The 243,793-nt window shown below is 39.9% G+C and overlaps 1 protein-coding gene, 3 long non-coding RNA genes and 2 pseudogenes across 8 annotated transcripts in view; 4 read left to right on the forward strand and 2 right to left on the reverse strand.

Moving 5' to 3' along the window:
* Positions 1–1,661, forward strand: part of LOC145819744 (uncharacterized) — a 1,844-nt gene extending 183 nt beyond the window's left edge. The window contains exons 2-3 of the long non-coding RNA XR_014360514.1: positions 41–235; positions 1,493–1,661. This is a non-coding gene — a long non-coding RNA (uncharacterized LOC145819744). The remainder of the gene's footprint in view (positions 1–40; positions 236–1,492) is intronic.
* Positions 1,662–75,175: 73,514 nt separating this feature from the next.
* Positions 75,176–76,397, forward strand: LOC145819246 (uncharacterized). The gene is made up of 2 exons (XM_082913208.1): positions 75,176–75,296; positions 75,847–76,397. Exons 1-2 carry the CDS (start codon positions 75,176–75,178, stop codon positions 76,395–76,397), a joined length of 672 nt encoding a protein of 223 aa, XP_082769334.1.
* Positions 76,398–119,941: 43,544 nt separating this feature from the next.
* On the forward strand, positions 119,942–120,614 carry LOC145819745 (uncharacterized). The gene is made up of 3 exons (XR_014360515.1): positions 119,942–120,054; positions 120,135–120,233; positions 120,450–120,614. It is a non-coding gene; the product is annotated as an uncharacterized LOC145819745 (long non-coding RNA).
* A 17,624-nt stretch (positions 120,615–138,238) lies between these two features.
* On the reverse strand, positions 138,239–241,459 carry LOC114264280 (protein neprosin-like; annotated as a pseudogene).
* LOC145820460 (uncharacterized) lies at positions 151,703–155,776 on the forward strand. 4 transcript variants are annotated; one of them, XR_014362044.1, is made up of 6 exons: positions 151,703–152,264; positions 152,425–152,556; positions 152,688–152,863; positions 154,214–154,353; positions 155,320–155,372; positions 155,476–155,776. It is a non-coding gene; the product is annotated as an uncharacterized LOC145820460 (long non-coding RNA). The 4 variants fall into 4 exon arrangements; XR_014362046.1 differs by lacking the exon at positions 151,703–152,264 and having other exon boundaries at positions 152,271–152,556; positions 154,203–154,353; XR_014362043.1 differs by lacking the exon at positions 151,703–152,264 and having other exon boundaries at positions 152,271–152,556.
* On the reverse strand, positions 206,282–212,252 carry LOC114318777 (MOB kinase activator-like 1A pseudogene; annotated as a pseudogene). Its single transcript, XR_014362816.1, has 6 exons — positions 212,236–212,252; positions 210,216–210,349; positions 208,298–210,073; positions 208,115–208,216; positions 207,758–207,861; positions 206,282–206,509 (listed from the first exon to the last, which is right to left on the reverse strand). The product of XR_014362816.1 is annotated as an MOB kinase activator-like 1A pseudogene (transcript).
* Positions 241,460–243,793: the final 2,334 nt, after the last annotated feature.

A 243,793-nucleotide genomic window follows, 5' to 3' on the forward strand; every position in this document is an offset into this window, starting at 1 on the left:
TCTCTCGGATCGGTGACTATTTTTGTTTATTTGTTCCCAGATCTCCATCTCAGATTAGATCGATCTATAGCTGTTGCCTTCCTCTTTCGGTGAGCTCCTCTCTCTCTCTCTCTCTCTCTCTCTCTCTCTAACACTTTGAAATAGGTTTAATCTCTAACACTCTGAAATAGGTTCCCAGATCATCCATCACAGATTAGATCGATTGTTCATGTCATCTACAATGGATTCAGTGAATGTAAGTAGGAGATTTTTTTTTCTGTTTTTATTTTTATTTTTATTTTTATTTTTATTTTTATTGTGTTTTATGTTTACATTATGTTTTTATTTTTATTTTTATTATGTTTTTTAGATCGATTGTTTTTTTTTCTGTTTGTATTTCTATTTTCTGTTTTTATTTTTTTATTTTTTTTTCTGATTTCATCTCTGTTTTGTATTTCTATTTTCTGTTGTTGTTTGTAACCATTGATGCACAAATCAGTGTTTATGGAAATTAAACTAGTTAGAAACATTGATTGGTTCTACTTCAAAGCACAAAAGTGTCAAAGATGTCTAGGATTTAAAGCCTGAAACAGCTTGAGTTGATGTCCAAGATTTCTGATCTCTCGGAACTTATTTTTTATTTCTGCTTTTTAATGTGTTTTTTGTTGATGGGTTTTCATTTTTAACGCTATTCAATCCAGTTTCAAGACTCAATTTTGTTTTTGTCTAATACTTTCATAGAATACCTGGGCTGCATAATTTGTTGATGTTTGAAATTTTTTCTCTACCACATTGTGTGAGCGTCTTTGCCATAAAATTTAATGGTTTCAGAGTGTGTTTCTGTGTTAATTGGAAGATCCAGTTGCATATTGAATGTTTTTATTGATGGGTTTTCCTTCATGTTGTAATTTTATTTGATCCAGTTTGAAAGCTTTTAGTTTTTTTATTTTTATTTTTTGTTCTTGCATCAAATACTTGGACTGTGTTGAGCTTTGAAAATGTTTCTGTAGAGCATTGTGTGAGTCTCTTTGTCATAGAGTTGAAAGAGTTTCAGAGTTTGTTGATGTGTTAATTAGAAGATCAAGTTTCATATAGTTACTTTTGGTTCTAATCAACTTGATCTTTGAGTTTTGTTGTGGTGTTTGTTCATTTGTTTACATTGTATATAATTTATTGAGGTTCTTTGTTTGGTTCTTAAGTTATGAATATTGAAATGGTAAGTATATCAATTCGAACCAAAAGAGAGATTGCATAAATAGTAATTTTTTTTTAGAAAGTAGGAACTAGGAACTGCTTGCATGTTGAATTTCTGTTTTACAATGCTCTTTACCTTTTTCTTTTTATTCCCTCTTCTTTACCTTTTTCTTGTTGGAATTGATTCAGCACTATTGTTGATGTGTGTTTGCTTGGAATGGATGATGTTTGCTTAGAATGGAGGATGTTTGCTCCAGTTTATAATGGAATGGATGTTGTTACTTGGAATGGGTGTTGTTTTTACTTATATTGTTTACAGGTTTACAGGAATGGAGTTGCTATTGGAATGGAAATGCTAGTGGCATAGGATGTTTACAGGTTTTCAGTTTATGGAAATGCTAGTGGAATAGAATGGAAATGCTAGTGAAATGAAAGTTTAATTTGGAATGGTTTACAGTTTATAATTTGAAATGAAAATGTAATATCTATATATTTTTTGTTATTTAATTATTTAAATTCGTGGTCCTAAACCGATCCAATCCGTGTTTCAACGGATTGGTTCGGATTGGTTCCATAATTTAAACGGATTGGATTGGTTCTAATTTTCTAGGAACCGTAGATAACGGATTGGTCTTGGTTTTCTCTCAATCCGGACCAATCCGGTCCATGCTCACCCCTACAACCCACAATCTCTTTTGACTTCTCTCATAATTATTGCAACACCCTTTTCAATTTCTCTCATACACTATGGTTACACACAAAAATAAAAAATAAAAAAAAGAATTTAGCTATAGATCTCAAAAAGATATAACATCTAAATTTGAATTATGATTTAATAATATAATTATGTATTTTTTTTTTATGTATATCTATCAAAATTTTAAATCACTTAATGAGACAAATTAATCAATTTTTCAAAATTATTGAATTTTAATTTACAAAATAGATAAAAAAAAAACTATTGATTGATTTATTTATTTAATAACAAAAATATTTTATAATCTCTCCCTCCTAATCTCTCTCACAAATTTTCAAAAAAAAAAATATTAAAACTTGCATTCATTTTCACTTCCCCAAAAAAATCAGATAATAGTTTTTATTAAAGTTGTAAATATCTACCTATATTTTATATATTATATTATAACATAACAAAAAAAAGCTATAAAACTAAAAAAAAAAAAAAAATCTTTAAAGTTTATCTAAATAAACTTTAAATCAATAAAACTCACATGTCTATCACATATCTAACTCACATCATAACTTACCTAAAATAATAATTAAAAACAAATGGAAACCACAGATAAATTAAATTTAAAAAAAAAAAGATACCCACAACTCCATCTTAAATAAATTGAAAAAAAAAATACCCGAATAGAAACCAAACAAAAATAAAAATAAAAAATATATCTATCTATCTATCTATCTGTCTATATATATATATATATATATATTAAGAAAATGGGGTTTCTAACCCCCCAAGTCTTGTGGGAGCTCCAATATCCCAATCTAAATTTCTTGATTTGTTATTTAAAAAAAAAAAACCTTTTTTGGGTGGATAAAAAAAAAAAAAACCTTAGTATTTATTAACTTCTCCAAACCCCCAAGTATAAAAAAATTCTTTGAAAAGTCCAACACATATGAATTCCTTGGAAAGTCCCAACGCATACGATTATTATCCCTCATAATAACACTTTAATACATTAAGAACAATCATAAAAAAAAAATTCCTTGAAAAGTCCAACACATATGAATTTCTTGAAAGTCCAACACATATGATTATTATCAAAATATTACACTTTAATATAATATAAAAAAAAAAGACATTTAAAAATCACAATTCATATATATACAAATAATTATGAAGTACATATGAATTCCTTGAAAAATCCAACGCATAATTATTATCCCTCATAATAACATTTTAATGCATTAAGAACAAGCATGAAAAAAATTTCTTGAAAAGTCCATCACATATGAATCCCTTGAAAAGTTCAACACATATGATTAGTATCAAAATATTAAATTTTAGGGTTAATTACACTAATAGTCTATATAGTTTGGGACTTGTGTCACTTTGATCCCTGACTTTTCAATTATGACACATTTGACCATAAATTTTGAATTTTGTTCCAAATAAGGACAATTGAAACTATCATTAGATTTTTCAAGGGTAAAATCGTTAATTTGATAAAATAAAAACTAATTTGACAAAAGTAAATGTCAAAAAAATATTTTTAATTTTTTTGAAATTATTTTTATCCACCAATGATAAAATTATGCAAAATTAATAAAAATTACATGATTATTTTTTTAAAATTAATTTTACATGATCATCATCCAAATAAATAATAAAAATTAATTTGGTAAAAAAAAATAAATGTCTAAAAGATTTATCAATTTTACATAATTTTATTTTTAGTAGGTAGAAATAATTTTTTTAAATTAAAAAATATTTGTTTGGCATTTATTTTTGTCAAATTAGTTTATATTTTATCAAATTGACAATTTTACCCTTCAAAAATCTAATTATATATTCAATTGTCCTTATTTGGAACAAGATTCAAAATTCATGGTCAAATGTGTCATAATTGAAAAGTCAGGGACCAAAGTGACACAAGTCTCAAACTATAGGTACTATTTGTGTAATTTGCCCTAAATTTTAATATAGTATAAAAAAAAAAAAAAAAAAGACAAAGTCGTGAAACACAACCTGTGCATAGCATGAGTGATATGCTAGTAAATATATTAAGGAAAATGAGGTTTCTAAACCCCAAGCCTTGTAGGAGCTCCAATCTCCCAATTTTAATTTTCTAAATTTTTGATTTAAAAAACAAAAAAACTCAGCATTTATTAATTTGGTCAAAATCTCCTGATCAGCATTTATTAACTTTTCCAATCCATATGCCTGCATTTATTGATTTGATCAAAATTCTCAATTAGCATTTAAAATCTTCTCATACAAATAATTATCGATACAGTCCGTACATAGTTACTGCAGTAGCCTTTTTAATTTCTCCTGTACACTATGGCTAGTGATAAGATTGTTAAATTATTTTTATAAAAAATTTTAAAAAACATAATTTATATATTAAAAAAATTAAAACAAATATAAATATCTATAATTATCCTGTGCATAGCACGGGTGATAGGCTAGTCTATACTATATATTAAGCAAAATAGGGTTTTTAACTCCCAAGGCCTGTGGGAGCTTCAATATCCCATTCTAAATTTTTTATTAAAAAAAAAACTCAGCATTTATTGATTTGGTCAAAATCTCCTAAATTTTCTAAATTTTTTATTTAAAAAAAAATCTCAGCATTTATTATCTTTTTTCAATCCACATGCCTGCGTTTATTGATTTGGTCAAAATTCTCTGATCAGTATTTATTAATTTTTTCCAATCCACATGCCTTTTCGCATGCCTTTTGAGAGCTTTGGTCAAAATTCCCTCATACAAATAATTATAGATACAACCCATACATAGTTACTGTAGCACCATTTTCAATTTATCCCATACACTATAGTTAGTGATAAGATTGTTAAATTATTTTTATAAAAAAATTTAAAAATAATAATTTGTATATTTAAAAAAATCTAAAATAAATGTAAATATCTATAATTATCCCGTGCATAGCACGGTTGATAGGCTAGTACATATTAAAGAAAAGGGGTTTTTAATGAGAAAGTCCTTGTGAAACTCAAAACCCTCATACTATTTTTTTTAAATTCTTATTTTTTAAATAATTAAAAAATCATCTATTGGTTAGCTTTTATTGAATCATTTAAAAAATAATAATTAATCCATTTAAAACGAAAGTTAATTAATCTATTTAAAAATTTAAATAGCTTTTATGCCTTGATTTACCCATTTTAGAAGGAAAGTTAATTAATTCATTTTAAAATCTATACTATATATTAAGCAAAAGGGGGTTTTAACCCACAAGCCTTGTGGGAGCTCCAATATCCCAATCCTAATTTTCTAATTTTTTGATTTAAAAAAAAAAACCCTCAGCATTTATTAATTTATTCCAATCCCTATGCCTTTTGAGAGATTTGGTTAAAACTCCCTCATAATTAAACTTTAATGCATTAAAGACCAGCATAAACAAAATTTCTTGAAAATTTCAACACATCTATCTATCTATCTATATTATATTATCTATATTTGTATCTATATCTATCTATCTATCTATCTATACTATATATTAAGCAAAATGAGGTTTTTAACCCACAAGTCTTGTGGGAGCTCCAATATCCCAATTCTAATTTTCTAATTTTTTGATTTAAAAAAAAAACTCAGCATTTATTAATTTATCTCAATCTCCATGCCTTTTGGGAGATTTGGTTAAAAGTCCCTCATAATTATTTAATCGTTTTATTTACTATTTTAATGGTTCTTCTTTACAATTATTTTTTTTATTATGAAAAAAAAATATGATTGTAATTAGATAGCATAAAAATATTTATGATTTGTATGATTGAAGTTATCTCCTTTTTTGATGTATTTGGTCTAGCCAAAAAAATAAATTATAATTTGTATTTGGTTTAGTAATTTCTTCTTTTGTGTACTATTTTAATAGTTCTTTTAATGGTTCTTTTGATTGAAGTTATCTCCTTTTGTGATTTGTAAAAAAAAAAAAATTATAATTTATTTTTTTAATATGATTGAAGTTAGATAAATATAAATACTCACAAAGAGAAAAATGTGATTGTAACTAGTTCAACAATTTTTTTTTTGAGTAATGATTCATCCCCCCTTTTCCCCCCACCCCCTTTGACCCCCTCTCTCTCTCATTGGTTACCTTTTCTTTTCCTTTTTCTTTTTTTTCCTGCTCCTCCAATCACCCCCTGCCACGTGGCAAAGGGGGGTGAGGGGGTGACCCCCAAAAGGGAGTCCCAAGCATTATTCTTTTTTTTTTAATGTGATTGTATTGTAATTAGTTTAATGGTTCTTTTTTTTTCATTTATTTTTTTTATTATGAGAAAAATGTGATGTGATTGTAATTTGTTCAATGGTTCTATTTTTTAATGTGATTATATTGTAGTTAGTTTAATGGTTCTTTTTTTTTTCATTTACTTTTTTTTATTATGAGAAAAATGTGATGCGATTGTAGTTTGTTCAATGTTTTTTTTTTAATGTGATTTAATTGTTTTATTTACTGTTTTAATGGTTCTTCTTTACAATTATTATTTTTGTTATGAAAAAATATGATTGTAGTTAGATAGTATAAAAATATTTGTGATTTGTATGATTGAAATTATCTTCTTTTTTGATTTGTATTTGGTCTAGCTAAAAAAAAATTATAATTTGATTTTTTTAATATGATTGAAGTTAGATAAATATAAACACTCACAAAGAGAAAAATGTGATTGTGGTTAGTTCAACGGTTCTTTTTTTTAATGTGATTATAGTTAGTTCAATGGTTCTTTTTTTTTTAATGTGATTGTATTGTAATTAGTTTAATGGTTCTTTTTTTTCATTTATTTTTTTTATTATGGGAAAAATGTGATATGATTGTAGTTTGTTCAATTGTTCTTTTTTTTAATGTGATTGTGTTGTAGTTAGTTCAATGGTTTTTTTTTTCATTTATTTTTTTTATTATGAGAAAAATGTGATGTGATTGTAGTTTGTTTAATGGTTTTTTTTTTAACGTGATTTAATCGTTTTATTTACTGCTTTAATGGTTCTTCTTTATAATTATTTTTTTATTATGAAAAAAATATTATTGTAGTCAGATAGCATAAAAATATTTGTGATTTGTATGATTGAAGTTATCTCATTTTTTTTTATTTGTATTTGGTCTAGCAAAAAAAAAATTATAATTTGATTTTTTAATATGATTGAAGTTAGATAAATGTAAACACTCACAAAGAGAAAAATGTGATTGTAGTTAGTTCAACGATTATTTTTTTAAAATGTAAATTGGTCAGAAGAATGTCTATACATTTAAGAAGGTTAAAAAAAAAAATGTAAGTATAACATTTTTACTTTATAACATTTTATAAAAACATAATATATGTATTGTTCATTAATTATAATACTAAGCCTTTGTTTGACAATGACTTTTTTAGTTGGCTTTTTGGCCTTTTTGACTTTTTTAGCCTGAGACTTTTTTGTTCGTTTGGTATTCTTGATTGGATTTTTGGATTTTTAGCTTTGGAATAGTGGATTTTTTTTTTGTCTTTTTGTGATTTTTGGCTTTCTGTGATTTTTTGAATTTTTTTTTGTCTTTTTGTGATTATTTAGCCAAATATGATAACCAAACACCACCTAACTATCATGTTGACAATGCAGGAATGCTGATGGAATGCTCACAACAATTTAGATTTTAGTTATTTTTTTGTTTTACTTATTCGGTGAATTTCGAACAAATGTAATAAATTCTTATTTTTATTACTTTAATTATGCAATGTCAACATTTTCTTTTAAAATTACATATATTTTATGCTAACAATTTATAAATAAGTTTGACATAATACAAATAATTTTTTTTTTAAATTTAATCCCGTGCATAGCACGAGTGATATGCTAGTTTAAATTTAAAAGGAAAGTTAATTAATTCATTTAAAAATTTAAATTTAAAAGGAAAGTCAATTAATCTATTTAAAATTTTAAATAATTTTTTTGTCTTGATTTACACGTTTCAAAAATAAAGTAATTAATTTATTTAAAAATTTAAATTTAGAAATTGAAAAGGAAAGTTAATTAATCAGTTTTAAAATTTAAATTTTGTACTATAAAATATAGGAATTAATTCACATCTTTCATATTTTTTTTTCTTGATGTTTAATGATTTTATATACATCGATATTCCAATATATATATCTATATTATAGCAAAGAGACATTCCATTAAAAAAAAAAAAAACCATGAAACCTCCAAAGATTAATGATATAGATAGAGTCAAACAAAATGTGCATGTAGGTCTTACAGTTTTAAAGTAAAAACATTATATTAGAATTCAAAAATGCTAGAGACCCCAAATATTCTACCAAAAGTTTTACCAAATGTCTAAAATAAATGTAAATATCTATAATTATCCCGTGGATAGCACGGTTGATAGGCTAGTACATATTAAAGAAAAGGGGTTTTTAATGAGAAAGTCCCTGTGAAACTCAAAACCCTCATACTATGTTTTTTAAATTCTTATTTTTTAAATAATTAAAAAATCATCTATTGGTTAGCTTTTACTGAATCATTTAAAAAATAATAATTAATCCATTTAAAACGAAAGTTAATTAATCTATTTAAAAATTTAAATAGCTTTTATGCCTTGATTTACCCATTTTAGATGGAAAGTTAATTAATTCATTTTAAAATTTAAATTTAAAAGGAAAGTTAATTAATTCATTTAAAAATTTAAATTTAAAAGGAAAGCCAGTTAATCTATTTAAAATTTTAAATAATTTTTTTGTCTTGATTTACACGTTTCAAAAATAAAGTTAATTAATTTATTTAAAAATTTAAATTTAGAAATTGAAAAGGAAAGTTAATTAATCAGTTTTAAAATTTAAATTTTGTACTATAAAATATAGGAATTAATTCACAGCTTTCATATTTTTTTTTCTTGATGTTTAATGATTTTATATACATTGTGGGTCCCACACCCATGTGAGACATTTGGTAAAACTTTTGATAGAATATTTGGAGTCTCTAGCATTACTCATTAGAATTCGTTCAAATGTAATTTTCTTGATATTTATAAATATTTTGTTTGTTGATTGATAAAAAGTATCGTAAACATTAAGATTATTTTTTTGTTATCATATTGAGTTATTAAAATAAGATGTATTATAGGCTTAAACCAAGAATTGTTGGAAAAAAAAAAAAAAAAGACTTGAATTAGATTTCTAGGCTCATTTTTAATATTTAATCAAATATTGGAACTTTCGAACTAACTCACATCAGTCATAAACCGATAAAACTAATTTTAAATAATCAAGACAATTTTTAATGATTAGGTGAAGGTCACATTAACATAAATATTGACTCAACTAGCTTTTAGGTCACATCTAATGTTTAGTCCAATACCACAAGTCAATCCTAATCCATTTTTCCATAGTAGTTATGACACAAGCTAATTTACAATTTTGAGTAGACAAATTTTTAGGCTTTACAAAATAAGAAAAAATTAGTATATTAAAAAATATAATTTACTACTATCATATGGTAAATAAATTTTTTGTAATTTATTGTTTAATTTTTACCAATTAAATAATGACATGCATGTTTTTATTAAGAACTTAGAACACACGATTAATGACATTAGAATAAAAACCTTCTCTTATGTATAACTTTGATAAAAATTAATAAAATTAATTGATTATAAATCATTTTTAGTACATATTTTAAATAAATTTTATATTATTATTTTAATTTTAAAACTAATTTTTAATTATTTATTTATACCCGTGCATAGCACAAGTAATATGCTAGTTCTTTTCTACTCATCAACGAATCATCTCATTTACACATTATTAAATTTATACAATAGGCTTATATATAATTTTCTATTTAATTAACCCAAAACACACAACATTTTATTCATAAATATAAAATATTATAAAGATAGAGAAAAGAAGAACAATTCAAACAACTAGGGGTGTAAAAATGGTCTGCGGTTCGTGGGCGGCTCGAGATGGGCTCGGTCTGTTTAGGTCCATTTGGGCTTGGGCCCAGCTCGAGCCCTAGGCCTAGGCTATCATTTTGAAGCTCGGCATGACCTGTGGGCCCGGCTTGCCTAGCCTAGCCCATCGGCCTCCTTAAGACCCACTCAAGGGCCAGTCCGCCTGCCCCGCCCGAGGCCCAATGTCTTTTTTAGTTAAAAATAATAAATTTTGATAGAAAAAATTAAAAAATTAAAAAATAAAATGGTCAGGCCAGCCTAAGCTCGAGGCCAAGCCCATACCTATCGGTCTCGCCCAAGGCCCGAATATCCCCTAGGCCTAGGCCTAATTTTTTGGCCAGTGGACTGGCCTAGCCAGACCCGAATTTTACCGAGAGCCTGCAAAACCCGACATGAGTCGAACCGAGTCAAGTCAGATTTACACCCCTACAAACATCCCCACGTTAAAAAAAAAAATCCTCCAAAACCAATCAAAACATATGACTTCAAATTTTTAAAAAAATAATAAAAATACTAGATTAAAGAAGCTTTCTCGAGAGGTTACCATGTCATGCAATAATTTGGACGGTATGGTAAATCAGAAATGATTGGAATCATTCATATATATATATATATATACTAAAATAAGGGAAAATTATTGATAAATCCCATTTAGAGGTGTTTTAACCCAAGAAGTCCATGAAGGAATTTTTTAACCCATTTAGTCCCATGTATGTATAGTTTTATTCCATAAAGTCCTTTTTTTGATTTACACTATTTTCTTGGACACTTTTGCCCTTATATTTAATTTTGCTACCCTTATAAATATTTTTTGAACAGTTAGCAATTTTATGATGTGAACATTCATATTTTAAAATTCACATTGGTAGGAATGTAAAATTGGCTCGTGGGCGGCCTGAAACCCGTCTGCGAGCCGGGGGCGGGCCCGACCCGTTGACAATGTGAATATTCACATTAACATGTTAACATTCACATTAATAGGAGTGTAAAATTGGCCCACGTCCCGTGGTGGCGCGAAACCCGCCCGCGGCCCATGGGCGGCCCGGGGAGGGCCCGGTCCGGGCCGTTGACAATATGAATATTCATGTTGACATGTTAACATTCACATTGATAAGAGTATAAAATTGGTCCACGGCCCATTGGCGGCCAAAAGCCCGCCTGCTGCTCGGGACGGGCTCGGTCCGGCCCGTTGACAATGTGAATATTCACATTGACATGTTAACATTCATATTGATAAGAGTATAAAAATGGCCAGCGTCCCGTGAGCGGCCAAAAGCAAGTCCGCTCGCGGCCTGGGGCAGGCTCGGCCCAGCCCGTTGACAATGTGAATATTCACATTGACATGTTAACATTCACATTGATAGGAGTGTAAAATTAGCCCGCGCCTCGTGGCTGCCCGAAACCCGCCCACGGCCCGTGGGCGGCCTGGGGCGGGCTCAGCCCGTTGACAATGTGAATATTCACATTGATATGTTAATATTTACATTGATAAGAGTATAAAATTGGCCCGCGCCCTGTGGCTGCCCAAAACCCGCCCACGGCCCGTAGGCAGCCCGGGGCGGGCCCGGCCCGGCCTATTTGACAATGTGAATATTCACATTGACATGTTGACATTCACATTAATAAGAGTATAAAATTGGCTCATGCCCCGTGGCTGCCCGAAACTCGCCCACAGCCCGTGGACGGGCCCGGCCCAGCCTGTTGACAATGTGAATATTCACATTGACATGTTAACATTCACATTGATAAGAGTATAAAATTGGCCCGCGACCCATGGGCAGCCAAAAGCCCGCCCGCAGTTCGGGGCGGGCCTGGCCTGGCCCATTGACAATGTGAATATTCACACTGACATGTTAACATTCACATTGATAAGAGTGTAAAATTGGCCAGCAGCCCGTGGCGGCCCGAAGCCCGACCGCAGCCCGAGGCGGGCTTGGCCTGACCCTTGACAATGTGAATATTCACATTGACATGTTAACATTAACATTGATAGGAGTGCAAAATTTGCCCGCTGCCTGAAACTCGCTCGCAGCCCAGGGTAGGCCCGGCCCGGGCCGTTGACAATGTGAATATTTACATTGACATGTTAACATGCACGTTGATAGGAATATAGAATTGGCCCGCCGCCCATGGACTGCTTGAAGCCCGCCCACAGCCTGGGGCAGGCTCGTTTGGGTCTAGGTCCGAGCATGTCCGAGACCCTAGGCTAGGGCCTAGGCCATCACTTTGAAGCCCGGCCGGCCCATCGGCGCGCTTAAGGTCCATTCAAGGCTTGGTTTGAGGTCCAGCCCGCCTGAGGCACAATGTCTTTTTTTGTGGAAAATAATAAAATTTTGGTAGAAAAAATTAAAAAGAATTAAAAAAAAATGACCAGTCCCGCCCAAGCCCGGCCTAAGCTCAAGCCTAGGCCTAGGCGCACCGGCCCGACCCGAGGCTGTCGTCTTCGGGCCGCGGGCCAATTTTACACTCCTATCAATGTGAATGTTAATATGTCAATGTGAATATTCACATTGTCACGGGCCGGGCCGGGCCCGCCCCGCTCTGACCGGTGGGTGGGCTTCGGGCAGCCCACTGGCCACGGACCAATTTTACACTCCTATCAATGTGAATGTTAATATGTCAATGTGGATATTCACATTGTCAAGGGCCGGGCCGGGCTCGCCCCAGGCCGCCCATGGGACGCGAGTCAATTTTACACTCTTATCAATGTGAATGTTAACATGTCAATGTGAATATTCACATTATCAATGGGCCGGGCCCGCCCCGGCAACGGGCGGGCTTCGGGCAGCCCACAGGCCGTGGGCCAATTTCACAATCCTATCAATGTGAATGTTAATATGTCAATATGAATATTCACATTGTCACGGGCCGGACCGGGCTCGCCCCGGGCCGTCCACAGGCCGCGGGCTAATTTTACACTCATATCAATATGAATGTTACACTCCCTACACATTGACGATATGAACATTCACATTGACGGTGTGAACATTCACATTAGGGGTATTTTGGTAATTATGTCACCCATAGGACTTATTGAAACATAAGAAAATAATATGAACTAAATAGAACATAAGTAGATGAAAAGGGTATTTTAGTCTTCTTATCTCAAATAGGACCTAATAGAATAGTCAAAAAGAATATGGATTGGATGGAACATAAGTAATTAAAGATGGATTTATCAAAAAAGCTCCCTTAAAATAATGCTTATTTCCAATTTCTTTCTTTTTTTATGCGATATATCTCTCTTCTCTTCTCTTTTCTTTTTCTTATGTTGCATCATTTTTTTGTTGGGTCTTGTAGATCTTGATAAATACTATTAATTGAAACCAAAGTCCAATGGGGGTTTGGGCTGCCTCTCCTAATTTTTTTTGGATACTTTGGTAATTTTTCTATTACTTTGACGTTACCCTAACTAGCATATGAACTTGTGCAATGCATGGGCTAAATAAATAATTAAAAATAATTTTAAATTTAAATAATAATATAAAATCTATTTAAAAAGTATAGAAAAATAATTTAGAATGAATTAAATTTTAACCATTTTTTTAGAATATATATATGTATATTATAGTTGTTGTATCATTAATTATATATTTTAAGTTCACAATAAGAAATATGTAACGCCCTCAAAATAATACAATAATTTCAACTCATGTGCGGAAGAATAATAGAAACAGAATACTTTTATTCAACAGAGTTCGTTTACAAAAGTTAACACATGCGATATACATTCACAAATGTTCATCTTGAATGTACAGCATGTGTTGCAATGTTAAAAGAATTAAACTAAACATACAGTCATCTGCCCTATAGGCTTACATCTTTCTAAGTCGTGACTTGGTTACACAAAAATGAGTCTAACTCAATACAATTTAAGCCTTTGGCTATACAAAAGAATACAACAAAATAAAGAAACTCTTGCTCCCAAAGTCCCTCCAAGCTATTACCTTGACGAAGGCATATCACCAGCACCTGAAAATGGTTTTCCCTAAACAGGGTGAGCCAAAGCACAGTAGAAATAATCTAACACAGTATATGAGATTTATTAACAAAGATATAAGTACAATGTGCACATACAATGCCGATGACAAAATCTCCACATTTTATATAACCGTAATACATCAAGGTTCATATTTCAATTCATTTTCTTTCAATTCATTTCAAGTTCATTCAGTATTTTCAATTCATGAGTCAATTTTATTATTTTTCAATAACCCAACTGAGACTATGACTCAATTGTTTTCCAATTCAATACACTACCACACAAACACTTTAAATCTGCTATTTGACAGAAATTTCGTCCACGGGATCGGCACCCATGTATACACAAGATTTCGGGACTTTCATCTTGGACACTCCGGCCAACTTAATTTCAATGGAGTCCATCTCCTATCTCCTCCCAAACAATGAAGTACATCCCCTAAACAATCATACATATATAATGTATATAAATCATAGTCATATTCAATGACAACCAACAATAGATTAGTTTCAATTTACCTAATCTCATGTAATTTTTACAACAATCATAGCTATCCTCCACCGATAGCCCAATACAGATATTTCTAAACAGATATGAAATTTTCTCAACAGACATAAATTATTCAAATTTTCATGAGTGAGAGACAACACGTGTCCAACTCCACCATTTATATCAACAATAATCCAATTTCACATTACCATTATCAATTTTAATTATTTATACAAAATAACAATTTGACCCATTTAAGGCAAAACTCTCATTTTTCCAAATATCAACCCAAATGGCCCAAATCAAGTATTTGGCCACAATACAACCTCACATTCAACCCCATAACCATTTATTTCACATTCACTTAGACATCCCTTTTTTATTTCACACCCAAACCCTAGGTTTGCTCAAACTACTCTCCAAATCCCCCCATTATTACAAAATGACAAATAACTAAGCTAAAAACCATATGAAATTGTAGAAAATCCCTACCTCAAAAAGAGAGATGAGCCAAGCAAGAGTGAAACTTCAAAGATGCCCAAACCCAACTCTATTCGGATCAAAATGGAGATCTTGTGATGGTTTACCTTTTTATCAAAGGGATTAGGGTGAGGAAATCACTAGAAGTAGGTGAAAATGTAGAGAAAAAGAGAGTGTTTTAGAGAGAGTGGGTCTCAACTTTAGGTTTTAGGAAGAAAAGGTCTGAAAAAGTGATGTAAAAAGTCATTTTCACGATCTGATATACGCACAGTTCGCTCGAGCGCAAGACTTGACACTTGAGCGCAAGACTTGACGCTCAAGCGTCCAACACAAAAATATTGTTTCACTCGAGCGCAAGAAATGCCGCTCAAGCGCCAAGACACAATGAACAAGACACTCACTACTTGAGCGTAAGAAGTGATGCTTAAACGTAAAAAACACATATCCAGTAGTTTTGCAGACAACAGACCAACGCTTGAGCGCAGGAAAGACTACTCAAGCGACCACTCGCTCGAGCGTAGGAAACGCCGCTTGAGTGCAGAAATCACTCTCCCAGTAGTTTTGCAGACCTGGCAAAAGTACTGAGTGTTTGTAAAGCTCACTCGAGTGCAGGAAGTACCACTCGAGCAGAGGGCCAAAATTTACAAAACTTGCTCGAGCGCAAGAATGGCCGATCGAGCGGAGAAGCAAAAATCTGGGCAACAAAGGTTTGGAAAAATAAGCAACCAACCTGTTCCAAACACACAACTTCAATCCGAATAACCAATCCAAGGAACAACAAGGGAAAAAAGAGATAAACAACAACATTGAATCATGAAACCCAAGTCCGGAACATAATAAAATGTCGGGTCAAAACCGGAGTCGCTATAACCTCCCCCCCTTAAAGACTTTTGTCCCCGAAATTACAAATCACATTTCAAAACCATGTTTTAAACAAATTTCCACAATGTTTACAAATCAATTTTTATTACCATAACCCATCCACCGGTCATTCAATCCCATCACATGATGAACAAGTCTCAATATACATTTCAACATACATTTCCCCAGAGTTTTAGCCAACTTCATTATATATTCCATATTTCCAAAATATATTCAATACTTATGATAAATTGTCTTTCCAAAACTTAAACAACACATACAATGTTCATATTAAGCCTGTGTTTCCAAAACATAATCAACATATACAATGCTTTTACATTTCATTAACATAACCGAAACCTTTATATATGTTCAAGCACCAACAAATAAGTCTGGATATTTTTCTCAGACTTCCAATTCACGCTCCCAAGTTGCTTCCTCAACCCCGTGATGTTTCCACAATACCTTAACCATGGGAATCGTCTTGCCTCACAAGATTTGGTCTCGAGTATCCAAGACTCTCACCGTTTTTTTCTCATACGAGGCATCATCGTCTACCTCTAAATCGGTCCAATCCAACACGTGCGATGGATCTGGCTTACACTTCTGAAGCATGCTAATATGAAACACGTTAATAACCCCAAAAAGTTGTGGCGGCAACGCCAAACGGTAAGCAACCTCTCTGATCTGCTCAAGGATCTCAAAAGGCCCAATAAATCGATGGGACAACTTCCCACTTTTCCCAAATCTCATCGAACCCCACCTAGGTGATATCTTCAAAAACACATGGTTTCCCACCTCAAAAGACAAGGGTCTTCTCCTACGGTCGGCATAACTTTTCTGACGACTCTGAGCTGTAATTAATCTCTTATGGATAAGTGCAACTTTCTCTGTCGTTTCCCCAAAACCAACTCCGGACCCAACAAAGGTGCATCACCCACCTCGGCCCAACACACTGGAGATCTACACGGTCGACCATACAAGGCCTCAAATGACCAACCAACTTATACAAAAATTAATTAATCAAAACTTTTAAATATTATTTTAATTTAAAAATTTAAACTAGCTTGAATTGAAGCCTGCACAGCATTACAATATCAAGGTTCACTTTATATAAGTAAAACAACTCACTTTTTCCTTCTTATTCTGATGTGAGATTATAAAATAAAAGTTAACAATTATTTGGACGGAAAGTTTATTTCTAATCAAGCAATCTGAGTCGTTCATTCTTTAATAAGATCAATCTTTAGTTTATTTCAAATCAAACAACTCTAATCAATATATTTTAATAAAACTGCTAAAATCGTGGTTAAACCAACAAATAATGATTTAGCCTAATCGGCTAAGTCAAAGACCAATCAACTTACACAAAAATTAATTAATTAAAACTTTTAAATTTTATTTTGAAATTTAAATTATATTAAATTGAAACATGCACAACACTATCTATCTATATATTATATAAGGAAAATAGTGTTTTTAGTGAGGTGCCTTGTGAAAGCTTCAATATCTCATACTAATTTTCTTGATTTTCTTAATGTTAAATAATTAAGAAAATCTCCATTAGCTAACTTTTATTTGATAATTTCACATCAAAAAAAGAAGAAAAAAAATGAGTTGTTTTACTTATGTAAAGGGAATCTTATACTCTCATCCCGTTAGTGAGGAGCCTTGTGAGAGTTTCAATATCTAATACTAATTTTCTTGATTTTCTTAATTTTAAACAATTAAGAAAATCTCTATTGGCTAGCTTTTATTTGATTATCCCACATCGGGAAAAGAAGAGAAAAAAATGAGTTATTTTACTCATATAAAGTGAATCTTATACTCTCATCCCATTTAATATTATAGTATTGTGCATGTTTCAATTCAATATAGTTTAAATTTGAAAAATTTTAATTAAGTAATTATAACCTAGCTGATTAGGCTAAATAATTTTTTATTTGATTGATTTGTTAGTTTAACTACGATTTTAGCGATTTTATCAAAAATGTCACACCCCAAAATAAACATGACAAACCCATCTCATTTGCTGAAATAGAATTGAAACAACATACTTTCATTCATCAAAGTTAATATACAAATGATAACACAAGCAATATACATTCATAAATGTCTTATCCTGAATCTACAGCATGTGTTATTAGTAATCAAAAGATGAAAGTTGAACAGATATTTAAATGCTTTAACAGCTTACATCTTTCCAAGTCATTCCTTGGTTATAACAAAATGAATCTAGCTCAATAGAGTTAAAGCCTTTGGCTATACACATCAAATACAACAAAAATGAGCCCTTGCTCCAAGTCTCTCCAAGCTACTATCTTGGCAGAGGCATGTCACCAGCACCTGAAAATGGTTTTTCCCGATAGCCACAGTCCAGTAGAAACAATCTAACACAATACATGAATCTTAACAAATATATAGGCATGAAATGTATGTCTAATGCCCATCATAAAATCAATCATATCTTACAGATCATAATATGCTAAATTCTTTTATTTCAATCTGTTTTATTTCAATTTCATTCATGCCAATTCATTTTACCTTAATTCATGAGTCATATTCCTTATTATCTAGACCACCCAACTGAGACTACAACTCAGTGATTCTCAAACATACATAATCAATACACAACACTTTAATTTGTCATTTTACAAAAATTTCATCCGCGGGAATCGGCACCCATGTATAAACACAATTTTCAGGACTTTCACCCTGGACACACAGGCCAACTTAGTTTAATGGAGTTCATTCTCTTTTTTCTCCCAAACATGGAGTACATCCCCTTTCTCCTCCCAAACATCATACATATACAATGTATATAGATCATAATCATGTTCAATGATAATGGCTAGGAGATTTGTTTCAATTTGCTTAATCCACATGCAATTTTTATAACAATCCTGGCTATCCTCCACGATAGCCCAAAATGGATATTTCTAAATAGATATACAATCTTTGTAACAGGAAAATTGTCCAAATTTCCATAGGTGCAAGATAATACATATCTAACACCACCATTTATATAAATAACCTCCCAATTTCACACTTTCACTACCAATTCCATTATTTATACAAAATAATCATTTGAGTCATTTTAGGGCCAAGCTTTCATTTTTCCCAAGTTCATCCCAAGCACCTAAATTAACTAATTAACACAATACAAGTCCATATCTACTTCCATAACCATTTCCATTACACTTATTCGACAACTCCTCTTGAGATTTCAAATAAAAAACCTAGGTTCGTCTGAAATCCTCCAAATCCCAATCTTGTCTACACAACATCAAATAACTAAGTTAAAAACCATATGAAAGTGTAGAAAATCCCTACCTCAAGCTTAGAAGACCAGAGAAAAAGATGGAGGAACTTCAAAGATGCTAAAACCAAGCTTTAATCGGATGAGAAACCTTTTTAACAAAAGCACAAGGGTGGAGAAATCACTGATCTAGATAAAAAGGTAGAGAGAGGGTAAGTTTTAGAGAGAGAGGGTCTCAACTTTAGGGTTTGGAGAGAAATAGATTTGAAAAGGTGATGAAAAAGTCATTTTCGCAAACTGATATACACACAGTCCGGTCGAGCACAAGAGTTGACGCTCGAGTGTCAGACACAATAAGTTGTTCTGCTCGAGTGCAAAATACACAGATCCAGTAGTTTTGCAGATAGGAGAACATCACTCGAGTGCAAGAATGATCACTCAAGCGCACACCCACTCGAGTGTAGGAAATGCCGCTTGAGCATAGAATACACTCTCCTAGTAGTTTTGCAGACCTGCAAAAGTACTGAGAGTTTGCACAGCCCACTCGAGCGCAAGAAGTGCCACTCGAGCGGAAGAGCAAAATTCTGGGCAGCAAGAGTTGGGAAACCAAACAAAGGAGAAAGTAAAAATGGCTTCATCTTTATGGATTCCACTCGGTAACACACTACAATAGTGATTGCGTTGTTGCTTAGATGTTCTTCATCTTTAATTCTGCTGGCTATTGCTGCTGCCGCCGCCTTGGTGCCAATGCATTTAATGAAGAACTTACTGAATCAGCATTTGTGATACGTGAAACTTCTACAACATGTGGTGTGCTGTGTATACAAGAAATTGTAGGAGAAGACAAAGATTGTGTAATAGTATGTACGCCTTTCTGCAAACAATAGCTGGTAGCTATAAAAGGGATTGAACAAAGGGGCTTGACTCCAGAGCCAACTATGCTAAAATCCACTGAAGATCCTGATCAAGGATTTTCTCATTGACTATGCTGCAGGAGAGGTAATCTGGCTTAAAATGGATACTAGTTACCAAAGCTACTTGCTGATTATAATTTTACGTAGAAATATAAGAGTTTGGACTATCATAGGAAACTGAGCCAATTGAAAAACAAGGAAAAATTACATATTCTGTTTTTTGTTTTCTGCCATGCTAGTCTTTGAGGGGCAATAAAGCCATGGTTAACAAGAAATAGCTTGAAATGAATTGGAATATTATAACATTGTTTTGCTGTTTTGGAGATCACAAGGTCACGACATCGATGAACAAACACCCTATCCTAAGATGTTCTATCAAATTACATAGTTTAATATCTAGCATAACTTCTAAGCACAAATCTTTTGAACTTGTATGTCCTTAAATGCGTTAATGTGCTTCTTTCTTGTTTTTTAGCTACATTGCTTTCAGGCACTCACTAAAATTCAAAGTTCTACAGATTAGAAAAATAAATTAGAAGCAAAAAACCAAGGGCTGCTTCTGAATTTTGGTTCACAGCTTGATTAGAGCTTAACAGACCTGCACAAGACCATCTCGGGGTCAGTTTCTCAACAACAACAACAATTGAGATGCATGGAGGAGCATGTCTCTTCATTTCTTGCTAGTAAATATGACGTATGAACTGAAAGTTGATGTCTCTTTCATATGTTAATCTTGTCAGTTAATTTTGTTAACCTTACATCGTTTTCTCTCAGGCCACTCGGATACTAGAATCTAGGATTAATAAATCAACGGACATAAATACTTCAGGAGTGACAACCTTGAAGGAGCTGTAAACTATTTTAAACAACAGACCAAAATATTGATTAGAAAAGTTCTGATCAATGTTTTCCCTGACTTGGAAATCAAAATACTCTTTCTTGATCGAGAATTTTATTTGTGGATTTAATGATATTTTTCATTTTTTGTCTGTATGTTGCTCTTGTTTTGCTGTTAAGTGTGTTTGCCTCTGTATCTGTGTGTTGCTCTGGTGTATCTCTATTCTATTCGGCTGTTCTGGTGTATCTATTGTATCTGTTGTTATGTTCTGTTCTGCTGATCTAGTGTATCTGTGCTGGTGCTGCTTGTTTCTGGTGTATTTGATAACCTGGTGTCTTTATGCTGTTACCTTGGTGCTTGTTCTAGTGCATTTGCTCTGGTGTTACATGTTCTGCTCTGGTGTGTCTGTGCTATTAGCATTGTTCTCTTGATAGTTATGCTCTAGTGTATCTGTGCTAATGTTTTTGCTAGCTCTGTTGTAGTGTATCTATGTTCTTGTTGGTCCCTCATCAACCAATTCTTGGTTTGGTATTGTCATATGATTGCATGAGCAACTTAGTGCCAACCTAGTTAGGATTGGGCAGTTTCACTATGATGGCTTATGCATCATTCCTCTCCCCCTTCCCTCATTTATTGTTGTGTTTCTTCCTTTCTTGAAAGTTTTTTCTCATCAATAAAGTTTTTTGGTTGATAAAAATAAATAAATAAATAAAAGAGTATGAGAGACAGTTTTCTAAATTTTTAAAATATTTTAAGCAATTTTTGTTATAACTGATACCCCCTCAGTCCAATTGGATGGAGAGTAGTTCATGGGATGGACGTTATGGGCTTATTGTGTGCACAGACAGTGTGGTATGATCATTTCCTTTAGATTTTTTTAACTTTTTTCTTGAAACACCAGTGCATTTAAACTTGTTTGCCAAAAACTTGCTTGAGATTTGAAGTTTAGAAATAGGGCATCATGAAACAGAAGCTGCATGATTGGGAGTCTAAGATTAGCCATTGTTGATCAATAGAGTGGGATGTTGTGCTAATTACTGCTAGAACTTGTCCGTTGATTTTGTTTGCTTTCCCTTCATATGTTGGCATTGTTTCTTTATAAGAAATCATAGTCTTGTATGATGATTTACCATGTTACTACAATAGGAAATTTTAGATTTATGAGTAACATTTTTATTTTTTACACTACTGAATAATTTAGTTTTGTATGTGCATGTATGATTTTATATGTAGCTTTAGATCTTCCCCAACCCATTCATGGGCAATTATGTTCTATCTCTTTATTGGGGGCTTTCTTTAACAGATCTATGTGGAGGGGCCAGCTTGACCTACAGGGGGAGCGGCTGCTATTGCTATGCTTATAGGGCCTGATGCACCTATAGCATTTGAAAGCAAAATCAAGGAAGCCATATGTCTCATATCTATAATTTTTACAAGCCCAACCTTACAAGTGAATACCCAATAATTCTCCCTGAACTTCCTTTAAATTTTGTCACGGCATCGAAGGTACCAGTGCTTTGTGCATTGTAATGGGTTCTTTTATCATGGATCTAAAAAACAATAATATAAGGCATTTGGATTCCTATCTTATTGTTTGTCTACTTTTCAATACACAAAAATGGAAAATGCGATGGAAGAACCTACCATCTAGGCATATTTGCATAAGTAACATCTATACATTTAGTTGAAGTTCTACATCATTTTGCTCAAAATTGTGTGCTTTACAAATAAATTGGCAACTATGGTCTAAATGTGAAAGCTCCTGTTGGGCCAAAGTATTTCATGCTGTATTGGTATGGCCATGTCAAGTAGAGAAATACTTTTTTGGAAACTACAATCTTTCCATTTTGGAAAACATTATAAAATAACTTTCAGAATGATTGCCTTTGTATGGTATGGTTTCACTACGATGGCTTATGCATCATTCCTCTCCCCTCCCCCTTCCCTCATTTATTGTTGTGTTTCTTCCTTTCTTAAAAGGTTTTTCTCATCAATATAGTTTTTTGGTTGATAAAAAAAAAAAAAAAAAAGAGTATAAGGGACAGTTTTCTAATTTTTTTAAAAATATTTTAAGTAATTTTTGTTATAACTGATACCCCCTCTGTCCAATTGGGTGGAGAGTAGTTCATAGGATGGACGTTATGGACTTGTGGTGTGCACAGACAATGCGGTATGATCATTTCCTTTAGATTTTTTTAACTTTTTTTTGTTGAAACACGAGTGCATTTAAACTTGTTTGCCAAAAAACTTGTTTGGGATTTGAAGTTTAGAAATAGCGCACTATGACATAGAAGCCGCATGACTAGGAGTCTGAGATTAGCCATTGTTGATCAATTAAGTGGGATATTATGCTAATTACTGCTAGAACTTGTCCATTGATTTTGTTTGCTTTCCCTTTATATGTTTCTTTATAAGAAATCATCGTCTTGTATGAGGATTTACCATGTTACTACAATAGGAAATGTGACGACCCTGACCTCCAAACCCGTACATTATATAATTCAAATGAGTTTAGTGGCATGATTATGCGCTTGATTGTGTGATTACATGTTTAATTCTATAACTATCTGTTGATATATGGAATATCTGTTTAAATCGACAACTTAGAGTCGGAAATTGGGAGCCTAAACGGCTTCAGGAACTGAAATTGACTAGCCCAATAGGCTAATTATAATATTTTGAATTTTATGGGAACTTTAATTGATGGTTGATTTGGATCAAAATAATTAGAATAAACTGATCGAATTAGTTAGAATTAAGCCTAGTTAATTAATCCTAACCATATTTGATTAGGCTAACTTAACCACATCCTATATAAGACCTAAATTAAGCTTATGAGCCCATTTTATATACACACTCAGCTGAGAATTGAGAGAGAGGAGAGGAGAGTTCAACATTTAGAGAGAGAAATAGGAGAATTGTAAAGAATTACTAGAAGATTCAAAGATTGGAGCCATAATACAGTTGAATTCAACACTAGGTATGGCATTCATTACTAATTCATGTAGTTATGGCATATAGTAGTTAAATTCCTCCCATTTTTGAACTCATTGGCATGCTATTGAAGAAAAAAAGCTATGAATATCATAAAAATGGAAGAATGGAGTTGAATTGCTTACATGCATGCATATTTTGAGTTAAGCTCCATGAAATTCATACATTCATGGCACAATTATAACTCATTTTGGAGAATCCTTCATGTTTTCATGCTTCTCATGTCACTTGATCATATTTTGAACATGTTTTGGAAAAATATACACTCAAATTGAGTTAAACTTATTTTATAAATTGAGGTTGGAGTCATTGGTTGGGAATTACCATGATTTTGAATAAATGGGTTCAAATTGGAAGTGTTTTCATGTTATATAGTGACTCTCCATGTTTTTATACCAAAAACACAAGATTTGAAGCTTTGAGTACCATGTTTGAACTTCAAACACAGTTATGGAAATTCCAGAATTCGTGCTGACCGCTCGAGCGAGGGAGTCCACGCTCGAGCGTGGAATTTGGGCTCCCAGAAGTTTATGAAATTTTACAGTCCGCTTGAGCGACCAAAGTGGCGCTCAAGCGAGGACCCTTTTTCTCAGTCTTCCGCTCGAGCGACCATCGAGCGGGAATTTCATGTATCCAATACTTTTACAGACTGCTTGAGCGACAGAAGTTACGCTCGAGCGACCACCTTTGTTTTCGAACCCCCGCTCGAGCGTAGGAAGTTACGCTCCATCAGAGACCCTATTTTCAGCAAAATTTTACCAACTCTTTTAAGTGTATATTTGCATCCTCACGCCACTCCAAGCATTCTTAGGCACCATTTGGACTCCGATAATCATACAATAAGTTAGAGACGCATAAAGAGGATTGAATTAAAATGAAATGGAGTTTCATTTGTATTTTGTTATGTGCTTCGTTTAGGTGGACGTCCGAGGCTTAGTGTCACCACAAACCACTATGAGTAATAACCTTATAAACATATGTTCAAATTATCTTTACTTTCAAAAATATTATTTCTATCAAAATGGATATGTGATTGATTGAATGAATTCTTAAAATGATTTGATAATTGATAGCATGGCTTATTGAAATGTTATGTCCTCTAATGAATGGAGTTCTATTTTGAAATGATATTATGGCATCCATTGAATATAGGCCCTTGCCTGGGGGTAATAGTACCATGGCTAGGCCCTTGCCTGGGGGTAACAATACCATGGCTAGGCCCTTGCCTGGGGTTAACAATACCATGGCTGGTATGATATGTTATCATTGGAATAATATTTGTCACTTCATGGATGTACCACATATAATGTTACGAATGGCTTTTGTCACTGCAAAGGGAGTCTATTACTGCTAATCAAAATGTCTTGTTGTGAATTTGATCTAATGTGGTGAATATCTTCTTTTGAAAATGATTTAAGATTCATTTCAAAATTGTAAGACACATTTTTGTACTATTGTCGAACTTCATTCATTTAACCTCTTTATTCTGCTATTACTCATTGGGCTCTAGCCCACTATTTATTTATATATGTAATTGCAGGTGGGCAAACTGAACATCAGAGTTAGATAGCCTCGAGTCTACCCTGAGCCTTTTGTGGAGCTTCCAAGTGAAGTAATCAGGCTTGGGTGGAGCCATGCTTGATGAACCCCTTTTGTGTGGTTTAATGGTTTTGTATTTTGTACATAGTTGGGGTTGTATTTTTGTAAGATATGAATTTGTACTTATGTTGGGTGTGACTTGAAACAAAACCTTACGTAACATATTTGCTCTCCTCATATATGCACAGCTCAATGGATGAATTCTATAACATTTTAGACTTCTGCCAAGCCCCGTACATTATATTATTTGTTTATTTGTATGGAGGCCGTAGGTAAGCTATGATTACTGGCCGGTTATGATGCTAAACTTATAGGGGCGGGTTTGGGTCATGACAGGCAACTTCAGATTTATGAGTAACATTTATATTTTTTACACTACAGAATAATTTAGTTTTGCATATGCATGTACGATTTTATATGCAGCTTTAGATCTTCCCCATCCCATTCATAGGAAATTATGTTCTATCTCCTTATTAGGGGCTTTCTGTAACAGGCCTATGCTTAGGAGCCAGCTCGACCTACAAGAGGAGCAGCTACTATTGCTATGCTTATAGGGCCTGATGCACCTATAGCATTTGAAAACAAAATCAGGGTAAGCCATATGTCTGATGTCTATGATTTTTATAAGCCCAACCTTGCAAGTGAATATCCAGTAATTCTCCCTGAACTTCCTTTAAATTCTATCATGGCATCGAAGGTACCAGTGCTTTATGCATTGTAATGGGTTCTTTTATCACGGATCCAAAAAACAATAATAGAAGGCATTTGGATTCTTATCTTATTGTTTGTCTACTTTTCAAGACATAAAAAAGAAAAATGCGATGGAAGAACCTACCATCTAGGCATATTTGCATAGGTAGCATATCTACATTTAGTTTAAGTTCTACACTATTTTGCTCAAAATTATGTGCTTTACAAGTAAATAGGCAACTATGGTCCAAATGTGAAAGCTCCTGTTGGGCCAAAGTATTTCACGTTGTATTGGTATGGCCATGTCAAGTAGAGAAATACTTTTTTGAAATCTACAATCTTTCCATTTTGGAAAACATTATAAAGTAACTTTCAGAATGATTACCCTTGTATGGTATGGTTTCACTATGATGGCTTATGCATCATTCCTCCCCCCTCCCCCTTTCCTCATTTATTGTTGTGTTTCTTCCTTTCTTGAAAGGCTTTTCTCATCAATAAAGTTTCTTGGTTGATCCAAAAAAAAAAAAAAAAAAAAAAAGTATGAGGGACAGTTTTCTAAATTTCTGTAATATTTTAAGTAATTTTTGTTATAACTGATACCGCCTCTGTCCAATTGGGTGGAGAGTAGTTCATGGGATGGATGCTATGAACTTGCAGTGTGCACAGACAGTGTGGTATGATCATTTCCTTTAGATTTTTTAACTTTTTTCTTGAAACACCAGTGCATTTAAACTTGTTTGCCAAAAAACTTGCTTGAGATTTCAAGTTTAGAAATAGCGCATTATGAAACAGAAGCTGCATGACTGGGAGTTTGAGATTAGCCATTGTTGATCAATTGAGTGGGATTTTGTGCTAATTATTGCTAGAACTTGTCCATTGATTTTGTTTGCTTTCCCTTCATATGTTGGGATTGTTTCTTTATAAGAAATCATAGTCTTGTATGATTATTTACCATGTTACTACAATAGGAAACTTCAGATTATGAGTAACATTTATATTTTTACACTGCAAAATAATTTAGTTTTGTATATGCATGTATGATTTTATATGTAGCTTTAGATCTTCCCCAACCCATTCATGGGCAATTATGTTCTATTTTCTTATTGGGGGCTTTCTTTAACAAGTCTATGCTGAGTGGCCAGCTCGACCTACAGAGGGAGCAACTGCTATTGCTATGCTTACAGGGCCTGATGCACGTATAGCATTTGAAAGCAAAATCAGGGAAAGCCATATGTCTCATGTCTATGATTATTACAAGCCCAACCTTGCAAGTGAATATCCTGTAATTCTCCCTGAACTTCCTTTAAATTTTTTCATGGCATCGAAGGTACCAATGCTTTATGCGTTCTAATGGGTTCTTTTATCATGGATCCAAAAAAACAATAATAGAAGGCATTTAGATTCTTATCTTATTGTTTGTCTATTTTTCAACACACAAAAATGGAAAATGCGATGGAAAAACCTACCATCTGGGCATGTTTGCATAAGTAGCATATGTACATTTAGTTGAAGTTCTAAATTATTATGCTCAAAATTGTGTGCTTTACAAGCAAATTGGCAACTATGGTCCAAATGTGAAAGCTCCTATTGGGCCAAAGTATTTCATACTGTATTGGTATGGCCATGTCAAGTAGAGAAATACTTTTTTGAAAACTACGATCTTTCCATTTTGGAAAACATTATAAAATAACTTTCAGAATGATTTCCCTTGTATGGTATTGTTTCAGTATGATGGTTTATGCATCATTCCTACTCCCGTTCCCTCCTTTATTGTTGCATTTCTTCCTGTCTTGAAAGGTTTTTCTCATCAATAAAGTTTTTTGGTTGATCCAAAAAAAAAAAAAAATAAATATGTGTCTTTAAATATAGTTATGTATGATACAATTGTTATGAAATAATTAATTATAATTTTATTATCAAGTATAGCCCCCTCTAGTTATAATTTTTGCAATTGTTGCTCCTTCTATAGATCACTTATGCATCCATAGATCACTTCCTAAATAAGACCGCATGTTTTGGCTAGTACTTGCACTTGCATATCTATTAACTCACACACACACACACACACACACACACATACACACACACTTGCACAAATATGCCAGTTAATGATTAATTGTTTTTCTTCTCTCATTTTTTAGAGCACTTGGAGAGGGAAAAAAAACCTAATTTGGCTTTGTTTAAAGTTGTCATTGATCAATAGAGGCTGCTACCAGATCCTCCTTTTTTGCTGGAGGCTGATGGCTGTTGCTTGCTGGTATGCTGTAGTTGCTGGTCTGCTGGTCTGTTGCTGCCTTGGTGGCTAATGCTTTCTGGGTTGTTGCTGCTACAATGTTGCTGTGAGGCGGCTGCTACTAGATGTTGGTCTGCTGCAAATTTGGATTGTTGTAAGTTTGTGGGTGATTGTTGTGCCATTTTGCCTGTTTTTGTTAGTTTCATGTTTTCATTTTGTTATCTTTTGTTTCTACTATGGGTTCACAATTTGGATGTATTTGGGTATTTTAGTGAGTTTATTGTTTTAGGTTTTATACACTGCTTCTAAAAGCAGTATTAGCAGTGTTTTTTTGCCTGCACATCAACTTTAAGTGATTTCATATCAATGCTATTAGTTTTTCCTTTTAGCAACATATTTTGTTGCGTTGCAAAAAATGCAATTTCTTGTAGTGTTCAACGACAACCACTAAGGAATTAGTTTCACTTTACCTAATTCTCATATAATTTCTACAACAATCATAGTTATCCTCCTCTGATAGCCCAAAATAGATATTTCTAAACAAATATACAATCTTCTTAACAGATAAATTATTCAAATTTTCGTAGTTGAGAGATAACACGTATCTAGTTACACCATTTATATAAATGTTTATCTCATTTCACATTTCTTGTACAATTTCCATTATTTATACAAAATAATTATTCAAGGCATTTTAGCGCAAACTCCCCTTTATCCCAATCTCATCCCAATCGTCAAAAAAATCAACCATTTTAACATAACCCAAGGTCACATTCATCCCCATAACCATTTCTAAGATATCCATTTGAAAAACCCCACTTTGGAATTTAAACCCCAAAACCTAGGTTTGTTAAAACCACTTCAACACCCAATGTTTCTCACACATCAAGGAATAAACAAGTTAAACTCATAGAGAGTGTAGAAAGTCCCTGCCTCAAGCTTAGATGACTAAGACAACAATGGAGAAACTTTAAAGACGCCAAAACTAATTTCTACTCGGATCAAAATGGAGCTCTAGAGACGCTCTGCCTTTTTAACAAAGGCACACGAGTACAGAGATCACTAGATCTAGTTGAAAATGTAGAGAGAATGAAAGTTTTAGATAGATAGATAGAGAGAGAGAGAGAGAGAGAGAGAGAGACCCAATCTAGAGTTTTTAAGAGAAAAGAGATGAAAAAGTGATGAAAAAGTAGACTGCTACGAACTGATATACGCACAGTCCGCTCGAGGGCAAGAGTTGATGCTTGAGCGTCAGACACAACAAGTTGTTCCGCTCGAGTGCAAAACATGACCGCTCGAATGCAGAATACACACATCCAGTAGTTTTGCAGATAGAAGAACATTGCTCGAGTGCGAGAATGGCCGCTCGAGCGCACACCCGCTTGAGTGTAGGAAACGCCGCTCAAGCGTAGAATACACTCTCCTAGTAGTTTGCAAACCTGCAAAAGTACTGATAGTTTGCAAAGCTCGCTCGAGCATAAGAAGTGTCGTTCGAGTGAAAGAGCAAAAATGTAGGCAACAAAAGTTTAGAAACTAAGCAGCCAACCTGTTCCAAACACAACCACAACAATCCCAATAGCCAAACCCAAATAAGAATAAGGGAAAATGGCATGAACAACCATATAGGGCTATGAAACCCAAGTCCAGAATACAAAATGGGTCGGGTCTAAACTAGAAACGTTATAACCTCCCTCCCTTAAAGAATTTCATCTCCGAAATTTCAAATTGAGATTGAATAACCATGTTTAATACTACAATGATTACAAATCAACTCCAATACCATGACCCATCCACCGGTCATTTAATCCCATCACACGATGAACAAATTCTCAATAATGAATATACATTATTTCCAAAATATATTCAATGTTCATAATAAATTCGTATTTCCAAAACTTAAACAACCTATACGATGTTTATATTAAGCCTGTGTCTCCAAAACATATTTAACATATACAATGTTTCTATATTCTTAAAACATATACAATGCTTTCCTATTCCATTGACATAACAAAATTTCATTACATGCTCAAACATCAACAAATAGGTCTGGATACTTCTCATGGATTTCCAACTCACGTTCCCAAGTTGCTTTCTCATCCCCGTGATGTTTCCACAAAACCTTAACTAAGGGAATTGTCTTGCCACGCAAGACTTGGTCCCGAGTATCTAAGACTCTCACCAGTCTCTCCGCATACGAGGCATCCTCATCTGCCTCTAAATTGGTCCAATCCAACATGTGCGATGGATCCGATTCATACCTCCGAAGCATGCTAATATGAAATACATCATGGACCTCAGAAAGCTGTTGCGGCAAAGCCAAACGGTAAGCTACCTCTCCAATCCACTCAAGGATCTCAAAAGGCCCAATGAATCGAGGGGACAACTTCCCACTATTTCCAAACCTCATTAAACCCCTCCTAGGTGATATCTTCAAGAAGACATGGTCTCCTACCTCAAAAGACAAGGATGTCCTCCTATGATTGGCATAACTTTTCTGGCGACTCTGAGCTGTAACCAACCTTTTACGAATAAGTGCAACTTTCTCCATTGTTTCCCGGACCAACTTTGTGCCTAACATAGGTGTATCACCCACCTATGTTCAACATACAGGTGACCTACAAGTCGGCCATACAAGTCTTCAAATGGTGCCATGCCAATACTTGATTGGAAACTATTATTATAGGCAAACTCCACTAAGGGCAAGTGCCTCTCCCATAACCCCTTAAGTCATGGACACAACCTCAAAGCATATCCTCAAGGATCTGAATAGTACGCTAGGACTGCCCGTCGGTTTAAGGATGATACACAATGCCAAAAGTCAATTTAGTACCCAAGGCACTCTGTAGAATCTGTCACAACCGAGCCGTAAAATGTCAATCTCTATCCGATACAATCGTCACTGGGACCCTGTGCAACCTCACTATGACAAGAAAATCTACCTCATGCGCATAGGTATAAAGTGCACCAACTTAGTCAACCGATCAACTACCACCCTAATGGCATCACTACCTCGTTGAGTCCTTGGAAGGCCCACAACAAAATCCATCATGACATGGTCCCATTTCAATTCGCTGGTCTCTGATGCTCGGCCTTCATTTGTTAACAAGTAAGGCACCTTGACACAAACATGGCCACATCCTTCTTCATCCCCCTCCACCAAAATTGTCAACTAAGGTCATGATGATACATCTTTGTGCCTCTTAGATGCACCGCAAGGCGTGAATAGTGAAACTCTTGGAGTACTTCCTCTCGACAATACTTTGGTACGAACAAATGGTCACGGTATCTAATACTCGTGTCAGGATACACACTCAAGCCTTTCTCCACCTTCCCACTAGAGATCTTTTCCCGAAGGATTGCTACCTCGAAGTCACCCCTCTGTGCTTCTATCACTTGATTCACAAGTGTAGGTTGTGCCTTAACTGAAAACAAGGCTATAGACTCAATGGACTCACCAAGATGCAAGTCAAACTTCCTAATAACATCCAACATCTACTATTCCTGGATGGCAATACAAGCTACACTGCTAATGGATTTCCTACTTAAGGCATCGGCCACTACATTGGCCTTCCCCGGGTGATAATGTAACTCAAAATCATAATCTTCTATGAACTCCATCCACCTCATCTGCCTCAGATTCAAGTCTTTCTTTGTAAATAGATACTTCAGACTCTTGTGATAAGAAAACACCTTAAACTTCTCTCCGTATAGGTAATGCCTCTAAATCTTCAAGGCAAAGATCACTGCCACTAACTCTAGGTCATGAGTAGGATAGTTCCTCTCATGTGTTTTCAACTGCCGTGAGCCATAGGCTACCACCTTCCGCTCTTGCATCAAGACACCACCCAAGCCTTCCCGTGAGGCATCACAATACATCAAATAGCCCAAATCCCTCTCCGAAATAATCAAGACTACAGTAGTGGTAAGTCTAACCTTAAGCTCTTGAAAAGACTTCTTACAAGTCTCACTCCATACAAACTTATTCCCTTTCCTCGTCAGTCTAGTCAGCGGTGAAGCTAGCCTAGACAAATCTTTCACAAATCTACGGTAATACTCGGCCAACCCCAAGAAACTACGGATCTCGAAAGCATTCTTAGGTGGCTCCCAATCTTGCACTGCCTCTATCTTGGATGAATCTACAGTCACCCCTTCCCCAGATACAACATGGCTTAGGAATTTAACCTCTTTTAAGCAAAATTCACATTTCCCAAACTTAGCATACAACTTGTGGGCTCTAAGCAGCTCAAGTACTACCCGCAAGTGTTCCTCGTGCTCCTCCTCAGATGGTGAATAAATCAGGATGCCGTCCACAAAAATGACCACAAAATGATCTAGGAACTCATGGAAGATCCGATTCATCAAGTCCATAAACACAGCTGGTGCATTAGTTAGCCTAAAGGGCATCACTAGAAACTTGTAATGGCCATACTGCGTACGGAATGCCGTCTTCGGGATGTCCTCCTCCCTTACTGTAGGCACCCCATTTTTGACCGCCTTTAGGACTTGGACGCGACTGATGGTTTTGAAAGATGTGCAGGGCAAAGGTTCAATTTCTTCGGCAAGGAGATAGAGTCAAATCTCAGCTTCATACCCCTTTTTTTGGACCAAAACAATCTTGATCAAAAGATTTTAGACCTTAAAACCCTCTCTTTCAAAAATGGTTTTTTAAATAAAGTTTCTACGATGTCCCGACGCTCGCATTTTGTTAAATGTCGCGCTTTTCGGTAAACCGAGCAAGGACAAAGTGGAAATGAATGAAGGAGAGATGAACTCTTTTGAAAAATCTTTCAAAACACCTTGTTTAGGGGTTTGGAGTTGAAGAAAAGAGGAGAGGAGAGAAGAAAACAAGGTTGGGAGAAGTTCGGCATGGATCCGGGTAGGACCGAATCTGCACGGCTTCACGGAAACTAGCATAACGTTTTCCACATGAGGAATTTTAATGCAAGGTTTGCGCCATTGGAAATCTAACTTCCGGGGCTTCAATTTGGACACTTGAATGGCCACCATTGGACTTCCCAATCACCGGCCGGCCACCTTTCTTTCTGGCAGAACCTTTTTTTTGTTCTGAAAAGTAGCAGGCCGGCCAGAAAATGTAGCAGGCCGGCCACTTACCTAGTTGGATGACCTTTTTTGCCCTTTTGAGCTGGCCGGCCATGACCCCCTCCCCAAGTGTGTTCTAGATGTGCAATTTGTTTTCCCCTAGGCCCTATGCCTGAGGGTCAACCTTTTGGGGGGAAATTTGAATTGTTTTTCCCCCCATTTCCCCCCCTTTTTTCCACGCCTTTGTGTACAAAACCAGCAGCTCCAGCTGCATTTCAGAGGTTAGAAAGTTTTGGTTTAAGCCTCTTGCATTCAATCTCTCTCTCTCTCTATATTCCAACCTTTAAAACCCCTCAAGTCCTACACCATTTCTACTCCATCTCCAAGCCAACCAATCCACCATCCTTTCCAACACTTGGAGCTAGTTTTCCAGAGGCAAGGAGCACCTTTTATCAAGCCAAGAGGCTGTTGAAGTTTGGTCTACAAGGGTGAGCCATACTTTCCCTCTTTTTGAGCTTCTTTTGCATGCTTTCTAAGCCATACTTGCTTCCATTTTTGGGCTCTGACCCTAACTGAAAATAGCATTATTTTGAAGTCTTTTTCATGTTTGTTTTAGGGTCCTTCTATGTTTAAGGTCTCTAGCTACCACTTGCTTCTTTACCTCTCTTGTATGCCTCTTTCTTGCATAGTATTTTAGGCCTATTTGTAAACTGTTTTGAGCTTGGTTATAAAATTTAAAGTGGCTTATTTTGAGCCCTTATTCAACATTGTTGAAGGGCTCTTCACTGTTTGAGGCTTCCTTTTGTCACTTGCCTTTTTATCCCTCTTTTGGCCTTATTTTTGTATGTTTTGTTAGCCCCTTGTGCTTGTATTTTTAGGCTTTCGTCTGAACTCTAAATAGCCTTATTTTGACCCCCTCTTCATGTTTTATCAAGGGACCTTTGCTTTTTGAAACTCCCTTTTTGCTCTTTGTGTTTAAACCTCTTTTTAGGCCTCATTTTGCATAGTATTTTAAGCTTGCATCTGCACTGTTTTGGGTTTGGTCACTAACTGTAAAACACCATTTTTTGGGCCCCTCTTCAACTTTTTTGAAGGGCCCTCCTCTGTTTGAGGCTAGCAACCATCACTTGCTTCTTTGTCTCCCTTTTGGCCCATTTCTTGCACAATAGTTTAGCCATACTTGTGTTTGTTTTCGTGGTTTGTTGTAAACCGTAAAGTGCTTAATTTTGAGCCCCTATTAAACTTTGTTGAAGGGCTCTTGGCCATTTAGGGCCAGAAGCTGCTACTTGCTTCATTATCTCTCTTTTGGGGCCATTTTTGCATGTTAACTTAGCCCTATTTGTGTTCACCTTTTGGCCTTGCTTAAAACTGTAAATATGCTTGTTTTGGGACTGTCTTGATTCTGTCTTCACACTTGATTTTCAAAAAATGCATGCTTTGTATAGCTATAGGCCATTGCGTGTGCCTAGTTTTGCGCTTAGGGTCTCATTTCATGCATCGGGTGCCATGTTTCCATGTTTCGAGGCTGTTTTGCATCACATTTTGGTACTGAAATTTGCATGTTTGCATATCATGTTTCATACCTTGCCATGCTTTGTTAGAGTGGCATTTGTGCCTTAGGATCGGTCCTCGGTTTGCGTGCATGCGTGCACGCATCTTGAGTGTCTCATTTTCATCTAATGCCCTCCTATGTGAGTGCGGCTGAGGTCCACTCACGTTGGTGTAAGCCCATATTGCATTGTGTATGCCATTTCATTTCATAGCATTGTGTATGCTAGGCCGTATGTTAGCGCATTGTGTATGTCATGTTATCTCGTGCATTGTGTATGCCATTTCCTAGCATTGTGCATGATAGGTTGTATCTTAGTTGCATTTCATGCATATCATGCATATTGCATTGTGTTTGGGATAGGAGTTAGCCCGAGCACGGGAAACGAGGGACGTTTCGTACTTCGAGTGACGAAACATGTCTCAATTCCCAGTCACCGACACTCCGGATTATCCATGATGGAGTTTAGGTCTTGTTGTATTTATATGTGCATTCATTTCATATTGAGTTGTGCAATTCGACTCCTCGGCCATCATGCATCGATATGCGCGATTGGTGGCACGAGGATCGAGGACTACACTCCCTGAAGGGTAGTCATGCATACATATGTGAAAATACTTTGCCATGCCCCTTTCTTGCTCTCTGTTACAGCAAATCAAGAATCAGCAGCCTTCCGAAGCTTGGCACGCATCCCGAGAATAATTGCAAACAGAGGCTAATTGGGGCATCGCTGTGGATTTCCGCACAAGGCAACTCAAGCATGCATCATTCATCACCCGGAGCTGATTTGAGGCAGTTCCTGGCTTGCATGCCAATTTATTGCTTTCCTAATTTAATTTGTTAATTAATTAGGGTTTTGTACATATTTGGACTGTAATTATTCATTTGGGACTGTATATTATTTATTCGGACCCTCTGCGCGAGGGCAATATTGTAATAAGTGTGCGTGTGTGTGATGTATGTCTCCAACCCCACGTCTTTCTCCCTTTTATTTACCCGCTTATGATGGTTAGATTAGGGCATGTTTCAATTAGCATACAATATGATAGCATGTTTGCATTCATTCATCTGTTTTGCATGCACCGGGCTCGGCGCATCATACTAACTGCATTGTATTTTCAATTCCAAGTTGAATACATGTTAGCTGTAGCATTTCATATGCCATGTTTAGAATAGCTGAGCCTGCTATAGTTGCATTTTTGCATATGTTGCATTAGGCATTTCCGTATAATTAGGATCATGCATGGATTTCTAATTAGCTTCTGTTTTGGCTTGGAGTACTCGGTAAGTTTTATGCTTTAGCATCTTTGCATGCATGTGAGTGACTGCCATGAATAGCATGCTTACTATGAGGCTATATGCTTATGTGATATAACTGCCTGAATGCCTGTGAGTGAAGGTTAGGTTATTTGAATTGGAACAATTCATCAAATGTATGTTTTAAGCCCACTAGATAGTGGCAAAATCATGTTTTTCTAAGCCCACCCGAGGGTGGCAAATCCACGTCTTAGCCTACTTGCGGGTAGCACCATCAAACCACTTTAAAAAATGATCATGAAATGTTTTGTTCTAATTCAGACGATCCAGTCTATACTTGTATGCTGTGCGCATCACATAGTAAATCTAGGCTAATAACCGGAATAAGAACACACAATGTTTTCAAAACTTGATATCATGGTTAGTAGAGGCCGATCTTTGATCGGGCGAGCGGGGGTGCTCACGAAGTGACCTTGTCCAATCGTACCCAAGTTCCCGAGCCGAGGCAACTTTGGTGATGACGGACACGTGGCCTTAGGCAACGAGTCAGGGTTTCCTAAATTTCTCCAAAATAAAACATTTAGGTGGCGACTTTGTATCTGGCAAAGCAGTCCATGTTTGACACTTCTTTCAAAATCTGTTTTCTCAAAATGATTTTTCGGATTTAGACTCTTTGGTTCAGATTTAGAACCGTGACAATTTGAGAGTCCGAGCTGTAGTAACCCAATACGAACGGAACGGGAGAGCTCATCCCTCCCGGGGCGTTCGGGGACGTCTACACTTACTCTCAGCTAGTGATAACCCAACCTTAAGTCTATCTTAGAAAAGCAACAATTCCCCCTTTAACTGATCAAGCAAATCGTTTATATGAGACATTGGGTACTTGTTCTTAACAGTTACCTAGTTAAACTTCCAGTAATCTATACAAAGACGTAATGCACCATCTTTCTTTTTAGCAAAAAGAGCCGGTGCTCCCCAAGGTGAAGCACTAGGGAGGATAAAACCCTTATTCTAATAACTCTTGGAGTTAAATCTTCAACTCACTCAAGTCAACTGGTGCAAACTGATATGGTGCCATAGAAATCGGTGTCGTGTTAGGCACTAAGTCAATAGAGAACTCAATATCTCGGTGAGGTGGTAAACGAGTAAGATCCTCCGAAAAAACATCTGGGTATTCACTAACTACCCTTGGCAACTCGACTCGGATTTTATCACACTCCGTACTCAAGAAGTTGGCAAGAAGGCAACTAAGCTCACTTCGCCCATGCGGATCATACACCGGTGATAAGACTTTATCAACTCGGTCTCCCAAGAAATAAAATCAATCACCGCTCAGAGGACATACAGTAACCCTCTGACGATAGTAATCCATAACAGCCCGGTAGGATGACAACCAGTCCATACCTAATATAATGTCAAAACTAGACATATCAATCAATACAAATGCAAAAGGAAGTTGGCGAACGACAACCTCTATGTCACAACCTTGACACCCTTGTTTCCGAATAACCTCACCACCAATAGGTGACTCTACACAGATAGGAGATGATAACTGAGCCAACTCTAATTCCAAAATCGATGCAAATGCAGACGAGACAAATGAATGAGATGTACCCGTATCAATCAACACATTAGCAACTAAATTACAAAATAAGAAAGTACTTCTCACTACTGAAGGAGCCGATACAAGATCTGACGCGGTAACAACATACATATGCCCTGCTGGCCTCTGATCTACCTAATTTTCCCTCGGAGCATAGGCCTGATGTACTGACTGAGCAGAAGAGGCTCCCTGATTCGCCCTCGAGGCCTGTGTTAACTGTGCTGGCTGGTGGCTCTGTGTCTGTCTAGAACCAGACACATCGGGTGTGCCACCCAACTGAGGCCAAGATCTATTCATATGCCCTGCCTACCCATGTTGATAACAAGTGAGCGGTTGCCCTCTCCCCTGACTCTGGCTCTAAGAACGAGCCAAAGACAATGTAGAGCGTTGCCCTCCTCCTCTATGCGGGCAAGCCAGAGACTTGTGGCTCAACTGATCACATTTGAAACAAGTGATGTCTTCCTTACCACCCCTTCCAGAACCCAAACTCAGTACTAGAAAAGTAGACCTCAACTGAACTCCCTCGGACGACTGTGGGTTGGAACCCGTCTACCTCTTACTATCCCCCTGCACATCTTGACTCCTACTGGAGCACCTCATCCTCTCCTCCTCCATCTGGATTACGGTCTCCAGATAAGCCGCCGCCTCTACAAGTCGTCCATAATCTCTAATCATCGACCCGGCCACTTTAAACATGAGTCCGATCCTCAACCTCTTCTGAAACACTAGACAACGGCATTCCTCAGTCGCCACTAACTTTAGTACAAACCTAGAGAGGCTAGTGAATGCAGCCTCAAACTCAGGAATGTTGCATTCACTAGCCTCTATAGGTCACTCCAAGTCACTCCAATGCGCCCATGCGCATACTTCCACCATTGACCTGCATCTCTCTTCAGCTGAAAGGATGCCAAGGTCACCCTTAAACCTCCATCTTCAATGCCGAGCATCTCAAATGTCTTCACCACCTGCTCTAGCCACTCATCCACTTTCAGTGGCTTCTTGAGATCACCAAAAACTCATCCGGATTCGACGAAAAGAACTCTTGCTTCAGAAAAGATGGCCTTGCCTCAGCTACTTGGGCCTGGACTTGATTCTCAGCCCTGAGAATATCCATGGACTCCCTCAATGCTTTGGCCATTTCACGGGCTAAGGCGCCCATGGCCTGTTGATCAACTGGTTCGGCCACATTGGCCTGACCAACACCCTCCTCCTGTGTCGGAATATCATCTGGTATCTGCATCTCATGCCATCTAGGCCTATCATGCCTACCACCACATCCACGTCGTGACATCCTAATAAAGGTAACAAAAGAGATTAGCATATTTACAAATGTGCCGAAGCTAATTCACTCACGTCCTAAAGCGGTGGATAATAGTAATTCACTCCACATAAGCACGTAGTCACATAAACACATACGAATTTCGTTCCTGGACAATGACCGTCCCACGGCGTTGCTAGAGTTCCAATTAGAAATAGCAGTGATCAAGTGCTCTTCTAATAGGACTTCTAGAAACCCGTATACTCAATCAACATCCTAGGAATTAAATCCCATACCTATATAATCACATAAGCACATATCGTTCGTACTAAAGTCTCTAGCAAGCGAGAGAAACCCATTGTGGTATTAACCACTTCCCACGTACCCAAAGTGTTCAAAGTCTGTACGCTCTGATACCAAGTTGTAACGCCCTGAAATAAATGTTATAAATTGGCCCCTAGCATCATACACGCAATGACATAAATAGAGTAGTTATCTTTCATTAATTAGAGTTAATTTACAAAATGGCACATGCAGTATACATTTAAAAGCTCTACCTTGAATCTATAGCATGTGATACCAATTAAATGATCAACAAAATAAATGCCCTACAGGCTTACATCCTTCTAAGACTATGCTTGGTTACAACAAAAGATGGAGTCTTAAGTTCCTTACATATAAAATCCTAGGCTTGTACAAATATTAAATACAAAACAACAAAACAGAGCTTTCAGCTCCCAGGACCTCCCAAGCTATGTCCTTGGAGGAATCATGTCATCAGCACCTGAAAATGATTTTCCCAAGTAAGGTTAGCCAACGCCTCGTAGAAACAATCTAACACAATATATGATCTTTAACAAAGTTATAAATATGATACATATGTTCAATACTCGGATAAAATCATTTATAACTCTTCTTCCATAACCATACTATGCCAAGTATTATATCCCAATTCATTTTATATTAGTTCGTTTCATGTCATTTCGTATTTCCTCAATTCATGAGTCACATTCATTGTTATTCAGACAACCCGACTGAGACTACAACTCAATGGTCTTGTTACTACACAACCATAACACACAAACACTTTAATTTGCCATTTTATGAAAATTTTATCCGCAGGATTGGCACCCATGTATACGCTCGGTTTTTGGGACTTGTACCCAGGACACACAGGACAACTTAATTTAATGGAGTCTATCCCCTTTCTCTTCCCAAATATGGAGTACATCCTATTTCTCCTTGTAAACATCATACATATACAATGTATTAAAACACCGTCATATTCAATGACAACCAATAAGGAATTAGTTTCAATTTACCTAATCCTCATACAATTTCTACAACAATGATAACTATCCTCATCCGATAGCCCAAAATAGATATTTCTAAATAGATATACAATCTTTTCAACAGATAAATTATTCAAATTTTTGTAGGTAAGAGATACGCGTATCTAGCTACACCATTTATATAAATGTCTATCACATTTCACATTTCTTGTACAATTTCCATTATTTATAGAAAATAATTATTCAAGACATTTTAGGGCAAACTCCCTTTTATCCCAATCTCATCCCAATCGCCAAAAAAATCAACCATTTTAACATAACCCAAGGTCACATTCATCCCCATAACCATTTCTAAGACATCCATTTGAAAAACCCCTCTTTGGAATTTAAACCGCAAACCCTAGGTTTGGTAAAATCACCTCAACGCCCAATGTGTCTCACACATTACGGAATAAAGAAGTTAAAACTCATAGAGAGTGTAGAAAGTCCCTACCTCAAGCTTAGATGACCAAGGCAACAATGGAGGAACTTCAAAGATGCCGAAACCAACTTCTACTCGGATCAAAACGGAGCTTTAGAAACGTTCTACCTTTTTAGCAAAGGCACACGGGTAGAGTGATCACTAGATCTAGTTGAAAATGTACAGAGAATGGGAGTTTTAGAGAGAGAGAGAGAGACCCAATCTAGGGTTTTTGAGAGAAAAGAGATGAAAAAGTAGGCTATTGCGAACTGATATACGCACAGTCCACTCGAGCGCAAGAGTTGACGCTCGAACGTCAAACACAATAATTTGTTCTACTTGAGCGCAAGAAATGACCGCTCGAGCGCAGAATATACACATCCAGTAGTTTTGTAGATAGAAGAATATCGCTCAAGTGTGAGACTGGCTGGTCGAGCGCACACCCGCTCGAGCGTAGGAAACACTGCTCGAGCATAGAATACACTCTCCCAGTAGTTTGCAGACTTGCAAAAGTACTGAAAGTTTGCAAAGCGAACTTGAGCGCAAGAAGTGTCGTTCGAGTGGAAGAGCAATAATCTAGGCAATAAAAGTTTGGAAACTAAGCAACCAACCTGTTCCAAACACAACAACAACAATCCCAATAGCCAAACTCAAGTAAGAATAACGGAAAAAGGCATGAACAACCATACGAGGCTATGAAACCCGAGTCCAGAATACAAATTGGGTCGGATCTAAATCAGAAATGCTATATTAGCTTTGTTTGATTTGAAATAAACTAAGATTGACTTCATTAAAAATTGAACCATTCAAATTGCTTGATTAGAAATGAACTTCCCGTCCAAACAATCGTTAACTTTTATTTTACAATCCCACATCAGGAAAAGGAGGAAAAAAATGAGTTGTTTCACTATATAAACCTTATGCTCCCATTTAATATTGTAGTGTTGTGTATGTTTCGGTTCAAGAAATTCCAAAATTAAAATAAAATTTAAAATTTTTAATTAATTTATTTTTGTATAAGTTGGTTGGTCCTTTAACCTAGCCGATAGGGTGAACCGTTTTTAGTTTGACTGATTCGTTGGTTTAATTGTGATTTTAGAAGTTTTATCAAAATATGATGGTTAAATTTGTTTGATTCGAAATAAATTAAAGATTGACCTAATTAAATATTAAACGGCTAAAATTGCTTGATTCGAAATAAATTTCCCGTCTAAACAATTGTTAACTTTTAAACAATTAAGAAAATCCTCATTGGATAGCTTTCATTTAACTTTTATTTTATAATCCCACATCGAGAAAAAAAGGAAAAAGTAAATTGTTTCACTTACATAAAGTGAATCTTATACCCTCATTTATATAAGCAAAATGAGATTTTTAGTGAGAAGCTTTATGATCAATATCTCATACTAATTTTTTCTATTTTCTTAATTTTAAACAATTAAGAAAATTCCAATTAGTTAGCTTCCATTTAACTTTTATTTTACATAATATAAAAAATTTAAATATAATTATCATATTTTTATTAAATAATATATTATTTTATCCCATGCATAGCACGAGTGATATGCTAGTAATATTAAATGGGAGTATAAAATTCACTTTATATGAGTAAAGCAATTCACTTTTTCCTTCTTCTCCTGATATGAGATTATAAAATAAATCATAAACTAATTAGCTAGCTAATGGAGATTTTCTTAATTATTTAAAATTAAGAAAATAAAAAAAAATAGTATGAGATATTGAAACTCTCACAATGCTTCTCATTAAAAATCTATTTTTCCTTATATAATATATAGATTATGCACTCCTACTTATAAATAGATGACGGGGCGTCTCTTTTCTTTAAGAGAGTTATATTATTTTCTAATTATAGTGAAAATCATAGCAGCCTGAATGTAACCTTGTTCTAGGATGAACCACATAAATCATTTTGTTCTTGTGTGTGTGTGATTTGTTTGATTCGTTTTATTTTTCTTGTTTGTTTGTTATTTCATATCTCACTAATCTTAGTTAAGAAGAGTCAATTCTTAACATCTTCTCTCCTACATTTTTAAAATGCCACATAATACGCTCTTATACTTAATTAGTGCTAAAATTTAATATGTAAAAGAATTCTACATAATTTGAACTCATATAGAATTAATTCTTTACGAATTAATTTTTTTTTCTATTAAACGTTAAAGATATTTTCTTATTTTTTCCTCTACCTTATTAAAATGTTATAATTAATTTATATTGATTTTTTTTATTTAAAATAAAGTTTTTTATTATGAAAATTTTATATTTAATTTAAATTTTCTGTATCTATATACAATACTTATGAATAATTCAAAAAGAGTATTAAAGAAAAAACCAATACTCTACATAATTAATTTATATATTTTCTTCTTAATCCAACTACAATATATTTATATTTAATTTTTTAAATACATTTTGCATAATTATTTACTTTTCTTTTATACTCATTTGAAAAATAAAAATATGTAGAAATAGAAATAAATAAATTTTAATTTATGTTACTAATTCTCTTTCCAATTTAACTATTATTTTTAATATCAAAATGAGTATTTATTTTACTATCTTATAATTTAATATATATCATATAAAATTATTATATGATAATTATACTTATATACCGCGATACGATTAAAATTATCAAAATACACAATAATTAAACTAAAATTATTATATATAAGTATTGAAGTAACACTTTTATAGAACGATAGGGTTAAGTTTTTCAAAATAAATAATTACAATCACACTTGAATTTTAAATTATAAATAATATTATTCTTTTTATAACACATACATCATATATAAAATATTATTTAAAAAAAGAAAGAAAATTACAAATGAACCTCTTGAGATTTGCTTAAAATATGAATTGCTTAGTATGATTCTGAAAATTACATCTCGCCTCTCGATGTTTCTAATTTCATAACAAATGACCCTCTTTACTAATAAATCATTAAGTTAATTAACAATTTTTAATGATATTAAATATTTGTTTTAATTAATAATTTAGCTAATTTTATTATTGTATAGAAGAACAATAAAAAAATTTTGTTTTTTCAATTAATTTTATGAAATAAAAAAAAATCTGACAATGTGATATTTATAATTTTTTAAATCACATGAGACAATCTGTATTTTAAACAAATCCCATAAAATATTTATAATTTACTCTTAAAAAAAGAATAATACTACAAACTCACCATTATTAATTCAGAAATTACTCTTAAATTAATTTCTACTACACTTCATATTGATTCCACATAAATATCACACTACATTAATTTGCACTACATAACCACCTACCTAAAAAATTCTAAATAGACTTTTCCTATAAAAAGTTAAGCCGTAGATCGCACAGGTCAATTGAGTCGGTTCAAATTGTGAAGGGACCCACAATGAAAGGAATACTCTCGGATTAACGTGCGGGATTGAGGCGGGAACTGACGTAGTTGAACAACAAATATGGGAGTAATTTTCGCCCGGTCCGGCCCGACTCATTCGGATTCGAACCGGATTCATATCAGGCCTTGCGGGTTTTCATTAAAAAAATCAGGTCGGGCTGGCCCACGGGTCAAAAAACTAAGCCCAAGCCCAAGCCCAAGCCCAGGGGTATTCAAGTTTTGGGCGGGCCTAAACAATTTTTTTAATTTTTTAAAATTTTTCTCATCAAAATTTTATTATTTTCCATTAAAAATAACACTAGGCCTCTGGTGGGCCGGGAGGGCCTTGAGCGGGCCGATGGGCCGGGCCAAGCGTATAGCGATCCCAGTTTTTCCTTCCTTGTTTATTATATTCTAGACTTGGTTCGTGGATGTGTTGTTGTCTCATTCTCGTTTCCATCTTTTACTCTTTGTATTTGAGTCTTGGGTTGTGTTGGGCAGGTTTGAAACATGTTGGTTGTGTTTAGAAACTAAGAGTTGATGTCCAGATTTTGGCCTTCATGCTCGAGCGGGGCTTTTGACGCTCGAGCGGGCCGTTTGCTTTTGTTCCTCCGCTCGAGCGGGATTATTCAGTCTCCAGTATTTTTTCCCTGCAGGTCATCGGACGCTCGACCGTCCACTTTCACGCTCGAGCGGGGACCTTCGTCTACAGAACTTCTGGAAATGTGCATTCGACGCTCGAGTGTGAGTCTGTGTCTGACGCTCAAGCGGGGCGTTCCACGCTCGAGCGGACTGTGTATTATATCAGTCCGACTTTTAGCATTTTGAATCACTTTTTCGAGCCATTCTCTCTTTCTAACTTTCAAAGAAACCCTATTTTGAGAGCTCCTCTCTCTAGAACTCTCTCTCTACATTTTGATCTTGGTTTAGTGAGACCCGATCCTTGTGCCTTCCTTAAAGTGATAGAGCTTCGCAAGATCTCCATTTTGATCCGAAAATCTTGGAGTTAGGAGCACTTCCAGGTTTGTTCATTATCTCCTTTGGGTTTTGAAATTTAAGGTAGGGATTACTACTCGTACTTATGGTCTTTGACATAAACTTGTGGTCATTTTGATGTAATGTTGAAGTTGGGAAATTTTGAGTGTTAGGATTTCAAAATTTGTAAAGCGGGGTTTTGTTCTTTTGACCCATACATATGTATTTTGAGTCTTAAAATGAGGGTATTAATGCTTATTGATGATATTTGGACCTTTGGGTCAATGTTGAGAAAATGGAGAGAAAAGCCCTAATTTATTGTGATGAATTAATTTGTATAATTAATTTGGGAAGGTTATAGAAATATGAAATTGAGTTGGAAATAATGAAATTGGGTAATCATGAAGTTTAATGGTGGAGTTGGATTGATTGATCACTCACCTTTGAAATTGTAGATAATTTATCTGTTTGATAATTTATTTTCTGTTTAGAAATAATTATTTTGGGCTGTCGGTGGAGGATAGTCTTGATTGTTGTAGACACTGCATGATGATTAGGTGAATTAAAACTAATCAATTGAATATGTCATTGAATATGACGGATGGGATAACGCATTGAATATGTGTCTGGCTTGATCATTGTATATGATAAGTGTTTAAATACATTGTATATGTATGTTGTTTGGGAGAAGATAGGGGATGTACTCCACAGTTTAGGAGGAGATAGGGGATGTACTCCACGGTTTGGGAGGAGATAGGGGATGGACTCCTAAACCAGATTTGGGAGGAGATAGGGAATGGACTCTAGTGATAACTAAGTTGGCCGGAGTGTCCGGGTGGAAGTCCCGAAATCCTAATTGCGTTTGTGTAACGTAAATAAATTGAAGTATTGAAATGATGATAATATGAGTTGTAGTCTCATTTGAACTTGAAGTGTTGAAGTGATAATTATGTGAGTTGTTGTCTCATGTTAATTGATCATAACCAAAGTATTGTTGATATGAGTTATAGGCTCATTATGAACTGTCTGGCTAAATAGGGAATCATATCTAAGAATTGGTTCGGATGATGAAATGGAAAGAGATGTATGTTTGTTTATACGAGTTAAACATTTATCAAATGCCAATATTTTAGCTACTGTTCATATTATGTTTAGCATATCTCTACTGGGCATTGGCTCACCCTATATAGGACATCATTTTGAGGTTCAGGTGTTATGCTGCTGTAACAGGCCCGCGAGGGACGCCGCTACTGTTCGGACTCGATTTGTGTCACGGTTCTAAATCTGAATCAAAGAGTCCAAATCTGGCAAATTGTTTGAGAAAACAGATTTTTTGAAAAGTAGTGCCACACATGGACTGCTTTGCCAGATACAGAGTCGCCACCTAAATATTTTAAAAATGGAGAAATTTAGGAAACCCTGACTCGGTGCCGAAGGCCACGTGTCCGTTATCACCGGAGTTGTCTCGGCACGGGAGCTTGGGTACGATCGGGGAAGGTCAGCTATGAGCACCCCCTTTCGCCCAGTCCGAAGACCGGCCTCTACTAATCATGATATCCGGTTTTGAAGACGTTATGTGTTCTTATTCCAATTATTAGCCTAGAATTACTATGTTATGCGCGCAGCAAACAAGTATAGACTAGATTGCCTAATTTGGAAATAAGCATTGCATATCCGTTCGATTTTGAAAAGCGCTTTGGAATTTGCTACTCGCAAGTAGGCTAAAATACCGATTTCAACGAGTTTTTCCAACTCAAACAATCCACCCTTCACCCACAGGCATTCAAACAGTTTAACACATAAGCACCTAGCCGCATGGTAAACATACTGTTATGGTAGCATTCACACGCATGTGATGTGCTAAAGCATTAAAATACTCACATAGTACTCCGTGCCAAAACAATAAACTAGTTAACAAACATGCATGTCCTAGTTCATGTTAAAAAAAAAAATGGCTAATGCATCACATGCAAAAATATAATTAGATAGGCTCGGCTAATCCTAAACATGGCATGTGAAATGCAATCAATCGATGCACGTATTCAATTTGGAATTGAAATACAAATGCAGTTAGCGTGATGTACCGAGCCTAATGCATGTAATACAAATGCATGGATGCACGCATGCATAGCATAAGGTATGCTAAATTAAACGTGCCCTAATACTAACCATCAAAGCAGGTAAGTAAAAGGGAAGAAAGAAGCGGGGATTGGAAAACATACACACCACTCACACACACTTATTACAGATTTGCCCTCACTCGGAGGGACCGAATAAATATTACAAATTAACTAACTACGCAAGCTAATTAATGTTACAAATTGCCTAATTAATTAACAAATTAACTTAAGCTAAGAAAACAGTAAATCGCCTCGGCAAACGTGCCACCATGCATGGGCTGCCTCTGTTTTCCTTCCTTCACTCCTCTGGAGGCTGTCAAAAACTCAGGACTGCTCCCTTGGACAGTGAGGAGTGCCACCGGCTGAATGGAATTGCCACCGGCACAAAATGAAGCTGTCGGCAGAGAATGGATTGCCGGTCGGCACCTTCCACTGCCGGTCGGCAGAATGTTCCTGCAGAATCTGCAATTGACAGCAACAGAGGGCAAGGCAAAGCATGGCAGCACAATTCAAGGCATGTATGCACCAATCATGTCCCTTATCATGTTTGTGACTCAAAGGGACATGTGTCTCGATTCTCGGACCACCAATCACGCATTTCCATGCTTGATGGCCCAAGGAATCAAGTATGCAATTTTGATTTCAAATGCATGCAAACCAAATCAAACCAAAGTCCTAATCCCTCTCACCAAATCAAGGGGCAAGGAATGCATGCAAGATGCAATGCAACCTAGGCATACAAGCTAAGGATGCAACATGGCATGGCAACAAACTTATGCAAGCATACAAGCATACATATGGCAATGCAAACCAATGAAAAGATGGACTTATGCATGATTTAGGCAACTCTAAAATAGGCCTAAAACAGTAGCCCATGTGCCCAAAAATGGAGGCTAAACACACATGCACACATACACATGTTATGGTCCAAGTCTCAAGCATTAAACAAACAACATTCAAGCACACTTGAAAAGAGATTTCATGGACAATTAGCATGGAACATGAGCTCTAAAATCATGCTATAAAATGATGCAAAATCATGCTATAAAATGATGCTAAATCATGTTTAAACAAGATGAGCAAATGCATGCAAGCATGGTCCAAACACTTGAGGCAAGTCAATGGAGCATTGAACTACACTTAGCAAGACCAAACATGGCATGAACTAAATGACTAAAAACAGAATTTTAGCACATGAAATGAAGCCCAAAAGACCACTTAGATGGCATCTAAATGGCTCAAATTTAAAGGCATGCACAAGTGCCAAAACAAGGAGCATTGCTACACAAGCTTACAAAGCATTAAAAATGCATTCAAGGCAAACACATAGGCATGAAAATGGGACTGAAATGACACATATGGTGGTCCCAAATCACCAAATCAATGCAAAGATGTCATGCTATGCATGCACATACTTAAGGCCAACAAGCCAAAATACAAAGAGGCTATATGATGCATGCCAAATCCAACCTATACAACCTAGGACAGACCTAGAACATGGCAAAATATGCACATAATCTTCACAAGATTAAGCCTAAAACATGCTCCAACAAAGGCTAACAACCTAAGACATATTAAGGCATAAACAAGGCATTACATGGCAACTATGCTAAGCATGCATGGAGTACCAAAACCAATTTAAAATCATGTTATATTATGGAAATATAAGCATGAAAAACAGTCTATACATGCTCAACACACACTCAAGCATAGGCTCCCCTTAGAGGCCAAAAACATGCCCTTTTCAAGGACAACAAGGAGAGGGGGTGGCCCTATCCTTTTGGAGACTTCAAGGCACCATCTCCACCACTGAAATCCCTCAAGATTTCAGTGGGGAAAAGGCCCAAACACCAAAGTCCCAAAACTAGCACAAAATGGCTCAAAATGAGGCCTTTCAAGGCCTAAGAGGGGTCAAGCACCCCCAAACCAAAAAACACTCTTAATAAACAATAAAGAGGGCCTAAAAACAGAACTTTCTTGTATTATATAACAAGCTCAAAAACGAATTTAAGGCAGGTAAAAATAAGGTGCAAAAATGGGGAATAAAGAGACTAGATTCTCACCCTTGAAGCCTTCTTCAACAATGATGCTCCAATGGCCTCCCTTAGCTTGAATCCAACACCAAAACTTCAAAATCAGTCCCTTAGAACCTCAGTTTCAAGAGGAAGGTGAACCACTAGGTGTTTATGTGCAATAGTAAGACACAAAACACCTAGAGCACAAAAGAGAGGGAAAGAGAGATAGGATGTGTATGCAACTCTAACCCTAGAACTCAAACCCTAACAATGGCTGTCTAAGCTCTCAAAATATCCTAAGTCTCTAACCTAAGTGTCTCACCTTGCAACAAGAGAGTGACCTCTCTCTATATAGAAGCTTTTGTCTTGTAAAGCTTACAAGACAAGCTTCATAAGAGGGAGATCCCTCCATACACGTGTATGGAGGGATGCAAAAAGCAAGACAGCTGTCTTAAAATATCTGTAAAAGCAGATGCACAGTAATCGGCCGGCCAAAAATGCCATTTTGGCAAAAAAGAGTGTCGGCCGGCAACAAACAGTGCCGACCTGCAACAAAATGTGCCGACCGGCAACAAATAGTGCCGATGGCAGCAAAAACCAGCCGGTGGCCTCTAGCCACTGCCGGTGGTGAGTGGGGATGCCTCACAAGACATTCCCTACCCTTCCAAGGAAAAACACAAGTGTTTGGTGTGAAACCAGACACTAAACGGTCGAGTTCGGAGATCCTGAGGCAGGGCGCGCGAGCCGAGACCTCCGGGAACTCCAAACGAACACAAACATGGATAATCACCGAGTGTTCAAACGGTGACGTCCAAGTCTTGAGGACGGTCAAAAATGGGGTGTCTATAGTTGCCCCTCTTTGACAGAACTCGAAAGTCATAACAATGACGGGAGTGAATGTCAAAGCCCAGAGACGACCCATTTTTGACAAGGCCGAAGACTCAGACAAACATGCAAGACAAATAAGGTATGCGCCCGAAGGCGGGGGCAAAATGCAAGACAATGCACGAAGCCGAGCATAACTTATGATCATGCAAAGAGAGCTGTAACGAAGCACACATGCGATAGTTTTAAGCTAGCAAACACCAAACTACACTAAAATGCAGAAAGGATGTAAGAGAATTATGTAATTCTCAATACGTCTCACTCGGAGGATACAATACCTGTGCGGCTCGTCTGGTTGCACCAGCCTCAAATGAACCGTACATACAATATCGTGCCTGCAAAGAAAACAAACTTAACAGGTACAATATTGTTAGAAACATGCATGACAATGCAAAATGGATGCAAAATGATATGCAATATATACAAAACAATGTATAAACAATGCAAATGGAGATGCAATGTAATTGAAACAATGCAAACTAAATGCAAAGCAAATGGATCACGATCCAATCACGAGTGGTTCGAAACCACACCTATGTCAAATAGATTGATGGAGGTAACAAGTCTGTCTACCACAGAACGGTCAACTGAACTGTGAGCATTGTAGACAGACACAAGAACAAGTATTGGGTGGAATGACATAAGTGGGGAAACGACCCGCTGGAGAAAGGACAATGATCCTAATGCCGGATGCAAAAATTACACTACAATGTAATGGAAATGAATATGGCACGCAGGCCAAACCAAATCTTACCTAGGTAGGGCATGTACGCATACAAGTCACGTCTAACATAGAACGGTCTACTGAACTATGCTTCGACACGAGAAGTATGGGCACATACCAGACCAAGCTCAACATGGAAAGGCGCAAGCCATAGATGGAAGGTGATGCAATGAATGCATGCGATCTACGATGCAATGGATATGGCACGCGGGCCAAACCAAATCTTGCCTAGGAAAGGCATGTACGCATACGAGCCATGTCTAACACAGAAAAGGTGCCGCAACCCTCAAACCAACATACCAGCGTGGAATAGGCGCGCACACATGCAGAACTGTGTTTTAACGTGAAAAGTAAGGGCACATACCAGACCAAGCTCAACATGGAAAGGCGAAAGCCATAGATGGAAGGCGTGATGCAATGAATGCATGCAAACTACAATGCAACGGATATGGCACGCAGGCCAAACCAAATCTTGCCTAGGAAAGGCATGTACACATACAAGCCATGTCTAACATAGAAAAGGTGCCGCAACCCTCAAACCAACATACCAGCGTGGAATAGGCGCGTACACATGCAGAACTGTGTTTTAACGTGAAAAGTAAGGGCACATACCAGACCAAGCTCAACATGGAAAGGCGCAAGCCATAGATGGAAGGTGATGCAATGTGTGTATGCAATCTACGAGGCAATGGATATTTACAAAATGCATGACAATGCAGTATGATGCAATCTACTGGGGAAAATGCAATGGATACATGCAAGCTACAATGGAAATGTATGACAATGCACTATGATGCAACGACTATGATTGCAACTTTCCCTATCTTACCAATAGGGCGATATACTAGGTTGGTTCAGTATCCAGAACTGAGGCGCCGACATGCTGCCTCAATCTATGGGGCTTCCATACAGATTTCAAGCCGAGGGTACACCCCTGGGTATTTAAACCAGACTTTAGTCTCGGAAATCCCGAACCTTTGCGTTCTAGGCATAAGCCGTTCGAACTCTAGTTTCCACCGTCCCAGTTGGTCTTCTAGGAACTCACCGCAAACATAGGCAGGTGGCTTTGCCAGACCACCGAAAGTCGTTCGGGCACGACAAACACCGGAGGAATTGCACCTTCAGAGGATTTAGGGTCTCCTAGACCGGGATGCAAAATGTATGCATGACAATGCACCGAAGGTTTCGCACCTCCAAAGGATTTAAGGTCTCCTAGACCGTGCGTGTTTAAGGTCTCGCCAGACCGAAGTAGCAACATGCATGACAATGCAAGAATGAGGCACGCATGCTAATGCAAATGACGACACACATACCAGCGAAAATGTGACACGCATGCCGATGCAAATGAAGCATGATGCAAGATGATACAAATGAGACACGCGTGCCTCATAAGATGCAAAAATGATACAAGTGTGACACGCATGCCACATGGAATGAAAAATGAAACAAATGAGACACGCATGCCTCATAAGATGCAAAAATGATACAAGTGTGACACGCATGCCACACAGAATGCAGAATGATGAAAATGAGACACGCATGCCTCATAAGATGCAAAATGATGCAAGTGTGACACGCATGCTGCACGGAATGCAAAATTTTGAAAATTGGACTTATACGCTACGCGAAGCCGGTTCATATTCAAAACAATGCAATGTACTAACAAGTACAAGTGAGGTGCGCAAGATAGCGCGAGAGGATACATGCAAGATGCAAGTAAGGTGCACAAAACAGTGCGATGCGGTGCGCAAAATAGCGCGAGCAATTTTGAAATGCACAAAACAGTGCGATGCGGTGCGCAAAATAGCGCGAGCAATTTTGAAATGCACAAAATAGTGCGATGCGTAGAACAGCGCGAACAATTTTGAAATGCACAAAACAGTGCGATGCGCAGAACAGCGCGAACAATTTTGAAATGCACAAAACAGTGCGATGCGCAGAACAGCGCGAACAATTTACAATGCACAAAACAATGCGATGGATTGCATGCTCTATGCCAATGACGACACGCATGCCAATGAAAATGTGACACGCATGCCAATGAAAAATAATACAAATGAAATAACTGAGACATGCATGCCTCACGAGATGCAAAATGATGCTCAGTGCGACACGTATGCCACACGGAATGTAAAATGTTGCTAAGTGTGACACGCGTGCCACACGGAATGTAAATGGACTAAAATACGTAACAACGCACGTGTTTCGGAATGCATGACAATGCATGGAATGAAAATGCAATGACAATGCATGAGAAATGTGCATGACAATGCAAAGGGGTGTGTGTTACAACGCATGTAGTATGCATAACAATGCGAATGTGAGGCGCATGACAGCGCGATGTAATGCACCGAAATAGTGCGATGAACGCGTGCAACGCACATGGGGAAACTTTTGAATTTAAAAGGATACAAAAAGGATACACCTTGCACAAATTTGAGTGCCACGCACAGGAGACACGACCCGAGGTCGCAACGGAGGCCGGTTGAGCGTCGGAGATGCACCTTCTTGCACTTTCTTGAGCTATGAAGACCAACAACTACTCATATGGCCTAAACAAGGCTGGGGGAACACCACTGGCCGAAAGGGGAGGCCACCGGCTTTCCACCGGCTGCAAAATAAATCCATCGGCACAAAATAATGCCGGCCGGCACAAAATATTGCCGACCGGCAGAAAGTTGCTGAGTCGGGGCAGTTTCGGCAATTCACATTGGGTGTTTTAAAATAGGGTTTCAAACCCTATTTCCTCACTTCCCCACCGCCGAAAACTCTCACTCTCTCTCTCTAGAGTGTTTCTCTCTCATTTTTTGCCCGTTTCTTCGCGTTCTACGCCCGTTTCGTCGTCGGATTCGCGATTTTCTTCGCGTTTCGGACATTTTCAACCGATCACATCTTTGTTTCGGTGCCTCGTTTGGCGTTCCCGCCTTTTCGGGGTTTGTTCCCCTTGCTTTCCTCTTCATTCCCGTGCCTTTTCACATCCCGGCCTTTCCGGCCATTTCCGACCCTCTCGGGAGTTGACTTTCCAGTTGACTCTTCGTATTCCGGCCCGGTTTTCCTTTTCCGGCCATTTTCTATCATTCTTTACATGGCGGACGACATTCCACGTGGCGGGACTCCCCCGGACCACGAGATGGATCCCGGGGTCGAGCTCCTACCGTTGAGCGAGCGCCTATTCGACCCGGTGACCTACCGACCGGCGGTCCATGTTCTGCCTCCCGACAGTCTGCGCCAGTTCCGGAGCTTCGAGAGGCACGTGGCACCCGAGCTATTGCTGCGCGAGCCGACCTCCCATCTGTCATTCAGCACTTCCGAGGTAACTCTTCGTCTTCTACTTTACTTTTCGCAATGTAGGATATAAAACTGCCATAGCTAGTTGTATTCTTTAACTGCTAAAATCTGATATACCGTAGACTGTAGTTAGCTGTAAACATACATGCAACTGTCATTGGTTTGAGATTGGCACATACACACACACTGCACTAACCCTGAATCACTCAAACACACGGCGCACACTGTCTTTCACTGCAAACACACCGGTACCCGGTATTTGTCTGAATCTGTTAAATTTGCACGTATGCTATATCTGTTCTGAACCCTTCAAACATGTTGACGCATCACACACTGTAGTTCACTGTAAGCACACCGGCACCCGGTATTTGTCAAAATCTGTCAAACTTGCACGCATGCTTTATCTGCTTGGAACCACCCAAACACGCTGACACATCATACGCTGTAGTTCACTGTAAGCACACTGGCACCTGGTATTTGTCCAAATCTGTCAAACTTGCACACATGCTTTATCTGCATGCTTTTCAAAACTGCATTTTGAATGTGGCTTTGCAATTGTTATTTTCTGTTTGCAGGAGGGTTCCCACACCATCCGCGGGTATGGAAATACTGGTGCTCGGGAGTGGTATGATGAGCTCCCTGATGCAGTCCGACGCATAGTGGATCGGGCGGGCTTCGGCGCCTTCTGCCGAGGGCTCTCCAGGCTTTCCACATGCAGGCCACTCCTTGCCGCTCTGGCGGAGAGGTGGTGGGACACCACCGATTCTTTTCACTTTTCCGCAGCAGGGCCCCTTATGACTTCTTGATGCTCACAGGCATCGGGGTAGGGGGTGATCCGATCCCTTTTGACATAGATATGGACGAGTGGACTGCCGCTCAGGTCCATCTGCTGGGGGAGGCCCCACCTCTCGCTCGCCCAGGCTTCGTGCGGTACTCCTGGTTCGAGGTACAGTTTAGGGTCCAGCCCGTGTTGGAGGAGGAGGCTCAGATGACTCCGGAGGACGTGGAGAGGTACGCCCGCGGCTTCCTGATGTTCTTGTTCGGGACGACCATCTTCGCCGACCGGGCGAACACCGTGCCTCTCTATCTTCTCAGCGCACTGGTGGACGTCCGGGACATTTTGCACTATGACTGGGGTGGCGCCGCTCTGGCCACCCTCTATGGGTACATGAGCTTGGCTTCACGCGGCAGCGGCCAGCTGCTCGGAGGCTACTGGCGGGCTTGGGAGGTACATTTCTTCTCCACTTTTCATTTCTGCTTTTCTATCTTTTCTGTACTCTGTACACTGCACACACTGCGGTCTGCTCTACACTTGCTGTATACTGTACACACGGCACACACATACATTCTGCTTCACACTGACTGTACACTGTTCACACTGTACACTCTGCACAATACACTGCACAACACACGGCTCTGCCATTTCTGCTTTATTCTGTATTCTGCTTTATCTGATGGTCATACTGACATCTGTTTTGCAGTTATGGGTTTACGCCTACTTTCCTAGGCTTGCCCTCGTACCAGTTACAGAGACTCCTTTGGTCGTCCCCTTCTCACGGCGCTTTGACGGGAGATGCACCCGGCGGCCACGAGAGACATTCGGCTTCTTCCGCCGATACTTTGACACCATTACCCCGGCCGAGGTATGTTTTACTTGCAGTTCATTTAAGTTTCACTTTTTCACCGCATTTTTTGAAAACAGTAGATAACAAACTGTGTGTCACTTTCAGATCACTTGGCGGCCGTGGGATCCATTGCCGGCGGTGACGCGGGGCCGTTTTGCCAGTGCGGAGGAGACCTCGCGTTTCCGGATCTTGCTAGAGGGCCCGGTCTGTCGGGCTTGGTATCTGGGGGAGCGTTTTCTACGCCAGACCCTAGGGTTACCTGAGCAGATAGTCCCGGTTCACCCTCTTGCAGAGATGAGGGAGACCGAGAGGCTCACCACTGAGCAGCTGGATGATTACACCATCGGTTGGGAGGCGACCCGCTTCAGAGGCATCGGCGACTACCGAGAGTACGTGCAGACGTACCTGATGCGACCTCTGAGCGGTGGCCGTCGAGTGGAGGGAGCTAGGCCCGTAGCGCCAGCGGCTGGGGCAGGAGCAGGAGCGGGAGCGGGAGCTTCGAGGAGGGCCCGCGTTTGTGGCAGGGGCGGAGCTCAGGGAGGACGGGGGGCTGGTTGGCCCGCCCTGCCTGCTGTACTGACTTTCCAGGGGCAGGGTGGGGCGACCTATCAGATCCCCTTCGCCCCTCCGCCAGCTGGTCACGAGTTCATCGGTGTCCCCGACTTACCTCCGGTATGTATTACTGCGCTTTTGTACAGTCATTTCATTTCAGCATATTTGATATTCCACAGAATATTGATGCATCTGATACTTTTGCAGGCTTCTTCTGAGTACACCCGTCAGTCGTTGGCGATGAATGCCTCGATGATGGGGATGCTTCAGCGGACATTTGACCTCCTAGCCCTCTACAGCATACCGGTATGTTCTTCTGACACTGGCCTCAAACCATTCATACACTGCTTTGCATAATCTGATTCATGGCACCACACCTGATACACTGATCTCACAGCACTTGATACACTGCATACACTGCCTTCTGCACTGTTAAACTGCTCACGGCATCCACACACTGTACTCATACACTGCATTCTGCCCTGACAAACTACCCACGACATTCTCACACTGTACTCATACACTGCATTCTGCACCTTTAAACTCTTCACAGTATACTAATACATTTCTCTTCATGTACTTTTTCAGCCTCCTTTCCAGGTTCCCATGGCAGGAGGAGCTCCAGCGGGACCTTCCGTCCCTGCCCGGGGGAGAGACGAGGAGGGCAGGATATTTCCCCGTACCAGGGGAGGGCGTACTCATGTCGGGAGTAGCTCGCGAGCTCCAGTCCCGGACGATGACGATGACGAGGAGTCAGAGGCGGAGGCAGAGGCGGAGTCCGAGTCATCGGAGGAGGAGACCAGAGGCGGTTCTAGCTCGGGCTCTGACGACGATGCTGATGATGCTCCTGGACCCTCGTCTAGGAAGAGGACTAGGACAGACTGATGGCCCTTGGGGTGCTCGACGCAGATGCGGATTTTTGTTTATTTTTTCTTTCCTTATACTTTTCCTCTTTTCTTTGGTAGTTAGATTACCTTGTACTGCCGCAGGTAGATTTTGTTTCCTTCAAAACTTTGTACTTAAAAGATTATGAAATGAACAAACTTTTGCTTAAAAAAGTGTTACATTTACATATCTTGTGTACTGCATCGCATTCCATCATGTTACACCTCAATGTAAACGGAATTGATTGGTTGTCTGAAAATTGAACACTTGCACTATAATAATCAGATAACTAAACAGCCAACAGCAAAATAACCCACTGCCTGATTCTGGACACACAGCCCTTACTCTGTTGGGGATTGATCTGCATACAGCCCAAAACACAGCATTCGGTTCATTCTGCACACAGCAAATTCTGAACAAACAGCCCAATCTGACAAGACGGACTACAGCGGTGAAACCAGCTGGAGTTGAAATACAATCGGATATAGAGAATGGCACAACATTCTGAGCATAAACGATTAACTTTCGGAAAAGGGGTTTTCTTAACCGGGGTATCGAGCCTACAACTGAACACAGCAGGGAGGACTCAAACAAAGAGGTACACGACCTAAACACAACGAGACACGCTCGAAAAGACCTAAAACAAAGGTTGAGATAAACAAAACCAAAAAACACGACATACAGACGCGTTAGCGAAGATGGGGGACCTCGGACCACGAGGAGCCAGTTCAATCTGGGTATTGTTCCCCACCCTTTCTGATTTGTGATTCTCACATCACTCGACTCTCAAGCTCGGATTTTTCTCTGAAAACCCTTTTTCTCGCTTTTCTCTCAACTCACACCTCTCTATTCTTGATTCTCTCATTTTCATCCCTCCCCGGGGTGTTTAATGGATGAATAGGAAGTTGCGGGTTCATGCTCAACACCGTTAGCTCACGGCTATTTCTTGTGGCGGGTAGAGTGTTCTTCTGGCAAGTACGTCGATGACGGGGGAAAGACAGAACGCCTGACTCAACTGTGCCCCTAGTTCATCATTTTAACCATTCTTTTCGTTTTGGTTTTCTACTAAAACAAGTTTGATCAAAATGAGAGTCGGATTAACGTACTTGTTCGATTTTTGATTTGAAAGGCATGCAAGTCAGGCTGTAAGCACTGAAAATTTTCCTTTTTTGGGTCCAAGACAATGGTCCAGTTTTAGAAAATGAAATAGTTTTCGAGAAAATAGTCAACCTTAGTAAAAATTTTCAGAAACTATTTTTCAAACAGTCAATGCTCAACGGGCATGGAACTTACTCTTTGAGATGCGCAACCTCGGATCGGAGGCAATGGAAAATTGCCCCTGGTTTGAAGGGGGGTGGGAGGCAACGGAAAGTTGCCCCTAGTTTGAACGGCGGCTCATGACGGCTCGTGGCAACGGAAAGTTGCCCCTTGTTTGGATGATGCCGCGGCAGTCTGCAAATAGTCTTCATTGGTGATGGTCGAGCTCTTGGACACAGAGATGACGAAGACGGTCACAACAAATATATGGACACAGTCGCCTGGGAAGCGTTGGCGACCGGATTTTTGGGATGAATTTGAAACCATTGCATGGACTGAGACGCTGTGAAAGCGTTGGGGGCTGGACTTCATGATGAAGTTGCCTACGTATCCCAAACATGGGAATCAAGCCTTACATAGTTCCGGTTAAGGTACACTCGGGTATTTTAACCTTCACTTTTCAGGCTCTAATTTTTGCCAAGGCGCCCGATGTGGGTGTTCGACCTTGCGAGCTTCTTTTCATTCATTTTCTTTTTTTTTTTTTTACTTCTTTTTGTTTTCCTTTTTATTGTTCTTTTCTTTTCCTTTTTGTATTTTTTTGCTTCTTTTTTGTATTTTTTTTATTTCTTTTTTTTTTGTATTTTTCTCTTGCTCTAACTTTTGCCTGGGTCGCCCTTCCGGGTTTTCGACCCAGCGAGCCTCTCAAGGGTAAAAGTGTAACAAGTCCATGCCAAATGGTTTTTGAAGTTGAAGCCTCTCTGTGTCTAGGAGACGGTTATTGCAATGTTTTGCAGGAGAATCCATCCTGGTTGCTCCACAAGCTTCTTCCGGCGAGATCTACTCTTTTTGATTTGGCTTGGGTGCCTCTTGCTCGAGGGCTGCTTCAGAATTGGCCATATAGACCTTACATGACGTTTGACCGTTTGAACTTACTGAACGGGTTCAAGGTCTGAAACAGACTGGTTGAATCTTGAGGCTGAGAGCGATCCTAGGCTACGCAATCTCAAGAGCGGTTCCACACAAGTCTTCACAGGGCCGTGTAAAACGTTTGTTTTTGAAAGTTTTTAAGAAAGCGACGAATCGCTTGCGCCGAAGATAGTGTGGAACCAATCTGGATCAAGCTAGGGTCCTTCCCAGTACTCATGCCAACAAGCATGGTTTCATTCATTAAAAGGCCTAGCACGCCTCTCTTTCTCTCAAAATAATCAAAATTTTGCAAAACCCGAGGAATTCCTTCCTCTTCGTTTTTATCACCGCAGTGCTCAAAAGAGGTTTCTGAAAAACTTAGGTTAATACAATGAGTTTGGCGCGCAGGAGAGCAGGCGAGATGTACTGTCAGCCCAATCAAATCCTCTGGCACTTATGTTGAAAGCAAGCATGAAAGTGAGATAACAACGGTTGTTTTATTCAGGTTTGTGGATGTAACTGGCTCCACAGCAGAGACAGACTCAAAAGATAGCAAAAAGGTTAAATACAAAACGGTGTTCGAGGCAACAACCCCGGAATCACTCGACATCCTATACAACGGGACTGACTCGGTAGCACAAGACAGACCCAAAAACAAAAACAAAAAGACTGACTCAAAGCAATGAGGCAGACTCAAAACAAAACTGAGAACTGGCCCAAAACCCCAAGCCAAAAGCTACAAAACTGCATTTACAAATGCTCAAAAGGTGCGTGCCAAACGCCATCTCTGAAATACAACGAGCGCCACCCGCAGGTGGTCCAACCCCTGATCACAAATTTACAGTATCCTCGAAGTCCAACAGCTCAGTAGTGACGGAATTTGCCGAGGTAGGTGGAAGAATGACCTCATTATCGATCAGATCCTGCACTTCATGACGAAGGCGAAAACAACCATCGGTGCTGTGGCCGGACTGTTGGTGGTACGCACAGTACAAGGTAGCATCGTGCGTGGCGGGGAGATTCTTCGGGAGTGGCCGAGGCTCCAGGGGTTTAAGATGCCCCTTTTTAGCCAATATTAGAAATGCCCTAGACAAAGGCATGTAGAGGGCGTGAAAGGCTCTGCGTCCTCAAGGCAGATACTTTGAAGTTTGAGGACTCTTGCTAGATGTGCTAGCAAAAGGGTCGGCTGGCACTGCTTTGGCTTTTTGATCTTTCTCGGGTGCAGGAGCGGGGATGGGAGGAACTGTCTTGGCATGACGGGGCCTATCCCGATTTTCTGGCTGGCTTGAACTACCCTCAGGTGGAGTGGGGAAAGCATCCTCCACAGTCTTTGCCACAACTGCGGATACCTGTTGCTTGTTCATCCCCCCGGCTTTCAAAGCCTGGACTGCCCACAGCAGCTGTTCAATGGGATCGGCATCTGCCTTCATTTTGTCTTTTCTTCCGGCCTCAGCCTGGTCAAGGGTTTGGGTTGCTACTTCAGAGCGAAGCCCGGTTGTTGTTGACATGTCGTGGCTGTAGCTGGAAGCCACCTCTGGCTGACTGAGCTCTATCACAATCCGCCCCAGCAGCGGGGGCTCCTGTGGTATGAAATTCCCGACATACGGTGCCGCTGGGGGCGAAGCTGACATCCCATAGGCGAGATCCGCCACAGACCTTTGGAGATCACCTATCATCCGCATCAGTTCAAAAGTAGTAGGCTCGCGAGCCTGGTATAACTGGGGAGCCCAACACGGGTGTATAACAGGTGACCTAGGTGGATGTGACACATCAACGCCGGCCTCACCTTGCGGGGTGATCCCTTGCTCTAATGCAGTCGTCATAACTGCAATCTCTTCTGAATTCTGCGTCATCGTTAGCCCCGCCGCGGCAAGGGGGACACTGACTATTCTATACCGGCTCTGGATACTCTGAACTGAAAGGAGAAACAAACAGCATTTCAGCCCAAAACGGATCAAACACTGGTGTAGCTGAACAACTGTACTCCACCGCTGATCACTGTTCCTAAAAATTACTGTTCCCGAAAACTGAACCCTGATACCCGCGGATAACTAATTCTTATAACTGATACTGATACTGGTGTCCTCAGGTCTGATACTCAAACTTGCAAACTGACACGTACTTTCCCTGTAGAAATACATTCTAGAAGCACGTAGCAAGTAAAGAGAACCAAAACACCCCTATGTTGGGGTAGGGTTTCCCTGTCCTATTTTGCCAGGAGCTAGGGTTTCACTACGCACATAGCGGTTTCAAACAACTTAGCATCGCAACCTGTCCTAACTTGGAATGGTCACTATGGATCTGAATATGCACTAGGTCGAATGGTCGAAAAGGGTGCCCCGGTAAACCGGGGTTTGTGTTCCCATGCTGTTAGAGCCCATAGCCGGTCAGCCTTATGGACATGCCTTGACAAGACAAGCCTCCGGCAAACCGTTCAGGAATGGCAGATGGCAAACACTGTGTTCCTAGGCGCACCAATGCATATGCGATGCAAAGAAACACATAAGTGTAATCAAAACAGGATATCACGAGTTCGAGTCAAGCTCTCTAAAATCCCCAGCAGAGTCGCCAGAAACTGTAACAGGCCCGCGAGGGACGCCGCTACTGTTCGGACTCGATTTGTGTCACGGTTCTAAATCTAAATCAAAGAGTCCAAATCTGGCAAATCGTTTGAGAAAACAGATTTTTTGAAAAGTAGTGCCACACATGGACTGCTTTGCCAGATACAGAGTCGCCACCTAAATATTTTCAAAATGGGAAAATTTAGGAAACCCTGACTCGGTGCCGAAGGCCACGTGTCCGTCATCATCGGAGTTGTCTCGGCTCGGGAGCTTGGGTACGATCGGGGAAGGTTAGCTATGAGCACCCCCTTTCGCCCGGTCCGAAGACCGGCCTCTACTAATCATGATATCCGGTTTTGAAGACGTTATGTGTTCTTATTCCAATTATTAGCCTAGAATTACTATGTTATGCGCGCAGCAAACAAGTATAGACTAGATTGCCTAATTTAGAAATAAGCATTGCATATCCGTTCGATTTTGAAAAGCACTTTGGAATTTGCTACTCGCAAGTAGGCTAAAATACGGATTTCAACGAGTTTTTCCAACTCAAACAATCCACCCTTCACCCACAGGCATTCAAACAGTTTAACACATAAGCACCTAGCCGCATGGTAAACATACTGTTATGGTAGCATTCACACGCATGCGATGTGCTAAAGCATTAAAATACTCACATAGTACTCCGTGCCAAAACAATAAACTAGTTAACAAACATGCATGTCCTAGTTCATGTTAAAAAAAAATGGTTAATGCATCACATGCAAAAATGTAATTAGATAGGCTCGGCTAATCCTAAACATGGCATGTGAAATGCAATCAATCGATGCACGTATTCAATTTGGAATTGAAATACAAATGCAGTTAGCGTGATGTACCGAGCCTAATGCATGTAATACAAATGCATGGATGCACGCATGCATAGCATAAGGTATGCTAAATTAAACGTGCCCTAATACTAAGCATCAAAGCAAGTAAGTAAAAGGGAAGAAAGAAGCGGGGATTGGAAAACATACACACCACTCACACACACTTATTACAGATTTGCCCTCACTCGGAGGGACCGAATAAATATTACAAATTAACTAACTACGCAAGCTAATTAATGTTACAAATTGCCTAATTAATTAACAAATTAACTTAAGCTAAGAAAACAGTAAATCGCCTCGGGAAATGTGCCACCATGCATGGGCTGCCTCTGTTTTCCTTCCTTCACTCCTCTAGAGGCTGTCAAAAACTCAGGACTGCTCCCTTGGACAGTGAGGAGTGCCACCGACTGAATGGAATTGCCACCGGCAGTGTGGTATGACCACCGGCACAAAATGAAGCTGTCGGCAGAGAATGGATTGCCGGTCGGCACCTTCCACTGCCGGTCGGCAGAATGTTCCTGCAGAATCTGCAATTGACAGCAACAGAGGGCAAGGCAAAGCATGGCAGCACAATTCAAGGCATGTATGCACCAATCATGTCCCTTATCATGTTTGTGACTCAAAGGGACATGTGTCTCGATTCTCGAACCACCAATCACGCATTTCCATGCATGATGGCCCAAGGAATCAAGTATGCAATTTTGATTTCAAATGCATGCAAACCAAATCAAACCAAAGTCCTAATCCCTATCACCAAATCAAGGGGCAAGGAATGCATGCAAGATGCAATGCAACCTAGGCATACAAGCTAAGGATGCAACATGTCATGGCAACAAACTTATGCAAGCATACAAGCATACATATGGCAATGCAAACCAATGAAAAGATGGACTTATGCATGATTTAGGCAACTCTAAAATAGGCCTAAAACAGTAGCCCAAGTGCCCAAAAATGGAGGCTAAACACACATGCACACATACACATGTTATGGTCCAAGTCTCAAGCATTAAACAAACAACATTCAAGCACACTTGAAAAGAGATTTCATGGACAATTAGCATGCAACATGAGCTCTAAAATCATGCTATAAAATGATGCAAAATCATGCTATAAAATGATGCTAAATCATGTTTAAACAAGATGAGCAAATGGATGCAAGCATGGTCCAAACACTTGAGGCAAGTCAATGGAGCATTGAACTACACTTAGCAAGACCAAACATGGCATGAACTAAATGACTAAAAACAGAATTTTAGCACATGAAATGAAGCCCAAAAGACCACTTAGATGGCATCTAAATGGCTCAAATTTAAAGGCATGCACAAGTGCCAAAACAAGGAGCATTGCTACACAAGCTTACAAAGCATTAAAAATGCATTCAAGGCAAACACATAGGCATGAAAATGGGACTGAAATGACACATAGGGTGGTCCCAAATCACCAAATCAATGCAAAGATGTCATGCTATGCATGCACATACTTAAGGCCAACAAGCTAAAATACAAAGAGGCTATATGATGCATGCCAAATCCGACCTATACAACCTAGGACAGACCTAGAACATGGAAAAATATGCACATAATCTTCACAAGATTAAGCCTAAAACATGCTCCAACAAAGGCCAACAACCTAAGACATATTAAGGCATAAACAAGGCATTACATGGCAACTATGCTAAGCATGCATGGAGTACCAAAACCAATTTAAAATCATGTTATATTATGGAAATATAAGCATGAAAAACAGTCTATACATGCTCAACACACACTCAAGCATAGGCTCCCCTTAGAGGCCAAAAACATGCCCTTTTCAAGGACAACAAGGAGAGGGGGTGGCCCTCTCCTTTTGGAGACTTCAAGGCACCATCTCCACCACTGAAATCCCTCAAGATTTCAGTGGGGAAGAGGCCCAAACACCAAAGTCCCAAAACTAGCACAAAATGGCTCAAAATGAGGCCTTTCAAGGCCTAAGAGGGGTCAAGCACCCCCAAACCAAAAAACACTCTTAATAAACAATAAAGAGGGCCTAAAAACAGAACTTTCTTGTATTATATACCAAGCTCAAAAACGAATTTAAGGCAGGTAAAAATAAGGTGCAAAAATGGGGAATAAATAGACTAGATTCTCACCCTTGAAGCCTTCTTCAACAATGATGCTCCAATGGCCTCCCTTAGCTTGAATCCAACACCAAAACTTCAAAATCAGTCCCTTAGAACCTCAGTTTCAAGAGGAAGGTGAAACACTAGGTGTTTATGTGCAATAGTAAGACACAAAACACCTAGAGCACAAAAGAGAGGGAAAGAGAGATAGGATGTGTATGCAACTCCAACCCTAGAACTCAAACCCTAACAATGGCTGTCTAAGCTCTCAAAATATCCTAAGTCTCTAACCTAAGTGTCTCACCTTGCAACAAGAGAGAGACCTCTCTCTATATAGAAGCTTTTGTCTTGTAAAGCTTACAAGACAAGCTTCATAAGAGGGAGATCCCTCCATACACGTGTATGGAGGGATGCAAAAAGCAAGACAGCTATCTTAAAATATCTGCAAAAGCAGATGCACAGTAATCGGCCGGCCAAAAATGCCATTTTGGCAAAAAAGAGTCCCGGCCGGCAACAAACAGTGCCGACCTGCAACAAAATGTGCCGACCGGCAACAAATAGTGCCGACGGCAGCAAAAACCAGCCGGTGGCCTCTAGCCACTGCCGGTGGTGAGTGGGGATGCCTCACAAGACATTCCCTGCCCTTCCAAGGCAAAACACAAGTGTTTGGTGTGAAACCAGACACTAAACGGTCGAGTTCGGAGATCCTGAGGCAGGGCGCACGAGCCGAGACCTCCGGGAACTCCAAACGAACACAAACATGGATAATCACCGAGTGTTCAAATGGTGACGTCCAAGTCTTGAGGACAGTCAAAAATGGGGTGTCTACAGCCGCCCCTAAGGCCTTAGCTTCGATGGTTTTGGGAGTTGAAGACTCTTTTGATTGTTTTATTATTTTTGGTGATACATGTAAATTAAAGCCAAGGCCTTGTTTGTGTAAAGAGTTAGAACTCTTCTTTTGTTGTAACCAAGTGTTGACTTAGAAAGTTGTAAGCTTATAGGGCATTACTTTTGCTGTCAACATGTATTACTTTTGCAAGAATACTCTGATTAATGGAAATATGTTTTATTCTCTTGTCTATGCATATCATGAAACTTGGGTTTATTTGTATTATTTTGAGAGCGTTACAACTTGGTATTAGAGCGTACCGGGTTTGAATACTTGGGTACGTGGGAAGTGGTTAGTACTACAATGGTTTGTCTCGCTTGTTAGAGACTTAGATGTATTATTATGTGTTTATTTGGTAACATGTCTACGTGACTATTTGGGTAGTTTCTAGGATGTTGATTGGATCCTTGGGTTTCTGGGAGTCCTGTTGGAAAGGCACTTGATCATTGCCGTTTCTAACTAGAATTCTAACAACGTCTCGGGACTGTCATTATACGGAAATGAAATTCGTAAGTGCTTATGTGATTATGTGCTTACGTGGAGTGAATTTCAGTTGTCCATGTATTAGGACGTGAGTGTTATAGCTTCAGCACATTTGTGAATGTGCTAATGCCTTCGTTACCTTTATTAGAATATCAGGACGAAGGCGTGGTGGTAGGCGAGGTAGGCCTAGAAGACAGGAGATGCCTATACCGGATGAGATTCCAGCGCAGCAGGAGGGTGTTGGTCAGGCCAATGTGGCTGAGCCAGTAGGTTAGCAGGCCATGGGCGCCTTAGCCCGCGAGATGGCAGGAGCATTGAGAGAATCTATAGGCATTCTTAGGGTTGAGAATCAAGCCCAGGCCCATGTAGCTGAGGCAAGGCCTTTCTTTCTAAAGAGGGAGTTTTTTCGGTCAAATCTGGATGAGTTTCTAGGGGATCCAAAAGAGCCACTTAAGGCTGACGACTGGCTTGATCAGATAATGACGACGTTTAAGATGCTAGGCATTGAAGACGTAGCCTTGAGGGTGACCTTGGCGTCCTTCCAGCTGAAGGGAGACGCGGTCAGTGGTGGAAGTTTGTTCGAGGTCGTATTGGTAGGACTTGGGAGGCCTTTGTAGATGTTTTCCAGGAGAAGTTTTTGCCTCCCGCTGTTAGGGAGAAATTGAGGGATCAGTTCTGCCAGCACAAGCAGTTGAACACACCAGTGGCCGAGTTTGAGGCCGCATTTACCAGTTTATCTAGGTTTGCACCTGAGCTAGTGGCGTCTGAGGAACGTTGTTGTCTTGAGTTTGAGAAAAAGTTGAGGCACGTGCTCAAGACTAGAATTGTAGGGTCCATGACTCGGGAGTATGGGCGCCTTGTTGATGCTGTGGCCCATCTTGAGATTATTATGCAAGAGGAGGAAGAGGAGAGGATGAGGGGCTTCAAGAGGAGTCAGGATGGTCAGGGGGACGGTAGGAGGCAGAGGGGTCCTAACCCTCAGCAGTCCCAGGGTGCGTTTGTGAGATCTACTTTTCCAGTGCCGAGTTCAGGCTTTGGGAGACGCAATCAGGGAGACTTTACCTGTTACAAGTGTGGTCAGTTGGGCCACAAGTCTCCAGCTTGCCCGCAGAAGGGAAGAGGGCAGAGAGCAGCTTCATCTTCGGCTCGTCCTCAAAGCCAAAGTCAAAGCAGAGGCCAGCCACTCTCGTGTTACCAGTGTGGTCAAGCGGGGCACCTGAAGAGGTTTTGCTCGCAGTTGAGTGGCACATCTGGTGCATCTAGGTCGAGGCAGAGTTTTCAGCCAGCTCAGTCAGTTCAGGCCTCGAGGGCCAATCAGTGAGCCTCTTCGGCTCAGTTCGTGCAGCAGTCTTTTGCTCCGAGAGGTGAGCAGGTAGATCAGGGGCCTTTAGGGCGTATGTATACTGTTACCGTGCAGGATCTTGTACCGGCTCCATCTGTTGTGAGAGGTACCTTTCTGTTTTGTAACTCGATTGCTAATGTGTTGATTGATACGGGTGCATCCCATTCCTTTATATCTGCTGCATTTGCATCTGTTTTGGAGTTGGAGTTGGCACAGTTAGCTTCTTTTATTTGTGTAGTGTCACTTGTTGGGGGTGAGTTGATTTTAAAACAGGGGTGTAGGGGTTGTGATATTGAGGTCGCCGACCGTCGGCTTTCATTTTCTTTTGTAGTTATGGTTATGTCGGGTTTCGATGTGATTTTGGATATGGACTGGTTATCGTCATACCGGGCTATTATCGACTGCTACCGCCAGAGGGTTACTGTGTGTACCTTGAGTGGGAATTGTTTCTATTTCTTGGGGGATCGGGTTGGTAGTGTTTTGCCACCAGTGTATGATCTGTGAGGGCGGGGTGAGCTTAGTTATCTCCTCACTAGCTGTATGAGTAGTGAGTGTGATGAGACCCAGGCTGAGTTGCCAAGAGTGGTTTGTAAGTACTCGGACGTTTTTCCCGAGGATCTTGTTAGTTTACCACCTCACCAAGAAATTAAGTTCTCTATCGACTTAGTGCCTGATACGACACCGATTTCCATGGCACCGTATCGTTTTGCCCTAGCCAAGCTAAGTGAGTTGAAGATTCAACTCCAGAAGTTGCTAGATAAGGGCTTTGTCCGCCCTAGTGCTTCGCCATGGGGAGCACCGGCGCTCTTTGCTAAAAAGAAAGATGGGGCTTTGAGACTTTATATTGATTATCGGAAGTTGAATCGGGCGACGGTTAAGAACAAGTACCCTATGCCTCGAATAAATGATCTGTTTGACCAGTTGAAAGGGTCTCATTGTTTCTCTAAGATAGATTTGAGATTGGGTTACCACTAGTCAAGGGTCAGGGAGGAGGATATCCCAAAGACTGCATTCCGTACGCGGTATGGCCATTATGAGTTTCTGGTGATGCCTTTTGGGCTCACCAATACACCGACAATGTTTATGGACTTTATGAACCGGATTTTTCGGGTGTTCTTAGATCGCTTTGTGGTCGTCTTTGTAGACAACATCCTGATTTATTCACCTTCTGAAGGGGAGCACAAGGAACACATGAGAGTGGTGCTTGAGTTGCTTAGAGCCCATAAGCTGTATGCCAAGTTTGGGAAGTGTGAGTTTTGGCTAAGAGATGTTAAATTCTTAGGCCATGTGGTCTCCGGCGAAGGGGTGTCTGTTGATACATCCAAGATAGAAACAGTGCAAGATTGGGCATAGCCTAGGAATGTTTTTGAGATTCGTAGTTTTCTGGGATTGGCCGATTATTACCGTAGGTTTGTAAAAGATTTTTCTAGGCTAGCTTCGCCGTTGATTAGATTGACATGGAAAGGGGTCAAGTATGTGTGGAGTGAGACTTGTGAGAAGTCGTTCCAAGAGCTTAAAGTTAGACTTACCACCGCTCCAATTTTGATTATTCCGGAGAGAGGTTTGGGTTATACTGTATATTGTGATGCCTCACAAGAAGGTTTGGGTTGTGTGTTGATGCAAGAGGGGAAAGTAGTAGCCTATGGCTCACGTCAATTGAAAATACATGAGAAGAATTATCCTACACATGACCTAGAGTTAGCAGCTGTAATTTTTGCCTTGAAGATCTGTAGGCATTAGCTGTATGGTGAGAGATTCGAGGTGTTCTCGGATCATAAGAGTCCGAAGTATCTGTTTACACAGAAAGACTTAAATTTGAGGCAGATGAGGTGGATGGAGTTCATTGAGGATTATGACTTTGAGTTGCACTATTATCCGGGAAAGGCCAATGTTGTGGCCGATGCCCTTAGTAGGAAATCCATTAGTGATGTAGCTTGTATAGCCATCCGGGAATGGGAAATGTTGTGTGCACTTGGCGAGTTTGATTTGCTTCTGGGTGAATCTATTAAGTCTGCAGCCATGTTTTCTGCAATTGCACAGCCCACACTTGTGAATCAAGTGTTAGAGGCACAGAGGAGTGACCTTGAGGTAGAATCCCTTCGAGAGAAGATCTCTAGTGCGAAGGTTGAGAAGGGTTTAACTGTGTATCCTGACTTGAGTATAAGACACCGAGACCGTTTGTTTGTGCCGGAGTCTTGCTGAGAGAAAGTACTCCAAGAGTTTCACCATTCACGCCTTGCGGTGCATCCGGGAGGCACTAAGATGTATCGTGATTTGGGTCACCAGTTTTGGTGGCGGGGTATGAAGAACGATGTGGTAGTGTTTGTGTCTAGGTGCCTTACTTGTCAGCAAGTGAAGGTCGAGCATCAGAGGCCGGCGAGTTTGTTGCAACCCTTGCCTATAGCCGAGTGGAAGTGAGAGCATGTCACGATGGACTTCGTTGTAGGTCTTCCAAGGACTCAACGGGGTAGTGATGCCATTTGGGTGGTCGTAGATCGATTGACTAAGTCGGCACACTTTATTCCTATACGCGTGAGAGATTCAGTAGATCATCTTGCCGACTTGTATATTTGGGACATAGTGAGGTTGCACGGAGTCCTAGTGTCGATCGTCTCAGATAGAGATCCACGTTTTACTGCTAGGTTTTGGCAGAGTTTGCAGGGTGCCTTGGGCGCTAGACTGACCTTTAGCATGACTTATCATCCTCAGACTAACGGGCAGTCCGAGCGTACTATTCAGATCCTTGAGAATATGCTTCGAGATTGTGTCCTTGACTTTAGTGGGTCGTGGGAGAGGCACTTGCCCTTAATGAAGTTTGCCTATGACAATAATTTCCAATCGAGCATTGGTATGGCACCGTTTGAGGCCTTGTATAGCCGACTGTGTAGGTCTCCAGTATGTTGGGCTGAGGTGGGTAATGCACCTTTGTTGGGCCCGGAGTTGGTGCGAGAAATGACAGAGAAAGTTGAGCTTATTCGTAAGAGGCTTGTTACAGCCCAGAGTCGCCAAAAGAGTTATGCCGACCGTCGGAGAAGGCCTTTGGCATTTGAGGTGGGTGATCACGTCTTTCTGAAAATATCATCTCTGATGACGTTTAGGAAGAGTGGGAAGTTGTCCCCTCGGTTTATTGGTCCCTTTGAGATCCTGGAACGGATTGGGGAGGTTGCATACCGTTTAGCTTTACCGCCGTAGTTGTCCGGAGTACATGACGTGTTTCATGTTAGTATGCTTCGGAAGTATGAGCTGGATCCGTCACATGTATTGGATTGGACCGACTTAGAGGTAGATGAGGATGCCTCACATGAGGAGAAACCGATGCGGGTCTTAGATAGGCGAGATCAAGTCTTGCGAGGCAAGACGATACCCTTGGTGAAAGTTTGGTGGAAACATCATGGAGTGGAGGAAGCCACTTGGGAACACGAGTTAGAGGTCCGTGAGAAATATCCGGACTTGTTTATTAATGTTTAACCATGTATTGGAAATTTTATGCCTTGATGAAATCTAAAAACATTGTGTATGTTTTGAGTTGTAAAACATTGTAGATGTTTTGATTTATGAAAGTATTGCTGAAATTGCCTTGAAAATGGAAATTTAATTTAACATTATATGTGTTATACCAATGCAAATGTATCATTAACATTGAATATGTTATGGAATGGTGGAATATGGCATTGGGAATTGTCGAATTTCAAAGAGAAGCATGTTGTTAATGCATATTGAAAATATATCATAAATTGCCTCTTGAAAAGAGATGGGATGACCGGTATTGGGTCAAGTTGATGAATGTTAAGTTATAATGTGCTGAGAATTTAGAAATCACACTTTTGAACACTTTTTATATCTAATTTCGAGGACGAAATTCCTTAAAGGGGGGAGGTTATAGCGATCCCGGTTTTCCCATCCTTGTTTGTTATATTCTGGACTTGGTTCTGTGGATGTGTTGTTGTCTCATTCTCGTTTCCATCCTTTACTCTTTGTATTTGAGTCTTGGGTTGTGTTGGGCAGGTTTGAAATAGCTTGGTTATGTTTAGAAACTAAGAGTTGATGCCTAGATTTTGGCCTTCACACACGAGGGGGGCTTTTGACGCTCGAGCGGGCAGTTTGGCACTCGAGCGGGATTATTCAGTCTCCAGTATTTTTTCCCTACAGGTCATCGGACGCTCGAGCGTCCACTTTCACGCTCGAGCGGGGACCTTCGTCTGCAGAACTTCTGGAAGTGTGCATTTGACGCTCGAGCGGCGCTTTTGACACTTAAGCGTGAGTCTGTGTCTGATGCTCGAGCAGGGCGTTCCACGCTCAAGCGGACTGTGTATTATATCAGTCCAAGTTTTAGTATTTTGAATCACTTTTTCGGGCCATTCTCTCTCTCTAACTTTCAAAAAAACCTATTTTGAGAGCTCCTCTCTCTAGAACTCTCTCTCTCTACATTTTGATCTTGGTTTAGTGAGACCCAATCCTTGTGCCTTTATTAAAGTGATAGAGCTTCATAAGATCTCTATTTTGATCCGAAAATCTTGGGGTTAGGAGCACTTCCGAGTTTATTCATCATCTCCTTTGGGTTTCGAAATTTAAGGTGGGGATTACTACTCATACTTATGGTCTTTGACATAAATTTGTGGTCATTTTGATGTAATGTTGAAGTTGGGAAATTTTGGGTGTTAGGGTTTCAAAATGTGTAAAGCGAGGTTTTGTTCTTTTGACCCATACATATGTATTTTGGGTTTTAAAATGAGGGTATTAATGCTTGTTGATGATATTTGGACTTTGGGTCAATGTTGAGAAAATGGAGAGAAAAACCCTAATTTATTGTGATGAATTAATTTGGGAAGGTTATGGAAATATGAAATTGAGTTGGAAATAATGAAATTGGGTAATCATGAAGTTTAATGGTGGAGTTGGATTGATTGATCACTCACCTTTGAAATTGTAGATAATTTATCTGTTTGATAATTTATTATCTGTTTAGAAATAATTGTTTTAGGCTATCGGTGGAGGATAGTCTTGGTTGTTGTAGACATTGCATGATGATTAGGTGAATTAAAACTAATCAATTGAATATGTCATTGAATATGACGAATGGGATAACACATTGAATATGTGCCTGGCTTGATCATTGTATATGATAAGTGTTTAAATACATTATATATGTATGTTGTTTGGGAAAAGATAGGGGATGTACTCTACGGTTTAGGAGGAGATATGGGATGTACTCCACGGTTTAGGAGTAAATAAGGGATGGATTCCTAAACCGGATTTGGGAGGAGATAGGGGATGGACTCCAGTGATAACTATGTTGGCCAGAGTGTCCAGGGTAGAAGTCTCGAAATCCTAATTGCATTTGTGTAACGTAGATAAATTGAAGTATTGAAATGATGATAATATGAGTTGTAGTCTCATTTGAACTTGAAGTGTTGAAGTGTTAATTATGTGAGTTGTTGTCTCATGTTAATTGATCATAACCGAAGTATTGTTGATATGAGTTGTAGGCTCATTATGAACTGTCTGGCTGAATAGGGAATCATATCTAGGAATTGGTTCGAATGATGAAATGGAAAGATATGCATGTTTGTTTATACGAGTTAAACATTTATCGAATGCCAATTTTTTAGTTACTGTTCATATTATGTTTAGCATATCTCTACTGGGCATTGGCTCACCCTATATAGGACATCATTTTCAGATTCAGGTGTTATGCTGCCCCCAAGGCCTTAGCTTGGACGGTTTTGGGAGTTGAAGACTCTTTTGATTGTTTTATTTTTTTGGTGATACATGTAAATTAAAGCCAAGGGCTTGTTTCTGTAGAGAGTTAGAACTCTTCTTTTGTTGTAGCCAAGTATTGACTTGGAAAGTTGTAAGCCTATAGGGCATTTACTTTTGCTGTCAAACATGCATTACTTTTGTAAGAATACTCTGATGAATGGAAATATGTTTTATTCTCTTGTCTATGTATATCATGAAACTTGGGTTTATTTGTATTATTTTGAGAGCGTTACAAAGCAGGCCAGGCCCATGGTCCGGGTCGGGCTTCAAAACGATGGCCCAGGCCCAAGGCCTCGGGCTGGGCTTGGGCTCGGGCCTAAACGGGCCTTAACGGGTTGGGCCCACCTTGGGCCGCGGGCCAAAATTACACCCCGGGCTTGGGCTCGGGCCTAAACAAGCCTCAACGGGCTGGGCCCACCTCGGGACCCCTAACAACAACCACTGTTTTTTTAAGACTTTAACACAGTAATTATTAAATACTAGCATGTCACTGTATGGAATAAAATAATATATTATTTATTAAAAGTATGATAATTATATATATTTTTTATCTGTTGTAAATAAAATTTTATATATAATTTTAAGAGTTTTGTTTCAAATTTTTTTTACTATAATATATAGTACAGATAGATTAAAATTGTTATATTGACAATTAATAATTAAAATTATGTTTTGTTACAAAAAAAAATGACATAATTCTAATATTTTACTATTTTAGAATAAAAATATATGAATTTAAAAAAATTATAGTATTAGTTTTTGAAAGGGAAATAATTGAAGAAATTTTAAAAACTTAATAAGTAAGAAAGAATTATCGTAACATGTAATTTAAAATATCAAAAAAAGTTAAAAAATAAATTAGGACTTTAAAAAGATGTGATTACCAGAGGGCAGCTGGCTGTAGAGGGCAATTGGAGCAATGCATCAGCTGTGGCAGAGATTATATTTTGTGCGGGAAATTCAAATGACGATGGCACATGTGCGTTAGAATCATCATTACCAAAAGCAGCATGCCTACAACAGAAGTAGTTGTGCAATCAGATTGATCAAAAAGGTGTTGGAAAACAGCTACCTATAGCAGTGGGTACTCTGCAGCAGAGTGTAGAGTGTAATCATTTTCCTCAAAAAGGAGCCTCTATGGCCTCTGTAGCCCTTTCAGTTGATGGGAAACTTTTCACCCCAGGCTTTATTAAAAGCCTAAGTGAGCCCCTTAAGGATAGACCTGACATTTGTCTCGAGGTGGACTTGGGCCATGATCATAATGGTCTGCAGCCCACTGCGTTAGTCCAAGTGGGTCTGCACCCCATTGGGCCATCCAGCACTAGATCAAAAGCAGCAAGGAGGCTCCTCAGTCAAAGGACAATACCACAACCAGCCCGCCCATCTCAGGCTCCATCAAGAACCGATTAAAGAAAGGCAAAAGAAAAGGTAGCAGATGTGATGGAATCAAACACCATTTACTAGCAGGTAGGTTCTCTGGGTTTGCTAGAAGAATGGGGCACAAAGGGGCAGGCTCAAGTAAAGGTATCTTCAAAGGAACTAAGTCAAGATCTTCAGTCGAACCTGTTTCATCCAGCCTTGTTTCTGCAAAGGACATTCTCCAAGAGGCTTATGCAACACTGCAGGTCGGGAAAAGTTTGGGCTTTGATTTTAAGGGTCAAGAAGTTGAGGTCATAAAGAAACTCACCCATATGGAGGAGCAGGATAAAGAGAGATTAGGTAGAGGGACTGGCATGGTGGAATAATCAGTGCCTATTGGAGGAATCTGGGGCTTAATTGTTTCCGATGAAGACACTTAGCTAGAATATCAGAGGGGTAGGAGACCTGAAAAGAGAAGAAAAATCAGGAAGCTTCTACTTGATAAAGCAATAGATATGGCTTTACTTCAAGAAACAAAACAATCAAGCACTAACAATTTGTAGGTGAAGAGTATTTGGCCTAGAGATAAGATGGAATTTATGTCTGTAGATGCTGAAGGCCTAGCAGGTGGCTTGATTTGCATCTGGGACCCTGAAGTTAATTTCCAACTTTCAGACTGTTGCAGCAGTAGAAACCTCATCCTACTGTCAGGTAAAATTCATAACTCTTTTGATTGTGTAATTGTCAACACTTATGCACCCAATGATATATTAAGGAGAAAGGAATTATGGGTGACCCTACTAAATCTGAAGCATTCTTTCCCAAAACCATGGTGCCTTGGGGGGGATTTTAATGAAATTAGAACAGTAGGGGAAATGATAGGATTTCATGTAGGGATAAAGGCATGAAAGAATTCAATAACTTCATAGACAATTGTGAGGTGGTGGATGTGCCAATGCTAGGCAGAAAATACACTTGGTGCAATGCATTGGATGTGAGTAAATGGAGTAAAATAGACAGGTTTCTTCTTAGCCCTGAGTGGTTGATGAGGTTCAAGCTCAAACTCTGGGGTCTTCCCAAATCTGTCTCTGACCATTGCCCACTTGTACTCATGGAGGATGAAAGGGACTGGGGGCCTAAACCATTCAAGTTTCTGAATGCTTGGTTCTTACATCCAAACCTAGCTTCCATGGTGGAGACCACTTGGAGAGAAACACAATTGAGGGGGTCTGATGGCTTCATTTTGAAGAGAAAACTGCAGGTTCTGAATTGGCACTAAAAAATTGGAGCAAAGAAGTCTATGGAAATGTTGCGAACAAATTAAAAGATACTGAATCTGTCCTTCATGACCTTGATCTAATAGCTGAAACAAGACCTTTGGATGACGTAGAGTTGAAAATACTAAGGGAGAGAAGAAATGAAAAGTGGTTATTAAGCAGGAAGTTGGAATGGGAGTGGCTTCAAAAGTCGAGAATGGACTGGACACTAAAAGGAGACAAGAACACTAAGTTTTTTCATGCAATGGCAAGTAGTAAGGAAACTAGAAACACCATCAACTCCATTACAGCAGGGGATGTGTTATTTGAGGAGCCAAATTCTGTCAAGCGTGAGGTGTGGATTCATTTCCAAAATCTATTCACAGATGATTGGAAGCACAGACCTGTCTTAGCTGCAGACTTCAAGAGTGTTGGGCTCAGTGCCTCTTTTCACCTGCTAAAAGCTGAATTTTCTGAAGAAGAAATCCAGGTGGCAGTTAGAGACTACAATAGGAACAAAGCCCTAGGTCCAGATGGGTTCAATTTGATGTTGTAGACGTCCCTGAACGCCCCGGGAGGGTGAGTCCCGTTCTGTTCATTTGGGGTCACTACAGCTCAGGACTCTCAAATTGTCACGGTTCTAAGTCTGAACCAAAGAGTCCAAATCCGGCAAATCGTTTTGAGAAAACTGATTTTTGAAAGAAGTGCCAAATATGGACTGCTTTGCCAGATACAGAGTCGTCACCTAAATGTTTTATTTTGGGAAAATTTAGGAAACCCTAACTCGTTTGCCTAAGGCCACGTGTCCATCATCACCAAAGTTGCCTCGGCTCGGGAACTTGGGTACGATTGGGGAAGGTCACTTCGTGAGCACCCCCGCTCGCCCGATCAAAGATCGGCCTCTACTAACCATGATATCTATTTTTGAAAACATTATGTGTTCTTATTCCGGTTATTAGCCTAGATTTACTATGTGATGCGCACAGCATACAAGTATAGACTGGATCACCTGAATTGGAACAAAACATTTCATGTTTGTTTTTGAAAGATGGTTTGCTACTCGCAAGTAGGCTTAAAGATGCAGATTTTGCCACCCTCAGATGGGCTTAAGAAAAGATGGTTTTGCCACTATCTAGTGGGCTTAAAACTCACAGTCAATGATTTGTTCCAAACCAAATAACCCAACCTTCACCCACAGGCATTCAGGCAGTTATATCACATAAGCAAATAGCCTCATGGTAAGCATGCTATTCATGGCAGTCACTCACACGCATGCAAGGATGCTAAAGCATAAAACTTACCGAGTACTCCAAGCCAAAACAGAAGCTCATTAGAAATCCATGCATGATCCTAATTATACAGAAGTGCCTAATGCAACACATGCAAAAATGCAACTATAGCAGGCTCGGCTATTCTAAACATGGCGTATGAAATGCTACAGCTAACATATATTCAATTTGGAATTGAAAATACAATGCAGTTAGTATGATGCGCCGAGCTCGGTGCATGCAAAACAGATGAATGAATGCAAACATGCTATCATACTGTATGCTAATTGAAACATGTCGTAATATAACCATTATAAGCTGGTAAATAAAATGGAGAAAGACGTGGGGTTGGAAGACATACATCACACACACGCACACTTATTACAGTTGTGCCCTCGCGCAGAGGGTCCGAAAGAATAGTACAGTCCGAATAATACAGTCCAAATAATACAGTCCAAATATATACAAATTCCTAATTAATTTACAAATTAACTAAGAAAAATAATAAACTGGCATGCAAGCCAGGGACTGCCTTGACTCTGATGAAGGACGTATGTTTGAGCTGCCTTCTGCAGAAATCCACTGGGATGCCCCAATTAGCCTCCGTTTTGCAATTATTCTTGGAAAGCACGCCAAGCCCCGAAAGACTGCTGATTCTTGATTTGCTGCAACAGAGAGCAGGAGAGGGGCATAACAATGTAGTTTCACAGATGTATGCATGCCTTGATCCTCGTGCCACCAATTACGCATATCGATGCATGATGGCCGAGGAGTCAATTTGCATTACTCAATATAGAATGAATGCACATGAAAACTCAACTAAAACCTAACTCCATCATGGATAATCCGGAGTGTCGGTGACAGGAAATTGAGACACGTTCCGTCACTCGGAGTACGAAACGTACCTCGTTTCCCGTGCTCGGGCTAACTCCTATCCCAAGCACAATGCAATATGCATGATATGCATGAATGCAACTAATATACAACCTAGCATGCACAATGCTATGAAATGGCATACACGATGCACGAGGTAACATGGCATACACAATGCGGTAACATACAACCTAGCATACGCAATGCTATGAAATAAAATGGCATACACAATGCATGATGGACTTACACCAACATGAGTGGACCTCAGCCACACTCACATAAGAGGCCAAGAGATGAAAATGAGACACTCAAAATGCGTGCACACATGCACGCAAACCGAGGACCGAACCTAAGGCACCAAATGCCACTCTAACAAGACATGGCAAGGCATGAAATATGATATGCAAACATGCAAATTTTAGCGCTAAAATATGACCCGAAACAGCCCCGAATCATGACAATATAGCACCCAATGCATGAAATGGTCCCGAAATGCAAAATTAAGCACATGAAATGACTTGTAGCTACATCAAGCATGCATTATTTGTACATGAGGTATGAAGAAATATTCAAGGCAGCCCCAAAACAAGCATGTTTACAGTTTTAAGCGAGGCCAAACAGCAAACACAAATAGGGCTAAACCGATACGCAAAAATGGCCCTAAATGTGAGGTAAAGAAGCAAGTCACAGCTGCTGGCCCCAAACAGATGAGGACCCTTCAACAATGTTGAAGTGGGGTCCAAAATATGACCTTTTACAGTTTATTACCGAGCCAAAAACAGTACACAAGCATGCTCGAAATGCTATGCAAAATAAGGCCAAAAAGAGAGTTATAACACAAAGTACAAGAAGGATGCTTCAAATAGTGAAAGACCCTTAATGAAACATGAATAGGAGGTCAAAATAAGGCTGTTTTAAGTTCGGACCAGAGCCTAAAAACAGAAGCACAAGAGGCTAATAAATCATGCAAAAATGGAGCCAAAAAAGGGATATAAAGGCAAGTGGAAGATATAAGCCTCAAACAGTGATGATCCCTTCAACAATGTTGAAGAAGGGCTCAAAACAAGCAAATTTACTGTTAATGACATGCCTCAAAACAATTTATACATAGGCCAAAAATACTACACAAGAAAATGTCATATTAGAGGGGTAATGAAGTAAGTGCAACAAGGAGGCCTCAAACAGTGAGAGGCCCTTAAACAAACATGAAAAATACCTCAAAATAAGCCTAGTTCTAGTTAGGGTCGGAGCCCAAAATAGCAAGCAAGAATGACTTAGAAAGCATACAAAATAAGCTCAAAAAGAGGGAAAAAGTGGCTCACCCTTGAAGACCAAGTCCTTGACAACTCTTGGCTTGAGTTTGGTGGCTCCTTAGCTCTGGAAATCAGCTTCAAGCTGCTAGAATGGAAGATGGGGATGTGGTGCTATGAGGTGTAGTGTAAAATGATGTAAGGTTTGAAGGATTTTGGTCTTTGGAAGAGAAGGAGAGGGAGATACAATATAAGAGGCTAAGGGCAATTTTTTTGTAACCCTAATAACAGAGCTGGGGCTGCTGTTATATAGACAAAAAGGGGGGAAAAATGGGGGAAAAATGGAGGGAAAACAATCCAAGTTTCCCTCCAAAAATGCACCCCCCCGGATACACAATCTGGGGGGAAACAGAATATACAGATGTAAGGAACAGGGTGCAAGGATCATGACCGGCCAGCTATCTAGGGTTTAGGTGGCCGGCCGGCTACTTCCCATGGCCGGCCGGCCAAGGGTCAAAAGGTTCAATGAGAATTAGTGGCCGGCCATATCAAAAAGGTAGCCTCTGATGTGTGCACAACACAATCAAGTGGTTAAAAACTGGAGACAATGAACCAGGAGAGAGAACAACCCAATTGTCAAAGGGGTTCAAAAGGTTCAACAACAATTACTCGCCGGCCACCAAATATTGGTGGCCTCCCAGATGTGTACATCACAAATATGGGGTTTAGGGTGCAAGAAAATGGCCCAAGGGTGGTCAACATTAGCTTTGAAGTGAGGAAAAGCGGGCGACGGAGGGCGATGAAGGGATAAAGTTGGCTGACAGAACAATTACTGGCCTCCCACCCTTCTACAGCCTTCTTACCAATGAAACAGAGGTCCCTGCCAAAAACGAACCAAAACCGATGCAAGATGAGGGTTCGAGGGCTGAAACGCGCAGCATGAGGCCCCGAAAACTGGCTGTTAAGAACCGGGAGTGGTGTTCGACCACGAAGTCGGCTTCTAGAGCCACAGTGTCCCTCAAAAGGGAGCAAATAAGATGCATGCCAAAAACTGGAGCAAACGAAGGTGGTTAAACGGTCCCGAACTGAGGCACACGGCCAACAGCTTTGAAAAACCAGAAATCGGACTCCAAACGGGCAAAATGGCCTACGACCACGAAACGTAGCTTGCGGCCACTGAGAGATGATCTACGAGACCTCTCCCTCCCTTCGGGAAGAGAAACAGAGAAAACCGAGCCTGGTTCGCAAACCGAGGCAAAGCATGAAAGAGTTCGAAAGTCCGGAGGCAAGGCTCGGGGCCGAGACTCTGAAATTTCTGAACGAGCACGATATGCAACATCACCAAGCGCTCAATCGGTGACGTCTGAGTCTTAAGGTCGGTCAAAAATGGGGTGTCTACAGTTGCCCCTCTTTGACAGAACTCGAAAGTCACACGTGACGGGGGTGAATGTCAAAGCCCAGAGACGACCCATTTTTGACAAGGCCGAAGACTTAGACAAACAGGCAAGATAACAAAGATGTGCCCTCAGGCATGCCCGCAGGCAGGGGGCAAGATGCAAAATGATATGCATGAAGATTTTGATAATTGGACTTATGCAATGCACTGTAATGTAGTGGCTAAAATGCAATGTAATAGCTAAGAGGTAAAGGCACCTTACAGGGGCAATTGGCAATGACTTACCTCATGCTGCTGGGGATCTCCCGCTTCTTCTTGGTTGAACTGCAGGTACTACTTTTCTCCCTGACTATGGTCGCAGCTTTCCCTATTCTCCGACAGGGTGACAGACTAGGTTGGATCAATATCCAGAATTGAGGTGCATACAGATGCTATCTCAATCTATGGGGCTGCCATACAGATTTCAAGCCGAGGATACACCCCTGGGTATTTAAACCAGACTTTAGTCTCGGAAAATCCCGAACCTTTGCATTCTAGGCATAAGCCATTCGAACTCTAGTTTCCACCGTCTCAGTTGGTCTCCTAGGAACTCACCGCAAACACAGGCAGGTGGCTATACCAGACCACCAGAAGTCGTTTGGGCACGACAAACACCAAAGGAATTGCACCTTTAGAGGATTTAAGGTCTCCTAGACCGGAAAGTGCACGAGGCGGCGCGAATAAATGCAAGTGCGATGTGCAAAACAGCGCGAATGATGATGCAGGATTTAAGGTCTCCTTAGACTGGACAATAAAACAGATACGATGCAATGGATGTAATAGATGTGATGCAATAGATAATAGATGCGATGCAATAGAGAGTACAATAGATGCAAAATGGTGACATACTCCAACCACGCTAGACTCGTGAGTGGAAGCAGAACAAAGAAAATCAATCAGGAGCGCATTCCACACAACCTAAGATAAATTCCAAACACGCTGACATCGTGTGAGGAAGGGAAGGCTCCAATCACGCTGAAATCGTGAGAGGAGGTCCAAAAATAACCTGCCCAGCGCGTCTACAACGCAACCTGGGATAAAATCCAAACACCCTGAAATCGTGTGAGGAAAAGAACACTCTAACCACGCTGAAATCGTGAGAAGAGGTCCGAAAACAACCGCCCAGGTGCGTACACAATGCAGCCTGAGATAAATTCCAAAACACGCTGAAATCGTGTGAGGAAAAGAACACTCTAACCACGCTGTAATCGTGAAAAGAGGTCCGAAAACAACCGCTCAAGTGCGCACACAACGCAGCCTGAGATAAATTCCAAACACGCTAAAATCGTGTGAGGAAAAGAACACTCTAACCACGCTGAAATCATGAGAAGATGTCCGAAAACAACCGCTTAAGTGCACACACAACGCAGCTTGAGATAAATTCCAAACACGCTGAAATCGTGTGAGGAAGGGGACACTCAAACCACGCTGAAATCGTGAGAGGAGGTCCAAGAACAACCCGCCCAGCGCGTCTACAACGCAACCTGGGATAAAATCCAAACACGCTGAAATCGTGTGAGGAAAAGAATACTCAAACCACGCTGAAATCGTGAGAAGCGGTCTGAAAACAACCGCCTAGGTGCGTACATAATGCAACCTAAGATAAATTCCAAACATGCTGAAATCGTGTGAGGAAAAGAACACTCTAACCACGCTGAAATCGTGAGAAGAGGTCCGAAAACAACCGCTCAAGTGCGCACACAACGCAGCCTGAGATAAATTCCAAACACGCTGAAATCGTGTGAGGAAAAGAACACTCTAACTACGCTGTAATCGTGAGAAGAGGTCTGAAAACAACCGCTCAAGTGCGCACACAACGCAGCCTGAGATAAATTCCAAACATGCTGAAATCGTGTGAAGAAGGGAACACTCTAACCACGCTGCAATCGTGAGAAGAGGTCCGAAAACAACCGCTCAAGTGCGCACATAACGCAGCCTGAGAAAGTCCCGGAGGACAACGATCCCAAACACTGCTCAGCGTAAAAGGATAAAAGGTAGAAGATAACACAAGATGCAAATAAATGGAAGTATGGTGTGTATGACAATACAAGTGGAAAAGTGCATAACAATGCACGTGGAAGGGTGCATAACTTTGAAGCAGGCTTGATCTTGCGCTTGAGGTAGAGGCACACTCATACTTCGGAGCATTGACAAGGCTTTGAAAAAGTACATCCGGAATACAATCACGAAATTTGCTGAAGGTGAAACACACTCAGATGCTTCCATTTTCCCTCTTTTCTTTTTCTTTACAGTCCGGAACCCATGTAGCTTCAGATAGGTCCTGGTTTTACTGTTCTCGCGTGACCTAGGTTGAACCCCACGACTTTATGAAAGAACCAATTCTGTTTTGCACGAATGTGGATAACGGCATGGCACTCGGAGCACAAAACGATTTTATTTTTGAAATTGAGAGATGAGTTTTTGACCAGGTATTGAGCCTACGACTGAACACAGCAAAACGACTCAACAAGGAAATAAAAGGCACACAACCTAAACACATCGAGTAACACTTGAAATGACTTAAAACAAGAATCGAGATAAAACAAAAGACACGACACTCAGACGTGCACAGGGAGCCTGTTTCACCGGGTAGTGTTTCCCACCCTTTCTCATTTGTGGTTCTCAAATCACTCGGCCCTCAAGCTCTGTTTTTTCTGAAAAAAGCCATTTTCTCACTTTTCCTCTCATCGCACATCTCTCTATTCTTCAATCTCTCATTTTTCATCCCTCCCATGGGTGGTTGATGGATAAACAGCAAATTGTGGGCTCGTGCCCCTAGCATTCTGCTAGATTCTCTTTCTTCCGCTCACAGCTAGTGAATTCCTCCCACGGAAAGGTTGCACTACAACTGGGTGTGTAGCAAATCTGCAGCTAACATCAGTTGATGATGCTTTGCTGGGGAGTTTGGACGTGATAAGATCTGTCCAGATGATGGAGTGGAATATCTTGCCCCATTCTAGTTCGTGCTTCGCACTTTGCTTGATACCTCGTTGCTTGGAGGATGTGAGAGCTTTTTGCCCTTTGTTGTGCCCTTTTCTGGCGAATACGGTGCCCTTTCCGACAAGTAGAGTGCCCTTTCTGGCAAGTCTTTTGACAAAGGGGAAAAGACAGAACACCTGACTCAATTGTGCCCCTAGTTCATCATTTTGACCATTTTTTGTTTTTGCTTTCTACTAAAACAGTTTTGACCAACATGAGAGTTAGATTAACGTGCTTGTTCGATTTTCTGATTTAAAATCATGCAAGTTAGGCTATGAGCACTGAGAGTTTTCCTTTTTTAGGTCCAAGAAATGGTCCAGTTTTGAAAAATGGAGTACTTTTCGAGAAGATTAGTCAACCTCAGTAAAAATTCTCAAAAACTATTTTTGCAAACGACCACTGCTCAACGAGCACGGAACCTACTCTTGAGATGCACAACCTCAGATCTATAGCAATGGAAAATTGCCCCTTGTCTGAAGGACACTGCATGGCAACGGAAAGTTGTCCCTTTGTTTGAAATGACACTGCGGCATTTTGAATGGCAACGGAAAGTTGCCCCTTGTTTGGATAGCACCGCAACGCATTGTAGTCAGTCCTCAGAGCGACGAACACAACCAGACTCTCAGATATAGAGAAGACAAAGATGACCAGAACCATCGCATGGACACAGTCGATTTGGAAGTGTTTACGGCTGGACTTCAGAATGAAGTTGCCTACGTATCCCAAACATGGGAATCAAGCCTTACGTAGTTCGGGGTTAAGGTACACTCGGGTATTAACCTCTCCTTTTTAGGCTCTAACTTTTGCCAAGGAGCCCGTTGCGGGTTTTCGACCTTGCGAGCTTTGTTCTTCTTTCTTTCTCTTTTCAATTCTTTTCTTCTTCTTTTTTTTTTGATATTCTTTTCTTTTCTTTTCTTTTCTTTTTTTTTTTTTGCATTTTTTCTTTCTTTTTTTTTCTTTTCTTTTCTTTTTCTTCTTTTTCTTGCTCTTTTTCTTCTTTTTCTTCTTTTTCTTGCTCTAACTTTTGCCTGGGTCGTCCTTCTGGGTTTTCGGCCCAGCGAGCCTCTCAAGGGTAAAAGTGTAGCTTGGTCCATGCCAAATGGTTATAGGGTTTCAAAGCCATCCGTATCCAGGAGAGTGGCTGTTGATTTGCAAGAGGACTCATCTTTAGCTCTTCGAGCATGTCTGATATCTTTGCCCCTAGTTCGAGGGGTACTTCTGTTCTAGCTTTGCAAGCTTCTTCTGATCTTTTTGATCTGACTTTCATGGCCTCTTGTTCGAGGGCTGCTTGAAATCCGGCCACACAGGCCTCACATCGTAGTTGACCGTTGAACCTTCTAAATTCAAGTTCAAGGTTTGGAAGCGAAGGGGTTGAGTCTCGAGGCTGAGAGCGATCCTAGGCTGCACAATCTCAAGACCGATTCCACACAGGTCTTTGCAGGACCGCGCAAAACATTTTGTTTTTAAAAGTTTTTAAGAAAGCGACAAATCGCTCGCGCTAAAGATAGTGTGAAACCAGTTTGGATCAAGCCAGGGTCCTTCTCAGTACTCACGCTAACAAGCATGATTTCATTCATTAAGGGCTTAGCACGCCTCTCTTTCTCTCAAATGATCAAAGTTTTGTAAATCCCAAGCAATTCCTTCCTCTTCGTTTTCACCGCAGTGCTCAAAAAAGTTTTGAAAAACTTAGGTCGATACAATGATTTCAAGGCACAGAAAAGACAGAGTTCTTTAGTCAAATACTGCCGTCTCATTCAGAACTTCCGGCATAACTGGCACAAGGCAGAAGCAAATGCGAGAGCATGAAGATCACTGCTGTTTTATTCAAAAAAATCTGTTGGCACAACTGGCTCCCTGGCAGAAACAGACTCAAAACAAAACGAAAAGACAAACGCAAAACAAAATGGTGACGCCCAAGGTAACACCCCCCGGAATCACCCGACTTCTATACAACAGGACTGACTCGATACAACAAGACAGATCCAAAACAAAAGAGACTGACTCAAAACAAAAAGACAGACTCAAAACAAAACAACAAAACTGACCCAATACCCAAGTTAGAAAGCACAAAAACTGGTATTTGCACATTGCTCAGAACAGTGCGTGCCATTCCCACGTCTGGAGTTAATCAAGCGCCGCCCGCAGGTGGTTCATCCCCCGATCACATGGTCATATTATCCCCCGAGTTCACCGATCCAGTGCCGATAGACTTTGCAGAGCTTAGCGCGGCAATGACCCCGTTGTCAATCAGATCTTGCACTTCGTGGTGAAGACGAGAGCAATTGTCAATACCATGACCGGTTTGTTGATGGAAGGCACAGTATTGGGCAGCATCATGCGTAGCCAGAAGAGGATTCGGGAGAGGCCGAGGCTCAAGGGGTTTGAGATGGCCTTGTCTTATAAGGATTTGGAAAGCTTTGGACAAAGGCATGTGGAGGGCATGGAAGACCCTTTGACCTCGGGGTTGGTACTTCAAAGTTTGTGGATTTTTGCTGGACGCACCAGCAAAGTGCTTGGCAGGTGCTGGCCTGGTTTGTTGATCTCCTCTGAGTGCAGGATTATAGCTGAAAGGAACGTTTCTGATACAACGACCCTTCTCCCGGCTTGCCCCATGATTCAAACTGCCCCCAACTTGAGTGGAAAAAATATCATCCACAGTTTTTGCAACCATTGCAAGTACTTGCTGTTTGTTTAGTCCTTCGGCTTTCAAAGCCTCAACAGCCAACAGAAGATGTTCATGGGGACCAATGCCTGTCCCTACCTTGTTCTTAATGTCTGCCTCCACTTTGCCAAGGGATTGGCATTCCTCAAATACAGCCCGTTCCAAGACCGGGGAGCCTTTTGACATGAACTCCCTGGTATGTGATGTGGTTGATGACGGAGCCGATGTCCCAGAGGCCAAATCTGTCACAGTTCTCTGAAGATCTTCGATCATTCTCTTCAGCTCAGAAGTAGTGGGTTCACGGGTTTGAGATGATTGGGGTCCAGGTGTATCCATCATGCATAAGTCCATGCTTTCTGGAATGAACACCTCAAGCTTGGGTAGATGGGCTGGGGTGATGTATATGCTGGGGTCGAAGGTGGATGGTAGCGTATGGATGAGGTTAAGATGGGGAGGTGATGAATCAGTACTAACTTGAGGTCCTTTTGGTGGAGCTAGGGTCTCTTCATCAATAAGATCCTGAATCTTATGACGGAGGCGGATGCAACGGTTCGTATCATGACCGTGTTGTTGATGATAGGCACAGTATTTAGCTGGGTCATATCTCGGTGGAAGAGGATTTGGAAGGGGTTGGGGTTCTAGGAGTTCTAGGTGCCCTTCTTCTTGCAGTTTTTTCAAAGCTTGGGAGAGACTCATGTAAAGAGGATGGAATTTTCGGGCTTGGGGCCGAGTTGAAGTGGTTGGTTCTTGGTCATTGAGGGAAGTGATGATAGTGTCTACTTTTGAGCATTTCGCAGCTGTGCTACCATCAGTAGTAGCATTGGAACTGCGAGTAACATTTCTCTTCGAAGGCTCATTATCTTCTGCAAAGATCCCTTGTCTGATGGCATCCTCGATTTGAACCCCCATTTCATGAAGGGCTGGAAAGGTAAACAGAGGTAGAACGACCATCTTTTGCAGCATCTTGCCATGCAGATTCCGAACAATCATCCTGATCTGATCTTTGTCAGAAGGCCTTGTAGTCATCATTGAGGCCTTTGCTCTCCATCTTGTCACGAACTCTGAGAAACCCTCCTTTGGCTCTTGGCGGGTGACTTCGAGATCACGAGTCGTGACCTCGATCTGTGTGTTGTAGGAGTATTGAGCAATAAAGGCCTCAGCCAGCCCTTCCCAGTTCTGTTTCACAGAGTTCTTCAATTTTGCATACCAGATTGCGGCTATCCCAGACAGGGTTCGGCCGAATAGTGACAATTTCTGGGCTGTGGTCAAACCCATTGGCCTCAAGATATCAGAAAACAGTTGGAGGTGCACCATTGGGTCTTCAGAGCCATCAAATCGATCAATATGCAGCATTTTAAACCGCTCCGGCAAGGTCACCACTGAGTCGGTATAACCATCCTCTATATCAGGAATAGAGCGGGCCCCCTGAGACTTTTTGAACAATTTCTCAAGCTTGCTCACTTTCAATGCTGTGGGATTCGTCTCAAACTCAAAGGGGGAGTCTGGTAGGTTGGTGGGTGTTTTAGACAACTGGGGTAGCACCGGGGGCAGAGCTGGCCCGCCTGGAATGTCCGTATCATCCTGGACGTGGATTGCCTCCCTGAGTATGGGAACTCTTGGTGGGGGAGGAGCCTGGTGTGAAGTAGATACTCCAATTTGCTGCTCTAACCTGGCAATTGTCTCTGCCTGTTGGGCTATGACCACAGCCTGTTGCTTGGTGAATTCCGCTTGATGGACAACATCTTGCTGCATGGCTTTCATACTATCCTAGAGTTGGCGCACCATCTCTTCCAGACCCGACATATTGCCCTGATCTAACTGAGCAACTAGTATACCTGTGTCTGCAGTAGGCTCAGAAATCTCAACCTAGCTGTTCAAAGACCACTGAGCTGGTAGCTGCTGTACTGGTGGTCTGTGCCTGACCGGCCTTTTCACCCTGCCTCTGGTAAAGGAACACTGATTGCCCTTGAACTGAATCTCTGACCCAACAAAGTCTATCAACACAAGTTCGGTGTATCCGGGGAATATCGGAGCCTTCTGAAGCTATGGTTCCAAGACTACCTAGCAAAAGGAAAAACATGCAGCATCTCAGCCTGATTTCACCTGAACAGATATGAGCATAGTTGAATGAGTGTGCTCTCTATTGAATTCTGCCCAAAATTCTGCCGGAAAACTGCTACCCTCAGGTAAAACTGATTCTTCCAAATACTGATGCCCGCAGGCCTGATGCCCAAACTTGCAAACTGATACATGCATTCGTATAGAGACGCACTCTAAAAGCACATAACAAATAATTGAGAGCCAAAACACCCCTATATTGGGGTAGGGTTTCCCTGTCCTATTTTGTCAGGAGCTAGGGTTTCACTACGCACGCAGCGGTTTCAAACAACCTATGATCGGGTAAGCAACCTGTCCTAGCTTGGAATGGTCACTATGGATTCCGAATATGCACTAGGTCGAATGGTCAAAAAGGGTGCCCCGGTAAAACCGGGGTTTGTGTTCCCATACTGGCAGAGCCCACAACCGGTCAGCTTTATGGTCATGTCTTGACAAGACAAGCCTCCGGAAAACCGTTCAGGAATAGCAGATAGCAAACACGGTGTCCTAGGCGCACCAATGCAAATGCAATGCAAAGAAACACATAAGTGTAATCAAAACAAGATATCATGAGTTCGAGTCAAGTTCTCTAAATCCCCAGCAGAGTCGCCAGAAACTGTAGACGTCCCCAAACGCCCCGGGAGGGTGAGTCCAGTTCTGTTCATTTGGGGTCACCACAACTCAGGACTCTCAAATTGTCACGGTTCTAAGTCTGAACCAAAGAGTCCAAATCCGGCAAATCATTTTGAGAAAACTGATTTTTGAAAGAAGTGCCAAACATGGACTGCTTTGCCAGATACAGAGTCGCCACCTAAATGTTTTATTTTGGGGAAATTTAGGAAACCCTGACTCGTTTGCCTAAGGCCACGTGTCCATCATCACCAAAGTTGCCTCGGCTCGGGAACTTGGGTACGATTGGGGAAGGTCACTTCGTGAGCACCCCCGCTCGCCCGATCAAAGATCGGCCTCTACTAACCATGATATCTATTTTTGAAAACATTATGTGATCTTATTCCGGTTATCAGCCTAGATTTACTATGTGATGCGCACAACATACAAGTATAGACTGGATCGCCTGAATTGGAACAAAACATTTCATGTTTGTTTTTGAAAGATGGTTTGCTACTCGCAAGTAGGCTTAAAGATGCAGATTTTGCCACCCTCAGGTGGGCTTAAGAAAAGATGGTTTTGCCACTATCTAGTGGGCTTAAAACTCACAGTCAATGATTTGTTCCAATCCAAATAACCCAACCTTCACCCACAGGCATTCAGGCAGTTATATCACATAAGCAAATAGCCTCATGGTAAGCATGCTATTCATGGCAGTCACTCACACGCATGCAAGGATGCTAAAGCATAAAACTTACCGAGTACTCCAAGCCAAAACAGAAGCTCATTACAAATCCATGCATGATCCTAATTATATAGAAGTGCCTAATGCAACACATGCAAAAATGCAACTATAGCAGGCTCGGCTATTCTAAACATGGCGTATGAAATGCTACAGCTAACATGTATTCATTTTGGAATTGAAAATACAATGCAGTTAGTATGATGCGCCGAGCCCAGTGCATGCAAAACAGATGAATGAATGCAAACATGCTATCATACTGTATGCTAATTGAAACATGCCCTAATCTAACCATCATAAGCTGGTAAATAAAATGGAGAAAGACGTGGGGTTGGAAGACATACATCACACACACGCACACTTATTACAGTTGTGCCCTCGCGCAGAGGGTCCGAAAGAATAGTACAGTCCGAATAATACAGTCCAAATAATACAGTCCAAATATATACAAATTCCTAATTAATTTACAAATTAACTAAGAAAAATAATAAACTGGCATGCAAGCCAGGGACTGCCTTGACTCTGATGAAGGACGTATGTTTGAGCTGCCTTGTGCGGAAATCCACTGGGATGCCCCAATTAGCCTCCGTTTTGCAATTATTCTTGGAAAGCACGCCAAGCCCCGGAAGACTGCTGATTCTTGATTTGCTGCAACAGAGAGCAGGAGAGGGGCATAACAATGTATTTTCACAGATGTATGCATGCCTCGATCCTTGTGCCACCAATCACGCATATCGATGCATGATGGCCGAGGAGTCGATTTGCATTACTCAATATAGAATGAATGCACATGAAAACTCAACTAAAACCTAACTCCATCATGGATAATCCGGAGTGTCGGTGACAGGGAATTGAGACACGTTCCGTCACTCGGAGTACGAAACGTACCTCGTTTCCCGTGCTCGGGCTAACTCCTATCCCAAGCACAATGCAATATGCATGATATGCATGAATGCAACTAATATACAACCTAGCATGCACAATGCTATGAAATGGCATACACGATGCACGAGGTAACATGGCATACACAATGCGGTAACATACAACCTAGCATACGCAATGCTATGAAATAAAATGGCATACACAATGCATGATGGACTTACACCAACATGAGTGGACCTCATCCACACTCACATAAGAGGCCAAGAGATGAAAATGAGACACTCAAAATGCGTGTACACATGCACGCAAACCGAGGACCGAACCTAAAGCACCAAATGCCACTCTAACAAGACATGGCAAGGCATGAAATATGATATGCAAACATGCAAATTTCAGCGCTAAAATATGACCCGAAACAGCCCCGAATCATGACAATATAGCACCCGATGCATGAAATGGTCCCAAAATGCAAGATTAAGCACACGAAATGACTTGTAGCTACATCAAGCATGCATTATTTGTACATGAGGTATGAAGACAGATTCAAGGCAGCCCCCAAAAAAGCATGTTTACAGTTTTAATCGAGGCCAAACAGAAAACAAAAATAGGGCTAAACCGATACGCAAAAATGGCCCTACATGTGAGGTAAAGAAGCAAGTCACAGCTGCTGGCCCCAAACAGATGAGGACCCTTCACCAATGTTGAAGAGGGGTCCAAAATATGACCTTTTACAGTTTATGACCGAGCCAAAAACAGTACACAAGCATGCTCAAAATGCTATGCAAAATAAGGCCAAAAAGAGAGTTATAACACAAAGTACAAGAAGGATGCTTCAAATAGTGAAAGAACCTTGATGAAACATGAATAGGGGGTCAAAATAATGCTGTTTTAAGTTCGGACCAGAGCCTAAAAACAGAACCAAAAGAGGCTAATAAATCATGCAAAAATGGAGCCAAAAAAGGGATATAAAGGCAAGTGGAAGATGGAAGTCTCAAACAGTCATGATCCCTTCAACAATGTTTAAGAAGGGCTCAAAAAAAGAAACTTTACAGTTTATGACATGCCTCAAAAAAATTTATACATAGGCCAAAAATACTACACAAGAAAATGTCATACAAGAGGGGTAATGAAGTAAGTGCAACAAGGAGGCCTTAAATAGTGAGATGCCCTTAAACAAACATGAAAAATACCTCAAAATAAGCCTAGTTCCAGTTAGGGTCGGAGCCCAAAAAAGCAAGCAAGAATGACTTAGAAAGCATACAAAATAAGCTCAAAAAGAGGGAAAAAGTAGCTCACCCTTGAAGACCAAGTCTTTGACAACTCTTGGCTTGAGTTTGGTGGTTCCTTAGCTCTGGAAATCAGCTTCAAGCTGCTGGAATGGAAGATGGGGATGTGGTGCTATGAGGTGTAGTGTAAAATGATGTAAGGTTTGAAGGATTTTGGTCTTTGGAAGAGAAGGAGAGGGAGATACAATATAGGAGCCTAAGGGAAATTTTTTTGTAACTGTAGACACCCCATTTTTGACCGTCCTCAAGACTCGGACGTCACCGCTTGAACACTCGGTGATTATCCTTGTTTGTGTTTGTTTGGAGTTCCCGGAGGTTTTGGCTCTCGCGCCCTACCTCAGAATCTCCGAACTTGACCGTTCAGTGTCCGGTTTTGCACCGAACACTTGTGTTTTGCCTTGGAAGGGCAGGGTAGGGCTTGTAGACCATCCCCACCCATCACCGGCAGTGGCTAGAGGCCACCGGCTGGTTTTTGCTGCCACCGGCAAAATAGTTTGCCGGTCGGCACTATTTGTTGCCGGTCAGCACTTTTTTGTGCCGGTCGGCACTTTGTTTGGCCAAGATGGCATTTTTTGCCGGCCGATTGCTGTTCATCTGCTTTTGCAGATATTTTAGGACAGCTGTATAACTTTTTCTCCCCTCCATACACGTGTATGGAGGGATCTCCCTCTTGCAAAGCTTGTTGAATAAGCTTTACAAGAGGCTTATAGAGAGGGCTCTCTCTAAGGCTTAGGGGAAGAGAGGCTTAGACATTTTTGAGAAAAAAAGACAGAGGAGAGCTCTGGTTTTCTAGGGTTAGGGTTAGATACACTCAATCTATCTCTCTTTCCCTCCCATTTTGCACACTAGGTGTTTTGTGCCTTACTATTGCACACAAACACCTAGTGTTTCACCTTCCTCTTAAGATTAGAGTTCTAAGGGGTTGTTCTTGAGCTTCTTGACTGATTTGGAGCCAAAGGAGGCCATTGGAGCATCCTTGTTGAAGAGGACTACAAGGGTAAGAAACTTACACCTTTATTCCCCATTCTTGCATCAATTTTATACCTATCTTAGAGCTGTTTTTGTGATTATTGTATAACATAAAAAATTTCTATTTTTAAGCCCTCTTTATTGTTTATTAAGAGTGTTTTGTTGTTTGAGGGGTGTTGACCACCCTTAAGCCCCAAAAGGCCTCATTTTGAGCCATTTTGTGCTAGCTCCGGGATTTTGGTGTTGAGGTCTCTTCACCACTGAAATCTTGAGGGATTTCAGTGGTAAAGATGATGCTTTGAAGTCCCAAGAAGGAGAGGGCCACCCCCTCTCCTTGTTGTCCTTGAAAAGGGCACATTTTGGCCTCTTAAAGAAGCCTATGCTTGAGTGTGTGTTGAGCATGTTTGGTTTGTTTTTCATGCTTATATATCCATGATATAACATGATTTCAAGTTGGTTTTGGAACCTTATGCATGTTTAGCATAGTTGCCATGTAATGCCTTATTTGTGCCTTAACATGTTCTAGGTTGTTAGCCTTTGTTGGAGCATGTTTTAGGCTTGTATTTGTGAAGGTTATATGCTTATTTTGCCATGTTTTAGATCTGTCCATAGTCGTTTGGGTCGATTTTAGCATGCATTATAAGGCTCCTTTGCATTTGGGCTTGTTGGCCTTGAGTATGTGCATGTGTAGCATGCCATCTTTGCATTGTTTTGGTGATTTGGGATCATTCTATATGTCATTTCAGTCCCATTTCCATGCTTGTTTGATTGCCTCGCATGTCTCTTTAATGCTTTGAAAGCATGTTTTGCAATGTTCCATGTTTTGGTGCCTTTGCATGCCTTTGAATTTGGGCCACTTAGATGCTATCTAAGGAGTCCTTTGGCCTTGTTATGAGCTAAAAATCTATTTTTAGTTGTTTAATGCATGCCATGTTTGGTCATGATAAGTGTAGTTCAATGCCTTATCAACTTGCCTTGAACACTTGGACTTTTTGTTGCATGCTTGACTTGATTTATAATTTGATTTGGCATAATTTTATAACATGATTTTAAGGCTCATGTTGCATGCTAATTTGTCCATGTTTCCTTCTTTCAAGTGTGCTTGAATGTTGTTTGATTCATGCTTAAGTGTTGGTCCTTATGAGCATGTGTGTGTGCATGCCATTTAGCTCTCACTCTTTAGCACTTTTGGCTACTATTTTAGGCCTATTTTAGAGTCGCCTAATTCATGTTTAAGTCCATCTTTGCCATCCATTTGCATTGCTCTATGCATGCTTGTATGCTTGCATGAGTTGATTGCCATGCCATGTTGCACTCCTAGCTTGTATGCCTAGGTTGCATTGCATTTCGCATGCATGCCTTGTTCCTTGAATTGGTGATAGGAATTGGGCCTTATTTGTTTGATTGGTGTGCATACATTTGAAATCAAAGATGCATACTCGGTTCTTTGGGCCATCATGCATGGAAATGCGTGATTGGTGGTCCGAGAATCGAGGCACATGTCCCTTTGAGTCATTACAATGATAAGAGACATGGTTGGTGCATACATGCCTTGAAATATGCTGCCATGCCTTGTTTTGCCCTTTGTCGCTGTGAGTTGCAGGTTCTGCAGAAATACTCTGCCGACCGGCAGTGTAATGTGCCGACCGGCACATTTTTCTCTGCCGACAGGCCCTATTTTGTGCCGATGGCCATACCACACTGCCGGTGGAAGTTTCATCTAGCCGGTGGTGATCCCCTCTGTCCAAGGATGTAGTCCTGAGGTTTTGACAACCTCCAGAGGAGGAAAGGGAGGAAAACAGAGGCAGCTTGCGCATGGTGGCGCGTTTCCCGAGACGCTTTCCTGCTTTAATTAATTTAATTTAATTTGTTAATTAAATTAGTTAATTTGTAATATTAATTAGCTTGCGTAGTTAGTTAATTTGTAATATTTATTTGGTCCCTCCGAGCGAGGGCAAATCTGTAATAAGTGTGTGTGGGTGTGTGAATGTCTTCCAATCCCCACTTCTTTCTTCCCTTTTACTTACCTGCTTTGATGGTTAGTATTAGGTCACGTCTAATTTAGCATACCTTATGCTATGCATGTGTGCATCCATGCATTTGTATTACATGCATTAGGCTCGGTACATCACACTAATTGCATCAATACTTCAATTTTCAAACTGAATACGTGATAATTGTGCATTTTCACATGACATGTTTAGGATAGCCGAGCCTATCTTAGCGACATTTTGCATGTGATGCATTAGCCACTTTTAACATGAACTAGGACATACATGTTTGCTAACTAGTTTACTGTTTTGGCACGGAGTACGATGTAAGTATTTTTGCTTTAGCATATCGCATGAGTGTGAATGTTGCCATAACAGCATGCTTAACATGTGGCTAGATGCTTATGTGTTAAACTGTTTTGAATGCCTGTGGGTGAAGGCCGGATTGTTTGAGTTGGAAAAACTCGTTGAAATCCGTATTTTAGCCTACTTGCGAGTAGCAAATTCCAAAGCATTTTCAAACCAAACGGATATGCAATGTTTATTTCCAAATTAGGCAATCTAGTCTATACTTGTTTGCTGTGCGCATAACATAGTAATTCTAGGCTAATAACCGGAATAAGAACACATAAAGTTTTCAAAATCAGATATCACGGTTAGTAGAGGCCGGTCTTCGGACCGGGCGAAAGGGGGTGCTCATAGCTGACCTTCCCCGATCGTACCCAAGCTCCCGAGCCGAGACAACTCCGGTGATGACGGACATGTGGCCTTCGGCACCGAGTCAGGGTTTCCTAAATTCCCCCATTTTAAAATATTTAGGTGGCGACTCTGTATCTGGCAAAGCAGTCCATGTTTGGCACTACTTTTTCAAAAAATCAGTTTCTCAAAACGATTTGCCAGATTTGGACTCTTTGGTTCAGATTAAGAACCGTGACACAAATCGAGAGTCCGAACTGTAGCGCGAGGCCCCTCCCCGGGCGCTGTTACAGTAACCCTAATAACAGAGCTGGGGCTGCTGTTATATAGACAAAAAGGGGGGAAAATGGGGGAAAAATGGAGGGAAAACAATCCAAGTTTCCCTCCAAAAATGCACCCCCCCGGATACACAATCTGGGGGGAAACAGAATATACAGCTGTAAGGAACAGGGTGCAAGGATCATGACCGGCCAGCTATCTAGGGTTTAGGTGGCCGGCCGGCTACTTCCCATGGCCGGCCGACCAAGGGTCAAAAGGTTCAATGAGAATTAGTGGCCGGCCATGTCAAAAAGGTAGCCTCTGATGTGTGCACAACACAATCAAGTGGTCAAAAACTGGAGACAATAAACCAGGAGAGAGAACAACCCAATTTTCAAAGGGGTTCAAAAGGTTCAACAACAATTACTGGCCGCCCACCAAATATTGGTGGCCTCCCAGATGTGTACATCACAAATATGGGGTTTAGGGTGCAAGAAAATGGCCCAAAGGTGGTCAACATTGGCTTTGAAGTGAGGAAAAGCGGGCGACGGAGGGCGATGAAGGGATAAAGTTGGCTGACAGAACAATTACTGGCCTCCCACCCTTCTACGACCTTCTTACCATTGAAACAGAGGTCCCTGCCAAAAACGAACCAAAACCGATGCAAGATGAGGGTTCGAGGGCTGAAACGCGCAGCCTGAGGCCCCGAAAACTGGCTGTTAAGCACCGGGAGTGGTGTTCGACCACGAAGTCGGCTTCTAGAGCCACAGTGTCCGTCAAAAGGGAGCAAATAAGATGCATGCCAAAACTGGAGCAAACGGAGGTGGTTAAGCGGTCCCGAACTGAGGCACACGGCCAACGACTCCGAAAAACTAGAAACCGGACTCCAAACGGGCAAAATGGCATACGGCCACTGAGAGATGATCTACGAGACCTCTCCCTCCCTTCGGGAAGAGAAACAGAGAAAACCGAGCCTGGTTCGCAAACCGAGGCAAAGTATGAAAGAGTCCGGAAGTCCGAAGGCAAGGCTCGGGGCCGAGACTCTGAAACTTCTGAATGAGCACGATATGCAACATCACCAAATGCTCAATCGGTGATGTCTGAGTCTTAAGGTCGGTCAAAAATGGGGTGTCTACAGATGTTCTTTTAGAAATTTTGGAAGGTACTCAAAGATGATATTCTTAAATTCATGAAAGACTTCTATGTTAATAGCAAATTGGCTGCAGGTTTAAACAGTTCTTTCATTACTCTCATCCCAAAAAAGGAAAAAGTTGTGTCACTTAATGAATACAGACCTATTTGTCTGATTGGCTCTGCTTACAAAATTCTCTCAAAAGTCCTCACAGTTAGACTTAAACAAGTCATGCCTATGGTAATTGGGGACTCACAATCAGCTTTTCTGGGTGGTAGAAACATTCTTGATGGAGTTTTGATTGCAAATGAAGTTGTGGATGGCTGCCATAAATCCAAGAAAGCAGGGTTGCTCTTTAAATTAGACTTTGAAAAGGCTTTTGATTCCATCAATTGGAATTTTCTATTCTCAATGCTCGCAAACTTTGGGTTTGGCCAAAAATGGATCTCATGGATGCGGGAATGCGTCTCCACTGCAAGAATTTCAGTACTTATTAATGGCTCACCAACCAAGGAGTTCAGCCCTCAAAAAGGTCTCAGGCAAGGTAATCCTTTATCACCATTTCTATTTAACTTGGTTGTTAAGTCTCTTAACATACTGCTTCAGAGAGCTATGGAGTTGAATTTGCTAAAAGGGGTATTTATTGGACTCAACCAAGTGCAACTCTCCCACCTACAATTTGCAGATGATTCACTACTGTTTTGTGAAGCTGAGTTGTTAGAAGTCCTTACTTTGAAAAGACTACTCAGGTGTTTTGCAGTGGCTTTAGGCCTCAAAATTAACTACCACAAAAGTGTGGTTTGTGGTGTTGGTACCTCTAACTCTGAACTTGCTATTTTTGTATCCCTGTTGAATTGTAAGACCCAAACTCTTCCAATGAAGTATCTAGGATTGCCTTCGGGTGCTAATCCAATGAGAAAGAAAACATGGCAACTTGTTGTTGATAAGTTTAAGTTGAGACTTGCTGGTTGGAAAATGAGGCTTCTCTCTTTTGCAGGTCGATTAATCTTGGTGAAAGCAATATTATCAAGCTTACCTGTATACTTCTTGTCTCTATATAGGCTGTCTGAAGGAGTTGCTAAGGAGCTAGATAAAATTCAAGCCTCGTTCTTATGGGGAGGCTCAAATTTAAGGTGAAAAATCCACTTAGTGAAATGGTCAGAGGTAACTAAGAGTATAAAGTAGGGTGGTCTGGGCATCAGAAGAGTTAGGGATGTAAACGTGTGCCTACTCCTAAAGTGGTGGTGGAGGTTTGCATCTGAAAATGACTAATTATGGAAGATAATCATCTGCAGGAAATACAAATTCCTTGGTGGGAGATGGTTTCCAAACCTCAGCCTAAGCATCAAATTTTCAAACATTTGGAGTGGTATTGTGTCAGCAGTGGAGTTGAATGAGTCATTCCTACAATTCTTTGCTAATAACCTCCAATTAAAGATGGGTAATGGTTATCGAATCAGCTTTTGGTATGATAATTGGTGCAGAGATGTTTGTCTGAAAGATGAGTTTCCTCGGGTCTTTAGACTGTCACTTAATAAGGAAAGGTTACTTAAGGACTTTGTACATGTCTCTGGCCCTACTGAGCATTGGTTATTCACCTTTAGGAGACCTCTCTTTGATTGGGAGAAGAATGAGCGTCTTAGACTCACTGGTATCTTATCTCTAACTCCCACACTAAACTCGGAAGTCCAAGATAGTGCAGTATGGTTAGAAGCTAAAGCAGGGCAGTCTCTTGTCTCGGGTTTCTATAATCACACCAACCTTGATCATGGAGTTTCTGATAACTATATTCGTTTGGTGTAGAACAAGCAACTCCCACCCAAAGTGCAATTCTTCAGTTGGCTTGCATGGAAACATAAGTTCAAAACCTCTGTCTTCCTTCAGCGAATTGGTATCTTGGATGGGTCTGCTTCTACCACGTGCATCTTTTGCAAAGCTCAGCAGGAATCAATAGAACATGTGCTAATCTTTTGCCCTCTGGTGTGGAGAGTCTGGACTGGGCTGTTACAGTGGTGGGGGACTACTTGGGTTGTCCCAGATTCTGTTCCAAATTTGTTGCTATGGTGGTCAGGTTATGACTGCAGAAAGCCTGAACGTCGAATTTGGTGTGCCATTCCTCTGGTAACTCTCTAGTCGATCTGGAAACATAGGAATGATTGTCTCTTTCAAGCTCCTCCACCAAATCTGCAGGAGCTGCAAGAGCTCATTGTCACCAGGCTTGCTATCTGGTTGAAGGCTACGCCCAAGAAGATTCCTTTTTCGCTCAGCTGTTAGACATTGTATCCAAGGCTAGCTCTGTATCTGTTTTCTTTTTATTGCTTTGTCGTTGGACTGGTTTTCTTTCTTTGGTTGCTCTCTCATCAACCTGAGGTTCACTGCATTTGTCTGGGCATCCCCTTAGGCAATTCTTGACTTTTGCTTATCCTCTGGGTGCTCTCATGTCTTATGGTTTCTTCATCAACATATGGCCTTTTGCTACTCAAAAAAAAAAAAAAAAAAGATATGATTACAATTAAAACTAATGGTATATTTATTGATAAATATAATTTTAACTATTTATACTTTAACATGCTTATTTAAAACAAAAACAAAAATAAATAAAAATCTTAATAATTTTGAGTTTGAAAATATGATTTTGTAGACTTGCTATATTAACTTTTGGAACGAATATATTGAAATTTTTTTACAAAAATTAAATATTAGTCATTGAACAAATCTCATAAGATTTAAAATAAATGGAAAAATTATGCAAATAGTCCTTATAGTTTACACGATGTATCAATTTGGTCCCTGTAGTTTTAATTTGCTTGATTTTGCCCCTTAATTTAACGGATTGTGTCATTTTAGTCCAATAAATAACGGTTGCTAAGTTAATTTAACCGAAAGTCAACCAATGTGTCAATTTGGTCCCTGTATTTTTCACAATGTGTCAATTTAGTACCTATCAAAATCGAGAAAATTGAAACTACAAGGACCAAATTGACACATCGTATAAAGTACAGGGACCAAATTGACATATTGTTTGACCTTCTGTTAAATTAACTTAACAACCGTTATTTATTGGACTAAAATGACACAATCCGTTAAATTAAAGGGCAAAATCGAGCAAATTGAAACTATAAGGACCAAATTGATACATCGTGTAAACTACAAGGACTATTTGCATAATTTACCCTTAATAAAATTTATAAAAAGGAAGAAATTAATGATATTGCAACATATGCATTTTAACAATTTTAAATTTTGAAAAAAAAATAGATTAGGACTTTCAACTTCAATTATTGTATGACATTTTTATTTATATAATAATATAAATAAGGATAGGTAATAGATAGGTTAAAATTAATTATAAATATAGCTATATTTAAAAGGACATGATTTTGTATAGCTATATTTTAAATTCCAAATTTTATTTGTTAGCTTCCTATATAAAAAGATTCAAAATTTTAAATTACATATAATTTTTTTTTTCTTTCTAAAAACATATGAACTCAGAATGGAGTAGAGAGAGAAGTACCATAAAGGAACAAAGAAGCTGCACATATTAAAGATAAATAATTAAATAATTGATTAACACATTTAATAGTTTTAAAAAAAATAAATTAAAAATAATGTTTTCTTTTTATAGTTTTGAAAAAACTGTTATATGCCTAAGTACAACTGTGATGCCTGAGTATTTAACCCGCCTCCTTGTCCTTTGATTGTGTTTATCTTCCTTGTATTAAGAGTGTTAGGAATTGATTTGAGGCCTTGTTGACTGTGTGGGTTCACTGTATTTGAAAACCTTTTCCAAATTTTCGTCTTATTTTATTCCTGAGTTGAATTTCACTTGTTTCGGAAGGCGTGAGGTTGGATCTAGGATGTCTCGAGTTTAGCTGGAGAAATTTCTGTCTGGGAGGCAGAACTGCAGGTGCAGGGGATTGGGCCACATGTGCGGTATAGGGGCCGCATGTGCGGAAGGTGAGGCCGTACATGCGGTGAGGAGGGTTGTTTGAGGTTCAAGGTTGCTTTAATCACATGTGAAATTGCAGGTATGGGGAGTGGGCCGCACGTGCGAGAGAGGAAGCTACACATACGGTGAAGGGCGTGCCGCACGTGCTGTAGAAGGCACGCACGTGCGGGAAAGGCTGAGTCCGAATTTGTTTTCCTCTTCTTCTCTTTCGGATGAGTGTGTATCACTTTTCTCTCATCTATTTTTCTATAAAAACACATTTTCTCCTCCTTCTCTCTACTTTTTCTTCACCAAACTTCATCAAATCCTTGATTTCTCCAAATCCAATTAAGTTTTGACCCTAGTTTCTTTATCAAAGTTGAAGAACTTTTCTATAGCGATCCCGGTTTTCCCTTAATTGGTTGTTGTATTCCGGATTCGTTTCCGTAGATGTCGGTTGTTGTATATATTTCATTTCTGTCCTTTAATTCCTTATATTTGAGTTTTAGGATGTGTTGGGCAGGTTTGTAACAGGTTGGGTGTGTTTGAAACAAATGGTTGTTGCCCAGATTTTGGTGTCTTCTCTCGAGCGAGACTTTTGTCGCTCGAGCGAGCTCTGTGTTTTAGTTCTTTCACTCGAGCCAGGGTTCCTTCGCCCGAGCGAGAGTTGAGTGGTGTGTCTGCTGGCTCAAGCAAGAAGTCTTGCGCTCGAGCTTGCGTCTACGTCTGGTTCTGGACCTGAAGGTTGCATTTCTTGGCTCGAGCGAGCTTTACTTCCCTCAAGCGAGTGAGGACTATGTTTTGGGTTTCTTTGCTCGAGCGAGCTTTTCTTCGCTCGAGCGTGCTTCTGGGTTGCAGACCTGAAGTTTCGAATTGTTGGCTCGAGCGAGGCTTTCTGCGCTCGAGCAAGGTTTCTTTGTGTCTGGTCGCTCGAGCGACCACTCCTTCGCTCGAGCGAGCCTTGAATATATCAGTTGGCAGCAGCGGGTTAAACTTCACTTTTTCATAATCTTTTTTACATAAACCCTAGCCCCAACTGCTCTCTCTCTCTACATACACACTCTCTCTCTAAGATTTCATCTACTTCTAGAGTGTTTCTATCCTAATCTCTTCGTAAGAAACATAGAGGGTGACGTGGGCTTCACTTTAATCTGAAAAATCGTGGATTTGGAGCACTTCGAGTTTTCTTCATCTTCTCCATTTGGTCTCTTCTCTTGAGGTAGGGATAACCTAATCCTCTCTATGAGTTTTGACATAAATTTTAGTCATTTTGATTAGATGGTGTTGTTTGGTAATTTTGGGAAAGTTAGGGTTTGATTTGAGGTTATAAAAAGGGGATTTTCAAATGTTAAACCCATGTGTATGTGAGACCTTAGAAAATGGAAGAGCTGTTGTTAAATTGATGAAATTGAACCTTAGGGTTAATATTTGAAAAAGGGGGGAAATGCCCTAATTATGTTGAATAATTAATTTGGGAAAATGTAAAATTGAGTTGAAAGTCATGAAATTGGAAAGTTGTGGGATTGAATGGTGTAGTTGGATTAGTTAATCACTCACCTATGAGAATGTTGTTATTTTATCTGTTTGATGAATTTATTATCTGTTTAGAGATAACTGCTTTGGGATATCGGTGGAGGATAGTCTTGATTGTTGTAGACACTATATGTTGATTAGGGAAAACTAAAACTAATCAAATGTGTTATGTCATTGAATATGACGGTTAAAGTGCCACATTGAATATGTACCTGGATTGATCATTGTATATGATGAACTGTTTAAATACATTGCATATGTATATTGTTTGGGAGGAGATAGGGGATGTACTCCATGGTTTGAGAGAAGATAGGGGATGTACTCTCAAACCTGTTTGGGAGGAGATAGGGGATGAACTCCATTGATAATTGAAGTGTTGGAAATGTTTTTGATATGAGTTGTAGTCTCATTTACTTGTTTGGCTAGATAATGAGCCATGTTTATAAATTTGAATTGGAAGTAAAGGAAGGTGTAATGAAACGTGAACGTATTTGTCATGGAACTGGAAAGTGTTGTAAGTTAGCTTGCAAGTATTAATCATCTATCGAATGCTAATGTTTTAGTTATTTCTCATATTTGGTTTAGTATATCTCTATTGGGCTTTGGCTCATCCTATATGGGACATCATTTTCAGGTTCAGGTGATATGCCACCTCCAAGGACATAGCTTGGGAGGCTTGAGGCTGATTGCACTTTTTGTTGTTTTCTTTCGGTATTACATGTAAGTTCAAGCCAAGGGCTTAATGTGTATTTGAGTTAGTACTCTCTTTTTGTAATCAAGTGTTGGCTTGGAAAGTTGTAAGCCCGTAGGGCATTTACTTTTGTTGTCAACATGTAATACTTTTGTAGTGAACACTCTGATAAATGGAAATATGCTTTATTCTCATATGTCTATGGATATCTTGAATGTTGGGTTTTTGTATTATTTTTGAGGGCGTTACAACTTGGTATCAAAGCGTACCGGGTTTGAATACTTTGGGTACGTGGGAAGTGGTTAGTACCACAATGGGTTTGTCTCACTTATTAGAGACTTATGTGTAATGTTATTCATTTATTTGATAGCATGTTTATGTGGCTATATGGGTATGGAGTTTAGTTTCTAGGATGTTGATTGGATCCTTGGGTTTCTAGGAGTCTTGTTGGAAAAGCACTTGATCAATGCTGTTTCTAACCAGAACTTTAGCAATGCCGCGGGACTGTCATTATTCGGAAATGAAATTCGTGAGTGCTTATATGATTATGTGCTTACGTGGAATGAATTACTGTTGTCCAATGCATTAGAACGCGAGTGAAATAGCTTCGGCACATTTGTGAATGTGCTAACGTCTTTGTTACCTTTATTAGGATGTCAAGACGAGGATGTGGTGGTAGGCGTGGTAGGCCTAGAAGGCAGGAGATGCCTATACCGGATGAAATTCCGGCGCAGCAGGAGGGTGTTGGTCAGGCTAATGTGGTCGAGCCAGTAGGTCAGCAGGCCATGGGCGCCTTAGCCCGCGAGATGGCAGGAGCATTGAGGGAATCCTTGGACATTCTCAGAGCTGAGAATCAAGTCCAAGCCCATGTTACTGAGGCAGGGCCTTCTTTTCTGAAGAGGGAGTTTTTCCGGACCAATTCGGATGAGTTTCAGGGGATCCGAAAGAGCCACTTAAGGTTGATGGGTGGCTTGAGCAGATGATGAAGACGTTTGAGATGCTAGGTATCGAAGACGGAGCCTTGAGGGTGACCTTGGCGTCCTTCCAGCTGAAGGGAGATGCGGGTCAGTAGTGGAAGTTTGTTCGAGGCCGTATTGGTGGGACTTGGGAGGCTTTCGTTGGTGCCATCCAGGAGAAGTTTTTGCCTTCCACTGTTAGTGTAAGGCCCTAGTGTCCCACATCGGGAATGGAGTGGGAGTTCCTGGGCTATAAAAGTAAAAACCTGGACCCTTATATAGCATAGAGGCCTTTTCCAAGTGGTGAAATCCCTATTAGAACTCCCCAGTTAAGCGTGCTTAGGCTGGAGTAGTTCTAGGATGGGTGACCCACTGGGAAGAATAAATCCGTGCGGGCATGGCCCAAAGCGGACAATATCGATGACGTGTAAAGGGTCGGGGCATTGTAAGGCCCCGGTGTCCCACATCGGGAATGGAGGGGGAGTTCTTGGGCTATAAAAGTAAAAGCCTGGACCCCTATATAGCATCGAGGCCTTTTCCCAAGTGGTGAAATCCCTATTAGAACTCCCCAGTTAAGCGTGCTTAGGCTGGAGTAGTTCTAGGATGGGTGACCCACTGGGAAGAACAAATCCGTGCGGGCATGGCCCAAAGCGGACAATATCGATGACGTGTGAAGGGTCGGGGCGTTACAAATTGTATCAAACCCGACTCTCCGGAGTACCGATTGTGGGCCCTTGGCGTCTCTCGGTGCACGCGGGCGGGCTTGCGAGCTGGTAGGCTACTGCACGGGGATGTGCAGCCTTATGGAGGTGGATTATAAGGCCCTGGTGTCCCACATCGAGAATGGAGGGGGAGTTCTTGGGCTATAAAAGTAAAAACCTGAACCCTTATATAGCATCGAGGCCTTTTCCCAAGTGGTGAAATCGTTATTAGAACTCCCCAGTTAAGCGTGCTTAGGCTGGAATGGTTCTAGGATGGGTAAGCCACTGGGAAGAACAAATCCATGCGGGCATGGCCCAAAGCGAACAATATCAATGACGTGTGAAGGGTTGGGGCGTTACAGTTAGGAAGAAGTTGAGGGATCAGTTCTGTCAGCTTAAGCAGCTGAGTGCGCCAGTGGCAGAGTTTGAGGCCGCATTTACCAGTTTATCTAGGTTTGCACCTGAGCTAATGGCCTCTGAGGAACGCCGTTGTCTTGAGTTCAAAAAGAAGTTGAGGACTGGGCTCAAGCTTAGGGTTGCTGGGTCTATGACTCGGGAGTATGGGCGTCTTGTAGATGATGCAGCTCATCTCGAGACCATTATGGAGGCGGAGGAGGAGGCACAGAGGGGCTCCAAAAGAAGTCAAGATGGCCAGGGGGATGGTAAGAGGCAGAGGGGTTCTAACCCTCAGCAGTCCCAGGGTGTTTTTGTGAGATCTACCTTTCTAGTGCCGAGTTCAGGCTCTGGGAGAGGCAGTCAGGGAGACTTTACTTGTTACAAATGTGGTCAGCTAGGCCACAAGTCTCCAACTTGCCCGCAAAGAGAAGGAGGGCAGAGAGCAGCTTCATCTTTGACTCGTCCTCAGGGCCAGAGCCAAGGCAGAGGCCAGCCGCTCTCTTGTTACCAGTGTGGTCAGGCGGGGCACCTGAAGAGGTTTTGCCCGCAGTTAAGTGGCACATCTGGTGCAACTGGTTCGAGGCAGACTCAGAGCCATCAACCAGCTTAATCAGTTCAGGCCTCAAGGGCCAAGCAGGGGACCTCTTCGTCTCAGTCGGTGTAGCAGTCTTATGCTCTGAGAGGTGAGCAGGTATATCAGAGACCTTCAGGGCGTGTGTATCCTGTTATCGCGCAGGATCTTGTACTGATTCCATCTGTTGTGAGAGGTACCTTTCTGTTTTGCAACTCAGTTGCTAGTGTGTTGATTGATACGGGTGCATCCCATTCCTTTATATCTACTGTATTTGCATCTGTTTTGGGGTTGGAGTTGGCGCAGTTAGCCTCTCCCATTTGTGTTGTATCACCCGTTAGGGGAGAATTGATTTTGAAGCAGGGGTGTAGGGGTTGTGATATTGAGGTCGTTGACCGCCGGCTTCATTTTTCTTTTGTAGTTATGGCTATGTCGGGTTTTGATGTGATTTTGGGTATGGACTAGTTATTGTCGTACCGGGCTGTTATTGATTGCTACCGCGAGAGGGTTACTATATGTACCTTGAGCGGGGACTGTTTTCATTTCTTGGGGGATCGGGTTGGTAGAGTTTCGCCACTAGTGTATGATCCGCGAGGGCGGAGTGAGCTTAGTTGCCTTCTCGCTAGCTGTATGAGTAGTGAGTGTGATGAGACCTGGACTGAGTTGCCGAGATGGTTTGTGAGTACTTGGACGTCTTTCCCGAGGACCTTGTTAGTTTACCACCTCATCGAGAGATTGAGTTCTCTATTGATTTAGTGCCTGGCACGGCATCGATTTCTATGGCACCTTACCGTTTTGCTCCAGCCGAGTTGAGTGAGTTGAAGATTCAACTCCAGGAGTTGTTAGATAAGGGCTTCATTCGCCCTAGTACTTTGCCGTGGGGAGCATTGGCCCTCTTTGCTAAAAAGAAAGATTAGGCTTTGAGACTTTGTATTGATTATCGGAAATTGGATCGAGCTACGGTTAAGAACAAGTACCCTATGTCCCGTATAGATGATCTGTTTGTCCAGTTGAAAGGGTTCCGTTGTTTCTCTAAGATAGAATTGAGATTGGGTTACCATCAGTTGAGGGTCAGAGAGGAGGATATCCCGAAGACGACATTCCGTACGCGGTATGACCATTATGAGTTTCTGGTTATGCCTTTTGGGCTCACCAATGCACCGGCAGTATTTATGGACTTGATGAACCGGATATTCCGGGAGTTCTTAGATTACTTCGTGGTCGTATTTGTGGACGACATTCTGATTTATTCACCTACTGAGGAGGAGCACGAGGAACACTTGAGAGTGGTGCTTGAGTTGCTTAGAGCCCATAAGTTATATGCCAAGTTTGGGAAGAGTGAGTTCTGGCTAAGAGAGGTTAAATTCTTAGGCCATGTAGTTTCCAGAGAAGGGGTGTTTATTGATACATCTAAGATAGAGGCAGTGCAAGATTAGGCACAACCTAAAAGTATTTTTGAGATCCGCAATTTTCTGGGATTAGCTAGGTATTACCGCCGGTTTGTGAAAGATTTCTCTAGGCTAGCCTCACCATTGACTAGATTGACGCGGAAAGGGGTCAAATTTGTATGGAGTGAAACTTATGAAAAGTCGTTCAAAGAGTTGAAAGTTAGACTTACCACCACTCCGGTTTTGATTATTGCAGAGAGAGGGTTGGGTTATGCGATTTATTGTGATGTTTCACGAGAGGTTTGGGTTGTGTGTTGATGCAAGAAGGGAAAGTGGTAGCCTATGGCTCGCGGCAGTTGAAAATACACGAGACGAATTACCCTACACATGACCTAAAGTTAGCAGCTGTGATTTTTGCCTTGAAGAATTGGAGGCACTACCTTGATGGTGAGAGATTTGAGGTGTTCTCAGATCTTAAGAGTCTGGAGTATCTATTTACACAGAAAGACTTGAACTTGAGGCAGAGGAGGTGGATGAAGTATATTGAGGATTACGACTTCGGTTGCATTACCATCCGGGAAAGGCCAATGTTGTGGCCGATGCCCTTAGTAGGAAATCCATTAGTGATGTTGCTTGCATAGCCACCCAAGAGTGGCATATCTATGGATATTTTGAATGTTGGGTTTATATATTATTTTTTAGGGCATTACATTTTTGAAGGCTACGTTGTGTGCGGTGGAAATCGGGTTTCAACACCACTGATTTTGGGGCTTTCTTTTCTCTTTCCTTCAAGAACTTGAGGTAGGGATTTTCTTTGAGTTATATATACATTTTTGCAAGTTGTGTTGATTTTTGGAACTCTATCTTGTTGTATTAAACTTGGTTTTGGCTCATGAGTTGTAGATGATTTTAAAAGTGGGTTTTTACAATGTTTTTCTAAAAACTTTTGAGATTTTGAGCTATATTGTTGAAGAGGAGTGTTGTCTTGGAAAAACTCTTTCGAAATTAGGAGACCTAGTTTGTGGAAACTCTAGAAATTTGGGAATTTTTTGAGAAATGTTGTGATGTTATGAAATTGATACTTGACAAATATTATGATGAATGTGTGATTGAGAAATTCCTATGATTATGCATAACGAGCAGATTCCATGGAAAATTGAGAAATGATTAAATTGAGTTTTCTAGTTGGTTCGCCTTGGAAAACCAAACTTGGAAAATGATGTTTGGTATGTGGGAAATACATGATTATTGATATTGTTGTACTATCTCTTGAGATTGAATTATGGTGTTATGTTGAATAGACGTATAGAAATTGTGATCCCAATGAAAGATTGTGTGGAAGAAATTGAAAATGGATAAAAATAAAAAAATAAAAAATAAAAAAATATTACAATGCATTGATATATGTTGCATTGTCATTTCAATTCATTTGGTTGTTGCGAATTTTGAATTGAGATTTGAAAACTTTTGCATCGAGAAAAGAAATGTTTGGAAGGCTAAAACTTGTCCAACAAATTTAAAGAAATTAAAAACAAGATTTGTTAAGTTAAATTTTTGTCATGGACTTATATATCCTCAAAGAAGTCCTACAAATAAGACTTTCAAGTTATTAACACTTTTTTATTTTTTATTTTTTTATTTAATGTACAAGATCAATAATATTAAAAGCACTAATAAAAAATCAACAAATATATCAATTAGACACAATATTAAGCAGGCTCCATGTCAAGTGGTAAGACCCATGTGCAAACTATATGCATTCATTGTTATATTTGTTAGTGTCTCAAGAATTACTGGTAAAAGATACATGACCACCGCAAAGTAGCTCCACAAAAAGCTATATGCTATGTTACTTCTTTCTTCTTTTTTTCCTAGTTGTGAAATCAACAATGCTAGGTATCATGAAAAACCTTTTATGAAAATAATCATGAAAGTTTTGTGACCCTTGGATTATACTTAGAATAAAGCACACCACACTAATCAAGGTAATCAAAGGATCATAAATTTTTCATGACCATTTTAATGAAAAAAATTTCATGATCCCTAACTTTTCTCTTGTGAAATATATGAGCTTCAAGCATCTTTACTAAAATAATCTACTTAATAGAAATCCATTTCACTAGCTCAAAAAGAAAATCAATAGACTATATAAAATCCATCAAATTGTCCCACAAATTAGAAAGACAACATTTTGTAAACACCATCTCACACTATGCTTCTATGCCCAACGTAAGAATATTTTGATCCACCAAATTCAGAATAACCTACTTACTCCAAAATGAAGAGGATAAAAGTAATTACATATAAAGCATGAAAAGTTAACTACTTCTTTTGATTTGAAGAAACTTTGAGCACCTCTCTGCTTCCAACTTTTCATTTTGAGATCCAAAAGAAAATTAAAACTTCCAACAAGATTCACATGTTTTTATGCCAGAGTAATGCTAGTGTGATCACATTTTAATACCACATTTAAGCATCATATCATATTCGTAACTGTTTTACATGACACTATATCACTTGCAAAGTGGAATATACATAAAAAATAAAGCTCATCTATCAATGTGATAGTGTCATGTAAATTACCATATCAAATGATACTAAAATGCAAGTGTTGTCACCCTATCATTACTATTTATGCTATACTAGCCTAGCCTAAACAAATGGTGTACAATAGTGAAGTAAACAAATCTACATACAGGTGGACAATTGGGCACCTTGAATGTTACCACAAATGGAATAAGAAAGAGAGTAACTTTATTTTTATTAATTTCACTTTGATAATGGACAATTAGGGTTTCTACTGTTGATATCACCCCATGTGAGGGGTGATTTTCTTCTCCATGTAATGACAGCTGCAGCATGTCAAGGAAGGCTGCCAACCGACAAGCCGCAAAGGTGGACGGCCATCGCAAGGAGAAGAAAAGGGTAGGCAGCCAGCTCACATGGAAGACTCTCTCACCTACCATTATGTGTATAAATGGAGAAGATGAGAGATGGGAAGAGAGTGAGAACCGTGAGAGAGAACAACAAAGAGAGTAAGAGATATGAGGCGGAGAGACCATCTCTCTCGGTGTGAGCGAGGGAGACGGGTGAGTGGCTGAGTGAGGAGAGTGTGAGCTCCTCCTCTATTGTAATCTTTCTATAATCTGTCAATTATTATAGTGATAACCGGTTACTCTCCTGTGGACGTAGGCTTTGAGGCCGAACCACGTTAAATATGGTGTGTCCTTGAGTGTGGGTGTGTTTTTCTGCTTGGTATGATTTCTATAAGGTCTTGGGCGGGATCCCCGATCCCAACAAGTGGTATCAGAGCCTCGTCGGTGGCATTTCGGAACAAAAACAGTGTGATTTTCGAAACTGCCCAGAAATCAAGTTGCTCCAAATCAGGTTTTGAGCATACCAGAAGCAAGGGCTTGACGACAGGAGTCCAAAAATGCAAAGCAGACCACCAGAAGAGCAAGGACGCGCCTTTACGTGCCCCCTGAAGATGACGCGTGATGGTCAGTCTCATCACGCGGCACACGCGCTGTGAAGACGAGTCGGCGAGACAGATCACTCGCGTAGACGCGCCCCATGCGCGGCGGAAGGAAGAAGGTGAGTGGGCGATCGCGTGTGTCTACGACGTTGTAGACGTCCCCGAACGTCCCGGGAGGATGAGTCCCATTCTGTTTATTTGGGGTCACTACAAGTTCGGACTCTCAAATTGTCACGGATCTAAATCTGAACCAAAGAGTCTAAATTCGGCAAATCGTTTTGAGAAAATAGATTTTTTGAAAGAAGTGCCAAACATGGACTACTTTGCCAGATACAGAGTCGCCACCTAAATATTTTACTTTGGGGAAATTTAGGAAACCTTGACTCGTTGCCTAAGGCCACGTGTCCGTCATCACCAAAGTTGTCTTGGCTCGGGAACTTGGGTACGATTGGGGAAGGTCACTTCGTGAGCACCCCCGCTCGCCCGATCAAAGATCGGCCTCTACTAACCATGATATATAGTTTTGAAAACTTTATGCGTTCTTATTCTGGTTATTAGCCTAGATTTACTATGTGATGCGCACAGTATACAAGTATAGACTGGATCGTCTGAATTGGAACAAAACATTTCATGTTTATTTTTTAAAGTGGTTTGACGGTGCTACCCGCAAGTAGGCTAAGACGTGGATTTTCCACCCTCGGGTGGGCTTAGAAAAAAAACATGATTTTGCTACTTATCTAGTGGGCTTAAAACTCACAGTCAATGCATTTATTCCAATTCAAATAATCTAACCTTCACCCACAGGCATTCAGGCAGTTATATCACATAAGCATATAGCCTCATGGTAAGCATGCTATCATGGCAGTCACTCACACACATGCAAGGATGCTAAAGCATAAACACTTACCGAGTACTCCAAGCCAAAACAAAAGCTATGTTAGAAATCCATGCATGATCCTAACTATACAGAAATGCCTAATGCAACACATGCAAAATGCAACTAAGATAGGCTCGGCTATTCTAAAGATGGCATGTGAAATGCTACAACTAACATGTATTCAACTTGGAATTGAGATACAAATGCAGTTAGTATGATGCGCTGAGCCCGGTGCATGCAATACAGATGAATGAATGCAAACATGCTATCATACTGTATGCTAATTGAAACATGCCCTAACCTAACCATCATAAGAAGGTAAATAAAAGGGAGAAAGACATGGGGTTGGAAGACATACATCACACGCACGCACACTTATTACAACATTGCCCTCGCGCAGAGGGTCCGAATAAATAATACTGTCCCAAATGAATAAATAATACAGTCCCGAATAAATACAGAATTCTAATTGATTGACAAATTTAACTAGGAAAGCAATAAATTGGTGCGCAAATCTATGGACTGCCTCGGCTCTGTTCCAAATGGTGGATGATGCATGCTCAAGTCGCCTTTGCGCAGAAATCCATTGCGATGCCCCAATTAGCCTCTGTTTATAATTGGGCCCGGAGTATTGCATGAAGCTCCAAAAGATTGCCAATTTCTGATTTGCTGTAACAAAGAGCAAGAAAGGGGCATGACAAAGTATTTTCACATATGTATGCACGACTACCCTTCAGGGAGTGTAGTCCTCGATCCTCGTGCCACCAATCACGCATCTCGATGCATGATGGCTGAGGAGTCGAATTGCACGTCTCAATATGAAATGAATGCACATGAAAACACAACAAGACCTAAACTCCATCGTGGGTAACCCGGAGTGTCGGCGACTGGGAATTGACACACGTTCCGTCACTCGTAGTACGAAACGTCCCTCACTTCCCGTGCTTGGGCTAACTCCTATCCCAAGCACTATGCAATATGCATGACATGCATGAATGCAATCCTAATATGCAACCTAGCATACGCAATGCTATGAGATGGCATACACAATGCATGATGTAACGAGGCATACACAATGCTCTAACATACAACCTAGCATACACAATGCTATGAAATGAAATGGCATACACAATGCATAATGGACTTACACTAACATGAGTGAATCTCAGCCACACTCACATCAGTAGCCATTAGGTGAAAATGGGACTATCGAAATGCGTGCACACATGCACGCAAACCGGGGACCGATCCTAAGGCACAACATGCAACTCTAACAAGGCATGGCAAGGGATGCAAGATGGCATACAAGCATGTGAATTTCAGCACTGAAACATGATGCTAAACAGCCCCGAAACATGGAAAAATGGCACCCGATGCATGGAATGAACCCCGAAACTCAAGACTAGGCATATGCAATTACTTATATCTATACAAAACATGCATTATTTGATCATGAAGTATAAAGACAGAGCCAAGGCAATCCCAAAAAATAAAGATTTCTAGTTCAAAGCATGGCCAAAAAGTGCTAGCAAGATGGACTAAAGTAGCATGCAACTTTGACTAGCAAACATGGTTTACATGGCAAGTGTGTGAAGCATATGGAATCTCACCAAACCATCAAAAATCAGTGAACAAAACATGTGAAAATAGGCCCAAATAACCACTGAAATGAAGCCAACACATGCAAAAATGATGAGTTACTTTAGAGGGCCATGCGAGGAGTTATTAAGCACATGCAAGATAGACATTTAGCATGGTATAAAAAACCATGAAAATCAAATATGATGGTCCTAAAACTCACCAAATTGACCCTGGAAAGTGATGCAAGATAGGGTCTCTTTGGAAGGCCAAAAATGACCACCAAACAAGTTAAGGTGAGAGGGGGTCACCCCCCTCTGATTTGGAGGCTCAAAATATTGTGCCAGCCACTGAAAATCCACTGGATTTCAGTGGCTAGAAGGCCAAACCAAGAATGCAACAAGAGCTTAGGTGTAAGGCTAAAAATAAGGGACAATCAAGCAAACAAGGAAGCATATGACCTCAAATAAAATAATTCCCTTAATAAAACATGAAGATGATGTCAAAACAAGCCTTTTTCCAGTTTATAACAAGTCTCAAAAATGCACATAAATAGGGCTAATCTATCATGCAAAAATGGCCCTAAAAGAGAGAGTAGAGACAAGGGACAGGAGCTGACCCCAAACAGTGAAATTCCCTTCAACAAAGTTGAAGAGGGGCTCAAAATGAAGCACTTTACAGTTTATGACCAAGTCCAAAACAGCTCACAAGTAGGGCTACAATATGATGTAAAAAAAGGCCCTAAAAGAGAGATAAAAAGCAAGAGGCAGTAGCTGGCCTCAAACAGTGAAGAGCCCTTCAACAAAGTTGAAGAGGGGCTCAAAATGCCCAAAAATTCTTACAAACAGGGCTAACGAATCATGTAAGAAATAGCCATAAAAGAGGGATAAAGAGGCAAGTGGTAGAAGCTGACCTCAAATAGAGGAGAGCCCTTCAACAAAGTTGAATAGGGGTTCAAAAAAAGACATTTCACAGTTTATGACAAAGTCTGAAACAGCTCACAAATAAGCCTAAAATATCATGCAAAAATAGGCCTAAAAGAGAGTTTAAACACAAAGGGTAAGGAGAAGACCTCAAACAGAAAAAAGTCCTTGATCAAACATGAAAAGGGGCTCAAAATATGACTATTTCTAGTTTGGGTTGGAGCCCAAAAATGCAAGCAACAAAGGCTAACGAATCATGCAAAATAAGGCAAGAAAAGGGGAAATAGGGACTCACCCTTGAAGAGAAGCTTTCCAGCAGCTTTTGGTCCAAATTTCTGAGCTTTTAACCTTTGCAAATGGCCTCCAAGGTGCTGGAATGAGTAGTGGAGGTGTTGTGCTATGGGTTGTAGTGCAAATATGCAAGAAAATATTGACTTTTAGCACCAAAAGAGAGAGAGATATGGAGATGTATGTATAATTCCAGCCCAAAAGCTTCTCACCCTTAACAATGGAGGTGGAGTGTGTGTTATATAGGGAGAGAGGCCAAGGAAAGGGGGGGAAAAACCAATTCAAATTTCCCCCGCAAAAGGCAGCCCCCCCGGATACAAAATCTGGGGGGAAACAAATTGCGCACCTGGAATACACTTGGAGAGAGGATCATGGCCGGCCAGGTTCAAAAGGTTCAGGTGGCCGGCCGGCCACACCCCCTGGCCGGCCGGCCAGGGGTCAAAAGGGTTAATCAAAATTGCTGGTCGGCCACCCCAAAAAGGTGGCCTCCCATGTGTGCACAACACAAATATGTGGTCAAAACTCAGAAAATGTGAACCAGGAGAGAGAAAAGCCAACTTTTTAGAGGGGTTCAAAAGGGTCAAGGACAATTACTAGCCGGCCTATACATATTGGTGGCCTCCCAGGTGTGTACAACACAAATATGGGGTTTAGGACTAAAGAAAGTGGCCCCGGGGTGGTCAACATTAGCTTTTTAGTGAGGAAAACAGGCGACGGAGAGCGATGAAGAAATAAAGCTGGCTTTTCAGAACAATTGCTGGCCTCCCACCCTCATACAAGCTTCCTAACAATGAAAATAAGGCCTCCACCAAAAATGAACCAAAACGGATGCAAAATGGAGGTTTGGGGACCGAAACGCGCGGCCCGGGGCCCCGAAAATAGGTTGTTAAGCACCGGAGGTGGCGTTCGACCACGAAGTTGGTCTCTCGGGCCACAGTGTTCCTCAAAAGGGAGGAAACAAGGTGCATGCCAAAAACCGAAGCAAACAGAGGTGGTTAGGCGGTCCCGAACCGAGGCACACGGCCGTCGGCTCCGAAAAACTAAAAACCAGGCCCCAAATGGGAAAAATGGCCTACGACCACGAAACGTAGCCTACGGCCACTGAGAGATGATCTACGAGACCTCTCTCTCTCCCTTTGGGAAGAGAAAATAGAGAAAATAGAGCCTGGTTTGCAAACCGAGGCAAGGCACGAAAGAGTCCGGAAGTCCGGAGGCAAGACTCGCAGCCGAGACTCTGAAACTTCTGAACGAGCACGATATGCAATATCATCGAGCACTCAACTGGTGACGTCTGAGTCTTAAGGTCGGTCAAAAATGGGGTGTCTACAGTTGCCCCTCTTTGACAAAACTCGGAAGTCATAAGTGACAGGAGTGAATGTCAAAGCCCAGGGATGACCCATTTTTGACAAGGCCGAAAACTTAGACAAATAGACAAGACAAACAGAGATGTGCCCGTAGGCAGGGGGGCAAAATGCAACTGGCAATGCAAGAAGCCGAAGGTAACTCAATGATCATGCAAATGCAGCAAGCTGTAATGAAGCACATATTCACAATAGATGCAACAGTTTTAAGCGAGAATGGAAAGCAATAACTACATTTCATGCAGTTAAGAATGCAGAGAATTATTTAATTCTCGCCACGTCTCACATGGAGAAGATACAATACCTGCGCGGTTCGTCTGGTCGTACCAGCCTCAAATGAACCGTACATACAATATCGTGCCCTGAAAAGAGAGAGACTCAACGAGCACAACATTGTTAACAACACATTTTCAAAACGATACTGAATGCAGACAATCACGGCGTCGATAGAAAAGTGCATCGCAATGCGAGGAGTAATGCGCGTGACAACGTGGGTTAAGCATGAGGGTATGACAACACCCGTGAAACGTGCACAATAGTATGAGTGGTGTGCATGAGAATGCAAGTGACGTGCATAACAATGTAGAATAAATGTGGACTCGAATGCGAATTTGTCGTAAAACGACGAGCAAAGAAATGCAAGTTTTTGATGAGGGCGACTCAATCATGACCTCCGATTTACCTCCCGGAGGGGTCGCAACATGTTCAAAAGGGATACATCTCACTTTTGACGAGTAACGATGAGAAACGCATCGAAAGTTGAAGTTGAAGTTCCGGTAGAGCGATTTCGCGATGGAAAGTGCACTTCTCTTGTACTTTTTTAGGTCCCGGGGACTCCAATCCTCTCCAAAATTTGCAGAGAGCTTGGTGGGCACCTGGGGAACACCACTGGCCAGCTCTCTTCCCAAGGAGAGGCCACCGGCCAGGGTTGAGGGAGAGGGGTGGCTGGCCTGCCCGAAAAGGTGGTTGGCCGGCCACTTTTCCAAAAGCGTGGGCATTTTGGTACTTTCACTCTTCTTTCTTTAAATCCATTCGGCCAAAGCATTTTCCCTCATAACTCCAGCTCCGAAAACACCTTCTCTACCTTCCTAGACCATTTTCCTCTTCAGATCTGAGCTCTATACGCGTTTTCCAACGCCCCACACAAGTTGTTTTCGTGAAATCTTTCAGTTTTCGTCACTTTGGACCGATTAAATTTTGATTTCGGTGCTTCTTTTCTCATTTTCACCACTTGAGGTAAGTTTGTCTCAACATTTGGAAGATTTCCTCGGGGGTTGACTTTTGTTGACTTTTTCATTTCCCGAGAGTTGACTTTTGTTGACTTTTTCCAATTTTGGCTCATTTTGCTCATTTTTGCTCCTTTTTGCAGATTTTCTAAAATGGCTGGTCATTCTCCTCACGGTGGAGGTCCTCCGGGCGCCGGGGATGATCCCGATATCATGGCTCTACCTTCGAGGGTTCGACCCTTCATACCCGAGAGGTACGACCCTCCGACACATGTACTCCCCCAGGCAGTTTTCTACCATTTTACTGATTTCGATGATCGAGCACCGGGGATCTTTTATTGCGGGAGCCGGAGTCCCACCTCTCCCATCAGGCGCAGGAGGTATGTTCCTCGCTTTCATATTTTCTGCGATGTAACCTGCATTTTCCATGTGTTCCATGTTATGTTTATCCGCTCGTTTGAGTGCACCGCTTGTTTAGAATGCTTTAGTCTATGACATCGTATTCTGTTTGCATCTTGAACACGTAGTTCAATCACTTGAATTTCTGAACACACAGCCTGAATGGAGGGTGCACACACAGTACACACTTGACAGAAGGTTGAACACACAGCCCAAACTTTGAATTTCTGAACACACAGCCCATCTGAAGGTGAACACGTAGCACACACTTGTCGAGAGTAGAACACACAGCCCAAACTCTGAATTTTGGAACACGCAGCCCAAGTTGAAGGTGAACACGCAGCACACACTTGTTGAGAGTAGAACACACAGCCCAAACTCTGAATTTCTGAACACGCAGCCCAAGTTGAAGGTGAACATACAGCACCCACTTGTTGAAATTTGAACACACAGCCCAAGTTGAAGGTGAACACGCAGCACACACTTATTGAAAGTAGAACACACAGCCCAAACTCTAAATTTCTGAACACGCAGCCCAAGTTGAAGGTGAACACGCAGCACACACTTGTTGAAATTTGAACACACTGCCCAAGTTGAAGGTGAACACGCAGCACACACTTGTTGAGAGTAGAACACACAGCCCAAACTCTAAATTTCTGAACACGCAACCCAAGTTGAAGGTGAACACGCAACACACACTTGTTGAAATTTGAACACACAACCCAAGTTGAAGGTGAACACGCAGCACACACTTGTTGAGAGTAGAACACACAGTCCAAACTCTGAATTTCTGAACACGCAGCCCAAGTTGAAGGTGAACACACAGCACATACTTGTTGAGAGTAAAACACACAGCCTAAACTCTGATTTTCTGAACACGCAGCCCAAACTTTGAGATGAACACGTAGCCCAAGTTGATTTTGAAATCTGAGCACACTGCCCAAACACCTGATGTTGAACACACAACTCGATCTTTGAGATGAACACGCAGCCCACTGATTTTGAAATCTGAGCACACAGCCCAAATATTCGATTTGCACGCAGCTCATTGCATTGTATCTGTTTTAGTTTGCACACAGCTCATTTATTTCATTTTGATACTGAATGTATGTATTCATTCTAAATACAGGTGACCTCCCATATAGCACGAGGATATGGCTCTGTTGTGGTTAGAGAGTGGTATGCGGAGCTTCCGGAGGCTATCCAGGATTTGCTTGACTTGGCAGGGTTTGGGCCCTTCTGCTCCGGGATATCTCGTTGTCCGGTTAGTAGGACACTGATGGGTGCTTTAGTGGAGAGATGGTGGGACACCACCAACTCCTTTCATTTCTCTACCACTGGGGACATGACTATGACCCCATTTGACTTCGCCGTATTGACCGGCCTTGATATGGGAGGCTGGGCGATCCCATATGATGAAGACATGGGCCAGTGAGAGGCCGCTTGGATCTACTTGTTGGGAGCTCGCCCGCCAGTTGACAGATCTTTGGGCAGGGTCCGATATACTTGGTTTTCCTCCCATTTCCGGAGGATGGAGATAGAGCCTGAGACTCCTGAGGAGGTAGCCCAGTATGCCCACGAATTTTTGATGTTCCTCTTCGGGACTACTCTGTTCGCTGATAGGGGGAACACTATCGGACTTTATCTGTTGAGTGGCCTAGTGGACCTATCATAGGTCCGGCGGTATGATTGGGGTGGCGCCAGCCTGGCCACTCTTTATTGCTATATGAGCGCGACCTCCCGCGGACGGGGGAACATATTCGGTGGCTATTGGAGAGCCTGGGAGGTACTTTCTGCCCTCTTGATTTACATTTATGTTTTTCATTACTTGCACATTGCACACACGGTACACTTTACATTTTGTATCTCTGTACTCTTCCCCTCAGCATTCTGTACTTACAATTTGCACTCAGCATTCTGTATTCTGATGGCTACTGCCCTGTTTTCCACAGCTATGGATCTATGCGTACTTCTCGACACTAGCCCCGGAGCTCGAGGTGGCGATGCCTCCCATGACCCCTTACTCGCTGGTATTTGAGGGCCCGTACCGGCCGAGACCTCGGGAGTCTCTTCTCTATCTACGGCAGTACTTTGACACGGTACGACCATCAGAGGTATTGCAAAACTCCCAGTTCTTCATGTTTCCAACCTTCGGTTTATCTTGTGCACTTACAATTTCTGATCAGCTTATGCATTGGTTATCCTCAGATCACATGACAGCCTTGGGCGCCTTTGGGTAGAGACCTCCGATTCCAGTTTGCCGAAGCCTGGGGTGCCTCTCAGTACAAGATCCTGTTAGAGGGGCCGGTTGGCAGGGCCTGGTTTTTAGGGGAGCGCTTCCTGCGGCAGACATGGGGCTATCCCAATCAGGACGTTCCCTCAACACCCCCAGACGACATGCGGACCGCTGATAGGCTCCCTCCCCAGGGTGTTGTCGATGCCAGGTTGGGTACTGATGCATTTGTTCATCTGGAGCAGGGAGAGTATGCGACTTATCGTCACACATACTTGATGCCTTCGTTGATAGGAGTCCATACTCTAATGAGGAGACCCACTGGTATGCCCTCATCGGGCCGGGCTCGGGCTGCGAACGTCCCTTCCACTAGCAGGGCTGGTACATCCAAAGGTGGGGGTAGATTGGTTCCCCCGATTCCTCCGACTCATCATCATCTTGGGTGGCCAGACATGCCGACCGAGCTGACGGGATGCCGATTCGGGACTCCCTACTCGATTCCGATTGAGCCTCCCATGTCTGACCACAGATATGTCAGAGATCCTGATTCACCGCCGGTATGCTTTATAGCTTTGATATATCACTCAGATACTTGGACATTCATTCCTTTACTGATGTTTTGCATTTGTATCTGCAGCCTCCGGTCGAGTATATGGATGAGATGCTCGGGATGATGGCCGCACTTGAGGGCATGGTCTTACGGAGAGAGGCACAGTTGTCCATCATGGGTGTCCAGGTACTCTTTAATTTTCTCGCATTTATCATACTTCCGACGACATGCTGAACTTGATCATTTCACTACATTGATAGGTTGCCTGTGTAGAGCACATCTGACACACACCACATTCATATACTGTATCTGCATGCACCCTCATTTAATGTAGTTTGCTTGCATCTGTATCTGATACACACATTTGAGTTGATGTATTCAAACTGCACTTTTTATTTTCAGATGCCTCCGGTATATCAGCCACGGACCGGGCCATCCAGGCCTTCTCGGGGAGCCGGGCCATCTCGACCTTCTCGGGGAGCCGGGCCATCTCGGCCTTCTCGCGGGGCCGGGAGAGGGGAGTCGTTCCGCAGACGCAGAGCACATATCGTAGAGGAGGAGCCCAATGAGGACGAAGAGGAGGAGGAGGCTGCAGATCGTCAGTCAGAGACATCTATTGATAGAGAGGAGGGTTCCCACCCTGGTTCCGGGAGTGGAGAGGAGGCTGAGGAGGATCCCAAGGATGACAGTTCCGACTCAGATGGTGCTGGTGGTGTAGAGCCTGTTCCGTAGAAGAAGACGAAGAGGGCCTCTTATTCCTGCTCTTAAGAGCATTGGTGCAGCTGTTTCCTGCTTTATTTACCCTTTTTACTAGTAGTTGTAGCACATTGTACATTATTAGGCAGTTTTATTCTCTGTAAAACTTGTACCTTTGTTGTAAAAAGTTGTAACAAAAGAAGCATGATGGAATGAAACAGCTTTTTAAAAAAGTGTTGTACTTTATATTCTCAGCATCGCATCGCGTCATTTTGCACAAAAATGAGATTGAACGGTAAATGTGCATTGTGTATTTGCCAAGTCAGGTAGCGAACCGACACAACAAACTAAACAACCTAACTTACTAAGAAACAACAAAACCTCAGCAAGTTTACAACTCGATAAGCAAAACATAACAAAACTGATTAAACAAGGAGTAACAACCTTGACAAACAAAACTCGACAACTCGACAAAACTTAAAAACTCGATAAACAAGACGATTCAACAAACAAAACAACAACTCGATAAGCAAAACAATAACTTGATAATCAAAAAAATGACTCGATAAGCAAGACTTAACAATAACTCGAGAAACAAGGTGTATTTCGGACGATCTGGGCGACAGAACGCATCCAAAACTGAGGAAAACTCGTGCCTTCAACACTTCCGATACATGGAAATGCTAGGAACTTCCTTTTAGAGGGTAGAACAGGACCAAAGACACAGATTGCAACATGGCCGGCCACCTTTGGAAGCTGGCCAACCAGCTTTTTGTATTTGAGGGGAGAGGGGTGGCTGGCCTACCAGAAAAGGTGGCCGGCCGGCCACTTAGCTCAGCAATCACCAGTTTTTCGACACGTGTCTCCCCGAACAGTGCCTTATCTCCTTTAAAGGTCCTAGCTCCGTGGCTCATTCATTTCATCTCAATTTTGCACCAAAATGGAAGCATTTCTCGTCAAATATCTCACAGCTTGGATTGCTTCTTTAGACGGCTCGGAAAAGTTGAACTTCTGGGGCTTTGGCTTGAATGCACTATTCACGCTGAGCCGTACTCCGCTACACCTTCCTTTCCTTCATGCCGCGGCAAGGTTTTGGAACCCGGTAACACATGTCTTTAGCTTTGGCGGGCAAGAGGTGTGTCCAACTTTCGAAGATTTTCAAGCTTTGATGGAATCTGAAAGTTATGAAGAGATCTTGCCTCAGTTTCGCTTTGGTCATGCCCAAGCTTTAGGGCGGATGTGTGGACTCACCACGCATGACGCTCGGTCTCTGATCTGTGATGGGGAACTGGACATCCTCGGATTGATTTATCGCTTTTCTGACGCCGGTGACCGTGGCGACCATCATTGGCAAGGTTTCCGACAGCATGCCCTTTGCTTGTGTATGCTATCTCACTTTCTGCTTGCGTCGGGCTTTGGTGGATCTAGCATTCGCCTGATTGAAGTTGCTCAAGGCTTGAAGGATGGAAAGAGTTGTATTGCGATGACACTGGCTGAGACGCTGATGGGCTTGGATGCTTTCCATCGCAGGGAGATGACCAGATTTGCGGGGAGTCCACTACTGCTGCAGATAATGTTTCCCACCCAATCTCACATATGTATTGCTCACATCACTCGGCCCTCAGGCTCGGTTTTTCTCACAAAACCCTTGTCTTACTTTTCTCTCATTGTACATCTCTCTATTCTTTATTCTCTCATTTTTCATCCCTTCCCAGGTATGGTTAATGGATAAATTGCAGGTTGTGGACTCTTGCCCAGCCTACTCAGCTCGCGGCTACTTCTTCCGACAACGCCTAGTTGATGCCCTTGATGAGGGATGGTGGTTCAACTGGATGTGCAATTTGTCTGCAGATCGCATCATCTGGCGCTGCCCTTGGCTCAATCTTTCGGCAATGAGCTATAGCATGTTCTGGCAGACCGGGATCCAGTTGGTTGGTCTGACTCACTGTGTATTCTACTTTCCGTTTTGGTTCCAACGCCAGTTCGGTCATGATCAGACTTGCCCGCCAAAGGGGATAGAGTATCTGGCTGCCTTCCCAGTTCGAGGCGCACAGCTTGCCCGATATGCCACAGCATGGAGGACGAAAGAACTCCTGGCCCCCGCTCCCACTTTCAGTTATACTTTGTCTGACGAGTGCTTGGATTGGCTCAATGAAGAGGCACAGATTGGGCCCAGCTTGGCATCAGAGGCTTCGACCAGCTCTAGGAGGGGGCGTAGAAACACCTGACTTGACTATGCCCCGGATTTATTGCTTTAGTAATACTTCCAAGTTTTCTTTATGAATGTAATAAAAAGCAACTTCGATTGTATGCAAAAGCAGGAGAACTCTGTTTTGAAATCAATGAAATTGAAGGTTGTGGTACTAAATTTTTTTCGCTTTGGCCCATAAATGGTCTTAGTTGTAGAAAGATTAATTTGAACAAAGTCAACATTTATTAAAACTTTTCAAAACCATTTTCGATATGGATCAGAACTGGACACGCCTGAGATCTGTCATTGAGATGCACAACCCTAGATCCCTGCAACTGGAAAGTTGCCCCTAGTCTGAATAGCACCCCGGCACTGCACAGCAACGGAAAGTTGTCCCTAGTCTGAAAAGCACTGCATCGGCACTGCACAGCAACGGAAAGTTGCCCCTAGTCTGAAAAGCACTGCACCGGAGATTCCAAGGGATACTGGTAGACAAAGATGACTGTGATGATCAAATGGACAAAGTTGATCGGGAAAAAGTTTATGGTTGAACTTCAGGTTGAAGTTGCCTACGTATCCCGATGATGGGAATCAAGCCTTACGTAGTTCAGGCTTAGGTTCACTCGGGTATTTTCACTCTCCTTTTACGCTCTAACTTTTGCCAAGGCCGCCCTTTGCGGGTTTTCAACCTTGTGAGCTCAGTTTTTATATTTTTCCAATTTTTTATGCTCTAACTTTTGCCTAGGTCGCCCTTTCGGGTTTTCGGCCTAGCGAGCCCCTCAGGGGTAATATTTCTTCAACTTGTCCATGTTGATCGGTTGGGAGAACTCTAGGCCATCTAGATCTATCAGAACCACAGCTCCACCTGACCAAATAGCTTTGATGATGTAGGGACCAGTCCAATTGGGTCTGAACTTGCCCCTTGGGTCGTAGATGGGAGCTCGGTTGCCCTTGAGCACCAAATCTCCTTCCTTTAGATTCCTGGACTTGACTTTCTTGTTGAAAGCCCGGGAAATTCTGCGCTGATAGCCTTGAACATGGTACAGTGCTTTCAGTCTTCTCTCATCAAAGAGCATGAGTTCCTCAAATCTGCTCTGCTGCCAATCTGCTTCGGCTATTTGACACTCAGCCAATACTCGCAATGACGGAACCTCAATCTCGATAGGTAGAACGGCCTCCATCCCATAAACCAATGAATACGGAGTCGCTCCGGTAGAAGTTCTAATTGAAGTCCTGTAGCCCCACAAAGAAAATGGCAGGTTATCTGGCTAATCCCGGTAGGTTTCCACCATCTTCTACAGTGTGTGTTTGATATTCTTGTTGGCAGCCTCGACCGCTCAGTTGGTTTGCGGCCAGTATGTGGATGACTTATGAAAAACCACGTTGTATTTTTCTAACAAGTCAATCACTTCCTTCTTAAAGTGGGAACCATTATCTGAAATGACCTCGTTTGGGACCCCATAGCGACAGATGATGTTATTTCTAATAAATTTTACAACGTGCGACGCCTTCAACATCGCATATGATTGGGCCTCGACCCAATTCGTAAAGTAATCTATCGCGACCAGGATGAACTCATGCCCATTCGACCCTTTTGGAGTGACAGCCCCGATCACAACGATTCCCCAAACTGAAAATGGCCATGGCGAAGTCATGTTGTACAGCTTCGACAGCGGGATGTTCATGCGGTTTCCATGGATCTGACACTTGTGGCATCGCCGAACAAAACCGATACAATCCTTCTCCATGGTGGACCAGTAGTAACGCTGTCTAAGGATCTTCCGTGCTAGCATTACTCCGTGCATATGCGCACCGCATTCTCCTCCATGGATGGCCTCCATTAGGCGCTTCGATTCCTCGGCTTCAACACACAGTTTATGCATTCCCAGATGACCTCTCTTATACAGCCTACGCCCACAGATGATGAACTGAACGGCCATTCTTCTGATTGCCCTTTTATCCTTGGCATTTACCCCTGGCGGGTATGCTTCCTTCTCCAAGAAATTCCAAATGTCGTAATACTAGGGGTTTTCATCTTGAACCTCATCTATAGCAGCAACTGACTCGTAGGCTGGCGCAAATTTCTGGTCAATGATGACGGGACGCATCCGGACTCCGAACGGGATGTCTATCATGGAAGATAGAGTTGCTAAAGAATCTGCGAACCTGTTGTTCTCTCTTAGTAGATGAGCAAAGTTTAGCTTCTCAAACCAAGGAATTAACAAGTCCAAGGTCTAGTGGTACATCATCATCTTTTCTTCTTTGACTTTCCAGTCCCCTTTTGCTTGAGACACAACAAGGTTTGAATCCCCGATGACGTCCAACCGTTTTGCCCCTAATTCCAGGGCTGCTTCTAGACCGGCAATGCATGCCTCATATTCTGCTTCGTTGTTCGAGACTTTGAACCGGAGTTTGAAGGCTAGAGGGATACGGGAATTGTCGGGTGCTATCAGCAACACTCCTATCCCATACCCGTATTGATTTGACGCTTCGTCAAAGTACATCGTCCAATATTCGTCGTCGATGTGCAAAATGGCTTCATCTGGAAATAAGTACTCAACTGCTTCACCTCCTTCGACTGGATGATCGGCTAAGAACTCTGCCACAGCTCTTCCCTTGACTGACTTACGTGTTATATATTTCAGATCGAATTCGGAGAACAACAGTAACCAACGAGCTAGCCTACCCGTAAGTGCCGATTTCTCGAAAAGATATTTGATGGGATTGAGTCGTGAAACCAACATTACAGAGTGAGCTAACAGGTAGTGCCGCAGCTTCTTGGTAGCCCATACCAAAGCTAAGCGAGCCTTTTCCAACGGTGTGTAGCGAGTCTCATACTCTAGCATCTTCTTGCTCAGATAGTAGATAGCCCTTTCCACTTTGTCCTCTGATTCTTGTGCGAGCATACAGCCCATTGTGGTCTCAGTCACTGAGAGGTACAATATCAACGGTCTCCTCGGCTCTGGCGGTGACAACACGGGTGCGTTTTGCAAGTATTCTTTGATCTGTTCAAAAGCAGCTTGGCATCGGCCGTCCCATTGGAATTTCTTTCCTTTCTTCAGGAGACCAAAAAGTGGTTCACAAGTCAAGGTTAATTTTGAGATAAACCGTCTTATGAATTGCACTTTACCCAGAAAGCCTCGCACCTCCTTTTCAGTCCTTGGTGGTGGCATTTCTAGGATGGCCTTGATTTTTGAAGGGTCGACCTCGATGCCCCTTTGTGTAATCAGAAACCCCAGCATTTTTCCCGCTGTAACACTGAACGTACACTTCTGAGGATTTAGCCGCAACCGAAATTCTCTGATCCTTTGAAAGAACTTTTACAAGGCGGTGTAGTGGCCCTCTCTTTCTTTGGACTTGACAATCATATCGTCCACATACACCTCAACCTCTTTGTGGATCATGTCATGCAATATTGTGGTCGCGGCCCGTTGATATGTAGCTCCAGCATTCTTTAACCCAAACGACATCACTCTGTAGCAGTAGGTCCCCCACAGGGTGGTGAAAGCAGTCTTTTCCCGATCTTCTGGTGCCATTACTATCTGGTTGTAGCCCGAAAAGCCATCCATGAACGAAAGCAAAGAATGCCCTGCTGTGAAATCCACCAACTCATCGATATGTGGCAAGGGAAAGTCGTCCTTCGGACTAGCTCTGTTCAAATGCCTGAAATCCACGCACACTTGGATCCTGCCATCCTTCTTCGGCACTGGGACGATGTTGGCCAACCAAGTCGGGTATTCGGATACCAGCAGGAAGCCTGCGTTGATTTGCTTGGTGACCTCTTCCTTAATCTTGAGAGCCCAATCCGGGCGGATCCTCCTAAGTTTCTGCTTAACAGGTCGGGCCTCGGGGTCAAGAGGGATCCGGTGCCGTACAATCTCAGGATCGATTCCAGGCATGTCTTCGTAGGACCACGTGAAAACATCTTTGAAATCTTTTAATAAAGCGACTAAGCGCTCGCGTTCCTCTGAAGACAACGTGGACCCGATCTGGACCAGCCGCGGATCCTCCTCAGTACCAATATTTACTGTAGTGATTTCATCAACTAGGGGTTTAACAAATCTTTCCTACTCTTGTTCAATTAAGCGTTGCAAAACCGGAGGAATTTTGTCCTCGTCGTTTTCTTCAAAATTTTGAAAGTCTGAGTTAATGCAATAAATCAAGGGCACAGAAAAGTACTCAGAAACCATAGCTACTTGATTCTCATTAAGCACATCCAAATCGTCCAATTCTTCGATTACAACAGACTCAAAAGAGAAAGAAAAAGACGACCTGGACAAGACTGTGGCATCCGGGTTATCATCCCCAGGATTACCAAACTCAGACTCAATCGAGCTGGAACCTGATTCCGACTCATAAGACTCGGTGGAATCAGATTCCGGCTCACTACCTGACTCGGTGCTGCTGGACAAAAATCCCTCTTCATACTGCCAAATGAGAGAGGGTGCGATAGATGCATCCAAAATAGTTGCTAGTGGGCCCGCAGCTATTCCATTCCCGATCACGCATATCGAGAAGTTATCCCCCAAGCACTCCTGGTCGATCGGAGGATCTGAAAGTAGACACGCCAGTGCTACCCCCATTTCAAGTTCGGTGTCCTCAGACTGCACTTTCTTGCTCTGCTCAACCTCAGCCAATGGGTCCGTCTGCTCTTTGGCAACGTCATCCCCGGATAGTTGCAGGTCGAAGAAGATCTCAAAACCAGGCACGCGCTTCCTCTCCGTATTCAGCCATGGCTCTGGGAAGCCACAAAATGGAAAGTCCTCCCCCTCCCGGACGAAGCGTCCGTTCAGGGTACCCTGAATGGGCCTATGCATCAACTCAAAAGGCTTCCCTGCCTTCTTTGCTCTGGCTCTCCCAGCCATCTCTTTACCCTTCCTCACCCAGTCCTCTTTGGTGGGCAGATAACCCAAGCCAAAGGTATGCGGATTGTGCGGCACTTCGGGCAATGCTGCGACGCCCTTCCGGCCGCTCTTTCCCAATCCCATCCCGGGGATATGTTGAAGCTTGTTCATGAGGTATACAGATTGAGCATTAACATACACTTCCTCATTAACAGCCATGATGTTCTGCACAATTCGGGCCTCAGCCAAAGTAAACCCTGATAAGAACAAATCCTCCGTGCCATGTTCGATTTCCAAGACTGGTGTAGACACTTCCGGCGGCGGATGGATTGACGAATTCCCAAAAACAATAGCTACCCCTTTCCCATGAGGGTACTTCAACATCTGATGCAAGGTGGAAGAGACTGCCTTGACCTGGTGCAACCACGGTCGTCCCAAAAGTAGGTTAAAGGTTGTGGGAATGTCCAAGACATGGAATTCAATGTTGTGTTGTCCTGGACCAACCTGGGTCTGAATTTTGACAGTCCCCATCACCTCCCTGCTTGTGTTATCATAGGCTCTGATCACTTGAGTAGTTGGCACGAAGTCCGCGGGCTTCAACCCGTTTGCATATGCCATCTTCGACGGGCACATGTTAATAGCGGATCCTGTGTCGACAAGAACCACTGGTACCCATTTGCCTCTACATTCCACCGAGATGTAGAGAGGTTTGTTGTGATTTGCGCCTTCAGGTGGTAGTTCTTTGTCAGAAAAGGTCAACGTCGGGGAACCTCCTCCCGGAAAAACCAATCCAACCAGCTGCTCCGGCGTGGTGTCTATAGAAAGCTTGGCCTTGTCCATGGCTGAAATGACAGCCTGCCTGTGTCCTCGTGATGCCATAAGCAGTCCCAGATGGAGATGTCTGCTTGTATCTTCTTTAACTGCTTCAGTACATCCTCTTCTTCGATTTGCTTTTCTTTCTGTTTCTCAGCTTCCTTATCCTTTCCAGATGCTTCTGGCTGGTCTAGGTGCGGGGGCTTGAAATACCGCCCACTCCTTGTCATACGATCGACCTCGCCGATATACCAGGTATCATCTGGCTAGTTACTTCCCCAATCTTCATCTGTGTGGGTGAGACATAAATCATCGTCTTCCCACCACATTCCATCGGCGGCCGACAGACACCTGTCCTGCCCTGGTATGATCGTACTCGTAGTACCTTCAGCCCACATGTCCGCAGCATCTTCCGTTCCTGTGCCCACAGAACTTTCGGCCCCTTCACAGGCTTTTGCCTTCCTGATTCTCTCAGAATCCCAAAACATTTCTTGTTCTGACTGCATCAGTGTAGTTTGTGGTTCAACTTTCTCTGCATCCACAATGCTCAAGTCCCGAGCGAAATTCTTCATACCGGCGCTCTCTGGGAATGTATTCTGACTTCCGGCCACAATTGATACTCTTGCCCCTGCCGGGCCCGGTTCTGGTTGGAACTCTTCCACAATATCCGGTTGATCATCCAGTCATCCGGTAACCTCTGCCGATTCCTCATAATCAAACTAGTTGACTGCCGTGCCCCCTGATTCTTGGTCATTGAAAAACTGTAGGTTGGCAAAGTCCTCTTCTACAGCCGCCACGTCATCTGTTCTCTGCTCAAATCCATCTCCTCGGATCACACACAGCTCTGCCCTCTCTGGTAATTCTACACTTGGCTCAACCTGGCCCACTGATAAGATGTAATCACTCGGATCGTAGGCTTCCCTAGCCACACTTCCAGACTACTTAAACCTTGATTCAGTAATTCTCTCCTCCTCTGAAACCTCCTCTGTTTTGTCTTCAACAATCATCACCATTGGCTCGGGTTGGGTTCTGGAGATGTCTAACATGCACAAAAAGTCAGTGCAGTCAGAAAGGAGCACCTCCGGCTTAGGTAGGTGGGAAGGAGTGATATAGATACTAGGATCGTAAGACACAACCCCAGTTTGGATAAAATTGACTATTTTGGGAGGTGGAGCTTGGTTGTGTGTAGGGAGCGGGTTAGTTATGACATTGGGTTTTTCTGGAGGTAGGATCACCTGTTTGTCAATGAGATCTTGAATCTCATGACGCAGTCGGAAATATTGGTCAGTGTCGTGACCATGTTGTTGGTGATACGCACAGTATTTGGCTGGGTTATGAGAGGGAGGGAGCGGATTTGGCAACGGCCTCGGTTCCAGGGGTTTTAGATGTCCTTTTTTGATTAAGACCCCTAGAGCCTTGGACAAGGGCATGTACAATGGGGTGAAGGTTCTTTGTCCTCTAGGTTGGTATTTGGTGGTCTGTGTATTGCTTCCGGATGCACCGGAAAAGGGTGTGGCTGCCATGGGCCTTGGAAGGGGAGGGGGAATGCCGGCGACCATGTTTACCTCCGAAGTTCTTGCAGTTGCAGCACCACTTGGGCCTGCATTATTGTTGCGGTTAAAGGTTCTTCGGGGTTGCTCTCTGTCTTGGTTAATCAGACCCGGTTTCATTGCATCTTCAATTTGTACTCCCATCTTGTGCAGATCCGAAAAGGTGGGGAAGGGGAGCACAATCATTTTTTGCATCAGTTTTGGCTGGAGATTGTGCACAATCATCCTGATCTGGTCCTTATCAGTGGGCCTTAAAGTCATCATCGACGCCTTCGCCCTCCATGGGGTCACAAAATTCGAGAAACTCTCTTTGTGCTCCTGCCTTGTTGTTTCGAGATCACGAGTTGTAATCTCAATTTGGGTGTTATAAGAGTATTGCACAACAAAGGCCTCGGCCATTTCATCCCAACTCCGCTTGACATCATCCTCCAACTTCGCATACCAGATAGTGGCCACGCTTGACAGGGTCCGGCCGAATAGCGAAAGCTTCTGGGGTCTGGTGAGCCCCATTGGCCGTAATATATCTGAGAATAGCCGGAGGTGGACCATGGGATCACCAGATCCGTCGAAGCGATCGATCTGCGGCATTTTGAATCTATCCGGCAACGTTACAGCCACGTTAGTAAATCCGTCCTCGATATCCGAGATAACCTTTACCCCCTGGGATTTTTTGAATAGCTTCTCGAGCTTGCTCAATTTCAGTGCTGTATGGTCTACCTCGAACTCGAAGGGAGAGTCCGGTTGATTGACAGGCGTAGGTGCCTTAGATTGCTGGGGCAGAATTGGGGGCGGAGCTGGCCCCGTTGGTATGTCCGTATCTGCCTGGACATTTGGTGCCTCCTCGGGTGCTGGGATTCCCGGTGGGGGAGGAACCGGGTATAAAGCAGATGCTCTGGTTTATTGTTGCAGCCTGGCAATTAATCCTGCTTGCTGGGCTATGATCTCGGCCTGTTGTTTGGCAAACTCATCCCGGTGAACAGCGTCCTGCTGCATGGCTCTCATGGTCTCTTGCATCTGATGCATCATTTCCTCAACTCCTGTCGGTGCCGCCATACTGCCCTGATTTGTCTGAACTATTGGCAGGTCTATTTTTATAGCAATAATTGGGATCTCAATCTGACTGTCCACTGATGGGGTAATCCACTGCTCTAGCAACCTCTGCTCGGATACACTGCGTTTCCTTGGTTTTTTCCTGATAACCGAGGGTAGAGAGTGGAACACTGGTTGTCCGTCAACCAGATCCTCGGATTGATTGAGTCGGCGACCTCTAGTCCAGAGCACTTGCGGAACATCTGCTTGGTTTGAAGCAATTGTGCTAGAACTGTCCTAGTAAAAAGATAAATAAAGCAATAAGGAAATAAATAAACAGATAAACGGACAACATATCAACTTAAAGTAAATGCACAACACACAGCCGGGCATAACAACACACGGTCGGTAAGCTGAACACACACTGTCCTCAATCACTTATCATTATCCCTGAATCACTGTCCCCAAAGACTGAATCTGATACCCGCAGATAACTGATTTTCAAACACTAACTGATGTCTGCAGGCCTGATGCCCCAAACTCGCAAACTGATACATGCAACCCCTGTAGAGACACACTCTGACAGCACATAACAGATAATTGAGAGCCAAAACACCCCTATGTTGAGGAAGGGTTTCCCTGTCCTATTTTGTCAGTAGCTAGGGTTTCACTACGCACGCAGCGGTTTCAAACAACCTATATCAGGTAAGCAACCTATCCTAGTTTGGAATGGTCACTATGGATCCGAATATGCACTAGGTCGAATGGTCGAAAGGGTGCCCCAGTAAAATCGGGGTTTGTGTTCCCATACTGGCAGAGCCCATAACCGATCAGCCTTATGGTCATGCCTTGATAAGACAAGCCTCCGGCAAACCGTTCAGGAATAGCAGATGGCAAACACGGTGTCCTAGGCGCACCAATGCAAATGCAATGCAAAGAAACACACAAGTGTAGTCAAAACAAGATATCATGAGTTCGAGTCAAGTTCTCTAATTCCCCAGCAGAGTCGCCAGAAACTGTAGACGTCCCCGAACGCCCCGGGAGGATGAGTCCTGTTCTGTTCATTTGGGGTCACTACAAGTTCGGACTCTCAAATTTTCACGGTTCTAAATCTGAACCAAAGAGTCCAAATCCGGCAAATCGTTTTGAGAAAACAGATTTTTTGAAAGAAGTGCAAAACGTGGACTGCTTTGCCACATACAGAGCCGCCACCTAAATATTTTATTTTGGGAAAATTTAGGAAACCCTGACTCGTTGCCTAAGGCCACGTGTCCGTCATCACCAAAGTTGCCTCGGCTCAGGAACTTGGGTACGATTGGGGAAGGTCACTTCGTGAGCACCCCCGCTCGCCCGATCAAAGATCGGTCTCTACTAACCATGATATCTAGTTTTGAAAACTTTATGCGTTCTTATTCTGGTTATTAGCCTATATTTACTATGTGATGCGCACAGCATACAAGTATAGACTGGATCGTCTGAATTGGAACAAAACATTTCATATTTATTTTTTGAAAGTAGTTTGAAGGTACTACCCGCAAGTAGGCTAAGACGTGGATTTTCCACCCTCGGGTGGGCTTAGAAAAAAAACATAATTTTGCCACTTATCTAGTGGGCTTAGAACTCACAGTCAATGCATTTATTCCAATTCAAATAATCCAACCTTCACCCACAGGCATTCAGGCAGTTATATCACATAAGCATATAGCCTCATGGTGAGCATGCTATCATGGCAGTCACTCACACATGCAAGGATGCTAAAGCATAAACACTTACCGAGTACTCCAAGCCAAAACAAAAGCTATGTTAGAAATCCATGCATGATCCTAACTATACAGAAATGCCTAATGCAACACATGCAAAATGCAACTAAGATAGGCTCGGCTATTCTAAAGATGGCATGTGAAATGCTACAACTAACATGTATTCAACTTGGAATTGAGATACAAATGCAGTTAGTATGATGCGCCGAGCCCGGTGCATGCAATACAGATGAATGAATGCAAACATGCTATCATACTGTATGTTAATTGAAACATGCCCTAACCTAACCATCATAAACAGGTAAACAAAAGGGACAAAGACGTGGGGTTGGAAGACATACATCACACGCACGCACACTTATTACAACATTGCCCTCGCGCAGAGGGTCCGAATAAATAACACAGTCCCAAATGAATAAATAATACAGTCCCGAATAAATACAGAATCCTAATTAATTGACAAATTTGATTAGGAAAGCAATAAACTGGCACGCAAATCTATGGACTGCCTCGACTCTGTTCCAAATGGTGGATGATGCATGCTCAAGTCGCCTTTGCACAGAAATCCATTGCGATGCCCCAATTAGCCTCTGTTTATAATTGAGCCAGGAGTATTGCATGAAGCTCCAAAAGATTGCCGGTTTCTGATTTGCTGCAACAGAGAGCAAGAAAGGGACAGGGCAAAGTATTTTCACATATGTATGCACGACTACCCTTCAGGGAGTGTAGTTCTCGATCCTCGTGTCACCAATCACGCATCTCGATGCATGATGGCCGAGGAGTTGAATTGCACGTCTCAATATGAAATGAATGCACATGAAAACACAACAAGACCTAAACTCCATCATGGGTAATCCAGAGTGTTAGCGACTGGGAATTGAAACACGTTCCGTCACTCGTAGTACGAAACGTCCTTCATTTCACGTGCTTGGGCTAACTCCTATCCCAAGCACTATGCAATATGCATGACATGCATGAATGCAATCCTAACATGCAACCTAGCATACGCAATGCTATGAGATGGCATACACAATGCATGATGTAACGAGGCATACACAATGCTCTAACATACAACCTAGCATACACAATGCTATGAAATGAAATGGCATACACAATGCATAATGGACTTACACTAACATGAGTGAATCTCAGCCACACTCACATCAGTAGCCATTAGGTGAAAATGGGACTATCGAAATGCGTGCACACATGCACGCAAATCGAGGACCGATCCTAAGGCACAACATGCAACTCTAACAAGGCATGGCAAGGGATGCAAGATGGCATATAAGCATGTGACTTTCAGTACTGAAACATGATGCTAAACAGCCCCGAAACATGGAAAAATGGCACCTGATGCATGGAATGAATCCCGAAACTCAAGACTAGGCACATGCAATGACTTATAGCTATATAAAGCATGCATTATTTGATCATGAAGTATAAAGACAGAGCCAAGGCAGTCCCAAAACATGAAGATTTCTAGTTCAAAGCATGGCCAAAAAGTGCTAGCAAGATGGACTAAAGTAGCATGCAACTTTGACTAGCAAACATGGTTTACATGGCAAGTGTGTGAAGCATATGGAATCTCACAAAACCAGAAAAAATCAGTGAACAAAACATGTGAAAATAGGCCCAAATAACCACTGAAATGAAGCCAACACGTGCAAAAATGACGAGTTACTTTAGAGGGCCATGCGAGGAGTTATTATGCACATGCAAGATAGACATTTAGCATGGCATAAAAAACCATGAAAATCAAATATGATGGTCCTAAAACTCACCAAATTGACCCTGGAAAGTGACTTCAAAGCATGCAAAATAGGGTCTCTTTGGAAGGCCAAAAATGACCACCAAACAAGTCAAGGTGAGAGCGGGTCACCCCCCTCTGATTTGGAGGCTTAAAACAATGTGCTAGCCACTAAAAATTCACTGGATTTCAGTGGCTAGAAGGCCAAACCAAGCATGCAACAAGAGCTTAGGTGTAAGGCTCAAAATAAGGGACAATCAAGCATACAAGGAATCATATGACCTCAAATAAAATAATGCCCTTAATAAAACATGAAGATGATGTCAAAAAAATCCTTTTTCTAGTTTATAACAGTCTCAAAAATGAACATAAATAGGGCTAATCTATCATGCAAAAATGGCCCTAAAAGAGAGAATAGAGACAAGGGACAGAAGATGGCCCCAAACAGTGAAAAGACCTTTAACAAAGTTGAAGAGGGGCTCAAAATGAATCACTTTACAGTTTATGATAAAGTCCAAAACAGCTCACAAGTAGGGCTATAATATGATGTATAAAAAGGCCCTAAAAGAGAGATAGAAAGCAAGAGGCAGTATCTGGCCTCAAACAGTGAAGAGCCCTTCAACAAAGTTGAAGAGGGCCTCAAAATGAAGCACTTTACAGTTTGGCTCGAAGCCCAGAAATGCTTACAAACAGGGCTAACATATCATGCAAGAAATAGCCATAAAAGAGGGATAAAGAGGCAAGTGGTAGCAACTGACCTCAAACAGAGGAGAGCCCTTCAAAAAAGTTGAAGAGGGGCTCAAAAAAAGACATTTCACAGTTTATGAACAAGTCCTAAACAGCTCACAAATAAGCCTAAAATATCATGCAAAAATAGGCCTAAAAGAGAGTTTAAACACAAAGGGTAAGGAGAAGACCTCAAACAACAAAAAGTCCTTGATCAAACATGAAGAAAGGATCAAAATATGACTATTTCCAGTTTGGGTTGGAGCCCAAAAATGCAAGAAACAAAGGCTAACCAATCATGCAAAATAAGGCAAGAAAAGGGGAAATAGGGACTCACCCTTGAAGAGAAGCTTTCCAGCAGCTTTTGGTCCAAATTTCTGAGCTTTTAACCTTTGAAAATGGCCTCCAAGGTGCTGGAATGAGTAGTGGAGGTGTTGTGCTATGGGTTGTAGTGCAAATATGCAAGAAAATATGGACTTTTAGCACCAAAAGAGAGAGATATATGGAGATGTATGTATAATTACAGCCCAAAAGCTTCTCACCCTTAACAATGGAGGTGGAGTGTATGTTATATAGGGAGAGAGGCCCAGGAAATGGGGGGAAAAACCAATTCAAATTTCCCCCCCAAAAGGCACCCCCCCGGATACAAAATCTGGGGGGAAACAAATTGCACAGCTGGAATACACTTAGAGGGAGGATCATGGCCGACCAGGTTCAAAAGGTTCAGGTGGCTGGCCGGCCACCCCCCTGGCCGGCCGGCCAGGGGCCAAAAGGGTCAATCAAAATTGCTGGCCGGCCACCCCAAAAAGGTGGCCTCCCATGTGTGCACAACACAAATATGTGGTCAAAACCCAAAAAATGTGAACCAGGAGAGAGAAAAGCCAACTTTTTAGAGGGGTTCAAAAGGGTCAAGGACAATTACTGGCCGGCCTATACATACTGGTGGCCTCCTAGGTGTGTACAACACAAATATGAGGTTTAGGGCTAAAGAAAGTGGCCCCGGGATGGTCAACATTAGCTTTTAAGTGAAGAAAACAGGCGACGGAAAGAGGCGACGGAAAGCGATGAAGAAATAAAGCTGGCTTTTCAAAAACAATTGTTAGCCTCCCACCCTCCTACAAGCTTCCTAACAATGAAAATAAGGCCTCCACCAAAAATGAACCAAAATGGATACAAAACGGAGGTTCGGGGACCAAAACGCGCGGCCCGGGCCCCGAAAACAGGCTGTTAAGCACCGGAGGTGGCGTTCGACCACAACGTTGGTCTCTCGGGCCACAGTGTTCCTCAAAATGGAGGAAACAAGGTGTGTACCAAAAACCGGAGCAAATGGAGGTGGTTAGGCGGTCCCGAACCGAGGCACACGGCCGTCGGCTCCGAAAAATCGAAAACCGAGCTCCAAATGGGAAAAATGGCCTACGACCACGAAACGTAGCCTACGGCCACTGAGAGATGATCTACAAGACCTCTCTCTCCCTTTGGGAAGAGAAAATAGAGAAAACAGAGCCTGGTTCGCAAACCGAGGCACGCCACGAAAGAGTCCGAAAGTTCGAAGGCAAGGCTCGCAGCCGAGACTCTGAAACTTCTGAACGAGTACGATATGCAATATCACTGAGTGCTCAACTGGTGACGTCTGAGTCTTAAGGTCAGTCAAAAATGGGGTGCCTACAGACGCGCAGGCACGTAGCGCCACGTCAGCAAGCCACATCATCGACACGTGGTGCCACGTCAGCAAGGTATGCCACGTGGCTGCCACATGTCCCAATCCGGTCATCGACACATGGCAGTCCAGTCAATGCCACGTCATCTGCCACGTCAGCAGATGAAAGAGAGATCCAGTGCTTCGCGGCTAAGGTGCAGCCGCAGATCTAAGGCGAACAAAATGTTTTGGCTAGATCTAAGCTATTCGGAGTCCATTTCTGGTGATCCAATAGTGCTTTCCAACTATTTGGAGTATTCCGGACACATCCGTATGGTTAGATTTTGGAATAGGAGTTTTTGTAAAAAGAAGGCAGATCAAAGTGGCAGACAGCATGAGGTGCAGTGGACGAAATATTCCATGAACTTCTGAAAATTGCAATTTGGCCCATAATTTTTTAGAAAATTATGGTGTGGCCCAACTTTCGGGGATAGTTTTTAGTGAGGTCCCTGGAAATGCAACGAAGGTTGGTCCTAGCTAAACGGGCCGTTCTGGACGCAACCGCGAGGTCAGAATAGTGAAATTCTAAATGGTTTTTTAAAAGATTGTCAAAACATAGGAGTTTGTCATCTTCAATAGTTGAAGGAAGGTTGCCGGATATTGTGGAACGCTGCGGATTCACTGAAGAGGTTAGAATGGGCAGATTCTGACCAGATTGGACAACCAGATACAGATTGAGATAGATCATTGGAGACCAAAGAAGATCAGGCTTGGTCAAATGGCAGATCAAGGGAGATTAGGATTGGTCGAGTGCGATTAGAGGATTGTAGAGATGATTATCTTCAGAGTTCATTGGAAGATCTGGTTCAATCAAAAAAGAGGACCATTTATCGACAGATAGATGATTTGGCAGCAAGTACAGACTCAGGGAAATGTTGTGGCTGTTGGAGCTACTGTATACGAGTAGGTACTAGTGGTATGTGGACGTGTAGAACAATAGTTGCAGAGGAGTATACTAAGCGCAGAAGCACAAATGCAGACGTGCAGCAGTGCAAGGGTATGCTAGAGTGTCGTACAAAGACGCGAGAAGAGTATGCAGCAGCGGGTTGTTGAAAGTTCACAGGAATTGCCAGACAGAGAAATTAAGACGGGTGAAACGCAAGAGTGCGTGCCAAGGAGTGGCAAGTCTTTTTTCTCTATGGTGGTTTCTTAAGTTCCATGGCAGCATAGGATAGAGTTAATGTAGATCTCTTAAGCGAGCTCGACTCATGGAGACCAAAAGCCATGGGTGCGAGCATTATGCAAGGAATTGCATAGCTGACGATGCTTTGACAGATGGAGCTACTGTCAACCATCAATCTACTGGACAACAAATCAGGGATTGCAAAGGCACAGACAACAAGCGTATGTAGAAACGGTAGGAGGTTGTTCAGAAGTGTAGAGGGCAAAGGCTGATAGTTTAGAGGAAAAGCTCCGAGCAAAGAAAATCGAGGATGCTGATGGGACAAACGACGAGTTTTCTATTACTCCAATGACTGGTTCTACGAGATAAGGCATGGCAGTCAATGGCATCTCAGCAGGGGATGCGGGACATCTAATAAGGGGGTATCAGATATCTTGGTTGCGCAAGTTCAAGCATAGCAGGTGAAGACATCTGAGACAGGAAGCGTGGAAGAGATCTGTGGGAGATAGGAGCAGAGGCTCTCTCCAAATCAGAGAGTGGTGTGAGTTGAGTTGAGGATGTAGGATTCCCTCCTCCTTTTGTATCTCTGGTGTATAATCTCTAGCTTCAGGGGATGTAACGTCTCAGTGAGGAGACGCAGCCTATGTTGAAATTTGGGTGTGACAAGATTAGCAGCAGTGTGTGCAGTAGATCACCTCACATGGGTTGAGGGGGTGATTTGTTGATATCACCCCATGTGAGGGGTGATTTTCTTCTCCATGTGAAGACAGCTGTAACATGTCAAGGAAGGCAGCTGCCAACCGACAAGCCGCAAAGGTGGACGACCACCGAAAGGAGAAGAAGAGGGCTGGCAGCCAGCTCACATGGAAGACTCTCTCACCTACCATTATGTGTATAAATGGAGAAGGTGAGAGATGGGAAGAGAGTGAGAACCGTGAGAGAGAACAACAAAGACAGTAAGAGATGTGAGGCGGAGAGACCGTCTCTCTCGATGTGCGCGAGGGAGACGGGTGAGTAGCTGAGTGAGGAGAGAGTGAGCTCCTCCTCTATTGTAATCTTTCTGTAATCTGTCCATTATTATAGTGATAACCGGTTACTCTCCCGTGGACATAGGCTTTGAGGCCGAACCACGTTAAAAATGATGTCTCCTTGAGTGTGGGGGTGTTTTTCTGCTTGGCATGATTTCTATAAGGTCTTGGGCGGGATCCTAGATCCCAACATCTACCAGGACCACCATAGTAAAACTAGTTGCCCTAATCACCACTATTGCCAATTTGAATATCATAGCAATTGGATTGCTCAGTGAAAGTGCCAACATCTTTAGGAGCTCTTAGATTGTTGGAACCATCTACAATCTGGATGTTTCTGAAGTAACTAGCTTTGCCAAACCCTTCTTCAGGGAAATGGCCACTGCCCATTTAGGTGGTGGTGGTGTGTTGCTCTCAATCATTGATGCACTATCGGCAAGGTACGAAAACAAGAAGGCTGGCCAATAACCCAATACATAGTCATTCCCAAATTGCATCCACCAGTTACCCTCTTTTGGGTCCTACCAAATAACAACACCCATTATTAACAAAATCAAAATGATCAAAAAAAGAAATGCTAGGGATATAGAATAAGTTATTTAGGAGAAAGTTTCGTTTGTGTTTTAACTTATTAGTTGTTGGTCTACCTAGTGAAACTTACCATTTTTATGTTCATGTTTTTTAAAACAAGAGAAATTTCAATTAGTGACAAATTTGGATCATTGCTACACAATCATTTTACTTATGTATTCCTAAAAAATGACTAAGAAACTAAAATGAGAGGACTCAATTCATTCTGGACATAGCTCACGTCACATTAAATTTGAATTTACACCATACATTTCATTTTCTAACTGTTTTGGGTCCCTAGCTTTTTTCTATACTAAAACTCTGTTCTTACCTAATTTTTATACAAGATTTATAATAAAAATGATGTGATGACGGTGGTTTTTTTTTAAAAATGTAAACCACTAACAGGCTTTTGCTTTAACTATATTTGTTTCTAAACTATATTTGTTTTTAATTTATCTAAAAAATTAAATAATAAATAGTTACTATTGCTAGGCGCACACACTGCCTCAGGCCCCACTACAATTATATATGTACACATGTACATGACAGTAAAAAATGATAGACAAAAGGAAAATAATGGATATAGGAGCATATGAGATATGTCAGAGATTCTGTGTAATCTGTTATACATAATTAAGTACACCATTATAATATGATAAGAAGATTGGGACATTTGTTTTTACTCTATTTTATATAGAAGTTCTTTGAATATTTAAATAAAAAAAGTGGGTAATATATAAAAGTCTATTGACCATATATATATATATACAAAATGTTACCTTCCAGACAAGTAGGCTGATATCATATTGGGAAGAACCATAAGCAGAAATAGGGAAGATGCTCGCCCCCATTGCTATTTCATTGTTGATTTGAACAAAGCCTGAACACAGGAGGTTGTAACACCCTGTGGCGTCATATGCATCACTCTGTCATTTACCCATTTCACTTTTCACATCAACTTATTTCACTCTTAAACATATATATATATAGAAAAATTAAAATACAAAAATTATTTAGGCAATTAGACACAGTTCGTTCACATGTAGTGGGTCTTATTTTTTTGTGAATCCTTTCTTTTTTGTGACATAGAAAGATGTTAAAATAGTCGCGCACACACAAAAATATATATATGTATATATATCAAAAATTGTTCAAGGCCACCTACGATGTGAGTTTTACACCAATGTGAGTATTGTATAAATTTTTTGTTTGGGTCCTAGTGTTGCTCATGTATATATATATATGGTAAGACTATAAACAAAAGATTAATCTTGAGAGAAGAATGTTGGGGAAAAAAATGAAGACTTATAGTTCAGTAGGTGAAAAGTCTGGTGTCGTTTTTTTTTCTCACAGAGAATAGGGAGCAAAATGAGAATGGAAGTGCAACACAAAGGGAAAAGAGACCAACAAAGAAAATGTGCAAATAAAAATAAAAGCGTATGGTGTTGGTCATATTTCTCAATGATACATTTATTTATTTATTTATTTTTAAATAACACTACAAATTTAGAAATTTTATCCAAACAATTACTCAAATATATGAATGTGAGCAATTTATGCCTAAAGGAGGAGTTTCCTAGATTGTATAGCTTGTTAGAGGAGAAAGGTAGCATTGTTCATCAGATTTACCAGAGGAGGGGTCATTCAAATGAGTGGAACTTAATGTTCAGAAGATCACTGTTAGCATGGGAGGAAGAGGAGGTACAAAGATTGTATATAGGGTAGCACCTACTCTCTCTTTGGAGTCTGGAGGACTATTGTTAGTGGGGGGCCAATCCAGAAGGGTCATTTACAGTAGCAGCAGCATGGGAGTGGTGGATGTCTTCAAAAGGTCCAACTCTTAGTGTTACTGAGGTCTTGTGGAAAAATTTTGCTCATCCCAAGGTAAAATTTTGTGGCTGGTTAGCTTGGAGAGGTACACTTAAAACTGCAGCTCTATTAAAAATTTTAGGAGTGTTAAATGAGGAATCAGATTCATTGTGCATCTTCTGTAAATCAGAGGAGGAGATAGTTCATCATCTGATGCTGTTTTGCCCATTTGCATGGAAGGTGTGGGCTGATATGATGAAGTGGTGGGGTCTGGTGTGGGTATTACCTGGTTCAATTGAGGATCTACTGCTCTGGTGGACAAGAGTCAAATTTAGTAAGGTGATTCTTAGAATGTAGAAAGTGGTACCTTTAGCTGTTTTGTGGTCATTATGGAAAGCAAGGAATGATGGTCTTTTTAATGGCAAACCAGTCGATTGGATTGAATTAGTAGAGTTGGTGAGGGTAAGGGTAGCACTTTGGAGTAAATTGAATATTTCGGGGATGCAGCATTCAGTGCAGGAGATAGTCACTAATCTTCATCAGATTATGGCTTGTGCTGGGAGTAGCAGGTTGCGCTTTGGTTGATGTCTTGTGTTGAGCTAGAGAATGGTTAGGAGCCTTGCCGCCACTACTGTTCTGGGAATGTCTGTGGTGATAGTGTTTCTTCTGGTCTATGAAGAAGGTGTATTACAGGGGAGCTTCTGTGGTATTGCTACTGCTACTTTGCTGGTTGGGAGGGTTGCTGCCATTACCCCTACTGTTCTGGGAGTGTTTGTGGTAATTATGCTTTCCTTCTGTTTGTGAAGAAAGGAGTTTTACAGGGGAGTTTTTGTTGTATTGCTACTGCTACTCTGTTGCTTTGCTGTTGTTCAGTTTTGTTTTTCTTTTTCTTTTTGGGCTGTTTCGATTGGTTCCTCACCAATCTTCGGTTTTGTCCCAGCTTTATTGTTGTAAGGTGGCATGTTTTTTGCTTTCTTCATCAATAAAATTTTTTGCTAATCAATATATATATATATATCAATGTGTGATTTAGACAATCTGTATTTTAAACAAACATGTATTTGTAATTCAACCAAAGAAAAAAAAATGTAAGTCAAGTGATCCAGATTTGGGATCCAGATTGTGCTATGAATTAAAGTGTATGGTAGAGACTGAATTAGTATATTATGAGATCCATATATAGAATGATTAGCAAAAAATTACAAATGGCCCCTTCCAAAATTAACTGAAAAAATAAAATTCATAACTGTCCTCCTATATAATAATAAAATTATCTAAATTATTAAATGAAAAACATTTCTAACATCATTAAAAACTATTAATTGAATTGTTGATTTATTAATAAAAAAGACTCTTTGTTATGAAATTAGAAAGGTCAAAAGACGAGATGCAATTTCTAGAACTACAGAGGACAATTCGTGTTTTAAGCAAATCTTAGGGGGTATATTGGTAATTTACCCTCTCTTCTTTTTTTTTTTTTTTAGTAGTAGTACAGTCCAAAAGTTAGATCCATTTTTCAAACTAAATGATGTGGCAATCTATTAGAATATCTAGACAACTCTTTCATCATGTTTTGTCCAATCATCAATCAATCATCTATTTTACACATGAGTGAGTGTTAAAAATGGATTTAAAAATTAGACTTCTATATCATTTTTTTAATACATAGCACCACTAGCAATACAAAAATTAAAAGGATAAATTATATTTAATACCGTTATACTTTTACAAATATGACACTTCGCCCCCATTTATGTTCAATTTTAACAGTTAATTCTTACATGTTAGTCCAATTATAATCTCTCTTTTTTGTCTGGTGTTAATTAGGTTAAAAGAAATTAACCTGTGTCTCACACGTGAAACTTTTTCAAGAAAAATTAAAACTAGACGTACCAAACTACAATTTTGGTGAAAACAAAATGATGAAGTGAAATTTTGAAGAAAAAAAATACAAAGATGCTAATTTAATAAGATGAGAAAATGCGTAATTCACAAGTCATATTTCTTTAGTCTCATTAACTTCAAATAGATGGGAATGTGACATTGCCTTAAATTACAAAAGGTTAATTGTCACAAATAAAAATAAAATGACTAAAAATATAAGGATGTGAAGTGTAATTAACTCTATAATAAGAACAAAACGCAAGAATAACAAGAAAATCTGCAATATAATCATAATTAATGTAAAAGTACCTGCCAACCAGCTTCAATGCTGTTAAGATCTAAAGCAAAAGAACCTCTCAAGATCCAGAGTTGAGACAAGCTGAATTCATTAGGCTGCTGGATTATGGGTTCCCAAACATTCATGGTTCCCTTTACTCCATAGAATTTGTCTCCTTCAACACAAGCTATTGCATGCTAAAACAACTCCAATAACAAAACCCAAAACACATTATTAAAAATCATTAACTGAAAAAAAAAAAGAAAATTGCAGAAAAGAATCCCTTTTCCTGCTTCCCCTTTTTTCTCTTTTTTTACCTCTTTCTTTAAAAAAATTATAAATGAAAAAATGTAATAGTGGGTGTACCTGGAGACCACCTTGATCGATGAGGTCAGGTTGAGTATTACTCAATGAGTTAACCTTAACCACGTTAATTAGTGATCAATTTCCTTTGAAAACTTTAATCAGCATTATCAATTGGATCAAATTAACACAAATTTCCAATTAAGGGTTGACATTGAATTAATTGAAATTACATAGATCAAATGACACAAACAGTAAAATGCACACACTGCTGATGTAATTTTCCACAAAAACAGGAAAAAATGGAGTTGGAGAGGAGAGAGGACCTTGATGGATTTAAGTGGAGGCTTGTTGAAGCCCTTCAAGTAATTGTGAACATCATCAAGCTTCTTACGAGAAATACTGACTCTGTCACCATAACACAGTGGCAGCACTAGTACTATAAGCTCCAATAACCACCACCGCTCCACCACCACAACACCATGAGTGATCATGATGATAAACACACTACACACTCTCAACAACACTGACTCTGCTGCTACTACTTATCCTAAATGAATTCATCTATAAAAATCAGGAATACAATAATACATACAGAAAACAGAATGAAAACTGTCGAGTAAGGCTCTGTAAGGATATTGGATCTTTCTTGGTTGGTGGCTACCATTTTGTTTTTTTCTCTTCCATTTTGCTTTGCAGGATCAGTTGAATTGGACTCAGCCGTGGATTTACTTGGTCAAATTTTTCTTTCCTCTCAGCAAAGTATGCTTTGCTAGCTTGCAATGAGCTGCCTGCTTTTTGGCTCTTTTGTATCAAATAAATTTTTTTGGAAAGTAATCAAATAAATGTAGTTCCCATATCTAGTGAAAAAGCTATGAAAATTCTATATGGTTTAGGGTAAATTACACTTTTAATCCTTGTTGTTCAAATCGAATTTCTCTTTGATTTATATTATTTTAATTTAAATAATTTGATCTCAACACTTTTCTACTATAGTTTTAGTTTGATCATTTTGTTCAAGTTAAAAGTTAAAATTAGGATAAATACATTCAACAAGACCCCCACCCCCTCCCCCAAAAAAAAAACAAAAAAATACTCAGAATGTTTGGACTAATATCGCCAAGTCTCGCACCTTTTTTCGAAAGAGCTTCATTGGGCTTCACTTGCTCTCGTGGCGAGCCGGTTTAAAGTCCTTGTTTTAGGCATTTAGATTTTAGTTAAAAATTAGGGCCTCTTTAAGAAATATTCTTATAATATTGAATTTTGTTTTAAATCTCAGTTAAATGACAGGCTCAATTATTTTAATTTTTAACTTATCAAAACTCATCTACATTCAGCCCTCAAAATCAAGCTCAAAAACAAAATTATTTTCGTAAGTGGAAGATCTCAATTATTTTGATTTTAACTTACCAAAACCCAATAAATCCAACACCTAATACGAAACCTAAAAGCAACACAATTTTATCAGGGAAAAGGCCCAACACAGTTGATTTTACTTCACCGAACTTCTCTCTAACCTAATTCATCATTATGAGAATAAACTTTCTCAGATCTTAATATTCTCTCGAGATACTTTTAGATTTTGTATCATTTCAAATTTAATTCAATTGGTTGATGACTTTATTTAAAAATTGAAATCTCCATTGTTTGTTGAATAATGGTGTGGATTGTTTATTTAATCATACTTTCATAGAAGAATTAATTGAATCTCAATTAGGAGCTCTTGGTTCAATTTTACAACTAAAAATGCAAAAATAATAATGTTAAAGTGATACAGTGATATAATTCATTCAATTTTTCTTTGATGTTGTAACTCTAGACTTTTTTTTTTATAGTATTTATTTTCTTGGGTAAATGGTTAAAATATAAAACAATAATTCTAGATTTCAGCCTTTTAAATTTTTGTAATAACTTTAAAGAGTTAATTTATCTTTTTAAGTGATATGTGAAGATACAATACCCCATATTCACTATTCGCTTTGGGCCTTTGAATGTTTAGGGTCGACTGTATATAGGAGTATAGGCAGGGCGGATTTAAAGAGGGTCTAGGGGTTCACGTGGCCCCTCCGGATTTTGGCAAACATTTTTTTTTATATATAAAGAAAATATTTTAAATAAAAAAAATTATAAAAATATTATTTAGAGTGAAATGTCAATCATATTTTTAAAGGAATAATGTTTGAGAGCTCGAATTTGGCCTCCCTAATCCCCCTAATCCCCAAAACGACGTCGTTTTGGGTTTTTTTTTTTTCTTTTCTTTTCTTTTTTCTTCTTCCATGTTCGACTTTGCAACAGCTCGGAAGGAGAGGGAGAGAAAGAGAGAAGAAGAGGGGAAGAGAGAAGAGATCGTCGCCCAGCACGTCGCCGCCGATCGCCCAGCCCGTCGCCACCGTGGCCCAGCCCGTGGCCCAGCTCCGATCGTCGCAGCAGCTCCGCCGTCGCCTCCGGCCCCGCCTCCGCCTCCTCCCACTGTTATGGCCCCCTCCAGTCCACTCCTCCTCCTCCTCCTCCTCCTCCGCCCTTCTCTTCTCCTTCTCTGCTTCTGAAAAAAAAAAATCAAGATTAGGGGGATTCGGGGGAGCTTGTTTTCGAGCTCCCTAGCACGGTTTTAAAGTTATGAGAACAATAATAGTTGTTTTAATTGAAAATAAGGAAATTATGTTGAGTCATATTATTATCTATAAAATTTTTAATATAATGATGATATCTATTATTATTGACATGCAAATATAATTAATCTCAATAAAGATATAAAATTTATTGGATTGTTAGTTACATTTGACATGTGTGATTCATCCTTCATGTATTTCTTTACTATTAATTGATGATATCACAAGTCAATAATAACGTAGTATTACTATTATATTAAATTAAATTTTTACTCATATTTTATATTTAAAAAAATTACTTTATCATTATATAATTTATTTTAAAACTTTTATTCATAACTTTTTTTTTTATATTGTCCATGATACATTAGTTACAAATAATATTATATATATATATATATATTTTTTTTTTTTTTTTTGAAGTTAATCGTAAAAATTTATGTCAAATATTTTTATAAAAAATTTCAGTATTGTAATTAATAAATATTCCCTTTAATTTAATTTTTTTTTGACTCCGCCACTAAATATAGAGATATAGTTTGGAGGCTTAAAATTTGATGCTGGTTTAAGTTAAATAGCCTTATGATTTCACTTCCACACAATAAAATAAAGGGCAAATTAGACTGACACTCTCTATAGTTTGGGACTTGTGACATTTTAGTTTCCGACTTTTCAATTGTGATACATTTGACCGTGAATTTTGAATCTTGTTCCAAATAAGGATAATTGAATTTACCATTGCATAGTTTCAAGGGCAAAATTGTCAATTTGATAAAATATAAACTAATTTGATAAAAATAAATGTCAAAAAAATATTTTAAAAATTTTAAAAATTATTTCTACCTACCAAAAAAAAATTATGTAAAATTGATTAAAAAAAATTAATAAAAAATAAATAAATGTCTAAAATATTTATCAATTTTATATAATTTTATCTTTAGTAGGTAGAAATAATTTTTAAAAATTTAAAAATAATATTTTGACATTTATTTTTGTCAAAATATATTTATATTTTATCAAATTGACGATTTTACCCTTGAAAAATTCAATAATATCTTTAATTGTCCTTATTTGAAACAATATTCAAAATTCAGAGTCAAATATGTCACAATTAAAAAGTTAAGGACCAAAATGACACAAGCCTCTAACTATAGGGACCGTTAGTGTAATTCACCCAAAAATAAATAAATAAAAGTAGGCCGCTGCGTAGCAAAACAAAAAAATGGAGCTGGCCTGGTTCTTCCAGAGTGCCATTTCGATTATCTCCATGCCTGCGAAAATGGAGGGTTGGCTGGTCCAGCTACTTCCAATTGGGTGAGTGCCGTTTTGTGTTTTCTTCGCCATTTCTAAGGGTGATTCTGTTTGAACTCAAAATATGTCTCGTCCAATTTAAATTCATAAATTTTAATTCTTATTATATCATAATATAAATTTATTAATAAGGACAACACATATTAAATCTTAAAATAAAATAAAAAATTTCTTATAGTACATCATAATCAGTTATTTCTATTCAAATATCTGTATCTTCTTCCCCAGAGATCAAAGTTATTTCTTGTTGTTGTTCTTCTTCTTCTTCTTCATCCTCCCTCCAAAACTCCAATCCACCCTACCAAAACTCACCATCATCATCAATATTATTATTTTTTATTATTTTGAAACTCTAAACCCTAAAAGAAAGTTTGAACAAAATCAAATAATAGATGAGAGTAATAATCAAAATAGTTTTTTGAAATAACCCATCATAAATGAAATAAGTATTCATATAAAGGGGTTTCACACACTACAAGAAAAGTGGGTATATGAGACGGGACTATTTGCGACGGCGCACTTGCCGTCTCAAAAAGTCACTTTTTGCGACGGCAGAAAATGCCGTCTCAAAAAGGCAGAGTATTTGCGACGGCACCATTTGCCGTCTCAAAAAAGCATAGCATTTGCGACGGCACAATTTGCCGTCTCAAAAAATGAGAGCATTTGCGATGGTATTTTCTGTTGTCGCAAATACTCTGTTTTTTTGAGACGGCAAATTGTGCCGTCGCAAATGCTCTGCTTTTTTGAGACGGCAAATGGTGCAGTCGCAAATACTCTGCCTTTTTGAGACGGCATTTTCTGCCGTCGCAAAAAGTGACTTTCGTGTTTTTTTTTATTTTTTAGTGAATATTTTTAAAATTTTAAATATTTTTTTTAAATGCACCTTACTTAGATGTATCTAAAAAAAAAATTATGAAAAAATATTTTTAAAAATTAATAAATACATAAAAATACCAAAAAAAATGTATTGAATTATTGTATTTTTTGTATTTAGTGAATTTTTAAAAGATTTTTTTTACAATTTTTTTAATTTTTAAGTGTATTTATGTTAGGTGTGTCTAAAAATTAAAAAAAAATACTTAAAATATTAAAAAATTCAGTAAAAATAATATAACACGGAAAACAAGAAAGTATAATTTTTTCAAAAGAGTTTTTGGAAAACTCTAACCTAGCATAGTGATTGTGGTTTTGAGACAACTTCATATATATACAGTCACAAAATGGTTTGAATAAATTCTAGTACTTTTTTCTGTCGCAAATTTTTTTTAAAAAAGCAATGTATTCTTACTCTTTTGATGTAACGTTTCTCTTTTCATTCATTTTTTCATCTTTATGTCTCTCTGTCTCTATCTCTCTCTTCTCTTTATCTCTTTCACTCATCACTCTTCTTTCTCTATCTGTCTGTTTCTCTCTCTCATTTTCTTTCTGTGTCTCTCGCCTATCTCTCTTCTCTCTATCTCTCTTGTTTGTTTTCTCTCTCTGTCTCTCTCGTTCATCTCTCTTCTCTCTATCTTTCTCATTTATTTTCTCTCTCTTTCTTATCTTTTTATCTCTTTCGCCCATTTCTCTTCTCTCTCTGTCTCTCTCTTTTTCTGTGTCTCTCTCTCGCTCATCTCTTTTCGCTCTATTTCTCTCTCTTTTTGTCTATCTCTCGCTCATCTCTTGTTTCTCTCTCTTTTTCTATCTTTCCCTATATCTCTATCTCTCTCTTTCTCTTTTTCTCTCTATCTCTTTTTCTGTCTGTCTCTCTCTCCCTGTCTCTCTCTCACTCATCACTCTTCTCTCTCTCTCTCTATTTGTCTATTTGTCTATTTCTCCCTCACTATGTTCGCCTTGCTCACTCTCTTACTCCCATCTTCTCTATTTATCGAGCTCCTTCTCGATTTATCGATCCACTATAAACGACGTCGTCTTACTCTTTTGAACATTTCTCTTTTCACCCATTTTTTCATCTTCCTATCTCTCTGTCTCTGTCTCTCTTCTCTTTCCCTCTCTTACTCATCACTCTTCTCTGTCTGTCTGTCTCTCCTTTTCTCTATGTGTCTCTGTCTCTCTTCTCTGTCTCTCTCTCACTCATCACTCTTCTCTGTCTGTCTGTTTCTCTCTTTCTCTCTGTGTCTCTGTCTCTCTTCTCTTTCTCTCTCTCTCACTCTTTATTTTTTTTCTGTCTGTCTGTCTCTCTTTTTCTCTGTATCTCTCGTCCATCTCTCTTCTCTCTATCTCTTTCATCTATCTTCTCTCTCTGTCTCTCTTCTTTTTTTCTCTCTCGCTTTCTCACTCATCTCTTTCTGTGTCTCTCTCGTTTATCTCTTTTCGCTCTTTTTTTTTCTCTCTCTCTGTTTCTCTCTTTGTCTATATCTTTTCACCCATTTTTTCATCTTTTTCTCTCTATTTTTTTCTCTCTCTCATTCATCACTCTTCTCTCTCTGTCTGTCTATTTGTCTCTCTCTCTCTCTCTCTGTGTGTCTCTCATTCATCTATCTCTTCTCTCATCTCTTTTCTCTCTCTCTCTCTGTGCCTCTCACTCATCTCTCTCTCTCACCACTCATCTCTTCTACCACCTTTACCACTACTGCAAATGCCAATTCACTACCACCACTATTACCACGGTCGCCATTTCACCTCTACGACTACCATTACTACTACCATCGCCATCACTCAACTACCACCACTACCACTATTGCCACTACTACTACTGCCATTACCTCTCTTTCACCCCTGCTACTCCATCTACTCTACTACTACCACAACTTCACCACTAATCTCCTTCGTCACCACCACCACCGCTACCATCATCTCTTATCCACCACCTTCACCACTACTGTCAGTTCCTCTTCTCTACCACAAAATATTACCTCTCTTCTCTCTCTCACTCATCACTCTTGTCTCTCTCTCTCTCTTTCTCTCTCTGTGTCTGTTTGTCTGTCTCTCGCTCTTCTCTCTCTCTATGTGTCTGTCTATCTACTTGTCTCTCTTCCCCATTGTGTTCACCTTGCTCACTCTCTCCCTCATCTCTTCTCTATTTACCGAGCTCTCCACTACAAGAAAATGCACTTTTAGCGACCACTTTGTTTTTCTCTCTCGCTCATCACTTTGTCTCTGTCTGTCTCTGTCTCTGTCTCTCTCTCTCTCTCTCTCTATCTCTCTTCTCTATCTGTCTCTCACTCATCTCTCTCTCACCACCCATCTTCTCTACCACATTCACCACTACTGCAAATGCCATTCCATTATTACCACTACTACCACTGCAAATGCCACATTGACCACAAAAAATTAACTTTATTTTAATAGAAAATATTATCCCTACTTCTACCAAATAAAAAAAAAAAAAATTTTTTATTCATTGAAATAAATATGAAACAAATAAATTTTCAACCTTACTAAATGAAAAAATAAAAATAAAAATTCATTAACTATAAAAAAAAAATTTTATTGCAAAAAAAAAAATCATTTTATTATTTAAATATTTATTTGCAATAAAAATAAAAATAAAAAAAATCCAAAAAAATTTCCATCATTTTATTATTTAAATATTTATTTGCAATAAAAATAAAAATAAAAAAAATCCAAAAAAATTTCCATGGCCGCCGCCGCCCACCCCCCTTTCCATTCCCGCTCCCCCCTCCCAAAAACCCAAAATCCCTAACCCCCCCCCTTCCATTCCCGCTCCCCCCTCCCAAAAACCCAAAATCCCTAATCTGTTTGTTGTTTTCCATTCCCTCTCCCCCCAAAAACCCAAAATCCCCAATCTGTTCAGTCTTTGATGGGGCAACCAGGCAAAGAAGAGAGAGAGAGAGAGAGAGAAAAGATCATCGATCTCGTCTCCTCCCCGGCCCCTCTCTCTCTCTCTCTCTCTCTCTCTCTCTCTCTCTTATTCATCCTCTTCAAACCCTAATTTCTGCCTCCGATCCACCTCTCGTCGTTCAATCTTCCACCCCTTGTTTCTCGTTGTGTTTGGGAATCTAGGGTTTTTTTTTCCTGTGAAACCCTAAGAATTAATTGAAGAGGGAGGGAGGGAGGGAGGGAGAGAGAGAGGTTTGATGGCGCAAAATGGGCAGGGGATGGACCCTGCCGTTCTTGATGACATCATTAATCGGCTTTTGGAGTTTCGGCAGGCGAGGAGTGTACGCCAGGTCCAGGTCCAGCTCTCCGAGGCTGAGATCCGTCAGCTTTGCACCGTTTCGAGAGAAATCTTCCTCCAACAACCCAATCTCTCAGAGCTCGAAGCCCCCATCAAGATCTGCGGTAAAAGTTTCATCTTTTTCTTTGTTTATGTTATGTAACTCTGTATTTGTTTGCTGTTGGTTTTGGGTTTGTAAGATATTTGTTTGTTTGTGGGTTGTTCTTATCTTGGTTACACACATATATCCGTAGTTGTTTTTGTTTTTGGTCTGTTTTTGAATAGGATTTAGAGGAGTTGTGGATAACGTTGGGGACAAGTTGTGGATAAGCCCTACTGGCAAATGCTACTTCCTTTTTCCTATGCCATTGTATCTGGTGCTGTAGGATCATGCTCGGTGTTGTTTGCAAAATCCCTGTAAGTAAGCTGAAGCTTTAAATTTTTATATTACATTGACCTCCCGTGCCATGTATATGTAATGTTTTACTTTATGCATTGAAGAATTTGTTTATGAAAACATGAGATTGAATATGGAAATATTTGAATAGGTTGTGGGTTTCAAACAAAGCAGAGATACAGATTTGGGTGGTTCAGCATGAAGCTCAAGTTGGTGGGAGGTGACTCTGCTGGTGTTGTGACAGCTTATTATGAGGCACCAGCTTTGGTTTGATCCCACTGAGGACTTTCACTCCTATTCTATCCTCTGGAATTCTCACCAGATTCTGTGAGTCTCTCTATTAATTCATTGATTTGTTACTACTATTTTTTTAACTTCAAATTGTCAAAGACTTGCACCATATAATTTATTTCTCTCTAGTCCACATTCATGTGAGACAATTGTGTTGAGTTATGTAATCCATTTCCGTTTACATCTTTTTAAAAGACAGAGGGTTTGATTGTGGAAAGAATTGGTTATGATTTGTAAATGATTGATTGTAATTGTGGAGTGGGTACTTACGTATGTATGGTGGGGCATAGCTGGCAGCAGTGCCAACATCGGCAAGAGAGAGATGTGTAAAAAATGGCAAGAAGAGAGAGAGGCATACAAGGAGGAACTGCTGGGGATTCATTGACACCCTCTTTCTGCACAGAGAAAAACACCAACTGATTGATGTTGGAAAGTGCTTATAATCTTTACATACATGTCTTCAGTTTATATATATATATATACAATTTACAAACTATTGAAAGTCAACTCATTGATTTTAATAATGTAGAAGGTTTCAACAAACATTGAAGGCTGAGATATGAATATGAAATAGAAGTTCTGACTTTGCGGTTTAAGATTTTGTTAATTTGTGCTCTCTTAACATATATTAACGGTTAGTATACACGATGTATATATATGCAATTTAAATCACTACATATTGTGTGTGATTTAAGGATTACCTGACCGAAGTTCAAGTTCCATTTTTTTTTGTTTGTTAAATGAGTTGATTAATTGTTTTAACTTTAAAAAATAATAATATCACTTGCATTTGCAAGTGAATAAACAAAATAATTTTGGTAATACTTGCCTTTTGGATTTTTTAGTTAATGCATTTAGGAAGTCATTAAAAAAAGGGTTCAGTTGAAAAATTCAATTTTGAATTTGATTTATCCAAAGTCCAGGCATTAATTTATTATGTCCATAAGAACAATGCCTTATAAAATGAGCAAACTACCTATGTATATATATATATATTATTTTCTAAATCAAACCCTAATCAAACCATAATCTCTGTCTCCCCTCTCCCTCTTCTCTCCAACAATGGCTTCAATCAACTTCGGATCTCGACTCTCCCCTTCAACTTCTTCAACCAAACGCCAATGTTGAAGAAGATTGCAGATTTTTTAGACGCATTATATATAATATATACATGTGTAGCACTAGCACTGTAACAGATTTTATGGATCATGGATCATATGAATATAGTGGTCTGTATGTGTATATATATATATATATATGTATGTAATACATATGCTGTTGAAGAAAGCATTGAAATGCTATATCCCCAATTGTCAGTGATTTTATGAATTTAATCACTTTATATTTGATTTTAATTGACAATTGATTATGGTAGCATTTAATAAGTTCACAGGGCAGCCGTACCTCATTCAGACCAACGTTTACAAGAATGGAACTGGAAACCGAGAGATGAGGCACCAGCTTTGGTTTGATCCCACTGAGGACTTTCACTCCTATTCTATCCTCTGGAATTCTCACCAGATTCTGTGAGTCTCTCTATTAATTCATTGATTTGTTACTACTATTTTTTTACTTCAAATTGTCAAAGACTTGCACCATATAATTTATTTCTCTCTAGTCCACATTCCGGGTATAACAGTTCAGCCCAACACATTATGCCACCTACGTTATATTTTTTTGTAAATCAAAGTTTTAGGTTTTGTTGACTTATTAACCCATCAAATATTGGGTTGAAAATTTTTTGTTGGATCTAAAATTGGGTTTGGAAATAGGTAGATAAAATTTGAACTATTACCTTTTAAAAAATATTGACGTGGCGAGCATGAGGTGCTCAAACTAGACATCCAATTCGGGTAGATTACCTTTCTTATTGGCATTCACGAGACAATAATACTACAAACTTACAAAAAATGTGTAGAAAAATATGCAAAATTTGAATTAGATTAATCCTGGGTGTAGCCTATTTAATAATATAATACTAAGGTTTAAATCTATACTACACATTTAAATTTTGAGCAATGTCGTAACATTCCAAGGTGGATGTTTGACCCCTAGACTAATAAGGTTGATAAATACCTAAACAGAATCTAACTCAATTCATAAATGAATTACACCTCCATAACAGTAGCTTAATCTGAGATCAAGTTTAACCAACCATCAATCTATGGTCAATAAGTTGCTAGTAAGAAATATAACGCAAATCCCTTTATTTTTTTTCGTTACACTTGATTAACTACCATATATAGAGTTAATTGTAATCACATATTAGTATTCTTCTCACAATTCTTTATGATGGACCCTCTGCATGTGAGTTCCTACAAAATAAATTTGTGTATTCTACAAGCCAAGACAGGTAGGAACCCTTTAAGTCCAACCCTTCCCACTCCCATCAGACATGAAAAAATTCCCCAGGTATATTACAATAAGAGTTTATTACACTATTTTGGACTACATTGAATTCCATTATTATTATTATTATTTTTTGTGAGCAGGGAAAGCTTTGGTTTCTCCAATTGAGAGATATGCAGTTGTTCCTGATGACAACGTAAGTGTTCTTTCCACAGTCTTCATTGTCTTCATTACTGGTGTTTAAATAGTTGGTTTTTCCAAAAGATTATAATTTGCAACTGTTATCTATTTATTTGTAGGTCAAAAGGATAAATTTTGCCGAGGGGAAGATCTGATTCTAGAAGTAAGGAATTTGGAGCTTGATTTTTGAAATAGGCTCAAAATTGAGATCTTGTTGGAAATTTTTTAATTTTTGTAAGAGCATTTAAATATCCAATGTGCTGATTGGTGAATTTTAGATTTTATTTTATTATTATTTTTTTTTTAGGATTTGGGTGAATTTTATAATTTAAATATGCTTTTATGAACATGTACAGTTTAATTGTTCTTTGTAAAATATTGAATTTGATGGTTTGATCAATTTAAATTTTTATTTTTATTTTCTGTTATGATGTTTTTGTGAATAGAATGTAAATAATCAGCTCTTAACCGTCGGAAAAAATAGAAAATTTTAATATTTTTATTAATTTTGTTACAGGTTTTACTTACTTTTTGCGACGACATTATACTGTCGCAAAAAATAGAAATTTTATTATTTAAAATAGAAATTTTATTGTTTTTTAATATTTTTTGCGACGGCATTACATTGTCGCAAAAAATAGAAAATTTCATATTTTTTATATTTTTTGCGACGGCCCATACCGTCGCAAAAAGTAGTGTTTTTTTTTTTAAAAAAAGACTATTGGCGACGGTATTTTTTGCCGTCTCAAATAACATTTTTAGCGACGGTAAAATAGGGCCGTCGCAAAAAAGTCAAGGAATTTCAAACGTTATTAGCGACTGCACGGTGCCGTCGCAAAAAGGCAAAAAATGCCGTCGCAAAACATTAGCGACGGCACTTACCGTCGCAAAAACTCTTTTGCAACCCCTGCAGTTGCGACCCCCCTCTTGCCGTCGCAAAAAGTATTAGCGACGGCATTAGGAGTATTAGCGACGGTATTTTACCGTCGCAAAAAGTCAATTTTTTTGTAGTGACAATTTTTGTAGAGTACCATACCATCAATTATTTTCTATATTGTTTTTTAACAAAAAATTAAAGAGCTCAGTAGCTAGATTAGTAATAACATATTATTAAAGTTGTTCTTATTCTGTCATTTAAATAGCATTTTGTTTGAGAACTATTCTTTCTTGTTAGTGCCTGATACTTATGTGCCTATAAGTTTGGTTTTAAATTTTTCCACGAGCATTCTTATGAATAATTTATAATGTAAAAGTTTTTATTTTTTTTCAGTATTGAAAAGGTTTATAATGCTTATGTAAAAGTTTGTTTTTTTCTGTATTTATAATGTTTATGTGCTTATAAGTTTGGTTTTTTTTTTTTTTTTTTTTTTGCATTTGAGAGTTATTTTCTACATTGAAAAGTTTTTGAAATAATTTAGTTTTTTTAGTTTGTTTATTATTTATTATTTGAGTTTACCTTGAGAGTTATTTGAAAAATAATAGAATATAATGAGAGTAAAATAAAATTTTAAATAATTAAACAGAGTACTTAGAAATTAGAAGTACGTAATTATTTTTTTAGGTATAAATAGAATCCCCTTCCTAAGGTTTTTAAGTTCCAAATGTCTTTCTTAGGCTTGGTCCTTCAAAATGTTTTTGAAATAAATTTTATTTAATAATTAAATAATTCCACTTTGAAATAGAAAAGGCTCAGTTCAAATCTTGCCCTCTAGAAATAGCCAACACATTTTAAGGCAGATTCAAGCGAATCTTAATTTTATATTGTCAAAAAACAATTTGAAAATACAACATAAGATTACCCAACTTTGGGAACTCAAGTTTTTCACGTAAAATGTCACTCATAAAAGAAACCCTTTGTCGCGATCCAAATGGCAACTTGGGTTTTGAAATAAATGAACCTTGGGGATTGTGCATACTGATTATCACACTAGATGATCGTGGATCGGAGCCCCGCACTTGACTAGACTATTCAGGAATTGAGATCCTGCAACAATAAGCTCCGTTAGAGCTGCCCAGCCAGGGTTGGCCGGATAACCCCTCCGGTGTAGGTGTAAGTAATCGGAGAAGATGAGAGCCCCTCTGTAGGTGTAGAGAGTTATGTTTTAGTGAATGTGGTTAAGCTTAGATCACTTACTTTCAATGTGAACTCAGTGTAATTTATATAGAACTCTTTGCTTGTTGCCTAAGATGGTTTCATGGAGCTCTGGTGCTGCCAAGTTTCCTTCTAGCATTGCCCAAGGTGGGGGACCATCTGGTAGCTGACTAAGGGTGTATACATTCATTATAACCATACTTGTAACAGATCACATTCCTTCTATCAACTGTTTCTGTGATTCTAGGGAGAGGGGACCAGCTGAGGTGGTATCCTCCATGTGCATGCATTCACAACTTCCACATTTCTCTAACAAGTCCCTTTAGCTCGGTCTCGTCATGCCTTAGCTCGGCCCTCTATGAGATAGCTTGTAGAGATGGGCCGGCCCAGTATGATATCTTTGTGTGGGCCCGGTCTCTTTTGGGTTTGGTCCAAGGGTCAGGTCCTGCGGCTTGGCCCAGCCCAGCATCGTGACTGGACTGACCTTTCCCCTACAGGCTGGGCCCAAGTACTTAAGGACTTGAGTGGATTGTTGACGAAGTAATTAGGCTGATCTGACTGGCCCACTTGCTTATCCTGCTTCCCATCCCTTGAGTCTAATGGATTGGGCCTCCCTAAGGTTTGGATCCGACTCATTTCATATTTAGCCCCTTCATTTGCCCCCTAGCTCGCGCTAAGGTTCCCCTTGGGGGGAGCTATTACTCTGTACTCCTAGCGTCGCGTCGCTTTAGATCCACCCTAGTTCGGCCTTGGTGACAGTTCAAACTTGACACACGTGTAACAACCCTCGTTACTGTTTACCGATAACCACTGATTACTGTTAAACTGAACTGATTATGACTGATAAGTGAACTGAATAAACTACTGAACTGACTGACTAAAACTGAAACTGAATTGACTGAGTATATCTGTTCAATTGTATATCTATCTGTTTGATTGTTTATTTGATCTGTTCGTATTTTCGTGTTTAAACTGCTAATTGAACGCCTTATCGGCGGCAAAACCGGAAATCGATTAGTGTTTTATGATCATCATAATTTACGTGATTTTATGGCATATTTATCTGAAAACTGATTAGGATCTTATGGTATGATTAAATTAGATTAAAGAGTGCTAAATTACAAGAGTTGCATTATTTACCAAACTAACCCCTAGTGGACCACTACACCAAACTTTGTTTAAGCCTTAGCCTTGCATTGCAAAACATTTCCTCAGCTCCTTTTGAGCACACCACCGAGCTAGAGAGAGAGGAAGTGAGAGAGTCGAATTGTTCTAAAGAATTGGCTTGGAAGACTTGAAGGGATCATAGGAGAATTGCCTAATTGGACTTCTATACTTGTAATTGAAGCCCTAGGTGAGGAATTCAACCTCTCATTGTTGTGTTAAGTGGATTCTTGCATTGTTCATGTCTAAATTGATGAATTGAGTCATGTTCTAGTCCTAGCATGTTGAATTGGAGCTCATTTCATGCATGCATGTTTGAATTGTTGAATTTGAGTCGTTTCCATGGAGAATTGTCACATGCATGCTCATGGTTATGTTAAGTCCATGTTTCCATCATGTTTTTGTAAGAATTAACTCATTTGAGCTTGTATTTAAAGCTTTGAATTGGTTAGATTCATGCATGTTCTCATGTTCTTCATATTCATGAAAATTGGTTTCAAATTGAGTTTGTTTGAAACACCCTTGGGCTTTGATTTTACAAATTGAGCTTTGAATCATGTTAAACTATGAGTTTTGATGTGTTTTCTAGAAAATTGGCCCAAGAGGATCGAAATTTTTGGTTTAAAACTTGGTTTTGAGCTTGAGGTTCAAATCTGGAATTTCCAGAATTTGGACTCACGCTCGAGCGGGGTGACTGGCGCTCGCGCACGGAAATCGTGCTCCCAGCTTTTTTGTTCTATTTTGAAGTCCGCTCGAGCGGAATAATTAACGCTCAAGCGGGACATTGTGTCTCATGCTCGAGCGGGTGTCGAGCGCCCAATCAAGCGTGATTTTCGCCTATCCAGCACTTTTGACTGTTTTGCAGAACGCTCGAGCGAGTAAGTCTACGCTCGAGCGAAAACCTTTGTCTGCATGTCCGCTCGAGCGGATCAACCTACGCTCGAGCGTGACCCCTGTTTTCTAAAAAGTCTGGAAATGCTTTTAAAAGTACATCTTTGCATCCTCATCCCATTCTAGGCATTCTTAGGCCTAGTTTAAGGCATCTTAGTGAGGATATAGATGTAGAAACACACCGAGGCAATTAGGGATTAAGTTATTATTTTTCCAACCGTGTAGCTTAGTGTGTGTTAATCCGTAACTGTGTAGGTTTGGCTTTCTGAGGAGACGCTCTAGCTTACTGTAGCCCAGAACTCTGTGAGTAACATCTGTCTAAAGATATGTTCAAAATGATTATTTTCTGAACAATCGAACTGTACTGCTTTCTGAACTGTTACTGTTAATTGAATAAATGTATGTCCTATATTCTGAACTGTATTGTGGCATCCTTAGCAACTACTGCTTACTGTTACTGTTACAGAGATCTCTGTCGGTTCCCTTGTTGGAACCACTACTATTACTTAGGCCATCATTTACTGGTCGGTCTTTTAAGACCTACTGTTTACTGTACTGTTATACTAATGGATGTACCACATATGACTGTACTGACTGAACGACTGAAATCCTGATTTAATGAACTGTTTTCATTACTGTAAAGACATTCATTCTTAACCCCTTTACGCATTGTGTTATTCACTGGGCTTTAGCTCACTGCTCATATATATATGTAGGTGTCCAGGCACCAGACTGCAGGGGTTAACTCCAGTTTTGTCCAGCCAACCTATGTGCCTCAATGCGAGGTTCCAAGCCTGCCATGCTATGGCTTAGGGGTCTTTTATTTTCCCCCTTCTGTCTCTGTATCTGTTTTGTGAACTGTATAGACTGATAGCACTGTACTGTACTACTCTATAAGGGATTGAGTCCCCATTCTGAATGAATGTAAATATTGTACATACCGTCCGGTACTGTTTATGTATATATGTATGAAAGTCTTTTTGGCATATAGACTGTCACAGCTCATTGGACATTGTTTATTTACTGTATTGGCTTCCGCCAGGCCTTGTACTCTGTTTTACTATATTACTGTTAAGCAGGCCTTCGGTAATCTCGGATTACTGGCCGGTTACGGTGCTAAACCCATGGGGCCGGGTTTGGGTCGTGACAACACGTCCCCTGCATGTGTCCTTTTATGGCGACACGTGGCGACGTGGTACTAGTGCACAGAGATAGTGTGCCGATTCCATATTGATGGTCGTGATTTATGTACCTTCACGCCGGCTGGTGCAATAAATGCTTTGGATTTATCAATCCAAATCCCTTCATCTGTTTTCAAACTTTTAGAGAGTTCAAAACCCTTTTCCGTTCCTCTAAGTTCGTCTCGTTGGTGCTCTGTCCAGACGTTTCGCTGCCGTTCTCGTTTTAGTGTCGCCTGCTTGTCAGTGCTATTCCAATCTCTGTAAGTTCCCATGAGATTCTTCTTTTCATGTCTTTTTTTGCCTTGATCGCCCTCTTTGGCCCTTGCGTCATTGTCTCCAGCATCTGGTTCTATTTTCTGCCTAGTCTAAGTTTTGTCTTTGTCCTATTACGTCTGTTTAACGGGGAAGTTTCGATCATTAGTTGATATCCCTGAGGCTATGGCCATGTTTCGCCAAGACTACAGTATCCCTGATGATGTGACCCTTTCACTAGCGAGGGTTGATGCCAAGTGCATGGGCACTAGGAGTACTGTTGCTTTCCCAGTCGCGGCCATTGTTGAAGAAGGGGTCCAATTTTCTCTTGATCCTTTGGTGCGCCGATTCTTGCACCAAGTTCAGCATACCCCTATGCAGGTGTCTGTTAATCTGTTCCGAGTAGTCTATGGCATCTCCACTCTTAACAGGCGGTTGGGTTTAAATCTAGATATCTGGGACATTTTGGGTTGCTATACCCTTTCACACAACAAGGATCACAACACTTACTATCTCCGTGTTCGTTCGGTCGATTGCCATCTTGTAACTGGTCAGTGGTAATTGGGAGTTTCATGCTGGATTGAGTTCCAATCTGAACGGATGTCCGAAAAGGATGGCTACCTAGGTTCGAGCCCATCCTTCTAGTATTTTTGTGTTTTCTGCCTTGTTTTGAATGTTGTTCTTCTTTTCTACAGAGCCTTCTCGTTTTCAGCACAGGCCGAACCGAGAGAATACCGAGGCCATCAAGGTTGTTTTGAGGTACAAGAAGAGGTCCGCGCTCGAGCTGTTGGATTACCAGGCAACTTATCGTTCCACCATCTCGAAGAAAGCAAGGCTCGCTGTATCTCTTTTGAATTCTGACGCCAAGACTGATACGTTGCTTACCTCACTGGTTACGAATCGCTGCCCAAGCCAAGGTTTATCGTCGGAGAGGATGCCCTCCCCTATGCCTAGTTTCACAGGGGGTGGGTCTGAGTAAAAAAAGGGGAGTACTGGTGGATTTGGAAGCGGAGGCTTTTGGCTCCTCTGACGTTTTAGGGACTCCTTCGGTGAAGGCCGAAATGAAGAGCCTCATGGATGTGAAGTTAGATATAGGAGCCTCTGGAACTTATGCTACCGGTGTCGAACCCTCTGCTTCGGTTGTTACAAGGGCAAAGAAGAGGAGGAGGGAGGCGGTAGCTAGAGGCGCTTCTGAAGATCCTGTTGAGGATGAGTCGTTTGAGAAGTGGGAGTTGCCATTGTTGCATCAGGGCAGGCCCATTTCTACTTCAGATTCAGTTATTACTTCCGGAGACTTTGCTTTCGACCTGACCAAGACCTTATTAAAGCCAGTGGACATGGTTGATCATAACGGGCCTCGTGATATTCCAGTTTTGAAGGGGACCCTTCAAATGATGATTGTTGTAAGTGTTTGTTTGTTTTGTTTTGTTTTGTTTTCTTTTTTTTTTCTTTTTTTTTTTTTTTTTGATTTGCTTGGTGTTATGCTACTGTTTTATTTCCTTTAATACATTACTACATGTTGTAGTGTATTCAGAGGATGCACCTGTCAATCACCAGAGCAGAGGAACTGGAGAAGGCCATACTGGAGGCCTCTATGAATGCTAAGAGACTGACAGTGAGCTTGGAAGCCGAGAAAGAAGGATGCAGAACTGCCGAGAGGGAGGTGTTCCGTCTGAGCAAGGTTATTTCCCTGGCTAAAAAGTCTAAAGAAGCTGCCATTGGGGTACGTGCCCAACTTGAAGGGAAGGTGGCAGAGTTGGAGGCTATTATTGCAGTGATGGCCGCTGAACGTTCTTCGTTGGAGGCTAAGTATTGGTAGCAAGGTTGGGATGAAACTGGGGCTGCTTACAAAGAAGAGGTACTGGTGTTGCGGGATAAGCTCTTTCTGAAGGGTTGGTCAAGTGCTCTGGCCGCTGCTCAGGTTCCTAAAGGGTCTCCCTTATTTCGAGATGTTCCTGTTCCCTCAAGGTCCTTGGGTCCAAAGACTGTTGCTACCCCTGCAATTCTTCTAGCTATGACTTCCCTCGGAACTGATTCTGTAACCACTACTCAAAAGAGCGACGTTGTCAATGAGAAAATGAACGTTGAAAGGGGTGGAACCCTGGAAACTGAAGCTGTGGGAGATGTGGATAAGGGGCTTCTACTTCTCAAGAAGTTGAAGTTGCCTCTACTTTTCCTCCCCAAGATGGCCTGGATAAGATTGTGGATACTGCTCTTGAAGTTCCTCCTATTGATGAAAGGTTGATGTCGTCTTTGGAATGATTTGAAGTTTTTGCTTTTTCTCTCTCTTTTGTTTTCTTTTTTCTACTATACTGGGGCTTGATTTTCCTGACGAGTTGTCTCCTTATATTTGCCAAGACAATTTTCTTCTTTTTTATTATTGTTTGTGAGGCCAGCTGTGCCTTTGTTAGATGATGGAATTTTCCTTTTGATTTTGCAATCTGATGCTTTCTCGCTTCTATGTCTGAATGTTATTTGTACTGTTTGCCCTCGGCCGAGCAATGTTGGGACCTCCAGGCCGAATAGATGCTCGATCTGGTTAACGAATATGTTGTACCACTGTGCTTCGTTTTGTAATGAAAGGAGAGGGTCCTACTTAAGTCTAGGTTGGTTCTGAAAAACAATTGTTTGGCCCCACCTGGAGCTCAGTAAGATTGGTACTGAAGATTGTGCTCTTTAGGCAAAACTACTTAAGTCTAGAGTTAAGTAAGACTAGTGTTGGAACTTTGGTCCTGATAGAATTTAGCCAAGTTTGTATGCAGCAGTACTGAAGTGTTGATGTGACAATACTTAAGAAATTATGTGGACTCAGAGATGTTTATTTAAAATATGTTAGTGCGGTTTCCACCAAACAATTCCACTTGGCTAAGGTCCAATTTAGTTGCCAAACATAATTTCACCAAGCAATTCCACTTGGCATGTTTGAGTGCTAACTAAAGTTAAATTCCGTTCAGTCGTTTTGAAACTAAGTCTGTTGGGTTAGACCAAAGCTAAGTTTGTTTGATAAATATCAAAACTAATTCCGTTTGATAAACATCAAAGCAAATTTCGATTGGTAAATACCAAAGCTAAATCCATTTGATAAACATCAAAGTTAATTCCGTTTGATAAACATCAAAGTTAATTCTGTTTGGTAAATACCAAAGTTAAATCTGTTTGGTAAACACCAAAGCTAAGTTCGTTTGGTGAACACCAAAGCTGATTCCGAAAATCTCTTGCAATGAAGCTGGTCAGACATAAAAAAAAAAAAATTTTGAGAGAAGTGAGAGGCAATTGCATTGATTAAAAGATAAGCGTCTTTACACTCTGATAGAGAAGTTAAGGGATAATTCTATTGATAGTATTTCTTGAGATTTGCTACATTCCAGCGCTGAGGTATGGCACTGCCTTTGAGATCCTCTAGGTAGTAAGCTCTATTTCCAGCAACTACTGTGACTTTGTATGGATCTTCCCAGTTAGATCCAAGTTTTCCTTCGCCAGGCACCCTTTTGTGATCTATAACTTTCCTCAAAACCAATTCTCCAGGTGTGAATTGCCTTGGGAAAAGTTTTTGGTTGAAATTCTTGATGAGCTGTTACTGATATGCTACAAGTCTGATCAGTACTGCTTTCCTTCGACCTTCTGCCATATCCAGTGCTTGTGCAATAGCTTCCTCATTACTTGTGCTTTCAAACAGCTCAGATCAGAGGGTTGGGAAACCAACTTCAAGTGGGATAATGGCCTCCATTCCATAAGTTAGGAAGTAAGGTGTTCCCCCATTGAGCGCCGTGTCGTGGTTCAGTAAGCCCATAACACATAGGGTAACTTTTCAACCCACTTTCCTTTTGCATGCTCGAGCCACTTCTTTACTCCGTTGATGATGGTTTAGTTCGACGCTTTTGCCTGCCCGTTACTTTCTGGGTAGCATAGAGAAGAGTTTCGATATTCGATTCTGAGGTCGGCACAAAATTTTCTGAAGATCTTTCCGTCAAACTGTGTTCCATTGTTTGCAATCAGTACCCGCAGGATGTCGAAACGAACCACGACGTTCCTCATGACAAACTGCTTTGTGTCCGCTTCTTTGACACTCGCCAGTGCTTCAAATTCAACCCACTTAGTGAAATAGTCGGTTGTAACGATGAAGAATCGTCTGTTCCCAGTGCCTCGTGCCTATGATCCAACAATATCCAGACCCCATTGGGCAAAGGACCATGGGCTGGTGAGTAGAGTAAGAGTTTTGGCTGGCTGATGAATCCGTAGAGCAAACCTCTGACATTTATCGCACTTCTGAACATACTGCTGTGCATCTTGTTGCATCCTTGGCCACCAGTACTGTAGACTGCCCGAACTTCCTCTACGCGCCCCCTCTTTCGGAGAGGGCGCGTATTTGGGTTCTAGCTACTACAGTTCGGACTCCTGTCACGGTTCTGAATCTAATCTCACAAAGTGCAATGTAAGACTGATAAATCACCAAAGAGTCCAAATCTGGCAAATCATTTTGGAAAATCGATTTTAATCAAAGAGCGCCAAACATGGACTGCTTTGCCAGATTTCAGAGTCGCCACCTAAATATTTTGTTTTGGAAAATTTAGGAAACCCTGACTCATGCCTAAGGCCACGTGTTCGTCATCACCAAAGTTGTTTCGGCTTGGGAACTTGGGTACGAGGGGGAAAGGTCATGAAATGAGCACCCTCGCTCGCCCGATCAAAGGATCGACCTCTACTAATCATGATATGTTGTTTTGAAAACATATGTGTTCTTGTTTGATTATTAGCTAAATTACTATGTGATGCGCACAACATACAAGTATAGACTCAATCACTCAAATTGGAACAAAACATCTCATGCTTGTTTTTCGAAAATGGTTTGGAATTGCTACACGTAAGTAGGCTAAAGCGTGGATTTGCCACTAAACAAGGTGGGCTTAAAACATGATGATTTGCCACTTTAAGTGGGCTTAAAACTCACATTTCGATGAATTATTCCAATTCAAGCAATGAAGCCTTCACATTCATGCAGTTAAGCATGCTATCATGGCAGTCACTTACACACATGCAAGGATGCTAAAGCATAAACACTTATAGTGTACTCCAAGCCAAAATAGAAGCTAGTTAGTAATTAATGCATGATCCTAGCTATGTCAATAGCGCCTAATGCAACACATGCAAAATGCAACTATGTAGGCTCAGCTATCTAAGATGGAATATGAATGCAACACTTGATACACGTATTCAAATAGATATTGAAGTACGATGCAGTTTGAATGAAGCGCCGAGCTCGATGCATGCAATACGAATGAATGATGCACGCATGCAAAGCATAAGGTATGCTAATCAAAACGCACCCAAATCTAACCACCGAAAGCAGTTAAATAAAAGGGAGAAAGACGTGGGGTTGGAAGACATGCACACACACACGCACACTTATTACAACATTGCCCTCGCGAAGGAGGGTCCAAATAATAAGCTAACTAGCTACGCTAATTAAACTAATTATTACAAACCAAAACTAATTAACTATTCTTAGATAACTAATTATTACAAAACAAATCAATTAACTAAGCACATTAACTAATTAAGTACAAAATCGACGAATTAGCTAACTAAGTAAAGCAACTAAAGCAGTTAAAAGAGGTCATCGGGGCGAGGGGTGTATGCATGCTCGATCACCTCGCTCAGAAATCCATTGCTATGCCTAGAATTGCCTCTGTTTGCATTTGATTTGATCTCTGAAAAGTGCACTAACTTCCAAATTGCTTCTGCTCCAACATGGGGACCTCCTGGTGGGCTGCCGACCAGAAAAGGGGGTTGTAGACCAGAAAAACTGGTTATAGACCAGAAAAAGTGGCCGGTCGACCACCCCTACTGGTCAGCCGACCAGTTAGTTTGCCAAGCTCCAGTTTTGCTACAACAGAGAACAACAAGGGGCATAGCAGTGTATTTGCAAGATATGTGTGCACAACCACCCTCCCTATCATTTCTCAAGCTCAAGGGAGTGCGGTACTTGACTCTCAGGCCACCAACCAAGCATCACAATGCACAATGGTCGAGAAGCCAAGTTTGCACAAGTCAATGTCAATGAATGCACAAATAACACATAAAGGCCTCCACCTCTATCATGCTTGAGCAAGAGGGTCGGCGACCAAGAAATGTTACACGTTTCATCACTTTAAGTATGAAACATGCGACATTCCTTGTGTTTGGATTAATGTCCAATCCAAACACATGGAACACAAACAAGATGATCAACCTTCAATTCTAAAGTGACATGCGCAAGACTCTATCATGTAAGAAATGCATGCGTGACATGTTTAAAAGCTAAGGCATCAAAGCTAATGAAACATATTACACATGAGGCATGCACTATCAATCTCAAATGGTCAAACCAACCCTGGACAGAGGTCAAACATGCCGAAACAGCGGCTGAAATATGTTAAGATCAAGTCATATAACACAAGGAGAATATGCTCATTTGATGGCTCATTAATAATGCACAAAGACACAACTCTCAAAAGCTCTCAAGGAATGAAAGAAGTGAGAACATGACACACGTACATGCTCTGAAATAACATGTTAAACGATGCCCAAACATGTAACCATCACAAATATAGCATAGTAGGGTGCTCAAAACTCAAGACTGACTAAGGTACTTGCACCATAGCCATATCAACCAAGCCCCAAAAGGCCAAGATGACTCGAAATAGTCCCAAGGAAGGTCAAAACAATGCCAAAACAAACATGGAGTGGAGCTAACACATGTTAGAATGGGAGGCATAAAGCATGATGCATGCAAGGCCAATGAGTGAGATTACACTACACATACCAAAACCAAGCATGAGGTGACTTCCCCAACAAAAATCAGAGTTGTAACATGGTAAAATAACACTAAAAATATGCTGAGATGGTAGCCCCAAAAGCTTAGGCAACCATGCATACATATTGGCTCATAAGTGAAGCATAAGGCTCAACCCTCAAACACAACAAAGTGATGATAAATACGAGAATATAGCAGAGGTATATCGTCTGAAATAACATGCCAAATGTTGCCATGCCGTGCCAAAGAAAAGCTCAAATATGACATGCTAGAGGTCTCAAAGCTTAAGGCTAGCAAAGCCAAATGCACTATAGCTATGCAAAGCCAAGCATGCATGACCAAGACCACTCAAATCAGACCTAAAGCATGTTAAATCAAAGCCCAAAATGTACTAGAGTAAAGCATACACATGCTAGATCAATAGGCTAAAACACCAAATACATTAGGCTAGTGAACAAAATTGCACTACAAGTGCAAGGAGCATGGAAGAGGCAACCAAACCAACACCAATCAGAGTTATGACATGGTAAATAATGGCTAAAAACATGCTGAAATGGAGCCAATTCAAAGCACAAAGACATGCTACTTTGCAAGGTTACAAGTAGGATTACACTACAAGTACAAGAAGCATGCAGGCGGTGACCAAGGCAACCAAAAAAAGAGTTATGGCAAGTCTAAAAAGTCACAAAAATGAGCCCAAAAAAAGCCACTAAGAAGTAGAAACACATGCTCTTTTGGAGGGCCATCAACACATGCAAACAAGAGAAGAGGATGGGGGACCACCCCCACCTATTTGGGACCTCAAAACCTCTTTTTCACAACTGAAATTCCTCTGAGTTTCAGTGGTGAGAGGGCCAAAAAGAGATGGTCTCAAAGGCCTTAAAAGATGGCACAAAACAAGGCAAAGCAAGCCACCAAAGGGGGTAAACCACCCCTAACTTAAACAAAGCCTTAAACAACCATTTTAAACACTTCAAAACAGAACTTTTTTCAGTTGAAAGCTAAGCCTAAAATAGCATGCATAGGTGGCCAAATATGCAACCAAAACAAAGCTTAAAAGGGGGAATAGGACTCACCCTTGAAAAATAATAAGAACAGCAGCTTCTTGAGCCCAAAACCAGCTTTTAGAACTCAAATACACCCTCCAAGAACCTCAGCAACAAAGATGGTGGTGTTTGGCTAGGAGTCTCCTTGCAAAAGTGTGGAGAAAGCTCACCTTCTAGCACTAAAAGAAAAGAGAGAGAGGATTCTAGAGAGAGAAATGGGAGAATTTGCCCTAAATTTTCTGAACCCTTTGGAAGGGGGAGACACCTCCCCTTGTATGGAATATGTAAGCCAAAGCTTGTTCAAATCTCTCCCTACACGTGTAGGGAGGATGTACTCTGTGCTTAACAGCTGGCACAGCTAGCACCAAAAATATCTACAAAAAGTGCAGAAAGGCCGCCGACCATATAAGGTGGTCGACCGACCACTCAACCTAGCCGACCGACTACCCAAGTGGTCTACAGGGGGAAAACTGGCTGGCAGGGGAGAAAACTGGTCTACACCTCTACTTCTCCCTCCAAGCAAAAGGGGGCACCAAGGTTTGGCTTAAAACAAGCACAAAACCAAGAGAGCTCAGAGACTCAGGAGCAAGGCGCGTAGCCGAAAACCTCGGGGACTCCAAACGAGCGCGAACAAGCGCAATCATCGAGCACTCAAACGATGATGTCCAAGTCTTTAGGACGGTCAAAAATGGGGTGTCTACAGTTGCCCTACTTTGACAAAACTCAGAAGTCATGAAATGACGAGAGTGAATGTCAAAGCCCAGAGATGACCCATTTTTGACAAGGCCGAAGACTTAGACAAAAAGGCAAGATAACAAATAGATATGCCTGCAGGCAGGGGCAAAATGCAAATGATTTGCCCGATGCAAGAGCATAACTTATGATTATGCAAAGAGAGCTGTAATGAAGCATTTATGCAAAATAAATACAACAATTTAAGTGAACCAACAAGTTACAGCAGTCTCACACATTCCAACAGAAAGGATGTAAAAAAATTATGCGAGCTTAACTACGCGTCACGCGAGAAAGGCCTAAAACGACTATCGAGCGAACGCAAAGCCTCAAAAACAACACCTCCCGGCGCATCATACGCAGGAGGGAAAGGCACTCCTCTCAGCGTATCACACACGAGAGAGGGAAAGGTAAGCACCTCTCAGCGTATCACACGCAAGAGAGGGAAAGGTATACACCTCTCAGCGTATCACACGCGAGAGAGGGAAAGGTAAGCACCTCTCAACGTATCACATGCGAGAGAGGGAAATGTATACACCTCTCAGCGTATCACACGCGAGAGAGGGAAAGGTAAGCACCTCTCAGCGTATCACACGCGAGAGAAAGAAAGGTATACTCCTCTCAGCGTATCACATGCGAGGGAGGGAAAGGTACACCTCTCAGCATATCAGACGCGAAAGAGGGAAAGGTATACACCTCCTAGCGTATCACACACGAGAGAGGGAAAGGTACACCTCTCAGCGTATCACACGCGAGAGAGAGAAAGGTACACCTCTCAGCGTATCACACGTGAGAGAGGGACAGGTACACCTCTCAGCGTATCACACGCGAGAGAGGGAAAGGTATACACCTCTCAGCGTATCACACGCGAGAGAGGAAAAGGTGTACACCTCTCAGCGTATCACACGCGAGAGAGGGAAAGGTACACCTCTTAGCGTATCACACGGGAGAGAGGGAAAGACAATAGTGCTAACACCGAAGGATGGCACAAACATTGGAGCACATCCCCATGCTTTCAACAGGATGTCAATGTAAACACCAAGCGTACCCGGGTGTTTCTAACCAACAAGATGCCGGTGTAGACATCGGGCGTACCCAAATGTCTTTCACCAACGAGATGGGAGAGGAATGGTTTTACCCAGAATTTCTCTAAATGAATTGTTCGTACAATATCGTGCATATATGAGAATGAAACTTGATAGATACAATGCAATGCAAAGCATATCTTCTGCGAAACGAATGATAACGATGCATGTGCAATGCAAGATAGTCAATAATGCATATTCAATGCAAGATAATCAACGAGGCAATATTCGAAGTAGAATACATGCCTTATGCAAGCATGGAAATGCATATTCTATGCAACAATTCAAAATGCAAATTCTATACAACGATAAAAGCAATGCATGCTAAAGACGACTCAAACGCAACTTCCGATTTACCTCTCGGAGGAGTTGCAATATGTTAAAAGTATATATCTTATGTGCATTGAAGGGCGATGATCACCACGCACGGAGAACGGGATTCTGGACTTCCGCAGAGGCCTCTTGTATCAAATTTTGAGCATACTTTGCCTTTCTTGGAACCCAAGGACACATATTATGGTTAAAAAGGTAGAGGGAGCTTGTAAAAGCATGATGTTTAGGGAATGCCGTAAACAACCAAAGCGGCGCTTTAGAAAGCACCTCATAGGGTGAGTGGCGATGAACCGTTTCACTCCGACGGGGATCCCCCATGTGTTCTTCGAGCACTTACCTCGTGTTCTTCGAACTCTTACCTTCAACTCACAGTATAAAGGTCCTGAAATGCTGACAAGAGGTAGCCTCCGCATGTAAAAGCCACGGATGCCGCTTTTCTTCCTAATCATATTCATAACTTTCCCTATTCTCCAACGGGGTGATAGACTAGTTTGGTTAAGTATCCAGAATTGAGGCGCATACATGCTATCTCAATCTATGGGGCTGCCATACAGATTTCAAGCCGGGGATATACCCCTGGGTATTTAAACCAGACTTTTATCTCGAAAATCCTGAACCTTTGCGTTCTAGGCATCAGCCATCCGAACTCTAGTTTCTACCGTCGCAGGTGGTCTCCTAGGAACTCATTGCAAACACAGCCAAGATGACCCTGGCAAGGCATGTACGTAGGGAGAGTACTTCTGATCGCCATGCTGGCTCGAAGCAGACTTAAGCTTGAGTTTGAGGTAGAGGCACACTCATGCTTCGAAGCATTGGCAAGGCTTGTGGAGGTGCATTCGGAATGCAATCTCGGAATTTGCTGAAGTTGAAACACACTCAGATGCTCCGATTTTCCTTCTTGTCTTTTGCTCTGTTTTCTTTTTGCTAGTAATGTTAGCACATTGTACAGCCTAGGCAGTTTTATTTTCCTCAAAACTTTGTACTTTTCTCGAAAAGAAACCATGATGGGAATGAAAACAACTTTTATTATTCAAAAAGTGTTGCATTTTGTATTCTGTGTATTCTGAGTATCGCACCGCACCATTTTACACAAAATGAGAGTGATGAACATTTGAACATTTGTACATTGGAAAGTCAGGTAGTGAACTGACACAACAAACATAACAAAACAACTTAAAGAACAACTCGATAAGCAAAACAATGACAGCGCGATAAACAAATTGCAACAACTCGATAAACAAATACAACTGTTAAACAGGACAACAGAACGCAACCGAAGTAGAATCAAACTTTTTTTTTTTTTTTAGCATTCTTAGCATACCAGAAGGCTAGGGGCTCTAAAAAAAAGGATGCCTTCCATCGCCGGGAGACGACTAGGTTCGCAGGGAGTCCACTACTACTGCATGTAATGTTTCCCACCCTTCTCACATGTGTATTTCTCACATCAATCGACCCTCAGGCTTTGTTTTTCTCTCAAAACCTTTTCACACTTTTCTCTCCACGCACACCTCTCTATTCGTTAATCTCTCTCATTTTTTCATCCCTCCCCAGATATGGCTAATGAATAAGTTGAAAGTAGTGGACACATACTCAGTATACTCAGCACGCGGCTATTTCTTCCGACAACTACTAGTCGATGTCCCATACAAGGGATGGTGGTGCTAATGGATGTTTAACCTTTCTGCTGACGACATTACTTGGCACTGCCCCTGGCTCAATCTGCCGGAGATGAGTTAGAACATGTCTCGCCAACCCGGGATTTAGCTGATTGGCCTGACACACTGTGTTTTCTACTTCCCATTCCGATTCTGGCGCCAATTTGGACATGATCAGATCTGCCCGGAAGATGGGATAGAATACCCTGCTTCATTTCCAGTCTGAGGCTCACAGCTAGCCCGGTATGCCACAGCATAGAGAAAGAGAGAACTTCTGGCCAACTTTGGCATCAAAGGCTTCCACAAGCTCTGGGAGGGGGCGCAAGAACACCTGACAATGCCCCGAGTTTATTTGCTTTAATCAGTACTTTCAAGTTTTCTTTATGAATGTGATAAAAGTAACTTCAATTTGTATTCAAGAGTAGGAGAACTCTGTACTGAAATCAATGTAATTGAAGGTTGTGGGTACTGAAAATTTTCCGTTTGGTCCAAAAATGGTCTAAGTTGTAAAAAGATTAATTTGAACAAAATCCACTTTTATTAAAAATTTTCAAAACCATTTTCGATACGGATCAAAACTAGACACACCCAAGATCTATCACTGAGATATACAACCCTAGGTCCAAGCAACCGGAAAATTGCCCCTAGTCTGAACAGCACTGCACTGGAGATCACAACCGAGCTCTTGGATGCAGAATAGACAAAGATGACCAACATGATCACATGGAAAAAGTTGAATTAGAAGTGTTTATGGCTAGACTTCAGAATGAAGTTGCCTACGTATCCCGATGATGGGAATCAAGCCTTACGTAGTTCAGTTCAGGTTCACTCGTGTATTAACTCTCTCCTTTTGTGCTCTAACTTTTGCCAAGGCCGCCCTTTCTGGGTTTTCAACCTTGCGAGCTCAGTTTTTATTATTTCAAATTTTTCATGCTCTAACTTTTGCCTAGGTCGCCCTTTCGGGTTTTCGACCTAGCGAGCCACTCAGGGATAATATTTCTTCAACTTGTCCATGTTGATCGGTTGGGAGAACTCTAGGCCATCTAGGTCCATCAGAACGACAGCTCCACCCGACCAAATTGACTTGATGAGGTAAGGGTCAGTCCAATTAGGTCTGAACTTGCCCCTAGGGTAGTGGATGGGAGCTCGGTTGTCTTTGGGCACCAAATCCGCTTCCTTTAAATTCCTGGACTTAACCTTCTTGTTGAAAGCCCTGGCAATTCTTTGTTGATGCCCTTGGACGTGATACAGTGCTTTCAACCCTCTCTCGTCAAACAGCATGAGTTCTTCGAATCTGCTCTGCTACCAATCTGCCTCAGTAATCTGGCACTCAGCCAATACCCGTAATGACGGAACCTCAACTTCGATAGGCAGAACAGCCTCCATCCCATAAACCAAGGAATATGGAGTTACCCCAGTAAAAGTTAGAATTGAAGTCTGGTAGCCCCAAAGAGCAAATGGCAGCTTATCGGGCCAATCCCTGTACGTTTCCACCATCTTCTGCAGAATGTGCTTAATGTTCTTGTTGGCGGCCTCAATAGCTTCGTTGGTTTGCAGCCGATATATAGATGACTTATGAAAAGCCACGTTGTATTTCTCTAACAAGTCGATCACCTCATTCTTGAAGTGGGAACCATTATCCGAAATAATATCATTCGGGACCCCATAGCGATAGATAATGTTCTTCCTGATGAACTTAGCAACGTGTAATGCCTTCAACACCGCGTAAGATTGGGCCTCAACCCACTTTGTGAAGTAGTCCATCGCTACCAGAATATACTCATGCCTGTTGGACCCCTTTGGTGTGACAGGCCCAATTACATCAATCCCCTAGACTGAAAAAGACCATGGCAAAGTCATGTTGTACAGCTTCGACGGCAGAATGTTCATGCGGTTTGCATGGATCTGGCATTTGTGGCATCGCCGGACAAAACCAATACAATCCTCCGACATGGTTGACCAATAATAACCCTGTCTAAGGATCTTTCGGGCTAGCATCACCCCGCTCATGTGCGCTCCACATTCTCCTCCGTGGATGGCCTCTATCAGACACTTGAATTCTTCAGCATCAACACATAGCTTATGCATCCCGAGATGACCCCGCTTGTACAGTGTACCCCTGCAGACGATGAACTGAGCAGCCATTCTTCGAATTGCCCTCTTATCTTTGCCATTTGCCCCTAGTGGATATGCCTCCTTTTCCAGGAAGTTCCAGATGCTGTAATACCAAGGGTTCTTATCTTGTACCTCATCTATGGCAGCAATTAGCTCGTAGGCCGGCATGAATTTATGTTCAATGATGATCGGACGCATCCGGACTCCAAAAGGGATGCCTATCATAGAAGATAGAGTTGCTAATGAATCAGCGAACCTATTGTTCTCTCTTAATAGATGAGCGAAGTTCAGTTTTTCAAACTGAGGGATCAGAATGTCCAAGGCCCGATGATAGATCTTCATCTTTTCTTCTTTAACTTTCCAATCTTCTTTAGCTTGAGATACGACAAGGTTCGAGTCCCCGATGACAGCCAACCGTTTTGCCCCTAGTTCTAGGGTGGCTTCCAGTCCAACAATACATGTCTCATACTTTGCCTCATTGTTCGATACTTTGAACCGGAGTTTGAATGCTAACGGTATACGGAAATTGTCGGGTGATATCAGCAACACCCTTATCCCATACCCGTACTGGTTTGACGCTCCGTCAAAGTACATCGTCCAAGTCTCTTCTTCGACATGCAGAATGGCCTCGTCTGGGAACATATATAACTGCTTCATCCTCGTCCACTGGGTGATCGGCTAGGAACTCCACTATCGCTCTCCCTTTCATCGACTTACGCGTCATGTACTTCAGATCAAATTCGGAAAGCAGAAACAACCAACGGGCTAGCCTACCCGTAAGTGTTGGTTTCTCGAAGAAATATTTGATGGGATCTAATCTCGAAACCAGTATTACAGAGTGAGCTAACATGTAGTGCCTCAACTTCCTGGTAGCCCATACCAAGGCCAGACAAGCCTTCTCCAGCGGAGTGTAGCGGGTCTCGTAATCTAGCATTTTCTTTCTCAGGTAGTAGATAACCTTCTTCACTTTGTCCTCAGACTTCTGTGCAAGCATGCAGCCCATCAGCGTTTCGGTCACTGACAGGTACAGAATCAACGATTTTCTCGGCTCAAGCGGTGACAACACAGGTGGGTTCTGTAAATATTGCTTGATCTGCTCGAAAGCTACTTGGTATCGGTCGTCCCATTGGAACTTCTTCCCTTTCTTCAGGAGACCAAACAATGGTTCACAAGTCAAGGTTAATTTTGCAATAAATCGTCTTATGAATTGCACTTTACCTAGAAAGCCTTGCACCTCCTTTTCAGTCCTCAGTGGTGGCATTTCTAAGATGGCCTTGATTTTAGAAGGATCGACCTCGATACCCCTTTGTGTGATCAAGAACCCCAGCATTTTCTATGCTGTAACACCAAATGTACATTTCTGAGGATTCAGCCGCAATCGATACTCTCTGATCCGTTGGAAGAATTTCTGCAAGGCGGTGTAGTGGCCCTCTCTTTCTTTGGACTTGACAATCATGTCGTCCACGTACACGTCAACCTCTTTGTGGATCATATCGTGCAAAATTGTGGTCGTTGCCCGTTGATACGTAGCCCCAGCATTCTTCAAACTGAACAGCATCACCCTATAACAGTAAGTCCCTAACGGGGTAATGAAAGTAGTTTTCTCCCTATCTTCGGGTGCCATCAAAATCTGATTGTAGCCTGAAAACCCATACATGAATGAGAGCAGCGCATGCCCAGCAGTGAAGTCCACTAATTCGTCGATATGCGACAGAGGAAAGTCATCCTTCAGATTGGCTTTGTTCAAATCCCTGAAGTCCACATATACTCGAATTCTGCCGTCTTTCTTCGGCACCGGAACTATATTGGCCAGCCAAGTTGGATACTCAGATACTAACAAGAACCCTGCGTCAATATGCTTGGTAACCTCTTCTTTGATTTTCAGGGCCCAGTCCGAGCGGATCCTTCCGAGCTTCCGCTTAACAGGTCGGGCCTCTGGGTTAAGTGGGACCGGGTGCTGCACAATCTCAGGATCGATTCCAGGCATGTCTTCGTAGGACCACGCGAAAACATCTTTGAAATCTTTTAATAAAGCGACTAAGAGCTCGCGTTCCTTAGAAGACAACGTGGACCCAATCTGGACCGGCCGTAGATCCTTCTTAGTACCAACGTTAATTGAGGTGATTTCATCAACCAAAGGTTTTACAAACCTCTCCTGCTCTTGATCAATCAAACATTGTAAAACCGGAGGAATTTCTTCCTCGTCGTTTTCATCAAAATTTTGAAAGTCCTGATTAATACAATAAACTAAAGGCACAGAAAAGTACTCAAAAGCTACAGCAGCACCATTCTCATTAGCAACTTCAAGATTGTCTGATTCTTCGGTTACAACAGACTCAAAGGAAAATGAAAATGACAACCTGGACAGGACAGTGGCATCCGGGTTATCACCCCCAAGAATACCGAACTCCGACTCGGATGGAATCTGATTCCGACTTCACAGACTCTGTGGAATCAGATTCAGGTTCACTACCTGACCTAGAACTACTAGATAAAAAGCCCTTCTCGTATTGCTAGACGAGGGAGGGTGCGATGGATGCATCGAGAATGCCTGAAGATGGGGCCCACAGTTGCTTCATCCCTGATCATGGAAACTGAGAAGTTATCCCCCAAGCACTTCGGTACGATTTGAGGATCTGAGAGGAGACAAGCCAGTGCTACCCCCATCTCAATTTCTGTGCTCTCAGAATCCTCATCCTTGCACTGCTCAGCCTCAGCTGGTGGGTCTGTCTGCTCTTCGGCAACTTCATCCCCGGATAATTGAAGATCAAAATAGATTTCGAAGCCAGGCAAACGCCGCTTCTCTAAATTCAACCAAGGCTCCGGAAAGCAGCAAAACAGGAAGTCTTCCCCCTCCCGGACAAAGCGTCCGTTCAAGGTCCGCTAGATAAGCCTGTGCACCAACTCGTAGTGCTTCCCGGCTTGCTTTTCCTTGGCTCTTCCGGCCATCTCTCTTCCTTTCCTCGCCCAATCCTTTTTGGTAGGCAGATAACCTAATCCAAAGGTATATGGGTTATGGGGCACTTCAGCCAATGCTGCGATGCCCTTCCGGCCACTTCGTCCCAATCCCATTCTGGGCATGTGTTGAAGCTTGTTCATAAGGTAGACAAACTGTACACTGACGTATAGCCCCTCATCAACAGCTAATATATCTTGTACAACCTAAGCCTCAGCTAGGGTAAATCCTGACAAAAATACATCCTCCATGCCATGCTCAATCTCCAGAACTGGTGTAGAAACCTCTGGCGACAGATGTATTAAAGAATTTCCAAAAATGATTGCTACCCCCTTCTCGTGGGGGTACTTCAGCATTTGGTGTAAGGTGGAATAGACGACCTTCACTTGCTGCAGCTACGGCCACCCAAGGAGTAGATTGAAGGTTGCGAGAACATCCAAGACATGGAACTCAATGTCCTGCTGTCCCGGACCAACCTGAGTCTTAATCCGTACGGTCCCCATCACCTCTCGACTGGTGTTATCATAGGCCCGAATTACCTGGGCTCTTGGCGCGAAATCTGCGGGCTTCAACCCCGATAGCATACGCCGTTCTCGACGAACATACATTGATTGCGGATCCCGTGTCGACCAAAACCACCAGTATCCACTTTTCTCTACACTCTACAGAGATGTAGAGTGGTTTGTTATGATCTGAGCCCTCGGGCGGTAGTTCCTTGTCGGTGAAGGTCAAGGTCGGGAAAGCTCCTCCCTGGAAAACCAGCCTTACCAACTGTTTGGGTGTGGTATCAATTGAAAGTTTTGCCTTGTCCATGGCAGAAAGGACAGCTTGTCTGTGAACTCTTGAGGCCATAAGCAGTCCCCAGATGGGGATGTCTACTTGAATCTTCATTAGCTGTGTCAGTACAGCCTCCTCCTCTAGCAGCTTTTCTTTCTGCCTCTCTGCCTCTTTGTCCTTCCCGGACGGCTCCGGCTGGTCCAGGTGTGGGGGCTTGAAATACCGCCCAATCCTGGTCATATGATCAACCTCCTCAACATACCAGGTATCATCTGGTTAGTTCTGCCCCCAATCTTCGTTCGTGTGGGCAAGACGCAAGTCGTCGTCTTCCCACCACATGCCATCGGCAACCGACAGACAACTGTCCGGCTCCGTAGTAACTATTTCAGTGCTCACAGCACATTTCGTCCCCGCAGGGACTTTGGCCTTCCTAGCCCTCTCAAGATCCTCGATCTTTTCTTGCTCAAGTCACTTTAATGCAGCCTCCTATTCAGTGTCTACTGTATTCAAACTGCCTGAATCCCGAGCAAAATTCTTTGCACCAGTGCTCTCTGGCGATACTCCCAGATTCTCGGCCATTCCGGCCATTGTTGATATCCCAGCTTCCGATTGCCCCTGTTTTGGCTGAAGCGCCTCAACAACATTTGGCTCGTTGCTGAGCCACCCAGTATTTTCTGCCGATCCATCCAAGTTGAACCAATTGATGTTCACATCCCTTGGATCCTGCTCTTCAAAGAATTGCAGATTGGCAATATCCTCTTCCAGCTCTACTAGGTCATCTAACCCCTGACTTGGTCCATCTTCTCGAACCATACTGATCTCTGCCCCAACCGGCAACTCTACCTTCGGTTTGGCCTAATCTGACGATACGATACAACCACTCGGGTTGTATGCTCCTTCAATAAAGCTCCCAGATCCCATTTGAATCAACACTCCCATTTGCCTCCAAAGTCATCCTGATTCTTTCTTCGACAGTCACCACCACCAGTTCAGGTTGGGTTCGGGAGATGCTCAACATGCACAAGTCCGTGCTGTCTGGGATGAACACCTCAGGCTTGGGTAGGTGGGAGGGTGTGATGTATATGCTTGGGTCATATGGAATGGCCGTGGTTTGGATCAAGTTCATATGCTTGGGTGGTGGAGCTTGGTTATGTGGTGGGAGTGCGGTAATGGTGACATTTGGCTTCTCGAGAGGTGCAATCACCTTGTTATCAATAAGATCTTGGATTTCATGACGCAGTCTGTAGCAGGAGTTGGTGTCATGATCGTGTTGTTGGTGAAAGGCACAATATTTGGTCAGGTTATGGCTTGGTGGGAGGTTATTTGGTAGTGGGCGCGGTTCCAGAGGCTTCAGATGCCCCTTTCTAATTAGAACCCCAAGGGCTTTGGACAAAGGCATATATGACGGGGTAAAAGTCCTCTGGCCCCGGGCTGGGTATTTGGCTGTTTGTGAGCTAGTACCGAACGCACCGGTGAAGGGGGTAGCTGTAGCTGTTTTTGGAATGGTGGTAGTGACCATGCCCACATCAGAAGTCCTGGCAGCTGCAGCACTACTCGTGCCTACATTCGAACTGTGTGTAAATGCCCTATTGGGCTGTTCCCTGTCTTGGTCGATCAGACCCTACTTCATGGCATCTTCAATCTGTACCCCAATCTCTTGTAAATCAACAAAGGTGGGAAGGGGTAAGACGATCATTTTTTGCATTAGCTTGGGTTGGAGGTTGCACACAGCCATGCTTATCTGATCCTTCTCAAGTGGCCGAGTTGTCATCATGGAGGCCTTAGCCCTCCATCAAGTGACAAAGTCAGAAAAGCCTTCTTTCGGCCCTTACCTGGTCGCTTCAAGATCAGGGGTCGTGACCTCAATCTGGGTGTTATATGAATATTATGCAACGAAGGCCTCAGCCATTTCCTCCCAGCTCCTTTTCACTTAGTCCTCCAGCTTGGCGTACCAAATGGGCGCAATACCCGATAGGGTCTTGCCAAAGAGTGATAGTTTCTGGAGTCTCGTCAAGCCCATCGGGCGTAAAATATCCGAGAATAGCCTCAGATGAACCATAGGATCGCTCGAGCTGTCAAAATGGTCTATGTGGGGCATCTTGAATCTGTCCGACAATGTTACCGCCGAATCATTGTAACCATCGTCTATGTCTGGAATGCAATTGACCCCCTGGACCCGTTTAAATAGCTTTTCAAGCTTACTCATCTTCAAAGAGGTTGGGTCCATCTTAGATTCAAACGGTGTATCTATTGAGAAGGCCGGTGTCTTTGAAGTCTGTGGTAAAACTGGTGGCGGGACTGGCCCTGTTGGCAAGTCCGTATCTTCCTGGACGTTTGCAGTATCCCCAAGTGTTGGAACTCTAGGTGGGGGCGGGGGTGGATGCGAAGCAGACGTTCCCGCTTGTTGTGGTTGCTGCTGTTGTTAGAGCCTGGCAATCAACTCTACCTGTTGAGTTACCACTTCTGCATGACGTGCAGTAACCTCCGCCTGGCGGGCAGCATCCCACTGCATGGCTTGCATGGTCTCTTGGAACTAACGCATCATGTCCTCCATACCTGCCATAAGGTGCTGATCTAACTGAAAAGGTGTATCTCTTTTTGTGGTAGAAATGGAAACCTCAGCCCGACTACTCACTGGTGGGGTGGACAATGATCGCTGAACCAACGACTGTTGTACTGATATTCCCTGCCTAACTGCTCTCCGCCTTGTAATCGGGGGTAATGAAAAGAACACTACTTGTCTGTCAACTAGATCCTCGGATTGATGAAGCCTTCTACCTCTAACCCAGAGTGCTTTGGGGGAAACTGCCTCCTCGGAAGCAATGATGCTATAGTACCTTGCAAAAAGATAAATAAAGCAAATTAAGGAAACAACAAGCAAAAAAAAAAAACGAACAGCATTTTGGCTTAAATAAACACGACACACAGTTGATATTGTAAGCTGAACACACTGTTCTCAACACTGATCACTGCCCCCAAATCACTGCCTCAAATTTGATACCCTAAATACTGATGTCCTCAGACTGATACCCAGACTTGCAAACTGATACATACAACCTGTAGAGACACATTCCTGACAGCACATATCAAGCAAGTAAGAGCCCAAACATCCCTATGTTGGGGTAGGTTTTCCCTGTCCTATTTTGTCAGGAGCTAGGATTTCACTACGCACGCAATGGTTTCAAACAACCTACAATCGGGTAAGTAACCTGTCCTAGTTTGGAATGGTCACTATGGCTTTCGATATGCAACTAGGTCGAATGGTCAAAAAAGGGTGCCTCGATAAAAATCGAGATTTGTGTTCCCATCGTGGCAGGGCCCGTAACAGGTTAGCCTTATGGCACGCTTTTCCAAGGAAGCCTCCGGCAAACCATTCAAGAATAGAAAATGGCAAACACAGTATCCTAGGCTCACCAATGCAAATGCAATACAAAAAAATACATAAGTGTAAACAAAGCAACATATCAGGATGTTCGAGTCAAGTTCTCTAAATCCCTAACAGAGTCGCCAGAAACTGCAGACTGCCCGAACTTCCTCCGCACGCCCCCCCTTTCGGAGAGGGCACGGATTTGGGTTCTAGCTACTAGATTTCGGACTCCTGTCATGGTTCTGAATCTAATCTCACAAAGTGCAATGTAAGACTGATAAATCACCAAAGAGTCCAAATCTGGCAAATCGTTATGAAAACCCGATTTTAATCAAAGAGCACCAAGTATGGACTGCTTTGCCAGATTTCAGAGTCGCCACCTAAATATTTTGTTTTGGGAAATTTAGGAAACCCTGACTCATGCCTAAGGCCACGTGTCCGTCATCACCAAAGTTGCTTCGGCTCAGGAACTTGGGTACGAGGGGGAAAGGTCATGAAATGAGCACCCCTACTCGCCCGATCAAAGGATCGGCCTCTACTAATCATGATATGTTGTTTTGAAAACACAAGTGTTTTTGTTTGATTATTAGCTAAATTACTATGTGATGTGCACAACATACAAGTAAAGACTCAATCACTCAAATTGGAACAAAACATCTCATGCTTGTTTTTCGAAAATGGTTTGGAATTGCTACTCGCAAGTAGGCTAAAGCGCGGATTTGCCCCCAAACAAGGTGGGCTTAAAACATGATGATTTGCCATTTCAAGTGGGCTTAAAACTCACATTTCAATGAATTGTTCCAATTCAAGCAATGAAGCCTTCATCCACAGGCATTCATGCAGTTAAGCACTTTAGCAAATAGCCTCATGGAAAGCATGCTATCATGGCAGTCACTTACACACATGCAAGGATGCTAAAGCATAAACACTTACAGTGTACTCCAAGCCAAAACAGAAGCTAGTTAGTAATTAGTGCATGATCCTAGCTGTGTCAATAGTGCCTAATACAACACATGCAAAATGCAACCATGTAGGCTTGGCTATCTAAGATGGCATATGAATGCAACACTTGATACACGTATTCAAATAGATATTGAAGTACAATGCAGTTTGAATGATGCGCCGAGCCCGGTGCATGCAATACGAATGAATGATGCACACATGCAAAGCATAAGGTATGCTAATCAAAACGTGTCCTGATCTAACCATCGAAAATAGTTAAATAAAAGGGAGAAAGACGTGGGGTTGGAAGACATGCACAAACACGCGCACACTTATTACAACATTGCCCTCGCGAAGGAGGGTCCAAATAATAAGCTAACTAGCTACGCTAATTAAACTAATTATTACAAAACAAATCAATTAACTAAGCACATTAACTAATTAAGTACAAAACCGACGAATTAGCCAACTAAGTAAAGCAGCTAAAGTAGTTAAAAGAGGTCCTCGGGGCGAAGCGTGCATGCATGCTCGATCGCCTCGCTCGGAAATCCATGGCTATGCCTAGAATTGCCTCTGTTTGCATTTGATTTGATCTCTGAAAAGTGCACTAACTTCTAGATTGCTTCTGCTCCAACATGGGGACCTCCTGGTGGGCTGCCGACCAGAAAATGGAGTTGTAGACCAGAACAACTGGTTGTAGACCACAAAAAGTGGTCGGTCGACCACCCCTACTGGTTAGCCGACCAGTTAGTTTGCCAAGCTCCAGTTTTGCTGCAACAGAGAACAACAAGGGGCATAGCAGTGTATTTGCAAGATATGTGTGCACAACCACCCTCCCAATCATTTCTCAAGCTCAACGAAGTGAAATACTTGACTCTCGGGCCACCAACCGAGCATCGCAACGTACAATGGCCGAGAAGCCAAGTTTGCACAAGTCAATGTCAATGAATGCACAAATAACACATAAGGGCCTCCACCTCTATCATGCTTGATCAAGAGGGTCGGCGACCAAGAAATGTTATACGTATCATCACTTTAAGTATGAAATGTGCGAAATTCCTCGTGTTTGGATTAACGTCCAATCCAAACACATGCAACGTAAACAAGATGATCAACTTTCAATGCTAAAGTGACATGCACAAGACTTTATCATGTAAGCAATGCATGCGTGGCATGTTTAAAAGATAAGGCAACAAAGCTAATGAAACATATTACACATGAGGCATGCACTGTCAATCTCAAATGGTCAAACCAACCCCGGACAGAGGTCAAACATGCCCAAACAATGGCTGAAATATGTTAAGATCAAGGCATATAACACAAGGAGAACATGCTCATTTGATGGCTCATTAATAATACACAAAGACACAACTCTCAAAAGCTCTCAAGGAATGAAAGAAGTGAGAACATGACACACGTACATGCTCTGAAATAACATGTTAAACGATGCCCAAACATGCAACCATCACAAATATAGCATAGTAGGGTGCTCAAAACTCAAGACTAACTAAGGTACTTGCACCATAACCGTATCAAGCAAGCCCCAAAGAGCCAAGATGACTCAAAACAGTCCCAAGGCAGGTCAAAACAATGCCACAACATGCCAAAACCAAGTATGAGGTGACTTCACCAACAAAAATTAGAGTTGTAACATGGTAAAATAACACCAAAAACATGCTGAAATGGTAGCCCCAAAAGCTTAGGCAACCATGCATACATATTGGCTTATAAGTGAAGCATAAGGCTCAACCCTCAAACACAACAAAGGGCTGATAAATACGAGAATATAGCAGAGGTATATGGTCTGAAATAATATGCCAAATGTTGCCATGCCATGCCAAAGACAAGCTCAAATATGACATGCTAGAGGTCTCAAAGCTTAAGGCTAGCAAAGCCAAATGCACTATAGCTATGCAAAGCCAAGCATGCATGACCAAGACCACTCAAATCAGACCTAAAGCATGTTAAATCAAAGCCCAAAATGTACTAGAGTAAAGCATACACATGCTAGATCAATAGGCTAAAACACCAAATACACTAGGCTAGTGAACAAAATTGCACTACAAGTGCAAGGAGCATGGAAGAGGCAACCAAACCAACACCAATCAGAGTTATGACATGGTAAATAATGGCTAAAAACATGCTGAATTGGAGCCAATTCAAAGCACAAAGAAATGCTACTTTGCAAGGTTACAAGTAGGATTACACTACAAGTACAAGAAGTATGCAGGAGGTGACCAAGGCAACCAAAAAAAGAGTTATGGCAAGTCTGAAAAGTCACAAAAATGAGCCCAAAAAAAGCCACTAAGAAGTAGAAACACATGCTCTTTTGGAGGGCCATCATCACATGCAAACAAGAGAAGAGGATGGGGGACCACCCCCACCCATTTGGGACCTCAAAACCACTTTTTTACAACTAAAATTCCTCTGAGTTTCAGTGGTGAGAGGGCCAAAAAGAGATGGTCTCAAAGGCCTTAAAAGATGGCACAAAACAAGGAAAAACAAGCTACCAAAGGGGGTAAACCACCCCTAACTCAAATAAAGCCTTAAACAACCATTTTAAACACTTCAAAATAGAACTTTTTTCAGTTGAAAGCTAAGCCTAAAATAGCATGCAAAGGTGGCCAAATATGCAACCAAAACAAAGCTTAAAAGGGGGAATATGACTCACCCTTGAAGAACAATAAGAACAACAACTTCTTGAGCCCAAAACCAGCTTTTAGAACTCAAATACACCCTCCAAGAACCTCAGCAACAAAGATGGTGGTGTTTAGCTAAGAGTCTCCTTACAAAAGTGTGAAGAAAGCTCATCTTCTAGCACTAAAAGAGAAGAGAGAGGGATTCTAGAGAGAGAGGGGGGAAAATTTGCCCTAAATTTTCTGAACCCTTTGGAAGGGGGAGACACCTCCCCTTATATAGAATATGCAAGCCAAAGCTTGCTCAAATCCCTCCCTACACGTGTAGGGAGGATGCACTCTATGCCTAACACCTGGCACAGCTGGCACCAAAAATATCTGCAGAAAGTACAGAAAGGTCGCCGACCAGATAAGGTGGTTGGCCGACCACCCAACCTAGCAGACCGACCACCCAAGTGGTCTACAGGGGGAAAACCAGATGGCAGGGGAGAAAAGTGGTCTACACCTCTACTTCTCCCTCTAGGCAAAAGGGGGCACGATGGTTTGGCTTAAAACAAGCACAAAACCAACAGAGCTCAGAGACTCAGGAGCAAGGCGCGCAACCGAAAACCTTAGGGACTCCAAACGAATGCGAACAAGCACAATCATCGAGCACTCAAACGATGACGTCCAAGTCTTTAGGATGGCCAAAATTGGGGTGTCTACAAGTACCCATGAGTGAGGGCCCTGTGTGCCAGTGACCTTCCACCAACGTGGCATCCACAATTCCCATCATGAATTTCGTAAAGAACATTTTCGACTAGATTTGGATGCACACACAAAAGATAAGGACCGAGATAGGAGTGTCTGTATAGCTTCCCAAATGGCGACACCCAGAACCGAGCTGACTTATGTCAGATTTTTGTGGCTTCCTTCTTGTCTTCGGGGAGAGTGCCAAATTTCAGAAAAACAAGTATTGGATCCATCCAACTTGGCTCTAGGTTACTGCAGAGGACTGGAGATGCAATGCTTGGTTCTGACACGAACTCAACCCAAACTTTTCAAGCGTCTTTGGCATCTACTAACGAGCCGAGGCAGGCCAAAGCATCAACATGGTTGTTTCTGTCCCAATTGATTTGTTCCACTCGTATGGATTGAAATTTTTTGAGTAGATCCTTAGCCTTGTCTGCATACATGGCCATTCTTTCTTCTCATGTTTCATAGACCCCAGTAAGCTGGTTTACAACCAACTGAGAATCGCTGAAATCCAGAAGTTGCTCTGCACTGTAGTGTTTAGCATTGCGTAAACCAACCAACAGTGCTTTGTATTCCGCCTCATTGTTAGAAGCCTTCCAACCAAGACTAAGAGGTTGCCCCTAGATAAACCCTTCTGGTGACATACGTACTACCCCTGCTCTCAAGTCTCGGTTATTGGATGATCCTTCGACATTTCCAGATGTTACAAATAAAGAGTTTCCATGCTTCTAAAGCGTATTGCTTTCCTAGTTTGGTGGTGCGTGGCACCTGTACCGAGCTGGAGTTCTCGTGCTCGGTGTTCTAGGTGGAAACGAATTCTGTGACGAAATCCGCCAAGACCTGGGTACTAAACTTCTCTAATCGCTCCCGATGCTAGGAGTTTTTCGACCTCGGCAATTACTGCTTCAGTGTGCTCAACTGAGGATCTCTGACTTTTCTACACGATAGGCCGAGCGGAAGGGTTAATGTTGAGTTTGTGGCAAGAAAAATTTAGGTTTAACCCTGGAGTATCATATGCTGACCATGCGAATACCTCTATATTTTCCCTCAGCAAATCTAGCAGCTGAAGTTTCTCGTCAGCGCCTAGCGAGGTACCGATAAGGATGTACTTTTCTGGGTCATCCTCCTTTACTAGGACTTTCTCTAAATCCTCTACTATCTTTTTCATTGGGGTTCCTCCTATATCCTCCAAGATTGGTTGTTCGGCTACTTCCACTGTCTGTACTCGATTGCAATGTTGTTTAGCCTTCATAGCTTCCATGAAGCAATGTTTTGACGTAACTTCGTCCCCTAAGATCTGCTCTACTCCGTGTTCAATTAGGAAACGGATGAGCTGGTGGTAGGTTGAAAGGACCACTTCCATTTGGTGAATCCAAGGACGACCGAGTATAGCATTGTAAGGAGAAGGTATATTAATAACTAGAAATTCCATCTGCAAGGTCTTTGTCCCAGCCATAACTGGTAACACTATCTTGCCAAATGGCCATTTAGGCTGTGAATTGAAGCCAACCAATGGAGCTGCCGCCGGGGTGAGGTGTTGTCCAGAGAAACCGAGCTTCCTAAACAAGTCATAATACAATATATCTGATGCACTGCCCTGATCTACCAAGACTCGTTTTACGTCAAATCATTTCCTAATTCCCACAGTTATAATCAGTGCATCAGTATGTAGGTGCTGAATGCCTTCTAAATCCTTTCTAGTAAATGAAACGGTGCACAAGGGGGGCTTGGGTACTGTGCGTACCTTTTTTGGCGCGGACCCTACTGACATGACCTGCTAAATCTGCTCGGCTTTGGCAATTTCTTCTTGAAGTGCCTGTTTACGCTCATGGCTAGTTGTTCCATGGGTTACATTTATTACCAACCAAGGAGGATGCTCAATGTTCGGTTCTAGTAGAGGGTTCCCTGTTCGGCCACCACTTTATCTTGATCAATGTAGTCTCAAAGGTGTCCGGCAGCTACCAAGTCTTCCAAGTGTTGCTTCAATGCTCTGCAATTCTGGGTCATATGTCCCCTATCTTGGTGATTGGTGCATCTGAGCTTTTGATTGCGCCGAGCTGGATCTCCCAACATTTTTGGTGGCCAAATAAAGAATGGCTCTCTCTTGATCTTTTCCAAAATACGATAGATTCGTTCCTTGAATACGGTCACAACTGCTTCGTGGGATTTGGACTTGTCTACTTCATTCACTGTTAGTCCTCGGTGTTCCCCTCGATCCACTCTCTTTTTGTACCGAGTTGTTTGTTCGGTTGATGCTACCTCGATAGGGATCTAATCGTCTTTGAGGCAAGCATACTACTCAATCCTGGTACGCAAATCTTTCAGTACTGTGGCCGGGCGCTTGGTAAGTGACTGTCTCAGCTTACTTTTTGGGCACAGTTCGTGTTTAAAAGACATCACAGCCATCTATTCGCTGTAAACGTTTTCCTCCAGGTCATTTTACTCCTCCCAATACCTCCTAGCATAATTGCGTAGCGTTTCTTCCTGTTCCTTTCGGAGACCGAACAGTGTATCTGGCTTTTTCGGGATCTTAGTGTTGGAGACGAACCTGGCCAAGAACTCTTCAGAGAGCTACTTCAAGTCGTAAATCGATCCAGCAGGGAGATGATCGAACCATCAAAGTCTAGATTTCCCCAAGCTGGACGAAAAGACTTTGTACATCAGTGCTTTGTCTCGGCTCCATAGGGACATCATCTGCTGATAATGGCCGATGTGCGTCAATGGGTCTGACTTCCCATCGTATGACGTGAACTTTGGTGGAGTGAATTTCTTGGAAGGTCTCATGGCCTCGATTTTCGGGAAGAATGGAGAGGAGACGAGCCTATCCAATGCTCAGTGCTCTCTCTGGTAGATGGTACGGTCAAGGTGATCTTGTCGTTGCTCATTTTGCTTGTTGCCAATCAGCCAAGTACGAAGGTCTTGAGGAGGGTACTCTGTCTGCTGGCTAGCTATATTCTGCCTCTTATTCTCCAGCGTGAGCCACAGGTGTGGCTACTCACTGCCTCACTTTGTACCAAGATTGGCTGGCTTTGCTACCCAGACTCATTTCTGGGAACTTTCTTCACTGGTGGTTCTCGAGATGGGCTTCTCGGTCGTAGGCGAGAGGGCTCTGCATCAGTCTTCTCCTCCGTTGGGTTACCTATCACCCTTTTGAGTTGCGCTTTCAGCTCTTGTATCTTCATTCCCATGGAGTCTATGATTCGATCCCTGTAATCCTTTTCCAGAAGAAAGTGATGAGAAGAACCTCCAGCGAAGGGCAATCGATGCTCAACAGATTCGGGAGTTCAGTTATTGTTTCCAATTTGTTCTTCTAGGACTGTCGGGAGTGCCAAGCCTTTATCTTTTATCTTCTTCATTTGTGGAGTTAGTGCCGAAGGTGGGATGTTCTCAATCCCCATCCCCAGAATCAAGCGTAGAACTCAGAGACAAAGGCCTATTTTCGGAATATGGTAAAAAGTGATTTTTTGGCTTTTAACCAAGTTTTTGGCTTTTTTAGACAAATGATTTGGGAAGTTAGTAAAAAGTAGCTTTTGGCTTTTTTGATTAATATTTGTTTATGATGTCAAATCATAATAAAATGATCAAATTACCCCGATTCAATTTAAAATATTTACAACTTCACCCATGTAGCACATTTTAACCCATGAGGGGTAAAATTGTAATTTCTCCAATGGCTAAAAACCAACTTTTGGCTTTTTCTACAAGCCAAAAATGTGGCTAAAAGCCAAGTTCCCAAAACACCCCAAGGCCTTTCACGCTTACCGCACCAATTGTATGTACCGATTACCGCACTAGATGATCATGGATCAGAACCTCGCACTTGACTGAACTATCCAAGAATTGAGACCCTGCAACAATAAGCTCCGTTAGAGCTACCCGGCCGGGGTTGGTTGGATAACCCCGCCGATTTGGGAGCAAGTAATCGGAGAAGATGAGAGCCCATCTCTAGGTGTAAAGAGTTATGTTTTAGTGAATGTGGTTAAGCTTAGATCAGCAACCTTCAATTTGAAGTCAGTGTAGTTTACATAGAACTCTTTGCTTGTTGCCCAAGATGGTTTCATGGAGCTCTAGTGTTGCCAAGTTTCCTTTTAGCATTGCCCAAGGTGGGGGACCATCTGGTAGCTAACCAGGGGTGTATACACTCATTGTAACCATGCTTGTAACAGATCACATTCATTCTATCAACTATTTCTGTGATTCTAAGGGGAGGGGATCAGCTGAGGTGGTATCCTCCATGTGCATGCATTCACAGCTTCCACGTTTCTCTAACAGGTCACTTTAGAGATTGCTTGTAGAGATAGGCCGGCCCAGTATGATATCTTTTTGTGGGCTTGGCCCTTTTGGGTTCAGTCCAAGGGTCAGGTCCTGCGGCTCGGCCCAACCTAGCATCGTGACTGGACTGACCTTTCCACTACAGGCTGGGCCCAAGTGCTTGAGGACTTGACTGGATTGTTGATGATGTAATTGGGCTGATCTGACTGGCCCACTTGCTTATCTTGCTTCCCAGGTCTTAAGTCTAATGGATTGGGCTGGCCCAAGGCTTGGATCGACCCATTTCATATTTAGCCCCTTTAGGGGTTGAATGAGACTCGAGTACGTGTAAAAAAGGTTGATTAAGGTTCTTGGCTAGGTTAAACTTCATCCATATGCATCTAGTTTTGAGTAAAAGTTGGCAAATTATTGTCGGTCAACATTCCCAAAATGGGGCCAGACATTATAGCCAACTAAAATGGTGTGTTGCACCCACATACCTACTCACAACTATCTAAGTGATCTCACCAAACTCTTAAGAACCTAGTTCTAAGGCCTCTCAAACTAAAATAGAATCCTAGTTGCATAGCATAAATAGGTAAAAATCTTCTTTTTTTTTTATCGGCAAAAATTAGAAATATCATTTTCCCCATTCTGTTTGCTAAAAATGGGTAAGAAATTAAGAAACAAAAGGGCTAATCCAAAATTCTTCTTAAAGGATTCCATTCTAGCTTGGTGAAAAATAAATTGGGGCCTAATAGTTCAAATCAAGCGAATGATAAAAACCAAAATAATATAGACCATATTCAAAGGCAATTAGAACTTGAGTTTGAACATGATGATTTTGACATTGAAGAGACATGCTGTGATTCCCTTGAAGCTTACAATGTCATGGTGGGTTCTAGTGTTTTCCATGGCAATTCTTGACAACAAGGCCTGGGCAAAACAACCGTCCTTGAACTAATGGAGGATATTGAGACAGCAACAAAGGGAAGTACCTCAACCACAAATGTACAAGACTACAATGAGGCAAAAGGGCATACTCAGGCTCCAATGTCATGTGTAAAGGGTTTGGTAGATGTGGCTTCTATGGACTCATCCGATCAGACTGAAGAAAAAATTGTCCAAAGCCATAGTTCCAATTGATTAGATAAGTCTTCTTCCCATAATGTTATCTCTATGTCCTGGAGTGGTTTATTTAAATCTAAGATTGCGAAGAAGAAAGTAGTTAAAAGTCTCAACAGATACTCGGTGGGTTATGAGAACGATCAACTTCAAATCCCATTGGAAATCTCTAAAATTGGGTTTAAGCAATGGGAACATCCTTTTGTGGGTTATTTTATTGATAGAAAATTGTCTTTCTTCCAAGTGAAGACTTGAGCCTACAAGTTGTGGAAGGAAATCCTGAAGAGGTTGTAACCTTAGAAAATGGCTACTTTGTATTCAAGATTAAAATGAAAAAGCTTTGAAGTCCATTCTTGATGAGGGACCTTATTATATTGGGAGCAAATTGATTGTTATCAACAAATGGCACCCTGGTATGACCCTTACTAAAAATGTCTTCTCAAGTGTGCCGATATGGGTAAAAAAAATTTAATGTGCTATTTGAACTTTGGACTGAGGAGGGATTGAGTTACATAGCAAGTTTTATTAGTAATCCGTTGTACCTTGATGAATTTACTCAAAACCATAGCTAGGTAACATTTGCTAGAATTTGTATTGAGATAGAAGCTACTAAGGAGATTCCACCCTGCTTTGTTGTAAACTTAGGATATGGAGAACCATTCAAAATAAAAGTGGAAGTTCCTTGGAAACCATAAGTGTGTGGAGAATGCAAAATATTTGGTCATGCTACAAGTTTGTGTCCAAGTAAATCGAAAACTCAAGCTCCTAGTAAACTCGCACAAGAGTGGAAGGCCAAAGAAGTAGCCGAGATGAATGAGGGAGGCAGGCCAAATGAATGGGTTGAAGTGAAAAAGAAAAAGGCAAGGACGTCATTGATGCTCCTATGGTTAACTTTGTTCCTACCCCTCCTTCATTTTCATCGAATGCGTTTGATATTCTCAATACTTGTGTATCTAATGAGGAGGTTTCTTTTTGTGTGGATTTTAAGAGTGCTTAATGCAAATGAAGATATTCCGAATGTAAAGGCTTCAAAGGAAGAGAAAGAAATTGTCGGAGATGTGGGTAATATAAATGGGTTAGCCCCTAGACAATCTTCATGTCCCAAAGGAGCTCCTTAATCTCTTTCAGATGGAACATTCATTGTTCTATGGACAAACCTATAAAAGTGGAAAATAAGAAAAAGCTTCTTGAGTGAATCACCAATCTTGAACTTGATCAAGAGGTTAGCCTCTCTATCAAGTCTAAGAAATCAAGTTATAAGACTCTTATGAAATCGTAGGCGTGTCCGTTGATTATTGCTTGGCCTAGCTTTGGCTTCTCCTTGTATGTTAATCTACTTGTTAGATTTTGTGTAGAAACTAGACTTATTTTTCCCTTCCTCAAAGGGTGTGTAATGAGTCTCACTGTAATATCTACTTTTTGGTATATAACTTTTGACTTACGCACCAAAAAAAAAAGAGAAATATATTGATGAAAGGGTACAAGAAGTACTATCGAGCATCAATACAATGAGAACGGCCGCCAATGTTAAAATGCATCATTGTTTGAGAGACACATCCCAACTATGTTGGCATCTGTCGTCGAGCTAATCACGTGCAAACCAAGGCCCCGAAAGAGATACAAGAAACAAAGCTAACTCATTCAATGGAATGAGTTAATTAGCCCCTAATCATTAATTAGCCGCTAATCCAACTTTTGATCGAACAACTCACATTCCATGTTATAATAAATGAAATCATCCAAACCACTCAAATAACCCCCCCCAAAAAAAAAAAAAAAAGTAATATAATTATATAGAAATTATACATGTTTAAACATGCTTAACACAAAATTTAAGACAAACTTTCTCTAATGTTTATAGTGTGAGAGTGTAAAATAATAGTGTAAGTTATGTGACAATACCAAAATAAAAAAATAAAAAAATAATTGATTTTTGGCGGAGCGTGGTGCATCCGACCAAGGGATGTGAAAATCCTAAAAATATATTTTCAAAAAATCTTCTAGAAGATCTCTTAGTTTCCCCCAATAAAATCCTTTCAATTTTGAGCAATACTATAATCCCAGACATAAAAACTTAGAAAATATCTAAAATGTTACAACAATGGTTTAGATTTTCTTAAAGTACGAGCCCACAATACAAGCTATAAATATCAATTATAGATTTGTTTTTCCTCTTTTTTTTTTCTTTTTTTTCTAGTTCTATTTTTGGGACCATAGAATTTACTGCCCAATTTCTGTGTAGAAATAATACAGTTTCAGGGCTTTTTTTTTTTTTTTGCACAATTAATTTATCTCTTCTCCAAATTAATGCTAAAATATTAAAAAATATAATATCAATATAGAAATATCTTCTACAAGGCTTAGAGAGTCTACCTCTCAAATCACAAATCCAATCAGCCCTCAATGCACGCAAATCAAGACAATCGATCTTATAGAAAAATTTACCATCTAGAGTTCTAATTGAAACGAAAAGACTGTTGAAAAAAATGAATTTTTGGTGACTTTAAGTGAATATTAAAGTGGGTCTCAATTATCTATTGTGTTAGGTCCAAGTGGGTTTAGATACTTTGCAATGAGATCTTTACACCACAAAACGAATGGCCAAAAACCGTTGAAAATTGAATGAGAAATTGCCTCAAGTTAGCTTCATGAAAGAGGTAGTGGGATTAGTGTGTATAATATGTCTGTAACTCCTGCAATATTGCAAAGGTTAATGGTGCATTAGTGACCAGCCATAAAGGTAGGTTAATGGTGCATTAGTGAACAGTCATAAATGCTGGAGGTTCCTCCTCTCTCCCCTATACATGTATAAATTGAGACCCTCCTGTCTAGTCTCAACACAGAAATTTTTGCTTCCATTTTACAAGTCAGTTTGCCAAAAAGTTCCTACAGTGAGAGAGTGTTGCCACGGTTTTTGTTCGCTTAACTAGACAAAGAGTGCTTCTGCCGTAGCTGGTTTTTGACCGTCGTATCTTGGGAGACAAACGCCAGAATTCCTCAAGCACTCGACCTGTGCGGCAGTGAAAATATGTTTTAAGGAAACTGCTATCGTGCAGGCTTCGGTTTGCTTTCTTTACCATTTTATTGTATTTTGTATTTCTGTTGTAATTTAGTTGTAATTCTCAACATGTGTTCTTGGTATATAATTTTGATTTATTTGTGAAACTATTTATTTAATTTCACAATTTGGACAACAAAGACTTCTTAGAGACCTTTGTTATAATAATCATTTAAGATACGTATGGCCTTTAATAGAATTAAAAGTTTAAATTGGCCCGTCCTTACAGTTCACACAACAAGAAGGGAGATTAATAAGAAGAAAGCTACTTTTTACCACTATGTCATGTTATATGAAAATCCATGATTACATAATAAAAAATATACTTTTTATTCCTAACAACCAAACCACCTATAGCATAGAGCTTTGGTGTAACGCCTTGAAAATAATCCCAACATGTATAATACATCAAGCCACATTCATTAATTATATGATAATAATCCTTCCGTCTTTACATGGTTAATAGACGAGTTAAAACAAAAGTTTCACATGCAGATTATACATTCATTAGTAAGAAAACACATAAATCTATAGCATGTGAAGCATATAGTATCAAAATAAATAAAATGCCCTTATGGGCTACAACTTCCAAGGCATAAGCCCGGTTACACAAAATGGTCTCTTGGACCCATACACTTTTAACCCTTGGCTTGCAAATAAATACAACAAATAGAGTCGTCCGCTCTTCACAGAAATACATATGTCCATGCCCTTAACTCGGCGGGACCACCACATCTTTACCTGCACCAAATCCCATAGGGGTAAGCATAATGCCCAGTAGAGAATTTCTTACAAAGTATATATAGTTATGCGAACTCTCAATGTAAAATGCAAATGTCAATGCTATGCAATGCCATTTTAAAGAAAATTTCATGTCATGTTCTTCTTGATGATCATCATGCTTCAATAAAAGTTTGCAAATCTCAACCATTTCCGAAAAAAACTTCCAATTTTAATCAATAGGGGCGGTAAATACGACTCAGGTAATCCCTAGGTTGGTGTCTGCAAGTAGGCTCTGCGAGCACTACCAATACCCCACTTTACCGGTTGCTAACCGAAAGGGAAGTGGTACCTCTTCCGCACGTGTTTTCGGTCTTTCACCCCAGACACTCAGGCCAACTTATCAAATTCATCTACACCTCCTAACCGGACTTACCAACGTATTTACCCTATACACATTTCCGTGATTCTTATTACAGTACACATTCTTTTCTTGAAGTAAATGTTTCAAATTTAAGTTCACAATGCATAATAATCAATTTGATGCAATGCAATGCAATGACCTTCCTTACCTCTTAGCATTTCTCCATTTCCAAGTGTCTTAACAACAATGTCAAAACAAATGCATTTCTCATTCCCTCTCTTCAATGTTATTTTGCAAAATAACCGTAAGCCATCAACACGCAACAACAATTTCTCATCATGCATAATTCTTATCAATTTGGCGTCTGCAAGACCTCATTAGATATTTTCAAACATTAATCTCCAAATTTAACAATTCTCACATCAATTTGGTGCATAACCATTTGCCACATCACAACAATACATGTTCAAGTAGATTGCTATCTAGCTAAACATACGATAAAATTTACTCTCATCCATTCTCTTGACACAAGACAATAAATAAATCCAAAGGCATTTTTCATATTTTTCCAAAATCCCCAATTTCTAGGGTTTTTCATCAAAGACAAAACATGTCCCATTTCCTTAGTAAAACCCCTTCCAAAACCATTTTCCTTAAGTTTAATAAAAAGGAAGCCCTCTAGAATTAATAAAAGATTGACATTCAAACCCCCTTTTTAGAACTCTCAACATTTTGATTCACAAAGTAGATTTAACACAATAACTTCAAGAAAACCTTTAAATCAACATCAATATAGCAAAACTTGTATATATAACTCAAAAAATCATTACCTCAATGTTTGATGAAGAGGAGAAGGTGAAACCCTAGAGATCAAAGTGCCCCAAACTCAATCTCCACCGAATATAATGTAGCTCTAGCTTTGATCTTCAAGACTTGAGAGAGAAGAGGAATCTAAACCTAAGGGATTGCAAGGATTTAAGGGTTTTTAGTGTTTTGATGAGGTTTTCTAAAGAGAAGGAGGAGAAAAATGGTGTTTAGAGTGAGATAGAAAAGCCCCAGATGTAATACAAATTTGGCCAAAAGAGCAAAAAAAAAAAAAAAGACAGAGATTCGGACTCAGGCCCATCCTGCACGTGCGGCTGCCTCCGCACTTCCCCTCCGCACCTGCAATTTAAGTAGTGTGCAACCCCTTGAAGATCAACCCTCCCCACACATGCGGCCTCACTCCCCGCACGTGCGGCCCCACCCCGCACGTGTGGCCCTGACCCAGCAGCCCGAAACTGTTAGGGAAAATCGATGTGATTCCCCACAAGTAAATCAATCAATGGGAATAAAAATTAATGCGGAAAAATTAAATCAAAGGCAACACAAGAATTTTTACGTGGTTCCCTCAATGTGAGGTACGTCCACGGGATCGAAATCCGATTCCACTATCAACCAAATAAGTTTCAAACGATTACAAACGAGACACTAATAGTCTCACAAAACCACCCTTAGGTGAATTCCAAATAATCACAAATAAACAAGAGGAAAGACCTCACCAAATAGATGAATCAAAATCTTCAGAACCAAAGTTGAAGAAGACCCAAAATAACGAACCAAACTATCTTCAAAACGAAGCAGCCGAACAAGCACACTAATGGTGCTTCCAAGAACAAAAGCCAAAGCACCCAAAATTTGATTCCACCAAATTGATTGATACCCCAACCACTCTCACGGGAAGAAAAAGAATTGCTACTGCTGCGTTTTTATTTTCTTGGGAAAAACAATACACATCATATTTTGAATCTGGGGTTTTCTTCTCAAAACCTAATTGTATCCAAATTGAATTGGGTTTCTTCAAATATAATATATAAAAATATATTATACTAAACCAAGCCAAATTAAACCTCTTTTAATAAATCAACTGGGTCCCACACTCCAATAAGGAGGTATATCCCAACAATTCTCCCCCTACCAACTTAGGTGGAGAGATCAACCATACCCGCCAAAGTTCGACACTTCAAATGTTTGTCCCTCGACAAAGTCTTTGTCAACATATCTGAAATATTATTATTTGTGTGAACCTTTTCGAGTTGTAATAACTTCGAATCTAACACATCACGAATCCAATGGTATCTCACATCAATGTGTTTCGATCTCGAATGAAAAGTAGAATTTTTACTCAAGTGAATAGCACTTTGACTATCACAATAAAGCACATACTTTTCTTGCTTCAAACCCAATTCTTGCAAAAATTTCTTTAACCATAACTCTTCTTTGCAAGCTTCCGTAATGGCAATAAATTCAGCTTCGGTAGTTGAGAGAGCAACACATTTTTGTAATTTAGACTGCCATGCCACAGCTCCCCCTGCAAAAGTCATCAAATACCCCAAAGTAGATTTCCGAGAATCAACATCACCAGCCATGTCAGAATCTGTGAACCCATCAAGCATCGGCTTACCATCTCCAAAACACAAACACACCTTCGAAGTCCCTCGAAGATATCTTAGAATCCATTTTACCGCTGCCCAATGTTCTTTACCCGGATTAGAGAGAAAACGACTCACCACACCAACGGCGTGAGCAATATCCGGCCTTGTACAAACCATGGCGTACATCAAAGAACCAACTGCTGAAGCATAAGGAACTTTCTGCATCTCTTCCTTGTCTTTCTCACTTGTAGGACATTGATTCGAACTAAGCTTGAAATGACCCGCAAGTGGACAACCAACCGACTTTGCTTTATCCATATTGAACCTCTCAAGAACTTTCTCAATGTAGCTTTCTTGAGACAACCAAATCAGCCCCTCTTTGCGATCACGAACAATTTTCATACCAAGAATTTGCTTTGCCGGTCCCAAATCTTTCATAGCAAAAGACTTGCTCAACTCCAATTTCAACCTGTTTATCATGGTAGAATCTTGACCCACAATTAACATGTCATCAACATAAAGCAAAAGAATAATAAATTTACCATCCGGGAAATTTTTCACAAACACACAATGGTCCGAAGTGGTTTTAGAAAAACCATTATTCATCATGAAAGAGTCAAATTTTTTGTACCATTGCCGCGGGGCTTGCTTGAGGCCATACAAACTTTTCTTCAATTTACAAACAAATTTCTCTTTCCTTTTTTCCACAAAGCCTTCCGGTTGCTCCATGTAAATTTCTTCTTCAAGGTCACCATGCAGAAATGCGGTCTTCACATCAAGTTGCTCAACTTCAAGGTTCATACTTGCAGCCATGCCAAGTACAACCCGAATAGAAGACATCTTTACAACCGGTGAGAAAATTTCATCAAAATCAATGCCTTTCTTTTGCCCAAAGCCTTTCACAACAAGACGTGCCTTGTACCTCAGATTCTTGCCATCATTCTTCAATTTGAAAACCCACTTATTTTTCAGAATTTTCCTCCCCTTAGGCAACTTCACTAAATCATAAGTGTGATTTTCAACTAAGGAATTCATCTCCTCTTCCATGGCCTTTTTCCAATCACCTTTCTTTGCATGCTCAATTGCTTCTTGGTAGCTCTCCAGCTCCCCTTGATCAGAAATCAACACAAATTCATTGGGAGGATACTTTCTTGAAGGTTGTCGGTCCCTTGTAGATTTCCTCAACTCAAGTTGTGGTGGTAGTTCTTGAGTTGGATGCTCTTCCTCAATTTCTGACTCAACTTCATTAGAATTAGCATCATCCTCTACATCTTCAATAGGTGGCTGCACATCTCCCCCGTTTTCATCATCAACTGAAGATGAAGGAGATAAATCCATGTCAATGAGATCACTAGCTTTTGGCTCCGGTTGATCACCTTTGCCAAAGTCTTCAATTGTTTGGTCTTCAAGAAACACAACATCACGGCTTCGAATGACTTTCTTGTCAACCGGATCCCACAATCTATAACCAAATTCATCACGTCCATAGCCAAGAAAAATACATTGTTTTGACTTGCTATCAAGCTTGGACCTTTCATCTTTTGGAATGTGAACAAAGGCTCGGCAACCAAACACTCTCAAGTGCTCATAAGACACATCTTTGCCGGCCCAAACTCTTTCTGGAACATCACCATTCAAAGGATAGGAAGGAGACAAATTGATCACGTCAACCGCTGTCTTCAACGCCTCACCCCAAAAGGATCTTGGCAATTTAGCTTGTGAAAGCAAACACCTTGTTCTTTCCACAATTGTGCGGTTCATCCTCTCGGCAACGCCATTTTGTTGAGGAGTCTTCTTAACTGTCTTTTGGTGTCGAATACCTTGGCTGCGACAATACTCATCAAATGGCCCAATGTATTCACCACCATTGTCTGATCGGATGCACTTCAATTTCTGTGCTGTTTCTCTTTCAACCATGGCCTGAAAATGCTTAAATACTTCTAGAACTTGATCTTTAGCTTTTAGTAGAAAAGCCCAAACTTTCCTTGAATAATCATCAATGAAAGTAACAAAATAAAGTGCACCACTATGTGTTCTAACTTTTAAAGGACCACAAACATCCGAATGAATCAACTCCAAAACATTTTCTTTTCTAGAAGCAACATTTTTATGAAAAGAAACTCTATGTTGTTTACCGGCCAAACAATGAACACAAGTTTTAAGATGTGTACCTTTCAAACCGGGTAGAAGCTCTTTCTTGAACAATACTTGCAGCCCCTTTTCACTCATATGGCCAAGCCGCTTGTGCCATAATTCAGTAGAAGTATCTTCTTCAAGTGCATTGACAACACCTTTACAAATTTTTCCTTGCATCGAATAAAGTGTATGAGTCTTCTTACACTTAGCCACCACCAAGGAACCCTTTGTGAGCTTCCATATTCCATCACCAAATTTGTTGTTGTAGCCTTCATCATCTAGCTTCCCGGTGGAGATCAAATTGAGGCGAATGTCGGGAACATGCCTCACATCTTTAAGCAACAACTTGCAGCCCAGATTTGTTTCCAAGCAAACATCACCCATGCCAATAATCTTGGACAAACCTTCATTACCCATTCGAACAAAACCATAATCTCCTTCGGTGTAGGTAGTGAAGAAATCAACTCGAGAAGTCACATGAAAAGAAGCACCGGAATCAATCACCCAATTGCTCTCTTGGCCCACAAAATTGATACAATCATCTTCACAAACGACCATGAGATCACCATTGGTAGTAACTGCTGTTGTGTCTTCTTGCTTCTTATCCACACTTTTATCACGCCTTTTCTCCTTGTTCTTGAGTTTTCGGCATTCTCGCTTCATGTGCCCTTTCTCATGGCAATAATAGCACTCAATGTCTTTCTTTGAAAAAGAACCATCTTTCGATTTGTCACGGCTTTGATCACGACCATGAGGAGTCTTACTCCTCCCCCTTGTTTTGCTTCGGCCTCTCACAACGAATGCTTCCGAATGAGAGGAACCTGCTGATTTTCTTCTAGTTTCTTCATTCAACAGGTTACTAGTGACTTGGCCCATTGTGACAACTCCATCGGGCGCTGAATTACTGACGGTCACAACCAAAGTCTCCCAACTTTCAGGCAAAGAACTAAGTAGCATCAAAGCTTGCAACTCATCATCAAAAACAATTTTCATAGAAGCAAGTTGGTTAACAATACTTTTTATTTCATTCAGATGTTCCGAAATAGGGCTGCCCTCTTTATATTTTAAATTAACCAACTTACGAAACAAAAAGGCTTTATTTGTGGCTGATTTTCTATCATAAAGGCTCTCTAGTTTTTTCCATAAATCATGTGCTGAAGTTTCAGTAGCAACATGATGAAACACACTGTCATCAATCCATTGACGGATAACACCAACGGCTTTTCGATTAAGCCTATTCCATTCATCATTTTTCATTCCCTCGGGTTTGCCAGAATCACCCTCAATGGGTCCATACAAATCTTTACAAAATAATAAGTCTTCCATTTTAGTTTTCCAAGTTACCCAATTGCTTCCATTGAAGCTAGACATACGACCCACATTCCCCTCCATTGATTTACACAAATAAATAAATCCAAATAAACCGTAAGCTCTGATACCAGTTGTTAGGGAAAATCGATGTGATTCCCCACAAGTAAATCAATCAATGGGAATAAAAATTAATGCGGAAAAATTAAATCAAAGGCAACACAAGAATTTTTACGTGGTTCCCTCAATGTGAGGTACGTCGAAAATCGATGTGATTCCCCACAAGTAAATCAATCAATGGGAATAAAAATTAATGCGGAAAAATTAAATCAAAGGCAACACAAGAATTTTTACGTGGTTCCCTCAATGTGAGGTACGTCCACGGGATCGAAATCCGATTCCACTATCAACCAAATAAGTTTCAAACGATTACAAACGAGACACTAATAGTCTCACAAAACCACCCTTAGGTGAATTCCAAATAATCACAAATAAACAAGAGGAAAGACCTCACCAAATAGATGAATCAAAATCTTCAGAACCAAAGTTGAAGAAGACCCAAAATAACGAACCAAACTATCTTCAAAACGAAGCAGCCGAACAAGCACACTAATGGTGCTTCCAAGAACAAAAGCCAAAGCACCCAAAATTTGATTCCACCAAATTGATTGATACCCCAACCACTCTCACGGGAAGAAAAAGAATTGCTACTGCTGCGTTTTTATTTTCTTGGGAAAAACAATACACATCATATTTTGAATCTGGGGTTTTCTTCTCAAAACCTAATTGTATCCAAATTGAATTGGGTTTCTTCAAATATAATATATAAAAATATATTATACTAAACCAAGCCAAATTAAACCTCTTTTAATAAATCAACTGGGTCCCACACTCCAATAAGGAGGTATATCCCAACAGAAACTTCCCCGTTTCGCTCCTGGGCACTCCGGACTCGGCTGCACACCCTCCGAAACAAAAGAAAGGCCAACCCGAAATAAACAAAGATGAGAATTAAAAAAAGGCGTCCGGACACAACAATCCCGATGAAAATGAAAACGAAGGGACGTAAAGTAAAACCGATCATCACATTTGGCTTAGATTATTGTAAGGAAATATATATATATATATATATATATATTAGGTACACTATTTTATTTATTGGAAGGAAAAAATAAAAAATAAGCCTCCACTGTTGCTTGCTATAATAAGAAATGAACAAAGGACCATATTTGCTTGCTCCTTTTTACCACTGTGACCACTGTTTTAATTTTTTTTTTTATATTTATTTTTTATATCTTGTTCATCTTCATTATAATTTGGATGCTTATAGTTATTCAATTTATTAAGTCCACTAGTTTTTCTTTCTTGGTATTTCAATGAGTGTAAATTATGCAAGTTTGACATGTTAATTATTTTCTAGGTTTTATTTTTTTTTCATGATTTAATCTCTAGAATTATTTGCATGTTAATAGCTAGAATTATTATATGATCATTGCTTTGTAACAATTTTACATAACTCTTGGTGTTTAAAATTTTAATTTAAGGTTTTGGAGTTATCAAAATTGTGTAACTTGTCTATATTTATGTACATGTTTATTGTGTAAATAAAATTGTAAATTTATTTTATTGGTGTAATAATGTCATATATAATTACCTCATAATTTGAATTTAATTATGTGAAGTTATAAGATATATGTGTAACTCTTGCTAATTAAAATTTTTAATTTATAAATTTTAATTTTGTAACTTGTCTATATTTATTTACTTGTTTATTGTGTAAATTAAATTGTAAATTTAATTTGGAGTTTTAGTTGTGTAATAATTTCATACATAACTAATTGGTATTAAAGTTTTAATTTAATTTACTTGTAGAGTTATAAGTTTATTTTTGTAACTCATCTAACATTTTAATTCATTAGTTAATTTTGCTATTAATTAGTTTGCTAGAAGGTTTAAAATAATTTATTGTCTTTAGATTATTTGGTTTGTATTTTTTCCTTGGTAGTTTTCTACTAATTTTCTTTACAGGAATATCTATGCAAAAGGGATTGGAAAAAACAAATATAAACCCAATGGATAGTATTTGGGATGTCAAAACAAAAATGTTTAGACTACTAACCTTTGTGTTGAACCAGAATACCTAAGCGTGGAAAAGCTTTTGGACTAAATAAAGTCCTTATAGATTAGCTATTTAATTTAAATGTTTGAAGCATTTTTTGCTTCAGATTTAGTTGGTTTGTTTACCAACTTGTAGTAGCAAGTTTTATTTGCTTGTATTGTTAGAAGCATTTTATATGCGTGTAATTGTTATAGCAATTTTTAACATTGCTTGTAATTTGGTTAGCGATTTTTAAATTACTTGTAAGTTTGGAACTTAGTTTGGTTTTCTGTAACAAAAACAAAAGTATTTAGCCTTGGCTAAAGAGTAGTTCTTATTTGTTCAGAAATGACAACTAAGACGGATTTGGTTTCAAACCTTTGGGGTTTGAGGAAGTCTCTGGGTTTAATCATTTTATTCCCAAAGTGTTGGAAAACCAAGTTTGAAGAAAGTCTTTGGTTATAATCTGATTATTTCCAAAGTGTTTTGGTTTTGAGAAAAGAAAACAAATTTTAGCCTTAGCTAAATATTTCTGATTTTTATTCAGAAATAATAGGCTCAGTTCCAGGAGTACCAGTTACCTTTTATGAGTGTTGTAACTCTGGTAGTAAATTTTATTTTCTTAGGAATTGGTTTGTTTTAACTTTGTTTATCTCCTGAAAACCTTAATTCCAAAAATTGTTTCCCATGTACTAGGAGTCAACATACTCTTGAAAGTTTTGTCAAAAGGTTAACTGGATTTTAAGTGGGACCGATGTAACCCCTCCAATCTTCTTGGGAACATTCTTGACTATGTTCGATTCTTGGTCAAGTGGTGAGACTAGTTTTGAATTAAATTTCCAAGTGTGGGATTTTCTAAGTGCTAAGTTTAATTTCTAGAAACACAGGAAGTGAAATTCAGTAGGGAGTTTTCAGAAATGGCTTCAAGAGGCAACAACAGAAATGTTGTTCCACCTACCGACCTTCAGCCTTGCGAGGTTCTTAAAGGAAGATCTAGAGAGATCAAGTGTGATTATAGGAAATCATAAAGATTGCATGATAATATCTCTGAATTAATCAGAGGCAATTAGTATATTATCCTTGTGTCAAGTATAACATATATGATTGCTATGTGACTTTGCTTGAAAGCAAAGATGAGACAACCCGTTAGGGTGGATGAATATATTTTTGAATATTTAAATTCCAAATATATTCTTAAATTGGTGGCTCCTAGTGAGTACAAGATCACTGATCACAGAGATAGAAAACTGGTGGTTCTTAGGAGGTGTTAGACCAATGGCTACACAGTTATGAAATTGTGGTTTCTAGTAGTGAACATATTACTGATCACATGTCAAGACATGATGGTTCCTAGTAGTGGAGAGGCTACTGATCATATGTCAAGATATGATTCCGAATAATGAAAGAGTCTATTGATCCCATGTCAAGACGTTGTGATTCCTAGTAGTAAAGTGACTACTGATCACAGGTTAAAACGTTGTGATTCCTAGTAGTAGAAAGTCTATTGACCATATGTTGAGAAATTAGTGATTCCTAGTGATAAGACTACTGGCCATGTTATGAAGTTTCGAATAGTAAACTATTGAACATTGAATTTGTGTTTCCTAATAGTAAGACTATTGGCTTCAAAGTGATAGGTTGGACCAAATATGTTTAGGTGCCTAATTCAGTTGATGATATTCTAGAATGTATTTACTGTGATATGATTTTGAGAGTTTTCATAATCATTGTGACACAAGGAAATATTTAAAGACCCTGTATGAATTTTTGCAAAAGGCCAAAAGGCTTTGTATAAATTCTACAAATGTGGGGGTGTCACGCAAAAATGTGGGAATACCAGAACCCAAGAGGGTTAGGATAAGCCTAAAAAACCGTTGACTTTGTATTCAATAGTTATGCACAATATGTCAGTGCATATATATTTCTTGTGTATAGGTCTATAATTCCATATATACACAAGAATACTATCATGGAATCAACAAATGCATTTTTCTTTGAAAATATATTTTCGTGTCATCTCCAAGAAAGGATTCATAGTTCCATGAAAGAGGTTGAAGGTGACAACACTACTCAAAACCGGAGCTTGTGTGATGGTCTTAAATGTCGCAAAGGTTCACAGAGCGTCGCAAAAGACTTTTTGCGACGGAGTAGCGACGAGAAATGGGGTGTGACGGAATAGGGCATGACAAAAAGTATTTGCGACGGTTACAAACCGTCGCTTTCTTTTAGCGACGGCTAATCAATGGTTTTTGTGATGGTTTAACTTGACACAAAAAAAGGGGAAAAAATTTCACTTTTAGTTACGATATTGGTTGTCGTCGCCAAAACTTTTTAGCGACGATATTTGATGTTGCAAAAAGTATTATTAGCAACGGTCTAAAAAGCCGCAAAAAAAGTATAATTAAATTAATATCGTATTTGCGACAGTTTAAACCATCGCTAAAAATTTGAACTAAAATGTATATCCTATAGGTTAACCCGTTGCTAAATTTTTTTAAGGAAATGATAATTACATTAATGATGGTTATTATTGCCGTAATAAAATTATTTTTAGAAAATCAATATATATTTTATTAATTCATTCCCTGTAAAAATTATTAATATTTTCTAAAATAAAATACATTTACATCCACATCCACATCCACATCCACATTCACATTCACATTCACATTCACAAAATCATATGTATATATGCACCCTGTAACAATTATCTACCAAATATAGTCTTTACAAAAATATATAAAACATCCTCCAACAATACTAATAATTTTTTATATTCAAAAACTTAAATTTTCTATCTAAAGCAAAACGAAAGTATTGACAATACAAATAAAAAAAACATATATATTATAGTTTGTTTTAATATCAACAGTAAACTTCAATATCGATATGTGAAGATATCATCACATACTCAAAAGGGGTTGCATCTGCAAAAGAAACACAAAAAAAGACATCATTTACAATATAATTAATTTCAAACTTAGAAAATGTAAAACATTTGGTATTTATTTCAACAAATAAATAAATACCAAAAAAAAAAAGTGTAAGTTGCAATATCGACATGGGAAGTGAAATAAAATGGTGGAAAAAAAATCTGGTGATAAATAGCATTTGTCTATCAGAAAAACATTAGATATATAGATATATGCCATTATGGTGCACTGTAAGAGAATTTCTCAAAAGAATTTCAGACGTGAAGCAAAAGAATTTTGGCAAACACAAAACTTTGACTTCATACTGATGAGACATTTTACGGCTAACATAACCATAAATCGGGATTAACCAAGTTAGTCACTCTAGCCTGAACAGCCATAAATTGGGATTAACCAAGTTAGTCACTCTAGCCTGAACATGTTCTGATGCATTTCTCACTCCTTACACATCTACTATTCAAGAATGAGAATCCATTAATTATAAATAAATAAAAAAAAATTATGTATAACAAATTCTATAAAGTTTCAATTTTACAATTGTTCAAAATCCATTGTAGAAGAATCATCGTCTAAAACACTAAATGCCACTTCAAACCCATCACCCATCACCTATCTATAACTTTAATTTCAATTTTCCTGATTGAAACTAGCATATAAAATACTAGCTCTATTGAATTAAGTAATTTTCTTGAGTTCAAAATAAAAAAGAATAAACAATGATAAATTACATTTATGGGCCTCTGGCCTCCCATACTGTAAGCCTGTACCATACTAATGTCCTCATTGCACATGCAATAAGGTAATTCAACTAAGATTCATAGTCTACTCTTGCCACAGTTCTTGTGCCCATTAATTTAAAGTAATCTGTTACTTATTACAGCTATACAATAACTAAGGCGATGAAATAATAATGTTTTATGTCTGTAGAATTGTAATCTTATATATCAATCTACCATCAATTCAAGTAGTCATACAAAATGGCCAACCTGATAACATGAGTCAAATATAAAGTGACAATGACTTGGAGCAGATACATTTGAATTGGGTGAAACAAACACTTGGTGGGGCAGGGGGCTGTGAACCATAAACCAAGAATGTCCTGTTTTTAGCATGCACACTATAGATTGAAATCAAAAGTTGGTGTCTTTTTTAAGTGGCCCCATGGTGTAGAAAACTTGTATGGAAAACACAATCAATGTTTGACATTGTCATTAGTTAGAAAGAAAAATATTAGTTAAGTACCTTCTCCTCTATCTTAATTCCTAGACGTTGAAAAACTCTTTGATATCCCCTTTGGCTGATTTCACAGATTTGTGGCGATGCCTTCCGATACTTCTCTTCCCTACCTTGAGATACAAGTTATGCCATAGGAAATGAAAACAAATAAGATAAATGATGAGACATGATGAACCTCGAGATAAAATCATTAACAAGATTTTCTTCCAAAACAAAGAAACAAAATTTATAGTTTATAAATCAGATTTCCTCCAAAATAGAAAATTGAAATTTATAGCTTTTAAGTTTTTTCACAAATGAGAAATTTAATTATTACTATAATCAATCTCACACGTCTTTAAGGCATAAAGGTAAATGATTCACCTGGAGACTGACCACCGCTTGTTGTGCCCTCTCCTTGAATTCAGGATCACTATCAAATCTTTGCTTTGATGCCTTATAGATTGCCTAATGACAGCTTAGGACCTGCATGAACAAACAGTTAGAAAGAAATTTGAGGGCTCACCTACTCAACCCTCAAAGAAACTCACTATATCACTCACTAACCTATTTTAGGACTCCCGTCACTTAACCCTTTTCCCTACAGTGTACCAGCCAAACCTGCCACAGTTAGCCAAAAAAAAAAAAAAAATTAGCCAACTTCAGTGTAGGTTCATCAGATTTCTTAGCTAGCTTTGGAGCCTGCTTCACTGTTGACTGACTCAAACCAGCCTCAACCTATCCAGGGTCATGTACAGGAACAATCCCCAGTTCATCACAAGTAGGCTCAGTATGCACTTTCTCCACTGTCTGGATGTCCTGCTCATGGACCAACACAGTCCCAACCTGGGCTTGGACCTCCTCTTTCTGATAGCTCTTCTCTACAGGATTACACCCTCTAGCTTCTCTAGCACCCATATCAGCCACCTCTGCATGTCTTACCACTTTAGATTCTGCAGCAGCCATAACAACCACCTCATGAGGGTCTCCCAATTTCCTTTTACCTCAAGCAACATTAAGCCTCCAGTCTTCTCCCCTTTCTTGGTTCACATTTTGCTATTTTTCTTTGGACAAATTCTCTACTTGAGTTTTGATGCATTTATCTTCCATATACCCAAAGACTTTACATTTTGAGCACATTTGATTAGAAATCAGCAGGAAGAGAAGAATCCAATCCTATTTCCACACATATTTTAGCAAATGAAATTCTAGCACTAGCAATCCTACTAAGCCCATCATCATCCCAATATTCTAAAGGAATGTTAAACAACTTAATCCAAATCAAAATTCTATCAAGCCTCTCCTTAGATAATTTCATCATATTGTGCCACTTTTTCAGTACAAGAAAGTGCCCCCCCAAAAAACCAGGGTCCATCCTAAACAACATTAGTACTACTTTCCACACAATCAAATAAGAAAAATATAAAACCGGTGGTAGTAGACAGTACCTCCCTCAATCCCTTGTTCTTCCAAAAATTAAAAGCATAGTTCCTTACATGGTTAAAAATAACTAACTAGAACCATGTAACTGAGGCATAGAGATAAATTGCAAATGGTTAGAAATAGAATTATATCTTATTTTTATCAGGATGTATCTTCTAATCATTACAGGTAACCTTTATTTTTCCTCAAATGGCTGATAAATAACCACATCGCTAATATCAATATCTATCCTGATACTGTTATTTAAAATCGTGACAAGGACCAACAAGAACTGTTTGAACCTAGGGCAACCGTGTTGGAGAGACAGATACGATCATGATTGGTATGTGTGTATGCAATCAATGAAACTTTCAATGCAAGAACCATGGTAAAAAGTGCAAATTGGTAATCTTTATGTTAGGCCACAAGTTTGGATGTCATATAAATCCTTACATGAGGCACAAATCCATCGCTAGGATAGAATCATTATAGAACAGAAATTTAAGTTACAAAAAACTGTAACACCAAAAAAGTAAGTAAAAATCTTGATATCACAGAACAAGAGCGTAAGAGTTTTGCAGATAATAGAGAAATGATGATGTTCAGTATTGCCAATCTAAAAAAAAATGAAAACCATAATATTTAAGGAGAAACAAAGTTCAAGCCAATGGTATAGGAAGACAGAAAATTTTAAAAAGAGTATCCTGAAAAGTGAACAAAGAACGCAAAATTGTCTCAAGATTTGAAGCACAATTACACAGGTAAATAGTATGAAATGCTTGAAGCAGGTATTTAGATGGGCCTCCTCTTTAAGACTTACGATCTTCTGGAAGTGAGAGTGGTAAATATGAGCATAAACGCGGAACAGGCGTTTGAATATAGTTTTCACTACTTCCCTAAAGTTCAGAGGAAAAGGGACAACTACAAAATTTAGAATAAAGAATAAGCATAAGCTTTGAAGGGAACATAACAAACCCCTAACTGGGCAAAATACAAATATCAACAATTTTGTTCAACATACAACCGGGCAAAATATCATAACATAATATGAGGCATTTATTACCAATCTTTTGAGGAAATATGGATTCATCATCTAATTGACCTTCAATCCAATCCATCAAATATTCAACATATTTTGGAGCTGAAACTTCAATTGGTTTCTTGATTTGTAAACCATCTACCCATCTGTAGTCATACCTGCAAATCAAGAACTGGAAATTTATAGAATTGTGCAATGTTGGTAACCATTCAAATGGCACACTAAGGCCCCGTTTGGGGACTTACTTTTTTAGCCAATTAGCCAAAAAGTTACTAAATTAGTCTAAAAGCCAACCACTCATACCAAAAAGTCAAAGATTCTCTTTTCTCTCTACTTTTTGCACATCTTTTCGTAATTAGCCAAAAAGTCATCCTAAACATACAAGTTTGTTTTACCTACCTTTTTAGCCAAATAGCCAAAAAGTTACTAAATTAGCCTATTCCCAAACGAGGCGTAAGTTGTTCAAGAAATCATGGAAAAGTAGAATAAGGTTCTCCATGCCCATGAAGGTTCAAGGCTCAAGGCTCAATGTTGTTTTTTCTGGATAACAATCAGAAAACAAAGAAACTGTCTAAAACAAGAGAATATGACCCTTTACATTTTCACTTGTTTCATTGTTTCCTTGGGATGTCATGGACTCAGATAGTTTTTGAAAAAAACAACATTTTTTTTTTTATGATTCCTAATTGTGGGTGTTGATTTCCGACCACACAACCAAGAGGGGGAACTCGGCTGGAGAGCACCGACAGAATAGATTAAGCCCAAACAACCTATCACAGAAACATAAGAACCCCGTGGTGGTTTGTCCACCCGGGGCACTCTGACGATCAAGTCAGTAAAATATTTCTCAAAGATAACCAATAGTGCTTAACTCACTAGACAGAGCATAAAAGACATACCTTAGACCCATGAGGGTGCCTCTCTTTTATAGCCAACACAAACCTAATTTCAATAGAAGCCTAGCTTCAATGGATTTAGGATTACTGCTAATCTTGGACTCCTAGTAGAATTGGGATAAACTCTCTAAGAGTCATATATTTACTCAAACTGAAGTCCTTCCTCATTCTAGGACTCTTGTCCCTTGTTCGCTCATCCTGGATTCCGGTATCTTCATAGATAACCTCGACCTAGCCGAGATTATGTCGTCATTATGACCATGACACGTGGCACCTCGGCTGGTCACTCCGGTGGCACCTCGGCCACGTGTCGTCATTCAAAAATATGTCCCCACACTAATTATGCAAAGTCCTCAAAAAACCATATTCCAGCTCATGTTTTCCCCTTCATCTTCAGATTCTTCACCAACTCTTCTATGTTCAATGAAACCTTGAAAAGGTGTGGAAATGCCTCCATTAAAGGGACCTTCACCACTATGCTGGAGCAGCTTTAGCTACAAACCTCCCTATTCTCACTTTAAACCAAACCTCTTCCATAAAACACATCATTTTTTATTGCTTTCAAAAAGGCCCATGAAGTTTCTACCTAAACTGAAATTTTTCTACCACTCACCAAAACAAATCTATAAAAAAAAATTGCTACCCAATATACCAATCTTCTTGAGGCAAAGATATTGCTTCTCATTCAATAAAATTAGAGCTTCAAACATGCTTATAAAAAAAATTTAAAAAAAAAAAAAATTGGTGCTTGAATTTATTCCCATCTCCACCCAAAGAAAACTCTTTTTTGTAACTTTTTCAAACTTTCGGACCAAGATCAGGTTCTTGAAAAAAGGCATAGTGGCAAATGAAGTATTGTGCACTGAATCAGTGTTTTCTACTTAGGAAAGACCATTTTTCCTATGAGGTCTAGAAGGTATGGTTTTGGTATCGCAAAATAAAACATTGCAACCATATGATGAAAACATAGGGAAACAAATTACAGAACTTAAAATGCATGAAAGGCCTCATTGATAACATAATAGTGGTAGTTGAACTTGTGCAAGACATACAGAAGTAAATATTCAATAATTTATTTCCTTCAATTTGAATGTCCAAAACTGATTTTCTGTAAAGTTGAAATAAAGCAGATGATTAATAAGACATACTTGGGGCCTACAGTCATTGTAGGATAGTTTTGTGGAGTGCAGAATTTTGTGAGGGTACCATAAAGCAACTTCACCTGGGTGAAGAAGTCCACATCTGAAAATTTAAAAATCAGCAACCTTGGTTCAGTCGGTGATCAGTTAAAACCTTATTATAGTATTTATGATTTTCTTTTGGGGGGTTGGGGTTAGGAAGTAAGTCAAGTGTTGGTTATATGAAAGCTGCACCATGATGGTATGAGTCAAGCACATATATGCTTGAACAATTCAACATGTGCCCCATAAGCTCTCAATGTGTTTAGAATAATATAGACTTTTAATATTGGACCAGTGGTCAACACTTCTAAGACAACCCTTAATATGTAGATATCAGTACAGCATAGATTATGTAGGAATAAATGAAAAAAGAAACACAAAATTGTTTATACAAAATATATCACAACACAGATCCCTAATCTTAAAAAAGAAGAAAAGAATATATAAATAGTGAAGGTTTTAGTAAAGAATTGATTGCTTGGGAGAAGAGGTAAAGAAAATGGGCATGGAATTCAAACCTCATACAATAAACCCTTTTCATAAGTGTGCTTTACACAAGAACTAAAATTTGTGGCTCATTTCTTAACATTTTTTAGATGAACATCTGTGTTTTATGCTTAGAAGACAACATGAAAGAGAAGTATAAATTTTAATCCCCGTTATCACAATTCAAAAATTCCTCCGCATCAGAATAAATTCAATTTAGATACTTAGCAGAAAATTTCAACATGAATTTCAAACTAAAAAGTGGAAGAATTTTTCAGATGAAGACAGAGGTTGTATTTTATCCAGGACAAGTAGGTTGGGTTAAATTGATGGGAAAGGTAAGGAAAAAGAAAATTCAAATTATTTTTCTTCTTTGCATCCCCAAAAAAATGTGGGTCTCACCGTAACAATTTCTTTGAAAGAAACTTTTCTCGAATCCTTTCCATGAAAAGTATAGGTAATAATATATCAAGGGAAGATTTAAATAATTTTTGTATGTAAATTTTCTTATAAATTGAACAATTAACCAAAAATAAATAAATAAATAAATAAATAAAGAAAGAAATAAAGAAAAGTTATTTCAATTTTTTTTTTCTCAAAAAATATTTTCATAAGCACTTTCCCAACCAAGCACAAGCCTGACTAGTTAGTTTTTCATTTGCTTGTCAGTGTATATGCATATAACCACCCAATGTTTGTTTGGAATGAATTCAAAAAAGAATAGGTGGAGATACTTTGGATATTACTATAACTATCCAAATTTTGTTTTGGAATGGCTTCCCAAAAATAAAAGTAGAGGTGGAGATTATAAAATGCTAGTGCGTGAAGTCAAAGCAGCCCAACACAAAGTGAAAACCCACATGCACTTGCTTAGGGCTTTATTTTTCCAGTCAAAAAGTCTTATTCAAACTCGAAAACTAAAGCCATAGTTGTGTAAGTACCAATGCGCCTTCCCTATTAACATCCACCCAACCCTAGCTTCATCAATTAACAGCTTTCAAAACTCAAAATTATACAAAGTTAAAAAACCAAAATCAAAACCATAGAAACTTTTGTGTTCTATACCAAACACTTGAAAAAACATACACACAAAATCAACTTACAAAACCTAAAGAAACAGAACAAGAACACTCCAGATTTATAGATTAATATAAAATAAGCGTCAATCGACCAAAATATAAATTAAAATTACACTCTTAACAACAATCAAAATGATAAAAATCGAACAAATTTGAATGAATCAATGAGAACTCACCTCACGCACAGATAATCAGTGTGATCATGAAAGCATCTTCGATGACATCGAAAATGTACAATAACAGAGATTGGGAACATAGCTCTGTTCGTTATGTGAAAGAGAGAGAGAGAGAGAGAGAGAGAGAGAGAGTTGAAATTCGCACCTCCAAAAGATCGTCGACTGTCGATTGAGAACAAATTGAAGGAACTTGATTCAGACCAGAGATTCGCTGACCTAGGGCTTCAACAACAAGGATCTAGGGTTGCAAAAAAGAAAACTAGTAATTATTCAACTATTCAAAATAAAATAAAATTTAGGATTCAACAAATCAAATCGAATTGAATAAGAAAAGACCTGATCTCCAAATGTCTAACATCAAACTAAATCAAACAGAAAAAATACAAAAATCTGTATGAGCTTTTCATAAATAGAGAGAGAGAGAGAGAGAGAGAGAGAGAGAGTGAACCTCAGAGAGCTCTGATCGGGCTTTGCTGCACTTTCTTCTTGAATGATCGTTGGTGGGAAGATAACGGCGTCAGAGGATGGCGAAGTGGGGTGACACCGATGAGAGGATGGCAGAGTGAGGCGACGCCAATGGAAGGAACAGATATAGTGTAAGAATGAAAAGGGGGAGTTAGGGCTTGTATTATCTGTGAAGGACAGACAAATGCACAAAAACATAAAACTATTTCATTTTAATTATTTTCTTTTGCCACAGTTTAGTATCTGTTACAATTGATGGACCCTTTGGCGACGAATAATTTTTTCTGTCACTAATGATAATGCCTTTTTGCTCATTTATTAGCGACAATCATTTATGTCTCAACAAATACTATTAGCGACGTGATATTTTATCCATCTCAAATGTGTTACTTTTGTGATGGAAATCAGTCCGTCGCAAAAAATTTCGCAACGACTTCATTTGCGTAGCAAATACTTGTTTTTTGCGACAATTTTTAAACCGTCGCTAAAAGTTCCGTGTCTAAAGCCCCCCTTTCCAGTAGTGCAATGATCACTTAGATGATCAAGCTGAAGATGCAGATGAGCCAAGAAGAAGTAAGAGGGCTAGGACTGCAAAGTCCTTTGGTCTGGACTTCTTGACTTATATGTTAGAGGGAGAACCTCAAACTTTCCATGAAGCTGTGACATTACCTGAAAGTCTTTTATGGAAAGAAGCAATTAAGAGTGAAATTGACTCCATCTTACAGAACCATACTTGGGAGTTGGTTGATCCACCCCCAAGCAGTAAAGCCTTGGGTAATAAGTGGATCTTTAGAAGAAAGATGAAAGCGGATTGGTCAATTGATAAGTATAAAGGTAGGTTAGTTATCAAAGGATACATGCATAGAGAAAGCCTGGATTACTTTGATACGTATTCACCTATGACAAGGATTACATCCATTCGCATGGTGATTGCGATACCCGCTTTACGTGGTCTAGAGATACATCAGATGAATGTAAAGACAACTTTCTTAAATGGAGATTTAGATGAGGAAATCTACATGGAACAACCCAAGGAGTTTTCAGCTCCAGGGAAAAATAAGAAAGTCTGTAAACTTGTTAAATCATTATATAGTTTGAAACAAGCGCCTAAGCAATGACATGAGAAATTTGACAATACTATGTTGTCAAATGGGTTTAGAATCAATGAGTGTGACAAGTGCGTATATGTTAAAAAGACACTGACAGGAGTTATGTCATTTTGTGTCCATACGTAGATGATATACTTATTGTTGGTAGTAATGTTGAAATGGTTCGAATTACCAAGAAGTTGTTAAACTTTAAGTTTGACATGAAGGATATGGACGTTGCAGATGTTATTCTGGGAATTAAGATTACCAGAACATCTGGCGGAATTGTACTTTCTCAGTCTCATTATGTTGGTAAGATACTTGAGAAGTTTAGTGGATCAAATATGAATGTATCACTGACACCTGTAGACTTAAGTCTACATTTTACCAAGAATAATAAAGAGAGTGTCTCTCAGTTAGAATGTTTTCAGGTAATTGGAAGTTTGATGTATTTGATGAGTTGTACTAGGCCGGATATAGCCTACTCGGTTAGCAAGCTTAGTAGATACATGAGTAATCCCGATGCTACTCATTGGAAGGGCATTGTGCGGGTGTTAACGTATTTATGCTACACTTGGGATTGTGGGCTACATTATACTCGATAACCAGCGATGCTAGAAGGCTATAGTGACGCGAATTGGATATCAGATATAAAGGACTCAAAGACCACTAGTGGATATGTGTTCAGGCTTGATGGGGCAACCGTATCTTGGAAATCTTCCAAGCAAAAGTTTATATCTAGATCAACGATGGAATCAAAGTTTGTTGTTTTAGATAAAGTAACAGAAGAAGCTGAATGGCTTCGCTATTTCATTGAAGACATCCCACTTTGGTCTAAACCTATGCCAGCTATTTGTATTCATTGTGATAGTCAATCTGCAATTGGTAGGGCACAGAGTAATATGTATAATGGAAAGTCTAGACATATCCGTCATAGACATAATTCCATACAACTACTCTTGAATGGAGTTGTCTTATAGATTATGTAAAGTCTAAAGACAATATTGTAGATCTGCTAACCAAAGGGTTAAATAAGTATTAGTTGAGACGTCGTCAAAAGGAATGGTACTGAGGCCTTTGGAAGTTACTAGAATGGAAACCCAACTTAGTTGACTAGAGATCCCAAGATCTAAGTTCAATGGGACAACCTAGTTGCGTGTACCAATGGTATGTCACTGTGGAGGTAAAACCCTCCAGCCATTCCTTTAAGTAGTAATACCTATGAGGGTGAAGGTTAAACAAAGCTTTTAATGACTCTTATGTGCTAAGGATTCAAACAGGGTATAGCAGGATATTTTGAAGAGTCACCTATGTGAGTGGGAAGTGAAGGCCAAAATTCTTTGAAACCATTGGCTGAACCAGGTTAGTGCTCAGGGCCATATTGGGCACATCAGTGAGAACAAAATAGTGGTAAGAGTAATTTCCATGTGAGATCTATTGTCTTGGTTTACATAAACGGTAGAGCAGTTCAAGATGTCATATTCACTGATCAGCTAGTAAACTCGATAGATTTTCTCTGGGAGAGGTTCAAAGCCAAAAGCTACCTTCTCTAATGTCGGGGTTAGTCCGTTGTGCTCTCTCTCCGAGTCATTATTGTTGAACAATGTCCGTTTGTTGAGTCATTCGGTCAATTTTTATTCACATGGGGGATTGTTGGAAAAAAAGGGTTTTTGGTGACTTTAATTGAATATTAAAGTGGGTCCCAACCATCTATTGTGTTGGGTCTAAGTGGGTGTAGATACTTTGCAATAAGATCTTTACACAACAAAAAGAATGGCCAAAAACCGTTGAGAATTGAATGAAAAATTGCCTCATGAAGTTAGCTTCATGAAAGAGGTAGTGGGATTAGTGTGTAAAATATGTTTGTAACTCCTACAATATTGCAGAGGTTAATGGTGCACTAGTGACCAGCCATAAAGGCAGGTTAATGGTGCATTAGTAACCAGGCATAAAGGCTGGAGGCTCCTCCTCTCTCCCTTATACATGTATAAATTGTGACCCTCCTATCTAGTCTCAACATAGAAATTTTTGCTTCCATTTTACAAGCCAGTTTGCCAAAAAATTCCTACAATGAGAGAGTGTTACCACGATTTTTGTTCGCTAAGCTAGACAGAGAGTGCTTCTGCCGTAATTGATTTTTGACCATCGTATTTTGGAAGACAGACGTCGGAATTCCTCAAGCACTCAACCTGCGTGGCGGCGAAAATTTGTTTTAAGGAAACTGCTACCGTGCAGGCTTCAGTTTGCTTTCTTTACCATTTTATTGTATTTTGTATTTCTGTTGTAATTTAGTTGTAATTCTCAGCATGTCTTCTTAGTATATAATTTTGATTTATTTGTGAATTTATTTATTTAATTTCACAATTTGAGCAATAAAGACTTCTTAGAGACCTTTGTTATAATAATCATTTAAGATATGTAAGGCCTTTAATACAGTTAAAAGTTTAAATTGGCCCCGTCCTTTTAATTCACACAACAAGAAGAGAGATTAATAAGAAGAAAGCTACTTTTTTATTTATGTGTTTATTTATTTATTTATTTCCAAATTTGTCATAGGCAATTAGGGTTTCTACGAGGACCACCATAGTAAAAGTAATTGCCCTAATTATCATCTTTGCCCTTTTCAATACATAGCAATTGGATTCCTCAACTAAAGTGGTAACATCTTTTGGAGTTGTTAGGCTGCTTGACCCAATTATAATTTGGATGTTGACGTAACTAGCTTTGCCATACCCTTCTTGGTAGAAGTGGCCACTGCCCATAAATTGTCATTTCCATATTGCATCCACCAATCACCGCCTTTTCGATCCTACCAAAATTACAACATCCATTATTAACAAAATCAAAATGATGCTCAAGATAGAAAAAGTGGATCTCCATTCAAAAAGTGAAGAAGTTATTTGGTGCGCTTTGACAAAGTTTATGTTTTTCTCTTACTTTGTAGTTATGGTTCTATGTAGTAGGTTTCATTAAAAAAAAAAAAAAAAAAAAATCCTAAATTTTTTTTTTCAAGGAACAAAAAATATTTTATTGATAATGAAAAATTATAAAGAGTAACAGTACATCAAAAGTCCAGGTGACAACAATGCATCATTGCCGACTAGACACATATACGTGCACATGATAGTAATTTAGTAAACAAATACACACAACTCATCTTCTTAAACAATTAGTTTTTTTCCAAACTTCTTGATGTATTTTGTTGTACTACTTGTGCTACATAATTCATCAATAAAATTTTATTTTACCATTCCAAAAGCAAAGATAGACATAGAAAAAGAAAATCTCTCGTGGGTGGGAGAGGGGTAATTAAAAATACACCAAATGGACTTGGCCACTATGAATTCTCGTAGGACATGATTTAGCATCTTCAAATACAAAGTAGCAAATGGCCAAAGGGAATTAAGGATAACTCTAGGAGTGCAAGCTAGAGGAAGTGGTTGATCCCAGGGCTTATAAGAACCTTCCAAAGTCAAGTCCAGTCCTGAAGGGGATGAAAGGGGGATGGCTTGCTTGTATATTTGTCTTCTTAAAAACAAGATGGGAAAATTATAATGGTAGTCCCTATACTTTGATCATTGTATTATTTCAATCTCCGTAATTTTAATTGTTTTGATTTTGACACTGAATTTATAATTTTATCTTGATTTGGTCCAATTGGTTGTAACTTTTAAGCATTTCTTTATGAAAAATACGCACATAAATGTCACATGTTATATTTTTAAAGCAAAATTATAAATTTACTCAATTCAATGAGTTAATCTCAACTAATTTAGTGAAAATCTTCTTTACAAAACTCTAACAATATTATTAATTGACCCAAATTGACACAAAATTTAAAATTAAAGGTCAAAATTGAATCAAATGAAAGTGTAAAGACCAAAATAACACAGAAGATAAAATATAAGGTAAATTACACTTTGCACCCGTGCACTTTGCACCAAATTTAATTTTGGTCCCTACACATGAAATTATGACAGTCAACCCCCTACATTTCTAGTCAGATTCCACATTGGCCCCTGCACATGAAATTGGGACAACTAACCCCCTTTACTTTTGGTCAAATCTCACTTTGGTCACTATACAAGTGTCAATGTCCCATTTTTGTTACTCAATTATTTAAATCTTTAACAGAATCTAGTCATGTGATAAGAATGCAACTACGACAAGAGGGTAAGAATGGAAAATTATCTACATTTTTCACCAATACATACTTTATTGCAAAATTTACATTAAAATATGAATGTATTAAGCTAAAACAAAATGTAGATTGTGAATAATTAAGAAGATGAAGTAGGGTATTGTATGAATTGGACTCACGGAACTTTGTTTTTCACGGTAACACAGTCTTATGTTTATTCATTTTTCTTTCTTTTTGATTTCTTTGTCGCATTTTTTTTTAATTTCAAAAGTTCTATTTTCTTACATTTTCATCCCAATTTTTACAATGCGAAAATATATATATATATATATTATATAACTCTTATGTGCTTATCATGTAAGACAAAGTGTATTGGTGGAAAACATAGATGATTTTCCTCTTTTACTCTCATTTCGTAGTCACATTTTTGTCACATGACTGGATTTTGTTAAAAATTTAAAAATGAACTAACATAAGATGGACATTGACATTTGTGTATATACCAAAGTGAGATTTGAGTAAAAGTACAGGGAATTGACCATCATGATTTCATGTGTAGGGGCCAAAGTGAGATTTGACTAGAATTGCATGGAGTTGACAGTCAGATTTTATATGTAGGGGTCAAAGTGAGATTTGGTGCAAATACAAGGGTGTAAAGTGTAATTTATCCTAAATATAATATTGGGACTAACGATGTAATTTTTCCAAATAAGATTGTTATAATCTCCTTTCTAATTGTCATACGAAGGCCCTGTTTGGCAAGTGGGTTTTGAATTATTTTTTTTTTAGCTAAAATCCAAAAAAAGACAAAATATGTTAAAATAGCCAATAGGATAAAATATCACATCAAACTTGTAATCATTTCACTTTTTCTCACAAACATTATATCCATCTACAAATAAATTCAATCATCTTTTTAAAGACAAAAAATTTAACTTATTAAAATAGCGAAAAACTAAAATAATCAACTTTCCAAACGAGGCCTCAATATTGAATTTCCTCACCTCTATCATTCTTGCCAAAGCCTTTCTCTGTTTGTTTTAGGGTGAGGCCTCTCCCCCTCCCCCGTCAAAAGGCAACCATGTTTGTGGGTTGTGAACCAACAACAAGCATTGGGGCACCTCAGGCTTAATCCCGATAGGGCCACAAAGGGAAAATGGGGGTTGGGCCAATAATGGTGGGTTGATCAATGACCATAATGAATTTTGGGGAGTTTAGTTTTGTACAAACATCCTTTAAATCATTGCTGAATTTTAAGCTTTCCGAGATGGGGGCTTAACATCCTCGTCAACCGTAACTTGAGAAACATTGAAGTAGAAGTGGATGCTAGTCTGGTAGTGGGCCTTTTAAATAACAACAATAATCCCCATCATATACTCGACAACACCATCTTACATTTAAAAAAAAAAGAGAAGAGAATTATAGCACAATGAGATAGAAAAAAAAAAATTACAAAAATATATGAGGTGTTAGTGAATCTGTGATGGGATGTAAGTAAAAAACTGTAAGGTATAAGTGTGACTTGCATCACTCTACAGTTCTGTTAAATATTTTTTATTTATTTATTTTTTTTTTGTAATCCCATTGAGATGTAATTATCTCTTAAAAATACCTCACGGAAAAAGTTAGGGTCAATCAAGATTAAACACAACTACGAAGAAGCAAATCAATGCGCCAGTTTGATGACCAACATATAGTTAGCACCATGCTACAGGGTTTCATTTTCTTTATCTAGCTCCTAATTGCATTTTCAATCAACTAGCACTCAATGTGAATGTAATTTACCCTAATATATAAAATGTTACCTTCCACACAAGTAAGTTGACTTCACGTTGGGAAGAATTATAACGAGAAGCAGGAGAGATGGTGGCCCCCAATATTATTTTCTTGCTGACTTGAATAAAGCCGGAACAGAGGAGTTTGTAGCATCCGTGTTTTTATAATCATCTCTGTCAATTTACCGCACTTTTTTAACCCTAAAAAACTTAAAACATTATTGAAAAGTTAAAGAAATAAAGGGAAAGTCATAAAAAATAAAAATAAAATATTTTTATAACAAATAAATTCTTAATTTTTAATTTTATCAACTTAAATCTTAAACTTTTTATTTGTTTTCAATCTAAATTATTTGTCTATTTATGTTAAGTAAAATTGACAAAAAAATATATTTTAGTCATTAAACTTAACAAAAAAAATGTATATATATTTTATGTATACTTATATTGAGTTTGATGATTAAAATATTCCTTTTCAATAAATTTTACATAACAAAAATTGGATGATGGTGTAGATTGAAAACAAATCAAAATATTAAGATTTAAATTGATAATTAAATATTCAGGATTTATTTTGTTAGAATGGTCAAACACTATATAATTTTTTTATAATTTTCTCATAAATAAATAATCAAGACTTACAATCCAGTAATTGAAAAGTCTGATATTATAATCTCCAGACAAACCTGGGTTAACATGTTTTTTTCTCACCAAACGAGAGAAATAAAATGAAAGAAAGGGAAAAAATATAAATATTAATAATGTCGAAAGAAAAATAAAACTGCATGGTTGATATTTAAGTTTAAGAAAGTGATACATAAATCCACTTTTTAGACTTATTTTATATGTCCAATGATGGGTAAATTATATGATTAGTTGATAATTAGAGAAGATATGAGATAATATTACCTTTAATATTCTAATTGATTGTCATTGGACTTGAAAATAGATTCTAATTTTTAGTTTTAAATAACAATACTCGTAACTTTAAAACGATCACAAATCTATGTGATATATTATTATTTTGAGTAATGCTACATGCAATCTCCTTTATTATCTTATTTTCTCATTCCAAGACTCAAAGCCATATATGGGGCCACATCGATAAATGCACATGAGATCCATTCACTTGTGTCTGTGTGAGAAAAAAAAAGAAAATATAAGAAATAAGATTATATGTAACATTTTATAATTTAACATGAGTATACTTTCACCAACATACTTCCTCTATCTCATTTTCTTTTTTTAGTAATTTTAACTTTTTTAAGGGAACATTTGAATATTATATTTGAATTCAATTTTTAAAAACATTTATTTCAAGAATACCGTTTTTTTTTTCAACTTTTAGTATAGTTGTAGCCACTTTTTGAGGGATAATTTTGAAAAATTAAAAAACTTTTTTCTTTGGTTTTTCAAAAAGGACCAATTTTTGAAACACCCAAAATAGAAAGAAAGACTAACAAAATAGAAAGGAAGGAGTATCATTTTGGCTTTATTATTTAATTGTAACAGTTAATTCTTATATTTTTAATTAAATTGTAATGTGATTATTCTTTGTATTTGATATAAATGAGGCTAAAGGAAATTGATATGCTGGTTACATGTGATATTTTTCTAAGGTCACAATTAAAAGTAGAATTTTGGTGAAAGTAAATTTATCCAAAAGAGATTTTTTTAATTTTGTACGAGTGTAGAGGTGATAATCAGATGAGAAAATCTCACTTGTCAATCTCCTTCGGTTTCATTTAACATCAATTGAATGAGAATATGATATTACAACTTGATAAATTTTAAGTGGTTGAGTGTTAAAATTAAAAATAAAATGACCAAAATGAAATGTTGGCAAAAATACAAAGATGCCAAGTGTAATTAATCCTATAATAAAATACCAATATTTTACACAATCTAATTTATTATCAAATTTTTCTGATTTCTAGACACAAGACAATGAGACTCACTTGTGCCTAGAGATGAAACAGTACACTAACTTGAAATTATATATTAAAATTTTCGTAATAAAAATAAAAAGAAAAAATGACAAGAAAATTTTAATTATAATCATAATTAATGTGAAAGTACCGTCCAACCAACTTCAATGGTGTTGTGATCTGCACCGAAAGAACCTCCCGAGATCCAGAACTGAGACAGGCTGAATTCATCGTCTTTCTGGACTCTGGGTTCCCAAAAATTCATGGTTGCATTTGCTCCATCAATAATGTTAGGTGGTCCGAAAAAATATGGCTCAAATGACTCGAAACACCCAAAACGACGTTGTTTTGGGTGTAAAACGATATCATTTCGACACATTCGAGCCATAGAAATTCGGACCATCAAACATTTTCCTTGCTCCATAATACTTGTCTTGTCTAACATAAACTGTTGAATGCTAAAAAAAATCACAAAAAAAAAAAAAAAAAAAAAAATGTAAATAAAAATTATCAATTTGAAAGAAAAAATAAAATAATACTAAAAAATTAAGAAACATAGCAGAAAAATAATTAGTATTCTCTCTAGTTGGGAAAGGCGAGTTATTGGTCTTTGATAGGCCCACCATGGAACTGACCTTGATAATTGGAATATTTCATCATGCTGGGTGTTCTAAGCATAATATTTATTGAAAAAATCAAATTAGTTATAATCACAAAAAATGAATCATACTATTTTCAAAAAATTTAGAGATCGATCACATATATTTATTATTTATCTTGTTAGCAAATGCAATTCGATTCTGTATCTACAACTATGTTATCAATTTGACATTTTACATTGATTACCTTCCAAAAATAATTCTTTTTCCATCTTCCCTTTTTTCCTACTGGTCTTTTTTTTACTTTTCTTTTCTTTTCTTTTTTCTTTTTTGTTTTCTTTTAATAAAATGTGTAAGGTGTTTTTTGGTTCAATGATAAGGTTATTTGTTTGCACCCATTTTCTTTAAATTCCTGTCGACAGGTGGATCAACTAGATGGTGATATGTGGCAAAGCCAAAATGAAAGCCCTTCATCGATTAAAGGGACAAGTTGCATTACAGGGGTTGATCATGTGCTTTTGATGGCCCAAATGGTGGAGCAGTTATCAGACTAAGTCACGGATTTAGTGGGTAGCTTGTAGAAAGGGGCATGTGCAGAATGAAGATTTAACTCTGTCGATGGGAAGCCTAAAATGTGGAAGGACATGTGGCAACATGGAGGGAAAGTAGTTTGATAGGGAACGTTAAGGATTTGAAGAAGGTTGAAGACCTTGGAGTGAAGAGGCAATTGCAAAAGCAGTTGAGGCAAGGGCAGTTACATATTCAGAGTCATGCGATCATGGGCTAGAAAAAGGAGGAGGATGATATAAAAGCCAGAGATTTTGCAAGGAGAGGGACATCATTAGCAATACAAAGAATTAGTTTTAGACTTAGTATAATCTAGAAGTAGCTTTCTCAGTTTAGGAGTAGTTTATTCGGTAATTCATATCCTTGTAAACTTTTGTGAACTTAGTAGTTTCTGAAAAATTAAAAATTCCCCGAGATATTGATTTGTGATTATATTTCAATTTAAGACAATAAATAACAATCTCAATCAAATAATGAACAACAAATCGACACAACGATTTAACATGAAAAAAATCACAATCGGAGCACCTCCAATTGTAATAAAAAAATCACGGGTCAAAGTCACAAAACAATCAACTAAGAAGATAAAAAAAAATTACACAAGAGTACTCTCAATTACCTAGCGAATCCACGCCCGAATTGAATCAAACCCTATATGCCTCTTCCACTACCGTCTTCACCTAAAAATTGTCTTTCCTAACGTTGAATCCACAACACTAATGTCAAATCTAGGACGATGAGCCACTTTGGAATCCATCAAAACTTCATGCCCAAGTTCCTCGGAACCCACCGAAGAACGCTTATTTTGTGAATAAAGGAAAACAAACAAATCTTTTGATGATATTAATATGAAGTTCATAGATCAATTGATCACTCTCAAATCATTATGGAAATACTCATAAAAGACCCTCCAATATAGAAAACCATGGTAGCTTTGCTCTCCTAAAATTTGGACGGCTTTAATCCTAAAAACTGCAAACAGCGCATTTTATAGTAAACTGAATCGTGAAAACCGCTTGAGCGACCACTTCATCGCTCAAGCGAACTCACTAAAACGCATGCCCTTCGCTTGAGCCAAGATTCCACCGCTCGAGAGCAAAACAGATTCTCTCAAAAGTACAGTTTGCTTTGCAAAAATACTAAATGATGCCATTCACCACTTATGCACACAAATGACCGCTCGAGCGGTCAAACAACATTAGCTTTAGGGGCGTTGCCCTTTGACCCTGCCTAGGTGCTGCCTCAGACGCTATCCCCTCAAGCCCAGCTAACTGACTGGATAGCTCAATCCCAGTACATAATCAGCGAAGTAACAAACATGAAAGGCTCTCAAGATCACAAAACTCCTCTTCATAGGCACAATTTAGGTTAGATTTGAATCTAAACACTCATATCTTTACTAAAACAAAGGTGCAAATAAAATTATAATTGAAAGGAGTTTTGTCAAACGGAATTGCCAATTACAAAAACCTTAAACAATGTATGGTTTATTTTTAAAAACACAATGTCATCCATTTTTTTGGTAAAAAAATGCGATAAATTAAACAAGTTACACTTATCAAATTGACCTAATTTTTTTATGAGTGAAATACACGAAGTATCCAACAAAATGAATGGTCTGAATCATTGAAACGAGACCCGTGATGGGCCCAAGCAGCGTCATCGAGTCTAGATTTTAGACCAGAAGAGATTTACCTCCTTTTCCGAAATATGTAACTACATACATGTATACTCATTCATGCACACCCCAGATTATATATGCTAGTGGATGTACCAGTTGACCGCCACCACCTTGTTTGTCGAGGTCAGGTTCAGCAGAGCTTGGTGGTTCAAGGATTGTTCTGTGCTTCTTCTTTCCAAAACTCTTGATAGAGCTTGCTCTGAGCACATCCTCATTTTTTGTTCTAATTGGAATAGTTTCTTCTGGGCAATTGTTATGATTTAGAAGTTTTGAATTCAGTTTGGATTCAGTTAGTTGTTTGATTGTTGGGGGTTAGTTAGTGGTTAGGAGAAGTTTGTTAGTTAGTTGGATTAGTTGGGTTAGTTGGTGGTCAGGAGAAGTTTGTTAGTTAGTTAGTATTGGATGTATATAGCTACGATTGAGAGGGGAAAACAGAGGGCTTTTGGACTGTAATCAAGTTGTATGGGAGAAGGGTGAATGAACTGCAAATTCAGTTTTTCATTTTCTCTCTTCTTTTTCTTCAATTACTGCTTTCTTCTTTCATAGTCATATCAATTGGTATCAGAGCAAGGCTATTCTTGGCCTGGGAGGGGGATTCCACAGAAATGGCAGATGGAACTAGGGCACAAGGATAAAAAAAATGGATGAAGCAATACGAATTCTTAAAGACAACAACGATAGGCAAGCACATGATATCAGAGAGATTAGAAATTCATTGAAAGATGTGAATGAAATCAAGGAATTGATTTTTTCCATGAATGTCAAGTATGATCAAATGGCAAATGGAGTTTTTGGAAATCATCCAGAAACCATGGAAGCTCGGGTTCATTTGGATTCACCTCAATCATCTTCTTTTTTTCAATACCAGATATGCAAGAATTGATTTTTCAAGATTTTTTGGGAAGATTCCACTGGATGGTTCTGTAAATGTGAGAGATCCTTCGATTATAACTCAGTTGAAAGTGCAAATAAGGTGAAATTAGTTACTCTACATTTAGAGGATAAGGCCCTGCAATGGTATCATGGTTTGAGAAATGCCATCGCCAGATTAATTGGGATCTGTTCAAACAAGGAATTATTTCTAGATTTGGGCCCAATTCTTATGAAGATGCAATGGGTGATCTGACCAAATTAAGGCAAATAACCACTGTAAAGGAATATCAGGAACAATTTGAAATTCTAGCAAATAAAACCAGTGAGTTACCAGAAGCTTTTTTCATTAGTTGTTTCATCAGTGGGTTAAGAGAAGACATTAAGGTAGGGGTGTTAATGTTCAGGCCTGCTACTATAGTTCAGGCCATTGGATTGGCTAAAATGCAGGAGAATAGCATTGAAGCCGTAACAAGAAGAGCAAGACAAGGGAATAGAGTAGGAGAATCTATTTTTTTCCCATCAAGCCAAACAAAATCCATTTATGATTCCTGTGAAGAAAGAACTACCAAAGGACTGGGGAAAAAAAACGGCCAAAGGATTATGTTTCAAATGCATTGAGAAGTATACAAGGGGCCATATCTGTAAAAAGAAGCAGTTATATGCTCTGGATGTTAAACAAGAAGATCAAGAACAGGTGGAAGATGAGGGTGAAGATGTGGATGAAGACCAGGTTCCAGAAGAGGAATTACAAATTTCTATTAATGCCCTGTTTGGCTCTATTTCCTATAGAACTATGAGGGTAAAAGGCAATGTCAAGAAAAAGCTAGTTATGATTCTAATAGACTCGGGAAGTGCTCATAATTTCCTAAGTCCATAAGTAATCAAGAGAGTTGGGATAATGGCTTCAAAGACAGACCCATTACCAGTCTCAGTTGCTGATGGCACCAAACTAATGAGCACAGCAATATGTAAAGGATTTCGGTGGGAAATGCAAGGCATCGAATTTCAAGCTGACATGAGGATTTTGCAACTCAAGGGCTGTGACATGGTTTTGGGGATTTAGTGGTTAGCAACATTGGGTCCAGTGAAATGGGATTTCAAGAATCTGAGCATGGAGTTTCAGTTGAACAACAGAAGGCATGTGCTAAGGGGAGGAAAGAAAGAAGAATTGACAGTCATTTGGGGCTAATAAGATGAAAAAGATAATTCAGAAACAAGCACAGGGAGTTGTAGCTTAGGTGTACTCTCTTCAGGCTGAATGTAATGAAATAGAGGATACATTGCCACCAAACTTGGAAGCATTGCTGGTTGATTTGGAGATGTTTTTCAAGAACCTAAGACCCTTCCTCTAACCAAAGCTCATGACCATTGCATACCATTGAAAACAAGGACAGAACCTACCAATATCAGGCCTTACAGGTATCCCTATTTTCAAAAAACTGAGATTGAAAAACAGGTCAGTGAGATGTTAATTTCAGGAATTATTAGAACCAGTGTTAGTCTCTATTCTTCACCTGTGCTGTTAGTTAAGATGAAGGATGGGAGTTGGAGAATGTGTGTTGATTATCGAGCCTTAAATAAAACTACTATGAAGGATAAATTTCCTATTCCTGCTATAGATGAACTCGTTGATGAATTGTGTGGTGCTAAGTACTTCTCTAAGCTGGATTTGAGATCTGGTTATCACCAGATAAGGGTAACTCTTACAGGCATTTACAAAACTGCATTTAGAACCCATGATGGACATTATGAGTTCATGGTAATGCCATTTGGGTTAACAAATGCCCCATCTACTTTTCAAAGCTTGATGAATGAAGTTTTCAGGCCTCACTTAAGGAAATTCATCTTAGTATTTTTTGATGACATTTTAGTATATAGTAGTACATGGACCAATCATTTGCATCATTTGCAAGCTACTTTGCAGTTGCTGCGAGTTCACCAACTATTTGCCAAAAGGTCCAAGTGTGTGTTTGGTAAAGAGGAGGTAGAATACTTGGGGCATTTGGTTTTAGGAAAAGGGGTTTCTGCTGAACCAACCAAGATTACAGCTATGACTAGTTGGCCGGCACCTGCTACTTTAAAGGAACTAAGAGGATTTCTTGGCCTTACAGGGTACTATAGACTGTTTGTTTAGGGCTATGGAAAAATTTGTTCTCCACTCAATCAATTACTCAAAAAGGATTCTTTCCAATGGAACTCAGAAGCGGCAGTGGCATTTGAACAACTTAAGGTAGTAATGACCACAATACCAGTTCTGGCTTTGCCTAATTATACTAAAGAATTTGTGGTGGAAGCAGATGCATCGGGAAAAGGCTTAGGGGCTATGCTAATGCAAGAGGGGCATCCGATAGCTTTTTGGAGTAAAGGCTTATTTGCACGGGATCAACTTTTGTCTACCTATGAAAAGGAGTTAATGGTAGTGGTCTTGGCTGTACTCAAATGGAGGCATTACCTTTTGGGTAGGAAATTCCTTATCAGAACAGATCACCAAAGCTTAAAGTACCTATTGGAGCAAAGGGTGGGCACCCCTTTTCAACAAAAGTGGATTACTAAATTGTTGGGTTATGATTTTGAGATCATTTACAGATGTGGAAAGGAGAATAGGGTAGCGGATGCTTTGTCTAGGAGGGAGGATACTACAAATAACCCTACTACTTTGCATGCTATCACTTTTGTGTCTACTAGTTGGTTAGCTGAAATCAAGCAAAGTTGGATATCTGATCCAGTGGTGCAACAAGTCATTGCTGATTTGATTCTTGATCATACTTCCCATAGGGGTTATCGTTGGGAGCAACGAATTCTGACCTATAAAGGCAAATTGGTGGTAGGGAACACGCCTCAGCTCAAGATCCAAATTATGGAGGACTTTCATTGCTCTGCAATAGGTAGGCATTCAGGGATTGATAAAACCACTAAGAGAATTCAGAGAATTTTGTATTGGAAAGGGTTAAAGAAAGATGTTTCGAAGTTGGTTTCCGAATGTGACATTTGTCAAAGGTTTAAGAGTGAAAATGTGAAATCCCCCGGATTGTTACAGCCTCTAGCTATTCCCAATCGAATTTGGTCTGATATCTCTATGGATTTTATTGAGGGCCTTCCCAAATCCCACGGCAGATCTGTTATATTTGTGGTCGTCGACAGGTTAACTAAGTACGGCCATTTCATGGCACTTTCACATCTATACACAACCAAAGATGTTGCTCAAGTATTCCTGGATCAAGTTTACAAACTACATGGACTGCCTTCATCTATCGTATCCGATAGAGATGCAGTTTTCACTAGCAATTTCTGGCATGAGCTTTTTACTTTGCAAGGTTGCAAATTGTGTTTAAGTTCAGCTTATCATCCACAAACTGATGGTCAGACAGAGATCTTGAACAAGTGCTTGGAGAACTATTTACGATGCATGACAGGTGACTGTCCTAGGAACTGGGTTAAGTGGCGTTCTTTAGCTAAATGATGGTACAACACTTCCTATCATTCAGCCATCAAAACGACTCCATATTAAAACGACTCCATATTACGCTGTTTATGGTCAAGATCCTCCAGACCACACTTTCATTGCTTCCAACCCCTCTGCTGTGGCTGAGGTGGATAATTGGATACGAGAACGAGCTTCAATTCTCAGAATGTTAAAGGACAATTTGCATCAAGCTCAACACAGGATGAAGCATTATGCTGATATGCATAGATCTGACCGTGAATTTGAACCACATGACTAGGTTTCCTTACGGCTGCAACCTTATAGGCAGACTACTTTGGCCGTACACAGGAATATGAAGCTTGCTCCTAGTTTTTATGGTCCATTTCAGGTTGTGGCAAGAATTGGAAAGGTTGCTTATCAACTCCAACTACCTGCTTCTGCTCATATCCATCTGTGTTTCATGTTTCTTTGTTAAAGAAAAAGTTGGGTCAACACATAGTCGCACAACCTACATTGCCACCAGTCACACCTGATGGTACTTTCCAAATGGAACCTGTGGCAGTACTGGACAGACGTATGGTTAAGAGGAACAACAGGGCGGTGGTTCAACTCCTCATTTACTGGTCTCACTCATTTCCAGAGGATGCTACTTGGGTGGACTACCAGGACATCATCACCAAATATCCCCATTTCCAGCCTTGAGGTCAAGGCTATTTTTAAGGGGTGGGAAATGTTATGATTTAGAAGTTTTGAATTCAGTTTGGATTCAGTTAGTTGTTTGATTGTTAAGGGTTAGTTAGTGGTTAGGAGAAGTTTGTTAGTTAGATGGGTTAGTTAGTTAGTATTGGATGTATATAGCTACGATTGAGAGGGGAAAACAGAGGACTTTTGGACTGTAATCAAGTTGTATGAGAGAAGGGTGAATGAACTGCAAATTCATTTTTCCATTTTCTCTCTTCTTTTTCTTCAATTACTGCTTTCTTCTTTCATAGTCATATCAGCAATCTCCATTCAAGTGCCATAACTAAGTAATTGGCTTTAGTATTCCTTGATTAGACTCTGGAATAGACACATTGTTCTCTTCAACTAGCCCTTTTGGGTAGCAACTTGGCCTCATCTATTATTAGCATGAAACATTCCATTAGAAATGGGTAAGCTTTAGCCCAACTGTATGGTTTGTGGTTTGTTTTTCTGTTGGCACAAATTTGAGTCACATAAACAACTTATCCATAAATATCATTTTACTTTAGCATTAATTTAAACTATTATAATTTTTGATGGGTCTTATTTTATATATATATATATATATATATTGTTTGATTCCAATTTTCTGAATTTAATTTTTTGAAAATTAAGGTTTTTTGTTTCTTAAGTTTCTTGCTTTTAGTGAATTTTTTAATATTTTAAGCAAATCTTTTCAAAACTCAATGTTTTAAAAATTGAATTCAAAAAATTCAAAAACTTAGAAAATTGCAAGAAAATCATGATGGAGAAACATACTATAAATAAAATGTAAATTTTTTTTTTATACCATTAGAAGCCAAGATCCATGTAGAGAAAGAGAGAGGTAACCTGAATGGTGTGGTTTTTGAGTAATGGATGGTCAAACGCTGGTTGGTGAGAGATATGGACACAATCAATTATATCCCCACCTGGGCTCTGCTTTTGTACAACAGAACATCAATGGAAAATCAATACATACATGCAAATATATATATATATATATATAGAGAGAGAGAGAGAGGGAGAGAGGGAGAGAGGGAGAGAGAGAGAGAGAGAGAGGACCTTGATGGATTTAAGGGGAGGCTTGTTGAAGCGCTTCAAGTAGTTGTGAACATCATCAAGCTTATTATGATGAGAAGTGCTGCCTCTTTGTCACCATAACACAGTGGCAACACTAGTAGTACTACAAGCGCCAATAACCACCACCACAACACCACAAGTCATGATGATGTTAAACATAGTACAAACTTTTTCTCAACACTGACTCTGCTAGCCTACTACTTATGCTTGTAGGATCAATTGAATTTGACTCAGCCTTGGATCTACTTAGAGTCCGGATCCTTGGCCGCCCATTCCTACGGCACCCCCAAAACGACGTCGTTTTGGGGGAAATTTCAATTAAAAAAAAAAAGAAGAAGACGAAACAGAATAAAGGAAGAAGGGAGAAGAAATCTGCATCGCCGTGAGAGAGAGAGAGAGAGAGAGAGAGAGAGAGAGAGAGAGTCCGGATCCTCGGCCGCCCATTCCTACGGCACTCCCAAAATGACGTCGTTTTGGGGGAAATTTCAATTAAAAAAAGAAGAAGAAGACGAAACAGAATCAAGGAAGAAGGGAGAAGAAATCTACATCGCCGTGAGAGAGAGAGAGAGAGAGAGAGATGGATAACAGATGCCATCCATCCAATTTGTGTGTTCCAAAGTGGGTTTGATTCATGGATTCACTTCATGGATTTGATTCATGGATTCATGGATTAATTAATGGATTCAACAAAGCACCATGGATTCATCTCAGCACCATGGAATCAAAGTGGGTTTGATTCATGGATTCAACTCAGCACAAAATGGGTTTGATTCATGAAGTGTGATCTGCTGAGAAGAATGGGGGGGGGGGGAAATGGTCGGAATTATCTCAATTTGTCATCAAACGATTTTATAGGTGGGTTTCCCATTGGTATCAAGAATCTTCAGCAACTGAAGATGTTTGATTTGCATTCAAATGGGTTTTTTGGGGACATGTAGGACTTGTTTTCAAAGCTTCGAAATGTTGAGTTTGTTGATAAATGTTCTTCTTCTCCTGAATGTGAAGAAACTAGATTGAAGAAAACAGAGCAAATGTATCATCATCATCAATATCTTCATTTTTGCACAACACACAAAAATCGATTGAACAGAGCAACAGAGATTGAAGAACCCAGAGAAGAAGATCTGCCTTCTCCTTCTTTCTTCTCCCTTCTTATTTCCTTTCTTATTTGATTCTGTCCAGTCGTCTTTTTTTTTTTTAATTGAAATTTCCCCCAAAACGACGTTGTTTTGGGGGTGCCGCAGGAATGGCGCAAGAATGGGCGGCCAAGGATCCAGACTCGATCTACTTATGCTTCTCTTTCCTCTCTATAAGTTATGCTTTGCTAGCTTGCTCTGAGTTGCTTGCTAATTTGCCTCTTTCGTATCAAATAAATGTAGTTTTTTTTTTTTTTTCCAATAGAAATTTCTATGAAGATTGGAAAGCCAAGCTACACATACAACGGAATTCATTCCAACAAAGTGAACGCTTACACCAGACAAAGAAAAAATCCCAAATGAAAGCACCAAGGATAAGTTATAAATCTATCAAAATGCAAAACTTATACTGCAAAGCAGAAGTCAATCATAAAAGTTCGATAATAGAGCAAGTCTGAGATAAATGCATAGGTTATCTCCATAGAGAGGGTAAGCAATAATCAAAGCACCAATAATCAAATAAATGTAGTTCCCATATCATTTTGGTTTCTACACTTTTAATTGGCTAGATTTTGACCCTTTATTTCAGGTTTTGTGTCAAATTGGTCCGATCGATAAATCTAACGGTAAATTATGCAAATGGTCCCTATAGTTTACTCGTTTTTTCATTTTTTTTCCTGTTGTTTCAATTTAATCAATTTTGCCCCTTAATGTTACAGATTGTGTCATATTAGTCCAAAAAATAATGGCGGTTAAGTTTGATGGACGAAAAATCAAACGATGTTTCAATTCAGTCCCTGTAGTTTACAGGATGTGTCAATTTGGTCTCTGTTGTTTATTATACTCAACCTGAAATTGTTTCATTAATAACCTCTGGTTTTACTGGTATGTTAAAATCTTGGTGGGAAAAATATCTCACTGAAGATCAAAGAGAATCTATTTTGCATACAAGGCAAAAAGATGAAAATGATTTACCCATATTTGACGACACAATTGGCTATTATAAACTTGATGGTATCAATACCCTAATTTATACTATAGTTAGACATTTTATTGGCACGCCTACTAATATATATTTTAGAATACATGATCAACTTAGTAACCTTACTTGTCCAACATTAAGTGATTTCCGCTGGTATAAAGATGTTTTTACATCCAGAGTAATGCTATGAGAAGATTGTACTAAATCATTTTGGAAAGAAAAATTTATTAATGGTCTACCTAGTCTTTTTGCTCACAAAATTAGAGATGTTCCTAGTCAACCTACTGGTGTCATCGAATATGATAATTTAACTTATGGCTATATCATTAGTACTAAAACACCAGGGACCAAATTGACACATCCTATAAACTACAGGGACCGAATTGAAACATCATTTGATTTTCCATCAAACTTAACGGTTGTTATTTATTGGACTAATATGACATAATTTATAAAATTAAGGGGCAAAATTGATCAAATTGAAATAACAGGGACCAAAATGAAAAAAAGGTAAACTACAAGAACTACCACTATAATTTTCCCTAAATCTAATTATAGATTTTCATGAAAAGTTATTACTGAGTTGATTAAGGTTAATTCATTTAGTTCAGCAAATTTACAATTTTTCATCTAAAAACATGGCACATGTTCCTCATGTGCGACTTTTCCAAAATAATGCTAATTGTTGTAATCAATTATATCAAATTAACAAAAAATTTAAAGTTAAGTGTCAAAATCGAACTAATTGAAAGTAAAATGACCAAAATAATACAATAAACACAATACAGGTATTATCGGTGTAATTTGCCAAAAATGGAAACTCTAACATGAAAATGATTAACTGAAATTTGACATAAGTAGTTTTTTTTAAAAGATAAAAAATAGTTTCTGATTTTTTGTTAATATATAATAAGAAAATTTGGGACAAAAAGTCCTTCACCGAATGAGATAAGCGTCATAGGACATATTGCCCTTGTTGGCAGCTTAAGAGAAATAGCAAACAAATTGGTACACTGTTTGCCCAACATGCTACTACAATATGTATAACAGTTTTAGAAATTAAATTGTTTCATTTTTAAGAATGTATTTGGTTCATAAATTTGGATAAGAATTTAGAAAGAAAAAGAAAAGAATTGGTGAAATATGAATAAAACATAATCGCATTGTACATATCTTGTTTTCCCTTTCTCTTTTCCTACACAAATCCATGATCTAAGCACATGATAGAAGTAAAAATTTTATTTTAAAAAATATTTAGAGACCAATTTCTATTGTCGAGATAGTGCTCACTAAAAGATCCTCCCAAAAACTCAAAAAAAAGAAAGAAAAGAAAGTGTCATTTAGCGGCAAATTTGGAAAATATTACTAATAAATGCATTTTTTGAGACAAAATAATTTGGTGCCAAGGTTTGCTTTTTTAGGCAATTTTGGTTCCGAAAAGACAACAATTCATTACTAAATGTCTAATTTTATTACTAAAAATACAATACTAACTGTAACAACTAAAATATTTCTTTATTAAGAAATAATTTCATCTGCATATTATCTTCTTTTGGCCATGCCCATGATATGACTGCAGTGACGGTCAATGCTTCAACGTGCTGATGCTGAGTTAGACAACCATAACGGTTGGGAAATAATGATTTTTCAGCAAGTTTAGTTCTAAATTAAAGTGGGATTCAACCATCGATTAAGATGGGTTCAAGTGATTTTGTATTCTCTTAAGTGAGAAGGTTACAACACAAAAAGTGAGCCTAAACTATTAAGTTGTGAATGAAAAATTTCTCATAAAGTGGACATCAAGAAAAGTTGGGCTTGGACTTTTAGTCTTGATCTGGACTGGCCCTAGGCTTGTGCATGTACTGGGTTTGGATTTGGATTTGGAATTAATCTTGAGCTTGGGTTGGATTGTGCTTTGCTGGGCTGAGCCGGTGCATATGTTTAAGATTTGACTTGGATTGGATTGTAACTCAACACTCGTATCCGTTTTACGACCCATCTTTTTGAATTATTCAAATATCATTATATACATATTTATTTGTGTATAGTAAGTACATGGGAGTTTTGGACGTTTGTAACTCTAGCCCTAATGGCTAGAGTTAATAGCCTTTGTTAATGGCATTTGATGGAGGCCTTCCCCTTCAATTTTTGGAGAGTTTTAGAGATGAAAAATGGAGATGGTATTTTGAGATAAAAAGATGGAGACGATTTTACATCTAAATAATTCTAAAATTTTTCATCTTCTTTTTGCTAGTCATTTCCTTTGGTTATTGTTAGAAAGAAATAACTACCAATGCTCAAGTTTTGCTTCAGTAAATGCTACTGTAGCACACGTTTAACCGTTTTATCTTAAGAGATAGACGTTGACAGATCTCCAGTGTGATAGTTGATTTTGGCAGACTGCTCGAGCGGTCATTTGGTCGCTCAAGCGATGATGTATGGCTCTCAGTAGTTGCCATTTTACAGGCGAGATCGCTTGAGCAGTAAAGTGATTGCTCGAGCATAGATTTCAAGCTCCTAGTATTTTCATTGTCTCTTGGCAAAATTCTGGGACCTCTCGTTACTGCTCAAGCGGTGAAAGGATCGCTCGAGCGTTATCTTCGAAATTGTGTTGTCTGCTCGAGCGATGGAAAGTTTGCTCGAGAGGTCTGTTCAGGTTAGCTCACTTAAAAGTCGATCTAACTCATTTCTTTTTCACTTTTTCCAACTATTCTCTCCCTCCATTACCCATTCCGAAACCCTAACACTCCAAACACTAGATTTGTCAAACTTTTATCTTAAATCTACCCAAGATCTTCCTAGAAAGTTGAAAAGAAAGCTCAGATCAAGTGTTCTACCTATTGTTTCGCTAGTTGATCAAGCAGAAGTTGAGTTTTCATCATAGCTCTCAAATCTTGAGCTAGGGGTATCTTTAACTTGTTATATCTTTAGATTAGAATTCATATGTGATATTTTCATTAAATAGTTATCGTTATATATCTATATACCTATATATATATAAATATAAATATGTATATGGATTAGGGGTGAGCAGCGGATATATCGATCCGCCAAAACCGACCGAACCGAACCGATTCGCCGCATTTTGGACGGATGCGTGATGACGAGCGGACGGTTGCGGATTGATTTTCTCCAATCCGCCAATTTAGCGGACGGATGGCGGATTTGAGATTTATTTGGCCGCAACCGAACCGCCAAACCGCCAAACCGCCAAACCACGAGCACCCCTAGTAATTTATAAGATTTTGTGTTTTCAATTTGTTTAAATATTATGTTTGTGTTTTCAATTGAAAAAGAGTTTAAATATTCTGCTGAAAAAAAGTTTTCAACTTGAATATATTTTTTGAATTGAAAAAAATAAACGTATTATTTATCTATATTTTTTGGTTTTTAAATCTAAATCTAAAAATAATAAATAAAAAATATGATATATGCTGGTTGGTTTTTATTTTCAAAAACATATATAGATGTAACAATACAGAGACATACAATCTCTACTACTGTTCTGTTCATGGTTTTGGTGGTTTGAATTGTTATTATATTTTAAGAACCACAGATTGTAATACTTTATGTGGATGAATCATGTTGTGATTATAATATGTGGATAAGGCATGCACTGATCGTGATATTCTAAAGTTTTAAACTTTTTTTCTTTAGATAAGGCATACAGTGATTGTAATACTTTTTTAAGTCATTGACTGTAATACTTTCTTTCTTTTTTTTTTTTGAGAAAGTGCACAAGTTGAATTATGTTGAAAATTTATAAAATTTAAACCACCAAACCGATTCGCATCCGTCCGCCAAACCGCCAATCCGCTCAATCCACATCCGGCGGATAGGCGGACGGATGCGGATTGATTTTCTCCAATCCGCCAATCTGGCGGACGGATAGCGGATTGGAGGTTCCGTGGCCGCAACCGACCCGCACCCACCCCTAATATGGATTGTGTTGGGTTGTGAATGCATTAGAAGAAAAAGGGGCTATACTTCACCATTATAGAAGGGTTTATGTATATTATTGACAATCATTATTCTTGAGGATGAGAATTTGCCTCTAATTTATGCAAAAGGCAAAACCCCTAAATTTTCTATAAACCCTAGCTTTCAAATTGTTCAATAAAGAGAGGTTTTGCTTAATTAGTCTTTTGAATCTAAAGTTGAGTGGGTTGCTTGACTTTGATGTTAGAATATAAGACTCTAAAACTTTTTCTATATAAAACTTTGCAATGGTGATGGTGGTGAATTGAAGAATCATTTATTATTGAAGTGTGAATTATTGAATCATGGTGAATTGAAATCATCCTAGGGAAAATGAAATTTTCAAATTCATGCATCACATGCATTATTACATTTCTCATATGGTACTACATTTGTGTGAATAGTTGAAAGTGTTGAAAGGTGGTAAATAGTCTATGAGTCCAGGTAGTGAGTTGGGTTTTGTTTGAGTTGTGTAATGTAATTGGTACCTGTGCAGGGAGTCAAGGTGCTCAATTGCCCAGTATGCGCATATCGCCAAATGAATGTGGGAAAATATTTTTGGGTGTCCACGAGCCCATCGTTTTTAGAGTTAGCAAATGTGTAAAAACATGAGTTTTGGGTGTCCACATCCCCGCCATTTATAGAGTCGACAAATGTGGAAGGGAAAAAGGTTTTGGGTGCCCATCACCCCGCCGTTTCTAGAGTCGGCAAATGTGAAACTATTTTCTATATATATATATATATATATGTATGTGTGTGTGTGTGTGATTTGAGTTTGTAGCTCTCACTTGGGATGCCATAATGTATTTACCGCCAATGTTTACCCTAGAAACGTTGATCAAACTTCATGCATTCTATATTTCATACTCATATATATATTTTACAATTATCCCAATATTTGCATTGCATGATCATGTGTTTTTCAATTAATTATATAACCTATCAAATTTACCATCTACTGAGCTTTTTGCTCACCCCAAAGGTAACCATTTTCAGGAAATGAAGTCGACGAGCCACCTAAGTGAATTACTTTGGAAAGCAAATTGGATGAAGCATGAATGTTTTCATGTTTGATGTTTTGTGCTGAAGTCATGGTTTTTGTGGTGTACATGTAAAGGATTCATTTGTGAATCACAAATACTTCATAATAGAATGTAGTTACTTTTAGACTTTTCTCTTTTGTATAACTTCTTACCTATTGAACTGTTTCTTTTTGTTCTTGAATATGGATATAAGCGAAAAGTGTTGTAATTCTCAAGAATTGTTCAATAGGGAAGAAGAGTTGATAAATTGTAATACTACTATTATTTATTTATTTATTTTTGCTTCTGTTTGTATTTATACTGAATGTAATAGGGGAACCGAGCTTGGAAGTTTTCTCTCAGGGCGTTACAAATTGGTATTAGAGCTAATCGGGTTTGAATACTGAGAGCTCATGGGAAGCGACCTTGCCGTATAGAGTCATCACGCTAGGAAGGGACGTTGACTTACCTTGTATGTTTTGTCTGTTGGTGTGATTATGTGGATATGGAGTTAAACTCTTAAGATGTGACTTGTGCCTATTGCAGTCATCGAAATCCTTTTAGAAAGGCACCTTATCAATGCTTTTTCCACTAGGAGGTCCTTGAGTGCCATGGGACTAGTCAGAATCTTGGGAGAGTAACTTGTGCGTGCTCTATGTGTTTATGTGATTATGTGGCTAGCTTTATATGGTATAGGTAAATGTATAGGCGTGTGTTTAACTTGTTTGTGAAGTGTGGATTGACATATGGTGTATGGATTGCGAGTTAATTCTTTTCTTACTTACCTTTATATAGGATGTTTGGAAGTGGTAGAGGCCATAGGATGTGGTAGAGGTCGTAGTAGAAGTCGTGGCAGGCCACGTAGAGGTAGTCGGGGTATTCCGACTCAGTAAGATCTTCTTTCTCAAGAAAAATGAGTGGAACAAAATGATGCGGCCGTTCCTATGGCCTAGGATGCAATGGGAGCATTAGCCCGAGAGATGACTGGGGTTCTCCATGAGTCCATGGAAATACTCCGAGCCGAGCAAGCAGCGAGGACGATAGAGGGAGAAACTCGAACCTCCTTCTTCAAGAAGGAATTCTTTCGTTCCAACCCCGTCGAATTTAGTGGATGACCCGACTCTATGAAAGCAGACGAATGGTTAGAGAAAATCATTAAGTCCTTCAAAATCCTAGATATCCGTGATGGAGAACTCCGAGTGGCACTGGCAGCTTACCAGCTAAAGGGGGTTGCCGGTCAATGGTTGAAATTCGTTAAGCATAGAGTAGAGCATATTTGGGAGGCCTTCGCCCATGCCTTCCAGGAGAAGTTTTTGCCTTCCATGGCTAGGGAGAGATTAAGGAAGCAATTCAAAGAACTTAGATAGTTGGACACCCCAGTGGCAAAATTTGAGGCCACTTTTACTAGCTTGGCACGTTTTGCACCCAAGCTTGTAGTAACCGAGGAGTGTCGGTGCTTAGAATTTGGGAAGAGATTAAGGCCCAAGATTTTGATGAGGTAGAGGCCGCAACTCACGTGGAAATTATGCTACAGACCGAGGAAGCGAGAAAGAAGTATAAGAGATCGAGTTATACCGAATCTAAGAGTGACACCAGATCTTCTAAGAAGTCAATGAGTTTTTTTTTTTTTTTTTTTTTTTTCAATCCATGCCCGCAACAAGCCAAGTCATCAGGGTCCGTTTCAGTGAGGAGTTCGGGAAGTACGGGTCTTACTTATATTACTTGTTTCAGATGTGACCAGTAAGGTCACAAAGCATCAGAGTACAAATAGAATCTTGGTCATCAACAACAAGTGCGTTCTCAAAGCCAAGCCCAGGGAAGGGGCCAGTTGCCTGCATCTCACCATTGTGGGCAGTCGAAGCACATGAAGAGGTTTTGTCCACAGCTAGCCAGGACGGGAAGTGTTTCAGGGTCCCAAAATTCTGAGGGTTATTAGGCAGGCCAAGGTCAGAGGTAGAACTACTAGTCAGTTCAGTTTGGATAGACATCAAGAGTAGTACAAGAGGCCATATCAGCACAGTCTGGCCCACTGACCAACACTACGAGAGGTGATCGGGGTGAACAGAGGCCCCAAAGGCGAGTTTATGCTGTTACCGCTTTAGAACAATCATTGGGGCCATCGGTAATAAGAGGTACCTATCTTATCTATAATATTTGGACCAACATATTGATAGATACCAGAGCATCTCATTCATTCATAGTATCTGCATTTGCATCCACATTGGGCTTGAAGATAGAACAACTGGAGTCTTCGCTTATGGTTGAGTCATCAGTTGGGGGTTAGGCTATTCTAAATCAGGGGTGTCATGGGTGTGTAATCGAGGTAGCTAAATATTAACTTCCTTTCAATCTTGTGCTATTAGAGATGTCGGGTTTTGACGTCATTCTTGGTATGGGTTGGTTGTCGTCCTACCGTGCTGTCATAGATTGTTACCGTGGAAGAGTCACTGTGTATACTACAGGTGGGGACTGCTTTTACTTTCTGGGAGATAGGGCCGATGGAGGATTGTCGTCGTTGTATGACTAGTGAAGTCGAGGTAAACTTAGTTTTCTTCTTGCAACTAATGTAGATGATGGGAATAGTGTGACTCGGGGGTTATTTCCTAAGGTAGTTTGTGAGTATCCAGACATTTTTCCTGTGGATCTCACTGAATTGCTACCTTATCGTGAGGTAGAGTTTTCCAGAGACCTGGTGCCTGGTACAACACCCATCTCCATGTCACCATATAGATTCGTCCCTGTGGAGTTGCTTGTTCTAAATGAGCAACTACAAGAGTTGTTAGATAAGGGTTTTATACATCCAAGTGCCTCACCTTTAGAAGCACTGGCTCTCTTTGCTAAAAAGAAAGATGGTCCGTTACGGCTATGTATCGACTATCGTAGATTGAATAGGGTCACAGTTAAAAACAAATACCTCCTGCCTCGGGTAGATGATCTTTTTGACCAACTTAAGGGTTTCTATTGTTTCTCAAAGATAGACCTAAGATCGACTTATAATCAGCTGCGAGTGAAAGACGAGGATATTCCTAAGACGACCTTTCATACTCGACAAGGCCACTACGAATTTCTTGTAATGCCATTTGGTTTAACCAACACTCCTACCACCTTTATGGACTTAATGAATTGAGTCTTCCGAGATTATCTTGATAAATTCGTGGTGGTTTTTGTGGATGATATTCTCATTTATTCACTTTTGAAGCAGAGCATGAAAAATACCTTCCTATTGTCTTGCAATTGCTTAGGGAACATCAGTTGTATGCTAAGTATGAGAAGTGTGATTTTTAGCTTTCGGAGGTGAAGTTATTAGGCCACATTGTCTCAAGGGAGGGAGTCACTATCGATTCATCAAAAATTGAAGCAATGCAGAAGTGGGAACGACCTAAGAATGTTTTCGAGATTCGTAACTTTTTAGGTCTTGCCAGATATTATAGAAGATTTGTGAAAGACTTTTCCACTCTCGCGGTACCATTGACTAAACTAACCAGGAGAGGAGTAAAATTTTCTTGGAATGAATCTTGTGAGAAATTCTTCTTAGAATTAAAGGCTAGATTGACTTCAGCACCTATCTTGATTATTCTGGAGAGAGGACTGGGTTATATAGTTTACTGTGATGCTTCTAGAAAGGGTTTGGGATACGTTTTGATGCAATAAGTAAAGTTGTGGCATATGTTTCATATCAACTAAAGACTTATGAGAAGAACTACCCAACTCACGACCTTGAATTAACCATAGTGATTTTTTCTCTAAAACTTTGGATTACATGGAGGACTACGATTTTGAATTGCACTACCACCCGGGAAAAGAAAATGTGGTGGCCGATGCCTTGAGTAGAAATTCTATGAGTACGGTTGCTAGCCTTGCCATGAGAGAGTGGAAGATGTTGGGTGACTTGGGTGAATTCGACGTGCAGCTTGGCGAGTCTACTGGACAAGCCACCTTATTTTTAGTTCTTGCTCAACCTTCACTAGTCACATGAGTTTTAGAGGCGCAACAAAGTGATCTAGATATATAGATCGCCTCCTTATACCAAAGTCTTGTAAAGATTAAGTACTTCGAGAGTTTCATCACTCATGTCTCGCAGTCCATCCAGGAGGCACAAAAATGTATCATGATTTGAGCCATCAATTTTTGTGGAGAGGCATGAAGCAAGATGTAGCTTTGTTTGTATCCAAATGTTTAACTTGTCAACAAGTCAAGGCAAAACATCAAAAACCGGTCGGGTTATTACAACCCTTACCTGTACCTGAATGGAAATGGGAGCATATCACAATGGATTTTGTTTCACATCTTCCTAAAACTCAGAAGGGTAATGACATGGTTTA

The sequence above is a fragment of the Camellia sinensis genome, chromosome 2, assembly GCF_055761805.1.
Source record: "Camellia sinensis isolate YWXY chromosome 2, ASM5576180v1, whole genome shotgun sequence".
Classification (NCBI taxonomy): Eukaryota; Viridiplantae; Streptophyta; class Magnoliopsida; order Ericales; family Theaceae; genus Camellia; species Camellia sinensis.

Excerpts from the sequence above, each read along its gene's own strand:
- LOC145819246 (XM_082913208.1), top strand. The coding sequence starts at position 75,176 with ATGGAATTTATGTCTGTAGATGCTGAAGGCCTAGCAGGTGGCTTGATT. Across the intron at positions 75,297-75,846 it reads AAACCTCATCCTACTGTCAG|GTTCTGAATTGGCACTAAAA; the intron begins GTAAAATTCATA and ends AGAAAACTGCAG.